Source organism: Triticum urartu, chromosome 3 (assembly GCF_003073215.2).
Source record: "Triticum urartu cultivar G1812 chromosome 3, Tu2.1, whole genome shotgun sequence".
NCBI classification, from domain to species: domain Eukaryota; kingdom Viridiplantae; phylum Streptophyta; class Magnoliopsida; order Poales; family Poaceae; genus Triticum; species Triticum urartu.
Window position 1 is genome coordinate 137,187,154 of NC_053024.1, and position 288,358 is coordinate 137,475,511.

The following is a 288,358-nucleotide window of genomic DNA, read 5'->3' on the forward strand; positions in this document are numbered from 1 at the left end:
CCAAATTCATGAACTTGTTTCAAATATTTGTTTTTTTTACTTTTTAAAATTCATGAACTTTGTAAAATTTGTGAATGTTTTCCAAATTCGCGAACATGATTGAGATTCTTGAACTATTTGAAATTCATTAACTCTTTGCAAATTCATGGTATTTTTTTACTAAATCAGGATTTATTTTTTGTACTTGTGAACTTTTTAAAAATCCACAACTTCTTTAAAACCCGTCAATTTTTGCTACTTCAGGACGCAGTACAAGGTGACTGCAAAAAAAGACGAGCGAAAAAGCTAGCTAAACTGGCGCTTGAGGCGCTGACGAGGAGGTCTCCCGTGAGTAAGGATGGCAATGGCAGGGTATGGGGCGGGTAGAGCAATACCATACCCATAACCGTGTAGTCAATTGGTACAAAATTCTACCCATCCCCATGCCCGTGGGTATGATACTTTACCCGGTACTCATGCCGGACGGGTACCCATACCCATTCGGTACCCAACGGGGGTAGATTAAGCAGTACGTAAGTTATTCACAATTTTACATTCATCTATAGCACATTTGAAAAAAAAATTGATCTCAACTCAATAACAAACAACCGAGTACTTGAAAATTATCTCAATTTAAATTGACATTTGGTAAAAACTTAAACATAGGTTCATAAGCACACAACATAACTTTAACATAGGTACACTTGTGATTGTGAATCACAGGTAAAATTCATATGTCGGTATTAAATGGGTAGTGTATGTGTATATCCATGGGTAAAATGTTACACCGGTGCCCTACCCATGAATTAATGGTAGGATATAGATACTACAGGTGGGTATAAAATTATGCCCATACTTTGCCCATGTGGGTACGATACCCGCAGGTACCCGTATCCATGACTAAAATTGTCATCCTTACCTGTGAGATGATGCTTACCCGTGAGATGATGCCGCGAGGGGGCGTTTTACTCCGTTGCCGGCAGCCGATGGAACCAATGAGAAGAGGAGGGTCATCTCAAGCATGCCGCACGGTATGGCCAACGTACGTAACGTAACCTTGGCGTGTCTTCGCGCTCGCGCGCGCGCACGCATACATTTACGCCGCCTGCGACGCACATCCGATCAATCAGTCCCATCCCAGTCGCTCGCTATAGCACGCGCACCAGCAGCATTCCCTCCTGCGTGAGCAACAGTGTGCGGCCGCGCTCGGGGCTCTAGGCCATACCCGGCGTGCCGTTCCATCGATTCTAGCCCTGCGTGCGTGAGCCACAGCCCCCCGCGGTCACTGACGGGACGGGACGAGACGCGCAACGCAGCAGCAGATCTCTCGAATTTCTAGTCTCTCTCGTGATCGACGTCGCCGCGATCGAAGCCTCTCAATTCCGTCTTTTCGCGGCACAGGGGTCTCCTAGTTTTCTGCAAGGCAGGATTAGTAGTGCTAACACGCACCACGGGCATCTTTCGAGTGGCAATCAACATCCGTAATGGTCTCTGGAATTTGTGTCTCCGGCACTTGAAAACCAATCATGTGATCTGGCAAAAAAGAACGCCAGCTGCTCTTCTTCTGAGTCTCTGCAAACAAAGATGAGTCCCCTGGCCTGAACAGGCATGCTCTTCAAAGGAAACTTCTTTTATGCATCTCGACCGCCTTTGATAATTGTCGGCAGGGATAAGCTGGAATGGCGAGACCTAATCATTCCGGGTCATAATCTCCAGTGGTTACCTGTGTTTGACTATGTATGTGGCCTGGTACTTCAGGGTCATCCTGTCGCTCTCTTTCTATATAATGATAATTCCAACTGAATTCTCCTTTCAAAATAAAAATTCCAACTGAATTGCTTGCTTCACATGATTGTTGCTCGGTCGATTAAGCACAACATAATGCGCGGTAATTGCGCATTTGAACTAGAATGAGTTTCAACCATTGAGTCAACCACGCACGTGAGTGTACTGCAGTACACATGTCTGAAAAGCTCGGGGCAATGTGGTGCTAATCGGATCAGATGCCGAAAACATCTTGAAATGAGGAACAACTACTGTTCGTAGTAACCTGTAGGACGAGGACCTCGCTAGTATTTGCGGCAATTCGGTGGTCCTCGTGCTCCTCCTAACAGCTGAAGAAAATACCCATTTCTTTCATTCTGCTCACACCAGGTGACAAAGCCCCATCCTATGAGCTACGCCTACGTTGTTCCATTTGCGATGTAGGTGGAAACACCAATCTACCGACGGCGACGGCAGCAAAACACACTTTCTGCTTGCACATGCAGTGTGCTGGAAAAAAGGAAGTATGTAAAGAGCTTATGCATGTCGTGGAAAAGAAAGGTATACCTTTTATTTCTCTCCAAAAAAGAGAGGCGTATACATCATCAATGTACTGCCCAAAGACATGTATCGGCCTGCAAGTCCTCAGTTGTCCCTAGAAGATGCCCAAGCTTGTGCAAGGCGCATGATCTTTGTGTTGTGGCTTTATCCAGGAAAAATCTCAGTAGCTTCATCACACCTTAGCTTCGACAAAGCTATACGTGCACATAAAGGCTAGACGTACTACAGCTCTTGTGCTGGATAAAGCACACCAAGTGTACATGGGCGTCCCCAGTTTTTTTTTTTTTTTTTTTTTTTTGAGAATCGTCCCCAGACTTAAATTGATTGACATGCATAAGTTTCTAGTTCTTTCTGATTTCTGCCATGACAAAACCAAAACAGTGCACCAAGCAGTAGTAATATACGTAGTAATATAAAGCAATATACGTAGTATTAAGTACGTAGATCCTGATGCTAATCTCTTGCGAAACAAACCACAAGGGACCAAACAAGAACGGGCTAAAAGGCCAAGACACCTTTACCCAGCTTCCTCGCACGGCTGATTAGCTCACAAAATCAATGTACCGTTTGACCAGTCCAACGGCTTTCATCAGGGTTCAAAGCTTTGAAACAGATTTAAAACAGGCTAGTTTCAGCCTTATGGCTCGCCGGTTTGTGGTCCTTTCCTTTATGATACTACCGCATACTCTATCAGCTTAATACTGCTTTATCAGAAGAATTACAGTTAGGAGTGGGTGCCCTCCTTTTGTTTTTCAACTTTTGCAAATATTTACATACAGTATCTTCCATGAAGCCCTCCACTGATGAACGCTTTTCAGCCATGTGCATGAGTAAGTAAATTAACACTTGGTGCTGATAGAGACAATGTGCAAATCCATGTCCCTGCACTACACTACGGCTACGTGCATGAGTAGTTGCATAGTATATAGTGATTCCTATATTATTTTTCAAGAAAAAGGTATGCTGCATTTGGAGAATCCGGTAGGACAAGACTATTGCTAGCCACTCACACAACTTGCAACACTAGAGCCCCCAAACCATCTAAAATTTCTAAAGCAAGAGCAAGAGATGCCAAATATGTGATTGCTCGGCTCCATCTTTTGAATTCTCTCGGCCTCTCTCTCTTTGGTTTGGCAGCTTGCTGTTTCTACCCAGTGTGGGGTAGCTTTCAAATAGCTGCAAGCACATAGCAACAACTTTGTAAAGGTTGCCTCTTTCTTGGGCGTCTCACCTCCTACAACTACTTGCACCTGTCCCTTTCACCATGCCGGGGGGCTTAGCTAGGAGTAGCTAGGGCACGCACCTAGACTAGTTGCACATAAAGGCTTACTCCCTTTTTCAACCAATGCCACCACACTTCAAATTTCATTTGAAAAAACGTACATAGGTTGCAAAATTTCTTTTGTCTATACAAATGGATGATCCCTTATGTGCATGCAAATATATCTATTCTGTAAAGGTTGATGTCTAATATTGTCACAACTAACAATTAACTTCAGTTAATCTTAGTGTCGTGGTGGGCGCACGGCAGATGTCAAGGGATGGCTAAAGAGAGGAGGAGGCTCGAGGGCACTGGTGGGCTCCAGAGGCGAGGTCGGCATGAGCGAGCGCGGGACACAAGACATACCCAGGTTCGGGGCGCTCCGGAGAGATAACACCCCTAGTCCTGCCGAGTGTGGTTTATGTGTGATAGTATAGAGTTGCTCCTTGAGCTGTATCAGGGAGGAAGGAAGGCAGGCCAGGGCTTAGGCTGCTCCCTCTGTGTGTGTGTGTGTGTGTTCTACTGATCGGATCTGTTCACCCCGTGCATGGAGGCCTCCTGGGGGGGGTTTATAGGTCAACCCCCCAGGGGTACAATGGTAATGTTACAAGGTCATGGGGCCAGGTTGTCATCGGCAGGGAAGCCGGTGCTGGGACCCGCCAGGTGACAGGGCTCGTCGGGTTGTCCGGGCGCGGGACCCGCCGGGTGTAGGGGCACTGTTTGCCATCTTGTCGATCGTCAGGGAGTGGCCGGGCCGAGTCCGCTACAGTGGCGCTCCGTCAGGTCGCCGCTTGCTGGCGTCAGCAGTGACGACGGGCGCACTGTAGCCACGCCGGCCCTGGTCACCAAGTAGGTGTGGCACCGTTGCCACGGCTCGGCTGACCAGAGGTATGGGAGGGGCACTGTTGCCTTGCTCATCTCTTGATTGAAGACTCGTCCCATCGTACGGCCAGGATGGGACGGGAGCTGACCCGCGATCGGGTTGGAGAACACGCTAAGGGGAAGCTGGCTTGTTGAAGACGTCTTGGTGCGCTGAGTTCGGCTGCCTTGCGCCGGCCGTCGGGGCCGGGTCAAGGAATTTTCCCGTGCCGAGGGGCTTGGCCGGGTCAAGCGACCTGGCCAGGCGTGATCCGGCTTAAGGGGCGTTGCTGGCCCCGTTGTTTTTGAAAAGGATCTGGGTTCCGTTGCCTGCCTGGGGTTTATCCCCCCGACAATAGTCCTCGAAGTTGTGAAGGTCCGACGTCTTCGAGCGGGAGGGCCTTCGCAGCTCCCCCAGGAGGCGAATTTTGTGACCGCCGGGTCCGGCAACACCCACTGTGTGCAGGCTTCCGGAAGCCGGATCGCGGCATCCCGGCAGGGGCGGGAAACCGAAGAGCCCGTCGAATCTTGAGACGATCTTTTGGGCTTCGCGCGGGCGCCATGTGGCGGCCGGGAGCCGGAGGGGCCTGACAGGCCATGCGCGTGATAGGACGGGGCGGCGCGCTGGGGCCCGCCGCTACGCGCCCTCGGCCCACGCGTGCGGATTTATTGTGGCGTCAGCGGGCCGGTTGCCATTCTCGATGCAGTTACTGCGCGCGTACGTCCGCAGTTATTGCGGGGAAGTGGGAGGGGCGAGCGCAAACGATACCACTTCCTCACATTTCAAATCGTGGGTTGTAAATTGGGAGAGGGGGGCGGTGGAAGTCATTCTCGCTTGCACTCCCCTGCCTCCTCGTCCTTCCTCTGCCCTTAGCGACCGCCGTGCGCTGCGACGCCCGCCGCTTCAAGCAGAGCTTCACGGCTGTTCTTCCTTCTTTCATTTCTTCATCGATGGCTCTTCCGTCGGGCTCGTGGATGGGCTCGACCGTCACCTTAGACGACATCGCCTACCTCCGCACCACCAGGCGCTTGCCGGGGGAGACGGAGGTCGCCGTGCGCCTGCCGTAGGGGGAACGGGAGCCGAGGCCCGAGGGCACGGAGCGCCTGGTCTTCTTCACGCATTTCAAGCGCGGGTTCAGTCTTCCGGCGAGTGCTTTCTTCCACGGCTTCATGGAGTTCTTAGGGCTCCAGCCCCATCATCTTGGCACGGGCGCCATCGTGCAGCTTTCGGGCTTCGTCACCCTCTGCGAGGGGTACCTGGGGGTCGAGCCTTCCATCGATCTCTGGGTGCGCTTCTTCTCCTTGAAGCAGCAGGGGCCGGGGAGGTGTCCAACTGCAGGGCCGCCATCATCTCCGAGCGGTCGGGTGCTGACTGTCCCAAGATGCCGCTGGAGGATTCTGCCAAGAAGTGGCAGAATTCTTTTTTCTATGTCTGCAACCTCGGCGTGGACCGCATCAATCTGCCGCCGTTTGTAGACGCGCCGCCGCGGACGAAGCAGAACTGGGGTTACTACCCCTAGCACCCGTCACAGGAGGTGCTGAACCTGTGCGCGCGGGGGTCGGAGATGAAGGAGCCGGAGGGGCTCACTGGCACCGACCTCATCATCGCCTTCATCAGGCGCCGCGTGCTGGCATTGCAGCAACACCGCCACCTCATCGGTCAGATGACCGGGCTTCAAGACCCTGACCGCATGTTGAATTTGCGGTTGGCGGCGAACCAGGTCACGCGCCGGGTCAACGATATATCCAAGGCCAGGCTGCGGGATGACTGGGAGTTCGGCAAACCTCGATACAGCCAGGCGAACCCGGCACCCGTGGTGAGTCCTTGGTCTTCGTATTTTGCCGCTGCTCATCTTCTTGTTCGCCCCGACGCGATGCGGGAAGTGCTTCTGAATGCCATATGATATCCTTACGACCGGGCGCCGGGGCAGGTGGTGCGACCCGTCTCGAAGGAACCCACGGCCCACGGCGGAGGGCTGGAGGCAGCTGGCGACGTCGGCGTGGGACGCCGTGCGGGTAAGTTTCGTCCTTGTTTCTTGAACCGCCGGCCGCGAGGCGGCACTAGGAGTGCTGACGTGAGTTGTTGATGTAGCAGCGCCGGGCGGAGGAGGCGGCGCGGCAGGAGCCAGGTCGTCCCGAGGAGCACCGGCGGCCAGCCGGCCGCACGGGAAGGACAATGTTGCGCCGCGGGCCCAGCCGTGAAGCGCGTGGTGAACCCGGCCGGGAGCGCGAAGCCGCCCACCAAGAGAAGGCGTGGCTCTCCGTAGGAGAGGCCGATGAGGCCCCCCGTGCTGGTGGTGCTTGGGTAAGTTCCTTTTTGGTTGACTTTGATCGGTCGAGCGGCGTCTGCTCGGTTCTTGTGTGTTTACTTCTCTGCGCCCCAGGTCGCCGACTTCGCTGGCACTGGTGGCGGCGGATGCCGCGTCCGCCGAGGGCGCCGCGTTCCGAAGGTCCAGGACCAGCGCCGACGAGGAGGAGGCAGTGGATCCGGAGCTTGGCCTGGACCCGGCCGATGCCGAAGGCCATGCCTGGCGGGATCGGTACAGGGTCGTGGCGGAGCTGGAGGCGGCATCGACCCAGGCTTGGGTCAACACCGCGTCGACATGGGCGCATGTCGGCGAAGAGTCGGGGTGGCCAGAGATGCCGACGGGGACGGTGGCGGCGGTCTTTGTGCCGGCATCAGGGGGAGAGCGCGGCCGAGACGGCCGCGCGGACGTGATGGACCTCGACCAGGAGGTCGTGGCAGTTGAGGACGACACCCCGCCGCAGACCGACTGGTCTAAGGATCGAGCGGGCGGGGGCCGGCAGAGGCGGCGGTGATGCCATCTTGGAGGAGGTGGCGCGGACGGTGCCAGAAAGGACACCCCATGCATCAACGAGTGTGACGCCGCCAGCGGTGACGCCACCGGCCACTGTGTTGGAGGGAGCGCCCGAGAGGGCGCTGGAGAAGGCGCCGGCCGTAGAAGGGCCGGCCGGCGGTGACGCCACCGGCCACCGTGTCGGAGGGAGCGCCGGAGAGGGCGCTGGAGCTCAGGCCGGCGGGGGCGGGGGAGGGGGGGAGGGGGCACCGAGTTGCTGGGTCGCAGCCAGCCCGAGGCGGACCCAGCGAAGTCTTCTTTGGGCCCCTGACCCAGGAGGAGGCGGCAATGGCCGCCGTGAGCCGGCGCCTGTGAGGGCGAATGGACCGGATCCAGGCCTTCGCCCAGGCCAAGGTGGAGCAGACGCGGGAGCTGGAGCGCGCCGTGTTCGTAAGTTTTTTCCTTGCCTTCTGTTTTTCTTTTTCTGTTGCTTCTTCTTCATGGGGGCACGCTAGCGCACCCACTGGGTGTTGCCCCCGAGATTCAGGCCAACTGCATAGCAGTTGGGTCGAATCTTAAACCGTTGTCTTTGTGTTAACCGTCGCTTATTGCAGCAACTGGACTCCTACCGGGTCAGCGTCTTCAACCGGCTTCTGGAGAAGGACCGGTGGCTCAAGGAGCAGCTCGCCGCCAAGGAGGAGGAGCTTCGTTCTGCCGTAGGTATGTTTCTTGCGTGCTCTCTTTAGTAGGGGGGCGCTAGCGCACCCACTGGCTGTAGCCCCCGAGATTCGGGCCAATTATGTAGCAGTTGGGTCGAATCTTAAAATGGTACTTCGTTTTTGATTCTTTCTTCTGCAGCCGAGGTGCTGTCTTAGAGGACCCGGCTGTTTCGGGCCGGCCTCCATTACAATCGGCTTGTGGCTGACACCGGCCATATTGGAGCTGAGGTGGCGGAGGCGACGGGAGCCCGCTAGGCGCTTGACGAGGCCAGCCGGCTTCAGGAGCGGCTGACGGGCGATAAGACCCATCTTGAGGCCGAGGTGGAGCGCCTCAAGGCGGAGGCTGCCAAGGTCGTGGAGGCACAGCGGGCCCATGCTGAGGCGGATCAGCAACGCGGCAAGCTGGCCAACGACAAGGGTCAGCTCCAGGCCGAGGTGGAGCACCTGAAGGTGCTGGTGGCCGCAGCGGAGGAGACCCGTCAGGGGGAAACCCATCACCGCGAGGAGGCCGAGAAGGCGGCCAAGGACAAGGACGCCGAACTGAAGACGACCCTTGCCAAGGTCGCCGATCTGGAGAAGACGCTCTAGGAGCGTGACCGCACCATCACCTGGGAGCGGCGCGGTACGTTGTTCGAAGTGCAGCACCTGGAAGAGTCCTTCTCCATTAAGTGCTTTCCTTGGGTTTTTGCCAGGCTGGGATCCCGACTTCTTGTCCTTGATGATTTTCTTATGACTTGCTTTTCTTCTTGACAGGGGCCTTTCCGGAGACACGCCAGCTAGCGGAGGAGGCAGTCCGCTTTCAGCGCGACCCACAGGGGGTCGTTGGCTCCGAGACTAACCCGCAGGTGGCCTGGACCTTTCTGGAGATTGTGATCGCCACCGAGGCTCGTCTTCGAGTCTTGGGTGATCATATGGGGCGGCTCTCTTAGGCCGGTGCGGCAATGACGGTAGCCCTCTGGCCAGGCTCCATTGCGCCAAGCAGCTTCACGCGGCTGGTGAGGGAGTCCTCGACTAAAGGGTCCTCGGGTGTCCGGTCTATTGGACGTGGGCCGGACTGATGGGTCGTGAAGATAAGAAGACCGAAGACTCTATCCGTGTCCGGATGGGACTCTCCTTGGCGTGGAAGGCAAGCTTGGCGACCAACTATGAAGATCCCTTTCTCTGTAACCGACCTTGTGTAACCCTAGATCCCTCCTCTGTCTATATAAACTGGAGGGCTAGGTCTGTAGATACGAATAACCATAGTCATAGTCAGGCTAGACTTTTAGGGTTTAGTCATTACGATCTCGTGGTAGATCAACTTTTGTAATACTCATATTCATCAAGATCAATCAAGCAGGAAGTAGGGTATTACCTCAATAGAGAGGGCCCGAACCTGGGTAAACATTGTGTCCCCCGTCTCCTGTTACCGTCGATCCTAGACGCACACTTTGGGACCCCCTACCCGAGATCCGCTGGTTTTGACACCGACATTGGTGCTTTCATTGAGAGTTCCACTGTGCCGTCCTCGAAAGGTTTGATGGCTCCTTCAATCATCTACAACGATGCTGTCCAAGGAGAAGTCTTCCTCCCTGGACAGATCTTTGTGTTCGGCGGCTTCGCACTGCGGGCCAACTCGTTTGGCCACCTGGAGTAGATCAAAATCCACGCCCCTGGCCACCAGGTCAGATTCGGAAGCTTGAGCTACATCAAAGATATCCGTGGAGACTTGATCTTCGACGGATCCGAGACCACGACAGTCGCTCCGAACCACCACGATGAACATGACTTAGATCTGTCATCGGGCCATACCCAGGAAATTGCACCTAAAACCGCTCTGGCCTTAGATCTGGAGCAGGTCGTGCCATCCAAGGACAGGAAGCTCAACCCCGCCACGGAAGCCGCATACTCCTCGGTGTTGGAGCTGCACACAGACTTAACTTCAAGTAACATCTGTGTCACCGGAGCTATGGACTCGTTTCTGGTTATAAGTTCCGAACTATGTGCGTCCGTGCATGTTGAGCATGATCGGTCATCGGTCGCCGAATTCAGCGCCGCAGACATCTTCCAGCACTCACCTCTGGGCGATGTGCTAAACTCGTTAAGAGCGCTATCTTTAGTGGGAGGCTCATAGCCAGATTGTGTCCGGCTCGAACCGGAGGCCGATGATGGAGAATTTGACTTCCCACCCACCGCCCACTTCATAGCCACCGTCGAAGACTTAACCGACATGCTTGATTACGGCTCCGACGACATCGACGGTACGGACGACGATGCCGGAGAAGAAGAGGCCCAGAAACCTCGTTTACCAGATGCTGGACTGCCACTTCCTCGTATGATGTATACATGGTGGATGCACCAAAGGAGAATAGCGGTGATGACAAGGAAGATCCAGCCGAGGATAAACCTTCTGAGATACAATCAAAGCACCGGCGCCTGAGGTGCCACTCTAAGTCACGCCGCAGTAAAGACAGCAACACCATCACAGAAGAGGACAACACTTCGGAAGGTGCCGAAGACAATGAAGACCCCGTTGACACAGCCACTGAACAGGATGAACGGGAAGATGGGCAGGTTAGCCTTGGTAAATAGGCCACACACGAAGACTCGGAGGACGGTAGTTATCTTCCGCTATCCGAGGATGAGGCGAGCCTCGGCACGGAGGACTTCATCGTGCCGGAGGAACCTCTTGAGCATGAGCACTTCAAGCGCCAGCTAATAGCCACTGCAAGGAGCCTGAAGAAGAAGCAGCAGCAGCTTCAAGCTGACCAAGATCTGCTCAGCGATAAATGGACCGATGTCCTAGCAGCCGAAGAATACGGCCTCAAGCGCCCAGCCAAAAGCTACCCACGCGCAAATTGCTACCTCGGTTCGACGACGAGGCGTTGGAACACATACCACCATCGCACAATCCGGCTCACCGACCACCACGTGGTCGGGATAAAGCGGCAACTCAAGCCGAATACCAGCCTGCCCTGCCTCATCGCAAAGGCAGAGATAAGTCAGCTCACGGTCATATATATGACCTTCGACAGGACCTGAACAATAAAGCAGGACATACCAGATCGATCTACGGATCGCGAGGACGTGCTCCGACACGCGACGACTACCATCTATTCGGACATGACAAACCTAGTCATGCGTGGGCTGAAAGCCGCGGACGGACCCCATCAGAGCTACGTCACGATACAGCCCGATATATAGGCGCCGCACACCCTCATTGCTTCACAGACGAAGTCATGGAACATGAATTCCCAGAAGGGTTCAAACCCGTGAATATAGAATCCTACGATGGAACCACAGACCCCACGATATGGATCGAAGACTTCATTCTCCATATCCATATGGCCCGCGGCGATGACCTCCATCCATTAAATACCCCCCTCAAACTCAAGGGACCAGCCCGACACTGGTTGAACAACCTGCCCAAAAATTCCATCGGCAACTGGGAGGACTTGGAAGAAGCCTTCCTTGATAACTTCCAAGTTACATATGTTCGACCTCCGGATGCTGATGACTTAAGCCATATAGTTCAACAGCCCGGAGAGTCCGCCAGGAAATTCTGGACTAGGTTCCTAACTAAAAAGAACAAGATCGTCGACTGTTCGGATGCCGAAGCCATAGTGGCCTTTAAACACATCATCTGCGACGAATGGCTCGCTCGTCACCTCGGCCAAGAGAAACCAAAGTCCATGGCGTCCCTCAAGGCACTCATGACCCGCTTTTGTGCGGGTAAGGATAGTTGGCTGGCCCATAGCAAAAATAATGCAAGCAACGCCAGCACCCCTGAAGCTAAAAATAGCAACGACAAGTCTCGACGCAACAGATACAAGCGTCGAAACAACAATGACAACACCGAGGATACGACGGTCAATGCAGGATTCAATGGCTCTAAGTCTGGTCAATGGAAGAAGCCGTTCAAAAATAACAATTCGGGCCCATCTAGCTTGGACCGCATACTTGATCATCCGTGCCAGATTCATGGCACCCTAGACAAACCACCCAATCATACCAATAGAGATTGTTGGGTTTTTAAACAGGCCGACAAGTTAAATGCCGAAAACAAGGACAAGGGATCACAAAGTGAAGACGACGACGAGGAGCCCCAGCTGCACAGGGGGACAGAAGAAGTTTCCCCCTCAAGTCAAAATGGTGAACATGATATACGCTACACGTCCCCAAGAGGGAGCGCGAGCGCGCTCAGGGACGTCTACGCAATAGAGCCAGTCGCCCCAAAATTTAATCCATGGTCGTCATGCCCGATCACTTTTGATCGCCGGGTTCATCCGACCAGTATTCATTATGGCAGTTCAGCCGCACTGGTCCTGGACCCAATAATCGATGGGTTCCACCTGACGCGAGTCCTGATGGACGGTGGCAGCAGCCTCAATTTGGTTTATCAGGATACAATGTGCAAAATGGGAATTAACCCATCACGGATCAAGCCCACAAAGACTACCTTTAAGGGAGTCATGCCGGGTGTAGAGGCCCGCTGCACAGGCTCAATCACACTAGAGGTTGTCTTCGGATCTCCGGACAACTTCCGAAGTGAGGATTTAATCTTCGATATCGTCCCCTTTCGCAGCGGCTACCACGGACTGCTCGGACGAACCGTGTTTACTCGATTCAATGCAGTGCCACACTACGGTTATCTCAAGCTGAAGATGCCCGAACAACGCGACATTATAACAGTCAATGGAAACACGAAATGCTCCCTCTGCACCGAGGAGCACACCGATGCCATAGCGGCAGAGGTACGGGGCAGCCTTTTCAAGCAAAACCTCAATTCGGCGGCCGATCCCCCGGACACTGTCAATAGAGTTCGAACCATTCCGCAGAAGGACAGCTCGGCTCGTCAAGAGCTCGACTAGCAATTTGGCCTCCATCCCAGTCCTGACCAAGTGGCGGCAATTGTACGACACATACATAATTACACACTAAAAATACCATGGGCACGGGTGGAGGCATAACAAGCTTGTGTTCTGCAATACGGCTCGACCGCTTCGGACACACATAATTTCACTATTTCTTTTTTTACAGGCCTTTTCTGGAGGTTTGACCATCGAGTCTTTTCGACGGATAAAAATACCAAGGTGACAAGAAGCATAGACGTATTGGGGAATCTTTAGGTGGTCTCTTTAACGATCCCTCTACCTATTTTTTAGGACCCACACACATCTCTCTCTCTCTTGGTCAAGGCATAGTAAATAGCCTTCTTCTTATCGCACTAGTACAAATGCGCTTTAACACACCAAGGAAATTATAATAGAAGCAGTTTGTGGCCCAAAGTTTTACGGCTCTAGCTTACCACTTGTTCTTCTATTCCTTCCTTTTTCTTTTTTCTTTTTCTGGTAACTCTATCAGGTAACACCCGCACACTCTGGTGCATTTCAATTTGCCAAGGGATTCATAGCGCCCCACAGCATGGCAACAAAAGTCCGAACACTTTTACAGTACAGTTCGGCACCCCGAATTTAGCATTATATGCATTGGCTCCGAATCATGTCTTTGGTCAATAGTTGGGTTGCCTGGCTCCTGTGCTTACTACCTTAGGTTCCGCTGTATCGGCTAGGGTAGTAAAGGGAGAACTACTTTGATTGTGCCCTGGTTTACCCAAGTGAGCACCTCAGTAGAGAAAGCCGAAAACTGACTGTCATGATGCGGCGAGAGCCGGTCAGCTCTTCGGAGGTCTTAAATCCTTAGAGATTTTTTCCGCATTACGCGAAGGATTGGTACTTACCCAATCAAGTATTTATAGCATACTAGTCCGGATACTAGGGGCTGCGCCTATATTTCTATTTGTCAAACTCCTATGGCTAAGTGAGAGTGCTAAAGCCGCATAGTCCGATTGCCTGGTTCGTCGCACTAAACACCTCCTTCAAGGACCAAACAATTGGATCAAGAGTGTTTAGATTACATCCCGAACACCTCCGTATTTCCTACGTGGGGGCAGAAGCCGACGACCGGCCGACTCTAAGTTTCACTTAACACGGCCGCACATGAGGAGAATTTTTTTAACTAAACATTATATTACGTAACGATTTTATTTCATCATACAGGGCACAGACAACATGATTGTATTCATTCGAAAATAGTGTCTTGCGCACATTGTGTTACTACAATGCGCGACCCCTCCAGGACATCTGCAAAATACCGCTCAGGCGTGCGGTGCTCCTTGCCCTCTGGCGACCCCTCGGTCATCAACTTAACGACGTCCATCTTCGCCCACTATATCTTGATGCGGGCGAAGGCCATGCGCGCACCTTCAATGCAGGCCGATCGCTTGACGACGTCTAGCCGAGGACATGCGTTCACCAGCCGCTTCACGAGTCCAAAGTAGCTGCCGGGCATAGCTTCGGCTGGCCACAGCCGGATTATCAAATCCTTCATGGCCAGTTCGGCCACCCTATGCAGCTCCACCAGCTGTTTTAGCTGATCGGTGAAGGGCACGGAATGCTCTAGCGCAAGATACTGCGACCAGAACAACTTCTCCGCCGAGCTCCCTTCTTCGACTCGGAAGAGCTCCGTGGCGTCGAACACACTACGGGGCAGATCTGCAAATGCCCCTGGAGAACTCCGAATCCGGGTTAGTAGGAGATATTTCTTCTTCACATGCTTTCTTTGCATACTAAATGCCTTACCCGCTGCGATCTTCTTGGCCTCCTGGATCTCCTGGAGGGCACCCTGGGCTTCAACCCGAGCCGCTTCCGCGCTTTGGCGAGCCTTTGAGAGTTCGGCCTCTCGAGCCGAAGCATCTCTCTCCAAGGCCTCATACTTCTTGACAGCATCTTGGAGCTCTTGCTGGACCTCGTTCAGCCTGGCCTTAAGCTTTTTCTGAGCAGCCTGCTCCTTGACAGCTTTTCCCTCGGTTTCGGCCAAGGCCTTTTTCAGGGCGTCGACCTCGGTCGTCGCCCCTACACATACCATGACACTGCGGTCAGTATACATGATTTATTCTTTTTGAATACATATCGAGTCACTACATACCTTGCTGGTCTTCCAGCTGCTTCCTCGCCTGGCCGAGCTCTTCTTCGGCCCACTCTAGTTTCTGCTTTAGTCCGGAGACTTCGACAGTGTGAGAAGTCGCGGCCAGCAACGATGCCTTCTTATTCAAATCAGACATAGTTTGGTTAGCTTCCTGCGAAATTTAATTGATCCTCTGCACGGCTTTTCTTTCCGAACACCGGACAGTGTCTTAGGGGCTACTTTCTATAGTGGGATTTTCTCGGTTAAACGCTACTTACCTCAAAACCTGTCAGCAGGCCGCTGCAGGCTTCGGTCAGTCCACTTTTAACGGACTGAACCTTCTCAATCATCGTACCCATAAGGATATGATGTTCTTCCACAATGGAAGCGCCTCGTAGCGCTTCGAATAGATTATCTGACGCCTCTGGTTGGACAAAGGTCGCCGGCGGGACGGGCACGCCTCCTTCTCTGAAGGAGACTGCTTGTTGGACTCTAGGGCCGTATGGGTCTCCGGATTCGTGCTCAGAGGGGGCCAAATTGAGCACGGCCCCCATCGTCAGTCTCCATGGGGGCCTGTTCCCCGGCGGCCAAGGTGTCGCCCTCCGGTGCCGTCTTGACGGCCTCCCGAACCTCTCCTTGGCCTGGGAAGGTCCTTTGGGACAGCACCTCGTCATCTCCCTTGGCCTTGGGAGAGTAGGCGGCCAACGGTGTCTCGCTGGCCATCTCCTTTGAGTCCAACGAGCCCCTTGATGAGGATCATTGGGAGCTGTCGTGGGCCGGACTGCAATGCCATGATTAAACCATGTAAAATACCATAAGGTGGACAGGCCGGATAATTGGACGTTATCTTAGCACTCACGATGCAACCAGGGGCTTATTCCGGGGGCGTCGCTCCGGACTGCTGTCGACATCCCATGCGGAGCTGCCCACGAGTGTGCCTTTCCCCTTCTTGGGCGCCTTCGCCTCCAGAATTGTTGAGGCCGCCCTCTTCTTCCTCCCCTCATCAGGGGGAGAATCACTCTCCTCCTCCTCCTCATCATCATCGTCTTCGGCGGTGGAGGAGCGGGTCTTGTCTTCGGACGTCGCGTCCGAAGCGCCCTTGCAGTGAGGGCCGCTTTGGACCCCCTTGGCCTTCTTCTCCGGTGCCTCATAGGGCACCGGCACCAGCATCTTGGCAAGACGCGGGATGACTGGTTCTTTAGGCAGCGGAGCCGGACATTGGATCTGCTTCTCCCTCTCCATCCAGTCTTGAAGAAGCAATGATAATAAAAACTCAGGTATCATCCTTGAAACAAGCAAGTAGGGGATGCGTTAAAAATAACATACCTCGATGGCGAGGTGGTTAATGCCGTGCCCGCGGTCTGAGTCTATGGCCGGCGGTGTCTCGTTGCCCTTGAAAAGCAACTTCCAGGCATCTTCGTGAGTAGTTTCGAAGAGCCTCTTCAGGGTGTCGTGCTTCTTCGGATTGAACTCCCATAAAGGGCGGCTTCGGCTCTGGCAGGGGAGAATCCGGAGAACTAGCATCACCTGGATTACATCGACGAGCTTAATATCTCAGTCCATCATGCTTTGAACACGCGTCTGTAGCGCTATCAGCTCATTTGGCGAACACTAGTTCGGGCTCTTCTCAACCCAGGAGGTGAGCCGCATTGGAGCGCCGGAGTTGAATTCGGCAGCTGTGGCCCAGTTGGCGCCGCGGGGTTCTGTGATGTAGAACCATCGTTTCAGCCATTCCTTGACAGTCTCTATGAAAGTGCCCTTTGGCCAGGAGACATTGGTCAGCTTACTCACCATGGCACCTCCGCACTCTGCGTGCTGGCCATCCACCACCTTCGACTTCACGTTGAAGACCTTGAGCCACAGCCCGAAGTGGGGTTGGATGCGGAGGAAGGCCTCACACACGACGATGAATGCCGAAATGTTGAGGATGGAGTTCGAGGATAGATTATGGAAGTTTATCCCGTAATAGTACATCAGCCTGCGGACGAAAGGGTGGAGTGGAAACCCTAGCCCGCGGAGGAAATGAGGGATGAATACCACCCTCTCATTGGGCTTTGGTGTGCGGACGACTTGCCCCTGGGCTGGAACACAGTGGGCGATTTCCTTCGCCAGATACCCGGCCGCCCGAAGCTCGGTAATGTCCTTCTCCTTGATGGTGGAGGCCATCCACTTGCCTTGACTTCCGGATCCGGACATGGTTGAGTGCTTGCTCGAGTAGGAAATAGGAGAACTTGGGCGCTAGAGCTCAAGAGTGGAGGGGCATAGGAAGAGAGAAGGTGTGGGAGAAGAAAGGGGAATCCTTATCCCCATATGAAGGCAGTGAATATCGAATGCCTACCCACTCGACCCAAAACTCGCCTATTCCCAAGGGCCGTGTAAATGACACAGTTGTGTTACCCATACCCGTATTGATGGGAATCCCGCAATAAGGGGACACGATCTCTTCTTTGACAAGAGGTGCCAATGGAAACCGCATCTCGAAGCGCAGAACGGCAGACAAAAATGGTTCGTTATAATGCCCAGACAAACGTGATGTCATCTTGCAAAAAGTTGTTAGCAGATGGGACTCATGAAGTATTATATTCCTTGTGGTCGTGTGTGGTACTTGTGTTGCAGATCCGGACACCTTCTTTTTATCCGAAGACTATCTTGGAGTATTCGGAAAGTGGAACCCGCCTTGCAATGCCGAAGACAATCTGCGCACTAGACACATCATCATTGAAGCCCGATTCAGGGGCTACTGAGGGAGTCCTGGACTAAGGGGTCCTCGGGTGTCCGGTCTATTGGACGTGGGTCAGACTGTTGGGCCATGAAGATACGAAGACCGAAGACTACATGTGTCCGGATGGGACTCTCCTTGGCGTGGAAGGCAAGCTTGGAGACAAACTATGAAGATTCCTTTCTCTGTAACTGACCTTGTGTAACCCTAGATCCCTCCTCTGTCTATATAAACTGGAGGGCTAGGTCTGTAGATCCGGATAACCATAGTCATAGTCAGGCTAGACTTTTAGGGTTTAGTCATTACGATCTCGTGGTAGATCAACTCTTGTAATACTCATATTCATCAAGATCAATCAAGCAGGAAGTAGGGTATTATCTCCATAGAGAGGACCCGAACCTGGGTAAACATTGTGTCCCCTGTCTCCTGTTACCATCGATCCTAGATGCACAGTTCGGGACCCCCTACCCGAGATCCGCCGATTTTGACATCGACAGCTGGCGCGGTGGTTGGAGGCGGGGCCGGATCGGCTCTACGACTAGCGTGTTTCCGCCACTCGTGCCGGTGCCGAGATGGCGCTCCGGTTTGCGATGTCTTGGCATCCGGACCTATCGTTGGACGCGCTGATGGGCTAGCGAGCTGGCTTGGAGGACCAACTAGAGGCAGAGGCCGGACGGATCGCTTCTTGGGCGAGGTACATAGCCGAGATCGCCTTCCATGACGAGTTCTGGCCAGAGCGTGCAGAGGATGGCGGAGTCGTGCCTGCTGACGACTACGGCCTGCTTCTGGATGACTCGAAGGGCAGCTCCGAGGAGACGGATGTCTACCGCGACGTGGACACCGAGGAGGGAGACACCGGCACCTCGGCGAACCCGGAGGCCACCGAGGGAGATGCCTGAAGCTGCCTGTTTTTAACTTAGTAAAAATTTCTGTTAGGTAGCAGGTCCACCCACCCACTAGGGGTATCCGGGTGTAATGAATTCTGGCCTTGGGCCCGTTTGAATTTGAACTGATGATGTATAAATTTCGTGAATGTTTGCACTCTTGCTTTATGTCTTTTGAGCCGTTTTCTTGCGCTTTTCCCCTCTCGAGCTCCCCCCGTGAGTCTGACGGTCGAGGCTTCGGTCCATGACAAGGAGTTCGGCCTTTGAGAGGAGCGCGCAGTACTTAAGCTATCGAAATGTTGAGCGCGAGCGAAACACCCACTGGGCCGGTTGGCGGCAATCCGGCGAAGCCGGTTGGCGAGCAGCCGGTCGTGCGGCAACTTAAAATGGCGGGCCCGGGTTGGGTAACCTGGCGGTCCTTGACTTAGTGTTTGTGGCGTACTGGTGCTCTGGCCTTGCGCGCTTGCCAGCCGACAGCCGAAGCCGGTTATGTGTCTTAGGCAAAGTGGAGGCCGCGGCGATCCTAATACGTTAGCAACCGCTAAGTAAGGCAGCAGGTAGTGACCTAGCCGGCCAGCCCCCGATCCGTGGCTTGATGCGGATAGGATGAGGCCGTTGGCCCGCTCGACCTGGCCGTTGGTCTGCGGGTGTGCAACGGACGCTAGGTTGAGGCAGATGCCGGAGACGGAGCAATACTGCGCGAGTGCGCCTTTGGCGAAGTTAGTGTAGTTGTCCGTGATGATGCTGTTCGGCATGCCGTAGCGCACCGCGATGTCCTTGATGAATCGGACGGCCATTGGCCCGTCCAATTTCTTGATTGGCCTTGCTTCGATCCATTTGGTGTACTTGTCCACCACCACCAGTAAATGCGTCATGCCGCCTCGAGCGGTCTTGAAGGGCCCCACCATGTCGAGTCCCCACACCGCGAAGGGCCAAGTGATCGGGATGGTATAGAGTGCTGACCCTGGCTGGTGGCTGATATGTCTCCAACGTATCTATAATTTTTGATTGCTCCATGCTATTATATTATCTATTTTGGATGTTAATGGGCTTATTTTTACACTTTTATATTATTTTTGGGACTAACCTATTAACCGGAGGCCCAGCCCAAATTGCTGTTTTTTTGCCTATTTTAGAGTTTCGCCGAAAAGGAATATCAAATGGAGTCCAAACGGAATGGAACCTTCGGGAGCGTTATTTCTGGAACAAACGTGATCCAGGAGACTTGGAGTGGACGTCAAGAATCAATCGAGGAGGCCACGAGGCAGGGGGCGCGCCCACCCCCCTGAACGCGCCCTCCACCCTTGTGGGCCCCTCGTTGCACCACCGACGTACTTCTTCCTCATATATATATATATATATATCCATATACCCCGCAAACATCCAGGAGCACCATGAAACCCTATTTCCACCGCCACAACCTTCTGTACCCAAGAGATCCCATCTTGGGGCCTTTTCCAGAGCTCCGCCGGAGGGGGCATTGATCACAGAGGGCCTCTACATCAACTCCTTGGCCCCTCCGATGATGTGTGAGTAGTTTACTTCAGACCTTCGGGTCCATAGCTAGTAGCTAGATGGCTTCTTCTCTCTCTTTGGATCTCAATACAAAGTTATCCTCGATTCTCTTGGAGATCTATTCGATGTAATCTTCTTTTGCGGTGTGTTTGTCGAGATCCGATGAATTGTGGGTTTATGATCAAGTCTATCTATGAACAATATTTGAATCTTCTCTGAATTCTCATATGTATGATTGGTTTATCTTTGCAAGTCTCTTCGAATTATCAGTTTGGTTTGGCCTACTAGATTGATCTTTCTTGCAATGGGAGAAGTGCTTAGCTTTGGGTTCAATCTTGCGGTGCTCGATCCCAGTGACAGAAAGGGAAACAACACATATTGTATTGTTGCCATCGAGGATAGAAATATGGGGTTTATATCATATTGCATGAATTTATCCCTCTACATCATGTCATCTTGCTTAAGGCATTACTCTGTTCTTATGAACTTAATACTCTAGATGCATGCTGGATAGCGGTCGATGTGTGGAGAAATAGTAGTAGTTGCAGAATCGTTTCGGTCTACTTGTCTCGGACGTGATGCCTATATACATGATCATGCCTAGATATTCTCATAATTATTCGCTTTTCTATCAATTGCTCGACAGTAATTTGTTCACCCACCGTAATACTTATGATATCTTGAGAGAAGCCACTAGTGAAACCTATGGCCCCCGGGTCTATTTTCCATCATACAAGTTTCCAATCTATTTTATTTTGCAATCTTTACTTTCAATCTAAATCATAAAAATACCAAAAATATTTATCTTATTAGTATCATCTCTATCAGATCTCACTCTTGCAAGTGGCCGTGAAGGGATTGACAACCCCTTTATCGCGTTGGTTGCTAGGTTCTTATTTGTTTGTGTAGGTATGAGGTGACTCGCGTGTGGTCTCCTACTGGATTGATACCTTGGTTCTGAAAAACTGAGGGAAATACTTACGCTGCTTTACTGCATCACCCTTTCCTCTTCAAGGGAAAACCAACGCAGTGCTCAAGAGGTAGCAGTGGCTGCGCTTGCTGAAGCGTTGGCATCCCTTGCACTTGAGGACCAGCGACTTGGCGTCTTGGAGGGCCGTGGGATAAGCAGGATTTTTTTTGAAACTAAGATCATCTCTCTTAGAAACGATATTAGAAATTTTAAGCAACTTGATCATGAACATGTTGCACAAGTTTGGGAGAGGATGAAATTAATGATACATAATTGCCCTACACATGGTTTGAATCTTTGGATGATTATACAAAATTTTTATGCTGGATTGAACTTTGCTTCTAGAAATGTTTTAGATTCGGCCGCGGGAGGCACTTTTATGGAAATCACTTTAGGAGAAGCTACCAAACTCCTAGATAATATTATGGTTAATTATTCTCAATGGCACATGGAAAGATCTACTAGTAAAAAAGTGCATGCAATTGAAGAGATTAATGTTTTGAGTGGAAAGATGGATGAACTTATGAAATTGTTTGCTAATAAGAGTGCTCCTACTGATCCTAATGATACGTCTTTGTCTACTTTGATTGAGAATAATAATGAATCTATGGATGTGAATTTTGTTGGTAGGAACAATTTTGGTAACAACGCGTATAGATGTAATTTTAATTCTAGGCCATTTCCTAGTAATTCCTCTAATAATTATGGTAATTCCTACAACAATTCTTATGGAAATTATAATAAGATGCCCTCTGATTTTGAATCTAGTATTAAAGAATTTATTAATTCACAAAAGAGTTTCAATGGTTTGATTGAAGAAAAATTGCTTAAGATTGATGAGTTGGCTAGGAACGTGGATAGAATTTCTCTTGATGTTGATTCTTTGAAACTTAGATCTATTCCACCTAAGCAGGATATCAATGAGTCTCTCAAAGCTATGAGAATTTCCATTGATGAGTGCAAGGAAAGAACCGCTAGGATGCATGCAAAAAGAGATTGCTTTGTGAAAGCGTGTTCTTCTAGTTTTCATGATAATAAGGATGAAGATCTAAAAGTGATTGATGTGTCCCCTACTAAATCTTTGTTTTGAAATATGAATCTTGATAATGATGGGACTGGAGATTAGTCAACTTTAGTTAGAAGGCGTCCCAAAAATTTGGAGTTTTTAGATCTTGATGCAAAAATTGATAAAAGTGGGATTAAAGAGGTCAAAACTTTAAATAGCAATGAACTCACTATCTTGGATTTCAAGGAATTTAATTATGATAATTGCTCTTTGATAGATTGTATTTCCTTGTTGCAATCCATGCTAAATTCTCCTCATGCTTATAGTCAAAATAAAGATTTTACTAAACATATCGTTGATGCTTTGATGCAATCTTATGAGGAAAAACTTGAGTTGGAAGTTTCTATCCCTAGAAAACTTTATGATGAGTGGGAACCTACAATTAAAATTAAAATTAAAGATCATGAATGCTATGCTTTGTGTGATTTGGGTGCTAGTGTTTCCATGATCCCAAAAACTTTGTGTGATTTGCTAGGTTTCTGTGAATTTGATGATTGTTCTTTAAACTTGCACCTTGCGGATTCCACTATTAAGAAACCTATGGGAAAGATTAATGATGTTCTTATTGTTGCAAATAGGAACTATGTGCCCGTAGATTTCATTGTTCTTGATATAGATTGCAATCCTGAATGTCCTATTATTCTTGGTAGACCTTTCCTTAGAACGATTGGTGCAATCATTGATATGAAGGAAGGGAATATTAAATTCCAAATTCTGTTAAGGAAAGGCATGGAACACTTCCCTAGAAAGAAAATTAAATTACCATATGAATCTATTATGAGAGCCACCTATGGATTTCCTACCAAAGATGGCAATACCTAGATCTATCGTCGCTTTTATGCCCAGCTAGGGGCGTTAAACGATAGTGCTTGTTGGGAGCATTGTTGAGGAAATCGTTGATTGGTAGCTGCTCGGTTGGCTAGAAAGTAGGGGATTAATCGGCTAATCGGCAAGTTAATCAGCCATTTAATCAATTAATTGGACGATTTTTCGGTTTATCGGCTACTCGGTGACCCTAGAAGTAGGGATTAATCGGCAAGTTAACTGGTTAATCGGATGAATTCTTGAACAGGGGTTGGGAGGCAACCCAATTTTATTTTTATTCCTTGCTTTTTTCTCCTGTTTAGTAATAAAAAATTTATCTACCTCTGTTTTTGTTGTTAAATTAGTGTTTGTGCCAAGTAGAACCGTTGGGAAGACTTGGGGAAAGCCTTTTTGATCTTGCTGTAAAAAACAGAAACTTTAGCGCTCACGAGAATTTCTGCCATTTTTTTATTGGAGAGTGCTATTTAGTTAATTATTTTTGCAGATGATTAATAGATAAATTCCTCACGTCCAGAAATTTATTTTAGAATTTTTGGGGTTCCAGAAGTTTGCGTTAGTTACAGATTACTACAGACTGTTCTGTTTTTGACAGATTCTGTTTTTCGTGTGTTGTTTGCTTATTTTGATGAATCTATGGCTAGTAAAAGAGTTTATAAACCATAAATAAGTTGGAATACAGTAGGTTTAACACCAACATAAATAAATAATGAGTTCATTACAGTACCTTGAAGTGGTGTTTTGTTTTCTTTCGCTAACGGAGCTCACGAGATTTTCTTGTTAAGTTTTGTGTTGTGAAGTTTTCAAGTTTTGGGTAAAGATTTGATGGATTATAGAACAAGGAGTGGCAAGAGCCTAAGATTGGGGATGCCCATGGCATCCCAAGGAAAAATACGAGGACACCAAAAAGCCTAAGCTTGGGGATGCCCCGGAAGGCATCCCCTCTTTTGTCTTCGTTCATCGGTAACTTTACTTGGAGCTATATTTTTATTCGCCACATGATATGTGTTTTGCTTGGAGCGTCTTGTATGATTTGAGTCTTTGCTTTTTAGTTTACCACAATCATCCTTGCTGTACACATCTTTTGAGAGAGACACACATGAATTGGAACTTATTAGAATACTCTATGTGCTTCACTTATATCTTTTGAGCTATATAGTTTTTGCTCTAGTGCTTCACTTATATCTTTTTAGAGCACGGCGGTGGTTCTATTTTATAGAAATAATTGATCTGTCATGATTCTCTTATATTATTTTGAGAGTCCTTTAGAAAAAAATGGGAATTTTCTTTTAGGCATAATAAAAACTTTCATATAAGTGCATTGAATACCAAGAAAAGTTTGATACTTGATAATTGTTTTGAGATATGGAGATGGTGATATTAGAGTCATGCTAGTTGAGTAGTTGCGAATTTGAGAAATACTAGTGTTGAAGTTTGTGATTCTCGTAGCATGCACGTATCGTGAACCGTTATGTGATGAAGTCGGAGCATGATTTATTTATTGATTGCCTTCCTTATGAGTGGTGGTCGGGGAGGAGCGATGGTCTTTTCCTACCAATCTATCCCCCTAGGACCATGCGAGTAGTATTTTGTTTTGATAACTAATAGATTTTTGCAATAAGTATGTGAGTTCTTTATGACTAATGTTGAGTCCATGGATTATACGCACCCTCACCCTTCCACATTTGCTAGCCTCACTAGTACCGTGCATCTTTCGCCGATACCATAAACCCACCATAAACCTTCCTAAAAACAGCCACCATACCTACCTATTATGGCATTTCCATAGCCATTCCGAGATATATTGCCATGCAACTTTCCACCATTCCGTTATTATGACACGTTCATCATTGTCATATTTCTTTGCATGATCATGTAGTTGACATCGTATTTGTGGCAAAGTCACCGTTCATAATTCTTTCATACATGTCACTCTTGATTCATTGCATATCCCGGTACACCGCCGGAGGCATTCACATAGAGTCATATTTTGTTCTAAGTATTGAGTTGTAATTCTTGAGTTGTAAGTAAAAAAGAAGTGTGATGATCATAATTATTAGAGCATTGTCCCAGTGAGGAAAGGATGATGGAGACTATGATTCCCCCACAAGTCGGGATGAGACTCTGGACGAAAAAAAGGAAAAAAATATGCCAAAAAAAGAAGGCCCAAATAAAAAAAGAAAAAAAATAAAATGAGAGAAAAAGAGAGAAGGGACAATGTTACTATCCTTTTTCCACACTTGTGCTTCAAAGTAGCACCATGATCTTCATGATAGAGAGTCTCCTATGTTGTCACTTTCATAAACTAGTGGGAATTTTACATTATAGAACTTGGCTTGTATATTCCAATGACGGGCTTCCTCAAATTGCCCTAGGTCTTCGTGAGCAAGCAAGTTGTATGCACACCCACTTAGTTTCTTTTGTTGAGATTTCATACACTTATAGCTCTAGTGCATCCGTTGCATGGCAATCCCTACTCACTCACATTGATATCTATTGATAGGCATCTCCATATCCCATTGATACGCCTAGTTGATGTGAGACTATCTTCTCCTTTTTTGTCTTCTCCACAACCACCATTCTATTCCACCATAGTGCTATATCCATGGTTCACGCTCATATATTGCCTGAAGATTGAAATAGTTTGAGAACATCAAAAGTATGAAACAATTGCTTGGCTTGTCATCGGGGTTGTGCATGATTTAATATTTTGTGTGATGAAGATAGAGCATAGTCAGACTATATGATTTTGTAGGGATAACTTTCTTTGGCCATGTTATTTTGAGAAGACATGATTGTTTAGTTAGTATGGTTGAAGTATTATTATTTCTATGTCAATATTAAACCTTTATGTTGAATCTTTCGGATCTGAACATTCATGCCACAATAAAGAAAAATTACATTGAGAAATATGTTAGGAAGCATTCCACATCAAAAATTCTTTTTTTATCATTTACCTACTCGAGGACGAGCATGAATTAAGCTTGGGGATGCTTGATACGTCTCCAACATATCTACTCCCTCCGTTCATTTTTATAAGGCGTTTCAGACAGCTGAGTTTCAACTGTTTAGTACACTATCGGAATTTACTAAAACGTCTTATATAAGTGAACAGAGGGAGTATAATTTTTGATTGCTCCATGCTATTATATTATCTATTTTGGATGTTAATGGGCTTATTTTTACACTTTTATATTATTTTTGGGACTAACCTATTAACCGGAGGCCCAGCCCAAATTGTTCCTTTTTTGCCTATTTTAGAGTTTCGCCAAAAAGGAATATCAAACGGAGTCCAAATGGAATGAAACCTTCGGGAGCGTTATTTTTGGAACAAATGTGATCTAGGAGACTTGGAGTGGACGTCAAGAATCAATTGAGGAGGCCACGAGGCAGGGGGCGCGCCCTCCACCCTCGTGGGCTCCTCGTTGCTCCACCGACGTACTTCTTCCTCCTATATATATCCATATACCCCGCAAACATCCAGGAGCACCACGAAACCCTATTTCCACCGCCGCAACCTTCTGTACCCAAGAGATCCCATCTTGGGGAGCTCCACCGGAGGGGGCATTGATCACGGAGGGCCTCTACATCAACTCCATGGCCCCTCCGATGATGTGTGAGTAGTTTACTTCAGACCTTTGGGTCCATAGCTAGTAGCTAGATGGCTTCTTCTTTCTCTTCGGATCTCAAAACAAAGTTCTCCTCGATTCTCTTGGAGATCTATTCGATGTAATCTTCTTTTGCGGCGTGTTTGTGGAGATCCAATGAATTGTGGGTTTATGATCAAGTCTATCTATGAACAATATTTGAATCTTCTCTGAATTCTTTTATGTATGATTGGTTTTATCTTTGCAAGTCTCTTCAAATTATCAGTTTGGTTTGGCTTACTAGATTGATCTTTCTTGCAATGGGATAAGTGCTTAGCTTTGGGTTCAATCTTGTGGTGCTCGATCCCAGTGACAGAAAGGGAAACGACATGTATTGTATTGTCGCCATCGAGGATAAAAAGATGGGGTTTATATCATATTGCACGAATTTATTCCTCTACGTCATGTCATCTTGTTTAAGGCGTTACTCTGTTCTTATGAACTTAATACTCTAGATGCATGCTGGATAGCGGTCGATGTGTGGAGTAATAGTAGTAGTTGCAGAATCGTTTCGGTCTACTTGTCTCGGACGTGATGCCTATATACATGATCATGCCTAGATATTCTCATAATTATTCGCTTTTCTATCAATTGCTCGACAGTAATTTGTTCACCCACCGTAATACTTGTGATATCTTGAGAGAAGCCACTAGTGAAACCTATGGCTCCCGGGTCTATTTTCCATCATACAAGTTTCCAATCTATTTTATTTTGCAATCTTTACTTTCAATCTAAATCATAAAAATACCAAAAATATTTATCTTATTAGTATCATCTCTATCAGATCTCACTCTTGCAAGTGGCCGTGAAGGGATTGACAACCCCTTTATCGCGTTGGTTGCTAGGTTCTTATTTGTTTGTGTAGGTACGAGGTGACTCGCGTGTGGTCTCCTACTGGATTGATACCTTGGTTCTGAAAAACTGAGGGAAATACTTACGCTGCTTTACTGCATCACCCTTTCCTCTTCAAGGGAAAACCAACGCAGTGCTCAAGAGGTAGCAGTGGCTGCGCTTGCTGAAGCGTTGGCATCCCTTGCACTTGAGGACCAGCGACTTGGCGTCTTGGAGGGCCGTGGGCTAAGCAGGATTTTTTTTGAAATTACTGCGTTCCCCAACAATGTCATCCGATCCAGGTCTATGCGTAGATGTTATATGCACATGTAGAGCACAAAGGAGTTGTGGGCATGGGTATATACATATTGCTTGCCGTCACTAGTTGATTCTTGATTCAGCAGTATTGTTGGATGAAGCGGCTCAGACCGACATTAAGCGTACGCTTACGCGAGACTGGTTCTACTGACATGCTTCGCACACAGGTGGTTGGTGGGTGTCAGTTTCTCCAACTTTAGTTGAATTGGATTCAATGAACAGGGTTCTTTCTGAAGATAAAAAAGCATTCACTATACCGCATTGTGGTTTTTGATGCGTAGGTAAGAACGGTTCTTGCTCAGCCCGTAGTAGCCACGTAAAACTTGCAATATCAAAGTAGAGGACGTCTAACTTGTTTTTGCAGTGCATGTTGTGATGTGATATGGTCAAGACATGATGCTAAATTTTATTGTATGAGATGATCATGTTTTGTAATAGAGTTATTGGCAACTGGCAGGAGCCATATGGTTGTCGCTTTATTGTATGAAATGCAATCACCATGTAATTGCTTTACTTTAACACTAAGCGGGTAGCGATAGTCGTAGAAGTAATAGTTGGCGAGACGACAACGATGCTTCGATGGAGATCAAGGTGTCAAGCCGGTGATGATGGTGATCATGGCGGTGCTTTGGAGGTGGAGATCAAAGGCACAAGATGATGATGGCCATATCATATCACTTATATTGATTGCATGTGATGTTTATCCTTTATGCATCTTATTTTGCTTAGTTCGGCGGTAGCATTATAAGATGATCTCTCACTAAATTTCAAGGTATAAGCGTTCTCCCTGAGTATGCACCGTTGCTACAGTTCGTTGTGCCGAGGCACCACGTGATGATCGGGTGTGATAAGCTCTATGTTCACATACAACGGGTGCAAGCCAGTTTTGCACATGCGTAGTACTCGGGTTAAACTTGACGAGCCTAGCATATGCAGATATGGCCTCGGAACACTGAGACCGAAAGTTCGAGCGTGAATCATATAGTAGATATGATCAACATAGTATTGTTCACCATTGAAAACTACTCCATCTCACGTGATGATTGGACATGGTTTAGTTGATACGGATCACGTGATCACTTAGATGATTAGAGAGATGTCTATCTAAGTGGGAGTTGTTAAGTAATTTGATTAATTGAACTTTAATTTATCACGAACTTAGTACCTGATAGTATTTCGCATGTCTATGTTGTTGTAGATAGATGGCCCATGCTGTTGTTCCGTTGAATTTTAATGCGTTCCTAGAAGAATTACACGGACTGAGTCCGTAACTTGAGGATTATCCTCATTGCCGCATAGAAGAATTACGTCCCGGAAGCACTGCTAGGTGACAAACCCACCGCAGGAGCAACGCCAGATGTTGTGAACACCTGGCAGAGCAAATATGATGACTACTCGATAGTTCAGTGTGCCATGCTTTACGGCTTAGAACCGGGACTTCGACGGCATTTTGAACGTCATGGAGCATATGAGATGTTCCAGGAGTTGAAGTTAATATTTCAAGCAAATGCCCGGATTGAGAGATATGAAGTATCCAATAAGTTCCGCAACTGCAAAATGGAGGAGAATAGTTCGGTCAGTGAACATATACTCAGAATGTCTGAGTACCACAACCACTTGAGTCAACTGGGAGTTAATCTTCCTGATGATAGTGTCATTGACAGAGTTCTTCAACCACTGCCACCAAGCTACAAGAGCTTCGTGATGAACTATAATATGCAAGGGATCGATAAGATGATTCCCAAGCTCTTTGCAATGCTAAAGGCTGCAGAGGTAGAAATCAAGAAAGAGCATCAAGTGTTGATGGTCAACAAGACCACCAGTTTCAAGAAAAAAGGGTAAAGGGAAGAAGGGGAACTTCAAGAAGAATAGCAAGAAAGTTGCTGCTCAAGTGAAGAAGCCCAAATCTGGACCTAAGCCTGAGACTGAGTGCTTCTACTGCAAAGGGACTGGTCATTGGAAGCGGAACTGCCCCAAGTATTTGGTGGAGAAGAAGGATGGCAAAGTGAAAGGTATATTTGATATACATGTTACTGATGTGTAACTTTCTAATGCTCGTAGTAGCGCCTGGTTATTTGATACTGGTTCTGTTGCTAATATTTACAACTCGAAACAGGGGCTATGTATTAAGCGAAGATTGGCTAAGGACGAGGTGACGATGCGTGTGGGAAATGGTTCCAAAGTCGATGTGATCGCCGTCGGCACGCTACCTCTACATCTACCTTCAGGATTAGTTTTAGACCTAAATAATTGTTATTTGGTGCCAGCGTTGAGCATGAACATTATATCTGGATCTTGTTTGATGCGAGACGATTATTCATTTAAATCAGAGAATAATGGTTGTTCTATTTATATGAATAATATATTTTATGGTCATGCACCCTTGATGAGTGGTCTATTTTTACTAAATCTTGATAGTAGTGATACACATATTCATAGTATTGAAGCCAAAAGATATAAGTTTAATAATGATAGTGCAACTTATTTGTGGAACTGCCGTTTAGGTCATATTGGTGTAAAGCGCATGAAGAAACTCCATGCTGATGGGCTTTTGGAATCACTTGATGCTTGCGAACCATGCCTCATGGGCAAGATGACTAAGACTCCGTTCTCTAGAACAATGGAGCGAGCAATAGACTTGTTGGAAATAATACATACTGATGGATGCGGTCTAATGAGTGTTGATGATCGCGGTGGGTATCGTTATTTTCTTACCTTCATAGATGATTTAAGCAGATATGGGTATATCTACTTGATGAAACATAAGTCTGAAACATTTGAAAAGTTAAAAGAATTTCAGAGTGAAGTGGAAAATCATCGTAACAAGAAAATAAAGTTTCTACGATCTAATCGTGGAGGAGAATATTTGAGTTACGAGTTTGGTCTTCATTTGAAACAATGCAGAATAGTTTCGCAACTCACGCCACCTGGAACACCACAGCGTAATGGTGTGTCCGAACGTCGTAATCGTACTTTACTAGATATGGTGCGATCTATGATGTCTCTCACTGATTTAGAGCTATCGTTTTGGGGTTATGCTTTAGAGACAACTGTATTCATGTTAAATAGGGCACCATCAAAATCCGTTGAGACGACACCTTATGAACTGTGGTTTGGCAAGAAACCCAAGTTGTCGTTTCTTAAAGTTTGGGGCTGCGATGCTTATGTGAAAAAGCTTCAACCTGATAAGCTCGAACCCAAATAGGAGAAATGTGTCTTCATAGGATACCCAAAGGAAACTGTTGGGTACACCTTCTATCACAAATCCGAAGGCAAGATATTCGTTGCTAAGAATGGATCCTTTCTAGAGAAGGAATTTCTCTCGAAAGAAGTGAGTGGGAGGAAAGTAGAACTTGATGAGGTAACAATACCTTCTCGCTTATTGGAAAGTAATTCATCACTGAAATCATTTCCAGTGATTCCTACATGAGTAAGTGAGGAAGCTAATGATGATGATCGTGAAACTTCCGATTAAGTTACTACCGAACATTGTAGGTCGACCAGAGTAAGATCAGCACCAGAGTGGTACGGTAATCCTATTCTGGAAGTCATGTTACTTGACGATTACGAACCTACGAACTATGAGGAAGCAATGATGAGTCTAGATTCCGCAAAATGGCTTGAGGCCATGAAATCTGAGATGGGATCCATGTATGAGAACAAAGTATGGACTTTGGTTGACATGCCCGATGGTCGGCAAGCCATAGAGAATAAATGGATCTTCAAGAAGAAGACTGACGCTGACGGTAATGTTACTATCTACAAAACTCTACTTGTTGCAAAAGGTTTTCGACAAGTTCAAGGAGTTGACTACGATGAGACTTTCTCACCCGTAGCGATGCTTAAGTCCGTCCGAATCATGTTTGCTATTACCGCATTTTATGATTATGAAATTTGGCAAATGGATGTCAAAATTCCATTCCTTAAAGGATATCTTAAAGAATAGTTGTATATGATCCAACTAGAAGGTTTTGTCAATCCAAAAGGTGCTAACAAAGTGTGCAAGCTCCAGCGATCCATTTATGGACTGGTGCAAGCCTCTCAGAGTTGGAATATATGCTTTGATAGTGTGATCAAAGCATATGGTTTTATACAGACTTTTGGAGAAGCCTGTATTTACAAGAAAGTTAGTGGGAGCTCTGTAGAGTTTATGATATTATATGTGGATGACATATTGCTGATCTGAAATGATACTGAATATCTGAATAGCATAAAAGGATACTTGAATAAGAATTTTTCAATGAAATACCTCAGTGAAGCTGCTTATATATTGGGCATCAAGATCTATAGAGATAGATTAAGACGCTTAATTGGACTTTCACAAAGCACATACCTTGATAAAGTTTTGAAGAAGTTCAAAATGGATCAAGCAAAGAAAGGTTCTTGCCTATGTTACAAGGTGTGAAGTTGAGTCAGGCTCAATGCCCGACCACTACAGAAGATAGAGAGAAAATGAAAGTCATTCCCAATGCTTCAGCCATAGGTTCTATCATGTATGCAATGCTGTGTACCAGACCTGATGTGTGCCTTGCTATTAGTTTGGTAGGGAGGTACCAAAGTAATCCAGGAGTGGATCACTGGGAAACGGTCAAGAACATACTGAAATACCTGAAAAGGACTAAGGATATGTTTCTCGTTTATGGAGGTGACAAAGAGCTCGTCGTAAACGGTTACGTCGATGCAAGCTTTGACACTGATCCGGATGACTCTAAGTCACAAACCAGATACGTATTTTTATTAAATGGTGGAGCTGTTAGTTGGTGCAGTTCCAAGCAGAGCGTCATGGCGGGATCTACATGTGAAGCGGAATACGTAACTGCTTCGGAAGCAGCAAATGAAGGAGTCTTGATGAAGGAGTTCATATCCGATCTAGGTGTCATACCTAGTCCATCGGGTCAAATGAAAATCTTTTGTGACAATACTGGTGCAATTGCCTTGGTAAAGGAATCCAGATTTCACAAGAGAACCAAGCACATCAAGAGACGCTTAAATTCCATTCGCGATCAAGTCAAGGAGGGAGACATAGAGATTTGAAAGATACATACGGATCTGAATATTGCAGACCCGTTGACTAAGCCTCTCTCATGAGCAAAACATGATCAGCACCAAGACTCCATGGGTGTTAGAATCATCACAATGTAATCTAGATTGTTGACTCTAGTGCAAGTGGGAGACTGAAGGAAATATGCCTTAGAGGCAATAATAAAGTTGTTATTTATATTTCCTTATATCATGGTAAATGTTTATTATTCATGCTAGAATTGTACTAACCGGAAACTTAGTACATGTGTGAATACATAGATAAACAGAGTGTCACTAGTATGCCTCTACTTGACTAGCTCGTTAATCAAAGATGGTTAAGTTTCCTAGCCATGGACAAAATGTTATCATTTGATAAATGGGATCACATCATTAGAGAATGATGTGATTGACTTGACCCATCCGTTAGCTTAGCACGGTGATTGTTTAGTTTACTACTATTGCTTTCTCCATAACTTATACATGTTCCTATGACTATGAGATTATGCAACTCCCGAATACTGGAGGAACACTTAGTGTGCTATCAAACATCACAACATAACTGGGTGACTATAAAGATGCTCTACAGGTGTCTCCGATGGAGTTTGTTGAGTTGACATAGATCGAGATTAGGATTTGTCACTCCGTGTATCGAAGAGGTATCTCGGGGCCCTCTCGGTAATGCACATCACTATAAGCCTTGCACGCAATGTGACTAATGGGTTAGTTACGGGATGTTGCATTACGGAACGAGTAAAGATACTTGCCAGTAACGAGATTGAACTAGGTTTTGAGATACCGATGATCAAATCTTGGACAAGTAACATACCGATGACAAAGGGATCAACGTATGTTGTTATGCGGTTTGACCGATAAAGATCTTCATAGAATATGTAGGAACCAATATGAGCATCCAAGTTCCTCTATTGGTTATTGACCGGAGACGAGTCTCGGTCATGTATACATAGTTCTCGAACCCGTAGGGTCCGCACGCTTAACGTTCGGTGACGATCGGTATTATGAGTTTATGTGTTTTGATGTACCGAAGGTTGTTCAGAGTCCCGGATGTGATCACGGGCATGACGAGGGGTCTCGAAATGGACGAGACATAAAGATTGATATATTGGAAGCCTATGTTTGGACCTCGGAATGGTTCCGGGTGAGTTCGAGAATATACAGGAGTACCGGGAGGTTACCGGAACCCCCGGGGAAGTATATGGGCCTTATTGGGCCATAGGGGGAGAGAGGAGAAGGGAGCCTAGGAGGGGGCGCGTGATGAAGCTATGTACCTAGGGTAGGGTCATAGGCCTGACCTAGATACCCTCCCATAGGACATCACCCTAAAGTCAGAAGCATTCAAGGGATACCATCATCCACTCGACTAGAAATATTCCACTCGAAAGAACCTATGTCACTCGACCATAGCAGTGACCACTCGACAGACAGAAGATCGAAAGCCACTCTGAAAAGCAACGGTCGACCATTTACTCTGTAGACTTAATGGTCATTCATGTCACTTTATTACTAGTGTTACCAGAAACGCCCCATCTTTATGTACCTTAAACCCTTTGTAACTGAGGGCGGGAGGGGTCTGGCGAACTTGATATAAGCCACCCCCTCCTCAGGGACAAGGGTTCGCACCCCCTGTAACACCACACACATATAATCCAGTCGACCGCCTCCGGGCACCGAGATGTAGGGTGTTGGGGATATGGTTACTGGAGGTAAACTGGCTAGGAGTGGCCGGATTAGCTCCATGAAGATTGAAGCCCATGAAGATGAGAAGATACTGGCGCTTTAAGAAGGCCCAAGGCCCAAAGATGGATTAAAGCCTGTAGATGTAAACCTACTTTATCATGTAAACTTGTATTGTAAGTTAGAGGAATAGAGACCGAGCCGGACACCTCTATGATCCGACCTCGGGATTCTGTAAACTCGCGGGCGTCAACCTGTGTATATAAAGGGACGACCCGGCCACGGTTTGAGGACAGAAAAACAAGAACTCAAGGACCAGTCAAAGAGGATTCGCTCCCTAGTCATCGAAACCCTAGCAATACCAATCACAACTAGACATAGGCTTTTACCTTCATCAAAGGGGTCGAACTAGTATAAACTCCCCGTGTCCCCTTGTCCGGTTTAACACCTTTAAGCTAACCTGTTGCGATGGCTCCACGACTAAGTCCTTTCACGAGGACATCTGCGGTGACAAACCCATGACAGCTGGCACCCACCGTGGGGCTATCGCACGATGGTTTTGAGTTCTTAAAGGGCAGCTTTGATGGACTCAAGGGATACGATGTGGGCCAGATGACGAAGAGTCGTCGCGGCAAGCTCTACATCGACAACGCGGGATGGGTCCCTGAGGCCGATTCAATCGAATACGGGTACCGGGTCCCCTTTGGTGGGATTCACGTCTTCATCGGCAAGATTGGCGAACCGGGCCCTGAGCCGGACACCTGCACCGACATCATCGAGACGGCTCAACCTGCAAGCCCTTCTCTGGTTCAGCCCAGGGCAAAGAATGTTTTCGTAGGTGTCATCCATGGAGCAGAATATGAGGACGGACCGGCATCCGATGGAGAAACCGTTGTCGGCTCCGACAACGAGTGTTCTGGAGAAACCGAATCGCTTTATCAGCTGCAGGATGGCCGGATTAGTGGAGGTTCCGAGGGCAACATTATTCCGGACTCCCCTGATCTGCCAAACCGGGCCGCTATCTTCATGGCCGGTACACAATCAGCGCCCCACTCATCATCCGCCGTAGCAATACTCTCCGGTTCAGCAACAGCTACGCCGGCGGGGCAGGGAGCTCTGCGCCACCTCCGGCTCAAGTTCTGTCTGACTTGTTCGACGCCTTGGCAGCATTGATGGCCGCGGAGGTGGACGCAGCAGCCCGGGATCAGCACGACGCGGAGATCGCAAAGGTGAAAGATCAGATAACTCAGGCTAAAGCGGACCTAGCGGCAGAGAACGCTAGGCTGTCTATAGAACGGGCCGAGTTGGAAGCTCAGGCCTACCGGCTTAGGCTGGATCAGAATGCTTCAGAGGAAGTCATGAGAAGAAGATACCGATTGCATCTCCCGCCGATTTATGAGCCAAGAAATCTTTTCAACATGCCAGGAGCAGGAACTAGTAACCAGCCAATATTAAACCGGATGGAGGCAGCAGGAACATGAGAGCCAATTCAGCCGCGCACGATGGACCCGCCTCGTCAGAACAACATTGTACCACAGTATGTTTCAACACTCCCCGGGCATTACTCCAACCCGTTGGATAACATTGTGGCCCCCGCTTCACGGTTGGCATCCCTCCCAACCGACGGCGAATCACCAGTTGCGATTGAGGCACGACGGGCCAGAGATCTCCTTCAAACAGCTCTAAACCAGCAGCAAGCTTATTCGCACAGTCGCGAGAGGATTCATTCCACCCCCTATCCAAACCGGAGCTACAGCAAGCACAGTGAGGATGAACCGGCCATGTCAAGCAGTGCACGTCACCGTAACTCGCCGCGAAGGCACAACCCGGCAGGAGGAGGTGCTAATGCGCAGGATGTGGTGGATCATGGTCGTGCACGTCGAGAGGCCGAGTTAGCAGCTCTGCATGGAGCCCGTCAACCTACTCCGGTTCACCCTACTGCTTCAGTAGAGCCAGGTGTGGTATTCAGTTCCTTAGGGGTGCCGTGTCTCACCCCCGCTTTGCGTAATGTGCGACTGCCCAAGGATTCCAAGGGACCTCGTAAGGTACCCAATTACACCGCCGATCTGCAACCAGAGGCATGGGTTGAAAGCTACGAGATGGCAATGGAGATGTTAGATGTGGATGAAGCAGTATGTGCTAAATACTTCACCATGGTGTTGGAAGGAACAACTCGTACTTGGTTGAAGAGCTTACCAACTAACTCCGTCGGATCATGGGCCGAATTGAAGCACCGGTTTATCCAGAACTTCAAAGATACTTGTAAGCAGCCCATGTCAATTGTGGATTTGGCCGCTTGTGTCCAAGAGGATGGGGAGTCCACGACCCATTGGGTAAAGCGGGTTTCAGCTATCTTGCATTCATCGGATCGTATCAATGCAGATACCGCAGTGCTAACATTGGAGGGCAATTGCCATTTTCTGCCGCTCAAACAGAAGTTAGGAAGGCTCAAATGCCACTGCAATGATATGTCAACGCTTATGGCCGCTTTGGTTCAGTATGCCGATTCAGATAATCCCAAAGACCCTGACTCAGAGGAAGACAAACCAGGGAAAGGGAAAAAGAACGACAACACCAAGGGTCAGCAGCATAATCCGGCAGGCCACGGGAATAATGGTAAGCGCAAGGCCAACAACAGTTTGGACTTTGTGGCTAACACCAATGCTCAGGAGAATGGTCAGCGCTGTAAGGGCAAGCAGCCCCAGAGGGGCGGAGGTTGTGGCCCCAATTTGGAGCGCCTGTTAAATCAACCCTGTCCAAAGCATGGATCAAAGGAGAAGCCAGCATCACATCTTTGGAAAGATTGTTATATCATGCGAGATTTCAAGAACTCCAATATGTTTCAGTACGATAATGGCCCGCCCGGCGGTTCAGGAGGTGGTTTCAACGGGCCGGGTTACGGAGGCGGCAGCTCCGGTTCAGGATTTCAGGGCAAGCAAACCGGACACAGCAATCAAGGGAACCATGGCAACCAGGGAGGTTACAACCATCAGGGGAACCAGCAGCAGTAGGGTTATCAGAGCAATCCTAAGCAGTTAAATTGTGGGCAATATCATGTCTTCACCACTAGCTTGTGTAAGTGTGATCAAAAGCTTCACAAGAGGGCGGTAAACTCTGTTGAACCGGCGGTGCCTCAGTATTTGCGCTGGTCTGAGCAATCCATTTTATGGAGTAGAGAGGATCACCTGCCCCGGGTTGACAATCCGGGTCATCTGGCCTTAGTGGTGGCCCCTCAAGTTGGGGGATATAAGTTTACTATGGTACTCATGGATGGGGGAAGTAGTATCAACATTCTATATTATGATACCTTCCGTCGTATGGGGTTGACATATAAGAATCTTAAACTGTCAAACACCGTTTTCCATGGTGTGGTGCCTGGTAAGTCTGCATATCCAGTGGGCAAGATAGCCTTAGAGGTGGCTTTTGGAGATGATCATGATTCAAGATCAGAAACATTGACTTTTGAGGTGGTAAAAATCCAAAGTCCGTATCACGCTTTGTTTGGGCGACCGGCTTATGCTAAGTTCATGGCGAGGCCGTGTTATGTTTATCAACAACTTAAAATGCCAGGTCATAAGGGGACCATCACAGTACATGGGAGCAGGAAGATCGCTTTGGAATGTGAGGAAGGGATGCGGCTTATGCTGAGTCGGTTTGTGCCACGGAGGAGCTAAAGTTTTATAAAGACAAGGTTGATCCGGCAGATATGACCTCTTTGAAAAAGCCAACTGCGGAACACGATCCGGCGTTGAAATTTAAATCAGCCATAGATACTAAGATGGTTGATTTTGTTCCTGGTGATTCATCCAAGCAGTTCAGCATCAGCGCTAACCTGGATCCCAAATAGGAAAGCGCGCTCATCGAGTTCATCCGTGAGAACCGGGACATCTTTGCATGGAAACCTTCTGACATGCCAGGTGTACCGAGGGAACTCGCTGAGCACACACTTAACATTGATCCTAAGTTTAAACTGGTCCGACAGTTTGTCCGCCGCTTCAATGAAGAAAGGCACAAGGCTATTGGTGAAGAGGTAGCTCGGTTGTTGGCCGCAAGGTTTATTGTGGAGGTCTTTCACCCAGAGTGGTTGGCTAATCCGGTGCTGGTTCTTAAGAAAAACGGCACTTGGCGTATGTGTGTAGATTACACAGACTTGAACAAGGCTTGCCCTGCAGATCCCTTTTCCCTCCCTCGTATTGATCAGATTATTGATGCCACAGCGGGTTGTGACCGTTTGTGTTTTCTGGACGCTTATTCTGGTTATCATCAGATCAAAATGGCAGTTAAGGACCAGGAGAAGACAACTTTTATAGCTCCTTTTGGAGCCTTCTGCTATGTCTCCATGCCCTTTGGGCTCAAGAGTGCCCAGGCGACTTATGAACGCTGTGTTCAGAATTGTCTTCATAAGCAGATTGGGCGCAATGTTCATGCATATCTGGATGATATTGTGATAAAGTCCAGGAAGGAGAAAACATTGATAGATGATTTGAGAGAAACCTTTGACAATCTCCAGGTTTACAAGATGATGCTCAATTCGGAAAAGTGTGTCTTTGGTGTCCCGGCAGGTAAACTCTTGGGTTTTCTGGTGTCAAACAGAGGCATTGAGGCTAATCCGGAGAAAATCTCAGCAATTACATCTTTGGCTAAACCGGCGTGTATCAATGACGTTCAACGTTTGGCCGGCCGGATTGCGGCTTTGAGCCGGTTTATCAGTCGTCTTGGGGAGAAGGCTATCCCTTTATATCAGCTGCTAAAGAAAACATATGATTTTGTCTGGAGCGAGGTGGCTGATAAAGCGTTTGAGGATCTGAAGAGGCAGTTAGCTAAACTGCCTGTGATTGCAGCTCCGATCGATAAGGAGCCATTATTGCTGTATGTGGCTGCTAATGCCCGAGCTGTTAGCGTGGCTATTGTGGTGGAGCGCAAGGAAGCTAGAAAGGAATATCCGGTTCAACGGTCGGTTTATTATATCAGTGAGGTGCTCATTGAATCAAAGCAGGGGTATCCACATTGGCAGAAGCTGGTGTATCGAGTGTTTATGGCAAGATGGAAGCTCAAACATTATTTTCAGGGTCATCCTATCACAGTGGTCAGTTCAGCCCCTCTGGGAGATATCATTCAAAACAGAGAAGCAACTGGTTGGATTGCTAAGTGGGCTATTGAGCTTGGACCTCACGGGCTCAAATACACACCTCGCACAGCAATTAAATCCCAAGCGCTCGTGGATTTCATCAATGATTGGACAGAGTTGCAGGCACCAGAGAAAAAGCGAGATAACACGTATTGGACTATTCACTTTGATGGATCCAGACAATTGGAGGGTTTGGGGGCTGGAGTCATACTAACTTCCCCACAAGGTGACAAGTTTTGTTATGTCCGCCGTTTAATGTTCCCTTGTACTAACAATGCAGCTGAATACAAGGCCTTGCTCCATGGTCTTCGGATGGAAAAGGAGATGAACTTAAGCTGGGTTAAATGCTTTGGTGACTCAGATCTGGTGGCTCAACAGGTGTCTGGCACTTGGGATTCAAAAGACCCACTCATGGCGGCATACCGACTAGAGGTATACATGGTGGCTGGCCATTTCAAGGGTTATCAAGTTGACCATATAGACCGGCGAAAGAATGAAGCGGCGGACGCTTTAAGCCGCCTTGGTTCTTAGCGTAAACCGATCCCACCAAATGTCTTCCTTGACATGCTGCATAATCCGTCGGTCAAGGTACCAACAGAGGAGGAGTTGGCTATTCCTGATTCGGAGGCTCAATTGGTGCCAGCTTTGCATGTCATACCGGATTGGACAATCCCATACCTGGCTTACATGAACCGGGGCGAGTTACCGGAGGATGAAACCGCGGCCCGGCAGATAATCCGGCGTTCCAAGTCGATGACCATAATCAACGGAGAGTTACATCGTTACAACGTCTCAGGGGCAATACAGCGTTGTGTATCTCCTCAAGAGGGTTGTGAGGTTTTGCGAGAAATCCATGAAGGGGATTGTGGTCACCACGCCGGCTCAAAGTCTTTGGTAGCTAAAGCTTTTCGCCACGGTTTTTATTGGTTAACAGCTCACGCTAATGCGGAGGATTTAGTCAAAAGATGTGACGGTTGTCAAAAATTCGCACGCCGTGCTCATATTCCGGCCTAGGAGTTGAGGATGATTCCAATAACCTGGCCGTTTGCGACTTGGGGGCTTGATATGGTTGGACCTTTCAAGCGATCCAAGGACAAAAAGACCCACTTATTAGTGGCAGTTGACAAGTTCACCAAATGGGTGGAAGCAGAGCCAGTCAGTAAGTGTGATGCAGCCACGGCGGTTCAGTTCATCAAAAAGGTGATATTCCGGTTTGGCTTTCCACACAGTATTATAACTGATAATGGTACTAATCTGTCAAAGGGAGAGATGGAGGAATTTTTCCAACGAGAGCACATCCGGCTTGATATAGCATCGATGGCTCACCCCCAATCTAATGGTCAAGCGAAGAGGGCAAATCAAGAAATTTTGAGAGGTATTAAACCCCGGCTTATGGTTCCTTTGAAGCGGACACCGGGTTGCTGGGTGGAGGAATTACCTTCTGTGTTATGGAGAATCAACACCACACCTAATAGATCTATGGGTTACACACCTTTCTTCATGGTTTATGGAGCAGAGGTGGTTCTTCCTAGTGACACCCGTCACGACTCGCCCCGTGTGGCAGCTTATGTCGAAGCTGATAATGAGAAGGCATGTCAGGATTCACTGGACCTGTTAGATAAGGAGCGTGATCTTGCAGCAGCATGTTCGGCGATTTATCAACAAGATCTCCGACGTTATCACAGCCACCGGATTAAGGCCAGAACTTTTCAAGAGGGCGATCTGGTGCTCCGCCTCATCCAGGATTAGACTGATATGCACAAATTATCCCCGCCTTGGGAAGGACCTTTTGTGGTCAGCAAGAATTTGCACAACGGGTCATACTACCTCATTGATGTTCGAGAGCACAAAGACTCACGTAAGTCGGAGGAGGAGACCAAGCGGCCGTGGAATATACCTCTTCTTCGGCCTTACTATACTTGAGCCACAGGCTCTTCGTATGTACATATCTATGACAATGTATATATTATATAATAAACCGAAGCCTCGAATAAAGCGGGGTCTCTGTTCTTTTTACATCATGTGTGAGCTTACAAGAGTTTCTACTGACAAATCGGAGTTTTGTTAAACCGGCCTCTGCGGCTGCACGGATATAAAGAAAATCACTAGGGGGTTGGTCATATCTGAACCATAGCTACACCTCTTGATCGGTTTGAAACCACAAAGGGATATCACTAGGGGGCTTGGTTGTTCTCACACCATAGCTACACCTCTTGATTGGTTTAACACCACAAAGGGATATCACTAGGGGGCTTGGTTGTTGTCACACCATAGCTACACCTCTTGATAGGCATTAAGCCACAAGGAAATTATGTGGAGCCAAAGAGAGTTTGTTGCATTAAGCGCAGCTCAAACATAGGTAACCACCGAGCACAACTCACATATTACCTGGGGGCTCTTTGCTTCTCAAAGAACAATGAGTTTTGAACCCTTGTAATAGGCTATCAAGCCAGTCTTGGAAGCTAGGTGTATTCACCTAAAACCCCGGGTTATCCTGCCTCTTTAAGTAAGTCACTCCGTCCAGGTAAACCTGGTATGACCCATCGAATGTTTGACAAGTCAATCGCATGGACCCTGACCTTGTCAAAGTTAAATCGGTGATTGGTTAAAGATTGAGATCCATCTTAAAAAGGCTTTGCAAAATGGTTTAACACGGTGGCCTGGCAGCCCATGAAAAGCCTTGATTTAGGGCCTGACAGCCCACGAAAAGCCTTGCATATTTCTTTTCTTTTTGCTATTTTTATGATAAGGGAATTATAAACATTTTTTCTGACAAACCGGTGTTCATTACAACCCGGCTTGACTTTCAACGCTTAGTTGTCAGTACATGATCAGATTCTAAACTGGTAGCACCCTACTCCGGTCTGGTTTTGACTAGATGTCACCATTCTTATACAAACAACTCAACGGCTTTTTAGCCCAATATGATTTCTACATGCAACAGTAAGAGAGCCAGGAGTTGTCAATGCTTCGGATTGGTGTTTTCACCTTTACCATACAAGCAGTTGGTCAGCCAATGAGGTATGTTGCAGATGTTATTTTTAATACAAACTTTGATTATCCATCCAAGTATTGTATATTTTTGGGCATCATGACCCGTCCAGTGGTAAACCACTAGGACACTTTCAAGTTCTTGTATCCAGGAACACAAATCATCATGGACTATGCATAAATAGATCCCAAAAAAGTGAAACAAGTTTTCCGCATGTCAAAGCAACATAAACATGCTCGAGGACATGACAGATAATGGGGTTTTGCTATCCTATTACAAGAAGCTTCAAAACGGCTCCAATTGAATAATTGTTTCAAAGCAGTGGCACACAGTAGCAGGTAAACCGGCTGCCGGTTTAAGATGCTTCGTCTGGACGGCTTGACGGATGAGGACCATTTGGTGCAATCACTTCTTCTTCATCCCTCCCCAAACGCTGGAAATCAACCGTTGACCAATAGATTCTGGTTAAAGCTTGAAACACGGCTTCTTCATGGATAAGGCTGGAGGGGTTAATGTCAGGAGCGTAAGTATGCTTATGGATTGGAGTCACAAGTTCTTCGACTTCATGGATTTCGGTAGGCTGTCTCTTCCCTTCAATGTCGTAAGCCGGCTGGAAATGAGATAAGTGTGTGTCTTCTGCCAGTTTGCTGGCTATTGGTCGCATCTCCTTTGTCAGCCTTCAGAGATCATCATTGTTGAAGCTTGAACCGTCCTCCTGCACACCTGGATATCCTTTAATGATGTCATCCGCTTCAAGATCCGGAATCCATGCTTTGGCCTGGATTAGTGCGGTCAGCGCTCCTGCTCTTGCGGCTGCCTTCTTTAGTTCAGTAATCCGGGCTGGTAGCATGGCCAGCTTCTCAAGGGTTCCTTTATCAGAGTTGGTGCCGGTTTATTGTAGGCTGCAGTGCATATAGGACGCTGGGATCTAGAGTAAAGCTGTTCTATTAAGGTGTAAGCCGCTTTAAGCTTCATCCGCATATCAGCGCCCAGATGAGTAACACGAGTGCCTATCATGGTTTAACATCAGCCAAACTGGTAAACAATAAGATCTCATGAATTGGATGAACATCATAAGGAGATATTTACCAAATATAGCAGAGGTCATGGCGTTGATTTGCCGCTTCAAGCCAGTTAGTTCATCTACAACTGGCTTCAGGGCTGCTTCGGCATCCTCAGCTCTTTTGGTTAAACCGGCCTTTTCGGTTTCCCATACAGCATGCTCCTTGTTAAAAGTCTCCTTTAGCTTTTCCATAGCTGTCAGGGCTTTGGTCAGCTCCTCCTTGGCTTTCACAGCCTCTGCTTGTTGGGACTTCACATTCTCTTGCAGGTCAGCGGTTCGGGCATCTCTGTTGCTTACCTCGGCCTGTAACAGCGAAGATATGTCAACAACATGATATGTATTTTCTAAGTACTAAGCGTATAACAAGTTATGCACTTCGTACTTGGGGGCTAATGCATATTTGATCTATTATCAATACATCTTTTATAAGTCTCAAGAACAATGCAAGCATTATCCTTGACACTTGGGGGCTAATGTACATATGTTCAAAACTGATGCATGGATTCAAGACCCGGATTACCTCGCAAAGCTAAACCGGCCTTTGGGGGATACACTGATGAAAGCTACATAACTACATTATTAAAGTATTGGTTTTGTTTTCACTAAGGACCTGACATATTGAGGGCCAGCAGGAGAGGATTAAAGTATTACAAAGTCCCGGTTTAAGATTAACATCATAAAACGGCCCTTGGGGGCTACTTGGGCTAGTGTTTCAACTTCGGAATCAAGAAATAAAGGGAGATGAAAATACCTCATAGCGTTCCTTCATCAAGTTCACCAAACCGGCCTCATAATCTCGGTTTGAGTGCAGACGGTTTAAAAAACCGGAATGGAGTTCTTCAGCACTGAGATGAGCATAACTTGACAAATCAGTGCTCCATTTACCCTTCTCCATGGCAGCACGCTCTTCTTTGGCGCTATATTTGGCCAAGATTACATGATGGCTAGGAGAGTTGTGGCCCATGCCAGTAATGATAACGTCATCTCCTGGGCCTCTAGTAGTTTATTTGGGTGATGGTGGAGTGCTAGTAACTCTCACCGGACTAGCCTGGATTGGAGCTGCCGGTTCAGTATCAGGAACAACAGTATCAGCTTTAGTTTGTTCATTAATATTCCGGTCTTGAGGGGCTGGCTCATCAAAGGTAGCGTCAGGATGGGGACCCTCCGGTTCACGAGTTTGGTCCGGTTCATATGTTTGCTCCTGTTCAAGAACCACCTGGTCTTCAGACGGTTTGTTCACCCAAGATTTTTTGCTGGGTCTAGCTTTGGCTCTGCAAACAAAAATAAAAGAGGTGAAAATTTAGCATATTACTCAGAATATGTAAAACATTCGAAGAAAGGGTTTGAGTACTTACCCAGCTATAGTTTCGAGAGGAGGGAGTTGGGTTGCTGTTGACTCGCGAGAGGATGAGGGAGGTGTCACCTGATAATTTGAATTGGATGGATTAAGAGGTTGTCTGAAATAACCTGCCTTGGGATAAGAATTGTCAGAAGTGGGGGAGACCTCAGGTCGGCGCTTCTGAACCGGGGTATCAGGTAAACCGGCTGAAGTGACCTGTTGGCCGCTATGCCGGGTTGTCCGGCGAGCTTCATGCTGCTGCGTCTTCAAAATAAATGTTGGATCCAAGTAATCAAGAGGATGAGAAAATCTTACTTTCCGGACTGCTTGACGGGTTTTTCGTGTTGGCATAGAGTCTGAACCGGAGGAAAGGGTACTTACCTCTACATCATCAGTCTGGCTGCTTTCTACGTCCTCCTGATAAAGATCATTGTAAATGAGATGCATGAAAAGGGAGCCAAAGGAGTCAAGTTCTACCTCAACTTCCGGTTCCTCTGCATCTTCATCAAGTTCCATGTTGATACGTTCGGCTGTTTTCCGCTTTGAGGTTCGCTTGACGGCTTTGGTTTGGGACGGGTTGCCGCTTTATCTGTGGATTTCCGCTTCCAGAAGGGACCATCACCCCATTTATACACAAACAGAAGAAAGTTTACAAGTTGAACAATTTAAAGATATCAAAGATAAAAAGGAAGCATAGTGCTTATAGCAGGCGGTTTATTTTGAGTGTAGAAGGGGTTCAAGCCGGTTTGGCGACAGACTGATTCCGGTTCATTCAAAATTTTCTGAACGCCTTCACAGACCTCTTCATCGGTTACCTGAATGTTGATGTGGCGTTGGGGGTCTTCTAATTCACCGGTTTACTCACACATTAAACCGGGGCGTTGGCTTAGTGGCAAGACACTCCAAGATATCCAGCAACGCACAAAATCAATGCCTGATAAACCGTTGGCCATAAAGGCCCGGAGCTTGGCGAGTTGAGGGGCATATTTGGCCCGTTTCACAGAACTTAGACGTTGCGGCAATGGATGAGTGTTGGAAAGCCGGTGATCACGATAGCCTGGAAGAGGGTTCTCATCTTCAGGAGAGGTATCTATGCAGTAGAACCAAGTTTGGTTCCATTCCTTAGGGTGACTGTGCAGTTTGGCATGAGGGAATTCAACTTCTTTCCGCTATTGAACAAAGACACCACCAAGTTCAGTGTTGGGACCATTTACAAATTTTGTACGCCGATTCAGATGAAAAAAGTCCCGGAACAGCTCAGCAATTGGTTCTTCTTGTAAGTACACTTCACAGAAGACTTGGAAGTTGCATAGATTGGACACCGAGTTGGGTCCAATATCTTGAGGATGGAGTTGGAAACTGGCAAGAACATCTCGGAAAAACTTCGACCCGAGCGGTTTGAAACCACGACCTATGTGGTCGACAAAGACCACTACCTCACCCTCCCTCGGGGTAGGAGGATTCTCTGTTCCTGGAACTCGCCATCGAATTTCAGTTTTCTTGGGCAAGGTGCCGATATTGACCATTCCGTTCAATAGTTCTTCGGTGACCCGGGAAGGAGCCCAGTTGCAAGCGTAAAACTGTTTGGCCATTGTGAAACGAAAAGCTAAAAAAGAAATGCCAGTTTACAAATCATTCATGGTGGTACGCAAGATGCAATGGAATAAAGATATACAGATATGTGAAATTGCGTAAACCGGAGACTGATACAATAATGAATGACAAGGTCATATCAAGAGTATACATGTGTTGCTAAACCAGACTGTTACAATGAATGTAAAGGGGGTTTGCCAGTTTACCAGGGGACTAATGGTATGAGATAGATTGTTTTTACAAGGGTAAACCGCCTACATGGTAAAGAGGATACAAACCCAAGGTAAAATTACTAAGTAAGGAGAAACAGATTCCGCAAGAGGACATGGAAATTTTGGATCTATTGAAAGACAGGAAAGCAAAAATATTTTGACCTAAAAGGGTTGGACCCAAAGCAGTTCGTAATGGTTCAGATCAGTTTTTCGAATACAAAAGGTATGTTGTGGTAGCAGAAGGTAAACCATTATGAGCAATATATCAAGCTTGAAGTTTTTTTATCTATAAGATAAGGAGGAACAGGGAAGAGCAGTACAGGAGCCCTGATGAACTTCGATGAACTGCGAAGAACGAGGGAACCCTAAACAGATCTACAAAGGGGGAAAGGGAAAGACTTACAGAGACTGATTGAAGCAATGAAGGAGCGCCGCAGCTTTCTGGCACAACCAGGTTGATGCAGCGGCCGGCGGAGAGACGGAGGCAAAGCTTGGTGGTGGCGGCGGTGCTGAGGGACAGAGATGTCGCAAGGAGGAAGAAGAGGTGAAGGAGACGAAGGGGAAAAGAGAAGGGCCCGTGGTCCTATTTATAAGGTGAACCGATAAGTGATTGGTGCGTAAATCGAGGAGCTGGAAATGGATAGTTAGTAAGGATGTCGCCTTGAGGGTTGAATGTTCATTAATGAAGGGTATCTTTGGCTTCAACAGGTAGATGACGTCATAACAATTTACTACAGATTTAATGGATGACGTCATGGCGATTTACCAGATTCATACGAAGGTGCTAGGGCAAGAATTTTTCTAAGTATTGAAGATTGACATGAACAAGTTCAAATCAATCTGGGGCCTAATGTTGGGTATATGGTTACTGGAGGTAAACCGGCTAGGAATGGCCAGATTAGCTCCATGAAGATTGAAGCCCATGAAGATGAGAAGATACTGGTGCTTTAAGAAGGCCCAAGGCCCAAAGATGGATTAAAGCATGTAGATGTAAACCGACTGTATCATGTAAACTTGTATTGTAAGTTAGAGGAATAGAGACCGAGCCGGACACCTCTATGATCTGGCCTCGAGACTCTTTAAACCGGCAGGCGTCAACCTGTGTATATAAAGGGATGACCTGGCCACGGTTTGAGGACAGAAAAACAAGAACTCGAGGACCAGTCAAAGCGGATTCGCTCCCTGGTCATCGAAACCCCAGCAATACCAATCACAACTAGACGTAGGCTTTTACCTTCATCAAAGGGGCCGAACTAGTATAAACTCCCCGTGTCCCCTTGTCCGGTTTAACCCCTTAAAGCTAACCCGTTGCGATGGCTCCACGACTAAGTCCTTTCACGAGGACATCTTCCATGACAAACCCACGACATAGGGCTATTACTTCCACCGTGAAGGGCCTGAACTCATAAATCTTGTGTGTACAACTTCACCATAGCTGGGATCTTGCCTCTTCATACCTACCCCCATTCTACTGTCAGTCTTAGAACCACGACAGTTGGCGCCCACCTTGGGGCAGGTGTCTTAGCGACTTTTTGGTGAAGTTGCAATTTTTCTGATTCCCATCAACATGGTTTCCGGTGGTGGATTGGCTGAGGGCCATGAGATCTGTCTCGGCACGCTCGCCTTCGTTGCCGACGATTCCGCCTGGCTTCAGGAAGGTCCCCTTGACATCGAGGCGCTCCCTGTCCGTGGGGCGATGCATTTTCGCGCGTGTGCCCGCGGCATCCTTCTCCAGCAGCCGTCGACCTAGTATCGGTCGGCTCGCCTGGTGTCCTCGCTCCGTGCTGTTCTCCGACGCAAGCGATCTGGTCGGTCGCGGCTTCAACGATGGGTGAAACACGTGGTGGCTCGCCAGTCGGCCACCCCATAAGTCGCGGCAATTGAGCCTGACGAAACTCTTTACGGCCTATTCGACCTATTGACTGGCTCCGTCGAGACCGCATCCAAATGCGACAACAACGATCCTGCGGCTGATGTCTTAATGGTCGACGGACCACATAGTCCTCCTGGCTTCCGCCGCGACGATGGCGGTGATGGCGGCGGCGATCCGTCACGCGCTCATGGGGAATACCGCCCCGAGCCTCTTTCTTCGTAGCAGAGGGAAGAGCTTTACCGCCGCAACATGGATGCCCTTCACACGCCCATCGTTGGGGAAACCTCCGAGGCCCGGGCCTTGGAGGAGGCGTGCCTAGCCAACTTGGCTGAGCGCACTCGACTGGAGAACCTTTAGCATGCACTCAACGAGCGTGCTCCGCAGCGGGCTCCTGAGTCCAGTCGACGATAGCTTTTTCCACCTCAGCCTCAGGTATACCGCACTCCGATTCAAAATCTCACAGCTGCAGCCCGTATAGCAGGGTCAATTCAGCCTTCCCAGTCGGAGGCTAGCAGAGGGTTGATGCAGATCCGGGCCTTACTCTGGGCGGCAGGAGAGCAGAACACAACAGTGTCTCAGTCGCAGAATAGGATTCATAGCAGATCTGTGATGGAAGATATAGTTCAGTTGGCCCACAACCCAAGATCGCCCCCGCGGCATGAGGGACGTGGGCATCGGTAGGAGCAATACAGAAACCACGAGCAGTATGATCACCGACTCGGCCGTGATGACCGTCGTCGAGTGCCGACACCTCCTCCGAGGAGTGGATCATATGTGCTTCAGCAATATGATGACAGACACCCTCGTAGTGTCGAGCGAAGAGTACCAGCCGACCCAAGGGAGCCAGGCTTTGATGCGAGATCTATTCTCGTTCAAGGTCTAGTTGACAGGAACAGAGCACACAGGGAGGGCCTTGACAGAGATCACCCGACTGGCAGCAGAGTTCATGTTTCAGGTCCAAGAGTGTTTCAGCAGAGCCATCAGAGCCACAATCATTCCTCCCAACTTCAGGTTGGCGACTGGAGTCAGCAAGTTCACTGGTGAGTCCAAGCCTGACACTTGGCTTGAGGATTACCGGGTGGCTATACAGATCGGTGGCGGCAATGATGAAGTGGCCATGAAGCATCTTCCTCTGATGTTGGAAGGATCAGCCAGAGCATGGTTGACTTAGTTAGCGCCAGTCAGTATATTCAGTTGGGAAGAAGTTGCTCGAGTGTTTGTTAAAACTTTTGAGGGTACTTGCAAGCGGCCAGCGGGGTTAACGGAATTGCAGCATTGCATGCAAAAACCGAATGAAACTCTGAGAGATTATATTTAGAGGTGGACCACTTTGCATCACACAGTGGAAAATGTTTCCCACCATCAAGAAGTTTGTCCTGAAATTCGGTCGGACAGGAGATATGTCTCTGACTGGATGATGGAAATAGCCATTCGGTATGCTAACGGAGAAGAAGAGGATCGACTCCGTAGTGGAAAGAGCAAACCAGTCGGTCAGGACACCAGTGGCGGCAATTCCAATCAGAAACAAAAGCGTAAAGCTGAGCCTGCAGGACATGGTGAAACTGCGGCAGTGATTCAAGGAAAGTTTAAAGGGAAACCTAAGGGGCCCTGGACCCCCAATAAAGTAAAAGATGCAGCTGGTAACGATATGATGGATCTGCCATGTCACATTCACACCAAGAAAGATGAAGAAGGCAATCTGATTTATCCTAAGCATACCACTCGATGGTGTCGGGTTCTGATTGAGCAATTCCGAGAGAAACATCCTAATGAGAAGGAAAAAGAATCTGACAAGGATGAAGACAAAGAGGAAGATGATGGTTTTCCCAATGTCAATTCCACCCTAATGATTTTTGCGGATGTTGAGAGCAAAAGTCGACTGAAAGTGATCAACAGAGAAGTGAATATGGTTGCTCCGACAACGACAACATACCTGAAGTGGTCACAAACAGCTATCACATTCGACCAGTCTGACCACCCTGCTTGCATAGCCACTCCAAGGAGGCAAGCGTTGGTGGTCGACCTAGTTGTTGGGGGTACTCGATTGACAAAAGTGTTGATGGATGGTGGTAGTGGTTTGAATATTCTTTATGCTGAAACCTTGAAAGGGATGGTAATTCCGATGTCCAAACTTAGTGAGAGCAACATGAGCTTTCACGGTGTCATCCCTGGCAAGAAAGCTGAATCACTTCGCCAACCTTGGACGTGGTTTTCGGTGATTCAAAGAATTACCGTAAGGAAAAGTTGACATTTGAAGTAGTGAATTTCCAGAGTGCTTATCATGCTATTCTGGGGGAGGCCTACATACGTGCGTTTTATGGCTCGACCATGTTACGTGTATCTCAAGTTGAAAATGCCCGGTCCTAGAGGAGTGATCATGGTCACTGCAATCGGCAGAAGGCAGAGGAATGCTTCCAGAAGGGTTCTAAAATTGCCGATGCACAAATGGCAGCTGTTGAAATGCAAGAGTATCATAAAAATATAGATCCTAGTGATTTGCTGCGAGCCAAGAAGCCTGCCACAGATTCTGCATTTCAGTCGTCCGAAGAAACAAAACCAATTCATATTCACCCGACTGATCCTAATGCTGCTCCTACTCATATCTCAACATCACTCGACAGAAAATAGAAGAAGCGCTCATCCAGTTCGTCCGTGAGAACTGGGACATCTTTTCCTGGAAACCTTCTGACATGCCAGGTGTGCCCAGGGGACTGGCTGAGCACCGTTTGCGAGTTGACCCGAAAGTGAAGCTAGTCAAGGAACATCTTAGATGGTTTGCCGTACAGAAGATAAAAGCAATTGGCGAGGAAGTGGCTTGGCTCCTAGCAGCTGAGTTCATCCGAGAGATTTACCACTCCGAGTGGCTCGCCAATGTTGTCATGGTCCCCAAGAAGGACGATTCACTTTGTATGTGCAATGACTTCAAGCATATCAACCAGGCCTGCCAGAAAGATCATTTTCCTCCCCCGTATCGACCAAATCATCGACTCGACTGCGGGGTGTGAGCGTTTGTCTTTTCCAGACGCCTATTCCGGGTATCATCAGATCCGACTGTATGGACCCGATGAGATAAAAACAACTTTCATCACTCCACTTGGGTGCTTTTGTTATGTCACCATGCCATTCGGTCTGAAGAACGCTGGTGCCACATTCATGAGGATGATTCAGAAGTGCCTGCTCACTCAAATCAGTCGGAATGTGGAAGCATATATGGATGACATTGTGGTCACGTTGCGTAAAGGTCTGACCTGCTGACTGACCTCGCTGAAACCTTTGCCAACTTAATAAGGTATGATATCAAGCTTAATCCGTCGAAATACACATTCGGAGTTCCAGGAGGAAAGTTACTCGATTTCCTCATTTCCGAACGAGGGATCGATGCCAACCCAGAAAAAGTTGGAGCCATACTCCGGATGTAACGCCCTGTGCGCGTGCATGACGTTCAGAAGCTTATTGGTTGTTTGGCCGCCTTGAGTCGATTCATCTCTCGCCTCAGTGAAAAGGCATTGCCTCTTTACCGACTGATGAAGAAATCTGATAAGTTTGAGTGGACTCCTGAAGCTGATGCAGCGTTTGCAGAACTCAAAACCCCGCTTTCCACCCAGCCGGTACTTGCTGCCCCAATCAGCAAAGAGCCTTTACTGCTTTATATTGCAGCCACTGGACAAGTTGTCAGTACAGTACTTACGGTCGAGCGGGAAGAAGAAGAAAAAACCTATAAAGGTCAACGCCCCATGTACTATATTTTTGAGGTCTTGACTCCATCCAAGCAAAGATATCCTCATTATCAGAAGCTTGTTTATGGGATTTTTATGACCACAAAGAAGGTTGCAGATCATTTCTCTGATCACTCTGTTATAGTCATTAGCGACGCACCATTGTCAGAAATTCTGAACAATAGAGATCCAACTGGTCGAGTGGCAAAGTGGGCGATTGAACTCCTTCCCTTGGATATTAAGTTTGAGGCAAAGAAAGCTATCAAGTCCCAGGCAATAGCAGATTTCCTCACCGATTGGGTCGAGCAGCAACAACCGACTCAGATTCACTTGGAGCATTGGACCATGTTCTTTGATGGATGCAAGATGCTGAACGGTTCTGGTGCTGGGGTGGTACTGGTATCCCCTCAAGGAGACAGACTCAGCTAAGTTCTTCAGATCCATTTTGATTCCTCCAACAACGAAGCTAAATATGAATCTCTTCTGTACGGGTTGCGTATGGCCATTTCATTCGGCATCCGTTGCCTAATGGTCTACGACGACTCAGATTTGGTGGTCAATCAAGTGATGAAAGAGTGGGACGTCAGAAGCCCGGCTATGACTGGCTATTGTAATGCAGTGAGAAATTTAGAGAAGAAGTTTGAGGGGTTAGAGCTCCATCATATACCCCGACTGAAAATTCAAGCAGCTGATGATTTGGCAAAGATAGGCTCCAAGCATGAGCCTATTCCCAATAATGTGTTCTTGGAGCATCTTCACATGTTGTCCGTCCAAGAGGATCCCTTCACGGAGGAGCCCCCACAACCTAAGAGCCCTACTGATCCGACTGAAGTTGAAATCCCAGACGTGGTCAACTTGGTCATGGAAGTTTTGGTTGTCATACCCGACTGGACAATGCCGTACATCGCGTATATTCTCATGAAAGAGCTCCGAGAGGATGAAGAAGAGGCCCGTCAGATTGTCCGTCGATCTAAAGTCTTCACAGTAATGGTTGGACAGCTTTACAGAGAAAGTGTTACCGGAGTTGCTCAGAAGTGTATAACACCAGAAGAAGGTTGAGTGATCCTCAACGACATCCACTCGGGGACCTGTGGTCACCATGCGTCCTCTCGGACCATTGTGGCCAAAGCATACCGAGCGGGATTTTATTGGCCACGAGCGAATGAAATGGCAAAAGACATAGTCGACAGATGTGAAGGTTGCCGGTTCTACTCCGACATGTCTCACAAGCCTGCATCAGCCCTGAAGACCATTCCACTCGTCTGGCCCTTTGCTGTTTGGGGATTAGATATGGTTGGGCCTCTAAGGACGGACAGAAGTGGCTTCACCCATGTGCTTGTAGCAGTCGACAAGTTCACCGGATAGATTGAAGCCAAGCCTGTCAAAAACCTCGAAGCAAGTACTGTCAGTTTCATCAGAGAGTTAAGATTCAAATATGGTGTCCCGCACAGCATCATCACAGATAATGGGTCTAACTTCGATTCTGATGAGTTCAAAGCCTTTTGCGCTTCCCAAGGCACTCGAGTCGACTATGCTTCAGTCGCCCATCCCCAGTCGAATGGACAAGCTGAAAGAGCAAACAGATTGATTCTGAAAGGACTGAAACCCCGATTGATGCGTGACCTCAAGCATGCAGCGTGCGCCTGGGTCGATGAACTTCCATCAATACTTTGGGGATTGAGGACTCCATTCTTCTTAGTCTATGGGGATGAAGCTGTGCTTCCGAGTGACTTACTTCATAACGCCCCGCGAGTGGAACTCTTCTCAAAAGCCGAAGCAGAACAAGCCCGTCAGGATGCTGTTGACCTTCTGGAAGAAGAAAGAGAGATGGCGCTGATCCGGTCGACCATCTATCAGCAAGACCTGCGTCGATTCCATGCCAGAAACATGAGAGGTCGAGCATTTCAAGAGGGAGACCTGGTTCTTCGAGTGGATCAGCAGAAACCACACAAGCTCGCTCCTGCTTGGGAAGGCCCCTTCATCATCACCAAAGTACTTCACGAGGCTTATCGCCTCTACAATGTGGAGCACAATAAATACGATCCACGCGCTTGGAATGTGGAGCTGCTCCGCCCCTTTTATACTTAAGCATTCGGATTGTTGTGATGTGATAAGAAATACATTCTAGTTTGATCATCAAAGACACAGTTTCACAGATGATTGTTGTTCCTTTTTTAAGTGTTCTAAATCCCCAAGTGGGTGCCTTAGCTGCAAATCTGCTTCGCCTAAGTTTCAAAAAATCAAATCCTACCGAGTGATGAGCAAGTCTCACACTCAGGGGCTTAGCTGCGAATCCGCTTCGCCTGAGTTTAAAAACTCCTACCGAGTGGTGAGAAAGTCTCCCACTCGGGGGCTTAGCTACAGTCAAGTACTCGCCTAAGTTCAAAAAATCCTACTGAGTGGTGAGCAAGTCTCCCACTCAGGGGCTTAGCTGCAGTCCAGTACTCGCCTAAGTTTAAAAAATCCTACCGAGTGGTTAGCAAGTCTCCCATTCAGGGGCTTAGTTGTAGTCCAGTACTCGCCTAAGTTTAAAAAATCCTACCGAGTGGTGAGCAAGTCTCCCACTCGGGTGCTTAGCTGCAGTCCAGTACTCGCCTAAGTTTAAAAATCCTACTGAGTGGTGAGAAAGTCTCCCACTCGGGGGTTTAGCTGCAGTCCAGTACTCACCTAAGTTTAAAAAATCCTACCGAGTGGTGAGCAAGTCTCCCACTCGGGGGCTTAGCTGTAGTCCAGTACTCGCCTAAGTTTAAAAAATCCTACCGAGTGGTGAGCAAGTCTCCCACTTGGGGGCTTAGCTGCAGTCCAGTACACGCCTAAGTTTATAAAATCCTACCGTGTGGTGAGCAACCCTCCCACTTGGGGGCTTAGCTGTAGTCCAGTACTCGCCTAAGTTTAAAAAAATCCTACCGAGTGGTGAGCAACCCTCCCACTCGGGGTCTTAGCTGTAGTCCAGTACTCGCCTAAGTTTAAAAACTCCTACCGAGTGGTGAGCAACCCTCCCACTCGGGGGCTTAGTTGAAGTCCAGTACTCGCCTAAGTTGAAAAAATCCTACCGAGTGGTGAGCAACCCTCCCACTAGGGGGCTTAGCTGCAGTCCAGTACTCGCCTAAGTTTAAAAAATCCTACCGAGTGGTGAGCAACCCTCCCACTCGGGGGCTTAGCTTGTCGGCGTTCTGGGAACGGGGGTCCCCAGACTTGCCTGCCTGCGGCCTGCGGCGTGGCTCAAAAGGAGGGCCCAACACGGCCCATCTTCATCAACACAAGACTCAAGACCCTCGCGAGGGGCCAAGCCTCGCGGGGCGGACAACACGGACCATCCTCCGGCACAGCCTCGTCAGGCTGGCTCGCGAGTAGGCGGAGAGATCAAGGCGGGGTACCTCGCGAGGTGCCCGTGACGCGAGCCATGACGACTCAGGGCGCCAGGCGGGTGCCAGCCCGCGCAGCGTCCTCCTTTCCTCTTTGGTGCAAAGGGGGCAAGTGCAGCCGCGGAGTACCGAGGCATCAGGCAAAGGTTGCCATTTCGGTGCAATGAGACCAAGACCAGGAGGACTACAAGGCGGAGTTCACCGTGGAGCCCAAGACGGCGTCATCACCAGAGCTTTGCGCAGGTGAAGACTGCTTTTGTCAGGATAGTTGATACTGCTGTCCCCCTTCAAATTAGCCTGCCATTGTTGGCTCCCTTCCTGCTCGATATTCGGGAAGAGGACCAGGGCCTCTATAAATAGAACCAGCCACCCACACAGCAAGGGGGGGCGAGCAAGAGTAAGGCAGTGAGTGAGAGAGAGAGAGAAAGAGAAAGGTGGCTGAACTCCTCCTAGCAGTTCATCGCCCCATCCAAGAACAGACCCTCGCGAGGCTGTTCTTCTTTGTATTGCTCATCATCTTCAGCCCCAAGAGGCAATCCACCCACCACACACTGGAGTAGGGTATTACACCACAACGGTGGCCCGAACCAGTATAAACCTTGTGTCTCTTGTGCAGTCCTTTCAGTAGTCTAGATCTTTGCGAGACGGAGAGGTAGAAGGCGTAATCTCCGCGCGCACCCCAGTGTTCGAACCTTAAGGGTCTGCCGGAACCCAAAATCTGACATTTGGCGCGCCAGGTAGGGGTGCGCCGGAATTCGTCTTCCACCGCTCCATGCCCCGTCGCGTCGTCATCACCATGCCCGCCGACCAAGAGGGCAACCCTGACCCATGGGCTGCGTGGCCCGCCCGCGCGGAACCGCTCGCCTCGGGCGACCCCGTGCCCCAGGAAGCTCGCGGTCCGCAGGGCGCTGCGGGCCGCGGGCGACGCGGGCAGACTTCGACAACTCTTACACGGCGGCAGGCACGGTCGGCAGCAAGGGCCTCCAATCACGCTGCGACCACGACACCGTACACCCGCCGGGAGCAGGCGAACTCGAGGGCCGCGCTCACGGTGGCCCGAGAGCTGCTGCGATGCAGACTGCTGGAGGGCGGCCACGACGTGCTGCTGGGGCGAGTGGCGGAGCTCCTGGGCTTCGCCGCCTCGGGGGCTCACCCCTTCTCCACCCAGCTCCCATCTCAAGCCCAGGGCGACCCGCGCGGGGGCTCCGCGCGCGCCCGCGGGCTCCAAGCCTACTCCGACGCCAGCGAAGCTGTCAGCACCGGACCGGCGGCGGCGCTGCCCTCGCCCCCGGCCCGCGAAGAAGAAGGGCTCAACCCGACCCGCAGCCCCAGTGGGCGGCCACGCTGCCACCCCGCAGTGGGCGTGACAGGCGGGACCGCGTGGCATGCAGGGCATTACGGCGTGGCATTCGGGATGGCAGCGCCGGAGGAATACGTTCCCCTCATGATGGACCAAGGACACCCCCACGAGAACGGACAAGGCTCGCTCCTCAGCCCAAGCTGGGGGGACGAGGCACTAGAAGCCGAGCCTTTCTAGGAGCCCCGGAACGGTCCCACTGGCCAAGCTAGAGGCAACGATTATTGGGCACCGCTAATTCTCCAGGAGCAGGTATATGCTAACCATGGATCGCAGGAGGTGCAGGTCGCCGCAGCAAGCAGCTGCCCCGCTCCCACAGTCTCCTACCCCTCGGGAGGAGGGCGCAGGGGGCTGCAGGAGAGGGGCCAAGATCCGACATCACCACCGTGGCGTTCGGAGCAAGGTGTTCTCATGAGGTAGGCCCTCTGCTGGGGAGGTGCCTCAGGGCCTGCCCCTGGCGGAGGACCCGTGGTCGTTGGGGGAACCGCTGGCGACCGCTCTACCCCATCGGGTGGCGTCCTGGGTTCCGGTCGTTGCTGATGGCACTAGAGTGTGGCGCAAGGTGGGGCCCTCGTCTGGCGATATGAAGCAAGGCCAGTACCTGTGAAGAAGGCCCGGTGCCTGTGAAGCTCGCCGCCCCGTGACACTCTCACGTAATAATGAGTGGGGCCGTACACGCCCCAGAGTCTCAGGGGTGCTGGCCTCAGGCCCTGGGGCTCCCTCCCACGCCCAGTGGACAGCACTTAGCTCCGCGCTGGTGAGAAGACGTCCAAGACTAGATTAGGTGTCGGACGCGGCCTTTTGTCTGCTTTCATTGCCTATCCCTTTGGCTGTATCTTTTCCCCCGCTGGATTTAAGTTGGATTCGAATTTGAGATTTGCGTGTGTTCGGGGAAGGGGTGATTATTCTCGTTCGAGCCATTTCTCGCGTTCTGGTTACCGCTTCGCCACAGCTGCCTCCCCTCGCGAGCCCCTCGCGAGTCGGGTCAGGCCTGGCTCATGCGCAACCCAAACTGCCGCTGTTGCTCCCTCTCGGGAGGATTTTCGGGTGCCTGCGGAGGTTGTCCTGTTGGAAAAAGGCCCAAAGCCTGTGAAGCAAGGCGAGTGCCTGTGAAGCTATTGCGTTTTGGAAAAGGCCCAGAGCCTGTGAAGCTATTGCGTTTTGGAAAAGGCCCAGAGCCTGTGAAGCAAGGCGAGTGCCTGTGAAGCTATCGCGTTCAGGAAAAGGCCCAGAGCCTGTGAAGAAGGCAAATGCCTGTGAAGCTGCCGGGTTCAGGAAAAGGCCCAGAACCTGTGAAGAAGGCAAATGCCTGTGAAGCCGTCGCATTTGGCAAAAGGCCCGGAGCCTGCGAAAAAGGCCAACGCCTGTGAAGCTCCCCGCCGGCGACACTCTCATATCCTACGGATTCAACTAAAGAACACCCAAGACGTCACGCCCTCCCACAGGCTGCTTCGGGGCTTGCGTGAAACAAAGGTAAACCAGCCAACCACCAGGCCCGGGCGCTCGTGCAATATGACAACTACCAATACGATGAACACAGGTTTTACATGAGGGGCTTCCCCTCCCAAAATGCTCTCACGGCCATCAGGTCAAAAACCTGAGTTCTATTCATGCAGGGTAAAAAAGACAGGAGCGATACACACTTAGTCGGACCAATCCCCCAATGCGTCCTCGGAAGCACCTCCCGAGCCGTCGCTGGCGCCGCCGAACTCGCCATCGTTGTCTGCATCGCCACCAGCGGCGTCAAGGCCGTTCGCCGCACCGCCCTCGTCAGCAGCCATGATCACGTCATCATCGTCCGAAGCGAAGGCCCTGACAAGGGCGTCCACGTTGTCTTCCACCCAGTGCGCCAGATCGCCTCGGACGGCCTGGGGAACTGGGGCGATGACGACGTCAAAATCAACGTGGGAATCCTTGTTCAGGAGATGACTGAAGACACGGAAAAAGGCGCGCCCGAGCAAGGAGCGGCTCCTCTCTTCCACCAACCTGTCGGCCCTGGCCGACCGCGCCTCCAGCTGCGTCACCACGGCGGTGAAGAACTGAAGGTTACCAGCATAGTTGGCTGTGTGCGGCTCGCCAACCGCCGCCTCACAGATGTTGCCCAAGGCTGCGCTAGCTCTCTCCCGGAGCGTGGCGAGCATGGGGTGCACGTGCTCCAGGACCTGTCGCTGACATATCTCATCCATGTTCTGGCGCGCGACGCCCTCAACCTCCTCCACCTGTTGGTGAAGACGGAGCATCTCGGCCTGGGAGGCGGCTAACTCCCCTTGCGCTACCTCAAGGGCGGCCCGGGAGGCATCGGCCAGCCGCGTCGCCTCCTCCCGCTTGACCCTCAAGGCTGCGGTCCTCCCTTCAGCTTCGACCCGGATCAACTCCAGCCTCCCCTCGAACTTGCGCTCGAGGTCTTGGCGCGCCATCGCCACCCGACGTCCGACCTCTTCCAGGACACGAGCTTCCCGTGTGGCGACATCGTCCTTCGCCTGCGTCACCAAGCGCTCCCTCGTCTCCAGCTGCTCGTACTCGTGGGTGCGTTCGACAGCTTCCAGTGTCAACGCTTCTTCACGCTTCTGGAGCTCAGCTGGGTCGCCAGAGGCCACCCGCATCGACGCAAGGGCCGACTCGCGCAGCTCCACTTGCTCCTCCAGTGAGTGGCACCAGGCCAGGAGCTCCCGAGCCCACTCCTCCGCCGCCTCTCGCCGTCGGTCAGCTCTCCGGGCCTCCTCGGCAGCCTGGGATCGGGCCACCCGAGAGGCCTCTAGTGACGCCTTCGCCTCTTCATCGTCAAGATCACGCTGACGGCGCGCGAGGGCGATGGCGGCCTCCAGCTCGCGCCTCCCTGCATCCAGGCGCAGGCCCTCGGCCTCCAGGCGCGCGTCTTTGTCAGCAAGTTCCTCCCCAAGCAGGTTCACCGCGTCAGTCGCCCTTCGAAGGAACCCTTGGCGGTGAGCGCGGCGCTCCCTGGCACGCTCGAGCACATCTTCCACACCATCATCTGCCCCAAGCACGCGCCGGGGGCCACGAATCATCGTTCCCCCTCCGGGCAAGGGGTTGGGGGCTTCCACCCTCGCGACGGCCGGGCGCGCCGCACCAGAAGCCCAGCCTGGAGCCAGCCCGTCTCCAGATGAAGGGCGCAGGGGGCGCCTCAACCAGTCGCAGCCCGCGACCAGACGAGAAGCCCACGGTAGGCTGGCTATGCCCTGAGAGGGCCCGCGAAGGAAAATCGGGGGGAATGAAGAGCCGCGGTGCACCTCGGGATGGTCCACCCCTTCAATCACCATCACCACAAGGGCAGAGCTGCTGGGAGCACTTGAGGATGGTAGAGGGGGCGAAGCCAAAGGAGGCGGCACCTCGGCTACTTCCACGAGCTCGGCCGGAAGGGGCCTGCGGAGCAAGGATCAGTGAAAGCAACAAGAGGATCAGGAGCCAGAAAGGGAGAAGACTCACTCGTCAGTGGCGAAGTACTTCCTGCGCTTCAGCACGCGACAAGGGAAGTCATCACCCAGGGCCTCCCTTTTCCTCCGGAGGGCCTCAAAGTCCACGCAGAAGCGGCCCAAGAGAAGAACGCAAGGATCGACCTGCGACGAAGACGGAGCATCGGAGCGATCCGCGTCAGGGGCGCCTGCCTGGCGCGTGCCATCCATCACCTCGCCAGAAGACGCGGCTGGGGCCTCCGAGGCCTCAGCCCCGGGCGCTGGGAGCGGCTGCTTGCCACCCTCAGCCTCAGTGGCACAGGTCCCAGGAGCTGTCCCCTCGAGAGCATCACCCGACGCTGTCACCTCATCGGGGGCCCCCTCGGCCTCCGGCGCCTCCTGCCTTCCTGCTCCGCCACTTGAGGAGGAGTCGCCTTGGCCGATTGGAAGGGCAGTCACCACCACTGGATTCTCACGAGGTCCCTGGAGGCCGGCGGGGCGCAGCCCCCACTCGTCAAAGACGGGCATCTGCTTCAGGAAGTCGACCCTGCTCTGGCAGAGATACAACGAGGCCCCTCCCTGCCGGACGCTGCCGGGGTTGGGGTCCCCGGCCAAGGTCAAGAGCGCCGACTTCAGCACTTCAGGAGCGAGGTCCTCTTCCTGGAGCCTCATGCTATCCTCGCGCCCACGGAAGCCCCACATACGGCGAGAGTGGCGTTGAAGGGGAGCAACACGGCATAACAGAAACTCCTTCACCACCTTGGGCGCTGTCACCCCGAGCTTCCTCAGGAGCGCGAAGCGGCTCTAGATGAAGACGAGCCGGGGGCTCTCGAGCGTCTCCTGGCCCCAACCCGAATTGGGGACAACAGGCCAGGTCGGCTCCGACAGCAGGGGGCTGGACACCCCTACATCCACATACAGCCACCGCTCGCGGAACCCAACCGTGGGCAGGGGGAGCTTGAAGTCAATCCCAGAGGCCGCAGTCTCAGGCTCGGCAGCGAAGCTCACGCATGCCCAGCATTGGGTAGGGTCGACGAGATGCAGCGAGAAGAAGTGGCGCAGCAAGGCAACCGAAGGAGGGATGCCCACCATGGCTTCGCAAACGAAGGCGAAGACTGAAAGGAGGGTGATGGACTCAGGACTTAGGTGCATCATGTGGATCTGATAATGGGAGAGCACGTCATTGAAGAAATCGGAAAAGGGGGGAACCAGACCCGCCCACAGGGCGTCGTCAAAGCATGGGACCTCGGTAGCTATCCTGTCGATGGAGAAGTGGGGCGAGGGCCAGGCCGTCGTCCTCCCGCACTCATTGAAGATGGTGGCCAGAGCCAAGCTGACCTTGCCCAGGCACTCTCGATCGAGTATGGTCGACCGGCCGGCGGCGGGGGCCACTGATGGTGGCACACAAGACGGAGGCATGGGTTTCTTCCCTCTCTCCTTCTTCGTCGGAGCCATGGCGATGGGAAGGAGGGGGAAGATTCGAGATTGGATTGGAAGCAGGAGCTGGCGTTCGAAGGGAGTTAGAACAGGGGACGCTCGAGCAATAGGAAGGGGAGCGGCTGTGTACAACTACAAGTCTGCCTAGCAGGGCGCAGAATAAGGGGGCGTGGGGGAACAGTGCCGCCCACGTCCAATCAACCGCCACGCGGCACCCAAGGCCGCAGGCTGTTAGGGCCCGCGGCGCTTCGCCCTTACCCTTTCGCCTCTCGGCACGGCCAAGTCCGGGCGCGCCTTGGGCCCGAGTGCTACTGTCAGCGTTCTGGGAACGGGGGTCCCCAGACTTGCCTGCCTGCAGCCTGCGGCGTGGCTCAAAAGGGGGGCCCAGCACGGCCCATCTTCATCAACACAAGAGTCAAGACCCTCGCGAGGGGCCAAGCCTCGCGGGGCGGACGACACGGACCATCCTCCGGCACGGCCTCGTCAGGCTGGCTCGCGAGGAGGCGGAGAGATCAAGGCGGGGTACCTCGCGAGGTGCCCGTGACGCGAGCCATGACGACTCAGGGCGCCAGGCGGGTGCCAGCCCGTGCAGCGTCCTCCTTTCCTCTTTGGTGCAAAGGGGGCAAGCGCAGCCGCAGAGTACCGAGGCATCAGGTAAAGGTTGCCATTTCGGTGAAACGAGACCAAGACCAGGAGGACTACGAGGCGGAGCTCACCGTGGAGCCCAAGATGGCGTCATCACCAGAGCTTTGCGCAGGCGAAGACTGCTTTTGTCAGGATAGTTGATACTTGTTGTCCCCCTTCAAATTAGCCCGCCATTGTTGGCTCCCTTCCCGCTCGATATTTGGGAAGAGGACCAGGGCCTCTATAAATAGAACCAGCCACCCACACAGCAAGGGGGGGGGGGGCGAGCAAGAGTAAGGCAGTGAGTGAGAGAGAGAGAGAGAAAGAGAAAGGTGGCTGAACTCCTCCCAGCAGTTCATCGCCCCATCCAAGAACAGACCCTCGCGAGGTTGTTCTTCTTTGTATTGCTCATCATCATCAGCCCCAAGAGGCAATCCACCCACCACACACTGGAGTAGGGTATTACACCACAACGGTGGCCTGAACCAGTATAAACCTTGTGTCTCTTGTGCAGTCCTTTCAGTAGTCGAGATCTTTGCGAGACGGAGAGGTAGAAGGCGTAATATCCGCGCGCACCCCAGTGTTCGAACCTTTAGGGTCTGCCGGAACCCGAAATCTGACATAGCTGCAATCCAGTACTCGCCTAAGTTTTAAGACTCGCTCCATCCTTACCCGTAAGGGCGGCGAGGTGCAGGTCGACCATGATCTATCCTCGGAGCTTCGACACAAATACAACGTCCGCTCCATCCTTACCTGTAAGGGCGGCAAGGTGCAGGTAGACGACGATCTATCCTCGGAGCTTCGACACAAATACAACGTCCGCTCCATCCTTACCCGTAAGGGTGGCGAGGTGCATGTCGACCACGATTTGTCCTCGGAGCTTCGACACAAATACAACGTCAGCTCCATCCTTATCCATAAGGGTGGCGGGGTGCAGGTCGACCACGATCTTCCCATGATTCACTCAACTGAGCTACGTCACAAAGTCAATAGCAACTCAAACTGCAGGAAACAAGTTCTACGCAAAGAGTCAAAAGATTCAAAAGCAACCAAAGTTCTGATAAAATCCTAAGGTTCCAGAACACATATTAAAGTACTCAGGAATCAGGCCCGAAGGAGTTTAACGGTTACAAAATCACTTGGCATTCCGAGGCAAATTTAAGGTGAGGCATAAAGTTTGTTCACTCCACAGGAGGACGGCTTCAGGCTCGACGAACACGTCCGGATCAATTCCGTCAGCAATCCGAGTGGCAGCAGTAATGAAAGGTTTCCATGAAGGATCGGAAGTCATGCCTTTTGGTATTGGCAACCTTGATCACTGCCAGCTTCTCTTCTCGGGCTTCCTTGCAGTGGACACGAACCAACGACAGAGCCACGTCAGCACCGCATCGGGCAGAAGACTTCTTCCATTCCTGCACTCGACCAGGGACCTCATTGAGTCGAGTCATCAGGGACTCGAGGTCATTTTGAAGCGTCGCCCTTGCCCAGAGTGCTGTATCAATGCGCGACACCGCCACCTTCAGGCGAGCAAGATAGCTCGTAACACTGGCAACACAGGATTCCAGTTGGAGCACGTTCATAGAAGCATCATCACCAACAGGGGAAAGGACGGGGTATAGACCTGTCTCGACCCGTCCAGTCTCTTCTTCATAGTTTTGGCAAAATTCTACAAGCACAAAGAAATAATGAGTTAACGAATGCCTGGTCAATCGACAACAGCTAAACAGTAGGGCAAAGGAAAATACCTTCGAGCATAAGGAAGAGCTTCTTGGCGAGTGCTTCCAGATAAGCTTCCAGGTCATTTCTCTTATGAGAAATGCTTTCAATCTTCTCGTTCAAAGCCACCTTCTCTTTCTTCAGACGTGTCACTTATCGGTTGGACTCGTTAAGGGACGTCTTCAACTAGGTGTTCTCTTCCTCCAGCGCACCGACTGAAGCCAGCTTCTTGTCAGCAAGTGTAGTCTTCTCCCGAGCCTCCTTTTGTGCAGTAGCAAGATCGAGGTCCTTTTTTGCCAGAGCCTGCTTCATTTTCTCTGAAAGATATGTAGTTGGGTCATACAGAAGAATGAGGAGATGACTTGTGGGTCGGCCAAGATAAACAATCGACCGGTCGATTACCGTCCATACCAGTTGTTTCATCTTTAGCCTTCCGCAAGTTCTGCTTAGCCAGCTCCAAGTCAAGATTGAGTTGTCTCTGCTTCTCCTTGAATTTGGAAAATTTGGAGATGAGCTCACATGATTTTTGAAGTCAGCAAAAAGATACATCAGTAAACAAGATCAAAGATCAATCGCTTCCGAGTGAATAGAGATCTAAGACTACCGCAGAATCAAAACATTCTACATTAGTCTCGGGGACTACACCCATTGGGTGCACTTAGCATGCCCCCACTGGTTTGGGTTCCACTCGACATTGTCCGACCAGACCGAGTCGAAGAGTAAAAAAAGAGAGAAGAATACCGAGGTTATTTTTTTGAAGTCAACAAATGACATTCTCAGACCCCAACCGACTGCCCGCAGTCGACTGTGGTCTCGGGGACTACACCCAGTGGGTGCACTTAGCGTGCCCCCACTGGTTCGGATTCCACTCGACATGTCCCGCCCAAACTGAGTGGAAGAGTGAAACAATAAAGACATTTTTTTATCAGGACCTCTGCCGAATCACACATTCGACGGTGGCCTCGGGGACTACACCTAGTGGGTGCACTATGCGTGCCCCTACTAACCCAGAACTACAACTGACACGACCTAGTCGACTCAACTGGGAAAGTCACTCGACATAAATTCAAACACCCAGTGGGTGCGCAGATGCGAAGCGCAGAATAACAGGAGGATGCACAAAGAAAAGTTTTCAGGTAGCATATCCTAACAGAACAAGCAACAAGATAAGAGTTTAGTCGGAAGCCAACTTAGCTGGACATTGGCTCGAAGGGCCGCACTGGCGTCATAAGCAGCCTGACTGTTTTCATGCACCACCTTCACCCGCTCCATCGTTATGCCAGCTTGGCGTATGGCTTCTGCAGCGGCGCCTGCCTGGTCTTTTGGAACGTGATGAGTAGTGAAGAACAGGGTTGACGGTTCAGTCACGGCAGCTTGAAGTTCCAGGGCATGGGGCTGGATAGTTGAAGCAAGCACTGGTGCAGTCGATGATGTGGGGCGTTCACTCGATACTGGAGCAACGAAAGTAATAGAAGCTTGAGTCACATCTTCAGGCTGTTGAATCACTGGCTCCACCACCGGCACCGATTGGGACGTCTTGCGAGTTGATGCCTTCTTATTCCTCCTGGGCCTCAGCGGCACATCCTCATCGTCATTCGGAAGATTAATGACATGTGGAGGAGCTGCAGAAAGAGTTAGTCGTCAGAATTCAGTCGGTCAACAAGATGGCTGAGAAAGCAAAGACAAGTTTGCAAAAGTCATACTCGGGTTAGAAGTGACCATGTCTTCTACATCCTCATCACCATCCCTATAAGCAGAAGTCCCAGTAGCAGCCCTGCAAGTTTCAAGATTCACTCGGACAAATGAGAAAGAGAGTCGACAACACAAATCCTCGATCGAAAAGTACAGGCAAGACACTTACGCAGAAGCGACGGGGACGTTGATCTTGATCTTGGGCAGGGTCTTCCGAGGCTTTGGTTCTGCAACTTTTTGCTGCTTGGGAGCCTTCTCAGTCAGCACAGGGGAAGTCATCCGAGTGCGCTTTAAAGGCTGACCAGTCGGAGGAGTCGTTTTGCCCCGAATGCTTGCTGGGTCCTACCTCTACTTGGAGCGCCTCTCTATCCGAGGCGGAGAGTCGACTTCCACACCACTGCTTGAGTCTTTGCTCTCCTTGTCTCCATCCTGTCCGAGTGCCCGTCGCCGCTGTCACCCCCACTCACCTCTCCCTCTTGCTCTTGTTCTCCGTTGGGCATCGAGTACAGTTTAGTGAAGGTCTGCAAAGGATAAAGTCGAGTGGATATTCGTCAATCTCCAAAGCTAACACATGTTAGAGCAAAATGTACTCGGAAGGAAAGAATCAAACCTTGTCTGGCTCAGTGGTGTTTTCGAGTGGGAGAACCCTTCTAGACCCCCTGGGGTTGTCCTTATTCACAGTGATGCCTTGTAGCCACAGCTCCATCGTCTCTGCACTGACTGCTTCCGGATGGATCCGAGGGGTGTCCTCAACGCCCGAGTACAACCACATTGGGTGGTCACAAGCTTGGAGAGGTTGAATGCGTCGACTCAGGAAAGCTTCTGGCAAATCCATACCGGCAACGCCATCACGGACAAGTTGTACCACTCGCTCGACCAACATAGCAACCTCCTGTTTCTTCTCTAGAGTCACTCTCAACGAAGAAGGCTTCTCTACTCGGTCAGTGGAATATAGAGGGAGGCCAGTCGACTGGCCAGGAGTCGGTTCATCCTTAAAGTAGAACTAGGTCAACTGCCACCCCCTGACGGAATTGGGAAGAATCATGGCAGGGAAAGTTCTTTTGTTTCTCATCTGGACCCCTAAACCCCCACACATCTGAATCTCATGTGTCCTCTCATCACTCGGATTGGCTTCCTTTACCGACTGGGAGCGGCAGGTTAAAATGTGCTTGAACAGACCCAAGTGTGGTCGACTTCCCAGAAAATTATCGCACACGAAGACATAGGCAGCTAGATATGTGATATTATTGGGGGAGAAGTGATAAAGTTGAGCCCCGAAGAAATTCAGAAACCCTCGGAAGAAAGGATGGGGAGGCAAGGAAAATCCGCGGTCGACATGGGTGGCAAGTAGGACGCACTCACCCTCTTGTGTCTACGGCTCAGTCTCGTCCCCCGGAAGCCGCCAGGATTCGTGGGAAATCAGTCTTCCGTCCACCAGATCCTCCATGTCCTCCTTCACGATGGTCGACCGGATCCAGTCGCCCTGGATCCAGCCGTGCGACAGAGCAGATCTCGATGACAACCCGCCCCGGTTCGTCTTCTTCCCTTCACGTTCACCGTTGCTTTCTTCGCACGCTCCAGGGCGGCGGTCTTGTTCTTCCCCATTACGGCGGAATGGGCTTGAGGTGGGCGGTGGCGCCGAGAGTGGAGACGGGAGCAGTGGAGGAACCGAGGAGGAAGAAGGAGAATCTGAGGCGCACTGTGCAAAATCCCCCAGCCCGACGTCTTATATAGAGTCATTTCCGAGTGACTGACGACTGGGCCCGAGCAATTGTGTCAAATCCCGCAACTGTCGCCCACTCGGTACGTGGCAAAAAAGGTGGCACGGTGATTGAGGCACCCCTGCCTAATCCATCCTGATTACCGTGGCCTCCTCCGTCCCGCACACTTCCCAAAATTTCAAATCCCGTAAGATCCGGGAACTGCAGAGGAACCTTTCAGACTAAAGATTTCTTTAATATCAACACTCGGAACTTACCAGCAAAAGTTCATTCGACAAACTAAGAATGGATCAAGGCGACTGAAAAATAAGTTGAAGCCATCATGTCGTTCATTGATCCTAACAAGACGCTTCGGAAGCATAAAAATTGAGTAGGAAGTATTTTCAACTCCTTCTCCACTCGAACCCTGAACCATTCAGGGGCTAATGATGAAGCTATGTACCTAGGGTAAGGTCATAGGCCTGACCTAGACACCCTCTCCTAGGACATCACCCTAAAGTCAGAAGCATTCAAGGGATACCATCATCCACTCGACTAGAAACGTTCCACTCGGAGACCCTATGTCACTCGACCATTGCAATGATCACTCGACAGACAGAAGATCGAAAGCCACTCTGAAAAGCAACAGTCGGGACTTTACTCTGTAGACTTAATGGTCATTCATGTCACTTTATTACTAGCGTTACCAAAAACACCCCATCTTTATGTACCTTAAAACCTTTGTAACTGAGGTCGGGAGGCGTCTGGCGAACTGTATATAAGCCACCCCCCTCCTCATGGACAAGGGTTCGCATCCCCCTGTAACACCACACACATATAATCGTGTCGACCGCCTCCGGGCATCGAGACGTAGGGCTATTACTTCCACCGTGATGGGCCTGAACTTGTAAATCTTGTGTGTACAACTTCACCATAGCTGGGATCTTGCCTCTTCATACCTACCCCCATTCTACTGTCAGTCTTAGAACCATGACAGCGCGCCCCGCCAAACCCAATCTGAATTGGGTGGGGGGCCGCCCCCCCTTTCCTTTCCCCCTCTCTCCCCTTCCTTCCTCTCCTAATCCAACTAGGGAAGGGGAGGGAATCCTACTCCCGGTGGGAGTAGGACTCCTTTGGGCGTGCCATAGAGGGCCGACCCCTCCCCCTCCTCCACTCTGATATGTCTCCAACGTATTTATAATTTTTGATTGCTCCATGCTATATTATCTACAGTTTTAGACATTATTGGGCTTTATTATCCACTTATATATAATTTTTGGGACTAACCTATTAACCGGAGGCCCAGCCCAGAATTGCTATTTTTCTGCCTGTTTTAGGGTTTCGAAGAAAAGGAATATCAAACGGAGTCCAAATGGAATGAAACCTTCGGGAACGTGATTTTCTCAACAGATAAGACCCGAGAGACTTGGAACCTACGCCAAGGCACGTAACAGGAGGCCACGAGGTAGGGGGGCGCGCCCTACCCTACCAGGCGCGCCCCCACCCTCGTTGGCCCCCTGTTGCTCCACCGACGTACTTCTTCCTCCTATATATATCCACGTACCCCCAAACGATCAGAGCAGGAGCCAAAACCCTAATTCCACTGCCGTAACTTTCTGTATCCACGAGATCCCATCTTAGGGCCTTTTTCGGAGCTCCACTAGAGGGGGCATCGATCACGGAGGGCTTCTACATCAACACCATAGCCCCTCCGATGAAGTGTGAGTAGTTCATCTCAGACCTACGGGTCCATAGTTAGTAGCTAGATGGCTTCTTCTCTCTTTTTGGATCTCAATACAATGTTCTCCCCCTCTCTTGTGGAGAACTATTCGATGTAATCTTCTTTTTGCGGTGTGTTTATTGAGTTTGATGAATTGTGGGTTCATGATCAAGTCTATCTATGAACAATATTTGAATCTTCTCTGAATTCTTTTATGTATGATTGGTTATCTTTGCAAGTCTCTTCGAATTATCAGTTTGGTTTGGCCTACTAGATTGATCTTTCTTGTAATGGGAGAAGTTCTTAGCTTTGGGTTCAATCTTGCGGTGTCCTTTCCCGGTGACAGTAAGGGCAGCAAGGCACATACTGTATTGTTGCCATCGAGGATAACAAGATGGGGTTTTCTTCATATTGCATGAGTCTATCCCTCTACATCATGTCATCTTGCTTAAGGCGTTACTCTGTTTTTAACTTAATACTCTAGATGTATGCTGGATAGCGGTCGATGAGTGGAGTAATAGTAGTAGATGTAGGCAGGTGTCGTTCTACTTGTCTCAGATGTGATGCCTATATACATGATCATGCCTAGATATTCTCATAATTATGATCAATTCTGTCAATTGCTCAACCGTAATTTGTTCACCCACCGTTGAATACTTACGCTCTCGAGAGAAGCCAGTAGTGAAACCTATGGCCCCCGGGTCGATCTTTATCATATTGTTCTTCTACTACTTTGCTATTTACTTTGCCTTTATTTTACTTTGCATCTTTATCATAGAAATACCAAAAATATTATCTTTATCATATCTATCAGATCTCACTCTCGTAAGTGGCCTCATAGGGATTGAAAACCCCTATTTGCATTGGTTGCAAGGATTTATTTGTTTTGTGAAGGTACGAGGGACTCGCGCGTAGCCTCCTACTGGATTGATACCTTGGTTCTCAAAAACTGAGGGAAATACTTATGCTACTTTGCTGCATCATCCCTTCCTCTTCGGGAAAAACCAACGCAATGCTCAAGAGGTAGCAAGAAGGATTTCTGGCGCCATTGCCGGGGAGGTCTTCGCAAAAGTCAACATACCAAGTACCCATCACATACCCTTATCTCCCGCATTACATTATTTGCCGTTTGCCTCTCGTTTTCCTCTCCCCCACTTCACCCTTGCCATTTTATTCGCCCTCTCTCTATCCTCCCTCTCTATTTGCCTCTTTTTGCCCGCTTGATTTTTGTTTGCTTGTGTGTTAGTTTGTTAGCTTGTCATTATGGCTAGTCCTTTACCTTCTGCCTCTATGTCTGAAATTGGGGAAACTATCGCCGATAATAATTCTGATGCTCCTACTAAAGAACTCACTATCTCACATATAAAAAGATTCCGTGTTGGTAGTGGTAATATTATTGGAAAAGGAGTTATTCAAGATTTCTTTACTTGTGCTGGTGCTTTACCCTCTATGGGTAGTTCTATCCTTCACAGAACTAGTAGCCATGCGGACGCTATTGCCATGCTTGTAGTTGAACTTGAAAGACAAGTCATGCACATGCATCCTTCCATACAAAGGATTTTTCTGGAATTTTCCAATATTGAGCATTCTTCTTTTAAGCGTGCCGCTACTATCTTTTTGGCTCATGAGTTTAGATTCATAATAAAAGAGGCCAAAGAAATCTTTGCACATTATAGGGTGGACGCTTGCTGTCCTCCCATAGAGGCTATCCTCTTTGATCAAGAAGAAATAATGCGTTTTCAATCTCTAGATTTTGTTGCTTTCAATGAAAATCTTAGAAAAAGGGTTCCTACCGATGTTTTAGTTGACAGAATCTCTGAACTTAATGATGATTTGGCTATTCGAAATAATGAACTAGGATATTCTCTTGAATATAGGCTCACAAAGTTCTGTCAAAAGAATGCTTATAATGATGAATTGGTTGTGCAATATGAAGGACCAAAGGAGGAACCTATACCTCCCAAGGTTGATCTTGGGGACTTTTGTCCCATTGAATTTAGCCCTTTTGATTAATATTGCTTGCCTCAAAGAAAACTTGCCGCTGAACATAGAGAATATGAGATGAGTTTTAATAATCTGTCTTACTATTATGGCAATACCTAGATCTATTCTTGCTTGTTATGCCTAGCTTGGGGCGTTAAACGGTAGCGTTTGTTGGGAGGCAACCCAATTTTATTTTTATTCCTTGCTTTTTGCTCCAGTTTCGTAATAAATAATTTATCTATACTCTGTTTTGGTTGTGTTTTTTGTGTTTAATTAGTGTTTGTGCCAAGTAGAACCGTTGGGAAGACTTGGGGAAAGTCTTGTTGAACTTGCTGTAGAAAACAGAAACTTTAGCGCTCACGAGAACTGCTGTCATTTTTATTTAGAGAGAGCTATTTAGTTAATTCTTTTTGAAGATGATTAATAGATAAATTCCTCACGTCCAGCAATTTATTTTAGAATTTTTGGGGTTACAGATCTTGCGCTAGCTACAGATTACTACAGACTGTTCTGTTTTTGACAGATTCTGTTTTTCGTGTGTTGTTTGCTTATTTTGATGTATCTATTGCTAGTAAAATAGTTTATAAACCATAGAGAAGTTGGAATACAGTAGGTATAACTCCAATATAAATAAAGAATGAGTTAATTACAGTACCTTGAAGTGGTCATTTGTTTTCTTTCGCTGACGGAGCTCACGAGATTTTACTAGCCTCGTTGATGTGAGACTTTCTCCTTTTTCGTCTTCTCCACATAACCCCCTAATTATATTCTATTCCACCCATAGTGCTATGTCCATGGCTCGCGCTCATATATTGCGTGAAAGTTTATAGGTTTGAGATTACTAAAGTATGAAACAATTGCTTTGCTTGTCATCGGGGTTGTGCATGATGAGAGCATTCTTGTGTGACGAAAATGAAACATGACTAAACCATATGATTTTGTAGGGATGAACTTTCTTTGGCCATGTTATTTTGAGAAGACATAATTGCTTAGTTAGTATGCTTGAAGTATTATTATTTTTATGTCAATATGAACTTTTGTCTTGAATCTTTTGGATCTGAATATTCATACCATGATCAAGAAGAATTACATTAAAATTATGCCAAGTAGCACTCCGCATCAAAAATTCTGTTTTTATCATTTACCTACTCGAGGACGAGCAGGAATTAAGCTTGGGGATGCTTGATACGTCTCCAATGTATCTATAATTTTTTATTTCTACATGCTATATTATCTACTGTTTTAGACATTATTGGGCTTTATTATCCACTTTTATATTATTTTTGGGACTAACCTATTAACCAGAGGCCCAGCCCAGAATTGCTGTTTTTGCCTGTTTTAGGGTTTCGAAGAAAAGGAATATCAAACGGAGTCCAAACGGAATGAAACCTTTGGGAACATGATTTTCTCAACAGATAAGACCCGGGAGACTTGGACCCTACGCCAAGGCACGTAACAGGAGGCCACGAGGTAGGGGGGCGCGCCCTACCCTACCAGGCGCGCTCCCACCCTCGTGGGCCGCCTGTTACTCCACCGGCGTACTTCATCCTCCTATATATATCCACGTACCCCCAAACGATCAAAGCAGGAGCCAAAACCCTAATTCCAACGCCGTAACTTTCTGTATCCACGAGATCCCATCTTGGGGCCTGTTCCGGAGCTCCGCCGGAGGGGGCATCGATCACGGAGGACTTCTACATCAACACCATAGCCCCTCCGATGAAGTGTGAGTAGTTCATCTCAGACCTACGGGTCCATAGTTAGTAGCTAGATGGCTTCTTCTCTCTTTTTGGATCTCAATACAAAGTTCTCCCCCTCTCTTGTGGAGAACTATTCGATGTAATCTTATTTTTGTGGTGTGTTTGTTGAGATCGATGAATCGTGGGTTTATGATCAAGTCTATCTATGAACAATAATTGAATCTTCTCTGAATTCTTTTATGTATGATTGGTTATCTTTGCAAGTCTCGTCGAATTATCAGTTTGGTTTGGCCTACTAGATTGATCTTTCTTGCAATGGGAGAAGTGCTTAGCTTTGGGTTCAATCTTGCAGTGTCCTTTCCCGGTGACAGTAAGGGAAGCAAGGCACGTATTGTATTGTTGCCATCGAGGATAACAAGATGGGGTTTTCTTCATATTGCATGAGTCTATCCCTCTACATCATGTCATCTTGCTTAAGGCGTTACTCTGTTTTTAACTTAATACTCTAGATGCATGCTCGATAGCGGTCGATGAGTGGAGTAATAGTAGTAGATGCAGGCAGTAGTCAGTCTAGTTGTCTCGGACGTGATGCCTATATACATGATCATGCCTAGATATTCTCATAATTATGCTCAATTCTGTGAATTTCTCAATAGTAATTTGTTCACCCACCGTATAATAGTTATGCTCTCGAGAGAAGCCACTAGTGAATCCTATGGCCCCTGGGTCTATCTTTATCATATTGTTCTTCTACTACTTCGCTATTTACTTTGCCTTTATTTTACTTTGCATCTTTGTCATAAAAATACCAAAAATATTATCTTTATCGTATCTATCAGATCTCACTCTCGTACGTGGCCTCATAGGGATTGACAACCCCTATTTGCGTTGGTTGCGAGGATTTATTTGTTTTGTGAAGGTACGAGGGACTCACGCGTAGCCACCTACTGGATTGATACCTTGGTTATCAAAAACTGAGGGAAATACTTACGCTACTTTGCTGCATCATCCCTTCCTCTTCGGGGAAAACGACACTCCTTTATACACGGGGGAGGGGGCACCCCATAGACACACAAGTTGACAATTGTCTTAGCCGTGTGCGGTGCCCCCCTCCACCATAATCCACCTCTGTCATATCGTTGCAGTGCTTAGGCGAAGCCCTGTTCCGGTAGCTTCATCATCACCGTCATCACGCCGTCGTGCTGACGAAACTCTCCCTCCGCACTTAGCTGGATCTAGAGTTCGCGGGACGTCTCCAAGCTGAACATGTGCAGATCGCGGAGGTGCCGTACCTTCGGTGCTAGGATCGGTCACATTGTGAAGACGTTCGACTACATCGACCGTGTTGTCATAACGCTTCCGCTTACGGTCTACGAGGGTACGTGGACAACACTCTTCCCCTCTCGTTGCTATGCATCACCATGATAGATCTTGCATGTGCATTGGAATTTTTTTGAAATTACTATGTTCCCCAACAGGAAAGCCTTGGCCACAAGGGACCGCGAGGCGGCATGGTGCCCGCACTATCCTTGGTGTATATCGAGGAGGATCTCAATGCCCCTGTCTTGCTTGACGCAGCGCTGGAACATGCCGGTGGAGTTGCCCTTGACGAGCTTGTTGTTGATGATGCTGTAGGCAGACACCCGGTGCTGCACTTGCTGGACCTTGGTCTCGTCCATGGGGAGGATCCTGTTTTCCAGAAACTCTGGTATGGGCAGGGCCCATGAGGGAGCCGTCACTACGGCGAAGATGGCCACCATGACGGGTTCCGAGGTGGCAGCCCCTGAACTGGGTCCGGCAGCCCCCGGGTCAGGGACGGCGGCGGCCGGGTTGATGATGGCGGCGGCCGGGTTGAGGATGATGGTGGTCGGGCTGGGTTCGACAGCCCCCGGGCTGGGTTGAGGTGCAGCTGAGTCGTCCAGGACGTAGATGGACTTGGAGTCCGGAGACGGTTTGACAGACGGCTTGCGTAGGTGCTCGAGGAAGACGCCAGACGGAATGGACTGCCGTGATGAGGCGATCTTAGCGAGCATGTCGGCGGCCTCATTTTCCGTGCGCGGGACATGGAGGAACTCGCATCCTGTGAAGAATCCAGACAACTTCTGGACGAGGAAGCGGTAGCTTGCCATGTTGGGGTCGCGGGCATCCCACTTGCCGGAGCACTGCTCCACCACCAAATCTGAGTCGCTGTAGCATAGGATGTGCCGGATGCCGAGTTCCTTGGCGAGCCAGAGGCCATGCACAAGGGCTTCATACTCGGCGACGTTATTGGGGGCGGTGAAGAGGATCTGGAGCACATACTTGAGCCGGCCGCTCTTCGGGGAAGACAGCACAATGCCGGCCCCTAGGCCGAGGCGCATCTTTGAGCCATCGAAGTGCATGCACTAATGCATTGAATCTGGTGGTGGCAACAGGTACTGGGTCTCGGTCCAGTCGACAAGGAAGTCGGCCAGAGCTTGGGACTTGATCGTAGTGCAAGGCTCGTAGAGGATGGTGTGTCCGGCTAGCTCGAGCGCCCACTTGGCTACCTGGCCAGCGGCATCTCGGCACCCAATGATCTCGCTGAGGGGGGCCGTGTTGACCACGGTAACAAGGTGCTCTTGGAAGTACTGCTTCAATTTCTTGGCGGTGAAGTACACGCACTAACACATCTTCTGGTAGTGCGGTTAGTTCTGCTTGGAGGCGGAGAGCACCTCGCTCAGATAGTAGACAGGACGCTGGACAGCCTGGATCTTGCCCTTCTCTGGTCGCTCGACCGCCATCACCGTACTGACCGATCGCGAGGTTGCGGCAATTTAGAGCAGCATCGGCTCCTTCTCGGCTGGTGTGGCCAGGACGATCGCGGTGGAGAGCATGCGCTTGAGGTCCCTGAAAGCTTCATCCGCCTGGTCGTTCCACTTGAACGGCGTCGTCTTCTTCATCAGCTGATACAGGGGCAAAGCCCTCTCGCCCAGCCGGCTGAGAAACGGCTGACCAAGGCCAAGCAGCCAGCGAACTTCTAGACATCGCGCAGCCGAGTTTGCTTGCGCATGCGCTCGATGGCCTTGATTTTCTCCGGGTTTGCCTCAATGCTTCGCTCCGAGACGAGGAAGCTGAGTAGCTTTCCGGCTGGGAGGCCAAAAACGCATTTCTCCGGGTTGATCTTGACCTTGTATTCGCGCAGGTTGGCGAAGGTTTCCCTCAGGTCGTCGAAGAGCATGAGGTGCTGCTTGGTCTTCACCACGACGTCGTCCACATAGACATGGATGTTGCAGCCGAGTTGCGGCAGCAGGCATTTCTGCATGCAGCGCTAGAAGGTGGCGCCGGCGTTCTTCAGGCCGAACGACATGGTGATGTAGCAATATGCCCCAAAGGGCATGATGAAGGACGTCTTTAGCGTGTCGGTCGGGTCCAACTTGGTCTGATGATAGCCGGAGTAAGCATCCAGGAAGGACAGAAGCTCACACTCGGCAGTGGAGTCGATGACTTGGTCGATCCACAGGAGGGCGAACGGGTCCTTGGGGCAGGCCTTGTTCAGGCTGGTGTAATCGATACACATGTGCCAGGTCTTGTTCTTCTTTAGGATGAGGATTGGGTTAGCCAGCCACTCGGGGTGAAACACTTCCATGATGAAGCCGGCCGCCAAAATCTTGGCGACCTCTTCATCGATGTTTCTTCTCTTCTCTTCAGAAAAACGTCGCAGGGGTTGACGGACAGGCTTGGCGTCCTTGCGGATAAGGAGTTTGTGTGCGGTGTACTTCCTCGGGATACCCGGCATGTCCTTTGGGGTCCATGCAAAAACATCCCGATTCTCACGGAGGAAGTCAACGAGCTTGCCTTCCTATTTGCTGTCGAGGTGGGTGCCCACAACAACGTACTTGCTGCAGCTGGGGTCTTCCCGGTTCAGCTTCACCTTCTTGGTCTCCTTGAAGGGCTTGAACGAGACCTCGTCGGTCGGCTCCTCGGCCGGGATTGGTGCGGCCGACGTCTCACTGGCCAGGGCGACGATCCAGTCGAGCTGGCGCCGCTCCTCGGCTACGACCAGCGACTCGGCCAGCTTGGCACCATCCCGGGCGCACTCCAAGGATTTGCGATAGTCACCAGTGATGGTGATGAGGCCCTTCGGATCCGACAACTTCATCTTTAGGTAGGCGTAGTGGGGGACCACCATGAATTTGGCAAGCGCGGGCCGGCCCAGCAGCGCATGGTGCGTGCTGGTCAGATCCACTACCTCGAACCAGAGCGGCTTGCATCGGAAATGGTCGCTGTAGCCGAACAGGACGTCGAGCCAGATCTGGCCGATTGGAGAACAGGAGAGGCCGGGGACGATGCCGTGGAAGATCATCCGGGTCGCCTCCAGGTCTTTGGCCTCGAGGCCAAGCTTGGTCATGGTGTCGCGATAGAGGATGTTGATGCTGCTGTCGCCGTCGATGAGGACTCGGGAGAACTTGCAGGTGCGCCGAGGCGCGACGATGGTGGGGTTGAGGACGAGGGCGTAGCCACCCGGACTCGGCATGACAGCCGGGTGGTCTTCCCAAGCCCATGTGACCGGGCGCTCTAACCAATGCATGTACTCTGGCTTGGCCTGGATGATGGCGTTCACCTCCTACCGAAGCAGATGCTCGCTGCGCTTGTCGTCACCGAGGCTGGTGAAGAAGACGTAGGTCGCGTTCTGGGCCGGGTAGGAGTCATCGCGCATCACGTCGCCGGACGGGGGCAGTGCAGGAGGCGGAGGCGGCTACCCCGCTCTTGGCGCCGGGGCCGGAGGAGGCGGCTACCCCGCTCTTGGCGCCGGGGCCGGAGGAGGCAGAGGCGGCTACCCCACTATTGGCACCGGGGCCGGAGGAGGCGGGACGTCGCCCCTCATGATGCGCATGGTGATGGCACACTGCCGAAGCATGTGCGTGGACAGTCTTGCGCCGTTGTGGTGCTTGCAGGGAGCGTCGAGCATCTCCTCGAAACTCATGGCGGGCTGCCACACCATTTTGCCGGTCTTCTGGTGCTTGGCGGCCGGGTCGGTCACGGGCGCGTGCTCAGCGGCCGCGACGAGCCGGTTGTCAGAGCGTTGGGCCGGTTGGTCGGCCTTGCGCTTGTTGTTCTGCTGGTTGTGCTGCCGCCGGCTTCCTTCGCCGGTAGGCTTCGGAGGGGGAATCGGGTTCGCTTTTCCGGCTTCATCCAGTGCCACATGTATCTTCATGGCAGAGTCGGCGTTGGTGTACCTATCCGCCGTTACCATGAGCACGGCCAAGGTGGCTGGCTCGGAGCGCAGGAACTTGTGCTTGAGAAGGGTGCCATCCCGACACCCGTTGATGAAGTACTAGATTGCTTGGATTTCGTGGACGCCCTCGCAGCTGTTCCGGAGATCGCTCCAGCGTGCGAGGTACTCGCAGCCGGTTTCCGTTAGTCCCCGCATGCACATGGCGAGCTGGCTAGGACGGCCGGGTCGTTTGTAGGTGCCAGTGAAGGTGCGCATGAAAGCTTGCTCGAGATCGACCCACGCATTGATGCCGCCCATCGGCAGGCTGTTCAGCCACGTGTGAGCCGATCCTTGGAGCATGAGTGGAGCGTAACGCACGACGAGGTGGTGGTTGCCGCCGGCGATGCCGATGGCGGTGGTGGAGCCGGTGAGCCATTCTTCCGGCTTCATGGTGCCGTTGTACTTGGGGGTGTCACGGGGGAGCGTGAACCCTTTGGTAAAGGGCTCGTCTCGAATGCGTGGACCGAAACACGCCGGGCCGACAGGACCGCTCTCCTCCAGCTCCTAGGAGAGGGCGAGTCAGTTGAGGCGGTGGCGGGAGTCAGTGTCATCGATGGCGCGGGGGCCCAGCCAGCTGGTGACCGCGCCACGGCCGCCGGGTCGACTGTAGTCGGACGTTGGCCGGGCTGGAGAGGGCGATCGAGCCGACATCGGTCTTCCAAGGCCGGCTCGTCGCCCAAGGCGCCGGCAGTCGTCGGGGCGGGGTTGCGCTGAGTCCGGGTGTGGCCGGAGTGCACCTCGCCAGGTGGCGAAGATTCTGTGTTCTGATGATCGCCGGGCCCATTGTCGCGGAGGGAGCCAGATCCGCCGGCTTGGTGAGCTGGTTGAGGTGGTTCTGCTGTGCGTTGGCCGCGTCGAGGAGGTCGTTCACCCGCTTGAGGCGATCCTTTAGCTCTTCACCCACGAGCTGATCCAAGCAGATCGCAGCCGCCTGGGCGGAGCGCATGTTCTTAACGAGAGTCTCATAGACGGGCGGGAGGTCGCCGAAGGCGCGTCCGATCACGCCGCCCTAGGCCCACATGTCGGCGACCCGGCTTGGCTTGGGCGTGTCCGACGTGAAGCCGTAGGCGGTGTTGCGCTCCAGCTAAGCGGAGTCCAGGTGACGCTGTGTGGCGGCGAGTGTCTCGGTGAGGTCCAGCAGGCGCTGGCGGTCCTCCTCGAACCGAGTCTGTGCCTTGACGACGTTGGAGGTGTTGATGTCGGTGTCGATGGGGACGCGAAGGCTCTGCATCATGGCACGCGGTGGGTTGGGCGAGTCGGCCCGTTCCGCTGCGGCCTTGGCTTCGGTGGCCTTCCTTGACACGCTCGACGAGGAAGAAGCGCCGGTGTCGGTGACGAAGACCTCCACGCAGAGGTCCATTGCCCCGGCAGGAGTGTTGCCGCCGAGGGAAAGGGGGGGGGGTCGGAAAAGTCAAGTACCTCACTGGGGTACTTGTCGGTTGCAGGTGCATCGAAGATGCGTAGCGCGGCAAAGGAGGCGGCGAGTGCGTTGATGATGTCGACCGCCAGCTTGACGGGCTCGTCGGAGTCGGAGAGGAGCCCCGTCCGAAGCATGCTCCCGGCCAGGACATCGAACTACCCCACGGTAGGCACCAACTATCGTGGTGGGCGCACGGCAGATGCCAAGGGATGGCTAAAGAGAGGAGAGGAGGCTCGAGGGCACTGGTGGGCTCAAAAGGCGAGGTCGGCATGAGCTAGCTCGAGACGCAAGACAAACCCAGGTTTGGGGCTCTCCGAACAGATAACACCCCTAGTCCTGCCGAGTGTGGTTTATGTGTGATAGTACAGAGTTGCTCCTTGAGCTGTATCATGGAGGAAGGAAGGCAGGCCAGGGCTTAGGCTGCTCCCTCTCTGTGTGTGTGTTCTACTGATCGAATCTCTTCAGCCCTTGCATGGAGGCCTCTTGGGGGGTTTTATAGGTCAACCCCACAGGGGTACAATGGTAATGTTACAAGGCCATGGGGTCAGGTTGTCATCATCCGGGAAGCTGGTGCTAGGACCCGCCGGGTGACAGGGCTCGCCGGGTTCTCCGGGCGCGGGACCCGCCAGATGTAGGGCACTATTTGCCGTCTTGTCGATCGTCAAGGAGTGGCCGGGTCGAGTCCGCTACAGTGGCGCTCCGTCAGGTCGCCGCTTGCTGGCGTCAGTAGTGACAACGGGCGCACTGTAGCCACGCCGGCCCTAGTCAGCGAGTAGGTGAGGCACTATTGCCACGCCTCGACTGACTAGAGGCATGGGAGGGAAACTGTTGCCTTGCTGATCTCTTGATTGAATACTCGTCCCATCGTACGGCCAGGCTAGGACGAGAGCTGACCCACGACCGGGTTGGAGAACACGCTAAGGGGAAGCTGGCTTGTTGAAGATGTCTTGGTGCACCGGGTTCGGCTGCCTTGCGCCGGCCGTCAGGGCCAGGTCGAGCGACCCGGCAAGGCATGAGCCGGCTTGAGGGTCGTTGCTAGCCCCGTTGTTTTTGAAAAGGATCCGAGTTCCGTTGCCTGCCTGGGGTTTATCGCCCCGACACTTAGGCTACAAAAAAGGCGTCACATATAAAATGGACAATACAATGGTGACCACATTTGTCAAGAAATTTCATCTATTACATGTGGATCATATAGCTAACGATGAAGCTATTGTGTTGAACAATCTTAACATACGAAATCATGACAACTAAGGGGTCGTCCGGAACATAGAATCTTGTAGGAATATCAAAGGATGTGACTTAGAATACAAATTTTTTCCTTGGGGCCCTGTGAAACTTAGGAATGGGAAAGGAGTGAAGAATTCGGTTCCTACACTTTGTGTTTCACAGGAAAATAATAATCCAGTCTGATCTAATGGAAAATTTCCTGTGGCGTCAAACACAGTGCTTTGAGGCCCTTCTCCATGCTATTTTCCCTTGCTGTCGCGCCAACATGACCACGGGCTAGTCTTCTTACCCGAAGTGTTTTGATTCCCTCTAGGAATTAGGAGACATGCTATCTCAATCCATGTATTTTTAAGCAATTTTAACATGGTCCCCCTTATCTCCTCTTTTCACATGAGAGGTAAGAAGACAAGAGTTACTCAGAGCCACTACTTAATGAAATCAATGGTCAGCCCCATAGACAATATGTAGGATGAAATAACTAGCATATGCCTAAACTTGTAAGCTTAACTATGCATGTTCTATTCGTATATCACCAACGATGAAAAATCTCAAACTATATATGTCCTAGTACTTTTACCCACATGGTTTCCAAAGATAATTACTTTGACAAATTGTTCAGCTCACTGTCGTTTGTATTACCCTCTCTCCAACTAGATTCTTTTTTTGTATCAACTGTGTAAGGACATAGTCTTGCAACCAAAGAATCCATTCGGAGAAAAACCGCGTGCCATTCATGGTAAAGGAGTAGTCTTTTGGATTTATTCTCTAGTGAATTTGTTGGATGAAATAAGTATAGCACATGATATTGTGTTGGTGATATATGAGGCAAGTAATACCTAATTTGTATTGTATTTGTTGTCCGTCTCCACATCAACACTAAACTTCAATGTAAGTGTTCTGGGTTAACTTCAATTCTTTTGCCCATTCATTTAAACATTGAAAAAAGATATATGGCTATTACTATATGTGTTTGACTATTAAGTACACCAGATGAACATGTTCTTTATTTCGTGCAAACAATGTTATGGACTATTGGAAATAGGACCTAAATTCAATAATAAAGTTGTTATTATCGTATTTCCATGTTCATAATTAATTTTATATTTCTATGTTATAATTGCAATGGTCCTTGAATGTGAGATTTAGAGGAAAACCTATTTGTATATGTAGAAATGTAAACACCATTTTGATCCCTAATCAACCCTCTGGACTAGCTCAAGTATTATTGATGGTTCGGTTTTCCTAACCATGGGCATTGTTATTGTAACAAGGATGTCAACAATAATGAGAACACGTTATTAGGGTAACGATGGTGTTGGGTGGGCCCAATTTATAAAATACTATGAGATCACGTCGTCAATATGTTGTCGGTATTTTCATATAAATTGTTAACATTTACTTACTTCCTTAAACCATTAGAATATTGTACACCCGGATATCAAATGGTTACTACGGTCTCTGGGGCTGCCAAACATCACTCCGCAATTGGGTGATTATAAAGGTAACTTTCAGGTATGTCAAATAAAGTATGTTATGGTGTTTGATATGTCAAGAATGGAATTTGTTCCTCTAGCAATGGAGAGATACATTCTGGGCCCATTCAGTATTACGATATCCATCATCACTTGTCCAAGCACATTCACTAAGATGTTAGTCACGGGTAGATATAAATATGTAAATGAGAAAAGAGTACAAACAGGTAACGACGATCAACAAGTGTAGTGATTAAAGTGTTGATCACGGGGATACCGTAAAAGTTTTTCCTCGGATTTTGTAACGCTTTGTGAAGAAAACTAATTGTATACTATAACAGAAGGTTCATGCAATAAAGATCTTCATTGATATATGGGAATTGTTATGGGTGGCTAGATCTCGCTACTAAGTATTGACTAGAAGATGTTCCAAACATGTCCACATATTATCGAACCTCTAGGATCACACGCTTTATGACAAGTGGTATGTAAGAGAACTAGGAGATGATGGAGAACGAACGAATGAGCTCCGAAAGTGTTCCCTCACATGTTCTGGGAGGTCCCGGTAGTGTCCCAGAAGTACCAGGTAATGTAGTAAAAGGCCCAAAAGCCACCAAAAGGTTCATAGTGGGATTTCCTTCTGGCGGGATAAGGGGCAAAGCCCACGTGGGCCGTATTGAACAAAACCAAAGGGTTTCCTTGGGGGAGGGGGCAAGACAACCAGAGGGGAGTCCTTGGATGACTCCACCTCCTAGTTTGGCGGAACCCTAGGGGAGAGTTTCCACCCCCATGTCATATGTCCCTCCACCTATGAATAGATGGAGGCACACCCCTAGATTCACACCAAGCCCAAGGTGCCCCTCCTCCTAGAGTGTACCATGCATAGCTCCCTCCCTCTAGTTGTCTCTGCTGCCATTCACGATGGTCTACAAAGTGCTGCAATACCTATAGTACAATATGCATGTATACCCCAGTGGTGTCGTAATTTCAGCAAATTGATCACCAGATCATCCTTGAGAAATACCCGCGGTGGGGAGGTATAACCTAGTTGTGGGATTTGTCTCGCTTCATCACTATCTACTTCTTCTTCCGCTACATTGATCAGTAGGGTATTTTATTTTCCTACATGGATAAACATTGTTGTGGCCTTTTAGTGTACTGCACAAATCACTATTTTCTAAGATTGTTTTGCGAAGTGCACCTAGAATATTGCATCGGGGACGTTACTTTATTTTGGGTGCACTACACAAAAGTTTGAACAAATCGCACAAAGATGCAACTTATTTCATCATTACTAGGCAATAGAAGCAAGACCAACTATTTCATCCTTACTAGGCAATTCTTTATCATGAGAATGTCTACGAAACTTGGAAAAATTTAACTCTTGAGATACATTACCAAAATTGACACTGTCAGTTTCTTTATCGCAATATATCTTAGCATTAATAGTGTTCAAGAAAGGTCTATCAAATATTATGGGACAAAAATCATCTTGTGGAGAACCAAGAACTAGAAAATCAGTAGGGTATTTTATTTTTGTACACAAGACTTCAACATCTCTAACAATCCCAAGTGGTGTAATAGTGTCTCTATTAGTAAGCGTAATTGTAACATCAATGTCTTCTATTTCAGCAGGAGCAGTGTCATTCATAAATTCTTGATATAAGGTAAACGGTATAGCACTAACACTAGCACACAAATCACATAAGCCATGATAAAAATGATGTCCTATTTTAACGGAGATAACATGCATGCCAACAACAGGCTTATTCTTATCTTTATAATCAAGTTTAGCAATTCTAGCAGCATCACCACATAAATAAATGACATGCCCATCAATAGTATTGACTAAGAGATCTTTAACCATAGAAACATTAGGTTTAACTTTAATTTGTTCAAAGGGTCTAGGTGCTCTAATATTACTTTTGTTAACCACGGTTGAAACCTTAGTATGTTCTTTCATTCTAACAGGGAAAGGTGGTTATTCAATATAAACAGTAGGCACAACTGAATCAACATTGTAAATGATGGTTTCTTTTTTAACCACAATAGGTTCCTCAATCTTTTGCTTAACAGGGGGATGATATTTAAACCATTTATCCTTAGGGAGATCAACATGAGTAGAAAAAGATTCAGAAAAGGAGGCTGCTATCTCAGAGTCAAGTCCATATTTAGTGCTAAACTTGTGAAAAGCATTGGTATCCATGAAACATTTAACATGATCGAACTTAAGTGTTATACCTGACTCATTACCTTTGTCGAGTTCCCAATCTCCAGATTTGCATTTAATTCTTCCCAGAAGATTCCATCTCATTTCAATAGCTTTCTTCATGAAAAAGCCAGTCAAAGAAGAATCAAGCAAGTTTTGATTACCATGAGAAAGCCGAGCATAAAAATAAAGTAAGATAATTTCTTTTGAGAGCTCATGATTGGGGCATGTATATATCATGTACTTAAGCCTACCCCAAGCTTGAGCGGTACTTTCTCCTTCACAAGGCCAAGAATTATATATATAATTCCGATCACGATGAACTAGATGCATAGGATAATTTTTTTGGTGAAATTCCAATTTCAATTGATTCCAATCCCAAGCTCCAATATCATCACATAGCCTATACCATGTCAATGCCTTTCCCTTCATAGATAAAGAGAATACCTTCCTCTTCTTCAGTTCATCTTTGGGTAAACCTCCAAGCTTAAATAATCCACAAAGTTCATCCACATAGATTAGGTGCATATCAGGATGTAGTGTTCTATCTCGTACATAAGGATTAGCTAGCAGTTTCTCTATCATACCCGAAGGAATTTCATAACAAATATTTTTAGCTGATGTAGTAGGTTGACGAGAAACTCTTTGTGCTTCCGATCGAAGTGAAGATACCCCGAACAAACCCCTCAAAGGATGATTTTCCATAGTAACAAGTGACAGTAAATTTCAGCATGTAATATAAATTTTTTCCTTACCAGATGTGCTTTACTCCCCGGAAACAGCGCCAGAAAAGAGCCTTGATGACCCAAAAGTATGGGGATCTATCATAGTCCTTCCTGTTAGCCAGGGTGTCGAGCCCAACTAGGAGCAGAAGGAAATGACAAGCGGTTTTCAGTAAGGTATTTTCTACAGGCACTGAAATTGTCGGTAACAGATAGTTTGACAGCAAAGTAATTTGTAGTGAGCAAGTAATAATAATGGTAACAAAAGTGCAGCATGGTAGCCCAATCCTCTTTATAGAAAGGATGGGCCAGAACGGTATCTTATAGTAAGCAAAGTGTTCTTGAGGACACATGGGAATTTCATCTAGTCACTTTCATCATGTTTGTTTGATTCACGTTCGTTACTTTGATAATTTGACTAGCACAAGAGCCCGTGCATTGCAACGGGAGAAAATGTGGGATGAGAAACTGGTTGTGCATTGCAACCGAAGAAGATGTGGGTTGGGGACCGCCACCTCTAGTTCGAGAGCTTTCAGGGAGTCCATCGCCAATGGTGGGATGAAACGAGAAAGGAAAAACACTGAACAACCTGTAAGTTGCTATTCTGTAATAGAAGAAAAAAAATGTATGCATGACAATTTGTTAGTCTTTGAAATTGCACATACAGTATAGGTGATCTAGCTTACAAAAGGACAATATATCAACTATGATGAATTACTTAGTGACCACTATTTACATCCCATCTTACATCGATGTGATATAATCAAATGTAAATAAGCTTCTTGGAAAACATTGTACAACATATGTTGTTTAGAGTTGTTATAGAGTTTAAAAAAATAGTAAGTAAATTTGAATTAGCAAGAAGAAAGAAAATTCTACCCTCTAATTTTAAGTCTAAATTATGTAGACTGCTCCATCTAATGCATAGCTCAGGACTAAGCTATTCTCCTATTGAGAGATCTTTGCACACACTCGAAGGCTGGCTTTGCTGGTAAAAGGAATTCTTGCTAGTTAGAACAATAGAGCATAAAAAAGGATACCACGGTAAGGGAACTTACCGAGTAGACATTGTAGTTCGATTGCCCAAAATCAATTGCCAATCATGAACCATTGGGAATGGGGTTAAGGATCAATATTTTAAACCAAAATCCAAAAGATAAGCGTTCATGGTCCTGTATGTAAACCTCTGTACTTGTTCATAGTGCACTATACAATCACATGAAGCCAGCCGGCAGTAAACATACCATCTTTGACCTGTCAAATTTAGAACACGAATAAATCGTCCGTCGCTACCGTCCACACCTGCACGTCCCCCACATCAAATTAGCAGCAGCAGCAGCATCACTTGACAAACAACAGGGAAGCATTAGTGTCATGTAGCTAACAGTACCACACTAGTAGCGCACAAGATATAGAGCAGCCGTCTCTCTCCCCTCCCTTGCCCTCCGCACACCAACCGGTCCTTGTTGATGTCCATCTCCCCCGGCGAGCTGCACCACGCGCTCCCCGACCAGCGCCTTCCTTGATATGCGCCGCTCACTCCCGCGACCGTGCGCTGCCCACTTCCCGTACCAGGAAGCTTTTTGAGGATGGGACGCCGTGACATTATGCTGGCCGGTGCCAACAGTGAGGATGCGCTGAGGCGGGAGCAGGAGCATCTAGGGAAGATGTCATTGAGTGGCGGAGTAAGTCACCGGAGGATTTGCACAGGGTGGGCTGGTCCAGATGAGACTCAACCTAGCGCGAAGGCCGACGGCCGTGTGGTTTCATTCCAACAGAACGACAGTTCAAGAAGACATCTTGAGACGTCGTTCGCGGAGACCATATTGGATGCATATCAAATCACGACCACACAGGAAAAAAAGAAACGCATGATCATGGGAAAACCTGTGTGATATTGGATATTGGACTAATCCTACATGAATCCATGTGAGGATCGGCACGAACAATTTTTTTTCTGTATTTCTCCTTACTGATTGGGTCGCCGCCTTTGGTTGGATCTGGCCTCGCCATGCGGCTGGTGGTGCTCATGCCGTGGTGTGGGCTCAGTGGAAGAAGGGATCCCCAAAAGCAAGGGCCTCATTGGCGTTGGCCTCGGCCATTGTTGCGGTTGGCCACAGGCCTCGTCACAGGCTAGGACGAGATCTCAAGACTGGGCGGGAGAGAAGGATGATGGTGGTTGCTTTGTCGCCATCGGCCTCGGTGTGGCTCTTTCGTCCTGCAAGATCTCGTGGCAGCCACAATGGTCTCGTCCTACTTGCCTCTATTCGATGTTCATCTATACTGGCACACAATGGACTGATCCAGATGCACCTACCCGCGGGATCGGTCTTAGCTTATGCACCCTTATTCGACGACTCGTTTCCTATTTCTCCTCGTCACAAGCAGTGTATTTATGGAAGGGTTCGGCTCGAAGTGAGAGTCCGGATCATTTTTTAGGGATCTTTTTACTTTTTTTGGAGGAAGAAAGTACGTTTTTAGAAAGAAAAGAAGTGATCATGAGGGGACAGGGAGGCACGAACGGGAGGAAGAATCGATGGGCTGGCTGGGCCCAAATCAGGCTTGCTTTGTTGGCAGGAACGTATACCCATGCAGACGTTGTTAGAGTTTGGGTTGGGTCCTTTTAAATCTCAACCGTCGATCCCTATGTTTAACACAAAATTAACGGAGATAAAGAGATGATGTATGGAGAACTATGAAAGCTTCCTCCTTTTAATATTAGGTATAGATATGTGGGTGGACCGGTGCTTGGGTGTTGTTCTTACTTGAACAAGCCTCCCACTTATGATTAACCCCTCTCGCAAGCATCCTCAACTATGAAATAAGAATTAATATAAAATCTAACCATAGAATTAAACATATGATCCAAATCAGCCCCTTACGGAATAGTGCATAAACTAGGGTTTAAGCTTCTATCACTCTAGCAACCCATCATCTAATATACTACTTCACAATGCATTCCCTTAGGCCCAAAGATTGTGAAGTGTCATGTGGTCTACGTTCACATAACACCACTAAGGGGATCAACAACATACATACCATCAAAATATTGAATGAATACCAAATTCACATGATTACTTATGAGAAGACTTCTCCCATGTCCTCAAGAACAAAAGTAATTACTCACAAAACATATTCATGTTCAAGATCAAAGGGGTATTTAATAGCATAATAGATTTGAACATATGATCTTCCACCAAATAAACCAACTAGCATCAACTACAAGATGTAATCAACACTACTAGTCATCCACAAGTACCAATCTAAGGATTTGATACAAAGATTGAACACAAGAGATGAACTAGGTTTTTGAGATGAGATGGTGTTGTTGAAGATGTTGATGAAGATTGGCCCTCCCACGATGAGGGGGTTGTTGGTGATGACGATGGCTCCCATTTCCCCCCTCCCGGAGGGAACTACCCCTGGCGGAATCTCTCCGCCGGAGAGCAAAAGTGCTCCTGCCAAAATTTCGCCTCGAGACGGCGACGCTCCACCCGAAAGTCCTCCCCTTATTTTTTTTCTAGGGAAAATGGGCTTATATGCCAGAAGATGGGCATCGGAGGCTGGCCAGGGGCCCCACTACCCACCAAGATGCCCTAGGGGGGTAAGCGTGCCCTGGTGCCTAGTGGGCACCTGGGTGGCCCCCTCTGGTATTTCTTTTCTACAATATTTTTTATATATTCCAAAATAAATCTCCATAAAATTTAAGCTCATTTGGAGATGTTCAGAATAGGTATCTCCGACATAGTTTTTCCAGGTGCACAATTTCAGCTGTCGGTATTCTCCATCTTTGTGTAAACCTTGCATATTATGAGAGAAAAGACATTAGAATTGCTCCATGATGGCTCATGTCCACGTTAGTATTTCCCCGAAGAGGAAGGGATGATGGAGCAAAACTACGGTAGGTAGTTCCCTCAGTTATGAAACCAAGGTTATCGAACTAGTAGGAGAACCAAGCAACACTATGTAAATGGTATCTGCACACAAAGAACAAATACTTGCAACCCGACGCATAAGAGGGGTTGTCAATCCCTCTCGGGTAAAAGATTGGTAAAGATATAGATTGGTATATGTAATTAAAATAACGGCAAATAAAATTCAGCATGATATTTTTGGGTTTTTGGTAATATAGATCTGAAAATAAAAGAGGCGAATAAAGGAAAAGGACAATAGCAATCTAGATCTGAGAATATATGATGAGAAAATAGACCCGGGGGTTGTAGATTTCACTAGTGGCTTCTCTCGAGAAAATAGCATACGGTGGGTAAACAAATTACTGTTGGGAAATTGATAGAAACTCAAATAATTATGATGATATCCAGTCAATGATTATTATATAGGCATCACGTCCAAGATTAGTAGACCGACTCCTGCCTGCATCTACTAATATTACTCCACACATCGACCACTATCCAACATGCATCTAGTGTATTAAGTTCATGGAGAAACGAAGTAATGCAATAAGAACGATGACATGAGGTAGACAAGATCTATTCATGTAGGAATAGACCGCATCTTGTTATTCTTAATAGCAAGGATCAATATGTGTCTTGCTGCCCCTTCCGTCCCTGGGAAAGAACATCGCTTGATCGAACCCATCACAAAGCACGTCTTCCCATGGCAAGAAAAATCGATCTAGTCGGCCTAAATAAACCAAAGATTCGAAGAAGAAATACGAGGCTATAAGTAATAATGCATATAAGAGATCAAAACTCAAATAACTTTCATGGATAAAATAGATCTGATCATAAACACAAAGTTCATCGGATCCCAACAAACACATCGCAAAAAGAGTTACATCAAATAGATCTCCAATAGAGAAGAAGCCATCTAACTACTGCCTACGGACCCGTAGGTCTACAATGAACTACTCACGCATCATCGGAGAGGCACCAATGAGGATGATGAACCCCTCCGTGATGGTGTCTAGATTGGATCTCATGGTTCTGGAACTTGCTGCGGCTGGAATTGTGTTTCGTCGACTCCCCTAGGGTTTCTGGAATATTTGGCTATTTATAGGGCGAAGATGCGGTGCGGGAGGCCACTGAGGTGGGCACAACCCACCAGGGCGCGCCTGGGCCCCCAAGCACGCCCAGGTGGGTTGTGCCCCCTTGGGGCACCCCTTTGGTACTTCTTTGACCCATCTTGTGTCTTCTGGTCCAGAAAAAATCTCCAAAAAGTTTCTCTGCATTTGGACTCCGTTTGGTATTGATTTTCTGTGAAGTAAAAAACAAGCAAAACACACTAACTGGCACTGGGCACTATGTCAATATGTTAGTCCCCAAAAATGATATAAAGTTGCTATAAAATGATTGTAAAACATCCAAGAATGATAATATAACAGCATGGAAGAATCAAAAAATATAGATACGTTGGAGACGTATCAGCATCCCCAAGCTTAATTCCTACTCGTCTTTGAGTAGGTAAATGATAAAAATATAATTTTTGATGTGGAATGCTGCCTAACATGTTCATCACATATTCTTTTCTTTTGCAACATGGACATATGGACTTTTATATGATTCAAAGCAATAGTCTATTTTTGACATGAAGATTTCAATACTCAAGCATATCAACAAGCAACCATTCAAAATATCAACACTAAAGAAAGTTATCCCTAGTCCATCATGCTCAATCATTGATCCATTCATGAAACGCACTCGCATATTACCTACATCCTATGATCAAGTACGATCATAGTGCACTTAGTTGGTGCTTTCTAAGATATGATAGAGACTCAAAAAAAAATTGCACCAAGTAAATAGAAAGGCCCTTCGCAAAGGGAAGTAGGGATTTGCAAAGGTGCCAGAGCTCAAAGAAAAAATTGAGAGATCAAAATTTTGGATGGCATACTTTTCCCGTCAACGAAAACGACCGAGTAATTCCCAACACTTTCCATGCTAGATATATCATAGGCGGTTCCCAAGAAGAAAATAAAGTTTATTCCTTTTTCCACCAATTTTTCACTTTCCATGGCTAGCTATATCCACGGATGCCTTCCATACCAACACTTTCCAAGGAATTTATTATTTCACAACATAAAGTAAAATTCTTTTTCATTTCGGGATTGGGCATCCGTAATACCTATGCCACACTCTCATGCAATGACAAGTGAATAAACACTCATCTTGAGAATAACACATCTAGCATGGAAAATATTGGCCGCCCCCTGCCGCTTCATCAGTGGTACGAGCACACAAGAAGAAAATTTATTTTTAAAATTAGAGATGGTACATACAAATTTGCTTAGAACGGCACAGAAATACTACATATAGGTAGGTATGGTGGACTCAGGTGGCAAAACTGGTTTAAAGGATTTTGGATGCACAAGTAGTATTTCTACTTACTACAAGTGGAGGCTAGCAAAATATTGAGAAGCAACCAACCAAGAAACAAAAATCACATAAGCGAGCATTACGCATAACTAACACCGAATAATGCACCACAAGTAGTGTCGTGGAATTGTCACGGTAGATGTCCTCGTTGAAAGGACTTAGTCGTGAGGCCAACGCATCGATGTGGTAGCTTGAGAGGGGTTAAGTGGGACGAGAGATGCGAGGTTTTACCCAGGTTCGACCCCTCACGGCGGAGGTAAAAGCCTACATCCTGCTTCATTGATATTGATGATCATGATCACGATTTCACTGGTGCTCTAACTCGAGAGCTATAGACTTGTTTGTCTAACCCTAATCTGTCTAACTTGTGGAACCTGTCCCTCTTGGGGAGCCATGCCCCTCCTTATATATGTTGAAGGGGCGGCTTACATGACTAGTCCTATTAGGATTAGGATTACTCTATTACAAGTGGAGTCCTAGTCTTGCTTCCTTTGTAAGGGAATATTCCTTATGCCTTTCATCTTAAGCTGGCCCACCATAATACGAGCCGGCCTTCCTTGAACCGCCCGTTGGGCCACTGGGTCTTGTCGCTCCTCTGACCCGCCTGCCGGGTTACCAATGAGTTATCAGGCCCAGCCGGGTCATGAGTGAGTGGAGAGATTAGGATGGGTCACCAGTGAGTCATAATGTTCAGGCGTGTTGCTTGTAGACCGTCTGGTTAGGGCGGGTCGCCAGTGAATCGCCAAGTGTCAACCGGGTTATATTTCCGGCCGGGTCATGCCGCGGGGTATATCCCCGACATTAGCCCCCAGTTTAATTTGGATTTATCCATGTTAAACTGATCCTGCAAAACAAACACAAGAACAAATTTGGTAGGTTGTGCTCCGGGTTAACAATTCTTGTAAGCCGGTACCTGATCACCCTTAAGTCCTTGTTATTTCCTCCTTCTGGAAAGTCTGGGTCAATAGACCAGCTTCATAATCAATTTGCTGGCATTGGCTTCTCACAGAAATATATTGTGAAGAATATTTGATTCAGCTCCCAGTACTTAAAAAAATATTGGTCTTGAAATACTCATCTGATTTTTAGCCGGCTTGAAGATGTAGAACTTGCCGGGTCATGATTACCACCATTGCCGGGTTATAAAAACTGATAATTCCGGGTCATGATTGTTGTAGACACCGGGTAGTAATAATTGGTGATGCCGGGTCAATCTAGTTTGCTCAAAACAGATAATTTGAAAATATTTCTCCCTTATATCCGTGTTACCTGTAGCCCCCAATCCTTGAGCAGGACAAAGTGATGACTTAAGACTTGCTTCAATATAAATATTACTACTTTGAAGAAATCCATGTTACTCATCTTCAGTCACTAGTCAAAACTGATTATTCCACATATGTAGCCCCCAAGTGCCGGGTTGTCATGCTTGCATCAACCTGGGACTTGTAATTGTCTTATGCTCACAAAAACTTCAAACAGTGTAGCCCCCAAGGGCCGGCTCAGTTAGATAATATTGAGCTGGGACTTTATATATAGTTCATTGATAATAACATCATATGATGTAATCTACACCATGGGGCTTGAACCCACGTCCATAAGGTTAAGAGCTTTCTACTCTACCAACTGAGTAGTGGATCTTTCAATATAATGGAATGAGACTTGTGTACCTTGAATTTTTGACAGGAGCAATTGGTAGCCCCCAAGGGCCGGCTCATTACAATGGGATGAGGCGGGTCTTCAATAAGTTGATCAAAAAATGACTTTACATTAGCCCCCAAGTGCCATGGTGCATGCTGGCAGTGACATGCACTACAAAAAAGACATCCGTGACATTTTGGGCCGAACGAAATTTTTTTCTGTCATACATATGACACTTCTATGACGATAATTATGACAAAACCCGGTATCATCATAGATGTGGTGGGCTCCTACTTCTATGACAAAAAATCATGACAGAAAATGGGCTTTTCGTCCTGGGCTGGCCGGAGACGCAGCTGCATGACATTCTTTGGGCCGTCCATGACGGGAAAAACCATGGTAGAAGCGAGGGGGAGGAAAATTTCGGGGAGTTCCCGGTTACGGTCGGAGGTCGGGGGCCGAGCGATGCGTGCTTCTCTCATACACGTACGCGCGTGTGTGCAAGGCGTTGGCTCTAACTGAACCCAAGCGAGGCATTGGGCTCTAACTGAACCCGAGCGATTGCACTGCAGGCTACGCGTTACTGAACCCGAGCAATCGATCGATGGTTGTTAACTGAACCTGATCGAGCGATTCCTTCGCTACTGCTGCTAACTGAAGCCGATCGATGCTGCCTCTGGATGAACAGTGAGCGTTGCCGGGGGGGTTGGATGAACAGTTCCCGGTGGGGGTGGATGAACAGGACCCCGTGGTGTTGCCTCTGGATGAACAGGACCCCGATCGATCGAGCCGGTTGGGGCTGGATAAACAGGACCCCGTGGAGGGCTGGATGAACAGGACCACACCATGGAGGGAAGGATGAACAGTAGACGGTGGAGGGCAGGATGAATAGTAGCCCGTGGAGGGGTGGTTGAACAGGAGCCCGCGGAGAGGGCTGGTTGAACAGTAGCCAGTGGAGTAGCACGCGGTGGATGCTGGATGAACAGGAGTCCGTGGATGAACAATCGCAGGTGGAGGCTGGAGGAGGTCGACGGTGGATGAACAACAACTCGTGGAGGCTGGAGGGGGTCGACGGTGGAGATGAAAAGTATCCCGTGGAGTCCTGTTTTGCGGTACGCCACACCCCTCCTGATGAACAGGACCCTCGTTTCGACCGTAGCGCTCCAACACAAGTCTGTTTCCTCCGTTTTGCGGTATGCCACACCCCTCCCGATGAACAGGACCCTCGTTTCGACCGTAGGAGGTCCATTTCCTCCGTTTTGCGGTACGCCGGACCCCTCCCGATCAACACGATCCTGTTTCGAACATGGCCGGTCGAACACAAGGCCGTTTCCTCCGTTCTGCGGTACGCCAGGCCTCGTTTCCATCGCCTATTCCGTCCAAGTCCTCCCGAGGAACACGACGCATTCGTTGCCTCCCCATGAACACGACGACGACGCTGTTTCTCCGTTCCGACACAGCCATGTACACGAGCCCTGGACGTACGTATGCGCGAGTAGGCGTTCGAGACCCCGCCCGTATGTACACATACATGGCCGTATTTTCTTTCTTGCACCCTGGCCGCTGTACGTACGTGTACATGCTACGTGCGCGCCTCTACTACGACACGTGCGCGCCTCTACATCCACCAGTATATATGTACGTACACGTTCGCGACCAGAATGACAATGCTACGTACGCTTCGACCAGGTGGGTCCCGACTGTCAGGCACTTCCTTGCATGCGAAGATGTAGCTGGTGGGTCCCAGCAGTCAGGGGCAAATGTTTTTTTCGCGAAATACGGTGGCCCGTCCGATGGGTCCCCGCTGTCAGGTGGAGGAATAATTATTTTGCACGTAATAAGGAGGCACTTCCTTGCTGCGGCCGTGGACGCAGCTGTCAGCCTCTCCACATACAGTCCACGTCCGATGGAAGCCGTTCCTTGACCACGTTGACCACGCCGCGCCGAGAGCAGCAGGGCGGTGGACGACGGCGAGGCCTAGGAAGGGGACAACGCGGAGCCGGGGAAGACGCGGCGGTGGATGCCCACGCGTAGAGGAGTACGAGGGTTCACTAGTTCGCTGCGGTGTGAGGCTGCCGTCGCCGCAGAATAACAGGGGGTGTGGGTGAGTAGAGGGATGGCCTGGCCAGCGGTGGGAGTAGTAGGGGGCGGTGAGGCCTCCGCCGCATCGCAGCCGTCCACGGGAGGCAGGAGCACGAGGCACGACTGGCGCTGGTTTGGGCGGCTGGAGCAAGAAGACCAGAGGTTGAAGAAGCACTACGGCCGTTGGATGGACATCATACGGTCACTGGAGCTAGAATCGTGCATATTGACTAAGTTGACAAAGCCCTCCATCCCCGTCAACTTAGTAGGCCCACAAGTCAGCCTCCCACCAAGGTGGGTCCTAGCTAGCAGGGGGGTATTGATTTTTTTGTGCGTAATAAGGAGGCACTTCCGGTGGGTCCGAGCTGACAGCAGGGGGAACGTTTTTTTACGAAATACGATGGACTGTCGGGTGGGTCCCAGTAGTCAGGGGCAAACATTTTTTTCGCGATATACTGGTGGGCGTCTGGTGGGTCCCTGCTGTCAGGTGGAGGAATAATTATTTTCCGCGTAATAAGGAGGCACTTCCTTGCGGCTGCCGTAGACCCAGCTGTCAGCCTCTCCACGTATAGTATTCTTCCGATAGAATTCGGTCGTTGACCACATTGACCACGCCGCGCTGACAGCACCACAGCGGTGGACGACGGCGAGGCCTAGGAAGGGGACGACGCGGAGCCGGGGAAGACGCGGCAGTGGATGCCCACGCGGAGAGGAGTATGAGGGTTCACTGGTTCGGCTGCGCTGCCGTCGCCGCAGAATAACAGGGGGTGTGGGTGAGTGGAGTGAAGGGATGGCCTGGCCAGCGGTGGGAGTAGTATGGGGGCGGTGAGGCCTCCGCGGCAGCACAGCCGTCCACGGGAGGCAGGAGGAGGCGGCACGACCGGCGCTGCTTTGGGCGGCTGGAGCAAGAAGACCAGAGGTTGAAGAAGCACTACGGCGGTTGGATGGACATCGTACGGTCAGTCGAGCTAGAATCGTGCATATTGACTAAGTTGACAACGCCCTTCGTCCCCGTCAACTTAGTAGGCCCACTATACTGGGTCCCAGCTAGCAGGGGGAGTATTCATTTTTTTGTGCGTAATAAGGAGGCACTTCCTTGCGTGCGAAGATATAGCTGGTGGGTCCGAGCTGTCAGCGGTGGTAACATTTTTTTCGCGAAATACAGAGGCCGTTTCGGTGGGTCCCAGATGTCAGGTGGAGGAAATCATTATTTTGCGTGTAATAAGGAGGCATTTCCTTGCGTGCGGCCGTGGACCCAGCTGTCAGCCTCTCCACGTACAGTCCACTTCAGATGCATGTCGGTCATTGACCACGCTGACCACGCCACGCCGAGAGCACCAGGGCGGTGGGCGACGGCGAGGCCTAGGAAGGGAACAACACAGAGGCATGGAAGACCCGGCCGTTGTTTTTGTTTCCCACGCGGAGGGGAGTACGACTGTACGAGGGTTCACTGGTTCGTCTGCCGTTGCCGGAGAATAACAACATGTGTGGGTGAGTAGAGGGATGGCTAGGCCAGTGATGGGAGTAGGGTGGGGCGGTGAGGCCTGCGCGGCAGCACAGCTGGCCGCGCGGAGGAGGGAGCAGGAAGTCCCGCCGGTGCTTGTTTGAGCGGCTAGAGCAGGAAGAGCAGAGATTGAAGAAGCACGACGGCCGTTGGATGGACATCCAACAGTATACAGGCCATCTGTGGAAAGCCTCAAATCTGTGGAAAACAACATACAGCCCATCTGCCATTATTTCAAATAATTTATAGCCCATTTGCTAATTCTTACGGGTTTTTTTGGAGCTCATATTCTTTATGTTAGCATTATAACCCATATTGTGGCCACGGTTAAAAAATTATACAAAATTTTGCATATGTCGGTGCGGTCTGAACTATTTTTAATCCCGAAATTTCGAGTCACATTCAGACTGGTTTTAAAAATAAATGTATATCAATATAAAATCCAATAAATTGTCGACACATAAAAATCAATGCAATTTAAAATCTTGAAATGAAAAAAATATATTTGAAAATAATTGCCGGTTTGATGTGTTTTAAAAATGTACAACCCATTTCTCATTACTGATAGGCCATTTTCTCGGCCAGCCCAATGAATCTCTCCTCGTCTTGAAAGATTTCCAGCCCAACAAGCCTGATAAAGCGACTTACTTGACAAATCACAAAAGAACTGGGCTAGCCATTTTCAGAAAGAAAAAACTACTGGGCTGGTGTGTGGTAAACATAAAAGAAAAGGCTGTCTAGACAGGCGAGAGTGTCCCGCACAGCCCAGTTGACACCCTGCTTCCGTCTCAAAAACAAATTAGATAAATGCCACTCCAATTATGGCGATTCATAAAAATTCCACTGCAATTTCCAAACTTTGAAAAATGCCACTACAATTTTTGCAAACTTTGAAAAACGCCACTGCAGTTTGCAAACTTTGAAAAACGCCACTCCAAACTTCGAAAAATGCCACTAGAAATGGCATGAAATGGCATTTTTCAAAGTTTGGAAATTGCAGTGGCATTTCTCGGATACACCAGATTTGGAGTGGCATTTATCAAATTAACCCAAAACAAAAATAACTGGGCGAGCTGCTGGATCCCTGGTGTCAGCCGCTCGTTGTGCAATTCTCTCGTTTATTGACTACGTTGACAATGGCATGGGACCCAGATGTCAGAAATCCACTAGGAGGAGCCATTTTTTTATTGGCTTGAAATAAGGAGGCACTTGCTTGCGTACTGCCATGACCTTGGCGGGTCCCTGCTGTCATCCTCTCCACGTACAGTACCAGTTAGTCGTGCTTCAAAAATGATCGGCACGCCATTAAAAAAATAAAGGTCGATAACTAATGCGGCACCTCGGGCCAACGCGGCCAGATCACATTTTGCATGAGAAATTACACACCATGTTTCGTTGACATGTGGTCCCGTTCCAATATATCAGTGAGACAACGGCGAGTAGTAGGAGTATTTCCGAACGATCGTGTAGACCGGGGCTCCTCTTCGTGAACCGTGGCAAACTCGCAACCGTCCACCGACTCTTCGCCTTTCCCTCTCAATTTGGAACTGTTGTCGCATGCTCTTCCTCTCCCTCCTCCATTTTCCTTCAGCCCATCACCCTTTCTTCTGCCATTGTTCGATCGTCTTCTCCATGGAGGGAACAGGCCGGAAACGACCCCGTTATTCTTGCCCCAATCTGAAAGATGACGTGGTGGAGGAACTCATTGATCGGTGCGACGTCATCACCTCTGCTAGCATGGCGGGTTCGTTCAAGCCCATTCTCGACTCAACTAATAACATCATTACAAAGAACCCAAGAGTCAAGAAGCGGTTTAATCTCCCCTATCTTCTTCGCCATGACCCTGATGACTGGCGCTGGCACGACGGAGGCCTCGCCCTGTGCGAGTTGATGCCGCTTGATAATGATACATATGATGTTAAGATGCCATCGCTTGAGCGCAAGGCTTGGGCGGGCACAAATGGAGATTGGGTTGTTTACATTGGGTCCAACTGCGAGTGGGAACTTGTGAATGTGTACACTCGTCACCGGGTTCCACTTCCAAAAATCTCAGCACACTGCCCAGAGGTTGAGCACACCGGTAATGTACGTACGTTCAAATACGATCATGGTGACTATCTTCTACGGAAGATAGCAGTTTGTCGAGTTCCCAACTGCTCTTGGAATTACAACAACTATCAAGTTGTTGCTATCTTCGACAAGCTTGTTGCCGTCCTTCGTGGTTCGACTCGATGGATATTGCTCAAAAATCAGTTTCTGTACATGGATGAGTACTGTGATGCAATTCAATACGAGGGCCTTGTGTTTGCTCCCACCACTCGTGGAACTATTTTTGCATGGCATCCTAGTAGTTTCGGTATGTTTGTCTTCCACCGTAATTATAATTGTTTCATCCACATGCATGCGGGTTAGCAAGTTTCCCTTTACTAATTAACCTTCTTCTTATGTTTCTAAGGTCCTGTGAACATCCCACCACCTATACTTGAAAAATTTTATAACCAAGGGGGAGATGCCGATGGTGATGATCACGAGCAGCGCCCATATACTTTGTGGCGCCTGGCAACTAATTCCTATGGATCACCTCTTCTTGTGTGTATACAGCCCACTGATGATGTTACTGCTAAGGAAGCAGGTGTCTCCCATGGTCGCACTCTCCGGACCTATTCCAACACCCATTGCATGGTATTCGGGATGGATACTAGTGTGCTAGCGCCAACTCCTTCTCCCTGGCACAGAATTGATAGTCTTGGAGAAAACTCGCTCTTCCTTGGACAAAACTATCCGATGATGGTGAAAGGCGATCCAACTGTTGTTGACACATTTATGAGAAGCAACTGTGTCTATACCTCGGACATTTGGGTGGTTCCCTACCCTGGTACTGATATAGTAGGCCGCTTCAGCCTGGATGGTCGGTCCTGCGTTGGTCTCCAGATCGACAACGGATGGCCCGTCCCAGAGAATCACTTGTCATTCAAAGCAAGCGTTTCCAACGCCGCGGAATGGTTGAGTTGAATTTCATTTCATGGCTTGTTATTTGTTGTGTGGTGAAAACTTTAGTATTTATAATGTATCCTCGTTGCCGATGTGGGTTGATGACCTGTTGTATGTAATAAAATGATATGCCTGTGATAAACTTAGTAAATTTATGAATGGCTTTCGAGTCGCTTCTCTAAATTTGTACTAGCTTCACATGCTTCGTGCGTCGGGCGGGTGTTTTTACTGTAGCCATATGTTAATGCGTTCGTTGTACGTAACCAGCACCTCGAATCCTCGATACTAGTATACTATATACTAGTAGGAGTAAGTAGTAGGAGTAGTAGGGTGGCATGTGCCAGAACAAGCATTCACGTCCAGGAGTACGTCACACACCACCACCACGACATCCATCTAACACCATATTATTTCTTGGAGCCCGTGCTAGAGCAATCTCTTCAACCTCGTCGTTTCTCTAACTTCAGCCATCGCGCGGCGGGCGAGGTGGGGGTTTGCCGATAGTCGGTTTCCTTAACTGTGGTCCCACTTGTAAGGCCAACTCCAACGCACAACCCAAAAAGCACCTTCGTTTGCACGAACTCCAACGATAATTTTGACTAGAAAAGCAAGACCAAAGAAAACAAGAACCACAAGAATACATTTTACTACTCCTGTAAGTTGGATTAGTGCCTTCTCGATGCATTCATTGTTGATCTGCGGAGGCTCGATCTTGCGTCTGTGCTAGCTAAAAGTGACAGAACATCTACTAAATTGCGCTCTATCAATATATGGATGTACTCTTCTTCCCAATACAAAAACTTGCATCCATTCTACTCCCTCCGTTGCACAATACATGCCTTCTATTTGTAAAAATATATATGTATCTAGACCTGTCTTAGTATATAGGTACATCCATTTTTGGACAAATGGAAGTCAAGTATTTTGGATCGGAGGGAGTACATAATAAATTTTTTAATTTAGCACAACTAGTCTAATCCGAGAGCAGAACCGAAGATTTGGTCGGGTTCTTCCTCCTATTGCCGACACGTGGGACATCCAGCATCCAGGTCGTGTCATGAAAGAAAATAGAGTGGTAGTTGAAGCCACGAGATGTGCATCTTGGGTTGAACTGTAAATAGAATCTTACTACTCTTGAGTAACTCCAAAAGCGGCCACCGAAGATCTTTATTGGATTTGTTTTTCATCACCAGCACGTCGAGGTGAAAGATGTGCAGGTTCAGTGGGTCCTCTTGCGTTTTCACTGACATGTGGGGCCGCATGTGAGCAAACAGACAATGGGCTCCGCGCGTCCGCTGGCTGGCTGAGAAGAGAGATAGAGGAGGGCTGAGCACGGACTGCAGGAAATTTGTTCTACGTACCTCGATATAGGCTCGATATAGTGGGGTGGCATGGGCCATAACTCAGTAGCATTCACATCTAGCAGTACGGCACACGCCACCCACACGAGTCCCATCCGACACCAATATTCTTGGAGTCCATGCTACAGCCATCTCTTCTCCCTCCTGTTTTCTCAGCCATCGCGCGGTGGGCGGGGTGGGGGTTTGCCGATAGTCGGTTTGCTCAACTGCGGTCCCACTTGTAAGTGAAAATGCAACACCGCACCCATTCCCGCTTGAGCGGCATGCCGGACCAACCGTGTGGGGGTGCGACGCGAACACGGCAGGCTTTTCTTTTTGAAGTCGTAACTTGTAAAATTTGGTTCTGCTCCATGGCGCGACCGATAGATAGAAAATAATGATTTTGCCTAGAGTAATGAGAAGTTTGGTTCTGGCGCCATTCATGCATGGAGTACGTACGAAAATTATGAAGTTGATGCGAAAGGTAAGATAATTACTGTAGTATCATATACTACTACATGGATTTGACGGAAAGATAAAAATACATACGGATCCATCAACGTTCAACGACATCCTCACGCCCTAGTGCGCCAGGTCACCAACCGACGTGTGAGGAGCAGCGGCGTTGGCAGCGAGCTCAACGTGCTTCAGAATAGTGCCGTCCAAGGTTGCCCTGCACTCCAAGAAGGCCAGCGTCCTATCGTCCTCCTCTTGCATGTAGTAGTCCTTGTGGACGATTTGTGCGTAGACGTGGGTGATTATGTCGATGGTGTCTTGCTGCGCCAGGCGCTGCGCGGCGAGCGCGATCTCGAGGTGGACATGCTCCGGCGCGACGGCGGGCAGTCGCAGGGCCAACAGTGTGTCGAAGAGGTTGTTACCATAGTGGCCATTGAGGGTGGCGGGCATCGCAGAGCCTGGGCGCGTCGGCTGGAGGCTTACGTCAAAGTCGTCCGCAAGCTTCTTAACGACGGTGAACTTGTTGAGGAAACCGACGAGGACCTCGTCGAACAACGAGACGAAGCTGTCGTCCAAGCGGCCCCTCGCCCTGGCGGGATCAAGCAATACTACCTGGAGACGTTCCTCGGTGCCGGTGGATGTGGTAGTACTCGTAAATCCAGACGGTGGTGCTACTAGTACTAGTAGTAGTACTACCAATGTATTAGTAGGAGCACTAGCACTCTACTACCCGTTGGTCAAATTATTACGTGCTGCTCGTCACAGTGAAGTGACAAGACCCTGCGCCGGAGATGACACCTGAGTATAGGTGCCGTGTTTGGCATACCATAGTCAGCCTCGCCGTCTGTAGTCACTATCATCATGGCTGTAGAGCTAGCCTTCTTACAACTAGCCCTGTTCGACATAATTTCCCGTGCATAGATGCCCGTGCATTGCACGGAACACCAACATTGGGGGTGGACGGCTCTGGCAGCGGCCATCGCGCCAGATTTTTCCACGGCCTTCTACTCCTAGATGAGGTGGGGAGGAGATGAGGCTGATTGTGAGAGACAAGGAGTTTTTTGTAAATAGGGAACAAGTGCGGGCATCTTTTTGCAAAAATGGAGAAGCTTGGTTTGTATGCGTCAGATCTAGATCCGACGGCTATTGGTGAAAGATGGGAGGCACAACATCATCACCAACTTAGGACCTGTTTGATTCGCAGGATTTTGAAAATGCAGGAATAGGACACGACAATATTACAAGTTTCAAACTGATATTACAAATGTTAGGAGTAATGCTGCACCTATGAAGAGGGAATTACTAGGAAGTTTATGTAAGAACTTTTGTTACTTTAGGTGGATGCAACATTATCGTACACACTAAAATCCACCGCCCTGACAAGTCACTAATGGGAAAATAAGTTTTCGAGTCTCTGGTCACTTGATGTTTCAAAAACAAATTCAGCTTCTGCGGAGAAATGAGCTCCACTGTGTACCCGCGCGGGTGTGGCTGGGCACGAAGCGTGAGTACGTGCACGGTGCACCTATTCTCTTCTTGTATACGTACACCACCTACGTGGGGTTGTGTGAGAGAGATACAAACCTAGAGAGATATAGTGTGTGGGTTCTTGAGAGTTTTTTTGTGTGGGGGGGGGGTCAATCAAAAAATTTAACATATGCAATGTGTGTGAAATAGAGTCCTAGATATAACATATATATAGAGGGGGCGATCCACGAGAAAAGAGTGGAGGTATCATCGGCTTGAGGTGTCCATAGAATCGAAGAGAGGGATGATGATGTGTGTGTGTGCGCGCGCGCGCGTGATCGATAAAGAGTGCCATCCAATTTGTGTGTGCCCACGTCAAAGATATAGGGTGGCTGGCCTACTGGAACGTGAGATGGGGCATGTGCAGTTTGTCTCTGTGGCATGGATACCTACCTACTACGCTCGACTATAGTGTGTGGTGGGGGAAGAGGGAGGCCCAATTAACTATAGAGGTACAATGGCTGGTATATGTGTGGAGGAGGAGAGAGGCCTACCTCATGTATTAAGGAGATCGATCTTCCTCATGTATTAAGGGAGATCGATCGGCATCCATGCATATGTGCAGGAGATGAATAAGGTTGGGAGAGAGACACAACTAGAGTGTTGGAGGGGGTGGTACTGGAGTTGCTTCTAACAATTGGTAGGATAGGCTTGCTAGACAAACGGAGGGCACACCCGCAATATCAATAAGAGAGGAGATGGCTGCTTGTTGTCTGTGCACGTGCGTGTGAGAGACGGGTCAGGAGGCATGCACGAATGATGAGGGGAACGATGTGGCTGTGGTAAGCAGACGTAACTACATAGGAAGATCAATCGCCCTTTGTAAGAGAAAAGAGAGACATAACTTGTGAGGTATGTCGATCGATGGGGGGTAGTTAAAGTCGATCTAGGTATATGTTGGGAGATCGATCGGTATACATGCATGTGTGTGTTAGAAGCAAATGAGGCACGAGGAGAAGGATAGAGAGAGAGGGATGCATGTAGGAGGTGGTACGAGAGGCATACTATATCGAGGGGGAGGAGTGTGCGAGTACGAGAACGATGAAAAGAGTGGTGGGAGTGAGGCATGGACGGTGAAAAGAGAAGAGGGGAAGCTTGTGTTTGTGCTAGGCACACCTGGCTAGAGAGGCATATCGATCGATGTGTGCCGTAAAGAAGGAGCTGGGGGGCCTTCACACACCGTGGGTGAACGACTTAAAGTGAAAAGACGAATTTGCGCGATGGAGCTAGAGAATGCTGAGGGAGGGTGAGAGGGATGCAGGCGTGTGCATGCACAAGAGAAAGTTAGCGCTAGCTACAAAGATAAGAGGGTTGTGTGGGTGTAAAAGACGAATAGAGATCATATATACTTCATTATAACAAGCGAATTCGGATATTTGAAGAATTTATCATTGTGTTTCAAACCGATGGATGTGTGAATATATATAACGGTGATACACATGGTGTGGTTATGAACATGGTATACTACATTTAATATATTTTATCTCTACTCTTATAAAAAAACGGAGTTGTTGATGATGGTGTGCCTGCCATCCTGCATTATAGGCCGTCTGATTTATATCTGGCGGATAGCAAGGAAACTATGATGGTTGAAGTTGGCAACAATCATGATTGTAGATTCTTATTGAAATAGAGAAATGAATTCAAATTTAGTTCGAATTGCAGCGGTAGTATAGACATTTGGAATGCACTAAAATGTTGGTATGAGTAGGTTACATGCATTATACAGCAAGCGAAAAAATTTAATCGGACATAACATGGATTCATACTCCCTCCTTCCATCTATATAGGGCGTCATGAGACTTTTAAGACCGCCTTTGACTATTGACAAGATTAATAGTACATGACATGCACAATGTGAAAATTATATCATTGAAAGAACCTTTCACAGACGAATTTAACGGTGTGCTTTGTGTAAGTTGCATGTCATATATCACTGCTCTAATATTTGGTCAAAGTTAGCATCGAAAAACGCATTAGGCCCTATATAGATGGAAGGAGGGAGTACTATCTTTGAATAGCATTTGTATAGTAAAACGGGGCAAGACTCTCTCTTTGTGTGGTGTGAATAGTTTTATTTTTTTTCGTTTTCTTTTTGGTTGAGAGAAGTGCGAATTGATTTGGTACGTACAAGTACAATATTACTACACATTAGGCTTGTCCCTAAAATTCAACCCGCGTCTTGTTATATCCCGAAAATTCAGATATCGTGCTCCCAAAACTGGCGCCTTCACAACCCGCACCTCGCTATCCTGAAATTACAACACGCGTGAAAACTCCCTCCAGCTGCCAAATCCCGACACGCGAAATCCCCCTTCTAACCCTGAGCCGAAAGGGCCGCTAGTTAAAATTGGTGGGGGGTACTTTTGTAACACACCCTACATTTTGGACAAGCGCGTTCCTAAGCCATGCTTCACCCCCTCCCATCGCCCCCTTTCCGCCATTCGAAATCCCAGGCCGCCATAACCTCTCCGCTCTAGCCGCGAAACCCAACCCTCCTCTGTCCACCACGTCACCGCTGCCCAGCCGGAGCCTCTTCCCCAACGACGTCGTCCACCGCAACAGCTCGACGTCCCTCGTCCACCTCCCCGGATGAGGATCCGTCGTCCATCTCATCGTCCCGCCAGTTCAGCCGCCCCGTCCTCCACCTCCAAGGGGCTGCTCCGACGATCGCCTCATCTATCGTGGCTGCTCCATCCCCACAGTGCCACCTTAACCTGCTCCACCAGAACCGCAACATCCTCACCGACTCCTCAGATGAAGCCAAGGCCTACTCGGCGCCACCATAGAGGTTGTACACTCATCGCATCACACCTTCTCCTTAACTCGACCTCCCGGCGCCGACGGTGCTCCATCCCGCACCCCCCATGGAGTGGCTACCTTGAAGCCGGCGCCGTGGGCGACATCTCCACAACGGCTCTCCCCCAGTGCGAGGCCCCTTCGGTGACGGCGTCCATACCAGTCGGATCTGCTGCTGCCGCTCCGGCTCTCGCTCGATCGCTCGCTCGCCCAGTTGCTGCTGCTGCTCTCCCCCTCGCTCGTGCTGCTGCTCTGCTCCGATTAAGCCACACTTCAGTCGACTGAATCGACTTTTGGGTCAGTCGATTTTCAGGGGTTGGGGGGGCTCGCCGGAGTTAAGGAAGAACCACCCTCAGCGGGGACGGGGCTCGCCAGAGAGGTACCCCACTATCTATCTTAGGGTTCAGGGTGGGGGTGGGGGGCCTAGAGGGCTGCCCGTGGTGGCGGGGGTGAGTTGTTTCAGGGCGGCGAGGCGGCGCTGGGGCCGGCGGTTCGGCCGGTGGTGGCTGGCGGCTCAGGGGGGTGCAGGTTGAAGATGAACTGCAGGCCCTCCCTAAACTACATGTCAAGTGCCTCTCTGCTACCATTGCGTTCAGTTACGAAAGTAGCATTCAGATTCCACAGTAAATTTCAGTTTTGACAGTTAAGTTCAGAGTCAACAGTTTTTACCTCATCTGTTGTAGTCAGGTGGTTTTTGGTGATGTTAACTGTACATCCATTTGACATCATCCTATTGGATATGCTATTAGAATCCCAGTTGAGATTGACGATGTTTGTCTTGTGCTGCTTCAGCCTTGACGTCTTACGGCTCACTGGAGCTGCTCCAACAACAGAACGATCCATCACAACAGAGCAGTGCCCTGGACACCGTCTACAGATTCCTCATATCTTCCTCGACACCTCCGACAGCCACCTCTGCCTCAACAGCTTCAGCGACCAACCCAATGATGCTGAGGTCGACACGGCTACGGCAGAGAGGTTGTACACTTGTTGCATCACTTTTTACTATACATTCACGTCGATCCATTAGGGCTATTTTGGTTCAACGGAAAAACATCGATCCACTAGTTGTTACCATCACTCTAAATTTTTGCATGCTCTCCTTACATAATCTCACCATATTTTTTTCGTATGCATGTCAGATATTGTACTCAGTCATGCTGAACATGTAGAGAAAAAGTGAAGAGTTTTGTGCGGCAATACAATGGCATGCAGACATCGCTCCATGGTGGGTTCAATGGCAAACCCTCCCCACCCCTCTCCAGATTGTAATCCAGAGGAAGATATCTGTTCTGAGGCGGATTCGGACGCCGCTGACCACTCCTATTTACACCCCAAGGTGTTTGCTCTACCTTGGCATGATGATGTTAGTCATATCATGCATATGTTGCCTTGCAGTACCTACTTTTGACATCATATATGTCATCTTCTTAGTTTAGACATGTTCTGTAATGCCACCTATTTAGTTTCTATATCATATATGGGAATTATGTAGTCTCATGTCTTTTAGCCAGCCATAATATATGTGAAATGTGAAATGCCATCCTGTTTAACCAGGCATCATATATTTGAATGATATCTTGCCCATCCTTTTCTTCATTACATTTCCATTTGTCGACAATGTTTGTACATTAAACTACTCTTCCTGTGAATCAGCCATTTGGGTGGGAGATGGAAAAACCTGGAGTGAAAACAAGGCATTCAGAGCAGACAGTGCTACCTGTCGAAGCAGATCTCTTGTTGGGTCCCGATAGCTCCTCAGAGATGGATTCAGAGACAGATGACCAGTCCTATTCCCCCACTGAGGTGTATGCTCTAACTTGGCACGGTTATACTGCTCATATCATGCATACGGTGTCTTGCATTGCATAGTTTAGACATCATATACACAATATTCAACACCATGTTCTTAGTTCAGACATCATATCGAATGCCCTCTGTTTAGCATATAAATCACATATGTGAATTAAATGATGCGATCCTGATTACTTAGATAACATGTAGGTGAATTATGTCATGCGATCCTGTTTAGTTATTCATCATATCTTTAAATTATGTTATGCTATGCTATCCAGTTTAGATAGACATCATATATGTGAAATTATGTCATGCTATCCGTTTTAGTTAAACAATATACATGTCAACTATTTCATGCCCTCTTTTTTTCTACACTATCTATTGCATCTGTCTCTCATACAATGTCTGTACATTCAACTATGTTTCCTGTTTATCAGCCATTTGAATTGGAGTGGGTGATGCCAGTATCTAGCGGACTAAAAACACGGTCTTCAAATAAAACAGTACTACCTCTTGGTGGAGATAGCACCCCGGTTGTACATGCACAAGAACCAGCCCTACCACACATAACCCAAACTCTTGCAGATTGTACCCCTACTACGATGGACAGAGAACCAGCTTCACCCAAACTAACCTCAGCGGATAGTAACCCAGTTCCTGTTAACACATCACCATCTCCACCACAGAGCTCCCAAACAAGAGCAGTTAGTAAGGCAGCTCCAGTGCCCAAAGGGCCAGTACTATCACGGCGAACCCCAACTCCACCAGTTAGTACGCCTATTCCTGTGGAGGAAGCACAACCAGCTAGTCGTAGTTTAGCATCTATCGCATTTGATGTTGTTAAATCGTATGTGCGTATCTTCCCATCTTGGAAATATTATACTGAAGATGAAGGAAAATGCCAGTTGCGGGTGTTAGTCCAGGAGTTATGTGTAAGTAATGTTATTCATGGCAATTACTTTGCTTTGTCCCATACATCCTACCTCCATGATGGTTATAATACAGCAATTTTTCCCATTTTCATCTATAGAGAAGGACCGATTTGGAAACTCAGGATGAGGTAACCTGTGCGAATGCCTCTGCTATCTTCAAGAATGCTTGGTGGTAGTATCGGAATTACCTGAAGAAAACGTACTTCACCGGCAAAGAAACTCATCAAATTCCCCTACGTTCTCCTGAGACACATTTACTGGACGATGACTGGGAACGCCTTGTTCTTTACTGGTCCCGAACCAAGAATGTGGTAAGGTCTATGAGCTCATTTTCTATTTTTAAGTATTATATTCTTGCGTCCTACTTTACTCTGTTCATGTAGAACAAGTGCCTAAACCTGAAGAACAACTGTTCTAATTTAAGATTCCATTGCTACCATAGGACATAGATATATGTTTGTTTGATGCTTTTTATTATGTACTAGTACTTGGCAATAGAAGACTTGGTAGTTTAATGTTGTCCACCTTACTAATGAACTGGTTCACCGAAATGAGTTTCATATACTAGTACATGCTAAACTTGTTATGTGTCTGCTTGTTTCTTCTCTTAGAATGCTGACAGAATATTGGGGAAGAGTGCCTTATTAAGCAACGGTAAAGAAAGTAATGCAGATAAGGTTCAGGATAGTGACACATCCTGTCTTGGTTTAGTGTTGGAGTTACTGGCCACTACCGCTTGCACAAGCTATTCAAACTTACTGTCTGAATCAGTTCAGTTTCTTGAGTCTCAACTACAAGCTGAAAGACATCGATCAGCTGTGCTACGACAAGAAGCGGAAGGACTGCGGAAGTCCCTGGAGCATTCAGATGCATACTTTTTGGTGCCACATCAAGCGTTGGAGGATTTTAGCGCCAAACAGGAGAAAGCTAACCAGCTTGCTAAGCTTATTGCCAGCATGGTGGATACCCAGGATAACATTTCTTGAGCTCTTCTGAAGTTGTTTCAGTTATGCTCTTGTTTTGCTACGGCATTTATTTGCACTGGTGGCCAATTTTGACGGCCAGTGTATATGATATGCTACTTTGTTCCCTATATTTGCACTGGTGGCCAACTTTGATGCCCAGTGGATGTAATACGTGTAATAGCCGTGATAGCCTAGCATTAGTTGCTTGCTTATTTATTTCCTTATTGTCTTGTTTATTTGTTTTCTTGTAGTCATTGCAGTTCTTTTTCCGCGGTTAACTAGTGGCTGCAATAACCTATTTTTTAAAACTAGGCCACAATAACCATGGGCTAATATTTACTGTAGTGACACTGGGCCTCCTACGGGCCGTAGAAACCGTGGGCCTTCTACGGGCCGTAGAAACAGTAGGCCTTCTACGGGCCATAGAAACAATGGGCCTTCTACGGGTCATATCATCAATGGGCCTTATACGGGCTGAATGATCGATTGGCCAAACATGGGCCAATAACAGGCCGCATTATGACTGTAAACGGGCTAGAGTTGGAATCGTCCGTTCATGGGCCGACTGTAACGGGCCATCGTTAATAGGCCGTATTTGATGACGCTATGAAAACGGCCCAACGTATTAACGAACCACAAATGGGCCGACTATAACCACGGGCTGAATTTGGCCCACAAGCAGTAACGGGCCGTAAGTAAACGAATGCTGGAAATGAGCCCAAGAATAAATGGGCTCTGAGAAGGCCGAAAGATAACATGGGCTGGAAACGGCCCAACGGAATAACGGGCCGTTAATGGGTATAAAGTGATACACTGTTCATTACGGGCCAGTTTCACCACGGGTCATTAATGGGTGTACAGTGATACACTGTTCATTACGGGCCAGTTTCACTATGGGCCGTTAATAGGCCAAGAGTTACATAGGGCCTCATATGGGCCGAAAGACGTCATGGGCCATACATGGGCTAGAAGTGAAAACGGGCTGGAATCATATTGCATGGCCCAGATGATGCTACTGGGCCTAATTCGGATAGGGCGTAACGGGCCTTGGGTTAGCGGGCTGTAAATGGGCTATATGCGAACGTACAGGCCGTTAATAGGGTTTCCATGGACCGGCCCGCGACCTTTTCACCAAGTCAAACGAGCCGGCCTTTTCACAGGAATGGGCCTCTGTTGGGCCGTGCCACGCGTCGACGTATCATAGGCGCCTATCTGACCCACTGACGAGCTGACACGTGTTTCGTCCGGCGAATAAGAATTTTACACGTGGAAATTTCCCATTGGTCGGGGCTGTTAATGGGTTATCGGATCCAAAACCCGACCCGATAGCTTAACGATGTTCCGTCACGGTGGATGCCATGTGTCGGTCACCCTTGACGAAAGCACTTATGTGACGCGCGATTTATCGTCATGGAAGTGGACAATTCCGTGATGATAATTTTGGTACTGTCATGGAACACTTCTACGACAGCACAGGTATGACTATCTTGACTCTATCATATATTTGTCATGGATGTACATGCATGACAAAATAAGCGACCTACTGTGACAAACACGTATCATCACAGAAGTGTATTTTTTTGTAGTGATGGGACTTGCATATTTGATGTAATCTCAATTTGAATAATGTAGCCCCCAAGTGCCGGGTCGTAAGCCTGCAGCGACTTGGGACTATTCCCTCCACTGTAAAAATAAATCATGTCCATTAATAAAATAATAATCATTGTGCTGAAGTGACTTTGAAGACCTCCATCATAATACTGGATATTGATAACCATAATAAAAATCCAACCATGTTGGCTATTAAATATTTGAATAATATAATCCGGTTTGGAAAACCGGTTCCTGTGATATTGAATCGTACTGCCGGTTTAGGATACCTGTGTAGTAAGGGTGATAACCCAATTTTTAGAAGCCAAAACTTCCAAATGTTTGTGATTGTCATATATGGCGACTTATCATCCAAAGTCAAGCCGGGTTAATCGAAACCACATATATGCTTCAGATATGAACAAAAAGTCTCAAGACAAACCCAAAAGACTGTTTTCAAAAAACTTAAGCAAAATATAAAGAAGAATTTGAGGCTTCTGATTCGAATACGATCAGTAAACCGGACCAAAGGGGTTAATCTAGGATTCGAATACGATCATGTAGCCCCCCAGTGGCTTTGGCGTTGCGCCAATCAAGAGGGTACCGACAGCTATGTTCTCTTTGGTTCGAATACGACCTATGTTTGAACAAAAGCCCCCAAATGACCTTGAGAGGTTTTTAACGACCCTGATTCGAATACGATCCAAGTCAGACCCAAAAGGGGTTAAGCTATGATTCGAATACGATCAAGAAGCCCCCTAGTGAGTTTGGCATTGCGCCGATCAAGAGGGTACCGACAGCTATGTTCTCTTTGGTTCAAATACGACCTATGTTTGAACAGGAAGCCCCCAAATGACCTGTAAATGTGGCTATGAGCCGGATCAAAGGGTAATCATAGCTTATCTCAATAAGCCGGAAGCCCCCAAGTGATATATTTATGAGCTGTGCTCGCCGGGTGCCTATGTTTGAGTTGTGCTGTGCAACAAACTCTCTTTGGTCCCTGTAATTTTTCCGGAAAACTCAAACTTGCGAGAGATGAATTCTTTTTAAACCAGAATTTCAAACCGGATATTTAGAGCTTCAAAGCTTTGTGGGAGACATGTTTACCTTGAGCCGGATTGTAAACCGAAGCATCATTGTGAGCCGGAAATTTTCTGACAGCCTTTAAATTTTTACCAATATGGCGGTAGCCTCCGGGACCGGGTTATCTTCCCTCCAATGACCCGGGGTCTTGAATCTCACGATATTTGCTAAGTCATGTCATCATAGCCCCCGAGTCTCATGGTGACTCGAGGAGTTGGCTTGAGATTCTCCATATTTGACCGTGATATAAACCGGCATAAGTTGTATATCATTGGTGTTGATAGCACGATGTGAATCCACAGAAGGTTGAGGTGACTGCGGCGGGTTATAAATGATCCCGTATGAGCCGTGTCAGCAACTCGGCCAATGGTTCCTTCCAACTGGTGATTTGAAGTTAACCAAACTGTAGTGGCGGCGACTTGTGCGCCTGCCCATTGAGCCACCCAGTGCAGACGGGGGTTGATAGTATATGATAATTTGCCTCCATTTTGTTGAAAGAAAACCGGGCTACCCAAGCAGTGACTTGCTCATACTCAATAAATGGCTCATGCAGACAGGTGCGGCCCGGTGTGTTGATGTAGACCAGACCGCAAGGGCGGCAGTGTAAGCACGTCCGTTGAACACGGCAACACGGATAAATATTAGTGAAAAATGATGATGCTACGCACTCCATATCCGCAATATATAACTCCACTTCGGCGGTGAATAATTGTTCTGATATAAAAATATACAAACCAACGTAATTGTTTTTTGATAAAAACAATATGTGTCTAAAATAGACTTAGACAGATTTCAACTGATATGTTAGGCCGAAAATTATCCGTCGCAGAATAGATGATCACCTCAGTGACGCTAAAACCAATCACGACCGAGTCGGCCGTGAGAGCAGACAGATGAGTCGGCCGCGGCGTTGTAAGCCGGTGCGGACGGGAGAGTCAACCGCAGGCGCGGTAAGCCGTGCGGGCGGGCGAGTAATCGCAAGCGCGGTAATCCGCTCGGACCGGCGAATTAATTGCAGGCGCAGTGACCTGCGCGAGAGGACGAGTTAATGTTGACCGGGTCCGCAGAGGCGGCGACTTATGTATGTCCGCATACTCCATAGATACGGCGTGACACCATCTTTACAATGAGTCATTATCGTGCAAAAAAATATATATTGCCGACCAGAGTAATTGTTTCTTTGACAAAAACAATATGCACCAAAAATAACTTTAGATGGATACCACCTGACTCGTCCCGACAGTAAATGAGTCGGCTGCGGTGTTGTAAACCGGTGCAGACGAGGAAAGTCGGCACCGGTGTTGTAAACCGGCACGGACGGATGAGTCGGCCTTATGTTGATGTAGACCGGGCCGGATGTATGACCCGACCGCGGGGGACGGTGGATGAACGCCATACAAATGACGCTGACGCATGCTCCATATCCGCGGTATATCAACACTTTTTAATAAATAATTTACTTGTATATAACAACACTATAGGGCAGAGTAGTTGTTTTCCCAAATAATTAACAAGTACTGATAAAAAATAAACTGGATGGATATCACCTGATTTATTTAAAAGATTTAGGATCCGCATATAATAGCTGCCGGCGTGTCCGGTTGACGAGGTAACCAGCAACATGCTCCTCATCAGATAGGGAATCGAAATTATGCGCCAGTCAGGTCTCAGAGGTGTCCGGCCGGCGGACCCTGATCGTATCCGTCAGTCCACTGGAAAACCCGAGCCATGGCCCTCATGTGTATAGCAACGAATGCTATTTTGATCCCACGTGGGTTGCATCTAATGGCAGTTTAGAACCAGTCAAACCTTGCTTTTGTCTCCGTCTGCACACACTGTTTTTTGAGTAGATCAGCGGCGCATAGTGCTACAGCAGCAGAACTTCCCTCAGTGGATGGAGCTTCTCGTGGTGGCAACTAGGTAGAGGCAAGGTCGACCCCGAGCCCAACTCGAAGAAACACCGGTGGAGGCGCGGCGGTTCAAGGCGTGGCGGCGGCTCAGCACGGCGGATCAGGCCAAAGCAACACGAGGCCACGGTGGCAAGGTGACCCAAGGTGTCCTCCCCAGCGACGGAGTAGCACTTTTCTTCCTTTCTTTGATTCCTTCGATCTTCATGTGAATTAAAGGCAACTGATTGTTGTTTTACCTCAGGTCTTCAAACGACAAGAAATAGAAAACTCGGCGGATCGGACAACAACAGCCACAGCCTTAGGTCTTGATCTTGCTGGAGACAGAAACACCTTCAGACTCGACTTCATAGGTGGTGTAGCAGCGGAAACGCAAATTCAAATCTGATTCTGATTCAACGGAATGCCCAAACGGGTGCAGCGGCGCACGTAACCCTAATATCTGTAACTTGACGTGCTGTGGGGAACCAAAAAATTGTAGCTTGACGTGACAAGCACTAGTACTAGTAGCCGGCGGATCAAAGTACTAGTTCTTGATCGGTAATGGAAGCATAAAACAATTCTGCTTAGCTTCACGTGAAGGCCCTTGGGACTCCAAGTAGCAGCAGCGGTTGATTCTCTCGAGAGAGCAAATGGGGCACTGCGTAGTTGGACCTTCAAGCGTATATACGCAGTAGCGGCAACTTGCGAATTGATATGACGCAGCGTACGGCGGCTCAGCGGAAATCCTGTCGGCTTCCTTTATCGATCTGGCTTTGGTTTGCCAAGTCGCGTCGGTGGCGGCGCACAGGACGCCGAACCTTAGCTTCTCTCGTCTCAAACTTCTAAATGCCGCCGCTGAAAACTTTTTAAATTTTTGACTAATAAACTTCATAGTTGTTGTGAATTCTTCCACGCCGGCTCTTGCTAATCCGGCGGGTCATAGCTTCTCGAACCCTAAAGAAATCCCTTCAAGAACTCATCACCATCATGTGCAGGCCCCACTGTGGCCGCCAACTGTCGTGGAATTGTCACGGCAGATGTCCTTGTTGAAAGGACTTAGTCGTGAGGCCAACGCATCTATGTGGTAGCTTGAGAGGGGTTGAGTGGGACGAGATACGCGATGTTTTACCCAGGTTCGGCCCCTCACGGCGGAGGTAAAAGCCTGCATCCTGCTTCATTGATATTGATGATCATGATCGCGATTACATGGGTACTCTAACTCGAGAGCTATAGACTTGTTTGTCTAACCCTAATCTGTCTAACTTGTGGAACCTATCCCTTTTGGGGAGCCCTGCACCTCCTTATATATGTTGAAGGGGCGGCTTATATGACTATTCCTATTAGGATTAGGATTACTCTTTTACAAGTGGAGTCCTAGTCTTGTTTCCTTTGTAAGAGAATATTCCTTATGCCTTTCATCTTAAGCTGGCCCACCATAATACGAGCCGACCTTCCTTGAACCGCCCGTTGGGCCACCGGGTCTTGTCGCTCCTCTGACCCGCTTGCCGGGTTACCAATGAGTCACCAGGCCCAGTCGGGTCATCAATGAGTCACCAGGCCCAGCCGGGTCATCAATGAGTGGAGAGATTCGGACGGGTCACCAGTGAGTCATAATGTTCAGGCAGGTTGCTTGTAAACCGTCTGGTCAGGGCGGGTCGCCAGTGAATCGCCAAGTGTCTACCGGGTTATATTTCCGGCCGGGTCATACCGCGGGGTATATCCCCGACAAGTAGGATGTAATTTCACTGCATAATTATTGACTTTGGTACTTGCATGGGGAATCACAAACCTTAACATCAATATTCTTACTAAAGCATAATTACTCACCGACATAACTCACATATCACAATCATCATATCTCAAAACTATTACAAATAATCAAGTTTATTTTTTCCAATGATCTTCACGTAAGTTTTTATTATATTCCTCTTGAATATCTATCACATTGGGACAAATTTCATATGTTGCTTTTGACAAGCTCAAACAGATCTAAGTGAAGAACATGAGCATAAAAAAATCTCTTCTCTCAAAACAATACAAGTGAAGCATGTGAGAATTTATTCAAAAATTTACTAACTCTCAAATAAATCTAAGTGAAGCATGAGACAATTTCTTTAAAAATATTAAAGCACACCGTGCTCAAAAACATAAAAGTGAAGTACTAGAGCAATTCCATAGCTCAACAAATTGAAGTGAAGCATATAGAGAAATTCTAAAAAATCATAGCATAATTTTGGCTCTCTCAAATAGGTGTGTCCAGCAAGGATAGTTGACACAAACTAAAAAGCAAAACAAGCAAAGACTCATATAACACAAGACGCTCCAAGCAAAACTCATGATATGTGAAGAATAAAAATATAGCTCCAAGTAAAATACTGATGGTCGTTAGAAGAAAGATTGGATGCCACTCGGGGCATCCCCAAGCTTAGCTGCTTGTTCCTCTTTGGATAATAACTTGGGGTGTCAGGGGGCATCCCCAAGCTTGGGCTCTTCTTACTCCTTATTCCTTCATCCATCGTGATCTCGCCCAAAACTTGAAAACTTCAATCACACAGAATTTAACAAAACCTTCGTGAGATCCGTTAGTATAACAAAGCAAATCACCACTCTAAATACCGTTGCAAACCCATTCATATTTTATTTTTGCATTATACCTATTGTATTTCAACTTTACCATGGCTCATACCCCCGATACAAACCATAGATTCATGAAAATAAGCACATAACGCAAAGAAAATAGAATCTGTCAAAAAAAACAGAACAGTTTGTAGCAATCTGAAATCTTTGACTACTTCTGCAACTCCAAAAAATCTGAAAAATTAGGATAACGTGGGAAATTTTTATATCAATCTTGTGTACAAAAACTAGGATTTTATTGCGCTTCTGTGAATATTGAAAAGTATTATACTTGGCTTAAAAGTTTCTGTTTTCAACAAGATCAAATCAACTATCACCCAACATGATCCCAAAGACTTTGCTTGGCCCAAACACTAATTAAAACATAAAATAACAGTAGCATAATTGTGCAAATACTCAAGAACAGAAAGAAAAAGGCAAAAATAAAATTTATTTGTTGGGTTGCCTCCCAACGAGCGCCATCATTTTATGCCCCTAGCTAGGCATAATGCATAGATCTAAGTATTGTCATCTTTAGTTTTTGAAACTTTTGTAAGGCCCTTTTCAAACCCGGGAGGCTCTTTACGCTTCCCATGATTTTTGGGACAAGAGGCCATCTGGAGATCTAAAATATCCAAATGCTTATTGCAAAGAGTAATCAAAGTATTCATGCGATTGAGATTTCCACTAATATGTTTAAGAGGTTCATTATGTTTTTGTAGCTCAACCAAATGTTTATGCAAATCACACAACTTGTCTAAAATTTGAACTCCTTCTTGAGTAAAAGAAATCCCTTTTTTCTGTTGGTGGAATTCCCCAAATCCCCTCTCGAATCTCATAAGAGGTATTAGCATCAAGCTCAATAAAGTTCCCTTTAGCGGCAAAACCCAAAAGTTGACTATGATTCAAGGCTCATCATATATAGAAATTTCGAAGCAAAATATTTGCATCCCCTTTCAGGTTGCTAACACGATGGGATTCCATTAGCCTATACCAAGCATCTTTCAAATTTTCTCCTTGTCTCTTCTTGAAGTATGAAACTTGAAAATCTGGAGATAAAGGAGGAGTATTCGTGCTAGACATAGTGACACGGTAGGAAAGCAAGATCACACATAAACATATCTGACGAGAAAACGACGAACGAAAAGGAGGGAAAATAAAACGACAAATTTTTGTGAAGTGGGGGCGATGAAAATGAGAGGCAAATGGCAAATAAGGTAAATTGAAAGGAGATGAGATTTGCGATTAGGAACCTTATAGATGTTGATGATGTCTCACCAGCAACGGCGCCAGAAATCCTTTCTTGATGGCTCGTGTCCACGTCAGTATTTCCCCGAAGAGGAAGGGATGATGCAGCATAGCTACGGTAGGTATTTTCTTCAGTTATGAAACCAAGGTTATCGAACCAGTAGGAGAACCAATCAACACTATGTATATGGTACATGCACACAAAGAACAAATACTTGCAACCCGACGCATATGAGGGGTTGTCAATCCCTCTCGGGTAAAAGATTGGTAAAGATATAGATTGGTAGATGTAAATAAAATATTGGCAAATAAAATTCAGTGATACATTTTTGGGTTTTTGGTAATATATATTTGAAAATAAAAGATGCGAATAAAGGAAAAGGCTAATAGCAATATAGATCTAAAAATATATGGTGAGAAAATAGACCCGAGGGCCGTAGAATTCACTAGTGGCTTCTCTCGAGAAAATAGCATACGGTGGGTAAACAAATTACTATTGGGCAATTGATAGAGCCTGAAATAATTATGATGATATCTAGGCAATGATTATTATATAGGAATCACGTCCAAGATTAGTAGATCGACCCCTGCCTGCATCTACTACTATTGCTCTACACATCGACAGCTATCCAGCATGCATCTAGTGTATTAAGTTCATGGAGAAACGGAGTAATGCAATAAGAACGATGACATGATGTAGACAAGATCTATTCATGTAGGAATAGACCCCGTCTTGTTATCCTTAATAGAAACGATCAATTCGTGTCTTGCTGCCCCTTCTGTCACTGGGAAAGAACACCGCACGATCGAACCCATCACAAAGCACCTCTTCCCATGGCAAGGTAAATTGATCTAGTCGGCCTAACTAAACCAAAGATAGATCTGACCAAATAGATCTGATCATGGCAAGATAAGTAATCATGCATATAACATATCAAAACTCAAATAACTTTCATGGATAAAATAGATCTGATCATAAACTCAAAGTTAATCGGATCCCAACAAACACACCGCAAAAATAGTTACATCAAATAGATCTCCAAGAGACCATTGTATTGAGAATCAAAAAGACAGAAGAAGCCATCTAGCTACTGCCTATGGACCCATAGGCCTACAATGAACTACTCACGCATCATCAGAGAGGCACCAATGAGGTTGATGAACCCCTCCGTGATGGTGTCTAGATTGGATCTCGTGGTTCTAGAACTTGTGGCAGCTGGAATTATGTTTCGTCGACTCCCATAGGGTTTCTAGAATATTTGGCTATTTATAGGGTGAAGAGGCAGTGCGGGAGGCCATCGAGGTGGGCACAACCCACCATGGCATGCCTGGGCCCCTAGGCGCGCCTAGGTGGGTTGTGCCCCCCTCCCTCAAGGCACCCCTCTGGTACTTCTTTGGCCCACCTTGTGTCTTCTTGTCCAGAAAAAATCTCCAAAAAGTTTCGCTACATTTGGACTCCATTTGGTGTTGATTTTCTGCGAATTAAAAAACAAGCAAAAACAGCAACTTGCACTGGGAACTATGTCAATAGGTTAGTCCCAAAAATGATATACCCCCAGGCGTGCCCAGGTGGGTTGTGTCCCCCTCAGGGCACCCCTCTGGTACTTCTTTGGCCCATCTTGTGTCTTCTTGTCCAGAAAAGATCTCCAAAAAGTTTCGCTACATTTGGACTCCATTTGGTGTTGATTTTTTGCGAAGTAAAAAACAAGCAAAAATAGCAACTTGCACTGGGAATTATGTCAATAGGTTAGTCCCAAAAATGATATAAAGTTGCTATAAAATGATTGTAAAACATCCAAGAATGATAATATAACAGGATGGAACAATAAAAAATTATAGATACGTTGGAGACGTATCAGTCCAAAAAATGTTATATTGATTGAAAACAATATAAATAACAGTAGGAAAACATGATGCAAAATGGACGTATCAGGGTCATGGAGCATCAGTTCCTGGACGGGTTTAAACCCATCAACATAGAATCATACTATGGTAGAACCGATCCAGCCGTGTGGATCGAGGGTTTCCTCCTTCACATACACATGGCCAACGGAGATGACCTCCATGCCATCAAATATTTGCCGCTCAAGCTAAATGAGCCAGCAAGGCATTAGGTTAACAGCCTGCCTCCCCACTCCATCGAAAGCTAGGAAGCCCTCGAGTATGCCTTCAGGGCAAATTTTCATGGAACCTACGTCCGACCTCCGGACACCGACGACCTTAGCCGGGTCATCCAGCAATCCGGTGAATTAGCTTGAAAGTTCTGGAACAAGTTCCTCACCAAAAAGAATCATATCATAGACTACTCCGACACCGAGGCCATCACGGCATTCAAAAATATTATTCAAGACATATGGCTCCCTCGACAGGTCGGGCAGGACAAGACGAGTACCATGGCAGCCCTCACCTCACTTATGATCCGCTTTTGCGCATGATAGGATAGTTGGCTGGCCCACATTACTCACAACGGTGAGGAGGGCACCTCGGAGACCCGCGACGCCAACGGTAAGTCGAAGCGTAACAAAAATAAACGCATTCATAGAAATGGCGGGAGCGACACAGAGGTCACCCTAGTCAATGCATGCTTCATTGGGCCTAGATCCGGACAGAAAAGGAAGTCCTTTAAAGGGAATAAGGATGGACCTAGCCAGCTAGACAAGATCCTTGACAGGTCGTGCCAAATCCATGGCTCCCTAGACGAATTAGCAAACCACACTAACATGAATTGCTGGCTCTTCAAACAAGCTGGTAAGGTGGCAGCGAAGGGGAACAGTAAAGCCCAGCCCCACAACAAAGATGAGGATGAACCTCGGCGGCCAAATAATGGTGGCCAGAAGCAGTTTCCTCATGAGGTGAAAGACGTAAATACGATCTACGTCACCCACATCCCCAAGCAGGAGAGGAAATGTGCACTTCGGGATATATATATGCATTGGAACCCGTTGCCCTGAAATTCAACTCGTGGTCGGCTTAGCCGATCACATTTGACAAACACGACCATCCGACGTTGATGGCTTCCATTTGACGCGCGTCGTCACGGACGAAGGTAGCAGTCTCAACCTAATCTATGATGACACAACCAGAAAGATGGGCATCAATTCATCTATGATCAAACCCAGCACCACCACCTTCAAAGGTGTGATACCAAACATCGAGGCTCGCTGCACGAGCACTATGATGCTGGAGGTAGTCGTCGGGTCACCTAAGAACTTCAAGAGCGAGGATCTAATCTTCGACATCATACCCTTCGGCGGTGGATACCACACGCTCTTAGGGTGCACGACATTTGCTCGTTTCAACGCGGTCCCACGTTATGCTTACCTCAAGCTCAAAATGCCAGGACCAAATGGTGTTATTATGGTAAATGGAAACACCAAATGCTCTCTCTGGACGGATGAGCAGACCGCGGCTTTCGAAGCTGAAGTGCAGGCATCCGAGGAGGCCGCTCGTACAGGCAAACGCGCCCCAGGGTCATCAAAGTGCAGACGGGCCACACCAGCCGACCTTGGACAAGTACTCCCCCACCCTAAATAGGGTGCGGCCTCTGTCGGTGTCAAAATCGGCGGATCTCGGGTAGGGGGTCCCAAACTGTGCGTCTAAAGCGGTTGGTAACAGGAGGCGGGGGACACAATGTTTACCCAGGTTCGGCCCTCTCGATGGAGGTAATACCCTACTTCCTGCTTGATTGATCTTGATGATATGAGTATTACAAGAGTTGATCTACCACGAGATCGGAGAGGCTAAACCCTAGAAGCTAGCCTATGGTATGATTATTGTTGTCCTATGGACTAAAACCCTCCGGTTTATACAGACACTGGAGGGGGCTAGGGTTACACAGAGTCGGTTACAAGGGAGGAGATCTACATATCCGAATTGCCAAGCTTGCCTTCCATGCAAAGGAGAGTCTCACCCGGACACGGGACGAAGTCTTCAATCTTGTATCTTCACAGTCCAACAGTCCGGCCAAAGGATATAGTCTGGCTGTCCGAGGACCCCCTAATCCAGGACTCCCTCACTAGCCCCTGAACCAGGCTTCAATGACGACGAGTTCGGCGCGCAGATGGTCTTCGGCATTGCAAGGCGGGTTCCTCCTTCGAATACTCCATAGAATATTTTGAACACAAGGATAGTGTCTGGCTCTGCAAAAGAAATTCCACATACCACCGTAGAGAGTATAATATTTCCACAAATCTAATCCGCCGACAACTTTTCATAACGTGTCATCACGCCATGGCTCCGGTTATTATTCGAACCGTTTTTCTCAACCAGCTACTGCACATACTGTGAGGCAGTTTTCTTGGCACGTCTTGTCGAAGCAGAGATCATGTTCCCTTATCCCGGGATCCTCATCAATACTGGTGTGGGTAACCCAACCGCGCCATCAATCACGACGCTTGGGAAATAAGCGAGAATTACCAGGCAAGTGGGGAGGCAAGCAGTTTCTACCGCCATTATAAAGGGATAAGGACTCCTCTTTTTTACACACGCCTTCTTCTTCCCTGCCCATCCATTCTCGCGCACTCGAGCTCCAGCGCCCAAGTTCGCACCTTCTCCGCAAAAACACTCCGAACATGTCTGGAGCGGAGGCAAGTGGATGGCCTCCTCTGTTACGGAGGAGAACATCACGAAGCTCCAGGAAGCTGGATACCTGCCCGCAGATATTGCGCACCGGCTCCCAGGCGCGGGGCAGATCATTCCTACCCCCGAGCCCCACGAAAGGGTTGTATTCCTTACCCTTTTTGTCTGCAGGCTGGGATTTCCCTTCCACCCATTTATTCGCGGGCTCATGTTCTACTACGGGCTGGACTTCCATGATCTAGCCCCCAATTTCATCCTCAACATCTCGGCGTTTATCGTCGTGTGCGAGGCCTTCCTCCGCATCAAGCCCCACTTCGGCCTGTGGCTGAAGACCTTCAATGTTAAACCAAAGGTGGTGGTCGGCCAGCAAGCGGAGTGCGGAGGCGCCATGGTGGGCAAAATGCCCAACGTCACCTGGCTCGAAGGCTCCTATGTGGAGACCGTAGAGGGGTGGCAATCGGGGTGGTTCTACATCACCGATCCACGTGACACAAACTGGGCGAGGCCCCTGAATTCCGATCCGGCATCCCCATGCGGCTCACCTCCTGGAAAGAGAAGGGCTTATCTTGGGGTTCATCGGTGGAGCTGACCGGACTCCAGAACTGTGCTAAAAACATGATAAGCAAGAAAATCAAGCTTGTCAATGTGGTCCAGGTCATGTTCTTCCGCCGGATTCTCCCGTGTCAAAGACGGGCTTTCAATATGTGGGAGTTCGACTCGGCAAGGCACCAGATGCTGCCAGAGCTCTTCGACACGACGCACTAGGACATCTGGAGGGTGCTGTTCAAGTCTGCCGAGGTACCTCCTTCTCTTACCGAGGACCGCGGACTCAGCGCAAAGTGCCCTGCTAATCCGGTAAGCTCCTTATATCTCATAAGGCGTTTCTTTCCCTAGTATAATTATGTGAGGGATCTGAACCTCCACATTATTTGACAGGAAATGGGTCGTGACAGCGGAGCAGATCGATTGTCCGACCCTGCTGCCTGAAGATCCAGCAAGTAATCTCCTGACGGAGATGCTGGTTCCGGTACCCTATGAGGCGCTGGAGAAGAAGGCGAAGAAGAAGGCTGCGGGGACCAGGAGAGGTCTCCGGCGCAAGGTTGTATCGGAATCATCGTCCGATAACACCGAGACACCCTCCTCCCCCAAAGACGAGGAGGAGGAAGAGGAAAATCTCCCCATCCAGCCGGGGGAGATAAGAAAAGGAAGGCCTCCCCATCCGGGGAGGCCGAAGTGTCGAAGAAGGGAAGCGCCCTCCATCCGGACCGCTCCACCACGGCCGCGTTCAACGACGAGGAGTGGTTGCCCAGGGACAAGCCCCTGGCGAAGTCATAAGTATCCGGATACCATAACAGTTATGGTATATTTCGTTTTATTGTATCTTATAAGGCCGAACATGATCATGCAACCCACCCAAGGACCGTCTCGACGTATCCTCTTCGGATGGGTCTCTGGGCCCGTCGGAGATGAATGGTGATTCGCCCCCGACCGCCTCCTCCCCCCGCCCTACGACGATGCCGAGGTGTTGTCCTGAAGGGCACTAAGCCAAGGGAAGGTAGTTCTGGGGGCGCCCCAAGGCGACCTCCCTGACGCCGGGCACATGGGAGGCAAGGCTCCCATGGGCCTTAATGACGGGGACAGCAAGTACGGCCCCCGGCCGAATACTGCACTGGAACCTCCCGTGGTTCCGGACTCTGTCGGGCGACCCCTCACTAAGGGGGGCGAGCTGTCTATGCCGATGGCCTCTGTCCATCCAGAGGCACCGGATAACTTGCTGGAAGCACTTCGCGGCGCTTCCATTGACGAAGAGCACCGCACTGTCATGAGTGCAGTGGTAGAGAAGGTTCAGTCCGCTAAAAGCGGACTGACTGAAGCCTGTGCCAGCCTCCTAACAGGCTTTGAGGTAAGTAATCAATTTATAAGAAAATTTTATAGCATAGACAGTAGCCCCTGATGCTCTATTTGGCATTCGCAAAGAAAAGCTGAACAGAGGATCAAATAATAATCACAGGAGTCTAATCAGGATGTGTCTTATGTGAATAAGCAGGCTTCGCTGCTGGCCGCTGCTGCTCGCACTGCGGAGGTCTCCGCACTGAAGCGGGACCTTGAGCGGTCCAAAAAAGAGCTCGGCCTTACCAAGAGGTAGCTCGAAGATAACAAAGCTAAGTAATACCCGTAAGGAATAAAAAGGAATGTGGTTGTTAAGTCACAGGTTCATCATGAATTTTGCTAGGGGCCACGACCGAAATGACGGCCCTGAAGGAGGTGATGTCCGAGGCCGAAGACAAAGCGGCCAAGGAGCGCACCGATCGCGAGAAGCAAGAGGCTCGAGTGGGCGAGGTGCAGAAAGGGCTCCAAGATTTCGTCAAAAAATACGAGTCCTTGGAGCGTGACTCTAAGACGCAAGGGTCTGAGCTTGCGAAGGCCCTTGAGAACGCAAAAAATGCCAAGGCCAAAGCCCACAAGGCCCTCCAGGAGCTTCAGGCGGTCCATAAGATAGCGGCGGGTAAGGAATTCATTATGCAAAGCAAGCATGTGAAGGAAACTTTCCTTTTACTTACCCGAGTTAGGAGCTCTCCAGGAGCATTCGCAGATCTTCCCCGCAGTGTGTCCAATGCCGCGGAACTTTACCGGGCCGAGGAAGGGAGCTCGACGGAGAACATGTTCTGGTCTCAGTATACCGGGACCGAACATCTGATGCCCTTGAGCGACCAGTTGAAGCAATTGGTCGAGCTCCACAAGGCGGCTGAACAGGCCATGAAGGGCCTCATAGTCCGGATGTAGCCTGGTGAGCTCCTGCCTGGCAGCCACTTCGGCCTGGTGAGGCGGCTTGTGTATGCCTGCACACGGCTTGGAAGTCATAAAGCGGTTCGTCTGGATTGAGGGTGCGCCCAGGGCTTTTGCCCGAGTGAAAGTGCACTGGGCGAAGATGGACCCCGAGAAGCTAGTGAAGGAGGGGCCACCGGAGGGCAAGGAGCATCGCCGCCCCGAAAAGTATTATGACAGCGTTCTGAGGGGTTGCCCGCCTTGTGGCGGAGGAATGTTCTAAGGATATAATATTTGAATGAATGTACTCATGTGATCCTGTAATGTGAAAATGAGTTCATCTGTGCTATATAACGCTTGTTCATTTAAAATATTACCTTCTGTGCAGCCGTTTATAAAATCTGAGAGTTGGCTAGTCGTCGACTTCTGCCCCCATGTAGCTAGTACTGAGGTGTTTGGGATAAATCTGATCACCCTTTATCCCAGTTTTGGGTCCTTCGAAAGAGGTGTTCAGCACAACGAACCAGGCAATCGGACTATAAAGCTTTACCACTCTCACTTTGCCATAGAAGTCTACAATTTTAAATTTTGGCAAAGCCCCTAGTATTCGGAAGGCCGAACTTGGGGTGCTATGAACGCCTAAATCAGACAAGGCCGACTCCTCGCCTGAAGCGGAAAAAATCTTTAGGGATTTGGGACCTCTCAAACAGCGACCAGCTCTCGCCGCATCATGCCAGACAGTTTTTGGCTTTTCCTACTGAGGTGCTCGTCCGGAAGAACCGGGACACAATCGCAGTAGTTCTCGCAGTGCTACCTTAGCCGATATAGCGGAACGTAAGGCACCAAAACATGGGAGCTGGGCAAACCCAACTATTAACCCAAGACAGGATTCGAAGCTGATGCATATAATGCTATAAGTTCGGGGTGCCGCACTGTCGAAAGTGTTCGGACTTTTCTTGCCGTGTTATGGGGTATTCTGAAGCCCCTGGCGTATTGAACATACCAAAATGTACGGGAGCAACTTATCATGAATAGACAAACAAGGAAAAAAGAAGATGATGAAGAAATGTAATAATAAGCTGACGCTGTGCATTGTTATTTATAGGATACACCAAAGCGTATGTGTATTAGTAGTACAATAAGCAAAACTAGGACTATTTGACATGTCCGACCCAAGGGCGAGTTGCGTGCGGGTATGTAAAACAGGTATAACGATCGGTATGAGAGACCACCTGGGTATTCCCTTGTACGCCAAAGCTTCTTGATCCCTTGGTGCTTTCCTCCCGTGATGGGTCTGATGATCTAGCTATCAGAGAGGGCCTCCAGAGAATAGGGTCCTGAAAGGAAGAAAATGATAAAGATATACTGGTCCTGAGGCGGTTGAACCGCATTGTGGGACGTGCCATAGCCGTGCCTCCGCCTATAACCATGATATGTTTAGTGCGTAGTTATGTACGAACGGCGCAAATTTCGTCGTTTGACTGGGACCAGGACGGAGGCCAAATTGCTAGGTGAGCTCTAAACACGCCTAGTGATTCTGTTGCAGGTTATTCCGGACTCGCTTGAATATGTCTGTGGACCTTGTCGCCGAATTGGCGGTTTGCCTCAAAAGGCTGCTTTGCACTTCTACTGCAAGGGCCGCGGTGTGCTCCTCCGTGTGGAGCGAGCGTTCTATGTTTCCATTAACTGTTATAACCGCGTGAGGTCCTGGCATTTTGAGCTTGAGGTATGCATAATGCGGTACCGCATTGAATCTAGCAAATGCGGTTCGTCCGAGTAGTGCGTGATAGCCACTGCGGAAGGGGACGATATCGAAGATTAACTCTTTGCTTCGGAAGTTATCCGGAGATCCGAAGACCACTTCCGGTGTGATTGAGCCCGTGCAACAGGCCTCTACACCTGGTATGACACCTTTGAAGGTGGTTTTTGTGGGTTTGATCCTCGAGGGGTCTATACCTATTTTGCGCATCGTAACCTGATAAAGTAGGTTCAGGGTGCTGCCACCGTCCATAAGGACTCGAGTGAGGTGGAATCCGTCAATGATATGATCAAGGACCAATGCGGCAGAACCGCCATGACGGATACTAGTGGGGTGGTCCCTGTGATCAAAAGTGATTGGACAAGAAGACCATGGGTTGAACTTTGGGGCGATTGGCTCCATCGCGTAGACGTCCGTGAGTGCATGCTTCCATTCCCTCTTGGGTATATGGGTTGCGTATATCATGTTCACCATTTTTACTCGGGGAGGAAATTTCTTCTGTCCTCCTGTGTTCGGCGGACGGGGCTCCTCCTCGTCGTTGCTATGCAGCCCCTTTTCCTTGTTTTCGCCATTCAACTTGCCGGCCTATTTGAACACCCATCATTCTCTGTTGGTGTGGTTGGCTGGCTTATCAGGGGTGCCGTGAATTTGACACGAGCGGTTGAGTATGCGGTCCAAACTGGACGGGCCCAGATTGTTTCTTTTGAACGGCTTTTTCTGTTGACTGGATTTACAGCCATTAAATCCGGCATTAACTGTCTTGTCTTCGACGTTATCGCCGTTGTTGCGACGCTTGTATCTGTTGCGACGTGGCTTGCCGTTGCTGTCTCTGACCTTCGATGTGCCAGGGTTGCTTGCTGTGTTGTTGCTACGAGCCAACCGACTTTCCTCGCCCGCGCAGAAGCGGGTCATGAGTGTTGTGAGAGCTGCCATGGACTTTGGCTTCTCTTGGCCGAGATGTCTGGCGAGCCACTCGTCACGGATGTTATGCTTAAAGGCCGCCAGGGCTTCGGCATCCGGACAGTCCACAATTTGGTTCTTTTTGGTTAGGAACCGAGTCCAAAATTTCCTGGCTGACTCTCCGGGCTGTTGTGTTATGTGACTTAAATCATCAGCATCTGGTGGTCGCACATAAGTGCCCTGGAAGTTGTCCAGGAATGCATTTGCCAGTTTCTCCCAACTTCCGATGGAGTTTGCTGGCAAGCTATTTAGCTAATGCCGAGCTGGTCCTTTGAGTTTTAACGGGAGGTACTTGATGGCGTGTAGTACATCCCCGCGGGCCATGTGAATGTTGAGGAAGAAATCCTCTATACATACCGCGGGGTCAGTAGTACCATCGTATGATTCAATGTTCACGGGTTTAAACCCTTCTAGGAATTCATGATCCATTACTTCATCAGTGAAGCATAGGGGGTGTGCGGCGCCTCTGTGCTGGTCTATGTCACGATGCAGTTCGTACGAGTCTTGTCTGCTGTGTTCAGCCCGGCCGGATTTGCTTTTGGTATATCCGGCATGACGGTCATCGTCATGTGTTGGGGCGCGCCCTCGTGATCCGAAGATCAATCTTTTGTGTCCTGCTTTGTTTTCCAAAACGTCTCGCAGGTCCTTCGTGTTACCCCGGGCCTTGCTATTCTTGTTTGTCTGGCGACGGGGTGCGGGCTGGACTTCGGGCTTATATGCCACATTCTCTCGGCCACGGGGTGGCCTGTCTGCCGCATCATACGATGGAAGCGCAGGCTTTAATGCTTCCTCTTCAATTTGGGGTAGCAACCGCGCTATGGGAAACTTTTGATTGGGCGCTCGAGTTCGTGTTCCTCGGCTGCCAGGACCTCAGTCCATCTATCCGCTAGCAGATCTTGCTCAGCTTGAAGCTGTTGTTGCTTTTTCTTTAGGCTTTTTGCTGTGGCAATAAGCCGGCACTTGAAGCGCTCCTGTTCGACGGGATCCTCAAGCACGGTAAATTCTTCGTTGCCGAGGCTCACCTCATCTTTAGAGAGAGGCATGTAATTTTCATCCTCTGATTCTTCGTCTGTTGCCTGTTCCTTGGGGCTGGCTTGCCCATCCTCCTGCTCAAAGCGTGGCTGGAGGGGATTTTCTTCGTCTTCGGCACTATTTGCAGCGTTATTGTCTCTTGTGCCGGTATCGCTGTTTTTGCTATGGAGGGGCTTAGAGCGGCACTGATGACGCTGGTTCTTGGATTGCTTCTCGGGGGGATTATCCTCTGTTGCCTTATTGCCATCGCTTTCTTTGGGGGTGTCCACCATGTATATATCATATGATGAGGTGGTAGTCCAGCGCCCTATGGGCGGTGGTTCCTATCCATCTCCCGCATCGTCGTCCATACCGTCGATGTCTTCGGAGTCAAAGTCGAGAATGTCGGTTAGATCGTTGACAGTGGCTACTAAGTGGCTGGTGGGTGGGGAACGAATTTCTTCGCCGTCCGCTTCCCACTCGAGCCGGACATAGTTCGGCCAAGGGTCTCCTGACAAGGAGAGATACCGTAATGAGTTTAGCACGTCACCTAGGTGTGAGTGCTGAAAGATATCCGCGGAGGTGAACTCCATGATCGGTGCCCAGTCAGATTGTATGGGCACGGACGCGAGCGGTTCAGAGTCTGAGGCCGGGGACGAATCCAAGTGTCTGACAACACAGGTCTCATAGGAGGCGAAGTCAGTATTCGGCTCTATCGCTGCTGAGTGTGCGGCCTCCGTGGCGGGGTCCATCCACCCGTCCTCGGACGGCGCGATCTATTCCGGATTGAGGGCCGGAGTAGTTATAGGTGTGATCTCCCGAACACTATCTGATGGCACAGCTAAATCTTGCTCATCGTGACTGTGGGGCGTACCTGACATGGGTTCGAATCCGTCGAAGATCAAGTCTCCGCGGATGTCGGCGGTATAGTTCAAGCTTCCAAACCTGGCCTGATGGCCAAGGGCGTAGCTCTCAATCTGCTCCAGATGGCCGAGCAAGTTGGCCCGCACTACGAAGCCGCTGAATACGAAGATCTGTCTAGGAGGAAAACCTCACCCTGGATCGCATCGTTGCTGATGATCGAAGGAGCCATCAAGCCTTATGATGACGACGCAGTGGAACTCTCAATGAACGCACCAATGTCAGTGTCAGAACCGGCGGATCTGGGGTAGGGGGTCCCGAACTGTGCGTCTAAGGCGGATGGTAACAGGAGGCGGGGGACACAATGTTTACCCAGGTTCGGGCCCTCTCGATGGAGGTAATACCCTACTTCCTGCATGATTGATCTTGATGATAAGAGTATTACAAGAGTTGATCTACCACGAGATCGGAGAGGCTAAACCCTAGAAGCTAGCCTATGGTATGATTATTGTTGTCCTACAGACTAAAACCCTCCGGTTTATATAGACACTGGAGGGGGCTAGGGTTACACAGAGTCGGTTACAAGGGAGGTGATCTACATATCGGAATTTCCAAGCTTGCCTTCCACACAAAGGAGAGTCCCACCCGGACACGGGACGAAGTCTTCAATCTTGTATCTTCACAGTACAATAGTCCGGACAAAGGATATAGTCCGGCTGTCTGAGGACCCCCTAATCCAGGACTCCCTCAGCCTCGTCGCGCGCCTACCCTGGAAGGGGCATTACGTCCCCAGGGCATATAACTTCGCATTAAAAATTTCACTGGGTCACCGAGGAGCCAAAAACAACAGAAACATCAGATTGTCTAGACCGAGCAGTGATGTCTACTACACAACCTTCTTCTTGTAGACGTTGTTGGGCCTCCAAGAGCAGAGGTTTGTAGGACAGTAGCAAATTTCCCTCAAGTGGATGACCTAAGGTTTATCAATCCGTAGGAGGCATAGGATGAAGATGGTCTCTCTCAAGCAACCCAGCAACCAAATAAAAAAGAGTCTCTTGTGTCCCCAACACACCCAATACAATGGTAAATTGTATAGGTGCACTAGTTCGGCGAAGAGATAGTGAAACAAGTGGTATATGGATAGTAGATAAAGGTATTTGTAATCTGAAATAATAAAAATAGCAAGGTAGCAAGTGATAAAAGTGAGCGTAAACGGTATTGCAATGCTAGGAAACAAGGCCTAGGGTTCATACTTTCGCTAGTGTAAGTCCTCTCAACAATACTAACATAATTGGATCATAAAACTATCCCTCAACATGCAACAAAGAGTCACTCCAAAGTCACTAATAGCGGAGAACAAACGAAGAGATTATGGTAGGGTACGAAACCACCTCAAAGTTATTCTTTCCAATCAATCCGTTGGGCTATTCCTATAAGTGTCACAAACAACCCTAGAGTTCGTACTAGAATAACACCTTAAGACACAAATCAACCAAAACCCTAATGTCACCTAGATACTCCAATGTCACCTCAAGTATCCGTGGGTATGATTATACGATATGCATCACACAATCTCAGATTCATCTATTTAACCAACACAAAGGACCTCAAAGAGTGCCCCAAAGTTCTACCAGAGAATCACGACGAAAACGTGTGCCAACCCCTATGCATAGGTTCATGGGCGGAACCCGCAAGTTGATCACCAAAACATACATCAAGTGAATCACGTGATATCCCATTGTCACCACAGATATCCACGACAAGACATACATCAAGTGTTCTCAAATCTTTAAAGACTCAATTCGATAAGATTACTTAAAAAGGGAAACTCGATTCATTACAAGAGAGAAGAGGGGGAAGAAAACATCATAGGATCCAACTATAATAGCAAAGCTCGCGATACATCAAGATCGTATCACCTCAAGAACACGAGAGAGAGAGAGAGAGATCAAACACATAGGTACTGGTACATACCCTCAGCCCTGAGGGAGAACTACTCCCTCCTCATCATGGAGAGCACCGGGATGATGAAGGTGGCCACCGGAGAAGGATTGCCCCCTCTGGCAGGGTGCCGGAATGGGTCTAGATTGGTTTTTGGTGGCTACGGAGGCTTATGGCGGCGGAACTCCCGATCTAATCTCTGTTCTGGAAGTTTTAGGTTACGTAGGTATATATGGGTGCAGGAGGTACGTCGGAGGAGCTACGGGGGCCCCAGGAGGCAGGGGCGCGCCCTAGGGTGGGCACCCCCACCCTCGTGAGCACCTCCTGTATCTCCTGACGTGGAGTCCAAGTCTATCCGGTGGCTTTCGTTCCAAAAATAACTTCTCTAGTTGATTTCGTTCCGTTTCGACTCCGTTTGATATTCCTTTTCTTCGAAACACTGAAATAGGCATAAAACAACAAATCTGGGCTGGGCCTCCGGTTAATAGGTTAGTCTCAAAAGTAATATAAAAGTGGAAAATAAAGCCCAATATTGCCTACAACAGTAGATAATATAGCATGGAGCAATCAAAAATTATAGATACATTGGAGACATATCAAGCAGCGACATACTTCAGGCTTGCGTAGAAGCAAAGTTATGTCAAGGACCTAGCCAACAATGAAGCATGCCCAGGTGGCTTTAAGCACCCAAAAGGCAGTCGCGGACCATCCAAAGCATAAAGCGCGGCCGAGATCATAGGCAGCGTATACTAACTTCTCTATCAACGAGGATGGGCTGGTTACCAGCACAGAGACGCAGACGCGCGGCAGGTAGCGGCTCGGGCCAATAAACCCGACGATAAATTTTGCCCTGATCACAGATACGTCTCCAACATATCTATAATTTTTTATTGTTCCATGCTGTTATATTATCATTTTTGTATGTTTTATAATCATTTTATAGCAACTTTATGTCATTTTTTGGGACTAACCTATTGACATATTGCCTAGTGCCAGTTGTTCTTTGTTTTTGCTTTTTTTACTTCACAGAATATCAGTATCAAACGGAGCCCAAACACAACAAAACTTTTTGGAGATTTTTTTGGACCAGAAGACAATTTGGGAGACAAGAAAGCACTAGAGGGGAGGCCCGTGGGGCCCACAAGACACCAGGGCGCGCCAGGATGACCAGGCGTGCCCTGATGGGTTGTGGGGCCCACAGGGGTCTCCTCCACTGCCTCTTCGCTCTATAAATACCCCAATTTTCCAAAAACCCTAGGGGACTCGACGAAACACAATTCCAGCCGCCTAAAGTTCCAAAACCACAAGATCCAATCTAGAGCCCTATTCCGGCACTCTACCGGAGGGGAACACGATCATAGAGGGGTTCATCATCCTCATTGGTGCTCCTTTGATCCTAAGAATCCTAAGCAACTCAAGGACCCACGGAGAGAGTTGGGGATTTTATTATTTTCATATTTGAATTTATCTCAAATATTGAAAAGAGGGTCATTTTGATTTAATTATTTTTCTCTCTGAAATATTTCGTATTAAAATATATGAGAGGAGATAATATGACCTCTCCAAAATAAAAGAAATATTGGAGGAAAAATTTTAAAATCAAATAAATAATTTTATTTGGATTTTATTACTATTTTATTTGAATAGAAAAAAATATGCATTTTTCAAATTTTCATTTTTAGGCCAAGAAAGTGTTCACTTAGTTATAAATATTTTATTTAGACTATGAAAATTGTTTTTGGCATTTTTGGCATTTGTTATATTTATTTAGGATTTTATTTTTTCAGTGGATTTGTTTTAAAAAAAAGTTCTTGGACCGAACTGGGCTAAGGGCCCAGCCGGCCCAGCTTCGCCGCCGCCTTCCCCCGCTCGGCCGCGTGCCGCCTCGGAGGGAGTCCGAGCACCGCCGACGCCGTCGACCCCCTCCCCAAGTCGGACCCCGCCGCCGCCTCTTCCCCCCTTTAAATACCACCCGCCCCCCCCCTTGGACCCGTCCCGCTCTGCCGCCCTGCATCCCGCCGCCGCAAGCCCGCCGCCCCGTGCGCTGCTGCTGCCGCCGCTGCCCCGCGCCAATGCCGCCGCCTCGCCGAGCCGCCCCGCCTTGCCGGAAGCCGCCGGACCTCACGGATATCGCCGCCATTTTTCTTTGGTTTTAGGTATAAAACCGATCGGTTTTTTAAAAAACCCTAGTTTCAGTTTTTTATTAGATCGGTTCGGTTCGTTGTTTTGGTTTCGTTATGTAGCGAGCGTCCGCTCGTTAGTTCATTTTTAACGAACGTATTCGCCAGTTCGTCTCTGTTAACGAACGTTCGCGCCGTAGTTTTTCTTTTCCTTTTATTTTTCTGCCAGGGACCTATCCGTGATTACTTTTATCGCAGATTAGCCCCTGATCTTCAAATCCTCGCAACTTTTTAACCGTTCGTCCAAATCCAGTGAAACTAATGCCAAAAACATTGTCAGGAGCCCCTCTTTCTGTTTAATCAACTTGAACAAGGTTTTGACAATTTAAAATTTGGTTTCAAGAAGATTTGTTTTCGAAGTTCTTTTGACCGTAGTTTCAGTTCCGTAGCTCCGATTTGACCGATCCTTTTTGCAAATTGAATCTCTTTAGTTGAGTTTTCAGATTGGATTTTCTTATTTGAGTTTTATCCTTGCATCATTTCTTGAATGCATATGTATGCTATTGTTTGTTTGCGATAGAATTCCTGGAGTGAGCAGCGTGCTACTACGAGTCTCTAGGTTTTGCGGATCATCAGCAAGGCAAGTAACACTTTGATCATATCCCTTTATTACCCAGTTTTTATGCATTAGTCTCAACCCTCAAACATTGCACGATTAGGATTGATAACATATGGGTATTGGGAAGTAGATCATGAGGTAGAATCTATTGCCCTTTTATTATCAAACCTTGGGAGTTACTTATACGCTATGTTTATATTGCCATGCTATGCTTGTAGACGTGGATTGGGTTTGAGTGTTTCCATGACAGTTGTGAGATTATTAATTAATGGTTAACTTAAGGTGGCTACTTAAATACACATCTGGGTGGATTGGTTGCGGGCACCTGGAGAATCCAGTGTTGTCGTAGGATATCCCGGCGTACCCGTGTGATCATCGTATGGTTCGCCACCCAGGCTTAAAGGTATCATAAGATTATTCATGCTAGAAACTTGTGTGTGCAGCCACAAGCTATTATGGGCTCTAGCATAGTTGATTATGTTGCATGACCTCTTTCAGTGGTAGACTAGCAGATGTAGGGGATGTAGGTTGGTACTGTCTACCCAGAGTGAAGAGTTAATGTTTCTGAAAGACTATGTCTCGGTCATCCGTTTCTCAAATACCATGTAGTGCGAGAAATCCAACGGAGGAGATCAAGTCTTGTGGGGAAAGTGTGCAAACTTCTGCAGAGTGTCCAAACTAATCATGGTTAGCCGTGTCCCCGGTTATGGACATCTTGAGTATCTTGTTCTTGGATTTTCATGTTGATCTCAACACTCTAATTAATTTGATGGGGTTTTGTTACTATATAATTGGGATTGAGTTGGAGGAACCTTCTCAATGTGAACAACTACCATGATAGTTAAATAAAATATATTCCTTTGTTGTAGGGAAAAATTGGCTTTTCGCAAAACATTGTAACCATAGAGCCTCCACCAGCCATATATGCATGTAGTGATAGCCTTTATTCTGTTCATTGCTCTACTGTGTTACATTGACAGCATATTCCATGTGCTGACCCGTTTCGGGCTGCAACGTATCATGTTGCAGACTTTTCAGACGAAGAGTAAGGTGTGCTAGGTCGTTGTCGTGCACTCAGCTATGCCGTTGGAGTTCACGGACTCACTTTGTCTTTCCAAGCCTTCCGCTATTATATTTTTATATGGACTTAAGCCATATTTATTGCAATAAGTTCTCTTTTGAGACATTCGATGTAATAAGTGTGTGATTGAACTCTGTTATAAATCCTTCAAGTACTGTGTGTGTTAGCATTACCGATCCAGGGATGACACTTATGCACAGAGATTTGACCATCTGAGGTTGGATCGCTACAAGATGGTATCAGAGCACACGCTGACTGTAGGACACAACCACTAAGATAATCCATAGGTCACTCTTCTCTACTCATTTCTGACTCCTCTCCACTTTCTACTCTATAGGATGCCGGACTCAAGGAACAAGTTTGCACAACCGGATGAAGACACACCCTTTAGACGACACTTGAAGGAAGTCACTAGGTACCTGAACATCGGAATACCAAGCTTCACTGGGACCTACACCGGCACTTTACCAAAGAGGAGCAATGGATGATTCGAGTTTAAGTTCTAGGAAGGACATTCACGCCAGTCACTGAGCCCATAGAGTTTTCCTTTGATGCCCCAACTTGGATTCTAGGTAAGAGCATGGCAGCCCACATCGCCATGGGATTCATCGCCGAAGTTTATCACAAAGATCTTAAGGACACTATCTACCAGGCATGTGGGCGCCGAGATGACCAATGGGAGATGATCAGCACCAGGAGGGATAGGTCCATTGCAGCCTTTATCCAGGAGTTAAACCAGCACATTCGTCGCCAGGAGAACCAGATGTGCGCAAGCATGATAGATCTGAAGAAGTTGATGACTAGGAACATGGAGCTTGAAGAGGAACTGAAAGCACAAGGGCTCCCTAGGTGGTTTTGGTAATTAATGTCAACATATCTCTTGTTGGACTAACACTTTTACCTAGTATGTTTCAGATAAGTTCAACAATGAAGTGGCATGGACTAGAGGATGTGGAACCCCTTCAAGATGCTAAGGACAAATAATTGGCTCAAGCTCCAAGCTCAAGACTCTACATTTTCTATTTTAGTGATCCAAGATCACATTGAGTCTATAGGAAAAGCCAATACTACCAAGGAGGGATGAGGTGTTGCTTAATGAGGCTCTTGCTCAAAATGCTTAGTGATATGCTCCAAAGCCCTCAACCACTTTCTCACATCCAAATATGTCCCATACCAAATATCCAACTCGGCCACACCGATTCTTTCTATCCGGAGCCACCGAGTTCAGTTGACATAGCCACTACCAGAAACCCTAATCAGTTCGGTCTCACCGATAGGGATCTCGGTCTCACCGAGATGGGCTTGCAAACTCTCTGTTACCTATTGCAATATTTTCAGTCCCGTCGAGATATGAAATCGGCCCCACCGAGTTTTCTTGGCCAACTCTCTGTTTCGCTTATTACCCAAATCGGTCCCACCGAGTTTGAGTAATCAGTCCAACCGAGTTTTGTATTTACCCTAACCCTAGCACATCGGTCCCACCGAGTTGATCCAGTCGGTCCCATCGAAAATCCTAACGGTCACTAGATTTGCTGAATCGGTCCGACCGAGTTTATCAATTCGGTCCCACCGAGATTGGCAAGTTGTGTGTAACAGTTAGATTTGGTGTGGAGGCTATATATACCCCTGCACCTCCTATTCATTCATGGAGAGAGCCATCAGAACAAACCTACACTTCCAACTTACTTTTTCTGAGAGAGAACCACCTACACTTGTGTTGAGGCCAAGATATTCCATTCTTACCATATGAATCTTGATATCTTGCCTTCCGCATAGTTGCTTTCCACTCAAATCTTCTTTCCACCAAATCCATATCCTGTGAGAGAGAGTTGAGTGTTGGGGAGACTATCATTTGAAGCACAAGAGCAAGGAGTTCATCATCAACACACCATTTGTTACTTCTTGGAGAGTGTTGTCTCCTAGATTGGCTAGGTGTCACTTGGGAGCCTCCGAGAAGATTGTGTAGTTGAACCAAGGAGTTTGTAAGGGCAAGGAGATCGCCTACTTTGTGAAGATCTACCGCTAGTGAGTCAAGTCCTTCGTGGGCGACGGCCATGGTGGGATAGACAAGGTTGCTTCGTCGTGGACCCTTCGTGGGTGGATCCCTCCGTCGACTCGCACAGTCGTTACCCTTCGTGGGTTGAAGTCTCCATCAATGTGGATGTACGATAGCACCACCTATCGGAACCACGAAAAAAACAACCAAGTCTCCTATTGCGTTGGAATCCTCCAAACCCTTCCCTTCACATTCTTGCAAGTTGCATGCTTTACTTTCCGCTGCTCATATACTCTTTGCATCCTTGCTTCATATGTCTTGTGTTTGTTAAACTTGTGCCAAAACTCCGCTTCAACTTAAAGAAATTAAAAACCACAACTTTTGGGACTTAGTGTCTAATCACCCCCCTCTAGAGACCTCTTCTCGATCCTTTCAATTGGTATCAGAGCTTCGGTCTCCATTGCTTTGGTTTAAACACCATTGGAGGAAGATGGATGAGTCTACTTTGGGGAGTCTTAGACATAGAGTGCCTATTCTTGATGTAGAATATTTTCATGAGTGGAAAAATGAAATGCTTGAGATCTTCAATGAATATAATTTGAACAAGTATATTGATAGCCCTTGTGCACCTCATGTTGATCCCATGCATCCTACCCTTGATGAATCAATTGACATGATTCGCAATCTTAGAACTGTTAATCTTATCACTAGAGGCTTGCCTAGAAACTTGATTGAATGTTTGCCTAGTCTTGATTGGGCCTACACTATATGGAGATTTCTTGAGGAACGCTATCCAAATTATTCCTTGAAAAATCTAGATGAAATTCTCCATATGTCTATTGCCTTGATTAAGATGAGTTCGAATGATCCCAAATTTGGTGACTTCTTATTTGAGCTTACTAATCTTACGAGTGCCAAAGGAGATGTTGGAATCATTAGCAATATCATTTCCAAAGCTATTAGAATTCATAAAGATAACCATAGAAATGATCATTTATCTAATGAATTACCCTCTCTAGGAATTGATCAATCACAAGATGATGTTGAACATGGATACTATGATGAGGATGATGATGACAGTGACTATGATCTTAATGATGCAATGAGAAACTTTGATCTTATGGAAAATCTTCGTGGCTACATGACTGGAGGAAAGGAATGGGTTCTTGATAGTGGATGTACTGATCATGTGACCGGAGATAAAGATATGTTCCGTGAGCTTGCTGAAAACGACGGCCCTCAAAAGTATGTTACCTTTGGTGATAACTCAAAGGGTAAGGTGGTTGGCCTAGGTAAGGTGGCCATCTCACATGATAGCTCCATAAAAAATGTCATGCTCGTTGACTCTCTTGCCTACAATTTACTTTCAGTCTCTAGACTTGCTGATTTCGGTTTCAATGTCCTGTTTACTGAGGTAGATTGCCAAGTGTTTCGTAGAGACAATCATAAAATGGTCTTTACCAGTATACGTAGAGGTGATCTTTACATTGTTGATTTCACTAAAAAGGCTCAACCTAGAACTTGCTTAATTGCTAAATCCTCTAAAGGTTGGTTATGGCATAGACGATTAGGTCATGTTGGTATGCGAAACCTTGACAAGCTTATTAAAGGAAATCATATCCTTGGCGTTAACGATGTCATATTTGATAAGGATAGACTTTGCAGTGCTTGTCAAGCAGGTAAACAGGTTGGACGAAGGCATCCCATGAAGAACATCATGACCACAAGGAGGCCAGTCGAGCTACTTCACATGGATCTTTTTGGTCCTAACGCTTAGAAAAGTCTCGGTGGAAATTATTTTGGTCTAGTTATAGTTGATGATTTTTCAAGATTTACGTGGGTGTTCTTTCTCAATGATAAATCGCAGGTCCAAAAGATCTTCAAAAACTTTGCTAGGAAGGCCCAAAATATTTTTGAAGTGAAAATCCAGAAGGATCGCAGCGACAACGGAACGGAGTTCAAGAACGCAAATGTGCACACCTTTCTTGACGAAGAAGGGATTTCACATGAGTTCTGGTCTACGTACACACCTCAACAGAATGGAGTTGTTGAGAGGAAGAACCAGACACTCATCGAAATGGCGAGAACGATGCTTGATGAGTACAAAACGCCAAAGCACTTTTGGGCGGAAGCGGTTGACACAGCTTATCATGCAACAAATCGCTTGTATCTTCACAAGCTACTCGGCAAGACGGCATACGACATCCTCACCGGTAACAAACCACAAGTTGGATACTTTCGAGTATTCGGCTCAAATTGCTACATTATTGATAAGCATCATCGTTCTAAATTTGCTCCTAAGTCTCATGAAGGTTTCCTATTTGGCTATGGCTCAAACTCTCACACATACCGTGTTTACGACCACACACTATCTCCTCACCTCGCTTCCGCTGTCGAAGATGCATGTGTGATATGTTTGCATAAGACACACATGCTTTTTCTCTACTTTATCATGTGTTGTACATGTCTCTTTCACACACGCACACACACTTTTTCACTCACTCTTTCTATTTCACTCTCTCTATCTCTCTCTAGTTAGGTGCTCTTTCACGTCCATAAACATATGGATATTTTTAAAAGTGTGTGGATGTACGATGGCACCACCTATCGGAACCACGATAAAAATAGCCGAGTCTCCTATTGCATTTGAATCCTCCAAACCCATCCCTTCACATTCTTGCAAGTTGCATGCTTTACTTCCCGCTGCTCATATACTCTTTGCATGCTTGTTTCATATGTCTTGTGTTTGTTAAACTTGTGCCAAAACTCCACTTCAACTTAAAGAAATTAAAAACTACAACTTTTGGGACTTAGTGTCTAATCACCCCCCTCAAGAGACATCTTCTCGATCCTTTCAATTGGTATCAGAGCTTCGGTCTCCATTGCTTTGGTTTAAACACCATTGGAGGAAGATGGATGTGTCTACTTTGGGAGTCTTAGACGTAGAATGCCTATTCTTGATGTAGAATATTTTCATGAGTGGAAAAATGAAATGCTTGAGATCTTCAATGAATATCATTTGAACAGGTATATTGCTAGCCCTTGTGCACCTCATGTTGATCCCATGCATCCTACCCTTGATTAGTCAATTGACATGATTCGCAATCTTAGAACTGTTAATCTTATCACTAGAGGCTTGCCTAGAAACTTGATTGAATGTTTGCCTAGTCTTGATTGTGCCTACACTATATGGAGATTTCTTGAGGAACACTTTCCAAATTATTCCTTGAAAAATCTAGATGAAATTCTCCATAAGTCTATTGCCTTGATTAAGATGAGTTCCAATGATCCCAAATTTGGTGACTGCTTATTTGAGCTTACTAATCTTACGAGTGCCAAAGGAGATGTTGGAATCATTAGCAATATCATTTCCAAAGCTATTAGAATTCATAAAGATAACCATAGAAATGATCATTTATCTAATGAATTACCCTCTCTAGGAATTGATCAATCACAAGATGATGTTGAACATGGATACTATGATGAGGATGATGATGACAGTGACTATGATCTTAATGATGCAATGAGAAACTTTAGCCTTATGGCAAATCTTCGCGGCTACATGGCTGGAGGAAAGGAATGGGTTCTTGATAGTGGATGTACTGATCATATGACCGGAGATAAATATATGTTCCGCGAGCTTGCTGAAAACGACGACCCTCAAAAGTATGTCACCTTTGGTGATAACTCAAAGGGTAAGGTGGTTGGCCTAGGTAAGGCGGCCATCTCACATGATAGCTCCATACAAAATGTCATGCTCGTTGAATCTCTTGGCTACAATTTACTTTCAGTCTCTAGACTTGCTGATTTCGGTTTCAATGTCCTGTTTACTGAGGTAGATTGCCAAGTGTTTCGTAGAGACAATCATAAAATGGTCTTTACTGGTATACGTAGAGGTGATCTTTACATTGTTGATTTCACTAAAAAGGCTCAACCTAGAACTTGCTTAATTGCTAAATCCTCTAAAGGTTGGCTATGGCATAGACGATTAGGTCATGTTGGTATGCGAAACCGTGACAAGCTTATTAAAGGAAATCATATCCTTGGCGTTAACGATGTCATATTTGATAAGGATAGACTTTGCAACGCTTGTCAAGCAGGTAAACAGGTTGGTGGAAGGCATCCCGTGAAGAACATCATGACCACAAGGAGGCCAGTTGAGCTACTTCACATGGATCTTTTTGGTCCTAACGCTTACAAAAGTCTCGGTGGAAATTATTTTGGTCTAGTTACAGTTGATGATTTTTCAAGATATACGTGGGTGTTCTTTCTCAATGATAAATCGCAGGTCCAAAAGATCTTCAAAAACTTCGCTAGGAAGGCCTAAAATCAATTTGAAGTGAAAATCAAGAAGGTTCACAGCGACAACGGAACGGAGTTCAAGAATGCAAATGTGCAATCCTTTCTTGATGAAGAAGGGATTTCACATGAGTTCTCGGCTATGTACACACCACAACAGAATGGAGTTGTTGAGAGGAAGAACCGGACACTCATCAAAATGGCGAGAACGATGCTTGATGAGTACAAGACGCCAAAGCACTTTTGGGCGGAAGCGGTTGAGACAGCTTATCATGCAACAAATCTCTTGTATCTTCACAAGCTACTCGGCAAGACGACATACGAGATCCTCACCGGTAACAAACCACAAGTTGGATACTTTCGAGTATTCGTCTCAAAGTGCTACATTCTTGATAAGCATCGTCGTTCTATCGGAACCATGACAAAAACATCCGAGTCTCCTATTGCGTTTGAATCCTCCAAACCCTTCCCTTTACATTCTTGCAAATTTCATGCTTTACTTTCTGCATGCTTGCTTGATATGTCTTGTGTTTGTTAAACTTGTGCCAAAACTCCACTTCAACTTAAAGAAATTAAAAACTGCAACTTTTGGGACTTAGTGTCTAATCACCCCACCTCTAGACACCTCTTCTCGATCCTTTCAGGAACTCAAGTCTACACACGACGGATATGAGGTGGAAATCACAATACTAGTGGAGAGGAATGACAACCTGACAAGGAAGCTGGGAGTATTCATGGGAGACCCCACGCCAGGAGGAGATGACGACCATCCCAAGGACTACATCATCATTGACGACACTGACTCCGACCCCAACAGTAGTGATGATGATTATGAAGACGAAGCTGGAGCGGATATCATGGAGTCTTCCACAGATTAAAATTTCTAGTCGACCACCATATTATTATTAGTATTTTCCCGCATGTATATAGTAGTAGTCCGAGCACTGTAATAGTAGTTAGATCATTTGTATGCCCTTTCTTGAATTGATTTGGTGAGATATGAATGTGTTTGTCTCATGTGCATATGGGTAGTGCTTTCTCACTAGACCCCATTCTATTCTAATCTCTCCCCTCTAAACCCATTAGATGCCTCTGAGACGTGACCCTGGATTTGCCTTCCCACCAAAGCTCACTCAGTTGATCCAACAGCAGAATACCCTGATGCAGTTGCTAGTCCAGAACCAAGCAACAACAACAACAACAACCCACCGCCACCACCACCAGTTGACAACTTAGCCCGTTTTCTAAGGTTGCAACCGCTGGTGTTTTCCAGTAGCGCCGAGCCAATAGTTGCTAATGACTATCTACGAAGGAGTTGACCACTTCAGGTTGCACAGATGCTGAGAAGGTGTGTTTTGCCGCACATCAATTGGATGGACCTACAGCCTCATGGTGGGAGAATTACACAGCCACTTTCCCTATAGCCAATGTCACTTGGGAGCGGTTTCGGCAAGCATTCCGCACTGCTCATGTCTCAACTGGAGCTATGATCATGAAGGAGCGTGAGTTTCGCAACTTACGCCAGGGAAACCGTACTTTGGGGCAGTACGTGGATGAGTTTAGCAAGTTAGCTCGCTATGCCCCAGATGATGTGGCCACAGATGCTGCGAAGCAGGAGAAGTTTATGGAAGGGCTGAATGATGAGATGAGCATGCAGTTAATGGTGGCAACATTCAACAACTACCAGGAGTTGGTAGACAAGGCTCTTATGATTAAAGGGAAGCAACAGTAGATTGAGAGCCACAAAAGGAAGTATGGACAAGGGAAGTACAATTCAGGAGCTCAACAGAGGCCTCGTTTTACCCCGAACTCGGGAGGATATACCCATAACCATGGAGGCCATACCCACAATGGAGGAAGTTCACATAACCATAGTGGCCCCAAGAATGGAACAGGCAGCAATCAGAGTCGCTCTAACCCAGCCACACCTGCCAAGAAGGATATAAGTCACATTACTTGTTTTAAGTGTGGGAAGACTGGACACTACGCCACCGAGTGTTCTGAAGCAAAGAATGGTAACGGCAATGGAAGCTCTGGGAAGAAGCCCAACCCTTTCAACAGGGGACAAGTGAACCACGTGAACGTGGAGGAGGTTGAAGAGCAGCCAGATGCAGTTATCGATAAGTTTTTGGTTAAGTCATTTACCGCTCTCGTTCTTTTTGATACTGGTGCATCGCATTCATACATTTCAAGGGGATTTGTGGACAAGTTTAAGTTACCCACCTTAGCCCTTAGGTCACCCATGATAGTAAGCTCACCAGGAGCAGAGTATATGGCCAGCCGATGGTGCGATCGGATAACCTTAACCATTGGTAGCCATGTTTTCCCCTCAGACCTAATAATTTTGGAGTCCCAAGGATTGGATGTGATACTAGGAATGGATTGGCTGTCGATGTATGGACAAAACATCGGTCGCGCTAGTAAGTAATTTTGCTGACTACCCTAGAGGGAAAAAGGATCAAGTATGTGTCCAAGCATGCGCCAAAGAGAACCCAAGTAAATTCCCTCTCAGGAGTTGTTCAGGGGGAAGTGCCGATAGTGAAGGATTATCCGGATGTATTTCAAGAGGAGCTACTAGGCATGCCACCGGATCGAGACATTGAGTGTTTGATAGAGCTGTTGCTAGGCACCGGACCCATATTGAAGAGACCATACTGGATTCCCGCAAATGATCTGGAGGAGATTAAGAAGCAGATTAAGGAGTTATTGGAGAAAGGTTACATTCGATGAAGTTCGTCACCATGGGGATCCCCAGTGCTCTTGGTTGAGAAAAAGGATGGATCCTTGAGAATGGTTGTTGATTATCGGGCATTGAATGAAGTGACGATAAAGAACAAGTACCCACTGCTGATGATCAGGATACCACCAGCTGAAGATTCAAGAACAGGATATACCCAAGACAGCTTTCACCACAAGGTACGGGTTATATGAGTATACGGTTATGTCATTTGGATTGACTAATGCCCCAGCCTATTTCATGAGTATGATGAATAAGGTGTTCGTGGAGTTCTTGGATAAGTTTGTCGTGGTGTTCATTGATGATATTTTGGTATACTCGAAGAATGAAGAGGAACACAAGAAGCATTTGTGTTTAGTTCTCGAGAAGCTCAGGGAACATCAGTTATATGCTAAGTTCAGCAAGTGCGAGTTTTGGTAGAAGGAAGTAGGATTTCTTGGACATGTTATATCAGGAGAAGGTATAGCAGTAGATCCTACCAAAGTGTAGTCTGTCACAGATTGGCTAGCACCCACCTCAGTTGGAGAGATCCGCATTTTTCTTGGACTCGTGGGATATTATCGGAGATTCATTGAGAACTTTTCTAAGATTCCGAAGCCTATGACGGAGTTGCTGAAGAAGGACACTAAGTTTAAATGGACATATGAATGTGAGGCAAGTTTTCAGGAGTTGAAGAAACGTTTGGTTACAGCCCCAGTGCTGATTCTGCCAGATATACGCAAAGATTTCCAAGTGTATTGCGACGCTTCTCGCTTAGGACTTGGAGGGGTACTTATGCAGGACGGAAGAGTTGTTTCATATGCCTCATGGCAGCTTCACTACTAGGAAAAGGCCTACTAATGGCGCACCAGTTTTGCCTACTAATGGCGCACTACTGGTGCGCCATTAGTATTTTTTACTAATGGCGCACCACTGGTGCGCCATTAGTATACCAGATAGTAATGGCGCACCAATAGTGCGCCATTAGTATGCCTAGAGGTGCGCCATTACTATCTGACTTAGTAATGGCGCACCGCATAGAAGTGCGCCATTAGTAATAATTTTTTTTCAATTTTTTTTTTTAAAAAATTCATTTTTTTATTTTTTCTTAATCTCAGGTCACTATGGCTTAATCTCGAGTCAATATGCTTAATCTCAGGTCAAATCACACTCTATGGTCAAACTTCCCAAAAGGTCACCCATCCTCACACTACTCCAGCCCAAGCACGCTTAACTTCATAGTTCTATCCAACCCCAGCACCACCTCACTTCACAAGCACTTGTTGATATATCTATCATATCAATCCTATTAAACCTTGCTGATGTCTAGGACTTTGTTCATGTTCATGAGTATGATGAAATTTTGAAAAAATATTTCAAACTTCCCGGTCATATTACGTATCATATTTTGAAAAATAATTCAATTTTTTTTTGAAACCAATTTTTCTTTCTGTTACTAGTGGCGCACCTAGCATACGGTGCGCCACTAGTAAGTTTGAATTTTTTTTGCCTTCGGATCTTAAAAGCCCCGTAACTTTTTTTCTGTTAGGTTTTTGGGGATTTTGAAAATGTTTAACGGGGTTCCCCCAGTTAAATTTGGATGTAACTTTTCGAGTAGATGATTTTTCATATAGAAAACTTTTTAATCCGAGTTCATATGCAAAAGTTATGCCCATTTTACAAATTCCAGAGAGATTTTGCAAATAAAGTCGAAATTTATATTTGTAAATTTTCCCAACAACTAGACCACATATCACATGGGAAACTTATTTGCTTTTATTTTTTGACATATCCATCAATTTTTTTTATTTTTTTTTAAACTGAAAAGGCGGTCCACCCGGGGGGGGTGCATTCGGTGGAAATTTTGGGCCAAGTTAGTAATGGCGCACCATGGGAGTGGTGCGCCATTACTAGTTAAACTAGTAATGGCACACCACAACCACGGTGCGCCATTACTAGTTTTGAAAAAAAACAAATTCTGAATTTTTTTTATAAAAAAACTTAGTAATGGCGCACCAGTTGACAGTGCGCCATTACTAGTTTTAACTAGTAATGGTGCACTGTCCACTGGTGCGCCATTACTAGTTTTGAAAAAATAAATAAAAAAATTTGAAAAAAAAATTTAAAAAAAATTACTAGTGGCGCACCATGGATGTGGTGCGCCATTACTAGTTTTGAAAAAATAAATAAAAAATTTGGAAAAAAAAAATTTGAAAAAAATTACTAGTGGCGCACCGTGGATGTGGTGCGCCATTACTAGTTTAACTAGTAATGGCGCACTATCCACTGGTGCGCCATTACTAGTTTTGAAAAAAAAATGAATTTTTTTTGTTACTAATGGCGCACCATGGATGTGGTGCGCCATTAGTATTTGGACACTAATGGCGCACCAACACATGGTGCGCCATTAGTATATACTAATGGCGCACCACATGTTTGGTGCGCCATTAGTGTCATTTCCATCTATAGCCCTTTTCCTAGTAGTGCTTCGACCGCATGAGTTGAATTATGACACGCATGATTTGGAGTTAGCAGCTGTAGTGCATGCACTCAAGACCTGGAGAAATTTTCTTATAGGAAATCGTTGTGATGTGTAAACGGATCATAAGAGTTTGAAGTACATTTTCACATAGAAGGAGTTGAATCTCAGGCAAAGGAGATGGTTGGAGCTTATAAAAGATTATGATATGAAGTTGCACTATCATCCAGGCAAGGCCAATGTCGTAGCAGACGCTTTGACCCGGAAGAGTTATGCCAATACCCTCGTAACCGGAGGATTACCAAAGGAGTTGGCTGAAGATCTCAGGGAGCTTCGTTTGGAGATAGTCCCTAGAGGTTTTGTTGCAGCATTGGAAGTTCAGTCATCATTATTGGTAAAAATTTGAGAAGCTCAGAAGGATGATAAGGAAATTGCTGAGATAAAAGAGAGGATGAGTAAAGGAAAAGCCAAAGGTTTTCGTGAGGATGAGCACGACACCTTGTGGTTTGAGGACCGTGTTTATGTACCCAAGAGATCAGGAAGTTTATACTTCAGGAAGCTCATGACTCGCCATACTCGATACACCCTGGAAACACCAAGATGTATTTGGATTTGTAGGAGCATTTCTCGAGGACTAGTATGAAGAAGGATATTGCCGAGTATGTAGCCATATGTGATGTATGTCAGAGAGTGAAGGCAGAAAATCAGAAGCCAGCAGGATTACTTCAGCCTATGCCGATACTCGAATAGAAGTGGGATAAGATTGGCATGGATTTCATCACCGGATTCCCCAGGACCCGATCGGGATATGATTCTATTTGGGTAGTAGTGGATCATTTGACCAAAGTGGCTCACTTTATCCCAGTGAAAACCACCTATACGAGTGCGAAGTTGGCCAAGCTTTATAACCAGGATTGTATGTCCGCATGGAGTTCTGAGGACCATCGTATCAGATAGAGGGACATAGTTTACCTCGAAGTTTTGGAATCAGCTACACCAGACCTTGGGTACCAGGCTAGAGTTTAGTATGGCCTTTCACCCACAGACAGATGGGCAGACCGAGAGAGGCAATCAGATTCTGGAGGACATGTTGAGAGCTTGTGCGCTAGATTATGGATCTAGTTGGGATGACAATTTGCCTTACGCGGAGTTCTCATACAACAATGGCTACCAGGCCAGTTTGAAGATGGGACCTTTCGAAGCCTTGTACAGAAGGAGGTGCAGGACACCGTTGATGTGGGATGAAGTTGGAGACCGCCAGTTGTTTGGACTAGATTTGATCAAAGAGTCATAAGAAAAGGTTAAGTTGATTCGCGATAGACTGAAGATAGAAGAGTCCAGGCAGAAGAGTTATGCAGAATCAAAACGCAAGGAGGTAGTCTATGAAATCGGAGACAGAGCATATCTTAGGTTGTCACGTCTGCGAGGAGTTAAACATTTTGGAGTTAAGGGAAAGTTAGCCCCGAGTTTTGTAGGACCATATCGAGTTTTGGAACGTATGGGAGAAGTGGCCTACAACTTGGAGTTACCCGAAGGACTGTCAGGAGTTGATGATGTGTTTCACGTTTCCCAGTTGAAGAAGTGCCATGCTGAGATGGCCGATATTCCTCTAAGAGATACAGTGCCCTTGGAAGCAATTCAGTTCGATAGTGATTTAACATATGAGGAGAAACCTGTCAAGAATTCTCGAGTTTGCCAGCCGAGTTACACGCAACAAGGTTATCAAGTTTTGCAAAGTTTAATGGAGCCACCATACCGAGGATGAAGCCACCTGGGAACGAGAGGAAGATCTACTAAAAGACCACCCACACCTATTTTCTAGCCCACCCCAATCTCGAGGGCGAGATTCATCTTAAGGGGGGTAGGTTTGTAACATCCCAAATTTTCAATTTGGAATGTTATACATAGGTCATCATATGCATATCATATTTTATTTGCATTTTGGTTTTTGATCCTAAGAATCCTAAGAAACTCAAGGACCCACGGAGAGAGTTGGGGATTTTATTATTTTCATATTTGAATTTATCTCAAATATTGAAAAGAGGGTCATTTTGATTTAATTATTTTTCTCTCCGGAATATTTTGTATTAAAATATATGAGAGGAGATAATATGACCTCTCCAAAATAAAAGAAATATTGGAGGAAAAATGTTAAAATCAAATAAATAATTTTATTTGGATTTTGTTGCTATTTTATTTGAATAGAAAAATATGCATTTTTCAAAGTTGCATTTTTAGGCCAAGAAAATGTCCACTTAGTTCTAAATATTTTGTTTAGACGGAGAAAATTGTTTTTCGCATTTTTAGAATTTTTTTATAATTATTTCGGGTTTTTCCTTTTCGGCGGATTTGTTTTTAAAAAAAGTTCCTGGACCAAACTTGGCCAAGGGCCCAACCGGCCCAGCTTCGCCGCCGCCTTCCCTCGCTCGCCCGCGTGCCGCCGCCGGACTCGGAGGGAGGCCGAGCCCTGCCTGACGCCATCGACCCCCTCTCCAAGTCAGACCCCGCCGCCACCTCTTCCCACCCCTTTAAATACCACCCGAGGCCCCCCTTGGACCCGTCCCGCTTCGCCGCCCCGCATCCGGTCGCCACAACCGTCGCGCCCCGCCGTCGCAGGCCCGCCGCCCCGTGCGCTGCTACTGCCGCTGCCGCCGCCGAGCCTCCCCGCCTCACCGGAGGCCACCGGACCTCACGGATCTCGCCGCCGTTTATATTTGGTTTTAGGTATAAAACCGATTGGTTTTTTAAAAACCCTAGTTTCGGTTTTTTTTATTAGATCGGTTCGGTACGTTTTTTGTTTCGTTATGTAGCGAGCGTCCGCTCGTTAGTTCGTTTTTAACAAACGCATTAGCTCGTTCGTCTCTATTAACGAACGTCCGCGCGTAGTCTTTTCTTTTTATTTTATTTTTCTGCCAGGGACCTATCCGCGATTACTTTTATCGCAGATTAGCCCCTGATCTTCAAATCCTCGCAACTTTTTAACCGTTCGTCCAAATCCAGTGAAACCAACGCCAAAATCTTCGTCACGATCCCCTCTTTCTGTTTCATCAACTTGAACAAGGTTTTGAAAATTTAAAATTTGGTTTCAAGCAGATTTGTTTTCGAAGTTCTTTTCACTATAGTTTCAGTTCCGTAGCTCCGATTTGACTGATCCTTTTTGCATATCGAATCTCTTCAGTTGAATTTTTAGATTGGATTTTCTTATTTGAATTTTACCCTTGCATCATTGCTTGAATGCTTATGTATGCTATTGTTTATTTGCGATAGAATTCCCGGAGTGCGCAGCATGCTACTACGAGTCTCTATGTTTTGCGGATCATCAGCAAGTCAAGTAACACTTTGATCATATCCCTTTGTTACTCAGTTTTTATGCATTAGTCTCAACCCTCAAGCATTGCATGATTAGGATTGATAACATGTGGGTATTGGGAAGTAGATGATGAGGTAGAACCTATTGCCCTTTTATTACCAAACCTTGGGAGTTACTTCTACGCTATGCTTTGCCATGCTATGCTTGTAGACGTGGATTGGGTTTGACTGTTTCCATGACAGATGTGAGATTGTTAATTAATGGTTAACTTAAGGTGGCTACTTAAATACACATCTGTATGGATTGGTTGCGGGCACCTGGAGAATCCAGTGTTGTCCTAGGATATCCCGGAGTACCCGTGTGATCATCCTATGGTTCGCCACCCAGGCTTAAAGGGATCATAAGATTATTCATGCTAGAAACTTCCATGTGCAGTGTAACACCCACGATGCGGCTATATCTCCCACATGTCGGGGCACGACATAGAAGCATATCCGCATAGTAGGTTTGTCGCAAGAGGGGTAATCTTAACACATCCCATGTACTGAATAAGAAAGGGATAAATAGTTGGCTTGCAATCGCCACTTCACACAAATACAAGTTAAACATACATTATCCAGAATACAATCAAGCTCTGACTACGGAACCAAAATAAAAGAAGACAACCCCAAATGCTAGATTCCCGATCGTCCCAACTGGATCCACTACTGAACTACAGGAAACGAAACAACACAACGAACACGATCTTCATCGAGCTCCCACTTGAGCTCCCACTTGAGCTTCAACGAACTCGAGCGTCATCTGCACTGATATCATCGGCACCTGCAACTGTTTGGAAGCATCTGTGAGGCACGAGCACTCAGCAATCTCACACCCGCGAGATCAAGACTATTTAAGCTTATGGGTAGGAAAGGGTAGTGAGGTGGAGCTGCAGCAAGCACTAAGCATATATGGTGGCTAACTTATGCAAATAAGAACGAGAAGAGAAGCAACGCAACAGCCGTGAACTAGAAATGATCAAGAAGTGATCCTGAAACTACTTATGTTCACTTCCCGGACTCCGCCGAGAAGAGACCGTCACGGCTACACATGCAGTTGATTCATTTTAATTAAGTTAAGTGTCAAGTTCTCTACAACCAGACATTAACAAATTCACATCTGCCACATAACCGCGGGCACGGCTTTCGAAAGTTCAAACCCTGCAGGCGTGTCCCAACTTAGCCCATCACAAGCTCTCACGGTCAATGAAGGATATTCCTTTTCCCAGGAAGACCCGATCAGACTCGGAATCCAGGTTACAAGACATTTCAACAATGGTAAAACAAGACCAGCGAAGTCGCTCGGATATGCCGACAAATCCCGATCGGAGCTGCACATATCTCGTTCTCAAGGCACACCGGATGGGCCAGACGTCGGGTTGGCATAAACCCTGGTTGCCCAAGGGGCGCCGGGCATCGCTCAGGTTGGACCAACAATTAGAGAAGCACTGGACCGGGGGTTAACATAAAGATGACCCTTGGGAGCGCGACTCCCAAGGGAAAAGTAGGTGGTGGTGAGGCAAATGGTAAAACCAAGGTTGGGCCTTGCTGGAGGAGTTTTATTCAAAGCGAACTGTCAAGGGGTTCCCATAACACCCAACCGCGTAAGGAACGCAAAATCAAGGAACATAACACCGGTATGAAGGAAAACTAGGGCGACAAGAGTGGAACAAAACACCAGGCATAAGGCCGAGCCTTCCACCCTTTACCAAGTATATAGATGTATTAAAGTAAATAAGAGATAATAAAGATATCCCAACAATATCCATGTTCCAACAAGGAACAAACTTCATCTTCACCTGCATCTAGCAACGCTATAAGAGGGGCTGAGCAAAAGCGCACTACTAGGAAAAGGGCTATAGCTGATATGGACATTAATGGCGCACCATGTATGTGGTGCGCCACTCCTATTAGTGTCCTCATTACTAATGGCGCACCAAACACACGGTGTGCCATTACTAGCAAATTTTATTTTTTTATTTTTCCAAAACTGTTAATGGCGCACCACACACTCGGTGCGCCACTACTGACAATTTTTTTTACTTTTTTTTCCAAAAGTAGTAATGGCGCACCTGGGCGAAGTGCGCCATTACTAGCTCAAACTAGTAATGGCGCACCACACCCACGGTGCGCCACTACTGAGAATTTTTTTTTTTGCAAAACTAGTAATGGCGCACCCTTGGCAGGTGCACCATTATTAACCAGGGTTACTAATGGCGCATTTGTAGGTGGTGCGCCATTAGTAACCTGAGACCAGCTAGATATTTTGGACAGCCACCTACCACACTCACTTTCCCCACTTCATTCTCTCCTCCTCCTCCTCCAAGCTTGTCTCGGCTGCCTCCTCCTCCTCACCTCATTTGCACCATAGATTCACACAAATGAAATGGTTAAATTACCTTTTTTGATAGGTAAGTAAGGGGAAAGCTTTCTTTATGTTGTAGATCTACTTTTTTCTCCCTCCAACAACGTGCACATGCACTTTTTATGGCTTAGCTAGATCTAGGTATGTTTGTGGTGTTGCATATGTTTGTGGTGTTGCATATATGTTTGTGTTTGCAGGTACCGGTATTTGAAATGCGATAGTTGCTAATATTTTGCCGGAATGTTGATTCATTTCCGTTTCAGCGAGAATTTGGCACTATGCATTCTTTTTGGTCCTATTTTTAGGCAAAGTCATGCCAAATTTTTTCTTGGTTCTAAAATATCGTTTTGCTCTACCCCGCAGGCGACCATGGTTCGCACGATGACGGAAGGCATTGTGAATAGGTTTTTGAGCTCCATGAAGGCCGAGATGCTTCAAAAGAACGAGACGGAGATAAGATGTCCATGTCGAAGATGCAAGCTGAAGAGCCTTATTGCGGACCCGGATTCCGGGCAGGTGCGGGACCACCTGCTCTTGCGTGGTTTCATGGATGGCTATCGGTGGCAAGGTGATGAAGATGACTATGAAGTCGTCCATGGGGGCCGGGCAAGAAATGAGGAAGGGCAGCAAGACAAGCACCGCGGCGAGGGCGGGCGAGAAGACGAAGAATCTCCAGGACATGATCACGACGGTAATTCCGGACATGATGATGAGGAAGATCAAGACGAAGGTCATGATCATGAAGATGAAGATGCCGGAGCAGACGACGATGGACCATCGATGGGCTGGGTGCAGGACCCTCATATTCAAGAGCTACTTCTCAAGAAGACGGATAACGCAAGAGCTGCCGCCCGAGAGAAAGCCAAGCTGGATCAACTGGAGATAGACGCGGTTACTCCATTGTATGAAGGATGCAGGCCCAAGGATACCCGCCTGAAAGTAACGCACATGGCTCTGGAGATGAAGGTAAAACACAAAATGACCGATGCATGCTTAGACGAGAACATGTCATTTTGGCACGAACGTCTTCACAAGGGGAACAAGTGCCCGACCAGTTTCGAGGAGGCGAAGAAAATCGCGTGTCCTCTGGATTTACCGCACATGAAATACCATGTGTGCATGAACAATTACATCATTTATCGGGACGAGCACGCGGAGTCTACCATATGTCCGGTGTGCGGCGTCACTCGATACAAGAAGAGGAAGAAAGCTCCTCGAAAAGTGGTGTGGTACTTTGCGATCACTCCTCATCTGCAACGGTATTTTGCAGACCCTAAGCTAGCAAAGCTCCTGCGTTGGCACACGGATAGGGAGGAGAAGAAGCGAGAAGATGAAGGAAATGATCCGGAGATAAACAAAAAATACAAGATGCTGAGTCACCCTAAGGATGCGAGCCAGTGGAAAGCGTTGAACTTCGAACACACAGAATTTGGGGACAATCCAAGGAACATCGTGCTGGGCGCGAGCACCAAGGGAGTCAATCCGTTTGGCAGCCAGAGAAGCACACATAGCACCTGGCCTGTGTTTGTGTGGATGTACAACCTTCCCCCTAGTTGTGCATGAAGAGGAAGTACATTCACATGAGTATGCCAATTGAAGGGCCGAAACAACCAGGGAACGATATCAATCTGTATCTGGGGATGCTGAAAGAGGAGCTAGACACGCTGTGGAAAATGCCAGCCAATACGTGGGACACCGCAGAGAAAAAATATTTCCCTATGAGAGCCGCACTGCTCACGACGGTGCACGACTATCTCGGTTACGGATATCTCGTGGGGCAAGTGGTCCACGAATTTTTTGGATGCGTCAGGTGCATGGATGACACAACGTATCGCCAGCTAGATAGAGATCCCGGGTCTTCGAAAACTATGTTCATGGGACATCGAAGGTGGCTTCGCGACAATGACCCATGGAGAAAACTCAAGGATCTGTTCGATGGTGAAACCGAACCCCGAAGACGCCCGCGTACGAGGAGCGGCGAGGAAATAGACGAGCTGTTGAAATATTGGAAATATTGCCCACTATCGGGAAAGAAGCAAAAGGCACCAGAGCCGGGAAAGAAGCGAAAGGCGCAAGAGCCGCTGCTGAAGGTATGGAAAACGAGGCCTGTATTCTGGGACTTGCCGTACTGGAAGATCCACCGTGTGCCTCACAACCTTGATGTCATGCATATCACGAAGAACGTGTGCGAGAGTCTGCTTGGTACCCTGCTCAACATGCCAGAGAGGACCAAAGATGGGCCGAAAGCAAGGGCAGACTTGAAATCAATGGGCATTAGGGAGGAGCTTCACACTAATGATGATGATGATGATGAGGCGAAGCAGGACACGGAAATTCATCGCAAAGGCAAAAAGGCCAAGAAGACCGGAAATGACTATCCTCCCGCGTGCTTCACTCTAAGTCAGGAGGAGATCGAGCAGTTTTTCACCTGCCTCGTAGGAGCAAAACTTCCTTACGGTTACGCGGGGAAGATAAGCAGATACCTAGACTCAGCGAAGCAGAAGTTCAGCGGGATGAAGTCTCATGACTGTCACATGCTGATGATGCAGATACTTCCAGTTGCAATCCGTGGGATCATGGACACGCACATCCGTGAAATGTTATTTGGCCTATGCAACTTTTTCGACGTCATCTCTCAGAAGTCGGTTGGCATGAGGCAACTCAGAAGGCTACAAGAAGAGATCGTGGTGATAATATGCGAGCTTGAGATGTACTTCCCGCCCGCATTCTTGGATGTTATGGTGCATCTGCTGGTCCATATCATGGAGGATATCATCCAACTCGGGCCGACGTTCCTACACAACATGATGCCGTTCGAAAGGATGAATGGTGTCATCAAAGGATACGTTCACAACATGTCACGTCCAGAGCGAAGCATAGCCAGGGGCTTTCTGACCGAAGAGTGCATCTCCTACTGCACGAATTATCTAGGCATCGAGAACCCCGTTGGTCTGCCCGTCAACACGCACCTCGGCAGGCTCGCAGGATGGGGACACCACGAGGGTCGCCGCGAAATGCATGTCGACTTCAAGGGTCGACTCGCCGACTTTGAAAGAGCAAACCTAGTCGCGCTACAACACATAGACGTGGTCGATCCTTGGGTGGGAGAGCAAAAAACCTTTATTGAGAAGACGTACAATGACCAAGGCCAACAGAGGACGGATGGAGATATAATCAAAGAGCACAACTCATGTTTCACGCGTTGGTTCAAGGAGAAGCTTCTGTCGTACCCTTTTGCATGAGGATTCTTCCGTGGAAGAAAAACTCATATTCGCCTTGTCACAGGGCACCGAGCACAACCTGATGACTTATGAGGCGTACGATATCAACGACTACACATTCTACACCGAGGACAAGGACATTAAGAGCGATGGTTATCAGAACTCCGGGGTAACGATGGAATCCTACACCGGTAACGATAAGGACAGATACTACAGAAGGATCGAGGACATCTGGGAGCTGAGCTACGCTGGAGAGAAGGTCCCGATGTTCCATGACAGATGGGCCAAGAGCGTCATAAAAGAAGACCGGTATTTCACCACCATGGTCACCGTGAAAAATGAGCCATGGGTACTGGCTTCCCAACTGGACCAATGCTTCTTCATTACCGACCCGTCAAAGCCCAGTCGTGTTGTCGTGAGGAGAGGCAAAAGGGAGATCATCAGAATGTATGGAGTCGCCAATGAAAAAGACTTCGACAAGTACGGCGACCCGAAGATGGAACATGATGACGACGATGAAGTGCCATACACCACAAGAAGAAGCAGGACCACCCTACCTAAAGGACGTCCATTCAACAGAAGAACTCCATTTGCGAAAAAGAAGGGCAAGAAGATTGTGAAAAGATAGCTAGCTAAGATCGATTGTATTTAAATCGTAGTCTTCATTTCTCGATTGTATTTCGACATTTTGAAATGATATTGCTTCTGTTCTAGTCCTCATGAATATTGAATTTGTTAATATTTTTTGAACTCATGAATATTTTTTAATTTCATTGGCACTTTTTGAATTCATGAATATTCTTCAAATTTGATGATATTTTTTCATATTCATAAATGTTTTACCAATTCACAAATGAATGCAACTAAAAATCTAAAAAAAATTTATGATATTTTTAAATAACAAATTTGATGATATTTTCCAATAAAAAATTTGATGATATTTTCAATTAAAAATAAAAAAACAAATTTGATGATATAAAAAAACAAATTTGATGATATTTGATGATATCTTCTGTTCTGGTCCTCATGAAAATAACAAATTTAATAAAAAACAAATTATTAGATGCAACAAAAAATAATGAAAAAAAAGTTACTAATGGCGCACCAGAGGAGGGTGCGCCATTGCTATCAGAAAAAAGTTACTAATGGCGCACCAGAGGATGGTGCGCCATTGCTATCGGTGTTTTTATGGCGCACCCCTAGATGGTGCGCCATTACTAGCATTCCCGCTCTAGCTGGATACCCCTTCGCCTGATCCCCCTTCCCTCTCCCTCGCTAGATCCCCCTTCACTCCCTCGCCACACCCGCTCCGACGACCCCCGCGCCCGCTCCACACCCGCTCCGGCTCCCCTGTTGGATAAGGCCGATCCATACCCCTGTGCAAACCCTAGCACCTCCCCACTTCCCCTCCCCTCCCGCTGCTTCACCCGACTAGGTCGTCGCCATCACCGCATCATCCCCGCGACCATCGTCGTCCCTGCACCCCACCAAGGAGTCCAGGAGCTCTGCAGTGTTCTTCTACGTCATCTACAGCCACCCGTTCGAGCTCGATGACTCTGCATCATGCGGATCGAGGTCTTCTTCCACCTCCGGCCATCGCGGCCTCACCGTCGATCCGTGTTACCTTGTCAACCCCGGCCCCGCACGAGCTCGACATCGTCTTCCTCTCGGTGAGCTGCACCGGTTCCCCTTCCCCCTCCTTCGATTTTGTTGCTGTAGACTGTCGCACCACTGCGCCCCAGCTCCTGGTTGCCGCCCCCCATGGCCGTGCTCCCCTCGGCCCCTGGCCGGGCCCTGGCCCCGCCCAGGCGCGCTCACCGCACCGCGACCGCGCCTCCACTACGCTCGGGCCGCGCCCTGACTAGTTGAACACCTGCTGTTGCTACTGTGGGACAATGTTCCTTCTTTTCTTCCTGATGTTGCTATTTCCATTGAAGTACTCACATGTGTTCTAGATGAGCTTCTACTAGTTAGGGTTAAAAACTACGCATATATTTTGTCATTGCACACCTGCGCATATATTTCTGTTGTGAGCATAACTCCAGAATTTATTTATCTGTGATTCGTATTGGGTTAAAAACTGGGGTGACTCTGGCTATAAACTGAACTTGGTTCGATTAAAAACTGCACTGTCAAATCTGGACAACAAGCTTATATCTGAAAAAAGAGTTAGCTAGGCTCAGAATTTTGAGTTGGCCCCTTTACATAAGTTTTAGATAAAGTTTCAAGGTTTCTTTAGAGTATTTATTTGTGTCGTCTGGATGTACGGTTTGAGAGCAGCTATCAATTTAGTTTGATGTCCCGAAATATATGTTCCTCGGTACAGTATTTTGAGGTGGTATTAAAATAAAGTTACAACATGAAAATTTTAGAGGCTGTTCTATAGATACTTAAAACACATATCACTTTTCAGGTTTCGTTCGGTATATTAAATCCTATGAAATTATCAAAGTGGGTTGTACTATGTTGGACAGAATTTTATGTTTGGACTTGGGTGAATGTAACCACACTTATACTCTCAGATTTTGTCATAGTTGATGGTGTGAGGACTTATAATGTGATAAGTATATATGTTGTTGCAACACCTCCATATGAAAGTAGAGGCACATTGTGGTGCTAGTTTGCTGGGTTTTGTCTCCGACCATCGTGTCGTGATGATATTGCAGGTACCCCGAGAGGCCCTTGAGTTTGGCGGAATGTCGATTAACTTCCGTTCCGGCAAATTCGGGTACTCCATATGTCCTATTTTCAGCAAAGGTCATGCTGAAATTTTCCGTGAATTTTAGCATGACTTTGCTAAAAATAGGACATATGGGGTACTTGGACTAATGCATGGGCCGGGGTATCTTAGTACTTAATTAAGTAGGATCAACTGCCTCTTGTGTTATGCATGGGCCTCAGCGTCGACAAACCCTAAATGATAAAACCTTGGCTTTTATGGTGCCTCGGTGTCGATAAAAACCTAAATGATGAAAGCATAGGCTTTTAGGGTGCCTCGGCGTCGACAAACCCTAAATGATAAAAGCTTAGCTTTTAGGATGTCTCGGTGTCGACAAACCCTAAATGATGAGACCATGATCTTGTTCCTTGACAATAACCAACTTTTTGACTAATTTTTTTCCTATTTAGAGCGAAACATGGCCTACAACGATGAGGCCGGCGGTTTGGGCAAGGCATTCTAGGAGCTGTCCCATGAGATGGAGGAAGAACCTCACCGCTATGAGGATGTCGCGGAAGACACCGATCCTGACTACACAACCCCTAGTGGCGTCGGGGATGACACCACTTATGGTGCCGCCGAGGATGCCACCACTGATGATGGCAGCGCACACACAGATGGCAGCCAACCGAAGAGGCAATGGAAGGAACAGCGCCCGAACATGCTCGGCACCGTCAAGGAGGAATTTACTGAAGTGTCCTCCAAGGGGCATCCAATGGCGCCCAAAGAAATAGTCAAGGGGTACGAGGGACAGCTCAGGTGCATTCTCCGGAGCACCGTCTCGATCAACACCGAGAACCTATGGCATCGTGTCTGAGGGAATTTGTGCAACCTCCTCTTCACGAAGCTGCACGAACGATACAAGTTCCCCGGTGACTTCGCAAACACACGCCTCTCAGGGAATAAAGTGAATAGTGCCACCCTCACGAAGATGAGCACGACCCTGGCTACTTGGAGAGCCTCAATGAAGAGCATGATTGAAAAAGGTGATAGTTATGAGAAGATCAAGGAGAAAAAAAATCCTTCGATCAACGAAGATGACTACCGGGAGTTCAAGATCAAGTGCGAGAGAAACACATCTGTGGAATCAAGTCAGTGGGGGAAAGAGATGCGGGACTTGAACTTAGGGGTCCACAAACTCGGTCCCGGCGGTTACAGAGAGGCGGAACCTATATGGGACAAGGAGGACGCGGAGCGTGCCGAGCAAGGCCTACCGCCCCTCTTCGAGAAATACCGTGACAAGCAGACCAGGAAATATGTCCGGGCCGAGTACAAGATTGACTCGGTAACCAAGGAGCTTACCACGGATCCGATGACCAAGGCGCTTGAGCGTGTTATGTTAAGGAATACACCCCCACGTAATTAGCTCCATATGGTTGCATTCTAATTAATGAAGCCAAATTTTTAAATGGTTCACGTTCCTTCCCCAGGACACTAAAAGCAGTAGCGCAGGGTCGTCTCCGAGCTCCCTTTCGACAGCCCTTTAAATAGGGCGTTGAACATAATGAAAAACAAGGATAAGCTCAGTAAGCCGACGTCAGCTGGTCGTGTGGACGACAAAGGCTTGTCCACGAAATGGTTGGAGTACTATACCGCTGGGCGAAAGGAGAGAAAGACCAGCTCGGAAAGCCAGGAGCACGAGGTTCAACAACTCAAGGCACAAGTGGCGCGGATTCCGGAGATCGTCGAAGAGCAAGTGCGAGACCAATAAGGAGCGACGATCATCGCCATTATGCCTACCTTGGTTTCTGGGCTGCAGGCATGGATTGCAGGTGGCCAACAGGGGCCGCCCCCGATTCCCAGCTTCACATGGAGCAACTCGCGCAACGCGCGCGGCGGCACCATTGGTGTCTCCGGTGGAGGCGGCATTGGTGTCTCCCGCGGCGGCGCCGGCATTGCAGCTTAATACACCCGGGTGTGGGAAGAATACGCCGGTCGGCACCTCGGCAGCAAGAGGCCCCTCCGTCACTTGCACGCCCGCCATTTGCGGTGCCTCGCCATTTGCCGAGCTCGACGCCATCACGGTAACTAATTAAGCCTCTCGGCCGATGAATTCATCTCCTTGCCTTTGACTGGGCATCCCTGACGCCCTAAATGTTTTCGCAGGGCGCCGCCGATGTTCCGTGCACTCTCATGCACTTCATGAACGACGAGTTGGTTGATGTCGCCAAGGGCAGAATCATTCAACCGGGCAGCCACGTGTTCCACGGTAATCAGATGCCACCCACCGTTTATATGGATCAACTGGTTCCGGTGCTGCCGGGCTTCGACGAAATGTTACCTCCGTATCGACCCCACGGGGCCGACGAAGATGATGTGATGACCCTCAGCGCCTGCATAAACTGGCCCATGCTTTGGCCGAAGAGCCAGATTCATTTGGGGGCGGGGGACACCGCCCCACAGACAACACCGCCAGTCGTGCCGGCGCCAAGCCATGGCAAGACCCCCACAATGCTACCGGACATGCCGGACATGGATATGGCACAGGATCCAGACATCCATATGGCACAGGATCCGGACGACACTGACAACGACAACGACGGTACATTTACCAACGTCGATAAGTACTTCAACGAACATGGGTGCGGTGAAGAATTCTTGGGGCCTCCTTCTCAAGAACCCAACCCTGCAAAAGACGATCTAGCTGGTACCGCGGAGAAACCCAATTGCAACAGGCGTCGTCTGGCGTTCAGTTCTCAGGAGACGCCTCCAGCTGCCACCTTCACCGAGCCTCAGATAGCCGAGGTGCCAAATATTATCAGTGCCAACACACTCAAAAAGGCTGTTTGTGAGCAGAACTTGATCCCAGTATAGTAGAAGAAGAAGGGACGGAAAATAAAGAATAACAAGGGTGCGAGCCAGCCGGCACCGAGTACGTTCTGTGGTCAGGACGGGCCACCTACATCTAAGGATATCTCGAGGAGGGTGCATGTGGCGGGTAGGTCGATGCTACCGACTAATCTGCTCAATGTTGCAACCGGTGCTATGCGGAGTCTGCATGACAGTGTTCTTTCTTTGGAGAAGCGGCGTCTCTCTGAGAATGATGTGGCATACCCAGTTTTCGTGGCCAAGGTGCCAGAGGGCAAGGGCTATGTTTAACCCATCCGCCATCGGGGGTATGATCGTCCTGCGGTTTGATGACATCATCGCTATGTTTAACCTTCATCCGCTGCACTACACCTTCATTTGGCTATTTTCGCTGAGCATGGAGATGCGGATCAGTAGAGACAAGACCCCGGACATCGTGATAGTCGACCCCTTCTACATGCGTGCCAAGATCTTGGGCAGCGCTGGGGACCGGCAAGTCGCAAGTTCATACCTCGAAGGCGTCATTCTGGCAAACCCAGATAAGGATAACTTCCTCGTGCCTTACTTTCCCGAGTAAGTCATCCCCTCACCGCCCCGTAACATATGATTTCTTAGATTTCGATCGTTCTTTTTTTTCTAACATTCTGTGTTTTGTGCAGTGACACACATTGCACACTCATCCTCTTAAGCCCGAAATATTCCATGGCCACGTATTTCAACTCGGACCGTCAGTCGAAGAAACACTACACAAATATCAAGAAAGTTCTTGATGATGTTCTGCCCGGCTACGCCAGATCTGGAGGCACCTTCAGCAGGCCAATTCGTAGGTACGACAAGCATGTCTTCGCCCACAAAACGACGTTACCCTGCGTCAAATAGCCGCCTGGCGGTCAGAAGGATGCCTACTACACCCTCCATCACATGCGGGCAATCATACGGGACCATAATCACCTTATGCTACCAAATAATCTCAAAGATTGGGCCGCAAGCTTGTCGGCAATCCAGGACGCGGACATCAGACAAGAATTCTTTTGCATCAAGTCAGAGTTTGTGGAAATCATCTATCAAGATGTCCTTCATACCTCGGGGCAGTTCTACCTCAGATATCAACCGTCCAACAGTGAGATATAAACAATGCTACAAATGCAGGCTGACAACGCCCGTGATTTCATGACCATCATGATAGATGCCGGCTTCATCCACGCTCCGGTCCCTGAGTCGAGTCGAAAGTAGTGATTCTATGTGTAGTTCTGAAATATCGATTAGCTCATGTTGTAATTAAACTTTAATGAACTTGTATGTCTCTTTGGTTTGGACAGTCGCTCAACTTATATGTAATCGATGCTATTTATTAGTAGGACCATGAATCGTGCTATTAATGTCTTGTTTTTCTCTTCCGATCCTTTTGTTGCATACTTATATATTGCTTGTGTATTGTCTGTGAATTTCTACTAACGTTTTGTTTGGCTAGTGCATAGAGATGCCGTCGTATGTCGTGTACAAGGGTAAGGTTCCCGGAGTCTACGACGACTGGGAGGAGTGTCGGAGACAGGGTCATCATTTCAGCGGTAACATTTACAGAGGGTACACCACTAGGGCGGAGGCGGAAGCTAGATATGCGCGCTATCTAGCGGGAGATAGGAGGGAGCAGAGGAGGAACCAGATGAAGACCAGTTTCATCACGATGATGCTAATCGTGATGACCGCAGCTCTCTTCTATGTGATGGTAGTTTAGATGATCGATATCGACTTGTAATGTGAAGACAAACTTGCTACTCACGGTCTCGAGACTTGTAATGTTCTAACTTTGTTTGGTACTTTGAATTCGGAGACTAGCTAATATGATGAATTGTATACGGAGACTAATCTTCTATTGTATTCGATAAATCTGCTGTTGCTGTGTGGTGCTGTCTATATTATGTGCAGTAATATATTTTGTAACCTGTGCAAATATCAGAAAAGAAAAAAACTAATCTCTAATATTCATACTAGTGGCGCACCACACATCACATTAGTGGTGCACTGCTGTAAAAATACTAGTGGCGCATTGTCTGTTAGTGCGCCATTAGTAACCCAGAGCAGAAGGTAAATATGACCCCCTAGGAGGCATAATAATGGCGCACCATGGGACATACTAATGGCGCACTGCCTGGTGCGCCACTACTGTCTGATATACTAATGGCGCACTAGGGGTGTGCCATTTGTATTAGTTACTAATGGCGTGATGATAGTGGCGCACCTGTAGTGCGCCATTAATGGCCAAAACAGGTGCGCCACTAACAGGCATTTCCCTAGTAGTGGCGGTAACATAGCCAAACAACGGTTTGCTAGGAAAGGTGGGTTAGAGGCTTGACATGGCAGCATAGGAGGCATGATATAGCAAGTGGTTGGTAACGTGGCATAGCAAAAGAGAGAACAACTAGCAAGCAAAGATAGAAGTAATTTCGAGGGTATGGTCATCTTGCCTGCAAAGTTCTCAGAGTTGACGAAAACTTGATCCTCGTTAGCGTACTCAATAGGTTCCTCGATCACGTACTTGCCTCCCGGCTCTTACCAAAGCAAGAACACAAGCAAAGGAACAACAATCAATCACGGTGCAATGCACAATCAACATGATGCAAAACATGGCATGATATGCGAGATGTGATATGCAATGCATATGCGTGCTCCGGAAGGAAAAGATTGATCAAGGCATCAACTTGGCAAACCAAGTGTGCCTCTGGAAAGATGAGATGATTTTGGTTGAAATCGACATAAAGATCGCCAGAAACGGATGCACGGTTTGCAAAATGGCAAGCAAAACAAGAATGGCACAATTCTGCGATTAACAGCACGATGCCATCTAGAATGCAACAAGAAACTAAGATACTTCGCTCCAACATAGCAACAAAGCATATTGCAGTGATGTACTCAAGATGCTTGACAACATATGAACACCGAGCTATGGCTAAATCACACAAGAGCAGGTTCAACAAGCATGGCAAAAGTGCAAAAGATATTAGCTTCACAGACTTAGTGAAAATACTAACATGCCAGAAATAACATCATGAAGCAAAGTTTAGAGCAAGCAAACAACATGTTACAGGAACATATCATAGCAAACAAAGGCATGTCATGATTCTACTAAATGCGTAGAACAAAAGTCTCTTACTAATCATGAGCCAAAAAGGCACATAAGATATGATGGCACCCATGTAAACATAGCAAGTTTTATTAACAGTTTCAGACTTAGCAGAAAACAGAGCATGGCATAAACAGAATTATGAAGGCATCTTTGCGAGCTCAAATCATTCACCACAAAGCCTTGCATGACAACACAAGCATATCAACAGCAAGATGACATGTTCATGAAGCTAACCATGGCAAGAGCAAGTTCATAGCATGCACGGATCAACAACAACAACCATGGAAAAATTGATTAACATGTAAACAATCTGCTAGGAACATTTTATAGCAAAAGTAGAGCCAGATTAAGACATGATAGGCCACTCCTTAATTTCCTATGTCCAAAACACCCTTAGGGGAATGGATGGATAGAGCATAACCATATGTCCACAACACCCTTACTTAAGATACTCAAAACAAGCATGGATCTCACTGTTGCATCAGGTTTACATGTCATCAAAATAATAGCAGGCAAAATACTTAGCAAAATCCTAAGTCCGTGAAAACAGCAACATCACGAAGGCTACTTTGTGTGCTTGTGCCAGTCACCACATTGATCACAAAAATACATGGCAAGCACCCCTGTAAAGATGGCATGGCCATATGATACACACAAATGTGACATGCCCATATGATACACACAATAAATGTGACAACAATGACAAATCATCATAATCTGATAAGTAGCAGCAGTAAACATTTTATAGCACTTTTCATCAATGATTAGGGCATCAAGATGAACTCAAACAAGCATGCCACAATGACATGAAATGAAAAGCATCTCAGAATGAACATTTTGATATCTCATATGCATGAAACGAAACTACGATCATGGAGATATGAGGCAATGAACAAGGCATAATATATGTTGCAGAAAAGACTTAGTGGAAATTTCAACCTCCGGGAAACTGGACGACGCGGTGTGGGATGGATGGACCCGGGTGCAAGTGTTGTCTGGTTCGCAGGATGCAGCCGTTCCGGGTTGTAGCCGTGTAGATCGGCGCCAGCGACGAACCTCGGTGTGCGGGGCGGTGATGGAGGCGGCGGCGAGCTGCACGTGAGGCGGCGGAGAGGCACCGGGTCGGCGGCGGAGCAAGGAGGAGCTCCGGCAGGGCGCGGGCATAGGGGTTCAGCTAGCAGCGAAGCTTGGCAAGCTCGGCCATGGCGGGCGGCGAGCCTGGCGGTTCGGTAGCGAGGGAGCAGGGCGGCGTGGCCGGGCAGCGGCGGAGTATGACGGCGACCAGCGCGGTCGGGCCCCGGGCAGAGCAGGGTGCGGGCGACGGGGTTGGACGAGGATGCGGCGGGGATGACATGTCGTGTAGTGATTGGCCCAAACGACGTGTCCGGCGGACATGTCCGACACGGATGGACATGTCCGGCGGCGCGAGGAGGAAGATGATTAGGGTTAGACCGCGAATTTCGAGGGGGGGGGGCACATATATATAGGTAGAAGGAGGTGGGAATGTCCAAATGAGGTGTAGTTTTCGCCCACACGATCGTGATCTGACGACGGTGGACATGGAAGGGGTTTGGAAGGGTTATTGCGCCGTTTTGGAGGGGTGTTGGGCTGCAACACACAAGAGGCTTTTGCTGTTACCCGGTTAACCGTTGGAGCATCAAACGGATTCCAAATGGCACGAAATTTGACAGAAGGTCTACCAGTAGTGTACCAAGGCCACTTGGAAAATCTCGGTCCATTCTGAGAATGTTCGACACCCGCTCATGAAAGGAGACAAGAGGGGTACGCCGGTGCAAGTAGGAGTGTCGGATTGCAAAACGGACAACGGGGAAAAAGCTCAGATGCATGAGACGAACACGTATGCAAATGCGATGCACATGATGACATGATATGAAGTGCATGACATGAACAAAAGCAAAACAAAGACAAAACCCAACCACGAAGGGAATCTCACAACACATCTCCGGTAAAGGCAAGAGTCGGAGTTACAAATATGGAAAGTTGTATCCGGGGTGTTACATGCAGCCACAAGCTATTATGGGCTCTAGCATAGTTGAGTATGTTGCATGACCTCTTTCAGTGGTAGACTAGCAGATGTAGGGGATGTAGGTTGTTACTGTCTACCCAAAGTAAAGAGTTAATGTTTCTGAAAGACTGTGTCTCGGTCATCCGTTTCTCAAACACCATGTAGTGCGAGAAATCCAATGGAGGAGATCGAGTCTTGTGGGGAAAAGTGCGCAAACTTTTGCAGAGTGTACAAACTAATCATGGTTAGCCGTGTCCCCGGTTATGGACATCTTGAGTATCTGGTTCTTGGATTTTCATGTTGATCTTAACACTCTAATTAATTTGATGGGGTTTTGTTACTATCTAATTGGGATTGAGTTGGAGGAACCTTCTCAATGTTTAACAACTACCATGATAGTTAAATAAAATATATTCCTTTGTTGTAGAGAAAAAATGGCTTTTCGCAAAACATTGTAACCATAGAGCCTCCACGAGCCATATATGCATATAGTGATAGCCTTTATTCTTTTCATTGCTCTACTGTGTTACATTTCCAGCATATTCCATGTGCTGACCCGTTTCGGGCGGCAACTTATCATGTTGCAGACTTTTCAGACGAAGAGTAAGGTGCGCTAGGTCGTTGTCGTGCACTCAGCTATGCCGTTGGAGTTGATGGACTCACTTTGTCTTTCCAAGCTTTCCGCTGTTATCTTTATATGGACTTAAGCCATATTTATTGTAATAAGTTCTCTTTTGAGACATTCGATGCAATAAGTGTGTGATTGAACTCTGTTATAAATCCTTCAAGTATTGTATGTGTGAGCATTACTGATCCAGGGATGACACTTATGCACAGAGATTTGACCATCTGAGGTCGGATCGCTACATTTATAGCCTCGTATTTCTTCTCTGAATCTTTGGTTTAGTTAGGCTGACTAGATTGATTTTTCTTGCCATGGGAATAGGTGCTTTGTGATGGGTTCGATCTTCCGGTGTCCTCACCTAGTGACAAAAAGGGTAGCGAGGCACGTATGTATCATTGCTATAAAGGATAAAAAGATGGGGTCTATTCCTATTTGAGTAGATCCTTTGTACATTATGTCATTTTTCTTATTGCATTACTCCATTTCTCCATGAACTAAATACACTAGATGCATGCCGGATAGCGGTCGATGTGTGGAGTAATAGTAGTAGATGCAGAATTGTTCTAGTCTACTAATCTTGGACGTGATGCCGAGCTATATACATGATCATTGCCTTGGATATCGTCATAATTATTTGATCTTCTATCAATTTCCCAACAGTAATTTGTTTACCCACCGTATGCTATTTTCTTGAGAGAAGCCACTAGTGAAATCTATGACCCCTAGGTCTATCTTTTATCATATTGTTTTCATATCTATATTTTGAAAAACCCAAAAATACCTTGCTTCACTTTTTACCCAGAGAAACATCATCAACATCTATCAGGGTCCTAATCACAAATCTCATCTCCTCTCGTTTTCATCTCCCCCACTTCACAAAAAATTGTCGTTCTATTGGCCTTCTTTTCCGTTCGCCTTTTTCTCATGAGATCTTTTTTGCTTGAGTGTGATCTTGCTTGCCTACTTTGTCGTTCTGGCTAGTTCCTCCTCTATTGTGCGTACTCCTGTCAGTGCAACAAACCCTGGGTCTGTTGCCCAGACTGTGCACACGCACGGGAACAAGATTGAAGCATCAACCCAAGTCAGAGTTCAAGGGACTAAGGGATTTGAAGGACCAACATACAGATTAGAGGGACCAAGATTGAACTAGAGAAGCAAGATGCCACCAGGAGAAAGGCCTCCTTTGCCGGGCCGGCGAGCCCGACAAAGGGCGAGGCCACGCCCAGAAGAAGATAACCAAGGCGTCCCGGCAGGGCCCGCCGAGACTCACGGAGACGAGACCACCTCACCAACCACTCTACCACGACCCACGTCGTCGATCAATGCAGTGTCAACCCGCAAAGTGACTAAGTGGCAGCCATTCACCACATGGCAGCCTCTCTCTACAGGAAAAACCCATAGATGACACCTGTCCTGCGACATGTCAAATAAGCAGGTGAGGAGCTGGCAAGATAGCCCGGCAAGCCTTGCCGGGCAACCAATGATGTGACGTTTAGGGTGCATTTAATGCGCCATGTCAGCCCGCAGAGTTAGGTACGATATCACTGTTTGTTATCTTACCAGTGCATAATGACTACTTTTCCATTGTGGTAACCCCTTGATCTATAAAAGGAGGCCCATGGCAATTGTAGACAGTTTTAGAAGGTTGGATAACTCACATCCTCATACGCGCGTAGCCACTGCCGCCCTGAGGCAACCCCTGCCGGGAAAGTGCACCATGCTCCACCACAACCTTTCCATCATCAATCCACCAAAGCAGGAGTAGTGTTTTATGCCTCACGGCGGACCAAACCTGGGTAAACTTGCCTGCGTGATCTATGTCGTGCTGCCCCACACTCGTCTGCTCTTTGTGCAACGCGATGTCCCCCTGCCAAACCAGCAAGGGGCCTTCTGGTGCCATAGGTGGTCGTGCTTTCCCGCAACATCTTTGGCGCGCCAGGTAGGGGGTCTCGCTTGGGCGAACCTTAAGGTGTGTGCAGCGCGTCATCTTCATCACCATCTCCATCTTTGACAGCGCCATCGACCTTGGTGCCCAAGAAGAAACCCGACCCTTCAGCTCACCCATCCACCTCGAAGGCTCCACCGCTCGCAGCCTCTAACGCTGCGGGAGGTGCGGAGACACGTGAGGACACGGACGCTGCTGGGGATCTGGTCGGAGCAGGCGTCACCGTCACCACTTCCCCACGGCTGACGCAGGAGCCGGAGGCATCAGAGGAGAGCAGCACCACCAACACCCCGACGGCTATGCGCAACAGGGTACGAGCGATGGGGTTACTCCATCTACGCCCCTCTCTCCCATCGACGGGCACAACTGCAGCAATGACGTGCGGACTGATAACCCACAAGTATAGGGTATCAATTGTAGCCTCTTTCGATAAGTAAGAGTGTCGAACCTGATACGTCTCCAACGCATCTATAATTTTTGATTGTTCCATGCTATTATATTATCTGTTTTGGATGTTTAATGGGCTTTATTATACACTTTTATATTATTTTTGGGACTAACCTACAAACCCAAGGCCCAGTGCAAATTGTTATTTTTTTGCCTATTTCAGTGTTTCGTAGAAAAGGAATATCAAACGGAATGAAACCTTCAGGAGTGTCATTTTTGGAACAAACGTGATCCAGGGGACTTGGAGTAGACGTCAAGAAAGAAACAAGGTGGCCACGAGGCAGGGAGGCGCGCATGCCCCCTAGGCGCGCCCCCACCCTCGTGGGCCCCTCGCAGCACCACCGACCTACTTCTTCCTCCTATATATATCCATATACCCCGAAAACATCCAGGAGCACCACGAAACCCTATTTCCACCTCCACAACCTTATGTACCCAAGAGATCCCATCTTGGGGCCTTTTCCGGAGCTCCGCCGGAGGGGGAGTCGATCACGGAGGGGTTCTACATCAACACCATAGCCTCTCCGATGATGTGTGAGTAGTTTACCACAGACCTTCGGGTCCATAGTTATTAGCTAGATGGCTTCTTCTCTCTCTTTGGATCTCAATGCAATGTTCTCCTCGATCTTCTTGGAGATCTATTCGATGTAACTTTTGTGCGGTGTGTTTGTTTAGATCCGATGAATTATGGGTTTATGATCAAGTTTATCTATGAACAATATTTGATTCTTCTCTGAAATCTTTTATGTATGATTGGTTATCTTTGCAAGTCTCTTCGAATTATCAGTTTGGTTTGGCCTACTAGATTGTTCTTTCGTGCAATGGGAGAAGTGCTTATCTTTGGGTTCAACCTTGCGGTGTCCTTTCCCAGTGACAGCAGGGGCAGCAAGGAACATATTGTATTGTTGCCATCGAGGATAAAAAGATGGGGTTTATATCATATTGCTTGAGTTTATCCCTCTACATCATGTCATCTTGCCTAATGTGTTACTTTGTTCTTATGAACTTAATACTCTAGATGCATGTTGGATAGCGGTCGATGTGTGGAGTAATAGTAGTAGATGCAGAATCGTTTCTATCTACTTGTCGCGGACGTGATGCCTATATACATGATCATGCCTAGATATTCTCATAATTATGCACTTTTCTATCAATTTCTCGACAGTAATTTGTTCACCCACCGTAATACTTATGCTATCTTGAGAGAATCCACTAGTGAAACCTATCGCCCCCGGGTCTATCTTTTATCATATAAGTTTCCATTCTATTTTATTTCGCAATGTTTATTTTCCTATCTATATCATAAAAATACCAAAAATATTTATCTCATTATCTCTATCAGATCTCACTCTCGTAAGTGACAGTGAAGGGATTGACAACCCCTTTATCGCGTTGGTTGCGAGGTTCTTATTTGTTTGTGTAGGTACGATGGACTTGCGTGTAGTCTCCTACTGGATTGATACCTTGGTTCTCAAAAACTGAGGGAAATACTTACGCTACTTTGCTGCATCACCCTTTCCTCTTCAAGGGAAAACCAACGCAGTGCTCAAGAGGTAGCCAGAAGGATTTCTGGCGCCGTTGTCGGGGAGATCTACGCACATGTCAAGACATACCAAGTACCCATCACAAACTCTTATCCCTCGCATTACATTATTTGCCATTTGCCTGTCGTTTTCCTCTCCCCCACTTCACCCTTGTCGTTTTATTCGCCCTCTTTTTCCGCTCGCCTCTTTTTCGTTCGCCTCTTGCTTGTTCGTGTGTTGGATTGCTAGTCACGATGGCTCAAGATAATACTAAATTGCGTTATTTTTCCAATACCAACAATAATGATTTTTTTATCACTCCGATTGCTCCCCTTACCGATGCTAAATCTTGTGAAATTAATACTGCTTTGCTGAATCTTGTCATGAAAGATCCGTTTTCTGGCCTTCCTAGTGAAGATGTCGCTACCCATCTAAACAACTTTGTTGATTTGTGTGATATGCAAAAGAAGAAAGATGTGGATAATGATATTGTTAAATTGAAGCTATTTCCGTTTTCGCTTAGAGATCGTGCTGAAACTTGGTTTTCGTCTTTGCCTAAAAATAGTATTGATTCTTGGAACATGTGCAAAGATGCTTTTATCTCTAAGTATTTTCCTCCCGCTAAGATCATCTCTCTTAGAAACGATATTATGAACTTTAAGAAACTAGATCATGAGCATGTTGCACAATCTTGGGAGAGGATGAAATTAATGATTCACAATTGCCCTACTCATGTATGAATTTATGGATGATCATACAAAATTTTATGCTAGATTGAATTTTTCTTCTAGAAATATTTTAGATTCAGCAGTGGGAGGCACTTTTATGGAAATCACTTTAGGAGAAGCTACCAAACTCCTAGATAATATTATGGTTAATTATTCTCAATGGCACACCGAAAGATCTACTAGTAAAAATGTTCATGCTATAGAAGAAATTAATGTTTTGAGTGGAAAGATGGATGAACTTATGTAATTATTTGCGGATAAGAGTGTTTCTTCTGATCGTAATGATATGCCTTTGTCTACTTTGATTGATAATAGTAATGAATCTATGGATGTGAATTTTGTTGGTAGGAACAATTTTGGTAACAATGCTTATAGAGGAAACATTAATCCTAGGCCGCATCCTAGTAATTCCTCTAACAATTATGGTAATTCCTACAACAATTCTTGTGGCAATAATAATAAGATGCCCTCTAATTTTGAATCTAGTATTAAAGAATTTATTAGTTCCCAAAAGAGTTTCAATGCTTTGGTTGAAGAAAAATTGTCTAAGATTGATGAATTGGCTAGAAACATGGATATAATTTCTCTTGATATTAATTCTTTGAAACTTAGATCTATTCCACCCAAGCATGATACCAACGAGTCTCTCAAAGCCATGAGAATTTCCATTGATGAGTGCAAAGAAAGAACCACTAGGCTGCGTGCTACAAAGATTGTTTTATAAAAGCATGTTCTTCTAGTTTTGATGAAGATCTAAAAGTGATTGATGTGTATCCTATTAAATCTTTGTTTTGCAATATGAATCTTGATAATGATGGTACTGGAGATGAGTCAACTTTAGTTAAAAGGCGTCCCAATGATCCGGAGTTTTTAGATCTTGATGCAAAAATTGGTAAAAGTGGGATTGGAGAGGTCAAAACTTTACATAGCAATGAACCCACTATTTTGGATTTCAAGGAATTTAATTATGATAATTGCTCTTTGATAGATTGTATTTCCTTGTTGCAATCCGTGCTAAATTCTCCGCATGCTTATAGTCAAAATAAAGCTTTTACCAAACATATCGTTGATGCTTTAATGCAAACTTATGGAGAAAAGCTTGAATTAGAAGTTTCTATCCTGTTGGGGATATTACTAGTGGGCGTAAACCGGCCTATGTGGGCCGGGTTAACTTCTTCAGTAACTCAAGAGTGTTAAAGCCCATGAAGATAGATGAGGGCCTGAGGCCCGTAGCCGGTTTAAGACTTGTAGCCGTAGACCGGCATCTGTATGTAAACTTGTATTGTAAGATAGGAATAAGGAGAGACCAACCCGAATACGAATATGAACCGGTGTTAGGACTCTGTGAACCGACGGGCGTCACTCGTGTATATAAGGGGACGACCCGGCGGCGGTTTAGAACAACAGACAACAACTCGAGACTTAGGCGAAGCTTGTTTTGCTCCCTAGTCATCGAAACCCCATCAATTCCATCACACATAGACGTTGGCTTTTACCTTCATCGAAGGGGACAAACTAGTATAAACCCTCTTGCGTCCCTGTGTCCGCTTTAACCCCTCCGAGCTAACCCGTTGCGATGGCCTCACGACTAAGTCCTTTCTCTAGGACATCTACTGTGACAAAACCACGACAGTTGGCGCCCACCATGGGGCTATCGCATGATGGTTTCAAATTCTTGGAGGTCCGCTTTGAAGGACTCGAGGGCTACGCTGTGGGCCGGATGACTAAGAGTCGCCGCAGCAAGCTCTACATCGATGATGCAGGCTGGGGCCCCGAGGCCGGCTCAGTTGAGTACGGGTACCTAGTCCCCTTTGGTGGCATACACGTTTTCATCGGCAAGATCGGTGAACCGGGCCCTGAGGCGGACATCTGCACTGACCTCGTCGAAACGGCTCAGCATGCGCGATCTGCCCGGGTTAAACCGGTCGTGAAGCGTGCCTTCATGGGAGTCATCCATGGAGGAAGTTATGAGGATGGATCAGAATCTGGCGGCAAGACCGTCGTTTATTCCGGCGACGAGTCATCAACCGGAGAAACCGAATCTCTATATCAGCTACAAGATGGCCGGATTGGGGGCTATTCCGATGGCGACAGTATTCCGGACCCCTCTACCCAACCGAGTTGGAATATTCATGGCCGGCACACAAGCAGTGCTTCATTCTTCGACCGCTGCGGCAATAACCTCCGGTTCAGTAGCGGCGACGGCTCCCGGGGCAGGAGGCTCTGTACGCCCGCCTGCTCAAGTTCTATCAGAACTATTTGATGCATTGGCTGTGCTTTTGGCATAAGCTAACCCGGCGGATCAGGACGTCCACAACGCGGAGATTGCAAAGGTGAGGGAACAAATCACCCAGGCCAAGGCGGACCTGGCGGCTGAGAATGCCAGGATGACCGCAGAGCGGGCCACTTTAGACGCACAAGCCTACAGGCTCAAGTTGGACCAGAACGCGTCGCATGAAGTCATGAAGAGGAAGTACCGATCCCGTTTGCCTTCGGTTTTCGAGACCAGAGACCTTTTCAACACCCCAGGAGCAGGAACGAGTAATCCGATGGTGGTAAACCGGGCGGAAGCTCCTGGGACCAGTACGCCGGTTCAGCCCCGTTCGATGGATCTGCCTTGTAATAACATGGTTGTACCTCAGGCTGTTTCAACACCTCCGGGTCACTACTCTAACCCGATGGACAATCTCATTGCCGCCACTACACGGGTGGAGGCCATTCCAATTGAAGGTGACTCGCCGTAGGCGGTAGAGACGCGCCAGGTCAAGGAGCTTCTTAGGACAGCTTTGGTCCAACAGGAAGCATACTCGTACAGCCGTGACCGGATCCACTCGACCCCTCGTCCAAGCCGGAGCTATAGCAAGCATATGGATGAACCGGCCATGTCAAGTAATGAACGACGTGGAGCACCCCGCGGCAACAACCCGGCGGGTGGTGCCGATAACGCTCAGGAAGTGGTGGACCGGGCCCGAGCGCGCAGGGAGGCCGAGTTAGCCGCACAGTATTAGGCTCGGCAGCTTACGCCGGTTCGTCCAACTATCTCGGTCGAACCTGGTGTTACTTCTAGTTCTTTGGGGGTGGCTTGCCTTGTCCCCGCTTTACGCAATGTGCGCCTGCCCAAGGATTTCAAAGGCCCATGCAAGGTACCAAATTACACGGCGGATCAACCTCCAGAGACATGGGTGGAGAGCTATGAGATGGCCATGGAGATGCTTGATGTGGATGATGCGGCATGTGGGAAATACTTCACCATGATGCTCGAAGGAATGGCCCGTACTTGGTTAAAAAGCTTACCGACCAATTCTATTAGTTCATGGGCCCAATTACGAGCCCGGTTTATCAGTAATTTCAAGGATACAAGTAAGCAGCCTATGTCGATAGTGGACTTAGCTGCCTACGTCCAGGAGGAAATAGAATTGATGACTCATTGGGTGCGCCGGGTCTCACAAGTGTTGCATTCATCAGACCGCATCAACGCTGACACTGCAGTCATAACCCTAGAAGGCAACTGCCGGTTTGGGCCCCTAAAGCTGAAGTTGGGACGGATGAAGCGCCATTGCACTGACATGGGGACCCTCATGGCTGCTTTGGTAAAATATGCTAATTGTGATAGTACCAAGGATCCCGAGTCTGATGATAACAAGGCAGGGAAGGGAAAGAGGAACAACAACTCCAAAGGTCAGCAGCATCACTCGACAGGCAATGGTAGCAGAGGCAAGCGAACAACGGATGGCAACATGGACTTTGTGGTTAATACCAACGCGTAGGACAAGGGCCAGCGACGCAAGGGTAAACCACCGAATCGCAGTGGGGCACCCAACCCTAACCCGGACCGCCTAAATTATCTACTAAACCAGCCCTGTCCAAAGCATGGGACGAAGGAGGTGCCAGCAAACCACCTTTGGAAGGATTGCTACATTATGCAGGAGTTCAAGAATTCTAATGCTTTCCGGTATGATCACGGCTCCGGCGGTGGCTCAGGATCCGGGCCAGGATACGGTGGAGGAAATTCCGGTTCAGGATTTAATGGTAATCCGGGCGGACATAACAATCAAAATAATCAGAACAACCAGGAGCAGCAACAGTCGGGTTACGAGAGCAACCCAAAGCAGTTGAATAGTGGGCAGTACCATGTCTTCACCACTAGCTTGGACAAGCGAGACCGGAAGGTTCAGAGGTGGGCAGTCAACTCTGTTGAACCGGCCGTGCCCCGTTATCTACGCTGGTCTGAACAGCCAATCATATGGAGCAGAGAGGATCACCCTCCCCGGGTTGATAATCCGGGTCAGTTGGCTCTGGTGGTGGCGCCTCAGGTGGGAGGTTACAAGTTCACCAAGGTGCTCATGGATGGAGGGAGCGGCATTAATATCTTGTACTATGAGACCTTCCGTCGTATGGGACTAACAGATAAAAATCTCAAACCGTCCAATACGGCGTTCCATGGTGTGGTACCTGGCAAGTCAGCATATCCTGTTGGTAAGATAGCTCTGGAAGTGGTTTTTGGAGATGATAATGATTCCAGGTCAGAGACATTGATGTTTGAAGTGGTAAAGATCCAGAGTCATATCATGCCCTGTTTGGGCGACCGGCCTACGCCAAGTTTATGGCACGGCCCTGTTATGTGTATTTGCAGCTCAAAATGCCGGGTCACAAGGGGACAATGACGGTTCACGGAAGCCGTAAAGTCGCTTTGGAATGCGAGGAAGGAGATGCGCCCTATGCAGAGTCGGTTTGTGCCACCGAGGAACTGAAATTTTATAAGGACAATGTTGATCCGACAGACATGACTCCGTTGAAAAAGCCAACTATGGAGCATGATCCGGCCCTAAAATTCAAATCGGCAGCTAAGACTAAACTTGTTGACTTCGTGCCTGGCGATTCGTCCAAGCAGTTTAGCATCAGTGCCAATTTGGATCCAAAATAGGAAAGCGCGCTCATTGAGTTCATCCGTGAGAATGGGGACATTTTTGCATGGAAGCCCTCTGACATGCCAGGTGTACCGAGGTGACTCACTGAGCACACCCTTAATGTGTATCCCAAATACAAACCGGTGAAATAGTTCCTCCACCGGTTTAACGAAGAAAGACTCAAGGCTATTGGAGAAGAGGTAGCCAGGCTCTTAGCAGCTGGCTTTATTATTGAAGTTTTCCACCCTGAGTGGCTTGCTAATCTGGTGCTGGTCCTTAAGAAAAATGACACCTGGCGCATGTGTGTGGATTACACAGATCTTAATAAGGCTTGTCTGGCAGAACCTTTTGCCCTCCCCCATATTGATCAAATTATTGATGCTACGGCGGGTTGTGAGTGTTTGAGTTTTTTGGATGCGTATTCCGGCTATCATCAGATCAAAATGGCAGTTAAGGACCAGGAGAAGACGGCATTCATAACACCCTTTGGAGCCTTCTGCTATGTGTCCATGCCCTTTGGGCTCAAGAGTGCCCAGGCAACCTATCAACGGTGTGTACAAATTGTCTTCACAAGCAGATTGGCCGCAATGTACATGCTTACGTGGATGATATTGTGGTTAAGTCAAGAGCCAAGGAGACTCTGGTTGACGACTTGAAGGAAACTTTTGATAACCTGAGGACGTACAATATGATGCTTAATCCGGCAGGCAAGTTATTGGGTTTTCTGGTGTCCAATAGGGGAATTGAGGCGAATCCGGAGAAGATCACAGCCATCACCTCCGTGGCTAAACCAAAGTGTATCAATGATGTTCAACGCCTGGCAGGCTGGATTGCCGCGTTGAGCTGGTTTATCAGCCGCCTTGGTGAGAAGGCAATCCCTTTGTATCAGATGTTGAAGAAGACGGATCAATTCGTCTGGAGTTCTGCTGCTGATAAGGCATTTGAGGACTTAGAGCGACAATTGGCCAATCCGCCTGTGCTCACCGCTCCCATTGACAAGGAGCCGTTGCTGTTATATGTCGATGCCAATGCTCGTGCGGTCAGTGTGGCTATTGTGGTGGAGCGAAAAGAGGCAGGCAAGGAGCATCCGGTTCAACGTCCGGTCTATTATATCAGCGAGGTACTTATTGAGTCCAAGCAAAGGTATCTGCATTGGCAAAAGCTAGTATATGGTGTTTTTATGGCAAGCCGGAAGCTTAAACAATACTTCCAAGGGCACCCCATTACGGTATTCAGTTCTGCTCCCTTGGGCGATATCATCCAGAACCGGGAAGCGACTGGCCGGATTGCCAAGTGGGCTATAGAACTTGGGCCGCACGGGTTAAAGTACGTGCCGCGGACGGCGGTTAAGTCTCAAGCACTTGTTGATTTCATCAATGATTGGACGGAACTGCAAGCACCTGAAGACAAACCGGATCACACATATTGGACCATCCATTTTGACCGATCTAGGCAATTGGAGGGCTCGGGGGCTGGAGTCATATTAACTTCCCCACGAGGTGATAAGTTCTGTTACGTTCTCCGCCTAATGTTCCCTTGTACTAACAATGCAGCTGAGTATGATGCCTTGCTCCACGGTCTCCGGATGGCTAAAGAGAGGAATCTAAGTCGAGTTAAGTGCTTCGGTGACTCGGACCTTGTGGCTCAGCAGGTGTCTGGCACTTGGGATTCCAAGGACCCACTCATGGCAGCATACCGTCGTGAGGTGAATACTGTTGCAGGTCACTTTAAAGGCTATCAGGTGGACCACGTGGACCGATGGAAGAACGAAGCGGTGGACGCTTTAAGCCGGCTGGGTTCTCAACGCAAACCAGTCCCGCCCAATGTTTTCCTCGATGTGCTGCACAACCCGTCGGTCAAGCTCCCTGGTGAAGCAGATTTGGCTATTCCTTATCCGGAGGCTCAATTGGTGGCAGCTCTTCATGTTATTCCGGATTGGACGTTTCCTTACCTTGCGTACATGAACTGAGGCAAGTTACCAAAGGATGAGACTCTGGCCCGACAGATAATCCGGCGATCCAAGTCCATGACTATTGTCAATGGCGAGTTGCATCATTGCAGTGTGTCAGGGGTGCTTCAACGCTGTGTGTCTCCTGAAGAAGGCTATGAAATTTTGCGTGAGATCCACGATGGAGATTGTGGCCACCATGCCGGTTCAAAATCTTTGGTGGCTAAAGCATTCCGCCATGGCTTCTATTGGTTAACTGCTCATGCTGATGCGGAGGATCTGGTCAGACGATGTGACGGTTGCCAAAAGTTTTCGAGACGTGCTCACACTAGTAGAAAACAGGGCTTTGGTCCAAGCCGGGTCAGCCCATTAGTCCCGGTTCAGTCCAGAACCGGGACCAATGTGGGCATTGGTCCCGGTTCGTGAGCCCAGGGGGTCGGCCGGGCCACGTGGGCCATTGGTCCCGATTCATCTGGACCTTTTGGTCCCGGTTGGTGGGATGAACCGGGACCAATGGGCCTCGCTCCTGGCCCACCACCATTGGTCCCGGTTGGTGGCTTGAACCGGGACCAAAGTCTCCCCTTTAGTCCCGGCTCATGTCACCAACCGGGACCAATGAGGTGCCTATATATACCCCTCGCTCGCGAGCAGAGCACCCCAGTGCTCTGTTTTTCTCTCGCTGAGGGGGAGAGGGCTTGGTGGTGCTCTAGCTCACCTCCTATGCACACAAGGTGTTCGATGGAATGCCCGAGCCACACTACTTAAGCTTTCTCCTCTCCAAGCTCGACCTCCAAGCTCCATTTTCCATAATATTTGTCTAGGTTTAGCGGTCCGTCACGCCCCGTCCCCGTCTTCACCGCCGTCGATCACCCGCGCCGAGCTCATCGTCGGCACCACCGTGGTGAGCCTCTTGTTCTTATCTTCTTTCTGAAAGGAAAAATATTCTTACTTGTATGTTTACATAGATACTTGTATTATTTTCTTACTTTTATTATTGCATCTTATATAGAGCGATGGTTTTGGTATCCGCCCCTGTCGGCCCTCGTCCTGTGTATGATTCGGATGTGGTATATATATTATCTTTATAACTATTGGTTCATTTATTGTTTATGAAAATTATGCCGACCAACGTGACATAGATTTTATTTATGTAGGATGTATGTGAATCGGAAATGCCAACCGACCCTATTGTCGAGAGGTTAAATTTAGTTGAAGAAGAAAACAATTTGTTGAAGGAAAAAATAAAAAAATTGAGGAGGAGAAGATGATATTGGAGTTGCATGTTGCGGGTGTCGTCCATGATCACAAGATCAAGATGGATGCAATGCGCTTGAAGATTAGAAAGATTAGAAAATATGCCATTCATACTGAGGCTTGGTATCATTATGCCGTTGTATCAATTGTTACCTTGGTTGCGATTATGATCGCATTTGTTTTCGCATTGAAATGTTTTACATAGTTTCAATGTATGGTTTAATTAATTAGATGCTCTGGAGAGCTATATGTTGTTAGATGAGAACTATGTATGCACTTTGGTTTTAATGTGATGATGAACTTCTATTAATTTGGACACTTAATTATATATAATGCACGCAGATGAACCGGCAATGGATGGGTGACAGACACACCCGCGAGTACATTAAGGGCGTGCATGAGTTTCTCGATGCGGCTGAGGCAAACAAGCACACTGGTTTTATGTGTTGTCCATGCACTCAATGTGGGAATACGAGGTCTTACTCTAACCGGAAAATCCTTCACTCCCACCTGCTTTACAAGGGTTTCATGCCACACTATAATGTTTGGACGAGGCACAGAGAAATAGGGGTTATGATGGAAGACGGCGAAGAAGAAGAGTACGATGACAACTATGTGCCCCCTGAATACGGTGATGCTGCAACGGGGGGAGCTGGTGAAGATCAAGAGGAACCATACGATGTGCCCAATGATGATGCAATGGGTGAAGCTGCTGAAGATCAAGAGGAACCAGAAGATGTGCCTGATGATGATGATCTCCGCCGGGTCATTGTCGATGTAAGGATGCAATGCGAAAGTCAAAAGGAGAAGCTGAAGTTCGATCGCATGTTAGAGGATCACAACAAAGGGTTATACCCCAATTGCGAAGATGGAAACACAAAGCTCGTTACCGTACTGGAATTGCTGCAGTGGAAGGCAGAGAATGCTATGGCTGACAAAGGATTTGAGAAGCTACTGAAAATATTGAAGAAGAAGCTTCCAAAGGATAACGAATTGCCCGATAGTACATATGCAGCAAAGAAGGTCGTATGCGCTCTAGGATTGGAGGTGGAGAAGATACATGCATGCCCTAATGACTGCATCCTCTACCGCGGTGCATACAAGGATCTGAACGCATGCCCGGTATGCGATGCATTGCGGTATAAGATGAGACGAGATGACCCTGGTGATATTGACGGCGAGCTCCTCAGGAAGAGGGTTCCTGCGAAGGTGATGTGGTATGCTCCTATAATACCATGGTTGAAACGTCTGTTCAGAAACGAAGAGCATGCCAAGTTGATGCGATGGCACAGTGAGAACTGAAAGAAAGATGGGAAGTTGAGAGCACCCGCTGACGGGTTGCAGTGGAGAAAAATCGAGAGAAAGTACTGGGATGAGTTTGCAAAGGACCCAAGGAATGTATGGTTTGCTTTAAGCGCAGATGGCATTAATCCTTTCAGGGAGCAGAGCAGCAATCACAGCACCTGGCCCGTGAATCTATGTATGTATAACCTTCCTCCTTGGATGTGCATGAAGCGGAAGTTCATTATGATGCCAGTTCTCATCCAAGGCCCTAAGCAACCCGGCAACGAAATTGATGTGTACCTAAGGCCATTAGTTTAAGAACTTTTACAGCTGTGGAATGGAAACGGTGTATGTACATGGGATGAGCACAGACAGGAGGAATTTAACCTTAAGGCGTTGCTGTTCGTGACCATCAACGATTGGCCCGCTCTCAGTAACCTTTCAGGACAGACAAACAAAGGATACCACGCATGCACGCACTGTTTAGATGACACTGAAAGTATATACCTGGACAAATGCAGGAAGAATGTGTACCTGGGCCATCGTCGATTTCTTCCGACCAACCATCAATGTCAAAAGAAAGGCAAGCATTTCAAAGGCGAGGCAGATCACCGGAAGAAGCCCGCCATGTGCACCGATGATCACGTGCTTGCTATGGTCAATGATTTACACTACGTAATCATTGGAAAGGGTCCCGGTGGACTAGCTGTTCCGAATGACGCTGAGGGATACGCACCCATGTGGAAGAAGAAATCTATATTTTGGGACCTAGCCTACCGAAAAGACCTAGAGGTCCGCTCCTCAATCGACGTGATGCACGTGACGAAGAACCTTTGCGTGAACCTGCTAGGCTTCTTGGGCGTGTATGGGAAGACAAAAGATACACCTGAGGCACGGGAGGCCAGTATAAAGGTATAAAGGTCCTGCCAGCTACGTTCTTACGAAAAAGACGTTTGCACGAAAAGGACGGCATGCCTCGAAGCAGTATAAAGCTCCTGCCAGCTACGCTCTTACGAAAGAAGAGAAAGAAATCTTGTTTGAATGCCTGCTCAGTATGAAGGTCACGACTGGCTTCTCGTCGAATATAAAGGGAATAATAAATATGCCAGAGAAAAAGTTTCAGAACCTAAAGTCTCATGACTTCCATGTGATTATGAAGCAACTACTTCCGGTTGCATTGAGGGGGCTTCTACCGGAAAACGTCCGATTAGCCATTGTGAAGCTACTTGCATTCCTACTTGAGGGGGCTAAGGAGTGATGTGGCGCAATGGCTTGTCAGTTTCAAGCTGGTGTTCCCACCATCCTTCTTCAATATCATGACGCACGTCCTAGTTCATCTAGTTGACGAGATTGTCATCCTGGGGCCCGTATTTCTACACAATATGTTCCCCTTTGAGAGGTTCATGGGAGTCCTAAAGAAATATGTCCGTCACCGCGCAAGGCTAGAAGGAAGCATCTCCATGGGCCATCAAACAGAGGATGTTATCGGGTTTTGTGTTGACTTCATTCCTGGCCTTAAGAAGATAGGTCTCCCTAAATCGCGGTATGAGGGGAGACTGACTAGAAAAGGCACTCTTGGAAGAGACTCAATGATATGCAGGGATGGATATTCTTGGTCTCAAGAAAACTACACAGTTCTACAGAACTCTACCTTGGTGACCCCGTATGTCGATGAACACAAGAACAGTCTGCGCTCCAAACACCCGGAGCAGTGCGATGACTGGATTACATGTGAACACATCAGGACTTTCAGCAGTTGGTTGGAAACACGTCTCAGAGGTGACAACACTGTTTGTGATGAGTTGTACTTGTTGTCCAGGGGACCATCTTTGACTGTATTGACTTACAAAGGATACGAGATAAATGGGAATACATTTTACACGATCGCCCAAGATCAAAAGAGCACCAACCAAAACAACGGTGTCCGCTTTGATGCAGCAACCGAGAGCGGAAAGGACACATATTATGGTTACATAGTGGACATATGGGAACTTGACTATGGACCTGATTTTAAGGTCCCTTAGTTTAAGTGCAAATGGGTCAATCTGTTAGGCGGCGGGGTACAGGTAGACCCACAGTACGTAATGACAACAGTGGATCTGAAAAATCTTGGGTACACTGATGAACCGTTCGTCCTAGCCAATGATGTGGCACAAGTTATCTATGTGAAGGACATGTCTACCAAACCGAGAAAAAGAAAAGATAAGGAAGCGAATACATCATACGATGAGCCAAAGCGCCACATAGTTCTTTCAGGAAAAAGGGACATCCTGGGAGTGGACGGCAAGACAGACATGTCTGAAGATTATGAAAAGTTTCTTGATACACAATGAAGATTATCCATGGTTACGGCGCAATAAGCAAATGACACAAGCAAAGAAAAAGTGAAGACTTTCTCCCACAACTATTATGATGATACCATGCCAACTTTGTAACACGCGAACATGCTACCATTGTCCGTTTTGTACATGCACATGCTATGTGGGTGAAATTATGATACCATCCCAACTTTCAACCTTTTCAGAGTTCATTTGAAATGCTTTCATGTCTTATGGTTCGGCCCTCGTAATACCATGACCATTAGTCCCTGGCCCATGCCAACTTTCAACTTTCAACTTTCTAAAACTAATGGCACTAACAGAAAGTTTATAATTTTGCTCCTCGCCCCTGGCCCATGACCATTAGTCCCGGTTTGTGCCACAAACCGGGACTAAAGGGTTTGTCCTCATTGCGGGCTGAGTTTAGTCCCACCTCGCCAACCGAAGGGGGCTCACACCGGTTTATAAGCCCTTCCCTCTCTGCCTTGTTGAGCTCCTCTCGAAGTGAAAATAGATGCCCTAATAGAGAAAAGTTTAACCTAAATTCATAGTGAATTTCTCTGAAATTCATAGAAATTTACTAGGAATTTAGGTTGAATTTTCTCTATCAGCGCATCTATTCTCATTTTTAGTAAGTTAATCACAAACTTGTGATTCAAACAATTTTCAAAGAATTCAAATTTTAACTATTCAAATTTGAATACTAATGGCACTAACAGAAAGTTTATAATTTTTCTAAAACTAATGGCACTAACAGAAAGTTTATAATTTTGCTAACCTAAGAGCAAACAGAATTAAAAATTAAAGAAAAAAACAAAAGAAAATAAATAATGCAAAAAACAAATCAAAAAAACAGGAAAAAACTATTTTAATAGTAAAGTTAATCACAAGATAAAATAAATAAAGCAACAAAGAAAACAAAAAAACTAAAAAAGTGTTTTCAAATTTGAAAACTAATGGCACTAACAGAAAGTTTATAATTTTTCTAAAACTAATGGCACTAACAGAAAGTTTATAATTTTGCTAACCTAAAAGTAAACAGAATTAAAAACTAAAGAAAAAAACAAAAGAAAATAAATAATGCAAAAAAATAAAAAAAACAGGAAAAATGTATTTTTATAGTAAAGTTAATCACAAAATAAAATAAATAAAGCAAGAAAGAAAACAAAAAAACTAAAAAAGTGTTTTCAAATTTGAAAACTAATAGCATTAACAAAAAGTTTATAATTTTTCTAAAACTAAAAGCATAAAGAATTAAAAAATAAAGCAAAAAACAAAAGAAAATAAATAAAGCAACAAAAAAACAAAAAATGCCACCTACTGGGCCACCACGGCCTGAATACGACTAGAAACCCTGCCATGGGCCAGGATTCAGGCCCGCAGCAGGCCCAGTAGGCCCACGGGCATTGTAGTGACAGATTAGGCCCGAAAGCCTGCAGTTGAGAGGAGCTCGGGAGGGTGGGCGCAGCAGCGCTTATAAACCACTCTCGAGCTCTCTCAGCTAGCGAGGTGGTACTAAACTTTTAACGCGGGGCAGCACAAGGCCATTGGTCCCGGTTGGTGGCACCAACCGGGACTACAGGGGACCATTGGTCACGGTTGGTTCCACGAACCAGGACCAATGGTCTCAGTATATAAGAAAACACTTGTGAAATTTTCATTCAGTTCCTCATTCTCCCGCTGCCCCGCCGCCCTCTGCCCCATCGCCCGTGCCCGTCGCCGCCACCGTCGTCGCCCGCGCCCATCATCGCCGCCCCCGTCGCCGCGCGCCACCCCGCGCCGTCGCCGTCTGCCTCACTGCGCCGCCCCGACGCCGTCGCCGCCCCGCTCCACCGCTGCCCCGACCTTGCCGCCTCGACGCCACCGCTACCCCGCGTCGCCCTGACGTCGTCCCTGCCCCACGCGCCACCGCCTCTGCCTTAGGCCGGCCCCGACCCCTCCCTGTGCCCATTGTCGCCGTCGCTCCGGGGAAGCACCACGCCGGCTCCCGCGACCCGTTCATCCCCGAGGCCGTTTGTCCGCCGCCACACCGATTCCGGCCGGCGACCTCGACCTCTCCCCGCGCTGTGAGCCCCTGCCTCCTCCCCTTTCCTTCTCATTGCCGTCCCCGCATGCCATCCGTAAGCTCCACCGCCAACCATCGTCGCCGTAGTCGACCACCGCGGCTTTTTTTTCATTTTTTTGTTAAGATGTATGTATGTATGTATGTTCACTGTATATATAATGCTCTGTATGTGCTGTATAATGCTCTTTATATGTTCATATGTAACATTTAAGAAAAAAGTGTTGTGTTGGAGAAGAAAAGAGGAAGAAGGAAGAAGAAGGAAAAGAAGGAGCATACGGATGTGGATGAAATATGATGTTTTTTTGTTCATAGAACATGACGTTTTTTTAATTCACATATTTTTTTGTTCATGAGAGAGGCGGGGACGTTGAGGGATCATAGATGTATTTTTTCAGAATTTTCTATCGTGCATAGACGGATTTTAGACCACGGGAGCACCCCCTCCCTATCATTGCAAAATTTGCTAAGTGATATTAAGAAGGAAGGAAAAGAAGTATATGAAAGAAAGAAAATAAGAAGAGGAAAGAAAGAAGAAGAGGAGAGGAAAAAGAGGAGAAATAAATAAGAAGAAGAAAAAAGAAGAAAAAGAAGAGGAGAAGAAGAAAGGAATAGTGGAGAAGAAGAGAAAATAGAATATATTCTATTTTCTCTTCTTCTCAACTATTCCTTTCTTCTTCTCCTCTTTTTTTCTTCTTTTTTTCTTTGATCTTCTCCTCTAGCTATTCCTTTCTTCTTCTCCTCTTTTTTCTTGTACTTGTTCTTCTTCTTAATTTTTGTCGGGAACGAGGGTGTCGAGGATCGCCGAGGGGTCGAGGGTCGGGAACTAGGGTAGAGGGTCGAGGATCGTTAAGGGGTCAAGGGTCGAGGGTTTTAGGGTCGAGGGTTCGAGGGTTCTATAGGGTCGAGGGATCAAGGGTCGAGGGTTCCAGGGTCGTCTAGGGGTCGAGGGTTCCAGGGTCGTCGAGGGTTCGAGGGGTCGAGGATCGCCGAGGGGTTGAGAGAGGTTTCCTAGTGTCAAAGTATTGAAGAAATCCATGGCTTCATCATTAGCCGGAAGTAACCAGGGCATGACGAAGTCCTCCAAAGTTATTTTGGAATGGTGTCCCGGATAGGATAGTTTGCCTTTTTGTATGAATTTCAGCAAAGGACTTCCAAATAACGATATTTGGAAGGTTCTTGCTGAACTTTGTACCAAAAAGCGAATTATCCTACCTAGGACTCCGTTCCAAAATAACTTTGGAGAGCTTCGTACAATCATGCACCTATTACTTTCGCCTAATGATGAAGACATGGTTTTGTTGAATCCTTTGACACTAGGAAACCTCCGACCCCTCGGCGATCCTCTCGAACATGAGAGGAAGAAGAGGATCGCCGAGAGGTCAACGGTTCCAGGGTCGTCGAGGGTTCGAGGGGTCGAGGATCGCCGAGGGGTCGTGAGAGAGGTTTCCTAGTGTCAAAGTATTGAAGAAATCCATGGCTTCATCATTAGCCAGAAGTTACCAGGGCATGACGAAGTCCTCCAAAGTTATTTTGGAATGGTGTCCCGGATAGGATAATTTGCCTTTTTGTATGAATTTCAGCAAAGGCCTTCCAAATAACAATATTTGGAAGGTTCTTGCTGAACTTTGTACCAAAAAAGCGAATTATCCTATCTAGGACTCCGTTCGAAAATAACTTTGGAGAGCTTCGTACCATCATGCACCTTTTACTTTCGCCTAATGATGAAGACATGGTTTTGTTGAATCCTTTAACACTAGGCAACCTCCTGACCCCTCGGCGATCCTCTCGAACATGAGAGGAAGAAGAGGATAAAAAAAGAAGAGGAAGAAAAAAAAGAGGAGAAGAAAGAATAGAGGAGTTCTTCTCCTCTATTATTTCTTCTCCTCTTTTTTTTCTTCTTCTTCCTCTTTTTTTTATCGGGAACAAGGGTCGTCGAGGGACATAGATGTAGTGTCGTCGTTGTCGATATATACCCCCTCTCGATAGCATCAACACGTGGGGGGGGGTCGATATTACCCCCTCCTTGAAGCGTTCTCCAGGCCACCCCAAACCCTTGAAGCGTTGTCGAGGCCACCCCAAACCCTAGAGAAGTAGCGTCGAGGCCACTAATTAATATATATGATTCCTTACTATGATTAGGTAGCTAGTTCTACGTTTGCCACTAATATATCCATCTGTCATGTTTGAATAATAATTGCCATGTTGTAAATATTTGTAGAAACTATGGACACCGCCCGAGACGAAGCAAAAGAAGCGTTGTTGAGGGACATAATCGCAGAAGGAAGTGATGCTGTCTCATTGTTTCTCAACGACACCGATGGTATGGAAGGATAGGGTGAAGAAGCTGGCTACGGTGACCTAATGCCGGTGCAAGAAGAAGAACATGAGGACAGCTCCGGTGACCCAATGCCGGTGCAAGAAGGAGACCGTGATGATGGCTTCAGTGACCGAACCGAGTCCGGCCAGGTATATATATTAGTTAAGCCTGTGCTGACTAGCTAATTGTTTTGGTATGTACACATATTAATTAAGTCTTTGTTCTTTTTTCTAGCCCTCCGGATCGAGCACAACTTTGGTAAAGAGGCGAGGCCCGAAGAAAAAGTTGAGCTCGGATGAAAGGTTTGAGATCATAGCAATCGCGCCCGACGGCTAACCGATCGAACCCATCCGAACAAAGAACGCATTTGTTGCTCAGTGCAGGGTTCTGGTTAGGGACAAGATCCCGATCAGCATCCAGCAATGGTTTAAGCCGGCTACAGAAGACCCTGAGGTGTCTTATGTCAATGATATGCAGAAAAATGATCTTTGGACTGAGCTGAAGTCAAATTTCACCCTACCGCCAGAGGATAATCCAAAGAACCCAGTTAAAGAGCAATTAATCAAGTCTTTTGCTCTTAAGAGGATGGCAGAACTATCCAGGAGGTGGAAGAAAGAGCTGAATAAGTTTGTCGAAAATGATGAGACACCAGAATTCAAGGGCAGATATGAGAAGATCAGAGATCAGTGGCCCGCATTTGTGGCCCACAAGACATGGGAAAAGAGTAAGAAGATGTCGGTGACAAACAAGCAAAATGCTACGAAGAAGAAGCATCACCATCGCATGGGGTGAGGTGGCTACCTCGTAGCCCGGCCTAAGTGGGCCAAGACTGAGAATGATCTGGTTGATAAAGGGATCGAACCAGAGACAATTAACTGGCCAGACCGTTGCTGGACTTGGTTCTTCGGGGCTGGCGGAACCTTGGACCCTGTAACAAGGAAGTGCATTTGGACGAACGATCAAATGGACATACCAGTCAGGAAGCTTAAGCAGTATATCGAAGCAGCGTAGCAAGGGACATTCTTTCCAGATAGAGAGAACGACGAGCTCACAATGGCCCTCGGGAATCCTGAGCACCCTGGATGGACACGAGGCACGCCAGGCTCCATTCCGTGGAAGGTTGGGTTTCCGGACGCAGGCGGTTACAAATCCCATGAGAGGAGGAAAAAAGTGCAGCAGACCCAAATGCAGGCGCTGCAAGCAAGGGTAGATGCGATAGAGGAACGAGAAGCAAATCGCAGCAAACGTACTGCCGAAGCTTCCCCCGAAGCTACCCCGCCATCTCAGCGCAGAAGCAGCGTGGCTTCCACTGAGCTGCTTCAGCCAGAGCATGCCTTGACGGCTCCTGCCAGCTATCCCGTGGATGCTATCACGGAGTCTCAAAATTGCCAACTTATGACGCAATGGATGAGTTTGAAGGTCAAGGAGGCTGTTGGCTCTGTTTATCCTACTGAACCCGGCGCAACTTTTCACTGCCGGCCGATTCCAGAAGGATATGCTAGGGTGATGGTGGATGAAATAACGGAGGGATTTGAGGACCTCCAGCTTGACCACCCTATCGGTGAAGGGGACACTAGGCTGGGGTCTGCTCTGAAGACTCCATGCCTATGGCCGAAGGAGCTCATCAACCTTCCGAACTGGACGCCTCCGCCTCCTCCTCCTCCTCCAGCAAGTCAGGGCACTCTGCCTCCTCCACCGCCTCCTCCTCCGGCGAGTCAGGGCACTCCGCCTCCTCCACCGCCTCCTCCTCTGGCGAGTGACGATCAGGGCACTCGACCGGCTCCTTCTCCAGCGCGTGGCGGCACTCCGCCTCCTTCTCCGCCTGCGCCGACACGCCCGAGCAGCCGGCCTCCTCCTTCTCCGCCTCGTCAACAAGGGTGGAAGAGACCTGCCGCCGCTCCAGCTGATCCGGCGCGTCGTAGTCCTTCTCCTCCGCCTCGTAAGCAAGTAAAGAAGACAACCGCTCCATCTGCTCAGTCGGCGTCTAGTAGTACAACCAGAGGCAGGAGGATATACAGATTCGGTCCTTCTCTGAAGACTCCAGATAAGTTACAATACGAGAGGACCCCAGAGGAGAACGCCGAGATCGCACAAACCGAAGTGGATGACTGGTTTCAAGGGTTGAAAGCAAAGAGACATCCACTTCCGGAGGAGAAGGTAGATCCGGTGAAAGCAAAGCGCACTCTGGCTGCCCTGACAAAACCACCGAAGTCTTCGCCGAAAGGAAACTATGAGCGCATTATTGGAAAGGAATTTGCTGAAGTGGAGCGGTCGGGAAGTACTGTCAGTGATCAAAGGCTGAAAGAACGACGAGCTGGGAAACAAATTGCCCAGCTCGGCGAACAAGCGAAGCAATCGTGCCCCCCGCTCAAGGTGCCTAGCCACAACGTCGCTAATGATCTGAGGATGGTGCCCAGTTATAGCAATCTTGCAGATTACCTGCCCGACGATGTACATTATGAACCCATGGACGTGCAGATACAAAGATACGAGTACGGGAAGCCTCTCGTCAAAGATGAAAGATCTCTATCAACGATGATGCGAAGATTGCATGATTGGTACTTGAAAATCCGCAGAGACTCTGTGGGGGGGAGTACTTTGTATGTGAAAGTTAAAAAGGAGCATGACCTCGTTGGAATTGAACTGTTGCCTGTTCCATTTGAGGAGTTCTATCAGTTTTTCAATCAATTGGCCCTCGATAAAACAACGGTCGCCTGCTACTGTCTGTAAGTAGTACTACTTCTGTCATTAAGTTTCTCTATATAGCTCAGCTCTTTCATTGCATGTATTTATAATCATCCTCACTATATTATGCAGATTGAAGAAAAGACAAGTCGGTGATATTGGGTTCATTAACACATATCTCATAGATGCAACTCAGGTTAAATTTCATGCCGCAGCTACCGAGGCCAACTTGCTACGATCGTTCGTAATAAATGAAAACAAAGATATAATACTCTTTTCTTACAACTTCAAGTGAGTGTTACTGTCTTGTGCGTATTCGGTTTCCCTTATATATTAGTCAAGGTTATAGTAATGTAATTGATGAGTTATGCATGCGTGTGCAGTTTCCACTATATTCTCCTAGAGATTAAGCTTGAGCAGGGACTAGTAACCTTCTTACACTCAAGACGAAAAGATCCCCAGGACTATCCAGACATGAATCAAATAGTCGATAAGTAAGTTAAATCGATCATTATCCACCATATCAGCAACTTTGTTCATTTCCTGATATATGAAGTAATTGTTTTCTTTGTCCGACAGGGTTTGGAGAAAATTCACCAGAAAAGCTCCGGGACTGCCGAAGGAGCTGCAATTTAGACACCCGAAAGTAAGTACTATAGTAGCATGTTCCGCGCATCTACTAGTCATTCAAGCGCTAGTTTCATCAATACCATTTGGCATTCTTGCTTATCAGTTTGATTGACTTCTATTTCTTGTAAAGTGGTTGGCAGGAACAAGGGTGTAACACCCCGGTAATGATTTACCCTTTATGTATTCCAACTCTTGCCGTTTCCGGCCTTAAGTTATTTTATTTTCTCGGGTTCGGGTCTTTGTCTCCGTGTGTTTTTGTTGTTTTCATGCATCTCATATCATGTCATCATGTGCATTGCATTTGCATACGTGTTCATCTCATGCATTCGAGCATTTTCCCCGTTGTCCGTTTTGCATTCCGGCGCTTCGTTCTCCTCCGGTGGTCCTTTCTACCTTTCTTTCGTGTGTGGGGATTAAACATTTCCGGATTGGACCGAGACTTTCCAAGAGGCCTTGGTTTACTACCGGTAGACCGCCTGTCAAGTTTTGTACCATTTGGACTTCGTTTGATACTCCAACGGTTAACCGAGGGACCGAAAAGGCCTCGTGTGTGTTGCAGCCCAACACCCCTCCAATTTGGCCCAAAACCCACCTAAACTATCTCCATCATCTAGAGCGTTCGATCCCGATCGCGTGGCTGAAACCGCACCTCATTTGGACTCTCCTAGCCCCTCCTATGCCTATATATACACCACCCTCTCGAAATTCCGGATCCCCTCCTTCCAAACCCTAGGTCCACCCACCTCGCGCCGCGCCGGACACGTCCGCCGCCGCGCCCCAGCCAATCGGACGCCGCCACGTGGCACTTGCAGCCCCACTTCGCCGCCAGCCCGCCCGAGCCCGCGGGAGGCCCCCAAGGCCCACATCGCCGCGCCCCGCCGCCCGTTTGTCGTCCGCCGCCCGCGCCTGCCCTTCCCCGACGCCGGCAGGTCCCGCCGCCGCCTCGTCCGGCCACCGGCCGCCGCGCCGCCGCGGATCCACGCCGCCGGCCGCCGCCTTCCGGCCCGCGCCTCCACCCAGCCGAGGCGCGCCACTGCCTCCGTCCTTGCTCCGCGCCGCCACCCGGGGAGCGCGCCGGCCGCCGCATTGCCTTCGCCGGCCTCTCCCCTCCACCGGCGAGCTCTTCCTCTCCAGCAAGTCCGGCCAACCTCCGGAACCGCGCCACTACTACAGTACCCGGCCAGATCTAGATCTGGAATTGCCTCGGTTGACTTTTTGCCCCGAAACCCTAGATCATATTGCCATGTTCATCGTGTCGTAACTCTGCATCCATAGCTCTCTTTTGGGCATATAGCATATCAAAATGTTCGTCTCAGAGAGTACATCATTTCAATACATTGCATCATTTTCATTTGAGTTCATCTTGATGCCCGAAATGCTGTTAGATGAGTGCTACTTGAGATAATTGTCAGATCTGCTACTCCATTTAGATATTTGTCATTTTTTCCATGATTATTGTATGCAAGATATGCCCATGAGCTCTACATATGTTTTGTTAAGGGTTTTTCCATCTTTCCAGAGGTGCAACCCATGTATTTTTGTGATGTGTGTGGTGACTAGCACAAGCTTGCAAAGTGGTGCACATGGTAATGCTGATTTCAGGGACTTAGCATTTCCACTAAGTCCTTGGTCTATTTATCTCATCATGCCATATGTTCTTGTTGTTTCCTAGTGATCCGTGGCTCTTTTGAGGATGATCAGTAAGGATGTTTTGTTAATATTGTAGTGATATATCCATCCATGTATTTGTTTGCAATTATGGAGCACCCTAGCTTGAGTCAATCAAGCTCTACTTTTGCTACTTTGTGAATCTGGGCAGATTTTCTACTAGTTAGCGATTTTGCCGGTGATGTTGTAGTTGATCCGTGCATGCCATGTTATTGTTATTGCCATTTCTAGCTTGTATTTTGTGTATTCTTGATGGGTGTATGCTTGGATTATCATGACATGCTCTGTAGTGAGTGCATCGAGCTCGTAAACATGCCTACTTGATATCTGTTTTCAGCATGCTCCAGTTTTCACTAAGTCTGAGAACTGATTATGTTTTTGCCATGTGCACATGCTTGCAAATGTATTTTCTGATCCTTTTTGGCTCAAGGTCACTAAGGGACTTTTGTTAAGCTCTTTGAGTATCTCCATTCTATGCTTTACTTTGCCATGTGCAGGTCCTGTAGCATATAGTTTTGATGCTCCGAAGACTGCTATCTGATCTGAAATTCCAGACAAGTGTTAATTTCACTAAGTCCGAAATCTGTTTACCAAATGCATTTTTGCCATGCTCGTTTGAACCTGTTAATGGATGAATTGGCCATAGCTCAGTGCTAGACTTTTGTTAAGCATCATGAATGTGTTCCTGCCATGTATTTTGATGCCATGTTTGGGTGCTGTAGCATGTTCATCGCGTTGCTTTTAGTTGACTACTTGCTGTAAATCGCAGATCGGTGTCATTTTTAAATTGCTTGTCATTTCCAAACCGTAACTCCGATTCCGGCGTTCTTTATATCGTTTTCAAGCGATTTCATCTCATCTTTCCAGTGGCACACTTGGATTTCCATGTTGGGGCCAGGTTCATTCATTCCTTGTCAAATCTTGCATTTGCATCCCGCATCGCATCCCGCATAGCATACCATCTTTGCATCATGTTGTTTGAGTTGTGCACGTGGTTGATTGTGTCCTTGTTGCTTGTTTGTCTTTTTGGGTAGAGCCGGGAGACGAGTTCGCTAACAAGGAGCCCGTTGAGTTTGCTTTCGAGGATCCAGTCAACTCTGACAACTGTGCAGGCAAGATGATCATACCCTTGAAATCACTACTATCTTTGCTTTGCTAGATGCTCGCTCTTTTGCTATGCCAATGGTACGATGCCTACCACTTGCTTTCAAGCCTCCCAAATTTCCATGTCAAACCTCTAACCCACCATGTCCTAGCAAGCCGTTGATTGGCTATGTTACCGCTTTGCTCAGCCCCTCTTATAGCGTTGCTAGTTGCAGGTGAAGATTGGAGGCCGTTCCTTGTTGGAACACTATTTTACTTGTTGGGATATCATTATATTGCCATGTTATCTTGATGCATCTATATACTTGGTAAAGGGTGGAAGGCTCGGCCTCTCGCCTAGTGTTTTGTTCCACTCTTGCCGCCCTAGTTTCCGTCATATCGGTGTTATGTTCCCAGATTTTGCGTTCCTTACGCGGTTGGGTTATAATGGGAACCCCTTGATAGTTCGCCTTGAATAAAGCTTTTCCAGCAATGCCCAACCTTGGTTTTACCATTTGCCACCTAGCCTCTTTTTCCCTTGGGTTTCCGGAGCCCGAGGGTCATCTTATTTTAAACCCCCTCGGGCCAGTGCTCCTCTGAGTGTTGGTCCAAACTAGAGTCCTGTGCAGCGCCCCCTTGGGGAAACTCAAGGTTTGGTTTTAGTTGTATGGAGCGCTCATCTGAGTGTGCCCTGAGAACGAGATATGTGCAGCGCCTATCGGGATTTGTCGGCACATTCGGGCGGTGTTGCTGGATTTGTTTTAACTTGTCAAAGTGTCTTGTAGAACCGGGATACCGAGCCTGATCAGAACGTCTCAGGAGAAGGTCTATTCCTTCGTTGCCCGTGAGAGCTTTTCATGGGCTAAGTGGGGACCCCCTGCAGGGATTGAACTTTCGAAAGCCCTGCCCGTGGTTATGCGCAGATGGGAATTTGTTAATGTCCGGTTGTAGATAACTTAAAACTTAACTTAATTAAAATGAATCAATGGTGTGAGTTACCGTGATGGTCTCTTCTCGGCGGAGTCCGAGAAGTGAACATGGTGTTGGAGTAATGTTTGCGCAGGTTTGCCCTCTTTAGTTATGCGCTCGCGCTTTGCCTTCTCTTCTCGCTCTCTTTTGCGAACAGGTTAGCCACCATATATGCTAGTCGCTTGCTGCAGCTCCACATATATTTACCTTGCCTTACCTATAAGCTTAAATAGTCTTGATCGCGAGGGTGCGAGATTGCTGAGTCCCTGTGGCTCAGAGATTACTATTACACCAGATGCAGGGCCTGATGTTTCCACTCCAGATGGCGCGCTCGAGCTCAAGTGGGAGTTCGACGAGGACTCTCAACGATACTATGTTTCTTTTCCTGATGATCAGTAGTGGTGCCCAGTCGGGGTGATCGAGACCGTGTCGCATGTTGGGTTATCTTTTATTTTGGCGTCGTAGTCGGGCCATGAGTGTTTGTAGGTTGCAATGTTATTTATGTACTTGATTGACGTGGCGAGTGTAAGCCAACTTTGTATCTCCCCTTTATTATTTATATTACATGGGATGTTGTGAAGATTACCTTACTTGCGACATTGCTTTCAATGTGGTTATGCCTCTAAGTCGTGCCTCGACACGTGGGAGATATAGCCGCATCCAGGGCATTACAAGTTGGTAATCAGAGCCATCCCGACCTTAGGAGCCCCATTGCTTGATCGTTTTTAGCGGCCGAGTTGTGTCTAGAAAAATGTTTTGAGTCATTTAGGAATTTTATATAGAAGAGTTTAGGAATTCTTTTTACTTCCCAGTCTCCTCATCGCTCTGGTAAGGCTTCATGACGTAGAGTTCTGACTCTTCTCTTCTCAAATTTCACTAAAAAAAATTTTAGGTTCACGCGGGTATCTTGGAATCATTCTGATGGTTTTATGACGAGAACATTGTCTTGGTGCCTCCTGTCAGGGGTTTTGTGGAAGTTTCCCAGGGAGTTGAGCTCTGAGGTGTTGTAATCATAATTTTATCGTTGCAGTTCTGGAATACCTGAGTTTACTACGCTGACATCGAAAATCTCTTTTATGCAGTTCGTTGGTGAGATAACCTCGACGCCACCCAGTACTGGGGCGGGAGTTCGGGAGTATCGCCATAACTTGTATAACGGATGCTTTTCGAATGTTGAGGTAGATGGTTTCCGTAGTTTTTCTCGGTTATGTGTTGAAGGATGGATACAGCTGGATGTAGGATTTGCTAGATTTGGGTGAGATATTATGCTTCCCCTGTATCCCCAACACCTGATTGCATAACCGGAAAGGTTCGGGAGTTTCATAGGTGGGAATTCAAGTAGCTCTAGTTCTTCTTCCACGGATAATTGGTTTGAGATTGGGATTTCTTACCGAGTATTCGTTCTTGATCCGTACCTTGTTGATTTATTTCTCTACCTAAATTCTGAGTGGCTTCTCAATTTATGGATATGTGACCATTTCAAGAGGAATACATTCGTTCATTTTGTTCGGATGTGAAGACTTTATGTTGCAATTTTCATTCCGTTGGATTCAGCTTCAATATTTGCCTGTCAATGTGCTAATGGATGTCAACCTCTTCAGGATGGCTCCTCCAACGCGCACGACTCCGAATCCAGATCCGCCACCACCTCCACCTCCACCTCCTCCGGAGGCATGGCAAGCTGTGATGGCCGCAACCAATGCAAACACGCAGTTGATCATGCAAATTCTTCAAGAGCGCAATCAAGGCTATCAAGGCAACCAAGGCAACAATCAGAATCACTTTGCTACACTCAACCAGTTCCTTGCTAATGGGCCAAAGACTTTCAGCAATTGTGTTGAGGCAACTGATGCTGACGATTGGCTCGTGGATCTGTGCAAGCATTTCGAGTGCAGTAACTTCAGGCCTGAGGACTTTGTCAAGTTCGCTTCCTTCCAACTCAAAGACCAAGCTGCAGAATGGTTCCAGTAGTACAAGGATTCCAGAGGTGAACGTGTGATTACCTGGGATGAATTCTGTCAAGATTTCTGAGCTCACCATATTCCTCAGAGCGTGGTTGAAAGCAAGCGTGAGGAATTCCGCAACCTGAAGCAAGGCTCTTTGTCTGTCTATGACTACAACAAGTTGTTCCAGAAGCTCGCCCGTTTTGCTAAGCTGGACGTACCTGGTGAGAAGAGCATGATATATCAGTTCAGGGGTGGTCTCAAAGAAGAAATCCAGCTAGCTCTTGTTCTTTTTGAGCCCTTGAGGTATGATGAGTTCTACAACATGGCATTGAAGCAAGAGGGAGCTCAACTAAGGTGTGATGCTTCCAAGAAGCGAGTCTGAGATGCTACTCCGTCTTCCTCTACTCAAGTGGCCAAGCAGCAGAAGTATTGGCTTCCTCCTCCTCCGTTTCGTCAGCCGTATCAGAAGAGCAAAGGTGGCAGTGGATCTTCCCCCCCACCCAACCCCGGCTTTCAGAACAAGACTTCGTCTCAAGCTCCAAGATCGAGTGCTCCGTACCACCGTCCGCTTTCAGAGGTCATGTGCAACAAGTGCCAACAGAAGGGTCACTATGCCAACAAATACTTCAATCAGAGGCGTCTTCCTCCTCCTCCTATGAGATCGGCATGTACAGCTGTGGTCAAGCATAACCCCAAGTCCGCCAAGGTCAATTTGATGAATGCAGCTCAGGCAGAGGACTCGTCAGATGTCATCATGGGTAACCTTCCTGTTAACGATATTCCAGCTAAATTTCTTTTTGACACTGGTGCATCGCATTGTTTCATTTCCAAACCTTTTGCATCGAAGTATGAGTGCGATTATCAGTATCTACAAAGTTCCTTGCAAACTGTGTCACCGGGCAAGTAGATGACAACCAATACCTGCTGCCGGGGTTGTGATCCACGAACACCTATGGGACCGGCGGACCGAGTCCCTTTCGATTCGGCGGGGGCGAGGGTCGCACGAAGAGCGGATCGAGGCGAAGCACATGAGCAGTTTACCCAGGTTCGGGCCGCATGGATGCGTAAAACCCTACTCCTGCTTTGTGGTTTGTATTGAGTTCTTGCTCGGGAGCACGGAGTGCTACAATACACCCCAGCAGCTAACGAGACCGAGCGTGAGTGTTCTCTTTTTTCCCCCTCCACGTTGCGCATGGGCCTCCTTTTATATGCTCAAGGGGTCACCGACAGGTGGCAACGTAGAGAAGGGTAAAAATGGAAAGGTGTTGCGGTTGGTACAGCTACCTGCTACAGTGTATCATACCTAACCCTGACGGCAGGGGACAAGGGCATGAAATGCCCGTCTGCGTCGCCTAAATAGTGCAAAAGGGACCGTCAGGGACGCCACCGCTCGCCATGATGGCAATCTTGTCAGCGCCGCTTGCCACCGCGCACCGCTGGCTGCACAGCCTTCCGTCACGTACGCCTGGAAGGGTCCCAGAGCGACACGTTGGTGGATGTGCTGGAGTGCGGGCACAGAGTGGTGGCTTTCCGCGGCAAGAGCCTTGCCAAGGTCGTTGTCTTGTCGCGTCCGGGAGCTTGTCGCTCACCGCGCCTTGTCGGGACGCGTGGCACGTCGTGGCAAGATCCTTGAGATGCCTTGGTTGGTCTTCCCAGCAAGCTCCTCTTGTCGGGGTCTTGTCTCCTTGGCTTGGATACTTTGTCCTTGAATGGCTCCAAAGGAACCATGGGGGACCTTGGCGGTCACCCGGCAAGCCTTGCCGCGGGATGCTGCGACTGCCCGTGCACAAGTTCGGGATACTAGGGTACCCCTACTCTAGTACACCGACAGGAGCCCCCGGGCCTGGGCCATACACGGTGCCGAGCACTGTTGGGCCAGGCCCAAAACAGGGCACGGGCACGCGCGACCTAGGTTACGCCGTATCTCTCCCCGTATCCACCGCGCCCTCCCCGAACGGCACGCGTTGAATGCGGCGTCGTGGGAGAGATCGTGGGTGGTTTCTTTATTCGGAAAGGCGGAACGTCCGCCCCTTCCCTCTTTATAAGCATGGGAAACAGGGGCAGTTCGCCCATTCGCCGGTTACTACTCCAATCTCGGAAATCTCCGCCGCTCCCTCGTCTTCCCAAAGCTGAAAGAGAGCCGAGCCCCGCCCCCCATCGCCACCAGCACCACCAACGCCGTCGACCTCCTCCACCACTTCCGCCATGGCTCCGAGAGCCGACAAAGGGAAGGTTGTGAAGTCGACCGAGGCGCAGCGGCTTGCGGCGCTGCGAAAGGAGCGGGCAATCTTCCCCCCCAAGCTCGCCGCGAGGGAGCTGAGGGAGAATTACTACCTTTTCTGGTCGACGGAGACGCGAGGGCATCCGCGCACGGAGGTACTTCCAGCCGCCGCTTGGAAAATGGCTCCAAACGGATATCCTTTCTTCGCCTTGTTCTTCTACTGCGGGCTCTGCCCTCCCTTCTCTGAGTTTTTCTGCGATATTATGAACACCTACAGGTTCCGCCTCCTTGACTTCACCCCCAATGCTGTTCTGACCATGGCAGTTTTCACACATCTCTGCGAAAACTTTGTCGGAGTCTATCCCAATGTAGCCCTTTTTCGCCACTTCTTTATGCCCCGAGTAGAGAGAGGAGAGCCTTTATCCGGCAGAATCGCCTGGATCTCGAGGGCCGGCAAGAAGGACACTTATCTGGAGGGAGAGTTCCGTGGCAAGTGGGAGGAATGGAGAGCAGACTAGTGCTGGATTGTCGAGGAGAACCCGCAGCCGTTTACCGCCCGGCGCCAAGCCCCAGTAGCACGCGGCAGCGATTGGAGTGACGTGGCCCCGGAAGATGATAGGCTTAAGATTGCTGTCACCCGGATCCAATGCCTCAGGCTTGCCGGGCTCACTGTAGGCGCTGTTGCCGCAGATTTTCTTCGCCGCCGCATCGCCCCCCTGCAAGAACGGGGGAGACCCGCCTGGGAATTGAAGAATGTGGCGGATATCATGAGGCTGCGTCCGGGCCTCAACTTCAACTTCACTATTCTGGAGCTTAACGCGATGCTCCAGGAGCTGTTCAAGTATGACCCTCAACATCCTGAAGTGTTCACGTTGCCGAGGGGTGTCGTTCCGCTGTGCAACAACTCCGCGCTCGACCGCATCCGTGCAATGATGCCGCTGTGCGATTCGCATTGAATTGTCCCAACTTGGCAAGAGCCTGCAGACGACGTCGTGCAGCAGTTCTTCGACGGCTTGGTAGAAGTGCCGGTCTGCTCCGACGAAAAGAATAGCCTCACTCGCGACACCACCGATGCGGAGATGACACGCATCGCCACTAGGCTGGAAGAGGCGGCGGCAGCCGCAGCCGCGGGCGAATTTGGATTCACCGTGGAGGAGGCAAAGGCAGCAGAGGCGGCAAGCCGTGCCGAGCGAGAGGAGCTCGTCGGCGAGAAAGAGCTTGCCGGGCATAACGTTGAGTCGAGCGAGCCCGCCGAGGATACGAGCGGCTCGCTGGAGATCAACTCCTCTTCCTCCTCATCTTCAGGCAGCTCGCCGCAAGCAGAGCCTCCATCCCCACGAAGAAGGCGTCTCCGCAAGGCCGGGGACGTAGCAGGGCAGCGAGCGAGTGAACAGCCGCCGCGCCGCGCGACACGCTCCACCGCGGCAAGCACTGTTGCTGCGGGAGTACCTCACGCTGCGGCGGCAACTGGAGCGGGTTCCACCCGGACCACCGCTTCTGCTCCTGCCGCTTCTCACGCCGCGGCGGCAGCCGGAGCGGGGTCGTCTCAGACCACCGCCACTCTTCCCGCCAAGAGGCCAAGGGAAACTACTCCTCCGCCTCCTCGCGCCGGACGTGAGCCGGACTTCGACTTCTCCGCATTCAGCTCCGACGAGGAAGAAGAAGAGTAAGATTCTCTTGTTGTACTTGTAGTTCTTCAATTCTTGCTATTTTGTCTTGTATCTCATTTGCTTTTATCGGGTGGTAGGTGCGACATATGCCAACGGGTGGCTTATCATTGTGGGAGCCAGTAAGACATCGCCGATGCCTGGAAACGGGATAAGGCGAAGACATGCACGCCGGCGGATCTTACCCAGCTTCGGGGCTCTCCGTGGAGATAACACCCCTACTGCTGCTCTGCGGGGTCTCCGCATGTTCACTAGATGAATCAAGTAACTACACAACGCTCCTTGAGCTGTTTGGGGGGAGGAGGAAGAAGGGCACGGCTAGCCTGCTTCTACTCCCGGTGTGGTGTCTAGGACTAGTGAGGGGTCCAACCCTTTGCATGGGTGCTCCGGGGGGTTTATATAGGCCTACCCCCCGAGGGTACAATGGTAATCCGACTGGGCACGGGGCCCAGCCGTCTGTGACTGTGCTCGCCGGCTTCTGCGCCGGCTGCTGGGGCCCGCCGACTGGTGGGTCCCGCTGGCTGCCGGCCCCTCGGTCGACAGGCAGGCCCCACTGTCCAGGGCCTGGTCGGCGGCTGGTTACTGTGACTCCATCTTGTTGACGTGAGCTTCATCGTGGTAAGCGCGGCTACAGTACCGCTGCCTGTCAGGCGATCGCTGTAGCCTTGCCGCGTCTTGTCTCCTTAATGGGGCGTCCTCTTCGAGGAAAGCGGCAAGCCGGCTGCGGGGAGCCGGCTCTGTCTTGGGTCGACTGGTGGGAGGTGTGGCCGCCTTCGGGCGTCTCTCTGCTCAAAGGGGCCCACCGTCGGTGGGCCACGCTGGCGGCCTGTCGTGGGTGATGCCAGAGTCAACATGGCAACAGTGCTGCGCCGGACGGGTCACGCCTACCCCGTACGGCGCACTGTGCCAGGCGTGCTCCGGGATTCGGGGGTGGCAGGCTTTACTGTAGCCACGCACCGTCGCACCGCCGTTAGATGGGTTCAAACTTTGTGGGTACGGTCTTGACCGCTTTATGGGGAGCCGGCTTCTTGGAGTCGGCCTTCTCATGGCCGGCTTCTTGGAGTCGGCCTTCTCATGAGGGCTAAAAGTCGGACCGCCTTCCGAAAGCCGGCCTGGGTTGCAGCCAGCTAGGGGAAGGCGGCCCCATGTCTTGGATTCCTGAGAGCCGGGCGGGCTCTTAACTTTTTTCAGAAGGGCCAGGGGGAGCCGGCTAGGCTATTTACTCCGACAGTAGTCCCCGAAGCTGATCGAGCTCCGAGGCGAACAGGGGGACGAGAAGCTTGGTCAGCTTCCCATCTTGAAGAGCCGGCTTTAGCAGGTGTACGCCGACTTCAGAGAGCCCCGCGTCTTGTAGGCGAGAGGAGGGGGGGGCAACCCGCGTGCCGACTACAGGCCCTCCCGCGGCCACGTGGCGGCGAGATCCTTCGAGCGCACGCGCGCGACGGGACGCCGCCACAGGCCCGGGCCCGCCACTCGCGAGCCTTGGTCCGGGCGCGGATCTTCCATGGCCCACAGGGGCCGCTCGCCTTCTTGAGGCAGTTTCGTTTTGCCGTTAAGGCTCAATAATCGCGGGACGTGGGGAGTGGGCACGATCGATCCCCACGCTTCCCCATGCCGCGCCTCCTCGGCTCCGCCACGTGAGCCTATAAGTAGGGGGAGGAGGGAGAGCGACAGAGGTTCGCACGCTCCCTCCCGCTCCGCCCCTCCTAACCCTTGTCTTCTTCCTGTCGCTGCCGTCGCAGCTTCGCGTCTCAGCGCCGTGGCGTCTCTACACCGCCTCGCTCCCATGGCGTTGTTAAGCTCGTGGGACGGCTCCAACGTCCACGAAGACCACATGGAGTTCGTTCGCCAGACCAAGCGCCTGCCTGGCGCTGACCGCGTACAGGTTCGGCTGGCGCCCGCGAAGGAGATCTCGCCGGCGCCGGAGGAGGGCGAGCGGGTCGTCTTCCGCTCGCACTCCCTGCGCGGCTTCGGCCTTCCGGTGAGCGGGTTTCTGCGCTCTTTCCTGGAGTTCTACAACCTCCAGCCGCATCACCTTACGCCCAATGCGGTGATGCTGCTATCGGCCTTCGTCTCCCTCTGCGAAGGCTTCTTGGGGCTGCTCCCCACGCTGGAGCTCTGGGGAGAGTTCTTCCAGAGCAAGCTCGGCACGGTCGTCGCCGGCGTGCCCGCCCCCTGCGGAGCCTTCATCGCCATGAGGAGGGCGAGCGCGAACAACCCGTTCCCGCCCATCCCCCTGATCCAGTCGGTGAAGGTTTGGCAAAGATCTTATTTCTATGTGAAGAACGTCGCCGAGCAAGGAGACTACATCAACTTGCCGGCTGGGAGGCAGCCCTCGTGGAGCTTCCGGTCCCGGTCGTTGACTCCGGCCAGGAACGCCGCCATCTCCCGGCTTCGGGTGTTGATTCAGTCGGAAGGCTTGCGCGGGGCCGACTTGGTGGCCGCCTTCGTGGAGCGCCGGATCCTTCCTCTCCAAAGCCGGCCCCATATGATGTGTCAGATGAGGGGCCGCTTCGACCCAAGCCGTCTGAGCACATGGGAAATGCCCCACGCGGAGGTGGCTCTCATGGTTAACTACATCGCCAACTGCAAGCTCGCCGGGGACTGGCAATACGGCAAGGCGCCGTATTCTCGCGCCAATCCTCCGCCTGTGGTAAGTTTCTCTCTCTTCTTCTTTTTGTCGTCGGCCGGCTTCATGACGGCCGGCTTCTGACTAGTCGGTTCATTTGAGCAGAACCCCCTTCTTGCGCCGCCGGCTGGGGCGGCGGGAATTGAACGCCAGTACGCCCCCGACCGCACGGTGGATGACGTTGATGACCCGGACTTGGGGGCGGCCGCCATGGAAGACGCCATCGTGGGGGACAGCGCCGAGCCCGGAGGCTCAAGGTTCACCGCGAGCTTCGGGGACTGGCCGGACGATTTCGAAGCCGAAGTCGCCCCGCGTCGCCAGCCGGCGGCCGACCAATAGGGCGCGGGCTCGTCTGTTGCACCGGCTGCCGGCGGCGCGCAGAAGCGCCGGGCCGCTCTAGGCCTCTTCGGCAGTCGGTCGAAGAAGTCCAAGCCCTCCACCGCGGCGACAAAGCGAGACGAGGCGGCCGCGAAGGCAGCCCGCTTCCGTAAGGCGGTGAAGCAGCCCCAGGCGGTCTCGGCGTAAGTCTTCAATTGCCTTGCCGCATTCTTGTCATCATTCTCTTTCTCTTTGAATATTCTTCTTAACTTTTCCTCGCTTGCTGGACAGGGCGCCGCTTTCCCTTGAGCGGGGCTCGGGCGGCTCCGTCGTGGCGCCGGCTGGAGGGTCTTCGAGCTCCCGCCGCGTGGACCCCTGCGCCGATCTCAGGGAGGCCACAGAGCGGAACGCCCGCGAAGCGCGGGAGGAGCGCGAGGCGGCGAAGAAGGCGGCCGCCTAGGCGGCGAGGGAGCAGGCCGAAGTGGCGGCCAAGGCCCAGACGGAGGCGGCTACCGCGGAGACGGAGGTGGAGAGCTCGCGCGACCAGCCTCCACTGCTCGCCATTCCTCTCCGAGCCTTAGACCCCGACACCCCGTTGCCCTTGGCGGAGGAGATCGTCCAAGACCCGCCATTGTTGGAGAGGGGGGAGGACCCCGTGGCCTTGGCGGGGAGAGCGCCGCTAGCAGCGCCAACCGGAGCGGGCCAAGGCGGTCAATCGTCAGCGGCGCCAGAGGAGCCGGCCGGAGGTGAGTCGGAGAACAGAGCCGGCCTCGAGGTGCAGCCGGCGATGGGCCGGCGCGCAGGGGGAGGTGCCGCTCCGCCGTAGTTGCGCCGAGCCGCGGGCGCAGGCCAGTCGGCGGAAGATCTGGAGGCGGCCAGCACCGCCATGTCCGAGTGGACTCCGAGTGGGGGGACTGGCGAGCTGGATGCGGCGGCTCAAGGGGTCCGGAGCCGGCTACAAGCTCAGGCCGCCCTGCTGCAACAGCTCAACCAAGAGTTCTTGTCAACGCGAGCCACTATCCGGGTGAGTCCTTCATTCTTGGCTGCTTCGCTTTCTTAATTTCTTCCGTGGGGGCGCGTCAGCGCACCCACTGGGTGTAGTCCCCGAGATTCGGGCCGACTGGTACGCAGTCGGGTCGGATCTTTCTTGACGGCCACCTTACTTTGCTTTCTTTCTAAACTTTCAGGAATACCACAATCTTCATGTTGTCGCCTTCGACTCCCAGGCTCGGGAGTTGAGCCGGCGGACCGACGACCTGGCCGACAGCCGAAGTAAGTACTCGATTTTGTCTGTCTCCTGTGGGGGCGCGTCAGCGCACCCACTGGGTGTAGTCCCCGAGATTCGGGCCGACTGCTACGCAGTCGGGTCGGATCTTTCTTGACGACTCTTTTCTTATTGGTTTTTCTTTGTCTTTGTCTTCAGGGGCCAACGCCGACTTGAGGAAGGAGCTTGGCGAAGCGAAGGCCGCCCTTCACACCAAGGAGGCCGAGTGCGCTGCCTTGGTCCAGGAACGGGATCGCCTAGCCAAGAAGCTGGCCGACCAAGAGGAGAGCCACAAAGCGGCCCTGCAGGCGGCGCGGGAAAGTGAAGCCGCCTTGTTGGCGGAGTATGAGATGGAGGCGGCGAGCTAGTTTGAGACCCGGCGAGCCCTGGACGAAGGTTTCGGCCGGATCGAGGACTTGATCGACGGTAAGCTGCCTTCCTCGGCCCTTCTCCTGCCCCTTGCCGCCTGGGTTTTTTGACTTATCTTGAGCTGTTGCTTGTTGTTTCTTGCAGATTACTTCCCGGGCTACTCCGCCTTCGCCGCCCAAAGCATTGAGGCCCATCGCGAGGCGCGCCGTCAAGCGGGGGCCGACATTGCGCCGGATGCAACCCAGACCCTTGAGGAGCAGCTCCTGGCTGTCCAGGCATGGTTGCAGCCGGCTCATCGGATGCTTCGCCGGCTCCAACGTGCCGGGGCGCAAGTGTTGGCCGCCCTCTGGCCCGGCGAGACGATCCCCCGCACCCCAAGCCGAACTGCCGACTGGCTGGAAGTCGCAGTTGGTCGCTTCGAGGCTTGGAAAGCGTCAGCGGCCCGCCTCGGAGCCGGGCGGGCGTTGGAATTCGTTCGGGCTTGGTACCCAGGGCTGAGCCTGGACCAGCTGCGCACTTGGCGGATGGAGGCCGACGCGGAGCTGGAGGAGGTGAGGCCGGCTATCGCCCAGCAAGCTTCGACGATCGCCGAGTGCACCGACATCAGCGTTTTCGCACCCGAAATCGATGATGACGGTGTTGCTCAGCCGGAGGAGTGGTTCGGGCTGAACCCGGCGGTGGGCGAGGACTCGGCGGAGGAGATTGCCTCCAGCGACGAGGGCGAAGAAGACGAAGACAAGGACGGCGAAGACGTCGAGCCGGCTGGTGGAACAACCAGCCGACCTCAGGCCGACCGTGCCTCCAGCAACGAGGCACGTGGAAGCACGCCCTCTGCGGGAGGCGGCGACCAAGCCGAAGTTCGTCAGCCGGCCGCTCCTTCAGCCGGCACGACCGTCTCCGCCAACCAGTCTGGCTCGTCGGCCGCTCCGCCAGCTTGACCTGCCGTCTTTATCTTTCCTGCTTTGTTGTCTTTGAACAATCTTTATTAAGTTTTCGCAATTCCACCCACTGGGTATGTATCCAAACTATGTTGAATGCTGGCCTCTTGGAGGTCTTTTTATGTAAATATTATCATGTGCATGTTTGGTTTCCATTCGCGTATGCTTTTTATCCTTAGGCTTTTTCCTTTGCCGCCTTCCCTCTTTGGGGAGGCAAGTACTTGAGCTTTCTTGGATTGAAGTGAAGTGAATGGAAACCGGCCGGCCGGCTACTCTGGTAGCCAGTCGGCGGTGTGAGAAAAACCGGCTTTTGTTATATTAGTCCGTTAGTCCCTAGCCATTTTTCGTGTGGGCGCCCGTTCCTACCTTTAACTCTTGCCAGCCGGACAGCCGGTTCTTCGAACTGCGACTTTTGGCAAGAGAAGGCTTGAGAGCCGGCACACTACTTGTCTAACTGCGGGTAGGACTTCTAACATAACTCCAGTCGGCCAGTCCCCGAGCCGACTAGTCGAACTCGGTGCCGGACGGAATAAGTAAATGATACGACAAGGTCATAAGCACGATACTTTTCATTCATAAATAAGGGATGGCAGTCCCCGAGCCCTCCTCGAGGAGCCTATTGTCTTGTACTTAATACAAAAGTTAGCGTGATACATACTGCCTTTCAACTGTAAAATCTTCGGAGGAGCTTGGCGTTCCATGGTCGTTCCGACTCCTTGTCAGAGTCGTCTCTCTTGCGCGCCTTCGGCTTCTATGCGTCGATCAGGTAGTAGGAGTCGTTGCCTAGAGCTCTGCTGATGACGAAAGGGCCTTCCCAAGGGGCTGAGAGCTTGTGCTGGCCGGCTGTTCGCTGGATCTGCCGGAGCACAAGGTCGCCCTCTTGGAAAGATCTTGGCCTGACCTTCCGGCTGTGGTAGCGGCACAAACCCTGCTGGTAGATTGCAGACCGGCTGAGGGCTAACAGCCGGCTTTCTTCCAGCAGGTCGACGCCATCTTCTCGTCCTTCCTTGGCCTCCACTTCTGTGTACATGGTTACTCGAGGCGAGTCGAATTCGATGTCAGTTGGGATGACCGCCTCGGCACCGTACACAAGGAAGAAAGGGGTGAAGCCGGTTGACTTGTTTGGTGTAGTGTGCAGACTCCAGAGGACAGCCGGCAGGTCATCGAGCCAACAGCCGGCCGAGCGCTCCAGAGGTACAACCAGTCGGGGCTTGATGCCGGAGAGGATGAGGCCGTTGGCTCGCTCGACCTGGCCGTTTGACTGCGGGTGGGCGACGGATGCTAAGTCCAGCCGGATACCTTGGGCTGCGCAGAAACGTGCCAAGGCTCCTTTGGCAAAATTCGTGCCATTTTTCGGTGATGATGCTGTGCGGCACGCCGTACCGTGCTGTTATGTCTGCAATGAATGTCACAGCAGTCGGCCCATTCAGCTTCTTGATCGGCTTTGCCTCAATCCACTTCGTGAATTTGTCCACGGCGACGAGCAAATGCGTCATGCCGCCGCGCGCCGTCTTGAGTGGGCCCACCATGTCCAGTCCCCAAACGGCAAAGAGCCAAGTGAGGGGAATGGTCTTGAGTGCCGAAGCCGGCACATGTTGCTTGGAGCTGAAGAGTTGGCATCCCTTGCAGTGTTTGACTAATTCTTTGGCCTCATCCAAAGAAGTCGGCCAGAAGAAACCATGGCGGAAGGCTTTGGCGACAAGTGATCTTGAGGCCGCATGGTGGCCGCATTCTCCTTGGTGAATGTCTATGAGGATAGCAATGCCCTTCTCTTGCTCGACGCACCGTTGGAGGATTCCAGTGACACTGCGCTTGAGGAGCTCTCTATTGACGATTGTGTACGCTCCGGCTCGATGCTGGACTTGTCTTGCTTCTGTTTCGTCAGCCGACAGGTCTTGGTTTACTAGGAAGTTGAGGATGGACTGAGCCCATGATGGAGCCGCGACTTCTTCTACTGCCAAAGTGGCTACTGCCACCAGGGTGGGCGGGCTGGGCGGTGAGGTGCTGGAGTCGGCCACCGGCTGTAGTGCTGGTGCAGTTTCCGAGCCGGCTACCGCAGTCCCCCAGCCGGTCATGGCAGTCCCCGAGACGGTTGCTGAAGTCCCCGAGCCGGCTGCTGAAGTCCCCGAGCCGGCTGCTGAAGTCCCCGAGCCGGCTGCCGAAGTCATCGGGCCGGCTACGGGGGTCTTGGGGTCGGCTACTTGATTCTTCGAGCCGGACCGGGCCGCATCGGGGTCAGGCGGCACAAAGATGGAATCAGATTCCGGAGACGGCTTGATAGACGGCTTGAGGAGGCGTTGTAGAGCGACGCCGGTTGGAATTGCTTGCCGAGTGGAGCCTGTTCGAGCCAGGGCATCGGCTGGCTCGTTGTCGGCTCGTGGTACGTGGAGGAACTCGCATCCTTCAAAGTATTCGCTGAGTTGTTGGACCAGGAAACGGTAGCTCGCCATATTCGCGTCCTTGGCGTCCCAGTCGCCGGATGATTGCTGTACCACCAGGTCTGAGTCGCCATAACATAGGATCCGGCGAATGCCAAGTTCTTTGGCAAGCCGGAGCCCGTGTATGAGCGCCTCGTACTCGGCCACGTTGTTGGAGGCGACAAAGTGGATCTGTAGCGTGTATCTGAGCTTGTCGCCTTTCGGAGATGTAAGGACGACGCCGGCTCCCAAGCCGGTGCGCATCTTGGACCCGTCGAAGTGCATGCGCCAATGGGTGGAGTCGGGAGCCGGTGGCAGGTACTGGGTCTCGGCCCAGTCGATGAGGAAGTCGGCCAGTGCTTGGGACTTGATGGCAGTGCGGGGCTGGTAGAAGATCGTGTAGGGGGCCAGCTCGATGGCCCATTTCGCCACCCGGCCGGATGCATCCCGGCTGCCTATGATCTCGCCTAGCGGGGCAGTGCATACGACCGTGACGGGATGCTCTTGAAAGTAGGGCTTCAGCTTCTTGGCGGTGAAGTACACGCCGTAACACATCTTCTGGTAGTGCGGGTAGTTCTGCTTTGAGGCGGACAGCACCTCGCTCAAATAATACACCGGCCTCTGGACCGGCTGGGCTCGGCCTTCTTCTGGGCGCTGGACTACGATGACGGTGCTGACCACCCGGCTAGTTGCAGCGATGTAGAGGAGCATGGGCTCTTTCTCAGTTGGCGCCGCGAGGACAGGCGGCGTGGCCAGCATCTTCTTCAGCTCATGAAAAGCTTGGTCGGCCTGGTCATTCCACTCGAAGTGAGTGCTCTTCTTCATGAGGCGGTAGAGGGGGAGAGCTTTCTCTCCGAGCCGGCTGATGAAGCGGTTCAGGGAGGCCAAGCACCCGGTGAACTTCTGAATGTCTCGAAGCTTGGTAGGGATCGCCATTCTCTCGATGGCCTTGATCTTCACCGGGTTGCATTCAATGCCGCATTCGGAGACCAGGAAGCCTAGGAGCTGGCCGGCTGGCACTCCGAACACGCATTTCTCGGGGTTGAGCTTGATTTGGAACCGGCGTAAGTTCTCAAATGTTTCCTTGAGGTCTCCCAGCAAGGTGCCGCGCTTCTCCGTCTTCACCACGATGTCATCCACGTAAACGTGAGCGTTTCTGCCGAGTTGTTTGAGGAGGCACTTCTGCATGCAACGCTGAAAAGTGGCACCGGCATTTCTCAAGCCGAATGTCATGGTCAGGTAGCAGAAGGCTCCAAATGGCGTGATGAAGGCGGTCTTCAGGCGGTCGTCCGGATCCAGCTTTATCTAATGGTATCCGGAGTAAGCATCCAAAAAACTCAACAGCTCGCATCCGGCTGTGGAGTCTATCACTTGGTCAATCCTTGGCAGGGCAAAAGGATCTTTGGGGCAGGCCTTGTTGAGGCTCGTGTAGTCTATACACATGCGCCACCTGTTGTTCTTCTTTAGCACAAGGACCGGGTTGGCGAGCCATTCTGGAAAGAAAACTTCCATGATGAAGCCGGCCGCCAAGAGCCGGGCTATCTCCTCCCCTACAATCCTGCACTTCTCCTCCGACAATCGGCGAAGGGGTTGTCTGACTGGCTTTGCGTCTTCTCGAACGTGCAGTTTGTGCTCGGCGAATTTCCTCGGAACACCCGGCATGTCCTTGGGGGACCATGCAAAGATGTCCCGATTCTTACGGAGGAAATCGGCGAGCTCGCCTTCCTATTTGCTGTTTAGGTTTGCCCCGATGACGGCAAACCTCTCTGGATGCTCGGGGTCAAGAGGTATCTTCTTCGTCTCCTTGGCCGGCTGGAAAGACCCTTGAGTATCATGCTCCTTGGGGTCGAGGGACACGGCCGACTGCTTGCCGGCTATGGCCACGACTCGGTCCAGCATCTTCTTCTCTTCGGCAATCACAAGGGACTCGGCCAGCCAGCTGCTGGCCGCTGCGCACTCGGAGGACTTCTTGTAATCACCGGCTACGGTGATGACGCCTTTGGTGCTTGGTATCTTCATCTTGAGGTATGCATAGTGGGGAACTGCCATGAAGTTGGCCAAGGCAGGTCGGCCCAGCAATGCATGGTAAGGGCTCTCCAGGTCCACCACTTCAAACCAGACTGCTTCCCAGCGGAAATGCTCCTTGTCCCCAAAAAGTACATCAATCTTGATTTTGCCAATGGGGGCGCAGGACAGGCCGGGTACGATGCCGTGGAAAACTGTCCGAGTGGGCGTGAGCTACTTTGTCTTGACGTTTAGCTTCTCCAGGGTGTCACGATACAGGATGTTGATGCTGCTCCCGCCGTATATCAACACACGGGAGAAGCGGGCGGTGCGTCTGTCCGTTGCAAGGGTGGCTTCCAGGACCAAAGCATAAGAGCTGGGAGACGGCATCACCTCCGTATGGTCGGCCCGGCTCCAGCTGATGGGCTTTTCTGACCAATGGATGTGTCCAGCGGGGTTGGCAGCGACCATGCCAACTTCCTGGCGCTCTCGGCGTTTGCTGCGCCGGTCTTTGGGCTGGCTTGTAAAGATGACGTAAGTTGCTTGCTCATCAGGGAACTCGTCATGCACGGCTCCGACTGCGGGCCGGGCGGCCGGAGGCGGCGGGGCCGGAGGCGGCGGGCCGGCAGGCGGAGGCGGCAAGAGCCCCTCGCCCTTAGAGATTCGGGTGAGCCAATTGCACTTCCGGGTCGTGTGGTTGGACGGCTTCGCGCTGCTGTGGAACTTGCAAGGGGCCGTCGAGGGTTTGCTCGTAGGAGAAGGCGGGCTGCAAAGCCGGCCTGCCGCCCTGGGCTTCTTGGGCGCCGGTCGTTCTTCAGGCGGCGCATCTTCGACTGTGGCCACCTGCCGGCTGGCGGGAGGCGGCGCGGGGCCCTTGCGCTTGTGGTCGTTCGAGTTGGGGGGTCGGCCGGAATCCCCAGCCGGCGTCTTGGGCGCCGGGTTGAGTACCTTTCCGACGCGTCCCCGAAGCTCGGTCTTCATCGAGGAGTCGGCGGTGGCGTACTTGTCCGCTATGTCCAGAAGCTCGTCGAGGGTAGCCGGGCTCGTCGCAGAGGAGCTTTGCTTGAGGAGGGTGCCTTCTCGGCATCCGGCTGTGAAGTATTCTATGGCTTGCACCTCGTGCACCCCTTCGCAAGAGTTGCGGAGCTCGGCCCAACGCGTGAGGTAATCGCGAGTGGACTCGGCGGGGCCTTGTACGCACAAGGAGAGCTGTCCTGGGCTTGGGAGCCCGCTTGTAGGTGCTGGTGAAGTTGCGGATGAAGGCTTCTGTGAAGTCTAGCCAGCTGTTGATGCTACGCGGCTTGAGGCTGTTGAGCCAGGTCCGCGACTGCCTTGCAGCATGAGGGGCACGTACTTCACGGCAATGCGCCGGTTGCCGTTGGCTATGCTAACCGCCGTGGAGTAGTCGATCAACCAATCTTCCGGCTTCACGGAGCCTGTTGTACTTGGGAGTGTCTCTTGGGAGCGAGAACCCTTTGGGAAAGGGCTCGTCGCGGATGCGGGGGCCGAAACAAGGCGGGCCGACATCGTCTTCTTCTTCCAACGCCAGGGACGCGCCAGGCGGTCGATCCGATGCGGGCGTCGTTCTCGCCGATTCCTTCGCGGCGGCCCAGCCGGCCGCTGAGAGTCGGGGGTGCGCCACTGGCGCGAGGCGGGATATCTCTCTCCACGGGGCGGAGGCGGAGGCGGGTCGCCCCGCCATTCCATGGCTCGGGGATGACCGTCCGCGTCTCGCTCGATGGAGATCCGGGTCCGGCTGCGGCTGGCAGCCGGCTCCTTCTCGCGTCGCGCGCGGGTGTTGCTCGTAGTCGCGTCCGGGACGTCGCGCCGTTCTCGGCGCGGGGGAGGGCTTTCCGCGCGGGCGTCGGCTTCGTGTCGCTGCGCGGCTGCGTCAATCAATTGCTGGATGCGCCGGGTCATGTGGGGGAGGTCTTCGGCCTCCAAGCCGTCCAACTCATCTACGGCCGCCTGGGCGGCACGTAAGTTCTCGAGTGGCGTGGCATAGACCGGGCGGTCGACTCCCAGCGTGTCGGCGATGAAGGCGCCGCGTTGCTTGACAAGGCCGGCCCGGCTTGGCCCGCCCGGGGCCGGCGTGCCGAGCGGCGCGGTCAGCTTCGCGCTGGTAGGCCTCAGTGAGGCGTCTTACGGAGGCCAGCCTCCGGCCCTCTGCGAGGAGGGCGAGGCGGCGTGCTTCCAGTGCTTCGTCGTCGGCGATCGTGGGCCGCCGCGCGCGAGGCGTCGTGGGCGCTCTCGTCGGCCAGGCCGCCGTGGCCGACAACCATCACTTCGGCGGTGACAGCATCGCAGCCGTCAGCTCGAGGAAGCGGGTCGTTGTAGATCGCGACGTTGGTGGGGAAGGTGTCGTAGGAGGCCGTGTCGGAGTCGACAGGCATCGGGTCGGTGGAGCCAACCGACTCTAGGTCCGCAGTGGGCTCGCTGGAGACGTGGAGCTGGCCGAGAAGGTTGGCGAGGCTGCTCGCCGCACAGATGCTGGTAACGCCTTGCAGCGCGTCGTGGAAAGCGCCATCGGGCGTGCCGGGCTGGCTACGCTCGCAGGGGAGGAATAAGTTCCCGTCCAGAACAGGTCTCCGGACGACGGTGCACCTGGCCCCACGGTGGGCACCAAATGCCGGGTGGTAGGTGCGACATATGCCAACGGGTGGCTTATCATTGTGGGAGCCAGTAAGACATTGCCGGTGCCTGGAAACGGGATAAGGCGAAGACATGCACGACGGCGGATCTTACCCAGCTTCGGGGCTCTCCGTGGAGATAACACCCCTACTGCTGCTCTGCGGGGTCTCCGCATGTTCACTAGATGAATCAAGTAGCTACACAACGCTCCTTGAGCTGTTTGGGGGGAGGAGGAAGAAGGGCACGGCTAGCCTGCTTCTACTCCCGGTGTGGTGTCTAGGACTAGTGAGGGGTCCAACCCTTTGCATGGGTGCTCCGGGGGGTTTATATAGGCCTACCCCCCGAGGGTACAATGGTATCCGACTGAGCACGGGGCCCAGCCGTCTGTGACTGCGCTCGCCGGCTTCTGCGCCGGCTGCTGGGGCCCGCCGACTGGTGGGTCCCGCCGGCTGCCGGCCCCTTGGTCGACAGGCAGGCCCCACTGTCCAGGGCCTGGTCGGCGGCTGGTTACTGTGACTCCATCTTGTTGACGTGAGCTTCATCGTGGTAAGCGCGGCTATAGTACTGCTGCCTGTCAGGCGATCGCTGTAGCCTTACCGCATCTTGTCTCCTTAATGGGGCATCCTCTTCGAGGAAAGCGGCAAGCCGGCTGTGGGGAGCCGGCTCTGTCTTGGGCCGACTGGTGGGAGGTGTGGCCGCCTTCGGGCGTCTCTCTGCTCAAAGGGGCCTACCATCGATGGGCCATGCTGGCGGCCTGTCGTGGGTGATGCCAGAGTCAACATGGCAATAGTGCTGCGCTGGACGGGTCACGCCTACCCCGTACGGTGCACTGTGCCTAGCGTGCTCCGGGATTCGGGGGTGGCAGGCTTTACTGTACAAACTTTGAGGGTACGGTCTCGACCGCTTTATGGGAGCCGGCTTCGTGGAGTCGGCCTTCTCATGGTCGGCTTCTTGGAGTCGGCCTTCTCATGGCTGGCTTCTTGGAGTCGGCCTTCTCATGAGGGCTAAAGTTGGACCGCCTTCTGAAAGCCGGCCTGGGTTGCAGCCAGCTAGGGGAAGGTGGCCCCACGTCTTGGATTCCTGAGAGCCGGGCGGGCTCGTAACTTTTTTCAGAAGGGCGAGGGGGAGCCGGCTAGGCTACCCATGGCTATTTACTCCGACAGCTTTACTCTGAACTTGTTCTTTTTAGGACTCTGGCCCAAAGAGCAGCGAAGAGGGCCAAGGTCCTGGTGATTATCATCGAGGACGAACCCACCGCGACAGCAGGGGGTGCGTCCGAGACAACCTTGCCGGACCCGGCAACTGTTCTCCAGAGCAGCCCAGCGTAAGTATATGGTTCACTTTCCGCTGTTAGGCGCACATGGATACTCTTTCTTTGCTGACATCTGACTGTTGGTTTGTGTAGGAGCAGAGCAGCCCACCAGGAGCGCCCGGAGGCGCCCCCAAAATGCCAAGGGAGAGTCCTCCGGCAAGGGAGAGTTCTCCGGCAAGGGAGAAGTCTCCGGCAAGGGAGAGTTCTCCGGCAAGGGACATCACCAGCGCCCCCCCGGCGGCGGAGACCATGACTGCAGAACCCAGTACAGGTAATCCTCTCACTTCAAACTTCCCTTGGGCTCTTCTTCTTTTGATCTTCTTCTTTTTGGGTATTTTCTTGACTTTTCTCACTTTTCCGACCATCAGACCCCTCTGCTGCGGAGCCGATGGAGACCAAGGTTGCTGCCGACGACGCCGCTGCCACTGAAGAAGCAGCCGGCGCTGATGATCCCGCCGGCGACGAGGCCGCCCAAGCTGCCGCCGCAGCAGCTGGCGAGGGGTCTGGCGGATCGCACTGACGGCCCTGAGGCCGCAGGAGCGCCAGGCGCTACGTCGACCGCCGACCTGTCCGCCGCTACCGCATCGCCAGGCTCTGAAGGCCCCAGCCAGGCGTCTACTTGAAGGCCGGCGATGGCGTCTCATCAACCTCCCCTGGGTGTCAGCTCCAGGGCGCCGGTCGAAGGAGAGAGCTTCGATGGAGAGGTGCTCGCCTCCTGGGCTGACGCTGGTTGACGCCGAGCAGCAGCAGCAGCGAGCCTGAGGAGGAGCGGCTGCTGGCGGAAGCTGGTGTCGCTCTACCGCCTCGGCAAGCCAAGCTGGAATCCCGGCGAGGCGCTTGTTGCGAAGGCGGGAGTGGACATCGAAAAGCGCGGAGGAGCCGGGGTTCACCAGGGAAGCTCTCCGGTCCCTGGCAGAGGGCGGAGCAACTCGCCGAGCAGAAGGCCTTCTCCTCGAGAAGGCGAAGTCGAAGAGCAACAGCGGCTTGCGCTGAGAAGCTGTCTGCGCAGGAGGGCGAGCTGGTGCAGCGGAAAGTCGACCTTGACGCCCACGAGGAGGAGCTTGCCGCGCCGAGCAACATTCGGCGGAGCCCTCAAGCAAGCGGAGGATGCTGCCGCAGCTTGCCGAGGCCGCCAAGAAGGAGCTGGAGACGAAGGTGGCGCAGCTGGAGGCCGACTCAAGGCGAGCGATGAGGAGCTTGCCGCGCTCAAGCGTGAGCGGGAGAAGGACGCCTACAGCCACTCAGAGCTGCAGGCTCGTCTCGCCAAGAAGGGCAAGGAGCTCAGCACCGCCAAGGAATCCAACGCAGATCTTGAGTTGAAGCTGACCACTTTGAAAAAGACGCTGGACGGCGCCAGGGAGCAGGAGGTGGCCTTGAAGGAGGAGATCAAGGGCGACAAGGCGCTGCTGGCGAGTGCTGCCGCCGCCAAGAATGCTTTTAGGGAGAATGTGGAGCACTGGACGGAGGGTCTCGTGAATGTTTCCGCAGACATTGATAGGGAGCTGGCGCAGCTGGGGATGGAGGATCTTGGGTATCCCTCCGACGAGAACCTCCAACCCAGCGCCAAGCTCATCTTGTTCTTCAAAGGCGTGGCGACGGCCCTCCAGCGGCTCCGGGAGAAGATCCCAAAGCAGCTGGCCGACGAGTCACGCAAGATCTGCGCGGGAGCTCTTCAAAAGGAGTTGGTGAAGGTGGCCTTCCGCAACCCGGGCCTCAATCTCACCAACGTCCTCAAGACCCTGCCGCCGGATGCTGATCTGGAGGCGCTCAAGACCCTTGTCGCACCCATTGTGGACAAGGTGAGCGGGATCAAGAGGATTGACGGTGATCACGTAGACTAGGCCGCCCGTTTTCTTCTTTTCTTGTCGCTGCTGGTCATGTTATAAGAACAATCCGTTAGAGCCGCGACAAGCTACCTTGTAATATAACTCTATTCCCGGTAATGATTGCAATGTTATTCCCTCTACTTGATTCCTCCCTTTGTATGTTTTTGCCCTATGCTTTTAGGGAACTTGCCGGTGCAGGCACCTTAGCCGCGAGCGCTGAGTGCGGGACGTCAGCAGCCTGCTGGCGGTGCCGCTACCGACAAGAAACCTTGTCGCAACTAGTCGCAGCTCACTTAAGTTGTTGAGCGGACTCGAAACAAAGTAAGGGCGCAACTAGCTACGAGTTGGTTCCTCCGCGCACAGGTTTTCCATACAAAGTGCGGTCGTTCAAGGGAGATAACTTAAAAATTTAAAAAATCTGATTGCTCAAACTTTGGCAACGTAGCTTTTCTGTTGTTTGCTTCCCGGTAAGGCGAAACTTTCTTGAACGACTCCTGGTCCATACCATTATCTTCTCCTTTCCCCCCCGGCAAACTTGTGGGCGAGGGAACCTTCCTTTCCTTGAGAAAAAAAGAAAGAGGAGAAAATAAAGATATGGAGCCTTACGGCTCGTTATTGCTTACCGGGGAGTAGGTGCTGCACAAAGTGTCAGATCACTTATGCAAAAAATAGAAAGCATGAAATTGACAAGATGTGCGGAGCATATGAGCTTTACTTATGCACGGGGTCTGCGCCCGGCTTTGTACAAAGTATTACATGCAACAGCGGCAAGACTTGTACAAAAGGTGGTTGCCGGAATAGGTTCCGGCAACCACGCCTTACAGGTAAAACTTACGAAGATGCTCAATGTTCCAGGAATTGCTCACCGGAATGCTATCTTCGGTCTCAAGGCAGACAGCGCCAGGCCTAGTGACTCGTTTCACCCGGTAAGGGCCTTCCCACTTCGGCGTCAACTTGTTGGAATTCTTGGTGGATTGAACACGCCGAAGAACAAGGTCGCCTTCCTCGAGACTTCTGGCGTTAACTTTGCGGCTATGGTAGCGGCGCAAAGCTTGCTGGTAGCGAGCAGCTCGCACAGCAGCCTGAAGACGGTCTTCCTCAAGGAGTAGCGCCTCATCTTGTCGCAGCTGCTCTTGCTCAAGCTCATCATAAGCGAGCACTCAAGGTGACCCGTATACGAGTTCCGTGGGGAGAACTGCCTCTGCTCCATAGACTAGAGCGAAAGGTGTCTGGCCAGTGGCTCGATTTGGCGTCGTCCTGATCGACCAAAGAACCACCGGCAGCTCCTCGATCCAGTTTCTTCCGCACTTGTGCAGCCTGTCGAAAGTCCTGGTCTTGAGCCCACGCAGCACTTCAGCATTTGCCCTCTCCGCTTGACCGTTGCTTCTCGGGTGAGCAACAGAAGCGAAGCAGACCTTGGTGCCAAGATCTTGGACGTACTGCATGAAGGTGCGGCTCGTGAATTGCGTACCGTTGTTGGTGATTATCCTATTAGGGATCCCGAAGCGGCAAACAATCGACCTGAAGAACTTGACTGCTGACTGTGCTGTCACCTTCCTCACTGCTTCCACTTCCGGCCACTTTGTGAACTTGTCAATTGCAACGTACAAGTACTCAAAGCCCCCGACTGCTCGGGGAAAGGGGCCGAGGATGTCGAGCCCCCAGACCGAAAATGGCCAGGATAAAGGGATCGTCTGGAGAGCTTGAGCTGGTTGGTGTATCTGCTTGGAATGGAACTGGCACGCTTCACACTTGGCTACTTGTGAAGTTGCATCCTGGAGGGCTGTTGGCCAAAAGAAACCTTGCTGGAATGCTTTGCCGGCAAGTGCTCTTGCGCCAATGTGGTGACCATATATGCCTCCATGTATCTCTGCCAAGAGCTTTTGTCCGTCTTCCCAGCGAATACACTTCAATTTCACACCGTTGAGTCTTCTTCTATACAGTGTGTTGTCGACAAACTGCTACATACTTGACTGCCGGGCTACTCTTTCCGCTTCTTCTTGCTCTTCGGGAAGTTCTCCTGTCTGAAGGAAACGGACAATCTGCTGTGCCCATGCTGGAGCTTGTGGCTCGACAACAAGGACTAAAGGCAAATCTGCTGCTGCGGGAACATCCGCTTCTACGGCGAGAACCTGCAGCTCTGCCGGAGCTTGACGTTCCCCGGCAAGCTTGCCGGAGCAAAACTTGTCGGGAGTTTCTGCTTCAACGGAACAAACCCTAGGGCTTGCCGGACCAGACTGCTCCTGAGCGCTCTTGGCGTTGATCTTGGGGACCTTCTTGGCGGCGGCTTCGGGAAGCTCTGCCGGAAAATAGTCACCAGAAATCAACTTCCTCTTCTTGCTCTGTCCAGTTGATGGCGTTACAGACGGTTGAGTCAGCTTGAGCACAAAGATCCCTGGTTCCACAGGTAACTTAAGTGCGGCGCACTTTGATAGGCCATCGGCAATGGCGTTCTGAGCTCTTGGAACATGCTCCATCTGTAGGCCGTCAAAGTGCTCTTCTAGCTTTCTCACTTCGTCGACGTAGGCTTCCATCAACGGACTCTGATAGCTCTTGTTCACTTGGCGGACGACAAGCTGCGAGTCACCCCTGACAATGAGCTTCTTGAGCCCAAGGTCTGCCGCGATCCTGAGACCGGCAAGCAAGCCTTCATACTCTACAGTATTGTTTGTTGCTTGCTCCTTGGGAAAGTGCATCTGGACTACGTACTTGAGGTGCTCTCCGGTGGGTGCGACAAGCAGCACGCCAGCGCCGGCGCCTTGCAGCGAAAAGGCACCATCAAAGTACATGAGCCACTCTTTGCTTGCTTCCTCGAGGGGATGCTCGTTTCTGGAATTTCTTCATCTGGTGTTGGCGTCCATTCTGCTATGAATTCTGCCAATGCTCTACTTTGGATAGTTGAAGTACTCTCAAACTTGAGGCCAAAGCTTGACATTTCCAGTGCCCACTCAACAATCCTGCCTATCGCTTCTGGATTCTGTAGTATCCTCTTCAGTGGAAAACGAGTGACAACTGTGATCTCATGTGCTTGGAAGTAATGGCGCAGCTTTCTCGAGGCCATGAGAAGGCCGAAAAGCAATTTCTGCACGCCAGAGTACCTTGACCTAGCCCCCTGCAGAAGGGAACTGACAAAGTAAACTGGGCGCTGCACCATTCTCTTCTGTACCTCCTCGCGCGTCTGCGCAGATCCATCCTTGTCGGGACCAGAGCTTGTCGGGGAAGCCCCCTGCTTGTCGCTGGATGCGCCTGCCGTGGTTGCTGGCTCGTCATCTGCCTCCCTCTCTGCTACTAACGCAGCACTAACCACTTGATTGGTTGCCGCTATATACAGTAGCAACTTCTCTTGTGGCTTAGGTGCGACAAGTGTTGGAGTGGAGGACAGGTATCTCTTCAAGTCTTGCAGCGCAGCCTCCGCTTCCGGAGTCCATTTCATTGGACCTGCCTTTTTCAATATTTTGAAAAACGGCAGGGCGCGCTCAGCAGACCTAGAGATAAACCTGCTGAGAGCAGCCACGCAACCGGTAAGTCTTTGTACATCCTTCGCGCGCCAGGTAGGGAAGTCGAGGTCGTGTGAACCAGATCCGGCGTTCACACGAGCTAGATCTTCATCATCTTCATCGACATGCCGCCGAAGAAGAAGGCTTCGGAGGCGGCTGCTCCGTCCGCGCCGAACCCACCACCGCCGGAGCAAACGGCTGATGGGGCAGACGCCGGCGGAAGAACGGGCGTCGACGAGGGAGCTCACAGTGCTGCCAGGTCTAAGGACAAGGCTGCGCTGCCCATCGGCGGCGTAGCCGGTTCCCACAACGACCGAGCGCACTCCAAGACCTCGGCGTCCGTACGTGCACCCCCGCCCATCTCAGGAGGCGCGGGACCGGCAGTGTCATGGTACTCACGGTACCATGCGTTTGCTGGACCAAGATCGAGCTGGTGGATCTCGGAGTGCTCAAGACCAGCATGCACGCCAACATGCTGGCACGAGCGAGGCACGGTCGCCTGGACGGGATACTGCTCCTTCTAACATAGTTACAAGTCCGAACATATCCCGCTCCTCACACCGTTCGCCACCGCCACCCGCCACTACAGAAGAAGCTTTGGCGCGAGCTCAACTTCTCCTGGACTACCCTCCAACGGCAGACAAGATCGATGACTGGAGGGCCACCATTCAGAGTCTCATCGGCTTCGCCAACGGCGACACTCAACGGCAGCCGAGCACGTCGCAGCCGCGGCAAGTCAGCCAGGCACGAGCCGGTGGCGACAAGACCGGTGGGGGTGCAACCACTATGCACTCTCCGCCCCGAAGGCCAAGATCGCCGACTCGCCGGATCCACCTCGACAGCGACTCCACCGCGTCATCAGATCCACGAGCTCGTCGCGATCAGCGCCAAGTTCTTCACGAACGACAGCAAGAAGACGCTCGTACTCACATCGAGCGCTGAAGAGAAGCGCGACGTCAATTGGACCAGCGCACTGGGCCCTCTGTCGACATGCATGCGCCAGGGGAACCAGGCGACTTGCCGTACGCGGTAGGTTGCCCTGCGTTTACTCGTGAGCTGCGGCAAGTCCAATGGCCCAGCACAAAGAATTTCAAGCCAGACATACCAGAGAAGTACGACGGCAAGTCACATCCGTCGGAGTTCCTCAGCATCTACACCATCGCGGTGCAGGCTGCCGGGGGGCGGGACGACAAGATCCTTGCCAACTACTTCCCGCTGGTGCTCAAGCCCAACGTCAGGTCCTGGCTCATGCACTTGCCGGACAACTCCATATCCTCCTGGGCAGACCTATGCCATCACTTTGTCGGCGCCTTTACAGGCGGCCACAAACCTCATGGCCAAGAGAGTGACCTTCATCTGCTCACCCAGAAGGAAGGAGAGCCCCTGCGCAAGTACATTCAGAGATTCAGCCGTGTACAGCACAACATCCCAGATGTCCACCCTGCCGCGGTCATCAGCGCGTTCCATCAGAACGTGCGTAACCGTAGGATGCGGGAGGAGATGGCGGTGTGCAAGATCAGAGACGTCAGTGAGCTGTATGCCCTGGCCGACAAGTGTGCACGTGCTGAGGAAGGGAGGAAACTCCCCGGAGAGAATACAGGAGCAGGAGGATCTGACAGCGAGGATGCTGCCCCGGCAAAGAAAAACCGGCGGCGGAACAACAGGAAGAAGAAAGGCAAAGATGTGCTAGTCATTGAGCAGTCCGGCAACGAAGGTGGCGCCAAGAAAGCCAAAGCTGGTAGCTCCGGCAAGGAGATTGCCGCATGCACCAACTGCCAGACTATGGCGGTCACCGACAAGCTGGACGGCACCGACAAGCAGTACTTCAAGATCCACCGCACCAAGGGCCATGACCTCCAGAGCTGCAAGAAGGTCGAGCAGCTTGTCCAGCAGCAAAAGGCTGAATACGAGCGATGCGACAAGGAGAGGGCCCAAGGAGGCGCTGGAGAATCCGGCAAGAAGCGCGCCGGCCGGGGAGGACGCCGCGGCAAGGACAAGCAGCGGCCAGGAGACAGACCTCCCCGCGGCTGCGACAAGGATGAAGATGATGACGACGACGAAGACATGGATGGTGTCAACACCAGTGAGCAGGAGTTCCAGAAAGCCACAGAGGTCTTGTGCGTTGACGGTGGTGCTTCTCTGCATACTTTGCACCGCCAACTCAAGCAGTGGGTGCAGGAAGTCAATGCGGCGGAACCACCTGTCGAGTCAAGCAAGCTTCTGAAATGGTCCAGCATGCCTATCATCTTTGATATTGAGGACCACCCTGATCGCACAACTGTGGTCGGGTGCTTGCCGATGTTGGTTTCACCAACTATCCGCAACCTCAAGGTCACTAAGATGCTAGTTAACGGCGGGGCTGGCTTGAACCTGATCTCCTCTGCTGTACTCCAGAAACTCCAGATCCCTGACAGCGAGCTTGAAGAGACCGACACATTCCAAGGAATCAACCCGGGAAGGAGCAAGCCGAAGGGGAAGGTCACGTTGCCAGTAACATTTGGCAGCGAGGTGAACTTCAGGACTGAGAGGGTCACTTTTGACGTTGCCGATTTTCCATTGCCTTACAATGGGATACTCGGCCGTCCAGCACTCGCCAAGTTCATGGCAGCCTCTCACTACGCATACAACAAGCTGAAGATGCCAGGCCCGATAAGCGTCATCTCTGTCCCTGGCACGCCAAAGATGCCGGGGTTGTAATCCACGAACACCTATGGGACCGGCGGACCGAGTCCCTTTTGATTCGGCGGGGGCGAGGGTCGCACGAAGAGCGGATCGAGGCGAAGCACACGAGCAGTTTACCCAGGTTCGGGCGGCACGGATGTGTTAAACCCTACTCCTGCTTTGTGGTTTGTATTGAGTTCTTGCTCGGGAGCGCGGAGTGATACAGTACACCCCAGCAGCTAACGAGACCAAGCGTGAGTGTTCTCTTTTTTCCCCCTCCACGTTGCGCATGGGCCTCCTTTTATATGCTCAAGGGGTCACCGACAGGTGGCAACGTAGACAAGGGTAAAAATGGAAAGGTGTTGCGGTTGGTACAGCTACCTGCTACAGTGTATCATACCTAACCCTGACGGCAGGGGACAAGGGCATTAAATGCCCGTCTGCGTCGCCTAAATAGTGCAAAAGGGACCGTCAGGGACGCCACCGCTCGCCACGATGGCAATCTTGTCAGCGCCGCTTGCCACCGCGCACCGCTGGCTGCACAGCCTCCCGCCACGTACGCCTGCAAGGGTCCCAGAGCGACACGTTGGTGGATGTGCTATAGCGTGGGCACAGAGTGGTGGCTTGCCGCGGTCGTTGTCTTGTCGCGTCCAGGAGCTTGTCGCTCGCCGGGCCTTGCCGGGATGCGTGGCGCGTCGCGGCAAGTTCCTTGAGATGCCTTGGTTGGCCTTCCCGGCAAGCTCCTCTTGCCGGGGTCTTGTCTCCTTGGCTTGGATACTTTGTCCCTGAATGGCTCCAAAGGAACCATGGGGGACCTTGGCGGTCACCCGGCAAGCCTTGCCGCGGGATGCTGCGACTGCCCGTGCACAAGTTCGGGATACTAGGGTACCCCTACTCTAGTACACCGACACCTGCGTCCCGGATGTTACTATCACGTTGGGCGACTACAAATTTCTAGCTTCTCCTATTGTTCTGGGCAATTCGGATATTGATCTTATTCTCGGAATGGATTGGCTTTCTAAGCACAAGGCGCATCTTGATTGTGCAGCCAGGCAGATTCAATTGACTCATTCGTCTGAGGATGTAATTGTCTTTGCCGCTCAGGATAATACCATTTGTCCATTTTCTCTCAATGAGAAGGGTGAACTCGATGCAATCTCGCAGATTCCAGTCGTTTGCGATTATCAAGACGTCTTTCCAGAAGAGCTTCCAGGAATGCCTCTGCACCGGCCAGTTGAATTCGTCATCGATCTTGAACCTGGCACGGAACCTGTGTGCAAGCGTCCTTACAAGCTTGGACCTGTAGAGTTGAAGGAGCTGAAGAAGCAACTCGATATTCAAGAGAGAATGGGTCTCATCCGGCCTAGTTCTTCTCCGTGGGGTTGTGGTGTTCTTTTTGTGAATAAGAAGGATGGAACGGACCGACTTTGTGTTGATTACCGTCCATTGAACAAGAAGACTATCAAGAACAAATACCCACTTCCCAACATCAATGAGCTGTTCGAACAACTCAAGGGTGCCCAAGTATTCTCCAAGCTTGATCTCCGTATGGGTTATCATCAGATTCGAATCCGTGAACAAGATATTCCCAAGACGGCTTTCAGAACAAGCTATGGTTCATATGAATACACTGTCATGTCTTTTGGTCTCGTCAACGCTCCTCCGACTTTCTCTCGCATGATGAACTTCATCTTCAATGCCTACACCAATGACTTCGTTTTGGTCTATCTCGACGACATTCTGGTTTTCTCCAAGAACAAGGAAGATCATGCCAAGCACTTGCGTTTGGTACTCGATAAGCTCAGGGAACATCAGTTCTACGCCAAGTTCTCCAAGTGCGAATTTTGGCTCGATGAGGTTCTTTATCTTGGTCATATCATCTCTGCCAAGGGCATTGCGGTGAATCCCGAGAAGGTGTCTGCAATTGTGAATTGGGAACCTCCTCAGAACGTGAAGCAACTCCGTAGCTTCCTCGGCCTAGCAAGCTATTGTAGAAGGTTCGTGGAGAACTTTTCTAAGATCGCGAAGCCTCTCTCTAATCTTCTCCAGAAGCACGTCAAGTACGTTTGGTCTCGAGAGTGTGACATTGCTTTCAACACTTTGAAAGAGAAATTGATCACTGCTCCAGTTCTGACTCCGCCTGATGAATCCAAACCGTACGAGGTCTTTTGTGATGCCTCTCTCCAAGGTCTTGGCGCAGTTTTGATGCAAGAGAAGAAAGTTGTTGCTTATACATCTCGCCAATTGAAGCCCAATGAAAAGAACTACCCCACTCATGATCTTGAGTTGGCGGCAGTTGTGCATGCTCTTTTGACTTGGAGACATCTCTTATTGGGAAGAAAAGTGGACATTTTCACTGATCATAAGAGTCTCAAGTACATCTTCACTCAGCCTAACCTCAACCTCAGGCAGACTCGATGGGTCGAAATGATTCAAGAGTATAATCCGAGTATCGAGTATACTCCAGGCAAGGCCAATGTGATTGCTGACGCTTTGAGCAGAAAGGCTTACTGCAATAGTCTGATTCTCAAGCCTTATCAACCCTAGCTTTGTGAAGCTTTCCGCAAACTTAATCTGCAAGTTGTTCCTCAAGGTTTCCTTGCCAACCTTCAAGTCTCTCCTACCTTGGAAGATCAGATTCGCCAAGCTCAACTTCTTGATGCTATGGTGAAGAAGGTGAAGATTGGGATTGCCAAGAGCCAACCCAAGTACAAGTGCTACCTCCTTGATGACAAGGATACTCTTTTCTTCGAGGATCGTATTGTTATGCCCAAAGGTGACCTTCGTAAAGTGATCATGAACGAGGCTCACAATTCCCTCCTCTCCATCCACCCTGGGAGCACGAACATGTATCAGGACCTCAAGCAGGCTTATTGGTGGACTCGAATGAAGCGCGAGATTGCTCAATTTGTGAATGAATGTGATGTTTGCAGAAGAGTGAAGGTAGAACACCAAAGGCCAGCTGGTCTCCTCCAACCTCTTGCCATTCCAGAATGGAAGTTTGACCACATTGAGATGGATTTCGTGACTGGGTTTCCAAAGTCCAAACGTGGCAATGATGCTATATTCGTTGTTATCGACAAACTCACTAAAGTGGATCACTTTCTGCCTATCAAAGAGTCTATCACTGCAGCTCAATTGGCAGAACTCTACACCTCTCGAATTGTCTCCCTGCACGGTATTCCACAAGTGATCTCTTCAGACCGTGGCAGCATCTTTACCTCAAAGTTTTGGGATTCTTTTCAGAAGGCCATGGGCACCAACATCTGCTTCAGCACAGCTTTCCACCCTCGGACTAGGGGTCAAGTTGAGCGTGTCAACCAGATTCTTGAAGATATGCTCAGGGCTTGTGTGATCTCCTTCGGCATGAAGTGGGAGGATTGTCTTCCATATGCTGAATTCTCCTACAACAACGGTTTTCAAGCTAGTTCGGGCAAGGCCCCATTTGAAATTCTGTATGGCAGGAAGTGCCGTACCCCTCTCAACTGGTCTGAAACCGGTGAGCGCCAGCTTTTGGGAAATGACTTAATCACAGAGGCAGAGGGAATGTGCCAAGTCATTCGCGATAACCTCAAATCAGCCCAATCGCGCCAGAAGAGCTACTATGATAGTAAGCACCGTGATTTGGGCTTCGAGATCAGAGCTCATGTGTACCTCCGCGTCTCTCCTATGAAAGGTACTCGTCGCTTCGGTATCAAAGGGAAGCTTGCCCCTAGATACGTGGGACCTTTCAAGATTTTCAGCAAGAGAGGCGATCTCGCCTATCAACTCGAGCTTCCTTCAAACTTTTCAAACGTTCATGACGTGTTCCATGTCTCTCAGCTTCGAAAGTGCTTCAAGACTCCTGACCGCACCGTCAACTTCGAGGACATTGAGCTCCAAGAAGATCTCTCATATCGTGACCACCCAGTTGCTATTCTTGAAGAGACTGAACGCAAGACTCGCAACAAGTTGATCAAATTCCTCAAAGTCAAGTGGTCACACCATTCCGACCGTGAAGCTACCTGGGAACGTGAGGATCACCTCCGTTCTGAGTACCCGGCATTCTTTCAGTCATAGATCTCGGGACGAGATCCTTTCGTAGTGGTGGAGTGTTGTAACACCCCGGTTATGATTTACCCTTTATGTATTCCAACTCTTGCCGTTTCCGGCCTTAAGTTATTTTATTTTCTCGGGTTCGGGTCTTTGTCTCCTTGTGTTGTTGTTGTTGTTGTTGTCATGCATCTCATATCATGTCATCATGTGCATTGCATTTGCATACGTGTTCATCTCATGCATTCGAGCATTTTCCCCGTTGTCCGTTTTGCATTCCGGCGCTTCGTTCTTCTCCGGTGGTCATTTCTACCTTTCTTTCGTGTGTGGGGATTAAACATTTCCGGATTGGACCGAGACTTGCCAAGAGGCCTTGGTTTACTACCGGTAGACCGCCTGTCAAGTTTCGTACCATTTGGACTTCGTTTGATACTCCAACGGTTAACCGAGGGACCGAAAAGGCCTCGTGTGTGTTGCAGCCCAACACCCCTCCAATTTGGCCCAAAACCCACCTAAAACCTCTCCATAATCTAGAGCGTTCGATCACGATCGCGTGGCCGAAAACCGCACCTCATTTGGACTCTCGTAGCTCCTCCTATGCCTATATATACACCACCCTCTCGAAATTCCGGATCCCCTCCTTCCAAACCCTAGATCCACCCACCTCGCGCCGCGCCGGACACGTCCGGTCCGGCCGGACACGTCCGCCGCCGCGCCCCAGCCAATCGGACACCGCCACATGGTGCGGGCAGCCCCACTTTGCCGCTGGCCCGCCCGAGCCCGCGGGAGGCCCCCGAGGCCCACATCGCCGCGCCCCGCCGCCCGTTTGTCGTCCGCTGCCCGCGCCTGCCCTTCCCCGATGCCGGCAGGTCCCACCGCCGCATCGTCCGGCCACCGGCCGCCGCGCCACCCCAGATCCACGCCGCCGGCCGCCGCCTTCCGGCTCGCGCCTCCACCCAGCCGAGGCGCGCCACCGCCTCCGTCCTTGCTCCGCGCCACCACCCGGGGAGCGCGCCGGCCACCGCGGTGCCTTCGCCGGCCTCCCCCCTCCACCGGCGAGCTCTTCCTCTCCAGCAAGTCCGGCCAACCTCGGGAACCGCGCCGCTGCTACAGTACCCGGCCGGATCTAGATCTGGAATTGCCTCGGTTGACTTTTTGCCCCGAAACCCTAGATCATATTTCCATGTTCATCGTGTCGTAACTCTGCATCCGTAGTACTGTTTTGGGCATATAGCATATCAAAATGTTCGCCTCAGAGAGTACATCATTTCATTCCATTGCATCATTTTCATTTGAGTTCATCTTGATGCCCGAAATGCTGTTACAAGAGTGCGACTTGAGATAATTGTCAGATCTGCTACTCCATTTAGATATTTGTCATTTTTGCCATGATTATTGTGTGCAAGATATGCCCATGAGCTCTACATATGTTTTGTTAAGGGTTTTTCCATATTTCCAGAGGTGCAACCCATGTATTTTTGTGATGTGTGTGGTGACTAGCACAAGCTTGCAAAGTCCTTGGTCTGTTTATCTCATGATGCCATATGTTCTTGTTGTTTCCTAGTGATCCGTGCCTCTTTTGAGGATGATCAGTAAGAATGTTTTGTTAATATTGTAGTGCTTTATCCATCCATGTCTTTTCTTGCAATTATGTAGCAGCCTAGCTTGAGTCAATCGAGCTCTACTTTTGCTACTTCGTGAATCTGGGCAGATTTTCTACTAGTTAGCGATTTTGCCGGTGATGTTGTAGTTGATCCGTGCATGCCATGTTATTGTTCTTGCCATGTCTAGCTTGTATTTTGTGTATTCTTGATGGGTGTATGCTTGTATTATCATGACATGCTCTGTAGGGAGTGCATCGAGCTCGTAAACATGCCTACTTGATATCTGTTTTCAGCATGCTCCAGTTTTCACTAAGTCTGAGAACTGATTATGTTTTTGCCATGTTCACATGCTTGCAAATGTATTTTCTGATCCCTTTTGGCTCAAGGTCACTAAGGGACTTTTGTTAAGCTCTTTGAGTAGCTCCATGACATTCTTTACTTTGCCATGTTCAGGTCTGGAGCATATAGTTTGGATGCTCCGAAGAGTGCTATATGATCTGAAATTCCAGACAAGTGTTAATTTCACTAAGTCTGAAATCTGTCTACCAAATGCATTTTTGCCATGCTTGTTTGAACCTTTTAATAGATGAATTGGCCATAGCTCAGTGCTAGACTTTTGTTAAGCATCATGAATGTGTTCCTGCCATGTATTTTGATGCCATGTTTCGGTGCTGTAGCATGTTCATCGCGTTGCTTTTAGTTGACTACTTGCCGTAAATCGCATATCGGTGTCATTTTTAAATTGCTTGTCATTTCCAAACCGTAACTCCGATTCCGGCGTTCTGTATATCGTTTTCAAGCGATTTCATCTCATCTTTCCAGTGGCACACTTGGATTTCCAGGTTGGGGCCAGGTTCATTCATTCCTTGTCAAATCTTGCATTTGCATCCCGCATCGCATCCCGCATAGCATACCATCTTTGCATCATGTTGTTTGAGTTGTGCACGTGGTTGATTGTGTCCTTGTTGCTTGTTTGTCTTGTTTGGGTAGATCCGGGAGACGAGTTCGCTAACGAGGAGCCCGTTGAGTTTGCTTTCGAGGATCTAGTCAACTCTGACAACTGTGCAGGCAAGATGATCATACCCTTGAAATCACTACTATCTTTGCTTTGCTAGATGCTCGCTCTTTTGCTATGCCAATGCTACGATGCCTACCAGTTGCTTTCAAGCCTCCCAAATTGCCATGTCAAACCTCTAACCCACCATGTCCTAGCAAACCGTTGATTGGCTATGTTACCACTTTGCTCAACCCCTCTTATAGCGTTGCTAGTTGCAGGTGAAGATTGGAGGCCGTTCCTTGTTGGGACACTATTTTACTTGTTGGGATATCATTATATTGCCATGTTATCTTAATGCATCTATATACTTGGTAAAGGGTGGAAGGTTCGGCCTCTCGCCTAGTGTTTTGTTCCACTCTTGCCGCCCTAGTTTCCGTCATATCGGTGTTATGTCCCCGGATTTTTCGTTCCTTACGCGGTTGGGTTATAATGGGAACCCCTTGATAGTTCGCCTTGAATAAAGCTTTTCCAGCAATGCACAACCTTGGTTTAACCATTTTCCACCTAGCCTCTTTTTCCCTTGGGTTTCCGGAGCCCGAGGGTCATCTTATTTTAAACCCCCCAGGCCAGTGCTCCTTTGAGAGTTGGTCCAAACTAGAGTCCTGTGCAGCGCCCCCCTCGGGGAAACTCGAGGTTTGGTTTTAGTTGTATGGAGCGCTCATCTGAGTGCGCCCTGAGAATGAGATATGTGCAGCTCCTATTGGGATTTGTCGGCACATTCGGGCGGTGTTGCTAGATTTGTTTTAACTTGTCGAAGTGTATTGTAGAACTGAGATACCGAGCCTGATCGGAATGTCTCGGGAGAAGGTCTATTCCTTCGTTGACCATGAGAGCTCGTCATGGGCTAAGTTGGGACCCCCTACAGGGATTGAACTTTCGAAAGCCGTGCCCGCGGTTATGGGCAGATGGGAATTTGTTAATGTCCGGTTGTAGATAACTTAAACCTTAACTTAATTAAAATGAATCAACGGTGTGAGTTACCGTGATGGTCTCTTCTCGGCGGAGTCCGGGAAGTGAACACGGTGTTGGAGTAATGTTTGCGCAGGTTTGCCCTCTTTAGTTATGCGCTCGCGCTTTGCCTTCTCTTCTCGCTATCTTTTGCGAACAGGTTAGCCACCATATATGCTAGTCGCTTGCTGCAGCTCCACATATATTTACCTTGCCTTACCTATAAGCTTAAATAGTCTTGATCGCGAGGGTGCGAGATTGCTGAGTCCCTGTGGTTCACAGATTACTATTACACCAGATGCAGGGCCTGATGTTTCCGCTCCAGATGGCGCGCTCGAGCTCAAGTGGGAGTTCGACGAGGACTCTCAACGATACTATGTTTCTTTTCCTGATGATCAGTAGTGGTGCCCAGTCGGGGTGATCGGGACCGTGTGGCATGTTGGGTTATCTTTTATTTTGGCGCCGTAGTCGGGCCATGAGTGTTTGTATGTTGCAATGTTATTTATGTACTTGATTGACGTGGCGAGTGTAAGCCAACTATGTATCTCCCCTTTATTATTTATATTACATGGGATGTTGTGAAGATTACCTTACTTGCGACATTGCTTTCAATGCGGCTATGCCTCTAAGTCGTGCCTCAACACGTGGGAGATGTAGCCGCATCGAGGGTGTTACAAAGGGAATGATTTCTGTGGATACTATGTTTGTGAGTCCATCCGCCACACGACCTGTGAGTGGGGCTACACTGATGAACAATATGAATTACATAAATAACAACATTCACAATTTTATTTTATTACCATCATTTGTGTTGAGTTTCATTCATTCATATATATATATATGTATTGACCCCCTTCTTTAAATTAGATGTTTCAGAAGCGGGATGAACTCCTAGCACCAGCTCGCATGCGAGCAATTCAAGAGGAATTGGCGGCATTCTTTCTTGACCACGTGATCCCTGAAGACGGAGAATTCTATGTGGACCCTGAGTCCGTATGATTATATTAGTAAGAGATAATTATTGTATATATGTAGCCGGTAGTGTCGGATAGATATACGAGAACTTGTTGTTCGACCAATCTCTCGGAGAAGGAGAGGTGGTAGATATCACTTCTCTCTGTATGCATATATGTTCATGATGATCTTATGTTTCCTTTGTTTGCTTACTAGCTAGCTAGCGTGTCTAGTCCTCTATACGTATGTATAGTACGTAGCGTCGACCAAGCACGGACATAAGAGAGGGCACTTCTCTCTATTAATTATAGCTAGCTAACACAATATATGAAACACCTAAATTAACCTCCCAAAACCCCCAAACCCCCCCCCCCCTTAAAAAAAACAAAAACCCCAGCCACAGAAATGCTGACGCGTGGATGCCTATTGGTCCCGGTTAGTGCCACCAACCGGGACCAAAGGGTCTCCTGCCTGGGCTCCGCGCACAGGCCACGTGCAGGCCCATCTGTCCTAGTTCTGGATTGAACCGGGACTAAAGGGACAGGGCATTAGTACCGACCCTTTAGTCCCGGTTCCAGAACCGGGACAAAAGGCCCTTACGAACCGGGACTACAGGCCCTTTTTCTACCAGTGTCATGTGCCGGCTCAAGAATTGAGAATGATTCCAATCACTTAGCCGTTTGCAACTTGGGGGTTGGATATGGTTGGACCTTTCAAACGGTCCAAGGATAAGAAGACCCACCTCCTGGTGGCGGTTGATAAGTTTACAAAGTGGGTGGAGGCAGAACCTGTTAGCAAGTGTGATGTGGCCACGGTGGTTCAGTTCATCAAAAAAGTGATTTTTTGATTTGGCTTTCCACACAGTATCATCACAGACAATGGTACCAATTTGTCCAAAGGTGCCATGAAGGAGTTCTGCGAACGTGAGCACATCCGGCTTGACGTTTCATCCGTAGCGCACCCACAGTCCAATGGTCAAGCAGAAAGGGCTAATCAAGAGATCTTGAGAGGCATCAAGCCTCGACTTATGGTTCCTTTGCAGAGAACACCGGGTTGTTGGGTAGAAGAGTTACCATCTGTGTTATGGAGCATCAATACCACACCCAATAGATCAACAGGATACACACCATTCTTCATGGTCTATGGAGCGGAGGCGGTTCTCCCTAGTGATATCCATCATGATTCACCTCGTGTGGCGGCTTATGTTGAAGCGGACAACGAGATAGCACGGCAAGACGCTTTGGACCGGTTGGATGAAGAGCGTGACATAGCAGCTGCCCGCTCGGCGATTTACCAACAGGATCTTCGTCGTTATCACAGTCGCCGAGTTAGAACCAGAACCTTTCAAGAGGGAGATTTGGTGCTTCGGCTCATCCAAGATCAGACTGATATGCATAAGTTATCCCCACCTTGGGAGGGACCTTTCATGGTCAGCAAGAATCTGCACAACGGGTCATACTATCTGATCGATATTCGAGAGCATAAAGACTCACGTACATCAGAGGAGGAGACTAACAGGCCGTGGAACATAGCTCATCTTCGGCCTTACTATACCTGAGCCATCGGCTCTACTTATGTACATATTATGACGATGTATATATTATGATTAATATAATAAACCGCAACCTCAGCTAAAGCGGGGTATCTGTTCTTTTACATCATGTGTGGTTACATGGAGTTGTTCTGTCTTAAAGCGACCTCCAGTTTACCCCTTGAAGTTTTTATAAATATCATTCGGGGGCTTGGTCGTATCCGAACCAATGCGACACCTTTTGATAGGCAAAAGCCACCAGATCACTTGGGGACATGGTCAAGTCTGAACCAGTCACGCCTCTTGATCGGCCTAAGGCCACAAAATCACTTGGGGGCTTGGTCGAACCCGAACCATTGCCACGCCTTTTGATCGGCATAATGCCACGGTTTCATTTGGGGACCTGGCTGACTTGAACCATAGCCACACCTATCGGGGGCTTGGTCGTGTCCGACCATGGTAACGCCATCTGATCGGCTCAAATAAGCCTCTTTTTGCAAACGGTTTTATCATTGCCTTTGCTTGGAAAATTTTCCTTGATACATATTTCTTTATGTTTGTTGCATTTTTAAACCGACAAAGTTTTAAACCGGTTCAACTGTCAATTGACGGCATACGATCCATTTTTAATCCGGAGACTATTTGCTCGGTTTGATTTTTCTATTCACATCTTGAAATAACTTGGTGTTTATCATAACCCGGCACGGTTTATATGGTAAACCGGCATTACATACACAGGAGTTACTTTCTCCTTCGACGGTATAGGTTTATGTACCTCCATTTCAAGATTGGCAACGCCAACTTCATGCCCAACGATGGCAGGTATTTTGTATCACAAGATTCGATCATGTACCTCAATTTCATTGCATATATATAAAGATCATAATCCGGCTGGCGGTACAACCGCCTTGGCAGTTTAAGATTTTATGATTGCAGGAAAAATAGATTGAAGGTTTTGATCATTCAAAATAAGTGTAAGTACCAGTAACTATGCACGAAGGCATCTTAAAAGCAAGAGTATTGGCTATCCTATTTCAAGGCAACATGGTGCCCAAATAAGATAATTGTTTTCTTGGCGGAATATAAAAGAGAGGCAGTTTAAACCGGCCTTCGGTTCAAGCTTGGTCGCCGCCCTGGTCTGATGGTTGCGGGTCATCCTGTGCCGCTTCAACTTCTGCTTCCCTACCAAGTGGCTGGAAATCAATAGTTGTCCAGTCGATTCCCATTAAGGCTTGAAAGATAGCTTCATCATGAATCAGCAACGACGGTTCAATATCAGGAGCATAAGTATGCTTACGGATTGGAGGGATTAGATTCTCCGCTTCAGGAATTGGTGCAGCCACTCGTTTGTTCTGGTTGTCATATTGGGCCTGATAATGAGACAAGTCTGCCTCTTCCACCAATTGACAAGCTAGAGGGCGCACCTCCTGATTTATCGCTCTCAGGTCCTCCTCGTTAAACTCTGAACCATCTTCTTTCAAGTGGGGGTAGCCTTGAGCTGCTTCAACAGGATCAAAATCCGGCACCCACGCTTTTGCCCGGATTAAGGCATTGATAGCGCCGGTTCGAGCAGAAGATTTTTTTAGCTCTTCAACCCGGGCAGGAAGTATAGACAGTCTTTTCAGGGTGTCTTGGATCAAGGTGGGCGCCGGGTTGTTATGGGACACAACTGAGATGATCCACTGCGCGCCAGTATATAATTGCTCTGTCAGTGTATAGGCAGCTTTCAACTTCTTTCGCACATCTGACCCCAAGTGACCAATGCGTGTCCCTGCAAACGTTACAAAGGATTCACAAACCGGACACATCATAAGAAGGCCGAGTTATTACAGAAATCAAGAAAGCTTACCAAAGATAGCGGCAGTCATAGCATGCACTTGACGCTTTACGCTGGTCAGTTCATCTACCACCGGTTTAAGTGCGGCTTCGACATTTTCCACTTGCTTTGTTAAAGCGGCCTTCTCAGTGACCCAGTCCGCCCGTTCTTTCTTGAAATCCTCCTTAAGATGTTCCATGACGCTTAAAGCGCTGGTCAACTCTTCTTTTGCTTTGGAGGTTTCAGCATGTTGGGATTTCAGATTTTCTTGGAGATCGGCGACTTGGTTTTCTTTTGTCTTCATCTCAGCCTGCATACAGACAGTTATATGATTCCGAAAGCAGTACAACAATTGAAGTACCAACCACATAACAAGTTATGCACTTGGCCCTTGGGGGCTAATGTATATTTGATCTTAATCTTTCAATAGATTCTAAAATCCCAAGATCAATACAAGTATTCAACTTGGCACTTGGGGGCTAATGGCTATTTGCTCGAATAAACATGACAATTACTTAAAGTCCCGGTTTAACTACGCTAAGTTGAACCGGCCCTTGTGGGCTACATTAGCAAATTCTGAAGCATTCAGATTTATATTAGCAAGTACCGGTTTGAATGAAGATTCTAAACCGGCCCTTGGGGGCTAGGAGAATTAACAAGATTGAAACATCCAAGCAGGAAAAAGCACATGGAAGTTACCTCAAATTTCTCTTTCATCATATTCACTAGACCAGCTTCATAATCACGGCTGGTATACAGCCGGTTCAGGTAGCCAGAATGAAGATCTTGGGCATTCAGAGCAGCATAGGTCGCCAAGACAACATTCCACTTGCCTTTGCCCATGGCAACAAGTTCTTCTTTGCTGGTATGCTTGGATAAGACAATAGGATTGCTGGGCTCTGTACGGCCAATGCCAGTAATTACAACTTCATCATCCATAGCATCACTGGTTTGCACTGGCGCAGTCGGTTTATCAGCAGGCTAGGATGGACTGGTGGATCTCCCAAACCGGATGGGGCTTGTGGGCTGGTCGACAGGGCCTGAGGTGTCAATAGGCCTTTCTTCAGCAATAAAATCGTCATCTTGCTGTGGTGGATCATTGGGTATATCTTCACGAATAGCCGCTTCAAGATCTGGTGTTTTACTCGGTTCAGGGACGACGTCCTCCTCGGCCGCTTTATCCAAGCGAGCCTTCTTGCTCGGCCTAAGCTTGGCCCTGAAAGGAATAACAAAGTCAAATACAGCATATGTTCCAAAGTGATGTACCAGAAATATTATGATAAGTATAGCTTACCCAAGCACCATTTTGAGCGGTGGCAGCTGAGTAGCCGATGACTCGCCATAGGATGAGTGGGAAGTAACCTGATAATCCGAGTCAGATGGATTAAGAGGTTGAAGAACATAGCCCGCTTTAGGACAAGCACTGACAAGCAAATTAGAGACCTCTGAACGGCGATTCCGAATCGGACTGTTCGGTAAATCAGCGGAGGTAACTACCTGGCCGCTGTGCCGGGTTGTGCGGCGAGCTTCGTGCTGTTGGGTCTTCATAAGAAATTTGGGATCCAAGTAAGCAAGAGGATGAGAAAATTTAACCTTCCGGTTTGCCTAACGGATTTTTAGCGAAGGCAAAGGGTTTGAATCGGAAGAGATAGTAATTACCTCTGCAGCATTAGCATGGCTAGCTTCGGTGTCATCCTGACAAATATCATCATCAATAAGGCGTGTGAAAAATAAGCCAAGTGAGTCAAGCTCTACCTCAAGGTCCGGATTATCCACATCATCATCAGCGGCCGGATCAGAAGATGCAGTGGTTTTCTTCTTATGAGCAGGCCGCTTCACGACTTTATTCTTTGGCCGGGTTGGTCTTTCCGGTTTGTCTGTTTTTTCTGGCTTCTCCTGTAGAAGCTTGTTGCTCCAAAACGGATCATTGCCCTGTTTACATAGATATTGATATTAAACAATGGCCATATATATCAATGACAGGTTCAGTAAAAAGAAAAATCAAACTCTTACAGCTGGCGGTTTGTTGGTGGCACAGAAGGAAAGCAGGCCGGTTCGAGCACAGATGTGTTCCGGTTCATAAAGCATTTTCTTCACAGCCTCTGTGACTTCTTCGTCGGTGATCTGGATGTTAACATGTCGTAGTGGGTCATCAACACTGCCAGTATACTCGCACATCAAACCAGAGCGCTGACTAAGGGGCAGTATGCTCCACGATATCCAACAGCAAGCGGGATCAACTCTTGTTAAACCGTTGGCCATGAAGGCTCTGAGCTTGGACAGTTGAGGAGCGTATTTGCTTCTCTCCTTGGCAGTCAACCTTTGTGGAAAGGGGTGTGTATTGCTAAGCCGCTCCGGATGAAAGCCAGGCAAAGGATTTTCATCAGCAGGGGAGGTGTCTTTGCAATAGAACCATGTTTGATTCCACTCTTTGCGGTGGCTGTGCAGTTTGGCGTGAGGGTATGTGACCTCTTTCCTTTTATGAATCGCCACACCACCCAATTCCGTATTGGAACCGTCAGTAAACTCAGTGCGGCGGTTTAGAGGGAAGCAGCCTCTGAAAACTCAACTGTGGGCTCCTCTTGAAAGAACACCTCACAAAGCACTTGGAAGTGACACATGTTTGTAACAGAGTTGGGGCCAGTGTCTTGTGGGCGGAGTTGAAAATTGGCTAAAACGTCCCGGTAAAATTTGGAACCGGGCGGATTAAAGCCCCGGGCTAAGTGATCTGCGAAAACGACGACCTCTCCTTCTTGAGGTGTGGGAGGGCATTCTTTGCCAGGGACCCTCCAATGGATGGTGTTTTTGCTGCTTAAAGTGCCGATCAGGACTAAATTGTTCAGTTGAGTCTCTGTGACACGAGAAGGAACCCAGTTGCACTCATATACTTGCTTGGCCATGATGAAATCTACAAGATAGGTGATTCCGGTTCAAGAATGCATTGATTAAAGTACACTGGTATGTACAATGTTAAACCGGAGACAACTCTATCTAAACCGGAGTTTTATGAAACAATAGCATCTGGCGGTTCAACAAGGGGACTAATGGTATATACCGGTTTGTTAATTTTTTCTACACCAAGTTAAACCGATGGATCTAAGCATTGAAACAGTTGAGATTGCGGATGGGTAAGTGTACAGAAACAGATTTCACAAGATTTCTCTACAGCGATGGATCTGAAGCAAGTTCAGAAAAGACGGAAAATATTCAAAAGCTCAAAGCAGAACAGTATTGAATCAATGGGCAGAAATATATTTGAGATCTATGGTTTTAGGCATGAAACTAAGGGCGGATACTAAAAGTTATCACTACACAGAGAAGGGGTTCGCAGATGCATCCAGGAGCTAGCATATGAACATGAACAGGTGATGATCGCAACAAGAACACGAAACCCTAGAACAGATCTATGTTGAGAAGAGCAAAAGACCTACCAGAGCTGAGGAAGATGTAGAAGGTCGCCGCAGTTTTCTGGTGCGCTCAGGTTGATGCAGCGGCCAAGTTTGATGCAAAAGACGACGGCGGCGGCGGAGCTTTGAGACTGGTGACGCGAGGAAGACGAAGAGGAAGGGCACGAAGGGGAGAAAAGAAATGACCCTTTGGCCCTATTTATAAGGCAAAAAGACATGTGTCAGGCCCGTGAATCCAGGAACCGAAAATTTCGGAAGCGGAGCTGTCGCCTCGGTTGTTGTGAGTTTATTAAACAAGGAGATATCATGGATGTTTTCTTTATGACAGATGACATCACCTCGGCTTACAACAACTGGAGAGGATGACATCATGGCGGTTCAGCAACTACAAGAAGATGTTGAAGATGAAGATTTTGCTAAGGATTGATATGAACCCGTTCAAATCAATCTGGGGCCTAATGTTGGGGATATTACTACTGGGCGTAAACCGGCCTATGTGGGCCGGGTTAACTTCATCAGTAACTCAAGAGTGTTAAAGCCCATTAAGATAGATGAGGGCCTGAGGCCCGTAGTTGGTTTAAGACTTGTAGCCGTAAACCGGCATCTGTATGTAAACTTGTATTGTAAGATAGGAATAAGGAGAGACCAACCCGGATACGAATATGAACCGGTTTTAGGACTCTGTGAACCGACGGGAGTCACCCGTGTATATAAGGGGACGACCCGACGGCGGTTTAGAACAACAGACAACAACTCGAGACTTAGGCGAAGCTTGTTTTGCTCCCTAGTCATCAAAACCCCATCAATTCCATCACAACTAGACGTAGGCTTTTACCTTCATCGAAGGGGCCGAACTAGTATAAACCCTCTTGCGTCCCTGTGTCCGCTTTAACCCCTCCGAGCTAACCCATTGTGATGGCCTCACGACTAAGTCCTTTCTCTAGGACATCTGCCGTGACAAAACCACGACATATCCCTAGAAAACTTCATGATGAGTGGGAACCTACTATTAAAATTAAAATTAAAGATCATGAATGCTATGCTTTATGTGATTTGGGTGCTAGCGTTTCCACGATCCCAAAAACTTTGTGTGATGTGTTAGGTTTCCGTGAATTTGATGATTGTTCTTTAAATTTGCATCTCGCGGATTCCGCTATTAAGAAAATTATGGGAAGGATTAATGATGTTCTTATTGTTTCAAATAGGAACTACGTGCATGTATATTTCATTGTTCTTGACATGGATTGCAATCCTACATGTCCTATTATTTTTGGTAGACCTTTCCTTAGAACGATTGGTGCAATTATTGATATGAAAGAAGGGAATATTAGATTCCAATTTTCATTAAGGAAAGGCATGAAACACTTTCCTAGAAAGAAAATTAAATTACCTTATGAATCTATTATGAGAGCCACTTATGGATTGCATACCAAAGATGATAATACCTAGATCGATTCTTGCTTTTATGCCTAGCTAGGGGCGTTAAACGATAGCGCTTGTTGGGTGGCAAACCAATTTTATTTTTGTTTTTTGATTTTTGGTTCTGCTTAGTAATAAATAATTCATCTAGCCTGTGCTTATATGTCGTTTTATGCTTTTAATTAGTGCTTGTGCCAAGTAGAACCTTTGGGAAGGCTTGGGGGAAGTTTTAGCGATCTTGCTGTAAAAAACAGAAACTTTAGCGCTCATGAGATTTGCTGCAATTTTTTACTGGGGAGTGTGATTAGGTTGATTCTTTTTGCAGATGATTAATAGGAAAATTACTCACGTCCACAAATTTATTTCAGAATTTTGGGGGTTAACGTAGTATTCGAAACCTACAGATTACTACAGACTGTTCTGTTTTTTACAGATTCTGTTTTTCGTGTGTTGTTTGCTTATTTTCATGAATCTATGGCTAGTACCGGAGAGTATGAACCATAGATAAGTTGGAATACAGTAGGTTTAGCACCAATATAAATAAATAATGAGTTAATTACAGTACCTTAAGTGGTGGTTTGTTTTCTTATACTAACGGAGCTCATGAGATTTTCTGTTGAGTTTTGTCTTGTGAAGTTTTCATGCTTTGGGTAAAGATTTAATGGATTATAGAATAAGGAGTGGAAATAACCTAAGCTTGGGGATGCCCAAGGCACCCCAAGGTAAAATTCAAGGACAACCAAAAGCCTAAGCTTGGGGATGCCCCAAAAGGCATCCCCTCTTTCGTCTTCTTCCATTGGTAACTTTACTTGAGGCTATATTTTTATTCACCACATGATATGTGTTTTGCTTGGAGAGTCTTGTATGATTTGATTATTTGCTTTTTAGTTTACCACAATAATCATTGCTGTACACAACTTTTGGGAGATACACACATGAATTGGAATTTATTAGAATACTCTATGTGCTTCACTTATATCTTTTGAGCTAGATAATTTTGCTCTAGTGCTTCACTTATATCTTTTACATCACGGTGGTGGTTTTATTTTATAGAAAATATTGATCTCTCATGCTTCACTTATATTATTTTGCGAGTCCTTTAGAACAGCATGGTAATTTGCTTTGGTTATGAAATTAGTCCTAATATGATAGGCATCCAAGATGGGTATAATGAAAACTATCATGGAAAGTTTGAATACTATGAGAAGTTTGATACTTGATAATTCTTTTGAGATATGAGGATGTTGATATTAAAGTTGTGCTAGTTGAGTAGTTGTGAATTTGAGAAATACTTGTGTTGAAGATTGCAAGTCCTGTAGCATGCACGTATGGTAACCGTTGTGTAACAAATTTGAAACATGAGGTGTTATTTGATTGTCTTCCTTATGAGTGGCGGTCGGGGACGAGCGATGGTCTTTTCCTACCAATCTATCCCCCTAGGAGCATGCGCGTAATGCTTGGTTTTTGATGACTTGTAGATTTTTGTTATAAGTAAGCGAGTTCTTTATGACTAATGTTGAGTCCATGGATTATACGCACTCTCACTCTTCCATCATTGCTAGCCTCTTCGGTACCGTGCATTGCCCTTTCACAGCTTGAGAGTTGGTGCAAACTTCGCCGGTGCATCCAAACCCCGTGATATTATACGCTCTGTCACACATAAACCTCCTTATATCTTCCTCAAAACAGCCACCATACCTACCTATTATGGCATTTCCATAGTCATTCCGAGATATATTGCCATGCAACTTTCCACCGTTTCATTTATGACATGCTTCATCATTATCATATTTCTTTGCATGATCATGTAGTTGACATCGTATTTGTGGCAAAGCCACCATGAATAATTTATCATACATGTCACTCTTGATTCATTACCCTTCCCGGTACACCGCCGGAGGCATTCATATAGAGTCATATTTTGTTCTAGTATCGATTTGTAATCATTGAGTTGTAAATAAATAGAAGTGTGATGATCATCATTAATAGAGCATTGTCCCAAAAAAGAGAAAGGCCAAATAAAAAAGAATGGCCCAAAAAAAAGAAAAAAGGGACAATGCTACTATCCTCTTTTTCCACACTTGTGCTTCAAAGTAGCACCCTGATCTTTATGATAGAGAGTCTCTTGTTTTGTCACTTCCATATACTAGTGGGAATTTTTCATTATAGAACTTGGCTTGTATATTCCAACAATGGGCTTCCTCAAATGCCCTAGGTCTTCGTGAGCAAGCAAGTTGGATGCACACCCACATAGTTTCTTTTGTTGATCTCTCATACATTTATAGCTCTAGAGCATCCATTGCATGGCAATCCCTACTCCTTGCATTGACATCAATTGATGGGCATCTCCCTAGCCCGTTGATTAGCCGCGTCGATGTGAGACTTTCTCCTTTTTTGTCTTCTCCACATAACCCCCATCATCCTATTCTATTCCACCAATCATGCTATATCCATGGCTCACGCTCACGTATTGCGTGAAAGTTGAAAAAAATTTGAGATTACTAAAGTATGAAACATTTGCTTGGCTTGTCATCGGGGTTGTGCATGATGAGAGCATTCTTGTGTGAAGAAAATGGAGCATGACCAAACTATATAATTTTGTAGGGATGAACTTTCTTTTGCCATGTTATTTTGAGAAGACATGATTGCTTAGTTAGTATGCTTGAAGTATTATTATTTTTATGTCAATATTAAACATTTGTCTTGAATCTTTTGGATCTGAACATTCATGCCACAATAAAGAAAATTATATTGAGAATTATGCTAGGTAGCATTCCACATTAAAAATTCTTTTTTTATCTTTTACCTACTCGACGACGAGAAGGAATTAAGCTTGGGGATGCTTGATACGTCTCCAACGGATCTATAATTTTTGATTGTTCCATGCTATTATATTATTTGTTTTGGATGTTTAATGGGCTTTATTATACACTTTTATATTATTTTTGGGACTAACCTACTAACCCATGTCCCAGTGCAAATTGCTGTTTTTTTTGCCTATTTTTGTGTTTAGCAGAAAAGGAATATCAAACGGAATCCAAATGGAATGAAACCTTCGGGAGAGTCATTTTTGGAACAAACGTGATCCAGGGGAATTGGAGTAGATGTCAAGAAAGAAACAAGGTGGCCATGAGGCAAGGAGGCGCGCCTGCCCCCTCGGCGTGCCCCCACCCTCGTGGGCCCCTCACAGCTCCATTGACCTACTTCTTCCTCCTATATATATATATCCTTATAACCCAAAAACATCCAGGAGCACCAGGAATCCCTATTTCCACCGCCACAACCTTTTGTACCCAAGAGATCCCATCTTGGGGCCTTTTCCAGAACTCCGTCGGAGGGGGAATCGATCACGGAGGGCTTCTACATCAACACCATAGCCCCTCCGATGATGTGTGAGTATTTTACCATAGACCTTCGGGGCCATAGTTATTAGCTAGATGGCTTCTTCTCTCTCTTTGGATCTCAATACAATGTTCTCCTCGATCTTCTTGGAGATTTACTCAATGTAACTCTTTTTGCGGTGTGTTTTTCGAGATCCGATGAATTGTAGGTTTATGATCAAGTTTATCTATGAACAATATTTGACTCTTCTCTGAAATCTTTTGTGTATGATTGGTTATCTTTGCAAGTCTCTTCGAATTATCAGTTTGGTTTGGCGTACTAGATTGATTTGTCTTGCAATAGGAGAAGTGCTTAGCTTTGGGTTCAATCTTGTGGTGTCCTTTCCCAGTGACAGCAGGGGAAGCAAGGCACGTATTGTATTGTTCACTACAAAAAAAGACACATCTGTGACATGTTGGGCCGAACGAAATTTTTTCTGTCATACATATGACACTTCTATGACGATAATTGTGACAAAACCCGGTATCATCATAGATGTGGTGGGCTCCTACTTCGATGACAAAAAATCATGACAGAAAATGGGCTTTTCGTCCTGGGCGGGCCGGAGACGCAGCTGCATGACATTCTTTGGGCCGTTCATGACGGAAAAAACTGTGGTAGAAGCGAGGGGGAGGAAAATTTCAGGGAGTTCCCTGTTACGGTGGGAGGTCGGGGGCCGAGCGATGCGCGTTTCTCTCGTACACGTACACGCGTGTGTGCGAGGTGTTGGCTCTAACTGAACCCGAGTGAGGCGTTGGGCTCTAACTGAACCCGAGCGATTGCACTGCAGGCTACGTGTTACTGAACCCGAGCGATCGATCGATGGCTGTTAACTGAACCCAATCGAGCGATTCCTTCGCTACTGCTGCTAACTGAAGCCGATCGATGCTGCCTCTGGAGAACAGTGAGCGTTGCGGGGGCGGGGGGTTGGATGAACAGTTCCTTGTGGGGGTGGATGAACAGGACCCCGTGGTGTTGCCTCTGGATGAACAGGACCCCGATCGATCGAGCCGGTTGGGGCTGGATGAACAGGACCCCGTGGAGGGCTGGATGAATAGGACCACCCCGTGGAGGGTAGGATGAACAGTAGACGGTGGAGGGCAGGATGAACAGTAGCCCGTGGAGGGGTGGTTGAACAGGAGCCCGTGGAGAGGGCTGGTTGAATAGTAGCCGGTGGAGTAGCGCGTGGTGGAGGCTGGATGAACAGGAGCCCGTGGATGAACAGTCGCAGGTGGAGGCTGGAGGAGGTCGACGGTGGATGAATAGTGGCTCGTGGAGGCTGGAGGGGGTCGACGGTGGAGATGAACAGTATCCCGTGGAGTCCCGTTTTGCGGTACACCACACCCCTCCTGATGAACAGGACCCCCGTTTCGACCGTAGCGCTCCAACACAAGTGCGTTTCCTCCGTTTTGTGGTACGCCACACCCCTCCCGATGAACAGGATCCCCGTTTCGACCGTAGGAGGTCCGTTTCCTCCGTTTTGCGGTACGCCAGGCCTCGTTTCCATCACCTGTTCCGTCCAAGCCCTCCCGATGAACACGACCACGCATTCTGTTCTGACCCAGCCGGTTGGCTCCCACGCGTTCCGTTGCCTCCTGATGAACACGACGCATTCCGTTGCCTCCCCATGAACACGACGCATTCCGTTGCCTCCCCATGAACACGACAACGACGTTGTTTCTCCGTTCCGACCAATCCATGTACACGAGCCCTCGCCATACGTATGCACGAGTAGGCATTCGAGACCCCGTCCGTATGTACACATGCGTGGCCGTATTTTCTTTCTTCCACCCTGGCCGTTGTACGTACGTGTACATGCTACGTGTGCGCCTCTACTACGACACGTGCGCGCCTCTACTATGACACGTGCGTGCCTCTACATCGACCAGTATGTACGTACACGTTCACGACCAGAATGACAACACTATGTACGCTTCGACCAGGTGGGTCCCGACTGTTAGGCACTTCCTTGCCTGTGAAGATGTAGCTGGTGGGTCCCAGCAGTCAGGGGGCGAATCATTTTTTTGCCCGGACGCACTTCCTTGCGTGCGAAGATGTAGCTGGTGGGTCCCAACAGTTAGAGGGAAACTTTTTTTCACGAAATACAGTGGCCCGTCCGGTGGGTCCCAGCTATCAGGTGGAGGAATCATTATTTTCCGCGTAATAAGGAGGCACTTCCTTGCTGCGGCCGTGGACCCAGCTGTCAGCCTCTCCACATACAGTCCACGTCTGATGGAAGTCGTTCCTTGACCACGTTGACCACGCCGCGCCGAGAGCACCAGGGCGGTGGACGACGACGAGGCCTAGGAAGGGGACGACACAGAGGCAGGGAAGACTCGGCAGTTGTTTCCCATGCGGAGGGGAGTACGACTGTACGAGGGTTTACTGGTTCGTCTGCCATCACCGGAGAATAACAGCAGATGTGGGTGAGTAGAGGGATGGCTAGGCCAGCAATGGGAGTACGGTCGGGCGGTGAGGCCTGCGCGCCAGCACAGCCAGCCGCGAGAAGGAGGGAGTAGGCAGTCCCGCCGGCGCTTGTTTGAGCGGCTGGAGCAGGAAGAGCAGAGATTGAAGAAGCACGACGGCCGTTGGACGGACATCCAACAGTCAGTGCTTATGCGTCAATCTTTTTTTAGGAAAGCCTCAAATCTGTGGAAAACAGCATACAACCCATCTGCCATTATTTCTAATAATTTACAGCCCATTTGCTAATTCTTAAGGTTTTTGGAGCCCATATTCTTTTTGTTAGCATTACAGCCCATATTGTAGCAATGGTTAAAAAATCATAACAAAATTTTTCATATTTCGGTGCGGTCCGAACTATTTTTAATCCCGAAATTTTGACTCACATTCAAAATGATTTTAAAAATAAATGTATATCAATATAAAATCCAACAAATTCTCCATGCATAAAAATTAATGTAATTTAAAATCTTGAAATGAAAAAAAGATATTTGAAACTAATTGCCGGTTTGATGTGTTTTAAAAATGTACAACCCATTTCTCATTACTGATGGGCCATTTTCTCGGCCAGTCGAATGAAAGCTCTCCTTGTCTTGAAAGATTTGCAACCCAACAGGCCTGACAAAGCGACTTACTTGGCAAATCACAAAAAAACTGGGCTGTGGCCATGGACCCAGCTGTCACCCTCTCCACGTACAGTACTCTTTCGATGGAAGTCGTTCCTTGACCACGTTGACCACGCCGCGCGGAGAGCACCACGACGGTGGACGACTGCGAGGCCAAGGAAGGGGACGACGCGGCAGCGGAAGCCCGCGCGGAGAGGACTACGAGGGTTCACTGGTTCGGCTGCGGTGTGAGGCTGCCGTCGCCGCAGGGCCTGGATAGCGGTGGGAATAGTAGAGGGCGGTGAGGTCTCTGCGGCAGCACACACAGCCGGCCACGGGAGGCAGGAGCATGCGGCACGACCGGCGCTGCTTTGGGCGGCTGGAGCAAGAACACCAGAGGTTGAAGAAGCACTATGGCCGTTGGATGGACATCGGACGGTCACTTGAGGTAGAATCGTTCATATTGACTAAGTTGACAAAGCCCTTCATCGCCGTCAACTTAGTAGGCCCACAAGTCAGCCTCCCAGCAAGGTGGGTCCTATCTAGCCGGGGGAGTATTCATTTTTTTGTGCGTAATAAGGAGGCACTTCCGGTGGGTCCGAGCTGACAGCGGGGGGGACGTTTTTTTTGTGAAATACGGTGGCCCGTCCGGTGGGTCCCAGCAATCAGGGGAAACGATTTTTTTCGAAAAATAATGGTGGCCCGTCCGGTGGGTCCCCGCTGTCAGGTGGAGGAATCATTATTTTGCACGTAATAAGGAGGCACTTCCTTGCTGCGGCCGTGGACCCAGCTGTCAGCCTCTCCACGTACAGTCCAACTCCGATGGAAGCCGTTCCTTGACCATGTTGAGCACACCGCGCGGAGAGCACCAGGGCGGTGGACGACGGCGAGGCCTAGGAAGGGGACGACGCGGAGCCGAGGAAGACGCGACAGTGGATGCCCACGCGTAGAGGAGTACGAGGGTTCACTGGTTTGCTGCGGTGTGAGGCTGCCGTCGCCGCAGAATAACAGGGGGTGCGGGTGAGTAGAGGGATGGCCTGGCCAGCGATGGGAGTAGTAGGGGGCGGTGAGGCCTCCGCCGCATCGCAGCCGGCCACAAGAGGCAGGAGCACGAGGCACGACCAGCGCTAGTTTGGGCGGCTGGAGCAAGAAGACCAGAGGTTGAAGAAGCACTACGGCCGTTGGATGTACATCGTACGGTCACTGGAGCTAGAATCATGCATATTGACTAAGTTGACAAAGCCTTCTGTCCCCGTCAACTTAGTAGGCCCACAAGTCAGCCTGCCACTAAGGTGGGTCCCAGCTAGCAGGGGGTATTCATTTTTTTGTGCTTAATAAGGAGGCACTTCCAGTGGGTCCGAGCTGACAGCAGGGGAACATTTTTTTGCGAAATACGGTGGCCCGTCGGGTGGGTCCCAGCAGTCAGGGGCAAACGTTTTTTCGCGATATACTGGTGGGCGTCCGGTGGGTCCCTGCTGTGTGGTGGAGCAATAATTATTTTCCGCGTAATAAGGAGGCACTTCCTTGCGGCTGCCGTGGACCCAGCTGTCAGCCTTTCCACGTACAGTATTCTTCCAATGGAATTTGGTCGTTGACCACATTGACCACGCCGCGTCGACAGCACCACGGCAGTGGACGATGGTGAGGCCTAGGAAGGGGACGACGCGGAGTCGGGGAAGACGCGGCAGTGGATGCCCACGCGGAGAGGAGTACGAGGGTTCACTGGTTCGACTGCGCTGCTGTCGCCGCAGAATAACAGGGGGAGTGGGTGAGTGGAGTGGAGGGATGGCCTGGCCAGTGGTGGGAGTAGTATGGGGGTGGGTGACGCCTCCGCGGCAGCACAGCCGGCCACGGGAGGCAGGAGCAGGCGGCACGACCAGCGCTACTTTGGGTAGCTGGAGCAAGAAGACCAGAGGTTGAAGAAGCACTACGGCCGTTGGATGGACATCGTACGGTCAGTCGAGCTAGAATCGTGCATATTGACAAAGGTGACAAAGCGCTTCGTCCCCGTCAACTTAGTAGGCCCACTATACTGGGTCCCAGCTAGCAGGGGGAGTATTCATTTTTTTGTGCGTAATAAGGAGGCACTTCCTTGCGTGCGAAGATATAGCTGGTGGGTCCGAGCTGTCAGCGGTGGTAACATTTTTTTCGCGAAATATAGAGGCCGTTTCGGTGGGTCCTAGATGTCAGGTGGAGGACATCATCATTTTGCGCGTAATAAGGAGGCATTTCCTTGCGTGCGGCCGTGGACCCAGCTGTCAGCCTCTCCACGTACAGTCCACCTCAGATGCATGTCGGTCATTTACCATGTTGACCACGCCACGCCGAGAGCACCAGGGCGGTGGACGACGGCAAGGCCTAGGAAGGGAACGACACAGAGGCAGGGAAGACTCGGCCGTTGTTTTTGTTTCCCAAGCGGAGGGGGTACGACTGTACGAGGGTTTACTGGTTCGTCTGCCGTCACCGGAGAATAACAGCAGGTGTGGGTGAGTAGAGGGATGGCTAGGCCAGCAATGGGAGTACGGTGGGGCGGTGAGGCCTGCGCGGCAGCACAGCTGGCCGCGGGGAGGAGGGAGTAGGAAGTCCCGCCAGAGCTTGTTTGAGCGGCTGGAGCAGGAAGAGCAGAGATTGAAGAAGCACGATGGCCGTTGGATGGACATCCAACAGTATACAGGCCATCTGTGGAAAGCCTCAAATCTGTGGAAAACAGCATACATCCCATCCGCCATTATTTCAAATAATTTACAGCCCATTTGCTAATTCTTACGGGTTTTTTTGGAGCCCATACTCTTTATGTTAGCATTACAACCCATATTGTGGCCACGGTTAAAAAATTATACGAAATTTTGCATATGTTGGTGCGGTCTGAACTGTTTTTAATCCCTAAATTACGAGTCGCATTCAGACTGATTTTAAAAAAAAATGTATATCAATATAAAATCCAATAAATTGTCCACACATAAAAATCAATGCAATTTAAAATCTCGAAATGAAATAAAAGATATTTGAAAATAATTGCCGGTTTGATGTGTTTTAAAAATGTACAGCCCATTTCTCATTACTGATAGGCCATTTTCTCGACCAGCCGAATTAAGCTCTCCTCGTCTTGAAAGATTTGCAGCCCAGCAGGCCTGATAAAGCGACTTACTTGACAAATCACAAAATAACTGGGCTAGCCATTTTCAGAAAGACAAAAAAACTACTGGGCTGGTCTGTGGTAAACATAAAAGAAAAGGCTATCTAGACATGCCAGAGTGTCCCGCACAGCCCAGTTGACACCCTGCTTCCGTCTCAAAAAATTAGATAAATGCCACTCCAATTATGGCGATTCATAAAAATGCCACTGCAATTTCCAAACTTTGAAAAATGCCACTGCAATTTTTGCAAACTTTGAAAAACGCCACTCCAGACTTCGAAAAATGCCACTAGAAATGGCATGAAATGGCATTTTACAAAGTTTGGTAATTGCAGTGGCATTTCTCGGATAGACCAGATTTGGAGTGGCATTTATCAAATTAACCCAAAACAAAAATAACTGGGCAAGCTGCTGAGTCCCTGGTGTCAGCCGCTCGTTGTGCAATTATCTCATTTATTGACTACGTTGACAATGGCATGGGACCCAGATGTCAGAAATCCACTAGGAGGAGCCATTTCTTATTGGCTTGAAATAATGAGGCACTTGCTTGCGTACTACCATGACCTTGGCGGGTCCCTGCTGTCATCCTCTCCACGTACAGTACCAGTTAGTCGTGCTTCAAAACTGATCGGCACGCCATTAAAAAAAGGTCGATAACTAATGCGGCACCTCGGGCCAACGCGGCCAGATCGCATTTTGCATCAGAAATTACACACCATGTTTCGTTGACATGTGGTCCCGTGCCAACATATCAGTGAGACGACGGCGAGTAGTAGGAGTATTTCCGAACGGACGTGTAGGCCGGGGCACCTCTTCGTGAACCGTGGCAAACTCGCAACCGTCCACCGGCTCTTCCTCTCCCTCCTCCATTTTCCTTCAGCCCTTCACCCTTTCTTCTGCCATTGTTCGATCGTCTTCTCCATGGACGGAACAGGCCGGAAACGACCCCGTTATTCTTGCCCCGATCTGAAAGATGACGTGATGGAGGAACTCATTGATCGGTGTGACATCATCACCTCAGCTAGCATGGCAGGTTCGTTCAAGCCCATTCTCGACTCAACTAATAACATCATTACAAAGAACCCAAGAGTCAAGGAGCAGTTTGATCTCCCCTATCTTCTTCGCCGTGACCCTGATGACTGGCGCCGGCACGACGGAGGCCTCGCCCTGTGCCAGTTGATGATGCTTGATAATGATACATATGATGTTAAGATGCCATTGCTCGAGGGCAAGGCTTGGACGGGCGCAAATGGAGATTGGTTTGTTTACATTGGGTCCAACTGCGAGTGGGAACTTGTGAATGTGTACACCCATCACTGGGTTCCACTTCTAAAAATCTCAGCACACTGCCCAGAGGTTGAGCACACTGGTAATGTACGCACGTTCAAATACGATCATGGTGACTGTCTTCTACAGAAGATAGCAATTTGTCGAGTTCCCAACCGCTCTTGGGATTACAACAACTATCAAGTTGTTGCTATCTTCGACAAGCTTTTTGCCGTCCTTCGTGGTTCGACTCGATGGATATTGCTCAAAAATCAGTTTCTGTACATGGATGAGTACTGTGATGCAATTCAATACGAGGGCCTTGTGTTTACTGCCACCACTCGTGGCACTGTTTTTGCATGGCATCCTAGTAGTTTCGGTACGTTTCTCTTCCACCGTAATTATGATTGTTTCATCCACATGCATGCGGGTTAGCAAGTTTCCCTTTACTAATTAACCTTCTTCTTGTGTTTCCAAGGTCCTGTGAACATCCCACCACCTATACTTGAAATTTTTATAACCAAGGGGGAGATGACGATGGTGATGGTCACGAGCATGAGGACGAGCAGCGCCCATATACTCTTTGGCGCCTGGCAACTAATTCCGATGGATCACCTCTTCTTGTGTGTATACAACCCACTGATGATGATACTGCTAAGGAAGAAGGTGTCTCCCACGGTCGCACTCTCCGGACCTATTCCAACACCCGTTGCATGGTATTCGGGATGGATACTAGTGTGCTAGCGCCAACTCCTTCTCCCTGGCACAGAATTGATAGTCTTGGAGAAAACTCACTCTTCCTTGGACAAAACTATCCCATGATGGTGAAAGGCGATTCAACTGCTGTTGACACATTTATGAGAAGCAACTGTGTCTATACCTCGGACATTTGGGTGGTTCCCTACCCTCGTACTGATATAGTAGGCCGCTTCAGCCTGGATGATCGGGACTGCGTTGGTCACCAGATCGACAACAGATGGCCCGTCCCAGAGAATCACTTGTGGTTCAAAGCAAGTGTTTCCAACGCCGTGGAATGGTTGAGTTGAAGTTCATTTCATGGCTTGTTATTTGTTGTGTGGTGAAAACTTTAGTATTTATAATGTATCCTCGTTGTCGATGTGGGTTGATGACCTGTTGTATGTAATAAAATGATATTCCTGTGATAAACTTACTAAATTTATGAATGGCTTTCGAGTCGCTTCTCTAAATTTGTACTAGCTTCACATGCTTCGCGCGTCGGGCGGGTGTTTTTAGTGTAGCCATATGTTAATGTGTTCGTTGTACGTAACCAGCACCTTGAATCCTCGATACTAGTATACTATATACTAGTAGGAGTAAGTAGTAGGAGTAGTAGGGTGGCAAGGTCCAGAACAAGCATTCACGTCCAGGAGTATGGCACACGCCACCACCACGACATCCATCTGACACCATATTATTTCTTGGAGTCCGTGCTAGAGAAATCTCTTCAACCTCGTTGTTTCTCTAACTTCAGCCATCACGCGGCGGGCGAGGTGGGGGTTTGCTGATTGTCAGTTCCTTAACTGTGGTCCCACTTGTAAGGCCAACTCCAACGCACGACCCCAAACGGACCTCCGTTTTGCACGAACTCCAACGATAATTTTGACTAGAAAAATCAAGACCAAAGAAAACAAGAACCACAAGAATACATTTTACTACTCCTGTAAGTTGGATTAGTGCCTTCTCGATGCATTCATTGTTGATCTGCGGAGGCTCGATCTTGCGTGCTTCTTTCTTCTTCGAGTGTAAAGAAGCAGACGTTGCTTCCTCACATCTAGTCTCATGTCTAGCCTCTATTCTAGTAGGAGTATCAACAAGTGCACTAATCTCATCCAATAGCAGAACCGAAGATTTGGTCGGGTTCTTCCTCCTTTTGCTGACACATGGGACATCCAACATCTAGGTCGTGTCATGAAAGAGAATAGAGTGGTAGTTAAAGCCACGAGATGTGCATCTTGGGTTAAACTGTAAATAGAATCTTACTACTCTTGAGTAACTCCAAAAGCGGCCACCGAAGATCTTTATTGGATTTGTTTTTCATCACCAGCACGTCGAGGTGAAAGATGTGCAGGTTCAGTGGGTCCTCTTGCGTTTTCACTGACATGTGGGGCCGCATGTGAGCAAACAGACGATGGGCTCCGCGCGTCCGCTGGCTGGCTGAGAAGAGAGATAGAGGAGGGATGAGCACGGACTGCAGGAAATTTGTTCTATGTACCTCGATATAGGCTTGATCTAGTGGGGTGGCATGGGCCATAACTCAGTAGCATTCACGTCTAGCAGTATGGCACACGCCACCCACACGAGTCCCATTCGACACCAATTTTCATGGAGTCCGTGCTACAGCCATCTCTTCTCCCTCATGTTTTCTCAGCCATCGCGCGGTGGGCGGGGTGGGGGTTTACCGATAGTCGGTTTGCTCAACTGCGGTCCCACTTGTAAGTGAAAATGCAACACCGCACGCATTCCCGCTTGAGCGGCGTGCCGGACCAACCGTGTGCGGGGTGCGACGCGAACACGGCAGGCTTTTCCTTTTGAACTCGTAACTTGTAAAATTTGGTTCTGCTCCATGGCGCGACCGATAGATAGAAAATAACGGTTTTGCCTAGAGTAATGAGAAGTTTGGTTCTGGCGCCGTTCATGCATGGAGTACGTATGAAAATTATGAAGTTGATGCGAAAGGTAAGATAATTACTGTAGTATCATATACTACTACATGGATTTGACGGAAAGATAAAAATACATAGGATCCATCAACGTTCAACGACATCCTCACGCCCTAGTGCGCCGGGTCACCAACCGACGTGTGAGGAGCAGCAGCATTGGCGGCGAGCTCAACGTTCTTCTGAACAGTGCCGTCCAAGGTTGCCCTGCGCTCCAAGAAGTCCAGCATCCTATCGTCCTCCTCTTGCATGTAGTAGTCCTTGTGGACGATTTGCGCATAGACGTGGGTGATTATGTCGATGGTGTCTTGCTGCGCCAGGCGCTGCGCGACGAGCGCGACCTCGAGGTGGACATTCTCCAGCGCGACGACGGACAATCGCAGGGCCACTAGTGCGTCGAAGAGGTTGTTACCATAGTGGCCTTTGAGGGTGGTGGGCATCGTAGAGCCTAGGCGCGTCGGCTGGAGGCTTACGTCAAAGTCGTCCGCAAGCTTCTTGACGACGGTGAACTTGTCGAGGAAACCGACGAGGATCTTATCAAACAAGGAGACGAAGCTGTCGTCCAAGCGGCCCCTCGCCGTGGCGGCCTCAAGAAATACTACTTGGAGCCGTTCCTTGGTGCCGGTGGACGTGGTAGTACTCCTAAATCCAGACGGTGGTTCTACTAGTACTAGTAGTAGTACTACCAATGTAGTAGTAGGAGTACTAGCATTGTACTACCCGTTGGTCAAATTATTACGTGCTGCTCCTCACAGTGAAGTGACAAGACCCTGCGCCGGAGATGACACCTGAGTATAGGCGCCGTGTTCGGCATACCATAGACAGCCTCACCGTCTGCGGTCACTATCATCATGGCTATAGAGCTAGCCTGCTTACAACTAGCCCTGTTCGACATAATTTCCCGTGCGTAGATGCCCGTGCATTGCACGGAACACAAAGATTGGGGGTGGATGGCTCCGGCAGCGGCCATCGCGCCAGAGTTTCCACGGCCTTCTACTCCTAGTTTGTGAGAGCCAAGGAGTTGTTTGTAAATAGGGAACAAGTGCGAGCATCTTTTTGCAAAAATGGAGAAGCTTGGTTTGTATGCGTCAGATCTAGATCCGACGGCTATTGGTGAAAGATGGGAGGCACAACATCATCACCAACTCAGGACCTGTTTGATTCGCAGGATTTTGAAAACGCAGGAATAGGACACGGCAATATTACAAGTTTCAAACTGATATTACAAATGTTAGGAGTAATGCTGCACCTACGAAGAGGGAATTACTAGGAAGTTTACGTAAGAACTTTCGTTACTTTAGGTGGATGCAGCATTATCATACAAACTAAAATCCACCGCCCTGACAAGTCACTAATGGGGAAATAAGTTTTGGAGTCTCTGGCGACTTGATGTTTCAAAAACAAATTCAGCTTCTTCGGAGAAATGAGCTCCACCGTGTACCCGCGCGGGTGTGGCTGGGCACGAAGCGTGAGTACGTGCACGGTGCACCTATTCTCTTCTTGTATACGTACACCACCTATGTGGGGTTGTGTGAGAGAGATACAAACCTAGAGAGATATAGTGTGTGGGTTCTTGAGAGTTTTTTTATGGGGGGGGGTCAATCAAAAAATTTAACATATGCAATGTGTGTGAAATAGAGTCCTGGATATAACATATATATAGAGGGGGCGATCCACGAGAAGAGAGTGGAGGTATCATCGGCTTGAGGGGTCCATAGAATTGGAGAGAGGGGTGATGTGTGTGTGTGTGTGCGCGCGTGATCGATAAAGAGTGCCATCGAATTTGTGTGTGCCCACGTCAAAGATATAGAGTGGCTGGCCTACTGGAACGTGAGATAGGACATGTGCAGTTTGTCTCTGTGGCATGGATACCTACCTGCAGCGCTCGACTATCGTTGTGTGGTGGGGGAAGAGGGAGGCCCAATTAACTATAGAGGTACAATGGCTGGTATATGTGGGGAGGAGGAGAGCGTCCTACCTCGTGTATTAAGGAGATCGATCTGCCTCATGTATTAAGGGAGATCGATTGGCATCCATGCATATGTGTAGGAGATGAATAAGGTTGGGAGAGAGATAGAGCTAGAGTGTTGGAGGGGGTGGTAGTGGAGTTGCTTCTAACAAATGGTGGGATAGGCTTGCTAGACAAACGGAGGGCACGCCCACAATATCAATAAGAGAGGAGACGGCTGCTTGTTGTCTGTGCACGTGCGTGTGAGAGATGGGTCAGGAGGCATGCACGAATGATGAGGGGGGACGATGTGGTTGTGGTAAGAAGATGTAACTACATAGGAAGATCAATCGCCCTTTGTAAGATAAAGGAGAGACATAACTTGTGAGGTACGTCAATCGATGGGGGGGGTATTTAAAGTCGATCTAGGTATATGTTGGGAGATCGATCGGTATTCATGCATGTGTGTGTTAGAAGCAAATGAGGCACGAGGAGAAGGATAGAGAGAGAGAGAGGGATGCATGTAGGAGGTGGTACAAGAGGCATACTATATCGAGGGGGAGGAGTGTGCGAGTACGAGAACGATGAAAAGAGTGGTGGGAGTGAGGCATGGACGGTGACAAGAGAAGAGGGGAAGCTTGTGTTTGTGCTAGGCACACCTGGCCAGAGAGGCATATCGATCGATATGTGCTGTAAAGAAGGAGCTGGGGGGTCCTACACGCACCATGGGTGAACGACCTAAAGTGAAAAGACGAATTTGCGCGATGGAGCTAGAGAATGCTGAGGGAGGGTGCGATGGATGCGGGCGTGTGCATGCACAAGAGAAAGTTAGCGCTAGCTACAAAGATAAGAGGGTTGTGTGGGTGTAAAAGACGAATAGAGATCATATATACTTCATTATAAAAAGCGAATTCGGATATTTGAAGAATTTATCATAGTGTTTCAAACCGACGTATGTGTGAATATATATAACGGTGATACACATGGTGTGGTTTTGAACATGGTATACTACATTTAATATGTTTTATCTCTACTCTTATAAAAAATGGAGTTGTTGATGATGGTGTGCCTGCCATCCTGCATTATAGGCCGTCTGATTTATATCTGGGGGATAGCAAGGAAACTATGATGGTTGAAGTTGGCAACAATCATGATTGTAGATTCTTATTGAAATAGAGAAACGAATTCAAATTTAGTTCGAATTGCAGCGGTAGTATAGACATTTGGAATGCACTAAAATGTTGGTATGAGTAGGTTACATGCATTATACAGCAAGCGAAAAAATTTAATCAGACATAACATGGATTCATACTCGCTCCTTCCATCTATATAGGGCGTAATGAGATTTTTAAGACCGCCTTTGACTATTGACAAAATTAATAGTACATGACATGCACAATGTGAAAATTATATCAGTGAAAGAACCTTTCACAAACGAATTTAACGGTGTACTTTGTGTAAGTTGCATGTCATATATCATTGCTCTAATATTTGGTCAAAGTTAGCATCGAAAAACGCATTAGGCCCTATATAGATGGAAGGAGGGAGTAGCTTTGAATAGCATTTGTATAGTAAAACGGGGCAAGACTCTCTCTCTTTGTGTGGTGTGAATAGTTTTATTTTTGGTTGAGGAAGTGCGAATTGATTTGGTACGTACAAGTACAATATTACTACACATTAGGCTTGTCCCTAAAATTCAACCCGCGTCTTGTTATATCCCGAAAATTCAGATATCGTGCTCCCAAAATTGGCGCCTTCACAACCCGCGCCTTGCTATCCCGAAATTACAACGCGCGCGAAAACTCCCTCCAGCTGCCAAATCCCGACACGCGAAATCCCCCTTCTAACCCTGAGCCGAAAGGGCCGCTAGTTCAAATCGGTGGGGGTACTTTTGTAACACACCCTACATTTTGGACAAGCGCGTTCCTAAGTCATGCTTCACCCCCTCCCATCGCCCCCTTTTCGCCATTCGAAATTCCAGGCTGCCATAACCTCTCCGCTCCAGCCGCGAAACCCCACCCTCCTCCGTCCTCCACGTCACCGCTGCCCAGCCGGAGCCTCTTCCCCGACAATGTCGTCCACTGCAATAGCTCGACGTCCCTCACCGACCTCCCCGGATGAGGATCCATCGTCCATCTCGCCGTCCCGCCGGTTCAGCCGCCCCATCCTCCACCTCCAAGGAGCTGCTCCGATGATCGCCTCGTCTATCGCGGCTGCTCCATCCCCACAGCGCTGCTTTAACCCGCTCCACCGGAACCGCAGCATCCTCACCGACTCGTCGGACGAAGCCGAGGCCTACTCGGCGCCACCAAAGAGGTTGTACACTCATCACATCGCACCTTCTGCTTAAGTCGACCTCCCGGCGCCGATGGTGCTCCATCCCGCACCCCCATGGAGCGGCTACCTTGAAGCCGGCGCCGCGGGTGACATCTCCACGACGGCTCTCCCCCAGTGTGAGGCCCCTTCAGCGGCGGTGTCCATACCAGCCGGATCTGCTGCTGCTGCTCCGGCTCTCGCTCGATCGCTCGCTTGCCTAGCTGCTGCTGCTACTCTACCCCCTCGCTCGTGCTACTGCTCTGCTCTGATTAAGCCACACTTCAGTCGACTGAATTGACTTTTGGGTCAGTCGATTTTCAGGGGTTGGGGGGGCTCGCCGGAGTTAAGGAAGAACCACCCGCAGCGGGGACGGGGGCTCGCCGGAGAGGTACCCCACTATCTATCTTAGGGTTCAGGGTGGGGGCGCGGGGCCTAGAGGGCTGGCCGGGGCAGCGGTGGCGAGTTGTTTCGGGGCGGCGAGGCAGCGCTGGGGCCGGCGGTTCGGCCGGTGGTGGCTGGCGGCTCAGGGGGGTGCAGGTTGAAGATGAACTGCAGGCCCTCCCTAAACTACATGTCAAGTGCCTCTCTGCTACCATTGCATTCAGTTTCGATAGTAGCATTCAGATTCCACAGTAAATTTCAGTTTCGACAGTTAAGTTCAGAGTCAACAATTTTTACCTCATCTGTTGTAGTCAGGTTGTTTTTGCTGATGTTAATTTTACATCCATTTTACATCATCTATTGGAGATTCTATTAGAATCCCACTTGAGATGACAATGTCTGTCTTCTGCTGCTTCAGCCTTGACGTCTTACGGCTCACCGGAGCTGCTCCAACGACAGAACGATCCGTCACAACAGAGCAGTGCCCTGGACGCCGTCTACAGATTCCTCAGATCTTCCTCCACACCTCCAACAGCCACCTCTGCCTCAACTGCTTCAGCGACCAACCCAATGATGCTGAGGTCGACACGGCTACGGCAAAGAGGTTGTACACTTGTTGCATCACTTATTACTATACATTCACGTCGATCCATTAGGGCTATTTTGGTTCAACAGAAAAACATCGATCCACTGGTTGTTACCATCACTCTAAATTTCTGCATGCTCTCCTTACATAATCTCACCATATTTTTGTTGTATGCATGTGAGATATTGTACACAGTCATGCTGAACATGTAGAGAAAAAGGGAAGAGTTTTGCGCGGCAATACAATGTCATGCAGACATCGCTCCATGGTGGGTTCAATGGCAAACCCTCCCACCACTCTCCAGATTGTAATCCGGAGGAAGACATCTGTTCTGAGGCGGATTCTGTCGGCGTTCTGGGAACAGGGGTCCCCAGACTTGCCTGCCTGCGCCCTGCGATGTGGCTCAAAGGGGGGCCCAGCATGGCCCATCATCACCAACACAGACCCAAGACCCTCGCGAGGGGCCAAGCCTCATGGGGCGGACGACGCGGAGCTTCCTCAGGCACGGCCTCATCAGGCTGGCTCGCGAGGAGGCGGAGAGATCAAGGCGGGGTACCTCACGAGGTGCCCGTGACGCAAGCCATGACGACTGAAGGCGCCAAGCGGGTGCCAGCCCGCGCAGCGTCCTCCTTTCCTCTTTGGTGCAAAGGGAGCAAGCGCAGCCGCGGAGTACCGAGGCATCAGGAAAAGGTTGCCATTTCGTTGCAACAAGACCAAGACCAGGAGGACTGCAAGACGGAGGTCATTGTGGAGTCCAAGACGGCGTCACCACCAGAGCTTTGTCCAGGCGAAGACTACTTTTGTCAGGATAGCTGGTACTAGCTGTTCCCCTTCAAATTAGCCCGCCATTGTTGGCTCCCTTCCCGCTCGATATTTTGGAAGAGGAACAGGGCCCCTACAAATAGGACCAGCCACCCACAGAACGGGGGCAAGCAGGCAGGGGGATGACGGGAAGAGATCTGGTAGAACCCTAGCAGAGAGACGAGGAAAGGAAAGAGAGAGAGAAGGGTGACTGAACTCCTCCCAGCAGTTCATCGCCCCAGCCAAGAGCAGACCCTCTCGAGGCTGTTCTTCCTTGTATTGTTCATCATCATCAGCCCAAGAGGCAATCCACCACACCACACACTGGAGTAGGGTATTACACCACAACGGTGGCCCGAACCAGTATAAACCCTGTGTCATTCGTGTTGTTCTTTGCATTGCTTAGATCTTAGCAAGGCGGAGGGGTGCAGGTAGGTAGGAAGCGGAATCTCCGCGCGCACCATAGTGTTCGAACCTCAAGGGTCTACCGGAACCCGAAATCCGACATTTGGCGCGCCAGGTAGGGGTGCACCGGAATTCGTCTTCCACCGCCCCGTTCTCCTCCAACCATCGCGCCCATGTCTGACGCTCACCGGGCCTGCGCCGAGCGCCGGGCCGCTCTCGCTTCTCGCGTCGCCCAGACGGCTCCTGTCGGCAGGCCTCCTCGCCGTTCCCCGTCACCTGCCGTCAACGCCGCCACCGGCCCGGCGGGGGACGAGCAGCAAGCATCGTCTCAGCATCCGTCCATGCGGCAAGACGGCCGCACCGCTACTCCCTCGCTCACCCCAGCTGGTTCTTCATCTAGCGCGCTCCGCGCACCCATGGAGGCCCGAGCTGTGCTCATCGTGGCAAACGAGCTCCTGCGCTACCGTCCCATCGAAGACGTCTACGGAGAATGGCTCGACCGCATCGCCGAGCTCGTCCGTGCTGCGGGGGGCTCTCCTGCGCCGTCCGCTCCGCTGCACCGCACCCCGCCCCGCGCAGGCGACGAAGCTCCGGCGGCGCCCCGGCCACCTCCTCCACAAGAAGGCGCCATGGCTCCAAGGCGCATGGCCCCTGGGCGGAACCCGCTCCGTCAGGTGCCAGCGCGGCAAGAGCAGAGCTGCCAAGAAGTCCCTCGCCCGCAAGAAGCTGCCCAGGCGCTCCCTGCTCCAGCACGTCGCAACCATGCTCCTGCTCCCGCACGTCAAGACCCAGCTGCAGCGCGTGGGGACATGCAAGACCAAGATCTCCGTCACCCAAGGCCTCCAGTGGCCACAGCAGGCTGCCGTGCCTTCACCACCGAGCTACGCAGCGTCGCGTGGCCCGGCAAGTTCAAGCCGGACCTGCCTCCTCGTTACGAAGGTCATGGCGAACTGGTTTCCCATGGCGCTCAAGGACGGGGCCCGCACCTGGCTCCTAAACCTGGCTCCAGGCACGATCTCCTCCTGGGACGAGATGCCCACCCGCTTCATCGCCAACTTCCAAGGTACTCGCGACCGGCCACCCGCTGTGAGCGACATGCGCTGCATCAAGCAACAACCCGGGGAGACCCTGCAGAAGTACATCCAGCGCTTCAACAACGCACGCTGAAAGTGCAACTATCCCTAGGTGGTTTTGGTAATTCATAACAACATATAGCTCATTGAGCTAATGCTATTCCAAGATGATTATTTCAGGAAAGCTCAATGATTTGGCATGGCATGGATGTGAAAGTGGAACCCTCAAAATGCTAAGGACAAAGGATTGGCTCAAGCTCAAAAGCTCAAGACTCTTCATTTCATATTTTAGTGATCCAAGATCACATTGAGTCCATAGGAAAAGCCAATACTATTAAGGAGGGATGAGGTGTTGCTTAATGAGCCTCTTGCTTCATGTGCTTAGTGATATGCTCCAAAACCCTCAACTACTTTCCCATATCCACATATGACCTAAACTCTAAGCCAAACTCGGTCCTACCGATTTTTCCTATCCGGCGCCACCGAGTTTCACTTGTCATTAGCCACTGCCAAAACCCTAGAAATTCGGTTCTACCGATAAGGTTCTCGGTCCCACCGAGATGGGGTTGCAATCTCTCTGTTTCCCCTTCGTAACTTTTCGGTCCCACCGAAAGAGCGGATCGGTCCCACCGAGATTGCAATGTAAACTCAGTGTTTCCCTTTTGTAACTTTTTGGTCTCACCGAGTTCCACTCGGTCCCACCGAAAGAGCAAATCGGTCCCACCGAGTTTGCCTGACCAACTCTCTGGTTAGCTAATTACCAAACTCAGTCCCACCAAGTTTGTGTAATCGGTCTCACCGAGATTACGTTATGCCCAAACCCTAACCGAATCGGTCCTACCGAGTTGCATGTCAGTCCCACCGAAATTCCTAACGGTCACTAGGTTTACATTTTCGGTCCGACCGAGTTTATTGATTCGGTCCCATCGAGATTGGAAAACTATGTAACGGTTGGATTTTGTGTGGAGGCTATATATACCCCTCCACCTCTTTCTCATTCTAAGAGAGAGCCATCACAACACACACATCATTCCAACTCATTTGTTCTGAGAAAGAACCACCTACTCATGTGTTGAGATCAAGAAATTCCATTCCTACCATATGAATATTGATCTCTAGCCTTCCCAAGTTGCTTTCCACTCAAATCTTCTTTCCACCAAATCCAAATCCTATGAGAGAGAGTTGAGTGTTGGGGAGACTATCATTTGAAGCACAAGAGCAAGGAGTTCATTACCTACACACCATTTGTTACTTCTTGGAGAGTGGTGTCTCCTAGATTGGCTAGGTGTCACTTGGGAGCCTCCGACAAGATTGTGGAGTGAACCAAGGAGTTTGTAAGGGCAAGGAGATCGCCTACTTCGTGAAGATCTACCGCTAGTGAGGCAAGTCCTTCGTGGGCGATGGCCATGGTGGGATAGACAAGGTTGCTACTTCGTGGACCCTTTGTGGGTGGTTGCTTCTTCGTGGACCCTTCGTGGGTGGAGCCCTTCGTGGACTCGCGCAACCGTTGCCCTTGGGTGGAGCCCTGTGTGGACTCGCGCAACCGTTACCCTTCGTGGGTTGAAGTCTCCATCAACGTGGATGTAGGATAGCACCACCTATCCGAACCACGGGAAAAACATCCGTGTCTCCAATAGCGTTTGAAATCTCCAAACCCTTCCCTTTACATTCTTGCAAGTTGCATGCTTTACTTTCCGCTGCCAATATACTCTTTGCATGCTTGCTTGAATTGTGTGATGATTGCTTGACTTGTCCTAAAATAGCTAAAATCTGCCAAGAACTAAAATTGGGAAAAGGTTAAGTTTTTATTTGGTCAAGTAGTCTAATCACCCCCCTCTAGACATACTTTCGATCCCACAAGTGGTATCAGAGCTTTGGTCTCCATTTGCTTGATCTCCATAGCTTTTGTTGGTCATAGCTTTGGTTTCAAAACCTAGGAGAGTATGGCGTCTAGCGAGGGAAATTATCACCGTAGAGGTCCTTACTTTGATGGTACTAATTTTGCTAGTTGGAAGCATAAAATGAAAATGCATATTCTTGGACATAACCCCGCCGTTTGGGCTATTGTGTGTGTTGGTTTGCAAGGTGACTTCTTTGACGGGAAAGAACCAAACCGTGAAGCTACCGCGGAAGAGTTGAAGATGTTGCAATACAATGCTCAAGATTGTGATATTCTCTTCAACGGATTGTGCCCCGAAGAATTCAACAAAATCAGCCACCTTGAGAATGCAAAGGAAATTTGGGATACTTTGATTGATATGCACGAAGGTATCGACTCCTTCAAGGAATCCAAGTTGGATGTGCTTCAAAGCCAACTTGACAAGTTCAAGATGAAGGATGGTGAAGGTGTCGCTGAAATGTACTCTAGGCTTGCTCTCATCACAAATGAGATTGCCGGCTTAGGAAGTGAAGAGATGACCAATAAATTCATCATCAAGAAGATCCTAAGAGCCTTGGATGGAAAATATGATACCGTGTGCACATTGATCCAAATGATGCCCAATTACAAAGATCTCAAGCCAACGGAAGTGATTGGAAGAATTGTTGCTCATGAGATGTCACTTAAGGATAAAGTGGAACTTCACAACAAATCAAGTGGTGCCTACAAAGCCTCATGTGAAGCCCCTACATCATCAAGTGAGAAACAAGACTTCAATGAAGAATTGAGCTTAATGGTGAAGAACTTCAACAAGTTCTACAAGAATAGAAGCAAAGACAGAAGCTCCAAATCAAGGTCCTACAATGACAAAAGATCTTCTAGTCGAGAGCGAAACTGCTACAATTGTGGAAGACCCGGACACTATTCCAACAAGTGTACGGCTCCCTACAAGAGAAGAGAAGATTCTCCAAAAAGAAGAAGCAAAGGATCACCACCAAGAGAGAGAAGGAGTAGAGATGATCGTTATGAATGAAGATACTCACGGAGAAGCAAGGATTCGGAAAGGAAGGAAAAATCATCAAGGAGCTACACAAGACGAAGACATCAAGCTCAAGTTGGTGAATGGGTTTTCGGCTCCGACTCCGACAGCCACTCCGAGAGAAGTTATCACTCCGACTCCGAAGATACTCAAGATGAAGGTGTTGCCGGTCTAGCACTTGTGTCAACCAACTCTTAAAGGCAATCAATGATGATCTCCGCAAGAAAACTTCTTCTTACATTGCCAAGCATTTACTTTTATCCACTTACATGCCTCAAGTCAAGTCTAGTAACAAGAAAGATTCTTCCTCTAGTAGTAACAATGATCATGCTAAATCCAATATTGTTGCTTCTAGTAGTTCTCTTGATTCCACTAATGATTCTCTTAGCCAAGTTACACCTGAGCAAGAAAATAGCTTATTGAAGGGAATTATAGAGAAAGGAGTGTACAAAAGCCTTGCCGGGAGTAAGCAATTCGTGGAAATTGTGCGCAAGCAAGGAATGCACCGGAAGAATCAAGGTGTTGGTTTTGAACGAAAGTTCAATGCCAATGGAGTTGAGTGGGAAGAAGATCAATACCCAAAGACAAAGTTTGTCCCTCAACAAGAGAAGTATACTTCTTTCAAAGGGACACAAGCTCAAGATGATCTTCCACCACAAGACTACGAGAAAAAAGGCAAGGACAAGCTTCAAGAGGAAATTGATGCATTTGAAGAAGCCCCTAAGACCTTAGTCAAGTGGATTCCCAAGACTACTTCAAGTTCCACTTCATCAAGTACGACTACAACTCCAAGGATTCCCATCAAGATGATGTGGATCCAAAAGAAGAAGAACTAGAGAGTTCTTGAGGGTGACTCCGCCAACATACTTCACTCTTATCATTTTGGCAAGAACAAGTGCACTCAACTTCCACATCTTGCACTAGTTCAAGGAGTCACAAACCCTCTTGTTGGTAAGACAAGGGACAAGGTAACCTAAAGTTTTCATGGACATCATCCTTTGTGTGAATCACTCTATGTCTATGGATATCCTTGTTTTTCCTTGTGGGACTAACCCATGTAGGTATTGAAAGTGCAATTCACTCAAATGGAAAGCTCCAAGAGATCTACATCAACATTGAGCATCCACATCTTCAATATCTACATGAAGTCATCATCGACAAAACCCAAGGTTAGTTCATCCCTCTTAGGGGGGATATCACATCTAGGGGAGCTTTACTCTAAGACTTGAGCTAAAGCAACTCTAAAGATGTGAACAAAACAATGCTTTATGTAAAAGTGGTAACCCCACTTGAGCTTAAACGATGAGTATGACCTACGATCAAGTGTTCTCACTTGACTCCTAAGTCAATATACTCATATATAGATGACCTAGTCATCGCAAATTGCTTGATAGATGCTAGAATTGGTTGTGCATGCTTTGCCACATATTTCATTTGCTATCTTATTGTGTGAGCATGCTGATTGCATATTTTACTCATTCGAGGACATCCACTTGTTGCTTTGATTGTTTGGCTTTATCTTGTTTTGCCAAGTGGATGGATAAGAATGCCTAAGAACCTCCTCTAGCTATCTATGCTTTTCTCTTCTCAAACTCTATTCATGCTGCATCACAAAACTTGATCAAGTCAAATTCGAACCACTCTGTGTGAGGAGCGCTCGGAGTCCCCGATTCGTCATAGACTTAAACTTCCAAAACCTCTTTATGAATCTCGGTCTGACCGATACTCCACTTTCGGTCATACCGAGTTCATTAAGTTGATCTAGGTTTTCGATCTCGGTGCAACCGATTTGTACTTTTTGGTCACACCGAGTTGCAAAAACTGCACACAGTTTTGCATCTCGGTGCCACCGAGTCGTTCCACTCGGTCACACCGACAGGGTCAGGCTATATATAGTGACGGGCAGAATTTTGGAAATTTCTCCGAAACCTCCTCGCCCGCGCGATAGCCTGGTCTGCCTTCGTGGTCTCCGGATCGTCTCCTCGCCGCCAGCAGCCTCCAGTCGCTGGTCTTCGCCACCGTCAACGGATTTCTGCCCCGCCGTTGCCGCCGTAGCAAGTCCACGCCGAACTAGGGTATGGACTTGATCTTTGTGCTATTCCTCAATCTAATTCCTAGCACATTGTGATCATCATGTTTCTTGCCATGTTTGATAAACTTCTATCCAGTCAACACGCTCATAGATTAGGTTTAATTCGAAAATTCTAGGTTTAGGTTTCCGCCGAAACCATCTCGGACCCACCGAGTTGAAAAACTCGGTCCCACCGATCTGGCTTTTGCCATTGCACAAGTGAAACTCGGTCTGACCGAGAATAACTTATTGGTGCGACCGATTTTTGAATTCTGTGAAACCCTAGCAGTCTCGGTGCCACCGAACTGTGACTCGGTCTGACCGAGTTCACCAGTTTTGGTGCCAAAACTGCTTCGGTGTCACCGAGTTTGAAAATCGGTAGATCTGAGATGCTTTCTGTGGAAAACTAAAACTAAGTTTTTGAATTAATCTTTTGCAAAAATCTCTGCTTTTTGTGATGCTCATCCACTCTATCTCTTCTATAATCTATTCACAGGGTCAGCGGTCAGTTTGCAACATGTCTGATCAAAGTGACAGCCAAAACCTCTCAGAGCAGCAAGTTGTGATGAGTCAGGGCACTAGCCCCTCAAGTTCTTCTGATGATGGCAGCAGGAGCACACCCAGCAATCTGCCTAAGGCTGCCACACGTCAAAGGAAGAAGAGAACGTCTGATTCTGAGGATGAAGACTATGTGGCAGAGGAAGAGGCCACTTCCAAAAGGGTTGAGCCAGCTCAAGGCTCAAAGCCAGGCCTGAAAATCAAGAGGCCAGCAGGCAGGCAGCCAATGTCAAAGGCTAGAGCCTCAACTGAGAAGCCTGCACCTGCTCCCGTTGAGCCCATTGCTGCTGAGGGTAAGAAGAGGAAAGAGAGAGTAAAGAAGACTGTAGCCAAAGTGCTTGGGAGAGCCTCCATCATGGTAGAAGAGGAGGAGGAAGAAGAAGTTGCTGCACCAGCACCCAAGGCAGCCAAACTTATGGGAGATGCCATAAGGTCAGGGGGAGCTGCATCCAAGCCCAAGGAAGCTCCTAAGGCTGCATCTAAGCCTAAGACAGCTCCAAAGAGAAACACAAGGAGTATACCTGCTGCAGAAAAGAACAAGGCCCCAGTGCCTGAAGCTATCGAAGAAGAGGAAGAGAGTGTCCTTCGGAAGCTCAAGCCCAAGATCCCAGACCACAACGATGCTCATCCCGTGGCTGAGGATATGAAGCTAAGGAGAGACTCAGGGCTGAGGAAGTGGAGAGAAGCAGACCCGTATGCTTCTAGGAGAAGGACTGCCGTGGATTACAGATTTCACACCAAGGAGCAGCAAGACTTTTATGAGACTGTTTTGCTTGACAAGAAGCCAATCGTTTGTGACATGAGATGGGTCGACTGGACCTACATCAAGGAGAATGAAGAGTACTTCCCAGGAGTTCAGGACAGCTTCAGAGCGTGTGGAGTAGAGGACTTTGTTGGGCAGAAGCTCACAAAGTGGAACGAGGAACTCATCATGCAGTTCTACTCCACAGCTCACTTTTATCCGGATGGAAGGATTACATGGATGTCAGAGGGTACAAGGTACCAATCTACAGTGGCTGAGTGGGCATAGATCATCAATGCCCCAGAAGAGCAAGATGAGGACTTGGACATCTATGCCAAGAAAAAGATGGACCATAACTCTATGTCCAACATGTATAAGGAAATTCCCAATGAAGCTCTTGACACATTCAAGTTTGGCTCAGTGCACTATCTGCTCTCAGGATTGCCTACTATCAATTGGATACTAAGGCACACTCTATTGCCTAAGTCTGGAGATCACAAGATGACCAGAGGTCACGCGATCAACCTGCTTCAGGTCTTTGACGTGCCTCAGAAATTCAAGGTCATGAGTCTCATTGTGGAAACCATTAAGAGGACAGCTGCAGATCAGAAGAGGAGCTGTGGATATGCCCCTCAGATTCAGGAGCTCATCAACTCCAAGATGGGCACGGGCGTATATTTGTTGGATAAGGAACACCTGCCCATCCGTCCAGATTTCGAGGACAATGAAGTTGTGATGACAGAGAATGAGCCATCGTCTGCACAAGCATATGCAAAGAAGGAGAAGGCGAAGAAGGAAAAAGCTGCCAGGATGCCTACTGAAGAGGAGGCATCTGACTATTTCTTGAAGACCAAGCAAGAGCATCTCAGTTACTTGATTGCATCCACGCTGAGAATTGAGCAAAGTCTAGCCAACCTCACTAAGAATCAGCAGAGCCTAGAAAGGATTATGGAACAGAAGTTCTATGACTTGGATGTCAAGGTAACGGAAGTTCAGTCTGTAGTGGAGTAGTTTCAGGAGGACATGAATGAGAGGAGAGGCAGGACCACGACTCATGCTTTTTCTAGAGTGCCACGAGGTCCGAGGTCGTCTGCACTGCCAGTTGCTGACACCAGAGCTACAACGTCTGCACCAGCCACAGCCTCAGCTCCAGCGTCTACTTCAGCTCCAACTCCAGCGACTACTTCAGCATCTACAGAAGCCTTCGTCCTTGGAGTGATCCGGACTCCACCTCCACCTGAAGATCAAGCCTGAGCGACGACTTAGCACTATGCATTTTCTAGGAACTTTTTGGTAACTTGTTGCCAAAGGGGGAGAAGATGTATAGATCATAGGCTTCGAGAGAGAGAGTGTTGCTTTTCTCTCTTGTTTATTTGGTGGTTTCTTCGAACTTTGTTTGCTTTTGAGTGCTTGATACTATGTCATTTTTGTGAGACATCGATGATCATGTGTTTGATCAAAAGCTACACTTAATGTTTGCTTAATGCTTGCTTAAATATTATCATGTTATCTATCATTTGTGATCATTCACTATTCTTGGTGATGAGTGCATGTATTTCAATCTTATCATTTTGAGCGCTCCACCAAGATGTATGTGACATGAAAGAGTAACCCATGACTCTAACTCTTTGTGCATTTGCAGTCCAAAGCAAATTTTAAATATGCACAAATTTAGGGGGAGCTCATACTTATCACATACTTCTCAAAGCGATGATATATTTCATGCTTATTATCATTTGTCGATGCTTTGATCTATATGTTGTCATCAATTACCAAAAAGGGGGAGATTGAAAGTGCAACTATCCCTAGGTGGTTTTGGTAATTCATAACAACATATAGCTCATTGAGCTAATGCTATTCCAAGATGATTATTTCAGGAAAGCTCAATGATTGGCATGGCATGGATGTGAAAGTGGAACCCTCAAAATGCTAAGGACAAAGGATTGGCTCAAGCTCAAAAGCTCAAGACACTTCATTTCATATTTTAGTGATCCAAGATCACATTGAGTCCATAGGAAAAGCCAATACTATTAAGGAGGGATGAGGTGTTGCTTAATGAGCCTCTTGCTTCATGTGCTTAGTGATATGCTCCAAAACCCTCAACTACTTTCCCATATCCACATATGACCTAAACTCTAAGCCAAACTCGGTCCTACCGATTTTTCCTATCCGGCGCCACCGAGTTTCACTTGTCATTAGCCACTGCCAAAACCCTAGCAATTCGGTTCTACCGATAAAGTTCTCGGTCCCACCGAGATGGGGTTGCAATCTCTCTGTTTCCCCTTCGTAACTTTTCGGTCCCACCGAATGAGCGAATCGGTCCCACCGAGATTGCAATGTAAACTCAGTGTTTCCCTTTTGTAACTTTTCGGTCCCACCGAGTTCCACTCGGTCCCACCGAAAGAGCAAATCGGTCCCACCGAGTTTTCCTGACCAACTCTCTGGTTAGCTAATTACCAAACTCGGTCCCACTGAGTTTTTGTAATCGGTCTCACCGAGATTACGTTATGCCCAAATCCTAACCGAATCGGTCCTACCGAGTTGCATGTCAGTCCCATCGAAATTCCTAACGGTCACTAGGTTTACATTTTTGGTCCGACCGAGTTTATTGATTCGGTCCCACCGATATTGGAAAACTGTGTAACGGTTGGATTTTGTGTGGAGGCTATATATACCCCTCCACCTCTTTCTCATTCTAAGAGAGAGCCATCACAACACACACATCATTCCAACCCATTTGTTCTGAGAAAGAACCACCTACTCATGTGTTGAGATCAAGACATTCCATTCCTACCATATGAATCTTGATCTGTAGCCTTCCCAAGTTGCTTTCCACTCAAATCTTCTTTCCACCAAATCCAAATCCTAGGAGAGAGAGTTGAGTGTTGGGGAGACTATCATTTGAAGCACAAGAGCAAGGAGTTCATTACCTACACACCATTTGTTACTTCTTGGAGAGTGGTGTCTCCTAGATTGTCTAGGTGTCACTTGGGAGCCTCCGACAAGATTGTGGAGTGAACCAAGGAGTTTGTAAGGGCAAGGAGATCACCTACTTCGTGAAGATCTACCGCTAGTGAGGCAAGTCCTTCGTGGGCGATGGCCATGGTGGGATAGACAAGGTTGCTACTTCGTGGACCCTTTGTGGGTGGTTGCTTCTTCGTGGATCCTACGTGGGTGGACCCCTTCGTGGACTCGTGCAACCGTTGCCCTTGGGTGGAGCCCTGTGTGGACTCGCGCAACCGTTACCCTTCGTGGGTTGAAGTCTCCATCAACGTGGATGTAGGATAGCACCACCTATCCAAACCATGGGAAAAACATCCGTGTCTCCAATAGCGTTTGAAATCTCCAAACCCTTCCCTTTACATTCTTGCAAGTTGCATGCTTTACTTTCCGCTGCCAATATACTCTTTGCATGCTTGCTTGAATTGTGTGATGATTGCTTGACTTGTCCTAAAATAGCAAAAATCTGCCAAGAACTAAAATTGGGAAAAGGTTAAGTTTTTATTTGGTCAAGTAGTCTAATCACCCCCCCTCTAGACATACTTTCGATGGCGGGGCAGGGCTCAACGTCCTGTCCGTGGAAACATTCAACAATCTCCAAGTGCCCTACAGCCAGCTTCAGCCAACCAAGCCCTTCTCCGGAATCACCGATGTCGCTCACATTCGCCTGCCGTACAACGCCATCCTTGGGTACCCGGCGCTGGCCAAGTTCATGGCCGTAACTCACCACGGCTACAACGTCCTCAAGATGCCAGGAAGTGGCGGAGTCATCACGGTGCCCTGTGAAGAGAAGGACGTGGTGTGTTCCCTGGAACGAGCCTTTCAGGCCGCGTCACTGGAAGACCCGGTTCGCGGAAGCAGGAGGCTTCCCGAGACCGCCCCCAAGAAGAAGAAGACATTGTCCGGACCGGCCCCTCAGGAGGCAGGCCCCTCTGGGCCCGTGCCTGCCCAGGGGGAACCTCCTTCCGTTGCATAGGGAAGCGCGCCCGGCGCCCTCCTCAGGCAGGGCTCGGGGGTTCTCCCCTGGAGGGCCACCGACCTGGCTAGGGTCACGAGGGAGGCGCTTGGGCACCACGTGGAGGCGTGCTTCGAAGCACGTTTCCCTCAAGAAGGAGTAAGGCAAGGAGGGCCAGACCCTCAGGAGTTCGTCAGCAAGGCCATTCAGGAGCTACAAGAGTCAAGGGTCATGAAAGGTGGCCGCCGTCTACAAGTGGTGGATCCCCATCCAGGCGAGGATGGTGGGTTGCGCGTCTGCATCGACATACCAGGGCTCAACCGAGTCGCCTCTCTGGAGCGCCTCTGGCCCTCGCGAGTGGGGCGCTGTGGAGGTCCACCCCACAGCTGCGTTCGCATGCCTTACGGCTTGCCGAACGCGGCTGTCACGTACCAGCGCCTCATGAGGGGCATCATGGAGGCACAGGAGGCCAGGCGTTCCGCAGCCCTGGCGGAGATGGAGATGGCCCGTAGGGAGCCACCAGCGGTTCACCGAGTCCCCTGGGCCTGGGGGCTCGTGAGGATCGGCTTCCGCAGCCCACCGAGTCTGCTACACCAACACCCCTTTGTCCTCAACATCATCAGGTGACATCTTTCAAGTTTCACTTCCAGCTGGGAGCGCCCCCCCCGGGGCTGCATTATTCCCAGGCCGCGTGGGTCCGTCCCTGCGGCATGTGTCCCTTTTATTTCATGTTGTTAGCTTACCTTGTTGGGGGCGCCCCTCGGGCTGCACGATCCCCAAGTCGCTCGGGCCAGACCCAGCGGCGTGTATCTCATTTGCAGTTATTTCCGGTTATGCGTCATACCCACCATGCTTGATTATTCGTTGCCGGTCCACGGAACCTCTTCTTCTCCATGTCGACCACTTGCAAGTTAAAGGGGGTGTACCTGAGCATCGCGACTCAGGGCTCTTACTGGCTCTCCAGCCCTCACCCTCTGGCCTTGTCCACGGCATCGCGACCTGGCATACCAGCGACGGCTGAGACCAGCTCAAGGGCCGGGACCCGAGGATGTAGAGTGCCGGCATCTAACCAAATTTGCAGGAACACATCACAAGATAAGGCCCAGTGCCAGGCGCAACCCACCTAGATGTAGGGCCCCGTGAGTCCCGCGCTGGCCCATGGGTGCCCAGATACACCTCGCGAGGCCCTACCGTGCCAGCCACGTGTCAGGGCGGGGCTGTACACGCCCCGGGGGCTCCTCCCGGAGGGGGGGCCCCTCCCACGTACCAGTGGAAGCACCATGCTCCGCGCTGGCTAACGACACTGCCGAGGAGCGGCTATGCCCGTACACATACGGAAGCGCTATGCTCCGCGCTGGTGATAAAAAACTGAGGGTGGCCCCTGGGCCGCATCAACCTCCGGGAGCCCAGAGCTCAGTGTCTAGCCTCATCGCAACGCTTCCCCTCGGGAGTGTCGCGCGAGGAGGCTGGGCACGGGGGCTGCGCCTGGGTCACGCCCAGACGCACGCCACCCAGCCAGGCCCCCCGGGCCTGGTTCGTCGCGCGTCTCTCCCCGAGCGGAGCCAAGGTATGAAGGCCGTTTGAGCGTCAAGGGGGACTCCTGAGCATCGCGACTCAGGAGCCTAACTGGTCACGTAGCCCCTCACTCCTTTGGTCCCGTCCTGGTTTCCGGTCGGGGCTAGTGCTTGGTGAGGTATGCGCGGGGCCGGGCTCTGCAGATGTAGAACGGTGGATCCACCTACATCACACCTCCCTACTTGCTGTTCGTGCGCTAAGGGGGACTCCTAAGCATCGTGACTCAGGATCCTAACTTGTCACGTAGCCCCTCACTCCTTTGGTCCCGTCCTGGTTTCCGGTCGGGGCTAATGCTGGGTGAGGTATGCGTGGGGCCGGGCTCTGCCGGTGTAGAACATAAGCAAGTAGGAAGGAAAAACGTAAATTCAAGGAATTCAAAAGCAAATATTACAGTCCACACTGTTATCTTGATACCAAACGCAAGTTTAAACGCCTCCTCGAGGCATGATACATGTGTAGGAATTAAAAGCAGGACAGGAGCCACAACGGAGTCACTTGTCAGCGGTGGAGCAGCGCGGAGTGGCTTCGCCTCATGGAGCAGCGGGGTTGGCAGCGCCTTGCTTCGGCTTGGTGCTGAAGGCCCGGAACTTCCCCAGCAGAAACTCCGCGCGACACTTCACGGCCTCAGTAGCGGTAGCGACACGTTCACCGCTTACTGGCTTCAGCAGGCCGTCGAGGTCGACGTCGGGATCGCGAAGGTAGATGTGGGTGAGCACCCGCGTCAGTGCTGCAGAAGACAGGACACGCGCCTCGGCCTCCGCCGTGGGGCCAAGGCCAAGGGCGACATCTTCAAGAACGCGAACCAGGAACGGAAGCAGCTTGGCGGGGCCATCCTCGGTGCCAGCCAGCGGGCTCTCCAGGCCGCTGTCGTAAAGCGTCCTCAGTGAGGAGCGAGCCTTCGCCTCCATCTCCGTGAAGGCCACGCGGTCCTCGGCAAGAACCAGGGCCTTGTCGTCCAGCTTGGCCTTCCTCGCCCTCAACTCCTGCTCCAGCGCGCCTAGGCGGTCGCGGCGCTTCCTGAGCTTGACCTCCCTCTCCATGACGGCCGCCTCGCGAGCCTTCACGCCCTCTTCCTGCTCTTGGCGAAGGCGGACCACTTTCGCGAGCTGGTCCCCCAGGCCTTGCAGCTCGTCCTCCAACGCCTTGCAGCGACCACGGATGACGACCACCTCCCCCAGGGCTGCGTCACGAGCAGCCTTCACCTCAAGGACGGCCTGCTTCTCCTCATCGCAAGCCATCGAGGCCTGGACCAGCGCCGCCCGAATCGAAGCGTCGGAGCGGAACCATCTAGAAGCAAGCTCCAAGCGCCCGGCCACCAACTGAGGGACGACGCCAAGAAGATCCTGTCGCAGTCGGTCCATCTCAGCGACAGCACGATCCAGAACGGCAGAAGGAGTCGGAGAGACAGCAGCCGATGGAGTAGGAGGAGAAGGCGGCTGCGCGGCCACAGCATCCTGAGGCGGAGTCTGCTGCGCCCCAACGGCTGTAGTGGCAGCGGCAGGCAAGGACACCTCGGGAGTCACTTGGGCCGTGGGGGCCAAGCTCGCCCCAGCCTGCTCAGCCAGGCCTCGCGAGGACGACCGGGCAGGAGAAGCCCGTGCGTCACGGTCACCCTCCTTCATGGGCAGAGGCGCTGCCACGGATGGAACCTCAGGAGCTCCCCTCGACTTCTTTGCTGCGGGCGCCAGCCTGTCCAAGAGATGCGGACATCAAGCCTCAGAAGCAGAATAAGAAGTAAAGACAAGAATCAAACGCTTACAGGTCGTCGCCAGTGAGCTCGAGGGGCCTCCGGCCAAATTTGAAGCCTGAAAGCCGGCTGGAAGGGTCAACCTTGGGAAGCTTGGAAGCGGAAGGTGCGGTCCACCCCGGGGCCGGGGCAGGCCCGCGGGAGATCAGCCCGGTCCTGTCCTTCTTCGGGATCGGGGGCAAGATCCCGCCGTCCTGCTCGTCGTCATCCTCGTCGTCATCCTCGTCGTCATCCTCGTCGTCATCGCTCGGAGAGAGGTAGAGAATGCGGGACCTGCGCCGGGGGAGGGGAGCCCTCGACTCTCCGTCAGTCGCCTCGGAGTCAGGCCCTCTTTCCCGCTCCCCTCCTTCCTCTTCGCTGGAGTCGTCGGAAGGCACGTCCACCGGTTCCTCGGGAGTTTCCATGGGCACGAGCCCATCCCTGTTGAAGGCGGGCATGGACTCCACTACCTGCTCCCAGTCGTCGCGGAGGAACAAGGGCGTAGGAGCACCCTCCAACCTCGCCACATCGCCCCCGACCAAAGAATGGAGGACCGCAGCCAGATCTCCATCGGCCAAGGCCGCGGGGCTCGGATGGGGCCTCCACATCGGGAGTGAGTACAACCAAAGCGGAGCCAGCTGGTGCTCCAGGAATTCCCTTAGCAGCGACGCTCCGGTCAGCTTCGCCACCGCCATGTTGGCTGGCCTCAGATCCGCGTCCATCTTCTCCAACACCAGCTTCACGCGGGGGTCCGCGAGCTCCGCTCCACCCCAATCGCTGGAGCTCGTGGGCTGCTCTGTGGGCAAGATCAGCCGAGGGTAAATGCGCCCAGCATCCACCAAGACCCACTTGCTCCTGAAGCCCTCAATCCTTTTCCCGGGGTTCGAGATGGCAATGGCGCCGCCGTACGCGATGAAGCTCGTGCATGCGGAAGCAGGACCGCGAGAAGTCCGGAGGTAGAAATAGTGGCGCAGCAAGGCCACTGAGGGCCGCACCCCTACGTGAGCCTCATAGTAATAGGCAAAGATTGCCAGGAGAAGGACGGAGTTGGGCTGGAGATGCAGAGCCTGTAGCTTGTAATGGCAGAGGACAGAGAAGAAGAACTCGGAGAAGGGAGGCACCAGGCCAGCAGCAATGGCACTTACGAAGAACGGATAGAAGGTGCTCCCTTGACCCTCAGGGGTGGCGGAGCCGGCCTTGAACACCTTCGCCCCGTTGATGCCCCACGCCGCCGCCATCTGGCGCAACCGGGCAAGGCTCACCTCCGACACGTTCGGTGAGTCCAGGGCAGGCGAGTACCAAGCTACGGCCGGGGACTGACGGGGCGCCATGGCTTCCTAGGTCACGCGGACGGAGTAGATCTGGAAACTTTGCAGGAAGGAAGGAGAGGTGCAAGAAAGGGGATCTAAGAAGCAACCGGAGAAAGCAAAAAGCAAAGCCTAGGCAGATGCCACTCCTTTATCAACTCGCACGGTTGCTAGGGCGCTCACGTCCAATCAACCGCAACGCGGCACCTAAGGCCGCAGGCTGTTAGGGCCTGCGGCGCTTCACTCTCGCCCTTCCGCCTCCCTGCACGGCCAAGTCCGGGCGCGCCTTGGGCCCGGGGGCTACTGTCGGCGTTCTGGGAACGGGGGTCCCCAGACTTGCCTGCCTGCGGCCGGCGGCGTGGCTCAAAGGGGGGCCCAGCATGGCCCATCTTCACCAACACGGACCCAAGACCCTCGCGAGGGGCCGAGCCTCGCGGGGCGGACGACGCGGAGCTTCCTCAGGCACGGCCTCATCAGGTTGGCTCGTGAGGAGGCGGAGAGATCATGGCGAGGTACCTCACGAGGTGCCCGTGACGCAAGCCATGACGACCGAAGGCACCAGGCGAGTGCCAGCCCGCGCAGCGTCCTCCTTTCCTCTTTGGTGCAAAGGGAGCAAGCGCAGCCGCGGAGTACCGAGGCATCAGGCAAAGGTTGCCATTTCGGTGCAACAAGACCAAGACCAGGAGGACTGCAAGACGGAGGTCATTGTGGAGCCCAAGACGGCGTCACCACCAGAGCTTTGTGCAGGCGAAGACTACTTTTGTCAGGATAGCTGGTACTGGCTGTTCCCCTTCAAATTAGCCCACCATTTTTGGCTCCCTTCCCACTCGATATTTGGGAAGAGGACCAGTGTAACACCCTCGATGCGACTATATCTCCCACGTGTCGAGGCACGACTTAGAGGAATAATCGCATTGAAGGCATATGTCGCAAGTTAGGCAATCTTCACAACATCCCATGTAATATGATAGTAAAAGGGGAGATAACATAGTTGGCTTACACTCGCCACATCAATCAAGTACATAAATAACATTACATCATCCAAACACTCATGGCCCGACTACGGCGCCAAAATAAAAGATAACCCAACATGCGACACGGTCCCGATCACCCCCAACTGGGCACCACTACTGATCATCAGGAAAGGAAACATAGTAACGTTGAGAGTCGTCGTCGAACTCCCACTTGAGCTCAAGTGCGTCACCTGGAGAGGAATCATCAGGCCCTGCATCTGGTGTAATAGTAATCTGTGAGCCACAGGGACTCAGCAATCTCGCACCCTCGCGATCAAGACTATTTAAGCTTAGAGGTAAGGCAAGGTAAAATATATGTGGATCTGCAGCAAGCGACTAGCAAGTATGGTGGCTAACTGTTCGCAAAAGAGAGCGAGAAAAGGAGGCAAAGAGCGAGCGAGAAACTAGAGAGCAACCTGCGCAAACATTACTCCAACACCGTGTCCACTCCCGGACTCCGCCGAGAAGAGGCCATCACGGTAACACACTCAGTTGATTCATTTTAAATAAGTTAAGGTTCAAGTTATCTACAACCGGACATTAACAAATTCCCATCTGCCCATAACCGCGGGCACGGCTTTCGAAAGTTCAAATCCCTGCAGGGGAGTCCCAACTTAGCCCATGACAAGCTCTCACGGTCAACGAAGGAATAGACCTCCTCCCAAGACGTTCTGATCAGACACGGTATCTCGGTTATTCAAGACACTTCGACAGGTTAAAATAAGACCAGCAACACCGCCCGAATGTGCCGACAAATCCCGATAGGAGCTGCACATATCTCGTTCTCAAGGCACACTCAGATTGTCCAAACTTCCGGTAGGCCAGCCCAGAGTTGCCCCTGGTGGCCACCGGCGGCTGACGAGGTGGACCAACACTCAGAGGAGCACTGGCCCGAGGGGTTTAAAATAAGATGACCCTCGGGCTCCGGAAACCCAAGGGAAAAAGAGGCTAGGTGGCAAATGGTAAAACCAAGGTTGGGCATTACTGGAAAAGCTTTAATCAAGGCGAACTATAAACGGGTTCCCATTATAACCCAACCGCGTAAGGAACGCAAAAATCCGGGAACATAACACCGATATGACGGAAACTAGGGCGGCAAGAGTGGAACAAAACACTAGGCGAGAGGCCGAGACTTCCACCCTTTGCCAAGTATATAGATGCATTAAGATAACAAGATAAGATAATGATATCCCAACAAGTAAATAAATGTTCCAACAAGGAACGGCCTCCAATCTTCACCTGCAACTAGCAACAATATAAGAGGGGCTGAGCAAAGCGGTAACATAGCCAATAAACGGTTTTCTAGGACATGGTGGGTTAGAGGTTTGACATGGCAATTTGGGAGGCTTGAAAGAAAGTGGTAGGCATCGTAGCATTGGCATAGCAAAAGAGCGAGCAAACTAGCATAGCAAAGATAGTAGTGATTTCGAGGGTATGATCATCTTGCCTGCAAAGTTGTCAGAGTTGACTGGATCCTCGAAAGCAAACTCAACGGGCTCCTCGTTAGCGAACTCGTCTCCCGGCTCTACCCAAACAAGACAAACAAGCAACAAGGACACAATCAGCCACGTGCAAGGACCAAAACAAGATGATGCAAAGATGATATGATATGCGGGATGCATATGCAAGATTTGACGAGGGATGCAAGAACCTGGCCTCAACATGGAAATCCAAGTGTGCCACTGAAAAGATGAGATGAAATCTCTTGAAAACGATATAAAGAACGCCGGAAACGGAGTTAAGGTTTGGAAATGGCAAGCGATTCAAATATGACACCGGTCTGCGATTTACAGCAAGTAGCCATCTAAATGCAACGAAATGAACAAGCTACAGCACCCAAACATGATAAAAAAAATACATGTAAGGGATACATTTAAGATGACAAAAGTCTAGCACTGAGCTACGGCCAATTTATCCATTAACAGGTTCAAACAAGCATGGCAAAAATGCATATGGCAAACAGATCTCAGACTTAGTGAAATTAACACTTGTCTGGAATTTCAGATCAGATAGCACTCTTCGGAGCAACAAAACTACATGCTACAAGACCTGAACATGGCAAAGTAAATCATGGAATGGAGCTACTTAAAGAGCTTAACAAAACTCACTTAGTGACCTTGAGCCAAAAGGGATCAGAAAATACAATTGCAAGCATGTGAACATAGCAAAAACATAATCAGTTCTCAGACTTAGTGAAAACTGGAGCATGCTGGAAACACATATCAAGTAGGCATGTTTACGAGCTCGATGCACTCACTACGGTGCAAGTCATGACAAACTAAGCATACATCCATCAAGAATAAACAAAATGCAGCTAGACATGGCACGAACAACAGCATATCATGCACCGATCAACTACAACATCATCGGCAAAATTGCAAACAAGTTGACAATCTGCCCAGATTCATAAAGTAGCAAAAGTAGAGCTCGATTGACTCAAGCAAGGGTGCTCCATAATTGCAAACAAAGACATGGATGGATAGAGCACTACAAGATTAACAAAACATCCTTACTGATCATCCTCAAAAGAGGATGGATCACTAGGAAACAACATGAACATATGGCCCTATGAGATAAACAGATCAAGGACTTAGTGGAATTGCTAAGTCCCTAAAATCAGAATTAACAAGTGCACCACTTTGCAAGCTCATGCTAGTCACCACACACATCACAAAAATACATGGGTTGCACCTCTGGAAAGATGACAAAACCCTTAACAAAACATATGTAGAGCATCAGGGCATATCATGCACACAATAATCATGGCAAAAATGACAAAAAGCTAAATGGAGCAGCAGATCTGACAAATATCTCAAGTAGCCCTCTTCTAACAGCATTTCGGGCATCAATACGAACTCAAATGAAAATGATGCAATGGAATGAAATGATGTACTCTCTGAGGTGAACATTTTGATATGCTACAAGCCAAAAACGGAGCTACGGATGCGGAGTTATAGCATGATGAAAATAGGCACATGGATTAGGGTTAGGAACAAAAGTCAACCCTCAAACGGATCTAGATCCAGATCCGAATGGCGCGGAAACCGAGGATCAACGGGGAACTCACCGGAGCTGCGTGAGACGGCTGCCGGACTTGGCGCGGCACACGCCGGCGCGGGAGGAAGACGGCGGGGCGGCGGACGTCGCCGGCAAGGCTGGAGGCGGGCAGCGCTCGCGGTTGGGCGGCGGAGGTCGCCGGGGCCGCCGGGCGGTGAGTTCGCCGGCATGGAGGAGCGCGGGGGCGGGAGGCAATGGCGGCGCGGCGGGCGTAGGCGTCCTGGGTGGCGCGCGAGCAAGGAAACGAAGGTGGCGCGGGCGAGCTCCTCTGGCCCGTGCGCGGGCGCGGGCGGGCCGGCCACGGGCCGTGGCGGGCTCCGGCGGCGATGGAAGGCAGTAGCCACTCAGCCAGTGCCACGTGGCAGCAGCGGGAGACCTCCGGACATGTCCGTCGGTGGCGAATGTGTCCGGCGGCGCGCGATGAGGGTGGATCTAGGGTTTTTGACGAGGGGGATCCGGAATTTCGGGGAGAGACCTATTTATAGGCATAGAGGGAGCTAGGAGAGACCAAATGAGGTGCGGTTTTCGGCCACGCGATCGTGATCGAACGATCTAGATGATGGAGAAGGCTTAGGTGGGTTTTGGGCCAAATTTGAGTGGTGTTGGGCTGCAACACACACGAGGCCTTTTCGGTCCCTCGGTTAACCGTTGGAGTATCAAACGAAGTCCAAATGGCACGAAACTTGACAGGCGGTCTACCGGTAGTAAACCAAGGCCGCTTGGCAAGTCTCGGTCCAATCCGGAAATGTTTAATCCCCACACATGAAAGAAAGCTAGAAATGACCACCGGCGGAGAACGAAGCGCCGGAATGCAAAACGGACAACGGGGAAAATGCTCGAATGCATGAGATGAGCACGTATGCAAATGCAATGCACATGATGACATGATATGAGATGCATGACAACGACAACAACACACAGAGACAACGACCCGAACCCGAGAAAATAAAATAACTTAACGCCGAAACGGCAAGAGTTGGAGTACAAATTGGGAAAGTTACATCCGGGGTGTTACAACCAGGGCCCCTATAAATAGGACCAGCCACCCACAGAACGGGGGCAAGCAGGCCGGGGGACGACGGGAAGAGATCTGGTAGAACCCTAGCAGAGAGACGAGGAAAGGAAAGAGAGAGAGAAGGGTGACTGAACTCCTCCCAGCAGTTCATCGCCCCAGCCAAGAGCAGACCCTCGCGAGGCTGTTCTTCCTTGTATTGTTCATCATCATCAGCCCAAGAGGCAATCCACCACACCACACACTGGAGTAGGGTATTACACCACAACGGTGGCCCGAACCGGTATAAACCCTGTGTCATTCATGTTGTTATTTCCATTGCTTAGATCTTAGCGAGGCGGAGGGGTGCAGGTAGGTAGGAAGCGGAATCTCCGCGCGCACCCCAGTGTTCGAACCTCAAGGGTCTGCCGGAACCCGAAATCCGACAGATTCGGACGCCGCTGACCACTCCTATTTACCCCCAAGGTGTTTGCTCTACCTTGGCATGATGATGTTAGTCATATCATGCATATGTTGCCATGCAGTGCCTACTTTTGACATCATATATGTCATCTGCTTATTTTAGACATGTTCTGTAATGCCACCTATTTAGTTTCTATATCATATATGGGAATTATGCAGTCTCGTGTCTTTTAGCCAGCCATAATATATGTGAAATGTGCAATACCATCCTGTTTAACCAGGCATCATATATTTGAATGATATCTTGCCCATCCTTTTCTTCATCACATTTCCATTTGTCGACAATGTTTGTACATTAAACTACTCTTCCTGTGAATCAGCCATTAGGGTGGGAGATGGAAAAATCTGGAGTGAAAACAAGGCCTTTAGAGCGGACAGTGCTACCTATCGAAGCAGATCTCTTGTTGGGTCCCGATAGCTCCTCAGAGATGGATTCAGAGACAGATGACCAGTCCTATTCCCCCATCGAGGTGCATGCTCTAACTTGGCACAGTTATACTACTCATATCATGCATACGATGTCTTGCATTGCATAGTTTAGACATCATATACACAATATTCAACACCATGTTCTTAGTTCAGACATCATACCAAATGCCCTCTGTTTATAATATAAATCACATATGTGAATTAAATGATGCGATCCTGATTACTTAGATAACATGTAGGTGAATTATGTCATGCGATCCTGTTTAGTTATTCATCATATCTTTGAATTATGTTATGCTATGCTATCCAGTTTAGATAGACATCATATATGTGAAATTATGTCATGCTATCCGTTTTAGTTAAACAATATACATGTCAACTATTTCATGCCCTCTTTTTTCCACACTATCTATTGCATCTGTCTCTCATACAATGTTTGTACATTCAACTATGTTTCCTGTTTATTAGCCATTTGAATTGGAGCGGGTGATGCCACTATCTAGTGGACTAAAAACACGGTCTTCAAATAAAACAGTGCTATCTCTTGGTGGAGATAGCACCCCGGTTGTACATGCACAAGAACCAGCCCTACCACACATAACCCAAACTCCCGCAGACTGTACCCCTACTACGATGGACAGAGAACCAGCTTGACCCAATCTAACCCCAACCCCAGCCGATAGTAACCCAGTTCTTGTTGACACATCACCATCTCCACCACAGAGCTCCCAAACAAGAGCAGTTAGTAAGGCAGCTCCAGTGCCTAAAGGGCTAGTACTATCACGGCGAACCCCAACTCCACGAGTTAGTACGCTTATTCCTGTGGAGGAAGCACAACCAGCTAGTTGTAGTTTAGCATCTATCGCATTTGATGTTGTTAAATCGTATGTGCGTATCTTCGCATCTTGGAAATATTATACTGAAGATGAAGGAAAATGCTAGTTGCAGGTGTTTGTCCAGGAGTTATGTGTAAGTAATGTTATTCATGGCAATTACTTTGCTTCGTCCCATACATCCTACCTCCATGATGGTTATAATACAGCAAATTTTCCCATTTTTCTCTATAGAGAAGGACCGATTTGGAAACTCAGGATGAGGTAACCTGTGCTAATACCTCTTCTATCTTCAAGAATGCTTGGTGGCAGTATCAGAATTACCTGAAGAAAACGTACTTCACCGGCAAAGAAACTCATCAAATTCCCGTACGTTCTCCTAAGACACATTTACTGGACGATGACTGGGAACGCCTTGTTCTGTACTGGTCCCGAACCAAGAATGTGGTAAGGTCTATGATCTCATTTTCTATTTTTAAGTATTATATTCTTGCGTCTTACTGTACTCTGTTCATGTAGAACAAGTGCGTAAACCTAAAGAACAACTGTTCTAATTTAAGATTCCATTGCTACCATAGGACATAGATATATGTTTGTTTGATGCTTTTATTATGTACTAGTACTTGGCAATAGAAGACTTGCTATTTTAATCCTCTCCACCTTACTAATGAACTGGTTCACCGAAATGAGTTTCATATACTAGTACATGCTAAACTTGTTATGTGTCTGCTTGTTTCTTCGTTTAGAATGCTGACAGAATATTGGGAAAGAGTGCCTTATTAAGCAACGGTAAAGCAAGTAATGCAGATAAGGTTCAGGATAGTGACACATCCTGTCTTGGTTTAGTGTTGGAGTTACTGGCCACTACCGCTTGCACAAGCTATTCAAACTCACTATCTGAATCAGTTCGGTTTCTTGAGTCTCAACTACAAGCTGCAAGACATCGATCAGCTGTGCTGCAACAAGAAGCGGAAGGACTGCGGAAGTCCCTGGAGCATTCAGATGCATACTTTCTGGTGCAACAGCAAGCGTTGGAGGATTTTAGCGCCAAACAGGACAAAGCTAATCAGTTTGCTAAGCTTATTGCCAGCATGGTGGATACCCAGGATAACGTTTCTTGAGATCTTCTGAAGTTGTTTCAGTTATGCTCTTGTTTTGCTGCCGCGTTTATTCACACTGGTGGCCAATTTTGATGGCCAATGTATATGATATGCTGCTTTGTTCCCTATATTTGCACTGGTGGCGAACTTTGATGCCTAGTGGATGTAATATGTGTAATAGCCGTGATAGCCTGGCGTTAGTTGCTTGATTATTTATTTCCTTGTTGTCTTGTTTATTTGTTTGCTTGTAGTCATTGCAGTTCTTTTTCCGCGGTTAACTAGTGGCTGCAATAACCTATTTTCTAAAACTAGGCCACAATAACCATGGGCTAATATTTACTATAGTGACACTGGGCCTCCTACGGGCCGTAGAAACAGTAGGCCTTCTACGGGCCGTAGAAACAATGGGCCTTCTACGGGCCGTATCATCAATGGTCCTTATACGGGCCGTCTGATTGATTGGCCAAACATGGGCCAATAACAAGTCGCTTTATGGCCGTAAATGGGCTAGAGTTGGAATCGTCCGTTCATGGGCCGACCGTAACGGGCCATCGTTAATAGGCCGTATTTGATGACACTATGAAAATGGCCCAACGTATTAACGGACCACAAACCGGCCGACTGTAACCACGGGCTGAATTTGGCCCACAAGCAGAAAATGACAGTAACGGGCCGTAAGTAAACGAATGCTGGAAATGAGCCCAAGAATAAATGGGCTCTGAGAAGGCCGAAAGATAACATGGGCTAGAAATGGCCCAATGGAATAACGGGTCGTTAATGGGTATAAAGTGATACACTGTTCATTACGGGCCAGTTTCACCACGGGTCGTTAATGGGTGTAAAGTTATACATTGTTCATTACGGGCCAGTTTCACCACGGGCCGTTAATAGGCCAAGAGTTACATAGGGCCTCATATGGGCCGAAACACGTCATGGGCCATACATGGGCCAGAAGTGAAAACGGGCTGGAATCATATTGGATGGCCTAGATGACACGACTGGGCCTAATTCGGATAGGGTGTAATGGGCCTTGGGTTAGCGGGCTGTAAATGGGCTATATGCGAACAGGCCGTTAACAGGCTTTCCATGGGCCGGCCCGCCACCTTTTGACCAAGTCAAACGGGCCGGCCTTTTCACAGGAATGGTCCTCTGTTGGGCCGTGCCATGTGTCAACGTATCATAGGCGCCTATCTAACCCACTAACGAGCTGACACGTGTTTCGTCCGGCCAATAAGAATTTTACACGTGGAAATTTCCCATTGGTCGGGGCTGTTAACGGGTTATCGGATCCAAAACCCAACCGATAGCTTAACGACGTTCCGTTACGGTGGATGCCACGTGTCGGTCACCCTTGACGAAAGCACTTCTATGACGCGCAATTTATCGTCATGGAAGTGGAAACTTCCGTGATGATAATTTTGGTAATGTCATGGAACACTTCTACGACAGCACATGTATGACTATCTTGATTTTGTCATAAATTTGTCATGGATGTACATGCATGACAAAAAAAGCGACCTACTGTGACAAACATGTATCATCACGGAAGTGTATTTTTTTGTAGTGGTTTCCATCGAGGATAAAAATATGGGGTTTATATCATATTGCTTGAGTTTATCCCTCTACATCATGTCATCTTGCCTAATGTGTTACTCTGTTCTTATGAACTTAATACTCTAGATGCATGCTGGATAGCGGTCGATGTGTGGAGTAATAGTAGTAGATGCAGAATCGTTTGGGTCTACTTGTCATGGACATGATGCCGATATACATGATCATGCCTAGATATTCTCATAATTATGCACTTTTCTATCAATTGCTCGATAGTAATTTGTTCACCCACCGTAATACTTATGCTCTCTTGAGAGAAGCCACTAGTGAAACCTATGGACCCCAGGTCTATCTTTTATCATATAAGTTTCCAATCTATTTTATTTTGCAATCTTTATTTTCCTATCTATATCATAAAAATACCAAAAATATTTATCTTATTATCTCTATCAGATCTCACTCTCGTAAGTGACCGTGAAGGGATTAACAACCCCTTTATCACATTGGTTGCGAGGTTCTTATTTGTTTGGGTAGGTACGACGGACTTGCGTGTAGTCTCCTACTGGATTAATACCTTGGTTTTCAAAAACAGAGGGAAATTGTAACACCCTCGATGCGGCTATATCTCCCACGTGTCGAAGCATGACTTAGAGGCATAACCGCATTGAAAGCAATGTCGCAAGTGAGGTAATCTTCGCAAACAACCCCTGTAATACAATAAGGGGAAAGATACTCGCCACTTCACACAATTACATGAATAAAGCATTACAACATCCAAAAACAATCAAGGTCCGGCTACGGAACCAAAATAAAAGAAGAACCCCAACTGCAACAAGGTCCCTGATCGACGCCAACTAGGCTCCACTACTGATCAACTAGAACGAAACAACACAAAGGACAAGATCTTCATCGAGCTCCTCCTTGAGCTTGGTTGCGTCATCTGCACTGACTCATCGGCACCTGCAAGATGGTTTTTGAAGTAATCTGTGAGTCACGGGGACTCAGCAATCTCGCACCCTCGCGATCAAGACTATTTAAGCCTATGGGTAAGGTAAAGGTATGAGGTGGAGCTGCAGCAAGCGACTAGCATATTTGGTGGCTAACGTATACGCAAAAGAGAGCGAGAAGAGAAGGCAAAGCACGATCGAGAAACTATGATCAAGATGTGATCCTAGAGCAACCTACGTCAAGCATAACTCCAACATCGTGTTCACTTCCCGGACTCCGCGGGAAAGAGACCATCGCGGTTACACACGCGGTTGATGCATTTTAATTAAGGTCAACTTCAGGTTTTCTACAACCGGACGTTAACAAATTCCAATGTGCCCATAACCGTGGGCACGGCTTTCGAAAGTTCAAATCCCTGCAGGGGTGTCCCAACTTTGCCCATCACAAGCTCTCACGGTCAACGAAGGATATTCCTTCTAGCGGGAAGACCCGATCAAACTCGGAATCCCGGTTACAAGACATCTCGACAATGGTAAAACAAGTCCAGCAACACCGCCCGAATGTGCCGACAAATCCCGATAGGAGCTGCACATATCTCGTTCTCAGGGCACACTCAGATGAGACTAGCTACGAGTAAAACCAACCCTCAAGTTTCCCCGAGGTGGCCCCGCAGGCAGCTCAGTTCGGACCAACACTCAAAGGAGCACTGGCCCGGGGGGGTTAAAAAAAGATGACCCTTGAGTCCGCGAAACCCAAGGGAAAAAGAGGCTAGGTGGCGAATGGTAAAACCAATGTTGGGCATTGCTGGAGGATTTTTATTCAAGGCGAACTGTCAAGGGGTTCCCATTATAACCCAACCGCGTAAGGAACGCAAAATCCGGGAACATAACACCGATATGACGGCAACTAGGGCGGCAAGAGTGGAACAAAACACCAGGCATAAGGCCAAGCCTTCCACCCTTTACCAAGTATATAGATGCATTAATTAAATAAGATATATTGTGATATCCCAACAAGTAAACATGTTCCAACAAGGAACAACATCTCTATGTTCCAACAAGGAACAAACTTCAATCTTCACCTGCAACTAACAACGCTATAAGAGGGGCTGAGCAAAGCGGTAACATAGCCAAACAACAGTTTGCTAGGACAAGGTGGGTTAGAGGCTTGGTTCACAATATGGGAGGCATGATAAGCAAGTGGTAGGTATCGCAGCATAGACATAGCAAAAGAGCGAGCAACTAGCAAGCAAAGATAGAAGTGATTTCGAGGGTATGGTCATCTTGCCTGAAATCCCGCAAGGAAGAAGAATGAGTCCATGAAGAAGACAAACGGACGTAGTCGAACGAATCCTCACAAACGCAACGTTATCGGAACCAACCCCAAGAAGCAACACCGGAAAGGAGCAAACAACATAGTAAACAACCATCACATAAACATTCCATGATGCACAGACAATTATGATCCATGTTCGGTTTAATGAGGCATGGCATGGCAAAATGCACAAACAACCCTACAAATTAAGTGGAGCTCAATATGCAACTCCGTTGCATATTGACGAAACACCACGTAACTTATTTAGTTCGATCTCATTTATGTAGCCAACAAGATTAAATGTTGATTAACATGACAAGAGGGTGAAGCAAATGAAAACTACCTATCTAGGCAAGTTTAAATGAGGCCGGAACGACAAAGAACAAGTCCGGAAACTCCTCATGTGCAATTTAAAGATTTGGTACTGTTCTGCCCTAGACACAATTTTAGGGTTGTCAAACATGCAAAGTGATGCCACCATGATAAACTAGGCATTTTTCTACCTCATTTACATATAAAGATTATTTAAATTCGAGCTACGGTTATTTAGTTATGAAATAAATCATTTTAACATGGCATAGGGGCAAATTTAATAAAACCGCATTTTAAACATTTTAAACATAGATGAAAAAGACATATTATGAAACTAGATGAAAAACTAAGCATATTTCATATAAAGTTTGTTTTAAACTGATGCACGGTTAATTAGTTATTAAATGCATGAACAACAAGGGGTAATCTGAAAATGTGCAGTTTTTCTGTAAATAGAAAAATTCGCTCATAGCAGGAAAAATATATATCGGGCCGAAACTGCACATGGGCCAACAGTGCAAAAGGAGAGGGGGCGGCTCACCCATGGGCCTCGGCCTGGTTCAGAGAAGGAGGCAGGCATGCAGCTGGCCTAACAGATCTGGGCCACGGGGAGCCTTGCGGCCCAGGAGGCGCAGTCAACGCGGGTGGGACGAGGCGCGCTGCTCTCGTCCTGGAAGCAGAGGACATAGGCGGCGGAGGACCTCAC